The sequence below is a fragment of the Canis lupus genome, chromosome 3 (assembly GCF_011100685.1).
Source record: "Canis lupus familiaris isolate Mischka breed German Shepherd chromosome 3, alternate assembly UU_Cfam_GSD_1.0, whole genome shotgun sequence".
NCBI lineage: Eukaryota > Metazoa > Chordata > Mammalia > Carnivora > Canidae > Canis > Canis lupus.
In genome coordinates, this window is record NC_049224.1 from 65,187,506 (window position 1) to 65,402,221 (window position 214,716).

The 214,716-nt window shown below is 40.0% G+C and overlaps 2 protein-coding genes and 1 pseudogene across 9 annotated transcripts; 2 read left to right on the plus strand and 1 right to left on the minus strand.

The window, feature by feature from the left end:
- Positions 1-27,467: 27,467 nt before the first annotated feature.
- FBXL5 (F-box and leucine rich repeat protein 5) lies at positions 27,468-70,940 on the plus strand. 4 transcript variants are annotated; one of them, XM_038533341.1, is made up of 12 exons: positions 28,341-28,443; positions 32,618-32,650; positions 36,447-36,662; positions 39,505-39,600; positions 41,127-41,313; positions 43,491-43,673; positions 45,662-45,787; positions 49,626-49,774; positions 50,398-50,480; positions 51,540-52,265; positions 63,852-64,000; positions 70,145-70,940. In XM_038533341.1, exons 3-12 carry the CDS (start codon positions 36,528-36,530, stop codon positions 70,219-70,221), a joined length of 1,911 nt encoding a protein of 636 aa, XP_038389269.1. In that variant the 5' UTR covers positions 28,341-28,443; positions 32,618-32,650; positions 36,447-36,527; the 3' UTR covers positions 70,222-70,940. The 4 variants fall into 4 exon arrangements, with proteins under 4 accessions (XP_038389271.1, XP_038389270.1, XP_038389268.1 ...); XM_038533343.1 differs by lacking the exons at positions 28,341-28,443; positions 32,618-32,650 and adding an exon at positions 27,468-27,584; XM_038533342.1 differs by lacking the exons at positions 28,341-28,443; positions 32,618-32,650 and adding an exon at positions 27,698-28,123.
- A 4,005-nt stretch (positions 70,941-74,945) lies between these two features.
- CC2D2A (coiled-coil and C2 domain containing 2A) lies at positions 74,946-211,465 on the minus strand. 5 transcript variants are annotated; one of them, XM_038533335.1, is made up of 38 exons: positions 211,183-211,464; positions 205,180-205,238; positions 202,945-203,028; positions 201,125-201,248; positions 182,498-182,586; positions 182,066-182,167; positions 173,036-173,137; positions 172,131-172,304; positions 167,210-167,381; positions 163,414-163,550; positions 162,669-162,800; positions 156,213-156,422; positions 155,167-155,273; positions 150,869-150,961; positions 149,740-149,880; positions 146,621-146,777; positions 145,780-146,018; positions 143,182-143,359; positions 128,900-129,056; positions 126,329-126,476; positions 125,150-125,288; positions 122,958-123,161; positions 120,763-120,855; positions 119,368-119,459; positions 115,944-116,111; positions 112,044-112,149; positions 111,495-111,604; positions 109,937-110,033; positions 109,392-109,490; positions 106,350-106,526; positions 101,148-101,351; positions 95,342-95,431; positions 93,450-93,563; positions 91,687-91,821; positions 80,297-80,419; positions 78,547-78,605; positions 76,880-77,057; positions 74,946-75,258 (listed from the first exon to the last, which is right to left on the minus strand). In XM_038533335.1, the coding sequence occupies exons 2-38, from the start codon at positions 205,216-205,218 to the stop codon at positions 75,070-75,072; spliced, it is 4,962 nt and encodes a 1,653-aa protein (XP_038389263.1). In that variant the 5' UTR covers positions 205,219-205,238; positions 211,183-211,464; the 3' UTR covers positions 74,946-75,069. The 5 variants fall into 5 exon arrangements, with proteins under 5 accessions (XP_038389263.1, XP_038389264.1, XP_038389265.1 ...); XM_038533336.1 differs by having other exon boundaries at positions 211,366-211,445; XM_038533337.1 differs by lacking the exon at positions 150,869-150,961.
- On the plus strand, positions 113,881-114,561 carry LOC100685050 (annotated as a pseudogene).
- Positions 211,466-214,716: the final 3,251 nt, after the last annotated feature.

Genomic DNA, 214,716 nt, shown 5'->3' on the forward strand with positions numbered 1-214,716 from the left:
CGCCGCCACTCCCCCCCGCCCCCCCCCCCCCCCCCGGGCCAGCCTTCCCCAGGGGCCTCCGGGGACCCTCTGGACTCCAACCTTCTCAGCTTTCCCGACCCGGTTCGAAGAGGTCAAGAGACCTGCCCGAAGTCGCCCCCCGCCACCCCAGCGACTTCCGGCCGCGGACCCCGGAGTGACCCGCGAGCGCTCGCCTGTCCTGTCAGTCTTTTTTTTTTTTTTTTTTTTTTTCCTGTCAGTCTTTATAAGAGGATTGTAGGGAATTTTGAATTTTAGTACGTTTTACCTGGCTTATTTAGAGACTCCTACTGTATTTAATAATCACAGTCTTGTGTCTCTTAAGGTTAACAGTTCACTGATTTTTAACATGAATCTGCTTTTCATTAACTAAGTTTAAAATAGATACGTAAATATACGTTTATATTTCTGCCCAGTAATGATTTTAGCGAAACACAATTCTTATTGACAAAAATCAATCAGCACAATTACAGATAAGTGCATCTTTGTCACCAACCAGCTATTCTTCAGCCTGATAAACTTACTGCCTTTCGTTACCAGAAATAGAAAAAGAAAAGAAAAAAGCATTTATTTTCCTCAAGTTAATTTTTTTCATTTGGCAGGATTACACAATGACAGATTTTTTTTTTTTTTTAAGATTTTATTTATTCATGAGAGACACACAGAGAGGCAGAGACACAGGCAGAGGGAGAAGCAAGCTCCATGCAGGGAGCCCGACGTGGGACTCGATCCTGGATCCCCAGGATCACGCCCTGGGCGGAAGGCGGCGCTAAACAGCTGAGCCACCGGGGCTGCCCTAAAAAAAGGAACAACTATTTTTTTTCACTAGATTTTTAAACCTCTTTGATTAGTAAACATTTTACATGCTCAAACCACCTAGGAAGAAATGCACTGAGAAGACTCGCTCCTTTCCTAATCCCCATCCAGTACAGTCCCTCATAGTCTTTTACAAATAACCATTTTTAACTAGTTTCTTGTGTATCCTTCAGGGTTTTGTGCAAATACAAGCAAATGAGAATATGTATAGGTTCTTATTTCCCTTCATTCCTCCTTCAGTGTTTTCTATGTTGTTCTGCACTTTTTTCACTTAATAGTATATTCTGGGAGAAAAAAAAAGTATATTCTGTATACTCCTTATCATTGTCTAGTTACATCTCATTCTTTTTTTTTTTTTCTTTAAGATTTTGTTTATTTATCTGAGAGAGAGAGAACGAGTCCGAGGAAGATTAGAGGGAGAGAGAGAAGCACACTCCCCACCAAGCAGGGATCCCAGGACCCCTGACTCAGGACCTAAGCTGAAGAAGGTAGACACTTAACTGAATAAGCCACCTAGGCACCCCTTTCTTTTTCTTTTTTCTTTTTCTTTTTTTTTTTTTTAAAGTTGTCACACATTCCATTTTGTGGACATACCCCATTTTACAGTCAATGCACTATAGGCACACACTTGTGTTGTTTCCAGTCTTTACATATTACAAACGACGTTTTTTTAAGTAATCTCTGTGCCCAGTGTTGAGGGCTCACAACCCTGAGATCAAGAGGCATGCTCTACCAACTGAACCATGTTTTATTGAATATGTATTTCCTACATTTGCAGGGGTAACTAATTGTCAGATTGAAGAGAATTGCTGGGTCAAAGAGAAAATATATTTGTAAATGTGGTAATTAAAGTTGCCCTTCATAGAGTGGTCCATTTTATCCTCCCAGCAGCCAAATATGTGAGGTATTGTTTTTTTTTTTTCCTTGCTCTTTTTTTTTTTTTTTCTTTGAGGGTGTGTGGGAACCATTGAAATATAATTAGGGGAATGTTTTTGATAGGAAAATTTGTACATAAAATCCTGAACAGTGTGGGAACAGGAGTTGCAATGATACACAATACATCAAAGGGAAATTATAAAAGGCAGTGTTGAATTGACACCAGTGTGCTTGTTGTTTTTAAACTGAAGTGTATGTATCTTGGTACATTTTTCTAAATAGACTGAAGGATGTGTAGAAGAATCAAAAGAATCTTTTGTAATCAAAATCTTTTTTTAGGGTTTTATTTATTCATGAGAGACACACAGAGACATAGGCTGAGGGAGGAGCAGGCTATCTCTGAGGAGCCTAATGTGAGACTCAATCCTAGGACCTTGGGATCCCAACCTCAGCTGAAGGCAGATGCTCCACCACTGAGCTACCCAGGTGTCCCTATAATCAAAATCTTATGCTGCCTTCCTCCATAACAGAAGTAACTCAAAAATAGGGACACAAGAAATTATTACTCGAGTCTATTTTCCTTAATCTGTTTCTGCTGGATGGACAACTAAAAGTTAAGGAATAAAGATTTTAGTTTGATAAGAAAATATTAATATATCTTGGAGAGTCTTGGATCAGTGCTAGAGATAAAGACTTATCAGTGTAGTTTGTGGATGATTGGTTTTTATATTTCTGATTATCAGTAAAACATTTTTACAGGAAGCATTTGTTCATACCTTAAAAACATTATGATAATCTGTAAATAGGAAATCTGCAGTTGAGCAGGAAATGGAATTTGCAGTTTATTACTTGATTTAGGCAAATAGAAGGAAGATAAGACAGTGACATTTCAAGTTATATTATTTTACTTTCTTTTGAACATACTCTAGAATAATTTTGTCAGTTTGTATTAACATTTATTTTTTTATTTTTTTTTTTTTTGTATTAACATTTACAGTGAATGTATGTATCATTTAAAAATTTACTGGGTTGAAAACTTTAAGAGCTTTTATAATTTAGAGAAAAGACATCTAAAAGTCTAAATTTATATATGATGATAAATACGGGTGCCTGGGTGGCTCAGTCATTTAAGCATCCGACTCTTGATGTCTCTGCTCAGTTCATGATCTCAGGGTTGTGAGATGGAGCCCCATAGTGGGCTTTGTGTTGCCCAATCTGCTTGTGTGTGTGTGTGTGTGTGTGTGTGTGTGTGTGTCTCAAATAAAATATTTAAAAAAATATATTTGATGATAAATAAGTTTATGGTATGTGTACATACATAGACAAATTCATGTCACATGAGTCACCTTATACATTTTTTTCTGCAGAATAAACTATGACAAGCTAATTCACTATATAATTGTTTATAAAGGTTTAATTTATTTATTTTTATAATGCTAGCTTTAATTTTAAAAACTTAAGAACCAGTTTAAGGTAATTATATTTAAATGAGCACTCAGGAAAGAAAGATTATTTTTTGGGTTCAAAATTACTGCATTCTAGCTTTGTTCTTTTTTTTTTGCATGAATTGTACCTTCCTCATCAGTTATTAAATTGTAGAATTCTGAACTTGGGCGAAAACAAATGGTTGTCATTATAATGCTACCTGGGAATAATTTAAATTTTTTTTTTCTTTTCAGGACTGAGGCAAATAGCAATGAAGTTCAGTGTTTAGTGCACCAGATTCTAAATAAGTTCTTGGGAAATATGCTGGAAAAAGGCCAGATTGATGATGTTTTGTGCATAAAATGGATGAAGGTCTTAATTAGACTAAAAGATAAAATTCCATATGTGATGATACAGGCAATCCTGGCTCTTTCAAGGCTTAAGACCTATGGGTAATGATTGCCCCATGGTTAAAGATATTGCTACTTCATAGTTCTTGTTTGGTTTTGTGTGTAGTAAACTTTTCCTTATTAAATATATAATGAGAGTGGAGAGTGTGTGATACATACACACACCTCATTTAAAGATAACATTATTTCAGTAGCATCCATTGATACCAAATGGGTATGCTATAATTTACCCAGAATTAGGGCGGACCCACAGGTCAACCAAGGGCTCAGTCGCGCAAGATTGCCCCTACTTCAGACACCAGCCACAAGTCTCAGGTATCCCCAAATTACTTGCACTTATACTTAACTAACTACAAATTTTGGAGATTCCTGTGACTGCCACACACCCCCCTCAAGGTATGAAAATTCCAGGAATGATTGACAGAATTCAAATAAGTGCTGTACTTACTATTAGAGTTTGTTGTAAAGAATACAGCTGAAACAGCCAAATGGAAAAGATGCATACGGCAAAGTATGGGGGACAGGGAGTGCAGAGCTTCCATGACCTGTGTGGGTATCCCACCTTCCCAGGACATTGATGTGTTCATCAACCTGGGAAGCTTGAGCTTAGTTGTTTCAGGATTTTTTTATGAGATTGCACTGAGTAGGTATGTTTGATTAAATCATTGACTTCTTTGAACTCAATCTCTAGTTCCTCTGAAAATTCCATCCTTGTAATCACCTAATTGGCTTTTCAGGTGACTAGTTTCCATCCTAAAGTTATCTAGGGACCTTTCACCCCCACCTTGAGTCACCTCATTGCTATAAATTACCATAAAGTTGAAAGGGATTTCAGAATAACAAGGCATTCGTATCACTCAGGACTTGCTGAGGCTTTTTGAGCTCTGAACCAGGGATAAATATCAAATACATTTTTTATTATGCCATAAAAGAATATACCCACTATCTAAGTTGAGAAATGGAATGCTGAGATAACTTTTTAAGGGTCTTGTGGCTTTCTCTAAATGTATTTCCCCTTCCTTTCCAGAGGAAAACACTATCCTAAATGTTACCCATTACCTAGCTTTTCTTTAGAGTTTACTTTATTAGAGTTTTAAGGCTACCTAGATGTATCCCAAAAATATGTACTGTATCTTTGCCTTTTTTCACCTTAATATAATAGAGTTACATTACATATACACTTTGATTACTATTTTTTCCATGTAGTACTGTTTCTAAGAATCTAAAATCCAAATTTATGGATGTAGCTGTAGTCCATTCCTTTTCACTACTAGACAGTATTTTGTTTTAGAAGTATAAGAACTTGATTTATCCAGTCTCTTGGGTACCATTAGGAACTAAACTTCTATCAGCATTCCCAAACATGTGGAAGCATTTCTCTGGCTAATAATGCCTAGAGGCAGTATTACAGACTGAATTGTGTGTCCCCAAAATTCATATGTTGAAGCCCTTACTCCCAGTAAATGCCTCAGAATGTGACTGTATGTGGAGATCGGGTCTTTAAAGAGGCAATTAAGTTAAAATATGGCCTTTGAAAGGTAGCCCTCATCAACCCTGATGTGTTTTATAAGAAAAGGAAATTAGAACATACAGAGAAAACACTGGATGTGTGCACTGCCAGAAAAGAGGCCTCGTGAACCCAAACCTGCTGACACTTTGATCTTTGGACTCAGAGCTTCTAAAACCAAGAAAATAAATTTCTCTTGTTTAAGCCACCTAGTCTATACTATTTTTGTTATGGTAACCCTAGTAAATTAATACAGTTAGAATTGTTAAATGGTAGGATTATGTACATGTTCAGCTTAATTAGTAATCCTGATATATTTTTTAAAGTAATGGGATTAATTTGCAGTCCTACTAGCAGTGTCCTGAGAATTCTTGTTCTACATTCTTGGCCAAACCCGGTATTGTCAGACTACTTTTTCGAGTCTGGTAGGGGAAAAAAAGAAAACTGTCATTTTAATTGCATTTTCCTGACAACTAAGAGTTGAATATCTTCATAGGTTTCTTGTTTCTTTATCAATAAAATGCCTTTAAATTTTTGTCCACTTTTCTGTTGTGCTGTGTTTGTTACTGATGGATAGAAGTTAACTTTTTTAAAAAAGATTTTATTTATTCATGAGAGACAGAGAGAGGAAGAGACATAGGCAGAAGGAGAAGCAGGCTCCCTGTAGGGAACCCAATGTGGGACTCAATCCCAGGACCAGGATCACACCCTGAGCCAAAGGCAGATATTCAACCAACTGAGCCACCCAGGTGTCCCTAGAAGTTAATTTTAATGGAAGTAAGATCCTTTGGTGGCCTGTCCTCTTTATTTTTTTTCTGAATGTTGTGCTTTTACATTTGAATCCTCCTATCTGGAATTTTTTTTAATGTTTAATTTGAGGGAAGTACATCATTTTTTCTCATATTAATAACAATTGGCCCAGACCTATTGAATAGTCTTTTCTTTCTCCTCAGCTGGTCAACAGTGGCAGCTTTGTCATCAGAAGTCTGCATGGAATGTGGTCCTTTTTTCTGGTCTCTATTCAGTTATAAGTTTTGTCCAACACTAGACCAGCATCATGTTGTGGGGTTTTTTTGTTTGTTTGTTTTTTTGTTTTTTTGTTTTTTTGTTTTTTTTTTTTTTTGGTTTTTAGAGTATGTGTGAGGCGATGAGGGGCAGGCAGAAGGATAGTTAGAAGGGGAGAGAATCTCAAGCAGGCTCCACACCACGCAGAGCCCAACGTGAGGCTCAATCTCACTACCCTGAGATCATGACTTGTGCCAAAATCAAGTCTGACGCCTAACCCAACTGAGCCACCCAGGCACCACAAAGTAGTCTTAATAGGCTTTTGTAATCTCTATATCTGGTAGTAGTTTAAAATTTATGTTTTAAATGATGTATGACATATAATTATTTAACAGTCCAAGTGTACAGATCCTGAAACTGTCAAATGTAAGAGTAGAGCTGCATATTTAAACATAGAAAATGGGTTTTGCTCCAAAAATTAGAAATTCTTTTCAAGACCGCATAATTCAGATCAAACTAATGAGTCTTTTAAAAGCCATTTCTAATAAGGCACTCAAGTTTGGGGTATTTTGGATGAGGTTTTAGGTGAAAAAGCTGATGGGCCATGAGTCGATAAATTGTTGAAGCTGATTTAGTGTATTAATTTTATACATTTCAAGTGGTTTATTAGTACATACAGAGTATCACTTGTTAGATAATTATATTGTGTCCTTAATACTTTTTCTGTCTTTATGTTAATATTTTATACTTCAAAAATTCCATTTTTTCAACAGGCTAGTGATAATATCAGGTGACATGTACATGATAGATTTGTAAGTCATACTTCTTTTATACTATTATGAAAAATTTCAAAGAGATTAATAAAATTAACCATTATCAGTATTTGTCCAATTTTGTTTCTGTTCCTTGCCCCTTAAATACCTGCCCTCATACCTACACATATACACACTGCCTGCATCCTACTCTTAGCTAGAATTATTCTAAATCTTGGCCATCGTAGCATTTCATCTAATATCCAGTGTTTTCTAATTTTCTAAAAAAAGTCTTCACCCTGTTTTCTTTCATTAGGCTCTAAACCATGTCTGTATGTTTCATTTGATTAATATTTTTTACCATGTCTTTTAATACCATAATGGCTGTCCTTCCCTCCTTGAATTTATTTGTTGTAGCAGTTAGGTCATTTGTCCAGTTGAATTTAAGTTTAAATGATGGCTACATTAAAGTTTTGAGGGAGGTGGGAGCGTTTAAAAATGTGTTTGAAAATACGTAGTGGCTCATAAACATTCTGTTATTAAGAGATGAAAGACCGATAACATTTTTTAATCCATGTCCTAATATATATGAATTACGATTATAAAGCAATGATATAATTTCATAAACCAGGTTTCTCATATCTTATTTCCTCTAACCTCCCTATTTATATAAATGGGGAAACTAAGGCTCAGAGAGTTAAGTATTTGCCGAAGGCCAAACATCTCATTTCATAGAAGTAGGGTTCTTGGGTGTCTGGGTAGTGCAATCCATTGAGTGTCTGACTCAGGTGATCTTGGGGTTGTCATGTCAGGCTCAGTGCCTAGCAAGGAATCTGGGGTTCTCTCCATTTGTCCTTCTGCTTGCTCGTTTCCTCTCTCTCTCTCTCTCTCTCTCTCTGGAATAAAATATTTTTTTTAAAAGGCAGATGGGTGGGCACTTGGATGGCTCAGTCAGTTCAGAGGCTGACTCCTGATTTCTGCTCAGGTCATGATCTCAATGTTGTGAGATCCAGCCCTGCACCAGGCTCCACGCTCTGCAGTCAATTTGAAATTCTCTCCTCTCTCTGCCTACCCCCCACCCTGCTAGAACACTCTTGCACCTTCTCCCCTCCCCTCCAATCTTTAAAAAAAAAAAAAAAAGGACTCTTCAACCTATTTCTTTTAAAATTTCCTTCAGTTGTAAATAATTCCATCTAAAGGCGTTTGTGCATCAGAAAAGAGGTGGTCAGCATAGCATTACTGCCCACCCAACTGGTTTTTGTAACTGAGAAGGTAAGACATGGTATGTTTGTAAACTTCTAATTCCCTTGAGTGGTTCTGTTTTGCACTGCCAGTGTTGTAACTAAGACCTGACTTTGAAAGTAGTGGGGAAGGGCCTTAGGACCTTGGGCTGAAGCCTGGTATATCTAGGTTAGGAAGAATGCAGGACAATCTTTTTTTTCCTTAAAAATGTATTTATTTTAGAGAGCCTGGGCAAGGAGTTGGACAGACAGCAAAGGGGCATAAACTCACTGAGCATAGAGCCCATCGAGAGACTCAGTCCCGTGACCCTGAGATCATGACCTGAATGGAAATCAAGAGTCAGACACTTAACCAACTGTGCCACCCAGGTGCTCCTGCAATAAAATTTATAGGCCACAATAGTAGTCTGTTATTTGGTCCTAAATAATTTTTTGAAAAGATTTTATTTATTTGAGACAAAGCAAGCGTGAGCAGAGGGAGAAAGGGAGAAGCAGATTCTCTACTGAGCAGGGATCCCAACACAGGGCTGGATCCCAGGCCCCTGTGATCATGACCTGAGCTGAAGGCAGCCACTCAACTGAGCCACCCAGAAGCCCCCTAAATAATTTTTCACTTAGGAATTTGTTCACCTCATTTCTTTTTGTACTAGTATGCTTTGTTTCCCTTTTTGGTTTCTATTTGTCCTATAAATATTAGCTCTAAGTTAATTTGAAGAAAATGAGTTATGTAACAAGATACAGGAAAACTAGAGGGAAGTTACATTTCTCTACAGCTTATGTAACTGAACAGATGCTTTGTAATCAGTGATGCGAAAAAATCTTCTATAAGCCTGGTTACACTTCACTGAAATATCTTAGAGTTGCTTCATCTGTTTGATATGTAAAAGTGGCCTGCAGTGGCAGGCTGTTTTCCTTTCTATGACTCCCAGTGAACTATTAGGAATTTGCAAAAACAATGGTTGTAGGTAATGACAAATTAATTCATTAAAAGCCATTACTTTGATTATTTTCCAACAATAGAAATATGTTAGCTGATAGGGAGAACGGAAGGTTATATAACCAAAAACTTTAATGAAGTGATACCTTTGTAGAAAAAAAAATCACATATAAATTCACTTAATATATAAATGCAACAAAGAATCCCAAGTAAACGCAATGCAAATAAAAACTGGGGAGCATTTTATTTAATATGACAAATGTGCTGTCTTTATAAGTTCATTCCAGTGTGGGATACAGGAAGGCAATTCCCACATGTCTGATACATTATTAACACCTGTTTCTTGTGTTTTTATTTGGATTAAGTGTTAAAAGTACTAATAGTACTACAGTAATTCTGTTTTGTAATGTACAATCTTATCCAAAAGAATGATAAAGTTAATGTCTCATAAGCACTGTTTAGTGTTTATGAAAAGTAAATGAATGTTTTTATGTTCTTTAATTCTCAAGTATAACTCAATTTTTGATTCCAGATGTTAGAGAGCAAGTGACTATCCAGACATTTTTCTTGAATGCTTCAATTTTTTTTTCCTGGGACATAATGGTTAAAAGGTTGAGATAGGAAAAAAAAAAAAAAAAAAAAAAAAAAAAAAAGGTTGAGATAGGGGATCCCTGGGTGGCGCAGCGGTTTGGCGCCTGCCTTTGGCCCAGGGCGCGATCCCGGAGACCCGGGATCGAATCCCACATCGGGTTCCCGGTGCATGGAGCCTGCTTCTCCCTCTGCCTGTGTCTCTGCCTCTCTCTCTCTCTCTGTGACTATCATAAATAAATAAAAATTTAAAAAAAAAAGGGTTGAGATAGGACAGTAATAGTAAAAAAAAATTTACAATATGAAACACTGCTTTTCAAGACATAGGGCAATGAAGGATGTAAGCCCTCACGGGGTGGAAGCAAACAAGGTGAGTTCTATGATTGCTCCAGCTCACTGCTTTGAGAGAGTTTGTGTTCTAAACCACAGCACAGGGAGAGGGAGATGGAGAGCCTGGTGGAATGTTTGACAAGACAAGGCTGAGAGTCTGGTGAAACCAAGATGGCTAAAGTTTGTAGCACAGAGTAGTAGAGAGAAAATTGCTGCACAGAAAGAGAACTCAAAATTTGAAAGGACTCTCCTTGACATTTCAGGTGAGCACTAATTAGTGCATGTAGCTGAGGAAAGGAAAAGACAATGCAAAGTAATAGAGCATCTCAAAGAGGGCTGGGAATAATGGCTGTCCCCACACGACTGGAAAATTTCATCAATCTCAGACATTGGGTAGAGTACATAGAAGGGTTTAACCACAGTTGGTAATGATTGGTCCTAGGCTGAGCATCGTTCTGTCCTGCCTTGTGTTTAAATCAAGACCTGAAAGCATCAAATTGTTTCCAAGTAACTGTAATAGAACAAAAACTATCAAAGATGTAAATAAGTAGGGAAATAGGACATAATGAGACATATCAATTGAAACTGACATAGATTTTAGAATTTGCAGACATACTGTTATTCATACAACTATTCCAATTGTTGAAAAGTAGAGCCATGGATGATGGAAAGACAAACTTTTATTAGAGATAAATGGTGAAATATACAACACCATTGGGACTACTGGCAGACTTGACATTGAAGCAGCAAAGATTCATGAGTCTGAAGACCTATCAATGGAAACTCCAAAATCAGAAAAAGTTTTTTAAAAGCATCTAAGGTAACAGACTAAGGAGTGGAGAAGAAATATGAAGAACCTTTGAAGAGGTGGTGATAGCTAACAAGTGTCTGATTATGATGAAAATTATAAACCCACAGATCCAAGAAGATCAATGAGTCCCAAGTACAAGAAGCATGAGAACAAAGTACATCAAGGCACATAATTGTTTCATACCAATGAGAGATTTAAAAAAAAAAAGGAATTTCTGGGTGGCTCAGTGGTTGAGCATCTGCCAGCAGCTCAGGTCGTGATCCTGGTCCGGGGATCAAGTCCTGCATCAGGATCCCTGCAGGGAGCCTGCTTCTCCCTCTGCCTATGTCTCTGCCTCTCTCTCTGTCTCTCATGAATAAATAAATAAAATCTTTAAAAAACAAAAACATCAGAGGATAAAGGCACTATCCACCATTTAAGGTTAAAATAGGAGAATGACATCAGATTTCTTTTAGAAAGCAAATTGTTGAAGTCAGTATATATAATATACTACAAAGAATGCTGTCAACCTAAAATTCTATGCCCAGTGAAAATATATTTTAAAAACAAAGGCAAAGGGCACCTGGGTGGCTCAGTCAGTTAAGCCTCTGCCTTTGGCTGAAATCATGATCCCTGGGTCCTGGGATGGAGGCTGGTGTCAGGCTCCCTGCTCAGTGAGGAGTCTGCTTGTCCCTCTCTCTCTGCTCCTGCCCACCCTACTTGGGTGCTCTCGTGCTCGCTCTCAAAATCTTTAAAAAAAAACAAAAAAAACAAAGGCAAAATGCTTTTTCAGACTAAAGGTGAAAGAATTCATCACCAGCAGATCTATTACATAAGAAATGTTAAAGGAAGTCAAATCTTTTCAAGCAGATAGAAATACACTAGAGACCAAAAACTGTGATCTGCAACTTGTTATTTAACTGCCCATAAGCTAAGAATAGTTTGTACTTTTTAAGAAAAGATATTTATTTATTTATTTATTTATTTATTTATTTATTTATTTATTTGCTTGCTTGAGCCAGAGAGCATTCACACAAGAGGGGAGAAGGAGTGGAAGAGGCAGAAGCAGACTCCTCACTGAGCAGGGAGCCCTATGCATGGGCTTGATCCCAGGACCCTGAGATCATGACCTGAGCAGAGGGCAGCTCACCCAACTGAGCCATAAAATCTAAGATTTTATTTATTTATTCGTGAGAGGCAGAGAGGGCTGGGAGCAGAGACACAGGCAGAGGGAGAAGCAGGATCCTTGCAGGGAGCCTGATGCAGGACTCGATCCTGGATCCCCAGATCACACCCTAAGCCGAAGGCAGATGCTTAACCATTGAGCCACCCAGGTGTCTCCCCGCAAAAAACAAATCTAAAAAAAAAAAAGTATAATTTTAGCTTATTTCCAAGTAGCTTTTATTTTATTTTATTTTTTAAAGGATTTTTTATTTATTTATTCATGAGAGATACACAGAGAGAGAGAGAGAGAGGCAGAGATGCAGGCAGAGGGTGAAGCAGGCTCCATGCAGGGAGGCCGATGTGGGACTCGATTCCGGGTCTCCAGGATCACGCCCTGGGCCAAAGGCAGGCACCAAACCGCTGAGCCACCTGGGCTGCCCTATTTCCAAGTAGCTTTTAAATTTTGAGATCTTATGCTTTTATTTTTAAAATGCCAACAATTTGATAAACCCACATACTAAATCATCTTTATTATAATCTTCTGTATTTTTTTCTTTTTAGAATGTGGCTAAAATAACAGGGTGCTTGGCTGGCTCAATCCTTGGAGCATATGACTCTTGATCTTGGGGTTGTGAGTTTAAGCCTCCCACTCTGGGTGTAGATATTACTTAAAAATCAATTTTTAAAAAGATTTTATTTATTCATGAGAGACACAGAGAGAGAGGCAGAGACACAGGCAGAGGGAGAGGCAGTCTCCCTGTGGGGAGCCTAACATGGGACTCGATTCTGGATCATGACCTGAGCCAAAGGCAGACGCTCAACCGCTGAACTACCCAGGCATCCCCAAAATAAAATCTTTAAAGAAAAAAAAATACATAGCTTGAATGAAATAAAGATTTGCTGTTTAAAATAAACATTTTTTTCTCCATATTTCCATTATTTTACCTTCCAGCTCCAGCAGTGAGCTGATTTGAGAGAAAAATACTGTTTTCACTTCATACTTTAAAAAAAATTTTTTTATAAACTTTTTCTTAAAGTAATCTCTACATCCAACATGGAACTTGAACTCATGACCTTGAAATCAAGAGTCGCATGCTCTACCAACCGAGTCAGCAAGGCTCTCCTTCACTTCATACTTAACTATTTTTAAAAATATGGTTTATGTCCAGTTTGTATTAGTTTGATGAAAGTGTAACAAGCTACAAATTAGAATGGGGAAGGAGATGGGGTGACTGGGTGACGGGCACTGAAGGGGGCACTTGACGGGATGAGCACTAGGTGATATGCTATATGTTGGCAAATTGAACTCCAATAAAAAAATTTAAATAAATAATAAATATAAATAAATATAAATATAATACATAATCTAAAATTAAAAATATATACATATAAAAAATAAAATAATTAAAAAATAAATACTGCACATGGGCTGAACATCTACAGCTGAAAATCTTGATACTTTCTGTCTGCAGTAGATGAAATGCCTTCACACGCTAAGCCACAAATAATTGGATTATATTAACCAAACATTTAATTGTACAATTATGAGCCTTCTCAATAAAGCGATAGTTAAATTGGCCATCTTATACCAGGAAAGCGAATGAGAAGGCAGCCATCAAACTATCCTAGCAATTCATATTTTATTTATTACCTCCTTTCCATTATTTGATTCTCATAACAGTTACCAAGGTTGATCCTGGTATTTGTGGCAATAGACATAGTCCTTGCTCAGACTTTAGGCAAGTTGCTCTGGCATTTTCTATTAAAAAGATTTGTTGGTTTCAATTCACAATTATCTTGTGGCCTGTTGTTTAAAAAAGCACTATACTATGCCATTAAATTTGCATTTAGAGGCAATAGAAGACTTTGCTTGGACTCATTTGAATGTAATGATGGATGAGTCTTCCCCAATCTGCCTGTCAAATAGGATACTGCTACTTAGTATGATACTCATAAAGAATACAAGTTGTTTAATATGTGTTAAATAAAACTTCCATTTTAACAAATATTAAATTCCTGTAGAAAATGCCAAGTGTTATGCTAGGCACTTATTTTTTTTAATGAAGATCTTATTTATTTATTTATTTATTTACTTACTTATTGAGCATGAGTTGGGGGAGGAGCAGAAGGAGAGAGAGAGTCTCGAGCTGACTTGACATGCAGCCTAGAGCCCAATGTGGGGCTCAAGCCCAGGACCTTGAGATCATGACCTGAGCAGAAGTCAAGAGTCAGATGCTTAACCAACTGACCCACCCAGGCCTAGCCACTGCTAGACACTTTATGATGTTTTATAATGGATTGCCATAAAGGTTAAAAACCTTGCTTATGACCATGTGGTGGTTTAGTGAAAGAGCCAAAGAATCTAAGTACTGTGACGTGCATTTAAGCTCTTTTAATGAGCTTAATGCTCAAATCATTAAGCATGGGATAAAATTTCTTGATTAGTAGTTTGAAATTGTAATAATACTAATATAATTTATAACTTCACTTAATTTTTTAAAAAAAATTTATATAGTTTTTGAGAGAGGGGGGGAGAACATGGATGGGGACAGGAGGGAGAGGGAGAAGCAGACTCCTGGCTGAACAGAGAGCCCAGTGCAGGGCTTGACCCCAGGACCTAAGACCATGACCTGAGCTGAAGGCAGACACCTAACCGCTTAACCAAATGAACCACCCAGGTACTCCTATAATTTCACTTTAAACTGGGAAGTACTCAACAACTAGTGATTTCTTTTTAAATGAGTCTTATTTAATACCAATGAACTGGAAACACTACCAATGTTTAAAACCCTGATCTAGTTAGCAATTTGGGTGAATTTTCTCCACTAATACCACATTGTGTAAACAGGTTGCAGTTTCATCAAAATTACAACAAACAACAAATACCTTGTATTTAAAACAGGAAAGTCAAATCAGCCTAAAAGATTTACATTACATATGAACAAGACAACAAAATGGTTTTTATTGTTTGTTTTATCCAAAATGTGTTTAAAGGAATGGTTTCTCATCTTGATTCAGGGTGCTTTTAGTGCTGCTTCCATCTGTAGGAGCGTTCTTCCCTAAGCCTTGCTTTTCCTCCTATAGGCTGGCAAAGGACATTGGAGCAACCAACACACAAAACTACTGTTTATGCATGGTTAACAATGGTGGTGATTTTGTAGCATTCTGGGTACTTCTTACCCATGAAATAGGATTTGGGGCTCTGCCCTAGGCACGTCTTCTTGTGCTTCCTCTTCTCTCTGGAGACTGGTGGAAGAGGTCCTTCACAAGGATTTATGTTCTCATGGGGAGGTCATCACCACCAGGTAAGCATTCTTTTTAAAAGGAGTGTGTCAACAGGAACTTGAGGCAATTTTGTCTACAGTGGGCCTCCAGAAATGTGACCTAGCTTTCTCTCACTTCAACCAAAGGGTTTGGCTTGCAGTCATGAACACTTGTGACCCAGATTCCTTTGGAGGAGTCATTTGGAGAACATAAATGCACATATACTGTAGTCTTTAGAATCCTGGCAACAGTCAAATGCATCTCAGGTGACAGCCCATGTTTTTTGCTTTTTTCCTTAAGTGCCAGAATTTCTTTGTAATTTTGGATTGAGGGCCAGAGAGTCTCATCCTAAATTTGTGTTCCTTCCCTCAGATAAAATTTAGCTCTTCTCAAATGGCATAAAAATCATTTTTATTATGTTTAAAAACATTTATTGAGACTTTAGTATGCACAAAGCTCCGTGTTAGGCAGTGGAATTGGTGAGGGGTGTGGGAAGGGGGAGACAGTTGTAGCTTAGATCATATCCTTTGAGTGTTCTCTGCAGGCACTCTGGACTCAAATAATATTAAATATACTTGGCATACTGGTAGGGTGGCCCCATAAAAGTTTCACCAAATTTTCTTTTTTCTTTCTTTCTTTTGTGTGTGTGTGTGTGTGTGTGTGTTGGCTTGGTGGATTCTCCAGCAACCCTCCACCAAATTTTCTGTGATGACTTGAGCAAGGCAGATCATCCTAGGGGAAAAAGAAATGAGTTGGACTGGTACTAAAACCATTGTTGGAGTAAAGGAGGGATTCTGAATACGATGGCGTGGCTGTACCTCAAATTTGTCCTGGCTCAGATTCCTGAGAGTGTATCTGATGCCCAGGGAGCTAGAGGCAACCCTACTTTAACAGTATTTCACAAGGAAGAAAGCTATTCTTTTAGTACTTGTGGCACATAGCTCATTCTGACAATCAGAATACAGGGCTCAAAGGAAGAACGGGAGAACCACAGTGGCTCACTTGTCATGTGGGGTAGCAGCCTAGCTACCGTGGGGAGAGAATCTGCTACTGAGTATGTGGGAAACATTCGTAGGGAGTCAGGAGTACTTTGTAGTATGATGGATTTTGCTGAAGCTACATGTCCTGCACTTGCTAGAGGAGCAATGAAGGAGTAAGATTCATATATTGATGATATTGTGACCTCATTTGTACCTGTGGGCTCTTGGAGCCTGGGGCAATATGGTTATATAAGGATAAACAAAAGTATCCCTACTTTCAAAGAGAGCCCACTTTAGTGAGGAAAAAGACACATTGATAACAATAAAAATAAGATGCAATGTATTCGTCATTGTAAGGGAGATACTGCACTGGTTGCCTTATTGAACAGCACATAGAAGTATTATGTAGAATCCTGGGTCCTATTCTGTAGAAATTGAGGTGCCATTACATGTTTTTAACTAAGAGTCATTTAGCATATCTGTGTTTTAGATATACTTCTGACAAGTTCGTTTGATGGAACAATTGAATGAGAAGCAGCCAAAATTAAGGAGACTGATAGTTCAATCAGAACATCAATTGGCTCTAACTTAGGTCTGTATTAGTGTGAATAGAGAAGAGGGGGTGGATCAGAGATGTTTAAAAGGACTATGTATCTTATTAGATATTGAAGTGATGGAGAGTGAGAGCTTCTAAAATAACTCAAAAATCTTTAGAGGCAGTATTTCTTTTTAAGACTTAAAAAAAAATAATTGCTACACCCAGTGTGGGGCTTAAACTCACAACCCCAAGATCAAGAGTCACATGCTCCAGCCATTGAGTCAGCAAAGCACCCCTAGAGGCAATATTATGTACACTAAAAGATATAGGTTCTGAGACTATACTGTGTAGATTTGAAACTTGACTCTGCTGTTCCAGGATTGCCTTGGGCAAATCATGTATCCTGTCCATCTCAGTTCTTTCATCTGTAAAATGCAGATGATAGTAGTACCTACACTTCATACAGTCATTCTGTGTGAATAGATATAATTTAATACCAAAGGAGTCCTTAGAAGAGTGCCTGGTACTCAAGTTTGTTTGCTATCATTATTTTAGCTAGGGTACACAGCTCATCTAACTAGATGAGCAGCAATAATAGTCACTGAAATGAAAATACAGAGGATTGACAAACTCGGAGGTCAGAGAAAATGGTGAGTTCATTCTTGGATATACTGAATCTGGAGTTCCTGACCCATTGTACTCACACAGTGTTTGTTGAAAAGTAATAGAAATGATGGGATCCCTGGGTGGCGCAGCGGTTTGGCGCCTGCCTTTGGCCCAGGGCGCGGTCCTGGATATCCAGGATCGAATCCCACGTCAGGCTCCCGGTGCATGGAGCCTGCTTCTCCCTCTGCCTGTGTCTCTGCCTCTCTCTCTCTCTTACTGTGTGCCTATCATAAATAAATAAAAGTTAAAAAAAAAGATAATTATTAAAAAAAAAAAAAGAAAAGTAATAGAAATGAGCAGATTTTTCCTTTTAAAAGCTCTTTGATCATATACCAGACATGGTCATAAACTCTTTACCCGTATAATCTCACTTCATTCTCAGACGATTGTGATAGGTAGTATTATTTCCATTTTACAGTTTATTTAGCAGAATAATGAATAGGTTTGTGGCTTAACAATATTAACAAAATCCTCATTTCCAGAAGGCAAAAGAAGTTCTGATTTACTATGCTAGTGGTGAGAAAGTAGACCAGCTGAGATTTGAACCCAGGCTGACTCTAATTCCAAAGCTGGTGTTCTGGATCACTATAATGGATTGAACCATTTTGAAACCTCTGGTCCCTAATCTCTCTCTCTCTCTCTTTGTTAAAGATTTTGTGTATTTATTTATTTTAGAGAGAGAGTATATGTGTACAAGTGGGGGTAGGAGCAGAGGAAGAGGGAGAGAGAATCCCAAGCAAACTGCACTGAGCATGGAGCCCATGATGGAGCTCGATCTCAGAATCCTGAGATCATCACCTGAGCTGAAATCAAGAGTTGGGCACTCAACTGACCAAGCCACCCAGGTGCCCTCCTCAGTGTCTCTTAATACTAGAGTCTGTTAAGATATGGCATTCTAGGGGTGCCTGAGTGGCTCAGTCGGTTAAGTGTCCGACTCTTGGTTTTGGCTCAGGACATGATCTTGCAGTTGTAGGATCAAGCCCTCCCTGCATTGAGCTCTGTGCTTAGCGCAGAGTCTGCTTAGGTTCTCTCTCCCTCTCACTTGCTCTCTCTCAAATAAAGAAAATATTAAAAAAAAAAAGATATGGCATCCTATTTTATACAGTGTTGGATGTTTAATGATAAGAATACCTATCATTGGGGCACCTGAGTGGCTCAGTGGTTGAGCATCTGCCTTTGGCTCAGGTTGTGATCCCAGGTCCTGGCATCAAGTCCTGCAACAGGCTCCCCACAGGGAGCCTGCTTCTTCCTTTGCCTATGTCTCTCTCTCTCTCTGTATCTCTCATGAATAAATAAATAAAATCTTTTAAAAAAAAAAGAATACCTATCATTCATTTGACAGCTATTATGTATCAGGCATTACACATATATTGTCTGAGTCTTCACAAGACCCCATAAAGGTGTTATCTATATTTTAAAGCAGTGGAAATTAAGGCTCAGAGATGTTCAGAAACTCATTCAGAATTGCATAACTACTAAGCAGGAGAGGAGAGAGTTGAGCTCAGGTCTGTTTATTCCCAGTTCTGTACTATTTCTAGAGTAATCCATCTTTAGCTATATCACGTTTAATGTATCATGTCACATTTTGCAAATGATACCATGAGTTCCATGAATTCTACAAACACCTCATCAAGTTTGAAAAATAGTTTTAATTGTGAAAGCAAAATAATTGGAATAGTATTTCTCAAACTTTAGTTTCATAAGAATCATATACAGAGCCTGAGACCTTGCCCCAAATTTACTGAATAGACTGTCCAAGGGTGAGTCTTAGAAATCAAATCTTTAAAAGGACCTATTGTGGTTCTAATGAAGGTTCTTCAAGGATCATGTTTTGAGGAATGGTGCAAGGACAGGGTTGGTTCAGGTGCTCTTGGCATTTGAACTCTCTGGGTGAAGACTTATGGCACTTTTATTGCTAGTAGTACCATAGCTTATTGCCTCCTCGTTATTATTTCAGATCTTCTACTGTTAATTTAGCTGATCACAAACACTTAGCTAAGAACCTTGAAGCAGTGTGCACTCTGCCTCCTGTTCTGTCAATATATTATTTCCCACTCTCTCCACCCCTTTTCACTGATGAAACTCCCAGCAAAGCTGCATTGGACTTGTGCTTCACAGAAAATGAAGTGTGATAGCTATATAAGAGGAAGCCCATTGTGGTGTGTTAAGAACATGAGTCCTGGCTTCAAGTCCTACTGCTGCCCCTCTGAGCTTCAGTTCCAGTAAAATTGGGTTGGCAGTGCCTACTTCACAATATTGTGAGATAATGTGAAGCTTGGTATAGAGTTAGTCTTTCAATAATTGGTGGCTATTATCAACGCGTAATACACCCTTATGTTTAGAGGCAGATCGTAGAATACTATGATGTCTGCAAAGGGAGGGATATCATTTCTCATGAATTGGTTCACTTAGAGGTTGGAAAGATTAAATGTACGTAAATCTGTAATTGTGAATGGGACTAATCACAGTAAAATGAACCGCAGTTAAACTAATTACAGTTAAACTAGTTACACAAAGAAAATAATGATTGAGTAAAGGTCAACTAACTCTTGATAGACTTATCTGGGTGGTTGGTGATTGATTTTCCATAATAGGAGAGCAGTTGTCTGGGAGAGTAGTTTTTACATGTGTTGTAGATTCTATGTATTAATTACTTATCACGCCTTATCACTCTCAAAACTGTCCCAGAAAGGGCAAATGATTAGCCCAAGGTTCCATGGGTCGGTAGGTAGTGGGCAGAAGTAGAATCAGAACTTTGGTCTATGTTTTATGTATTAACCAGGCTATTAAAAAACAAAGAGCTATTAGTTAACGGGAATCAGAGGTGTATATGACACTCATGTTTCTTTCTGCCTACAAAGCTGTCAGCATTTAAGAATTTACCAAGAGTTGTCTTATGTAATTCCAGATATTTTTTGTACTGTGTTTTGGGTTTATGAGGGTTTTTAAAAATGTCAGTGGGAAGGAGGAAGGAAACAGAACTGGCACTTCCCTAATACTACCCACTCCACCCCTGCCCTGCAGGGATTAAGCAATTGCCTGCCAGATTTCATCATTACAATAAATGTAAGTCCGACAATTTACAGGAAGCTTATCGGTCTTTTCCATTCCAGAAACTTGTGAGGCTTTTCATGGCTACATGGTACAAACAGCTGAGTCAAGTTGTCTTTAAAAGTAGCCACCTTTCCCTCAGGTTATATATACTGCACCATCCTGTTCCATGCAAGTTAGCCCATAATAGGGCCTTTGACTGAAAGTAAAGGAGTTGGTGTTGACTTGGCAATACTTACTGAGAATAAGATAAGTGACACACAGGTGCGTTTAGGAAATGGAGGGCTTTTAACTGTTTGGAATTTTTGCAAAGAAATGCAAATGTGAACCATCATGCACATTTATATGTCCATATTTGTAATGAAGCAAAATCTGATCTTAGCATTATCTGAACTACTAATTTTCAAAAGGTAACCTGCGGATGGAGACTATTCTATATTTGGACACATGTAGTTTATGATGTAGCCCATACTCTTCCTAGTAACCATTGACTCCAGTTCAGAGAATAAGAGCATATATTAGTCATTTAGTTTGTTGACATAAACTAATGACAAAATTGTTTTTCAGTGTAAGGTTACAGGTATGCTGTGGGATGAGTAAGACATAGATTTATACCCCTTAATTGGTATATTTCCTTTAGCCCCCACATTTTTTTTTTAGAGGGGGGAAGGCAGAGGGAGAAGGAGAGAGAGAATCTTAGGCAGACTCCAAACCCATCCCACAGCCTGATGCTCAGTCTCATGACTCTGAGATCGTGACCTCAGTGGAAATCAAGAGTTGGATGATGCTTAACCCACTGAACCACCGAAGTGCCCCCTTTTAGCACCTTTTAAATGTATTTATAAAATATAATTGTCATGGGACACCTGGGTGGCTCAGAGGTTGAACATCTGCCTTTGGCTCAGGGCATGATCCTGGGGGTCTGGGATCAAGTCCCGCATCAGGCTCTTTGCAGGGAGCCTGCTTCTCCCTCTGCCTGTGTCTCTGCCTCTCTCTCTCTCTCTTTCTGTGTCTCTCATGAATAAATAAACAAAATCTTAAAAAAAAATAATCAGATTGTAATATGCTCATTTCTGTATTTCTGACATTAAAAATAAAACATATTCATTTAAAGCATTGGAAAGAATAGAAAAAAATGTAAAAGAAGGGGGGATTCACCTATAATTCTTACCACTTAGAGGAGACTTAAGATTTTGCCTCTTTTTTTTTAGATTTTATTTATTTGAGAGGGGGAGAGAGAGAGAGAGAGAGAGAGCGCATGAGGGGTGAGGGGCAGGAGAAGCAGACTCCTCTCTGAGCAGGGAGCCCAATTTGGGGAGCCCTGGGATCATTAACTGAGCCCAAGGCAGATGCTTAACTGACTGAACCACCCAGGAGCCCCTAGATTTTGCCTCATTTATTTCCAATTTTTCTTTTTCTTTTTTAAGATTTTATTTATTTAGTCATGAGAGACACAGAAAGAGAGAGAGAGAGAGAGAGAGAGAGAGGCAGGGACACAGGCAGAGGGAGAAGCAGGCCCCATGCAGGGAGCCCGGTGTGGGACTCAGTCCCGGGTCTCCAGATCAGGCCCTGGGCTGAAGGCGGTGGTGCTAAGCTGCCAAGCCACCCAGGCTGTCCTATTTCCAATTTTTCTTATGCATTCTGTAAACAGGGTAATAGATTATACATTAAGTACAATTTTGGTCTTGCTCATTCCAATTAACATTCTACCAGACCAATTTCCCCAGTGTCATTAAAACACTGTCTGTACCCTCAAAGATGCTTCCAGTCTGATGGGAAAGATGATTGTGGATCAAAGGGTAGTAGTGTACACAGAGAAACCAGAGGCAAAGCAGATGTACAACACACATCAGAATAAAATTTTAGGATAGGGGATCCCTGGGTGGCTCAGCGGTTTAGCACCTGCCTTCGGCCCAGGACGTGATCCTGGAGTCCCGGGATTGAGTCCCACGTCGGGCTCCCTGCATGGAGCCTGCTTCTCCCTCTGCCTCTCTCTCTCTCTCTCTCTGTCTCTCTCTCCCTGTGTCTCTCATGAATAAATAAATAAAATTTAAAATATATTAAAAAAATAAATTAAAAAAAGTTTTAGGATAAACATAAAATGGCTCTATGTCCAATTAGCCCCATTGCTACTGATTATTTGTAACCAAACATTTTTTCTTTAATAGTATTTTTAAAGATTTAAAAGTTATTGCCTTAATTATTTTATTTTTTATTATTTTTTAAAGATTTTATTTATTTATTCATGAGAGACACAGAGAGAGAGGCAGAGACATAGAGGGAGGAGCAGGCTCCATGCAGGGAGCCCAATGTGGGACTTGATCCTGGGACTTCCAGATCACTCTCTGAGCCAAAGGCAGATGCTCAACTGCTGCCACCCAGGTATCCCATTGCCTAAATTCTTTTAAAATTCATTCTTATTAACAAATTTTTACTTTCCAAATTTTAAAACTGCACCAAAGGGTACATATTTAAAAAGTATGTAACTGCTTTCCATCCCAGATACCCCACTTACAAATTTCTGTTTTTATTCTAGAAACATGCTTTTTTTTTTTTTAACACAAAGGAGATCATATTTAACAAAATATTCTCTACATTGTTTTTTTTAACTTAGAAAATGTTGGTTTTGTCCTTCATCAGCAAACATAGATGTATCTTATGATTTTTTTTTTAACACAGAGGCATACTTGTCTAATGAATGAATGTGCTATATTTTATTTATCTGATATCCAGTATCCTACTAAGGGACATCTAGTTGTTTCCAGGTGCTTTGTTGTTGTTGTTGTTTTGGTCATTGTTTGGTCAAAAAGTTTTATCATATCTTTGTGACAAACTTTTCTTTCCATAGTGTTACAGGCTGCATTGTATTCCCCTAAAATTTGTACATTGAAGCTCTAACCCTTAGTATTGCAGAATGGGACTATACTTGGAGATCAGGTCTTTAAAGAGGTAAGTTACAAAGATGTGGTTAGGGTGGGCCCTAATGCAATCTGACTGATGTCCTTATACAAAAAGGAGATTAGAACATAGAGACAGCAGACACATATAGGCACAGAGGAAAGGCCCGTGAGGGCACTGTGAGAAGGTAGCTGTATGCAAGCCAACAAGGGAGGCTTCAGAAGGAATCAAATGTGCTGACACCTCAATATTGGACTTTCAGAATAGTGAGAAAATACATATCTGTTGTGTAAACTGCCCAGTCTGTGGTATTTTGTTATGGCAGCCCTAGCAAGCTCATATACACAGTAACTCATCTATAATTACATAGTGACACTAAAAGGGAAATATCATTCACCATTTAAAATAAAATTTATTAAATATTTTATTTGTTTATTCATGAGAGACACAGAGAGAGAGGCAGAGACATAGGCAGAGGGATAAGCAGGCTCCATGCAGGAAGCCTGATGTGGGACTCATCCCAGAACTCCGGGATCATGCCCTGAGCCAAAGGCAGACGCTCAACTGCTTAGCCACCCAGGCATCCTTAAGATAAATTTTAGAAAGTAAGGATTTAGAGGGGCACCTGGGTGGCTCAGTGGTTGAGCATCTGCCTTTGCCTCAGGATGTGATCCCAGGATCCGGGATCAAGTCCCACATCGGGCTCCTTTTGGGGAGTCTGCTTCTCCCTCTTGCTGTGTCTCTGCCTCTCTCTTTCTGTGTCTCTTATGAATAAATAAATAAAATCTTAAAAAAAAAGTAAGGATTTGGGAAAAACTGCAGGCCTATATATATTTCATTTTCTGAGGGCGATTTGCATACAAAATGTCCTAAAGGAAGATGAAAAAAAGAAAGAAAAAGTAACCTCTGACATTGCATTTCAAGTCTGGTTATTTATTTATTTATTTTTTTTTAAATAATGCTATCACCATCATCCCTACTACAACCTGTACTCCTAAATCAGCCTAGCCTGCTGCAGCAAAATGTTGATTGGCTGTTCTGACTGACAGTGAGGATGAATTCTGGTACTGAGTTAGGATTGGGATTCCAACTGTTTTTGCAAGAGCAACATTCTTTCACTGCTTGTTTTCACAACTCACCCCTTGTTGGGGAAAGTGCTGTGTCACTCAGATAAACAGAGTTAAATGCCTTAGAATTGACTTTCCTTGACCACTAATCCTTTCCAGAGCTCTCAAAACTAGGGTTGGAAAATACTAGCGAGGAGGCTCACCATCATATTTTTAGGTCACCACGAAATGATTTGGCATCTTTTTTTTTGTCTTTCCCCTGTGGCATGCAGTTTTTCATAGAGAATGAGAGCAGGAAAGAAGGAACCATCGATACATCAGGCACCATACGATGTGGATGTTCATGGCTCTGTTCATGTGCCTATCCAGTCTCCTTGTGGTAGCTGATAGATAGATGGTCAGTTAGAACTTTTCTGTCATATATGAAAAAAAAATCATAGAGAGGTGATTAAATTGACAACCTTGGCCTCAGTAACAATGCCTTCTTTCTGGGGCTAAAGTTTAATGTAAATCAATCATTTATTCTAGATATAGCCAGTGATTAATTGCTACATTATTCAGCACATGGAGCTAATGTTAACAGCTTCCTTCAAAGGGAAGAATGACCACAGAACTTATTTTTTTTATCATTGTATTTTTTTTCATTTTGTCATCTTAAGCAAATTCCCTGAAATGACCAGAATCCAGAGGGGCTGTTATTACTGTTGAGCTGACTACACAGCTTTAAATTCTAGGTTACAGCAAAATTGTGTCTGGATGGATTTTTTCCTTGTTGTGAAATACTTATTTAATTTGCTTGCTTCAGGAGGTGCACAGGTGAACAACACGGACACAAACAGGGATTGGGAAATAGAACATGGTGTATTAAAAGTCAGTGAAAATGAGGAAATTAAAGAATGTCAGGAACTTCTCTCAATCCTTCCTTTTTTTTTAATATTTCATTTATTTATTCATGAGAGACACAGAGAGAGGTAGAGGCTTAGCAGAGGGAGAAGCAGGCTCCCTGCGAGGAGCCTGATATGGGACTTGATCCCAGGACTCCAGGATTACACCCTGAGCCAAAGGCAGACACTCAACCACTGAGCCATCTAAGCATCTCTCTTTCTTTTATTTTTTTTAAGATTTTTATTTTATTTACTTATTTTAAAGATTTTATTTATTGGTGAGAGACACCCACAGAGAGAGAGAGAGAGAGAGAGAGAGAGAGAGAGTCAGAGATACAGGCAGAGGGAGAAGCAGGCTCCATACAGGGAGCCCAATGTAAGACTCGATGTGGGGAACTTGGGGTCACGCCCTGAGCCAAAGGCAGCCACTCAACCACTGAGCCACCCAGGCATCCCTTAAGATTTTTATTTTTAGGTAATCTCCACACTCAACATGGGGGTCAAACCTACAACTCCAAGATCAAAAGTTGCATGCTCCACCGACTGAGCCAGCCAGGTACCCCATTCCTTTTTTTATTCAACAGATTATTGAGTACTGATTGTATGACAGGCATTGTTTTAAGTACTGAGCATGAAACGAAGTGCATGTTCTCATGGAACTCATTTCTCCATGTAACTGGTTCACTTGAAGTCTGTACATTTTAAGACAGCTGGAGTGAAAGATCAGAATGAAGTAAAGAAATAGAGCGGAAATAAGAAAATGTCTTCTGGGGGATAACAAAAAAGTAGAAGCAAAGCCGTAGTGAAAGAGCAGAGTTTAAAAGAAAGGAGGAGAAAGGGGAAGAGGATAACTGAGCTATTAAGAAATCTTATTCTATTACTTAAGTGTTATTCTTGTGTCTTTAGGATAGACTGTGCATAAACCTCATCTCTGTATCCCACACAAGTAATACAGTGTCTGAGAGGGTGTCACTGGACCAAGATTCGTATGGCCAGATTATTCGGTTACTGATTTATGGGATGCTAGGCAATTACCAGAATTTCTTCAAGACTTAGTTTCCTACAGGACTACTTCACAAGTTGTTTTATTTAATAATAACAGCTTATAGACAGTACTTACTATGTGCCAGGTGCCAATATAAACATTTCAAATATATGAACTCTCTTAATTCTCATAGCAGTGCCATAAGGAGGTATTTGTTTTAGCTCAGACTGCTGTAATGAAGATATCATAGACTGGATGGCTTACAAACAACTGAAATTTATTTCTCATGGTTCTAGAGGTTGGAAGTCCAAGATCAGGGTGCCAGTATGGTGAGTGCCCACTTCAGGTTTGCAAACTGCCTTATAAGGGGAAGGAAGCAAGCTCTCTAGTGACTCAGAAGGGCAACAATCCATCATGAGGACTTTTTTTTTTTTCTAAAGATTTTATTTGTTTATTCATGACAGACACAGAACGACACACACACACACACACGCACGCAGAGGGAGAAGCAGGCTCCATGCAGGGATCCTGATGTGGGACTCATCCCTGGTCTCCAGGATCAGGCTGTGGGCTGAAGGCCGTGCTAAACCGCTGGGCCACTGGGGCTGCCCACCTTGAGGGCTTTGTCTTCATGACTTCATCTAATCCAACTACCTTCCAAAGGCCTAGCTCCTTATGCCATCACATGGTGAGGAAGAGGGTTCAACAAGTGAATTTGAGGACACAAGCATTTAGTCCATAGTAGTTTTGTCTCCATTTTCTGTATGAGGAAACTGAGGCTGAAAGATCTCATGTAGCTTATTCAAAGTCATACAAGCGGTATCTGGCAAAACCAGGAATCTAATTTTATCTCCAATCCGTGCGTTAGAAACAAACAGATGCCCTCTACTGCAAGGTTCTTTCTTGCCTTCTACGCCATCAGTTCTTGAATATTCATCAAACCTGTCCACCTTGTCATGGAACTATGGCAGATAATAGGAACAAAGGAGCGAACAGAACACATCTGGTTCTTGCCCTCCTGCAGGTTATAGTCACTAAGCAAATAACCAAACACTTCTAGGTTCTTAGCATTCTCTGTTTCCTCCCATTTCTCTATGACTGACTCCGTTAGTTAGTTCTCCAGCCAACCAGTGGAGAGTTGGTCAGGATTCGCAGAGCCCGTAAGAGTCTCCCTAGGCCTCTGGGATGGCCGGGGAGGGGGGGAGGGGGGTGACCTCTGGGAACAGACTGGCCTTTTGCTTGACCTCGCCTGTCCCCTTACTCCCTGAGCCTCTGCTTACAAGGGAGGGATGCTACTGAGGTTCTTTCGGGCGCGAACCTTCGGGGATTGTTGGCCCTTTGCCCTCAGCGCCCAAGGCCTGACCTCCGTGACCTGGAGTTTCTGTGCTTCAGGTACATTCCTGCCTCCTCGACGCCCAGGGCACATTTCCCCCCTGCTTCCTCGGGCTCCCGCATTCCACGCCGCCCTGCCCCCCGCCCCCGCCCCAGCCCCCAGCCCGCGGCTCGGCGCGCCCACCCCGGGGGCGGCCGGTGTCCAGTCCGCTCGCGCACGCGGCGCCGCAGGCCTCCGAGCCTCGGTCGGTCGGTCCGGGGCACCCACTGCCGAGGCCTTTGGCCTGCGGGCCGGGAGGTCGAGCCTGCCACCTGGGAGCCACCTGGGAGCCACCTGGGAACGGCAGCGGGGCAAAGTGCGGCCTGGGAGGGCCCGCGGGCGCGCGGAGCAGCCACCCCAGCAAACGGGCGTCTCGCCCGCTGCTCCCGGCCTCAGCGCGGCCATTGTGCTCGGCCGCCCCGGCCTCAAGGCCCGCTGGGCGTAGCGGCAGCGCCGGCAGCGCCCCACAGCGACAGCCCACCCCTTCGGGCGACGTGTTTCATGTGGTGAAACAAACAGGGTAAAAAGACTTGGTTTCTCTCCGAACGCGGCGGCGGAGGTAGGTGCGAGCGGGCCGCCGCCGAGGCCGCCGCCGCGCGCCCGGTCACGTGGGCCTCGGCGACCGCATGGCGGCGGCCCGCGCGCCCCCGCGTCCCGGCTGGCGGAGGGGGCCGGGCGCGCGCGCCGACGGGGCGGGCGCATGCGCAGGGGGGCGCGCCGCCTCTGCCCCGCGGCGAGGGTGTCTATGGAGAGGCGGCGGCCGCGGCTGCTGAGGCGGAGGCTGAGGCAGCGGCGATGGCGCCCTTCCCCGAAGAAGTGGACGTCTTCACCGCCCCGCACTGGCGGATGAAGCAGCTGGTGGGGCTCTACTGCGACAAGGTAACGGCGTGCGAGGTCTCTTGCTCCGGGCGGCGCGGGCCGGTCCCCGGGCGGCCTGGCCTGCGCCGCGCCCGCAGCCCCCGGGGCCGCCCGCGCCGATGTCCGCCTACGCAGCTGTCAGCGCCGAGCTCGCCTCCCCGCACCTTCCCCCGAGAGCCCGCGCCGCCGCCCGCCCGGCGGCCTCGGACGTGCCCTCGGGGCCCGCGGCGCCGCTCCTGCCCCGCTGCGTGCCCCCGGCCGAGGGCCGCGCTCGCTGCGGCTGCGCTGGGCCCCCCGCGCCCCGCCCGCGCCCCCGCCCCCGCCCCCTCCCCCTCGGGGACACAGGCTCCCGGGCGCCCCGCGGGCCTTCGGGGACCCCGGGCCGGCCGCCTGCGCGGGCGCGCCGTTCCTGCAGCTGCCCCCCCCCCCCCCCCGCCTCCCCAGCACCACCGCCCCTTACCCTGCTCCCGGCCCGTTTGGGGGCTCCCGAGTCCCCTTGCAAACACCCATCCATCCTCGAGAACCTCTAGCTTGCTGCTTCCTGGCTCAGCGGGCAGCTTCTCCCAACCACCCCCTGCTCCTTCCACACCCCAGCTTTTCAGCTGGCTTGACTTGGGGGAGAAAACCCAGGTTTCTTGGTCTAGGGACTGGAGAAGCTGCACTTTTCATTTACGGTTATCTTTTTTTTTTTTTTTTTAATTTTTCCTTGCAACTTTTATTGTCCTGGAGCATTGACTCTCTGTAGATTTTGTTGTAAGACCGCTATTCTCTCTGGGAATTCTTAACGTGGGCTCGAATAAAAGGGACCTCGGAAAAAGTTGGTTTAACTGTGAAAACCTTTTTGGACTCTTAATTGGTGCAACATTAACTGGGGAAAAAAAAAAAGCACTTTCTGGAGATGATGCAGGGCCTTTTTAATGATTTTAAAACAGTATTAAGTGTCCACATTTTTATCATTTTTGCGTCGGGGGAAGTCCACATATATGCACATATATCCCAAAAACTTCAGGCAGTCCTGTCTCGTGTAGAAATGAACCAGATAAAAAGCATTTAAACAACTATTGTTTAAGCATAGAAACCAACTTTGATGAATTTTCAGAAATTACATAGCATTGAGCAAAACCACTGTTGAGGGAAAAGAGGGGTTCTTACAACCCAGTGGGGTAGTTGGGGAATGCCCCGTATTCAGTGCTAGGCCACATTCAAAACCCACGATTTAAAACGCACTCACAACCATCCTTTTCCTCCCTCCATTTTGAAAATTAAAAAATACCTGATTCAGATGCAGGTTTAAACAGGACAGTCCAGGACAGTGATTCTCAAATCTCGGTTGCTGATTAGAATCATCCTAAAGACTGTTAAAAATCCCAATGTCCAAACCACTGAGAATCAGCCTCTTCTCAAGGATAATTTAAAGCTCCCCAGGTGAGTCCAGTGTGCAGCCAAGGGTGAGAACCATTTATCCAGGGGAAGCGTAAGGAATGTGGGTAAGCCGTATGTTAAGCTGTGTAACCCTGAATTTTTTGAGTTAGATTGCTATAATGTCTTTACCTCCTTTGGCTTTTGAACTTAGTCTGACACTATTCACTAATTGCAGGAAATTTTTGAAATGGGAGGTTTTTTTTTGCTTTCTTAAAATCGAAAAGGGAAAGCTAGTGAGGACGGCTAGACCCAGTCGTCTCTTTAGTTTAGCCTGGAGATCACCTGAATTTGTTATGGAAAATTTTGTGCATGTGTACACTTCCCAAGGGACTTTGCGGCTTTCATTAAATGATTATGATTCTCTCCATAATAGTTAAGAGTCACAATTTTATTTAGTTACATGATAGAATAACCAGCCTCATACAGTGCCATTTAAAAAAAAAAATACGTGAGTCAAATGAGATTCTTTTCAGTAGTTAAATGTTTCTTCTCGCAGTAATTAAGAAAGCATTTTCAATTTGACATAGCATAAGTCAAAATTACCACTAATTCTTAATCAGATGTAGTTAATGAGATTGTTGTATATATTCATCAAGGAAATGAAAAGTGCAGTTTTCCAAACCATAGATCAGAGACCAAGGTGATTTAGGGAGGAAAAAAGTGTATGGGAATTCTACATCCAGATTTCTTGATACTAATGGCTAGTGGAAATCTCTCCTAGGATGATGCCCTTTGGGAGCTAAGGTGGAGAAGTAATTGTTTAATGATGGCTGAGTAATCTTAAAAGGACTATTTTTTTTTTTTTTTATTCATTTGTCATCTCAAGTTTTGCCTTCATCATCTTTCCGTTGTAAAGACCAGGGATATTCAACCCTTATAGCCTATAGTAGAACTTTACAAAATGGGAACTAGTTTTTGTACTCAAACTGAAAAGATACAAGGTATGTTATTTCCCTGTATTCTAAGTGTTGACTCTGAATGCCCAGTAATTGTAAAACAGTTTTATTTTCAGTATCAAACTTTCCAAATACAATATATTTTAGAAGCATTCATGTATTTACTACCATCAAATAGTTTATATGCTTTATACGTTTATATGCTTAGACTAGTTTACTTAGATTTATTTATTCTTGTAGGCCATTTTAAATACTGCTGTGTAATACCTAATTTAATCCTTTGCTCTTGGATTTCCTCTTACATTTAAAACTTTAAGTTTTATGGAAAGGTTTTTCACCGTTAATCTGGACAACATTCCTTTGATGTAGGTAAAGGAAGGGGCATTTCTCTTTTACAGCTGGGGACTTGTAGGCCTAGGTTAGATAGCCTTAGTTTATGTAAGCAGTGAGTTATAGATCCAGATGGAAACCCAAGTCATGATCTTGATTCCTAGTTAATTTTCTTTGTATGAAACCAGAGTAGTTTCTGAAAAATTTTTTTTGGTAACAGCCAGTTACGAAATCTTTTTGCTAATTCACTGACCTTCCAAATTGTTATAATTTTAGTGAACATTTCACTGGATGACATCCTTTTTCCAGTTTACTCCAGTTCTTTGGTCTTTCCTCTAATCCTCAAAATATAACGACATTAATTCTGCCAGTAAGTGTGGAGTCTCTACTGTCCGTTGGCCCTGTGTTTTGTCAGTATCTTGCACTGGTGATGTGCGATGTGGATTTTACTATCTTAAATTTGTGCTAAGGTGGAAATCCAAATGCAGTATAGTGGGAGTGGAGGGAAGCATACAGTTAGCTGGACATTGAAGTGTCAGGAGTGGTGTTACAGTGTCTTTGAATTGAGTTCTGGGAACAAAGTAGGTGGTGGTTCTAATGATGTGTATAATATGGAGATTCCTAGACTTACACATCAGCCAGTTGTAAAAGTTTGAAGTGGTGGAGGCTTTTATAGAGTGTCTAAATTTTTCAGGTAAGGATATTAATAAGTGCCATTTGCTTATCATTTTATAAACAAAGGACATTTTATGACAGAAGTCCTTATAGAGAAATAAGCTTATAATAATTGGAATAGATTATTTAAAAAATTGAATGAATATTATGAAGAATTTAGTTTTTTTTTCCTCTGCATATCTGTAAAAACTGTTGATTGGCATTGGGAAGATTGGTTTATTAGAATATTGAATTGAGAACTAGGGGAGGAAGGAAAAGGTAAATGAGTTCTTACTATATGCTTATGTTATTTCTTTTAATCCTCACAAGAGTCCCATGAAACAAGTATTATCTGTCATTTAAAGATGAGGAAACAGACTTAGTTAAGTAACTTAACCCAACTCAATCAACTAGTAATTAGGAGAGCCTGAATTTTAATTATAGGCTTTTTTCCCTCTTCCAAAGCCCATGTTTTTTTGTATTACCTTACTGGTTCTGCTACTTATTACTTATTACATGATTTTGTGCAAAACATTTCACCTGCAGGCCATAGTTTTTTTTCTGTCCATATAGTTGGTTTGACTAGATAGTTAATTGAGGTTTCTTTATTGAGAATAAATATCCTTTGGTTGAACCAAAGCATTGTGTGACTGAGTGGATAAAAAGTAAAAATTTATTTGTGGTAATAGCGTTTGGGTTTTTGTTGTATTATTTTTCATGTGTATTTTTGAGCTTAATCTAGTGACACAACTTTTCAAGTCAATTTGAAGCCAGGCTGTATGATTTTAGGTTGTAGAGTGTCTGAGACAGAAAGTCAGTTATAAATCTTTTTAAAATACGCCATGTCACTGGTTGTTATTATTCGTTGATTATGTGTATCCTGTTCTATATAGGTTCATCGTTGAATTTGCCAGGCAGCAGACTATGTAAGTTTATAGGTCATTTAGGAACTTTTATATCCTACTGTAGCATAGTGTTTTTCATGGTGTGTCCTATAATCCATTAGTGGGTCATGAAATCAATTTTGTGGGTCAGAAACAGCATTTAAAAAATGAAATGGAAGAGTAAATATTAGAGTACATCACAGGGTAGAGAGGGAAATACTGTTTCCTGAAATTTGTTTGAAGTGTTTGTGATGTGTGTGTGTGTGTGTGTCTAGGTTGCATTGTATTTCAGACTAACGGGTCATGGTTAAACGCGTTTGAAAAACACTTCTTTAGAGTAGCATTTCTCAACCACAGCACTATTGACATTTTGGGCTAGATGACTTTTTCTTGTGGCTGCTGTCCTGTTCAGTGTAGGATGTTTAGCTGGATCCCTGGCTTTTACCCACTAGATGTCAGTAGCACTTCTGCAGTGGTAACAACCAAAAATGACCTCACCCATTAGTTCCTAGGGGGCAGAATTGACCCTTGGTGAGAACTGTTGCTTTAGAGCAAGCATTCTTTCGGACAGTTTACTCTGTTGGATGTGGAAAGATAACCTTATGATTGGGACTAATACTGTATCTTGTGGAAAGAAGAGTCCTACTAGTTGTATGGTTTTGGGCAAGTTATTTTTTCTGAGCCTCAGGTATTTCATCTATAAAATGGGAAGTATAATACCTACTTTATCTAAAAATGCTTTTATAGTACATAAGTGCATCATGGATCTCAATGTGTCTCATATCATTAGTGTCTAGGTCTATTTTTGTCTCAATCTAGTTTGTATGTTTGAATAGCTTTGTAAAGGCAAAGAAAATTTTAAAAATTCATATAAACAGATTTTTAAAGAGTTAAATTGTATGTGCTCTGGTTATCTTTTTAGCTGCTAAATTTACTGATTTTTAGGTACCACGTTGAAACAGTTGCTCATTTCAAGTGGAGATAAAGTGATTTGGGAGTATAAGGACTTCTAGTGATAGTTTTATTTGGGCTAAGTATAAAAATAACAGAAAAACCCAAGTAGAGCTTATCTACGTTATATTTTGTTTTCTTTAGATATATTATGGAATTATTACAAGAACCCTATGAGGTAGTTAATATTAACTTTATTTTACAGATTAAGAAACTGAGGTACAGAGCATTGTAGTGACTTGCTGGCAGGGATGGATTCATGCCTAAGCAGTCTGGCTCCAGAGTCAGCAGTTTAGCCACTAAACTGGATTGACTCTATGAATAATGTAGAATCCTTTGATGCATCTTATTGGGTTCTCAATCTGTGGTATGAACCTGGTCTTATCTTAGCTTGTTATTAAATCTGAAAGATTTTTTACTACCATGAGAATGTATGCAGAATTTCCTGCATGTCTTTTAAAATGTTATTATCCTTAAGTCATGGAAGGGTGTTACTTATTTTTTTGCTATGCTTTTGGTTTTTGTTTTTTTAAAACTTGCGTAGCTAATACCATGTTTTTTTTTAGATTTATTTCTTACTTCTACTAAGACTTATTTTTAATTAAAATTTTAATTAAAATTTAATTTTATTTAATTTAAATAAAATGACCCATGATAGTATTTGCTGAGATTAGCCACTAGTAAATTTTTTTGTGCTCTTGTGTAGCATTTCTTTTCTTTTTAAAGATTTTATTTATTTATTCATGAGACACACACACACACACACACAGAGGCAGAGACACAGGCAGAGGAAGAAGCAGGCTCCATGCAAGGAGCCCGATGTGAGACTGGATCCCAGGACTCCAGGATCACACTCTGGGCCCAAGGCAGACGCTAAACCACTGAGCCACCCAGGGCTTGTGTAGGATTTCTTATGATAAGATCTACAACATTGGTTTAACCGAATCTGTCCTGCCTGTTGTTTTTATATGGCTCAGGAACTAAGAGTGGTTTTTACATTTTTAAATGGTTGGAGAAAATCAAAGGAATAATATTTTGTGACATTTGAAAATTATACAAAATTCACATTTCTCTGTCCATAAATAAAGTTTTATTGCAACATAGCCACACTCATTCATGGACTGCTTCTATGTTACAGCAGGTAAATTAAATAGTTGCTACAGACAGTGTGCCCTGTAGAACTTAAAATATTTACTGTCTGGCCTTTTACAGAAAGAGTTGCCAACCCCTGTTTTAGATAACTTACTTACTTATTGTGGCTGCTGTTCTTTGTGTTACTTCCCTTCACTAGAATATCAGCTTGTAGAGCAGAGATGTTTGTTTTGCTCACTGATGTATCTATCCCAAGTACCAGAAGCAATGCTCAGCTCATAATAACTGCTCATTAAATATTTGAATACAGTAAACAATGCAAGAATGTATAAAAATGAATGATTAGTTTTCAAAATAGTGAGACTTAACATTTATTAAATACCAGTTCATTTTAATTTTACAACAACCATGTAAAGTACAGATGTTATCCTCATTTCTCACCAAGAAGAAACAGACATTGAAGGAAAAAAGTAACTTACCCAGGGTTACACAGCTAAGTAAATGGTAGAACTGGATCTGGTCCTAGAGACTCTGGTCTGGATTCCCATAAATGACTTAATACCTAATCCATAATGCCTTTTCCATAAGATACTTAACTAATTCTGCTATGTATAGTGGAATAGTTTTGCTTTAGGAGTTTACCATTTTTTCTCATGCTTTGTCACGAGCCTGCTACTCCTGCTGAGAACAGGCAATTAAGACAGCTAAGAGTCTACTCCATTTTAGGAAAACAGGATAAGACTTGACAAACCAAGTCCAGAAAGTGTGTTGTTAGTAGCTTCTTCCCCTCTACTTATGGTGTTTTTAATGTAATCAGATTTTCCCCCTTAAAATGAATTTTGAAACTGAAGTTGAATTGATAAAATAGTAAATTTAATATGACAATGGAAGTAATGGAGGATTTGAATATTATTTTGATCTTTAATTTGAATCAAGTTTCTAGATAAGATCTTTGCATGTAAACATGATGATTTAATTTGCCATTAGATGTAAAAAATTAAAATTACATCCAAATAGTAATTTTCTTTTGTTGAACAGTAGAATTAAAGAAGATGACAGTGTATATATTTCTTTGTATTTTTATTATTTGTAGCTTTCTTGAAGTGCTTTTACTTTCTCATGCCCTGAGGTACTAGGTTTCCATGTTGTACTACTTCAGAAAAGTATGTGCTTTCTTATATAAGCTGCTCTTTATCCCATTTTTAAGGGGGAAAGAAAAAACTAGTTCCCCTCAAATCATCTATATTCTAATAGCTTAATACTTTATAATTATTTCTGGAACAGATCAGACTCCTCTTGATATTAAAGTTTAAACAAACTATAATAGGGCATTTTTAAATTTTTACATTGTAAAAGTATTATAATAGCATAAAGAACATTTGAACAAAGACAAAAGCACTTGTAACATTATCCTAGCACAATTATTTTAAAATTTCATATAACTTTATAGAGTATCTATTTAGTATGTATATAGAGTAATGGAATTTTAGGTTTGGAGGGAGTCCGGTCTAATCCTTTACATTTAAAGAAATTATGTGATGTGTTGGTTGGTGCATGCATCATTTAACTATATCATCAAGCCCTTCAGAGCGCAAGCCAGTATCTTTTTGACCTAGCGTACTTTTTATTATACTATTATCATTTGTTAATTTATAAATTTCCCTTATTTGTACTTGAACCAAGCATACAGGATGTATTCTGCTATGTATAAAACTAAATAGAATGCATTTGAATATTTTTATTGGTGCTTATTTACATATATTTATTATGCTTTTCTTTTCAAATTTTTATTCAGCTTTCTAAAACGAACTTTTCCAACAACAATGATTTCCGTGCTCTTCTGCAGTCTCTGTATGCTACTTTTAAGGAGTTCAAAATGCATGAGCAGATCGAAAACGAATACATTATTGGTTTGCTTCAACAACGCAGCCAGACCATTTATAATGTACATTCTGACAATAAACTCTCTGAGATGCTTAGCCTCTTTGAAAAGGGACTGAAGAATGTTAAGGTGAGTTGCAAAAATGGGCATTTATCATAACTTGTGTCATTTGCTTGTATGTCAGCAAAAACTGTTAGAGTTTTATTGTAAATGATGTTATGTTATAGAAAAAATATTCTTACACTGGTTAAAGACTTTATTCAAGGGATTACTGCATTGAGGTTTTGCAGGAGAGGAGAGAGATGGGACTGAATTCTGCATTTATCAAGGATAGCTGGGGATTTGTAGCCAAGGAACAGAGTGGGGTCAGGAAGATTACTAAGAGGAAACATCCAGGCTAGGGAGGATCTTGCTAGACTGACTCAAGAGGGTTTTTGCTGAAGGCAGATCAGGGTGGTAAGATATTGAGGGTGGATAGATGATACTGAGAATGATCAGATGCCAAGGGTAGAAGGATTTCTGCTAAACTGACTCAGAACTTTTGCTAAAACTGGACTTCAGTAGGCCAAGGACAGAGCTCAAAATTGGGACCTAGTTGAGAAGAAGGCTCAGAGGAGCCTGTCCTGGGTTGATGATAATCTTTGTCAGTTACCTTTTCGTTACTATATATAAAATTTTATAGTGGATGTTACTCCCTAACTCTAAAAGTTGGTTTTGTAAATGGAAGTTTTAATCACCGAAACATTTTTACTTTTTGGTAACATTTGCTCAACTCTTAAAGTATAATAAATGCCTAATAAATAATAAATGTTACTGATGACTAAAGGTGAGATTGTTGCAAGAGTGAATACTTTTATTTTATAAAATTTATTTAAAAAATGAATGTTACTTATAATGTTCACTATATTTCCTTATTCCATATTTTAGGATGCAGGGATTGTTAAACAGGACAATTTTTTTTTTAAAGATTTTATTTATTAATTTGACAGAGCACAAGCAAGGGGAGAGGCAGGCAGAGGGAGAAGCAGGCCCGATGCGGGGCCTGATCCTAGAACTCTGGGACCATAATCTGAACTGAAGGCAGATGCCTAATTGACAGAGCCAGCCAGGTGCCCCTAAACAGGACAGTTTTTAATTGTATAACATAAAATTAGCCATTTTTGAGTGTAGTTTAGGATAATGATGCAGAAAGATTTTCCTTTTAATTATATTTACATATTATAGAAATTCAAAATTTGATCTTCGTTTATAGTTTCCCTTGTGGCTTAGTGAAGCATAGACTTAGGTTGCAACTGTCTCAAACTGCCACACACCTTTCACTTACAGATTTGTGTTCTAGAAAACCTGTTCTGCAGCAGAGAAGAAGATGGGCTAAAGGGATAGAAACGACTGAAGTAGGAAGATGATTCTCAAATGTATTGTAATAGTGTCTGGAAGAAGATACAGTAACTCCTTGGTAGGGAGGTAGGCGATTAGGTGAGGATAGGGTACTGGATATTGATGGAAAGGTGGTTTACTTTTTATCGAATACTCCTTTGTACTATTTTCAGTTTTATATTATGTTCCTGTATTACCTATTCAGTAAAATTATTAAGATCTGAACTAAAGTAGAGGGAAGGGGACAGACTTGAGATTTACATAGGACAAAACTGATAGCACGTAGTGCTTGCATAAAAAGGGAAAAGGAACAGAGAAGGAGAGAGGAAATGAGAACTGAGCCTAAATTTTTAGGGAATATAGAAGAAAAGCTTGGGGAATAAAAAGATCCCTTTTGGACACATTGGATTTGAACTGCTTATGCTTAATAAATGGTAGGCATTTATTAATAGGAGGCATAGATGGATTTCAAGGTCAGAAGAATAATTTGATTTGGAAAAGCAAATTTGGTTTATTATTAGCATTTGAAGTGGAAATGGAAGCCACTTGGGCATGCTTAGGGAAAATGCATAGAATCTTCAGAGAAAAGGATGTTGAATGGAATATTGAGAAATACATATATATTTTTTTAAGATTTTATTTATTTATTCATGAGAGACAGAGAGACAGAGAGAGAGAGAGAGAGAGAGAGAGGGGCAGAGACACAGGCAGAGGGAGAAGCAGGCTCCATGCAGGGAGCCTGATACAGGACTTGATCCCAGGACTCCAGGATCACACTCTGGGCCAAAGGCAGGTGCTAAACCGCTGAGCCACCCAGGCGTCCCTGGATAAAATATTCCTATATTTAAAAAGTTTTCTTGTTTTGTTAAATACCACATGTTTTAAGTTGAAAGGGCTGATGTAGAAGTGATAGATGTTATAGGGAGGAAATGGGATCTTAGTTCATTTGAGAAAGAACTTTGTAGTTACTGTCCAGGATTAGAATGTTTTACTTTAAGCTGGTCTGAGCCCCTTACTTTTAGAAGTATGCCTTTTGAAATAGACATGGGTTTCCGTCAGCATAGTATAACAGTTTTGGATTGTGTAGTGATTCTGAAGGGACTCTGTGGTGATACAGTCCACTGAGCACTTGGGGACTGCTCAGATGTAGATTAGGAAAACTGAAACAGAGATTATATAAATGGATACATTAGAAATCAATAGAAGTTTTGAGCAAATATTTGCTATTTTTTTTAGACTTTTTTTTTTTTTTTTAAAGATTTCACCTATTTATTCATGAGAGGTAGAGAGAGAGAGAGAGAGAGAGAGAGAGAGAGGCAGAACTGATTTCCTGGGCAGCCCCCGTGGCGCAGCGGCCACCTGTAGCCCAGGGCTTGATCCTGGAGATCCTGGATGGAGTCCCACGTCAGGCTCCCTTCATGGAGCCTGCTTCTCCCTCTGCCTGTGTCTCTGTCTCTGTCTCTTTCTCTGTCTCTGTCTCTATGAATAAATAAAATCTTTAAAAAATAAATAAATAAACTGATTTCCTAAGATCGGTACAATATAAATAATGAAGCAAAACTTTTATAGGATATAATTTTTTTTTTGTTTCTAGAATGAATGTGAGCAGTTAAATTATGCAAAACAGTTGAAAGAGAGATTGGAGGCTTTTACAAGAGATTTTCTTCCTCACATGAAAGAGGAAGAGGAGGTAAGCATAATTTTTTTTGCCTTGTGATTTTGATTTATAAAATTTTAAAGATGTTTTGCCTTTCATTCTTCAGAATAATGCATAGGAAGATAAGCCTCTGGTTCATTTTAGGAAAGGAAGAAAATCCGGAGGGAAAAAAGCATTAATTTTGTTCCCTCAGAGAGGTGGTTGCTTTTCACTGAATCAAGGTTTAATTCATTTACTCAACTAATATTTATTTTCTTATTATGTAGATATCACTGTATTGAATGTTAATAACTTTTTATGTTACCTTAATTTCATCTTAGAACCTTTAGAGGATTCTTAAAACTTTTTAATGTTGTATTTTCATGCTAAGTTTAAAGAATTTGTAGTGTTTTTTTTTACATATTTATTTGAAAGAAAGAGAGAGCATGAGGGGGTGGGAGGGGCAGAGAATCTCAAGCTGAGGACTCCTTGCTGAGCATGGAAACTAATGCAGAGCTCCATCTCAGGACCCCGAGATCATGACCTGACCTGACACCAAGAGTTGGACGTTTAACCAACTGAGCCACCCAGGCACCCCTAGTATTCCTTTTTTTTTTTGTAGTGGATTTTGGTAATCTAATGGTAGTGTTAAACTTAACAATTTTATTCCTGTTTACACATGTATTAGGATATCACTGAGCAGATGAGCAAAACATTTTCTCATTCTCTTTCTCTAAAAGTGGGGTGAATATTAGGACTAGAGTAAGGAATAGAAAAATTATTTTATGAGGAACTGGATTCTTACTCAGTTGTTAATCAGTTACTATGGTGATTATCACCTATGGCTTCACCTTATAATCAGATCTGTATTAAAAAAAAAAACAAACAAACCTGCTTTTCAGCTCTTTCCAGACTAATTAAATTAGGTGAGAGATACTGGCCTGGATGTATTTTAAGGGTCCCCAAGTCATTGTAATATGAAACTAGCATTGAAGTCACTGAGTTACTATAGTAGTGTTTCTTAACCTGTGATGCACATCAAAATGATCTGCAGAACCAAAAACAAAACAAAACAAAACTGTGGCTTCAATTCTTAAAGACTCTAATTCTGTAAGTTGGAGGTTGAGACCAAGCATCTGTTTCAAAGAAGACATATAGATAGTTGAGGGTCTCAGTAGAGCTCTGAGTTTTATGGTTCTTAGTACACTGGGTACCTTTCTCATAGGATTTAGAGGTCCTGTTGAGGTAGAGTTCAGTTACTGTAGTAGCAGCAGAAGGCAGTTAACTGACTGAAGTGTCTACCTATCTGAGACTGAGTAAGTGTATTTGATAGCTCTGCACAGGAAAAACTTCTGATGCTTTTTAATTACTTGGGATTTATTAGCCAGAGAAGCCATAGAAAGAAGGGTCTTTTTGGTGATATTCTTCCCTACACTCTCTTTTAACTAACTTGGTTGCAACAACTAAAACTTTTAGCTCTTTGAAGTATGGTGTCGTAATACTACAACTGAGCCATTAATTAAAAAGTGTAAAGAAAACTAGTTAAGCATCTTTTCTTATGAATATTTTGTTTCATTTAGGTTTTTCAGCCAATGTTAATGGAATATTTTACCTATGAAGAGCTTAAGGATATTAAGAAGAAAGTGATTGCACAACACTGCTCTCAGAAGGACACTGCGGAACTCCTTAGAGGTCTTAGCCTGTGGAATCAAGCTGAGGAGCGACAGAAGTTTTTTAAATATTCTGTGGATGAAAAGTCAGATAAAGGTGAGATTTAGGGGATCCCTGGGTGGCTCAGTGGTTTAGAGCCTGCCTTCGGTCCAGGGCGTGATCCTGGAGTCCTGGGATCAAGGCCCACATCGGGTTCTCTGCCTGTGTCTCTGCATCTCTCATGAATAAATAAATAAAATCTTTAAAAAAAAAAAAAAAAAAAAGGTGAGATTCATACATTTAAATAGTGAGTAAGTTCTGAGGCCATTTGCATCTTGTTGATAGGAACTTTAGATTTTGTTTGAGGAATAATTTAAACCATTTATTTTAAGTGTACATTTAATTGAAGACAGTAATTTCTAAGAATTTGGCTTTATGATACTTTAACGTCCCATATGCATTATAGTGTTTCTTAAGGAACTTATGTAGTAATAATATAATTATTATTTTAGCCAATCAGAATTACTGAAAGCTATCATATACAGCACTTTTGAAGTATCATCCAACTTTTTTTTTTTTCTCTCCCCATCATCCACTTTTCTGAGCTCCATTAGCCATAGTGACTGATTTTATCTTTCCTTGTTTTTTCCATCAGGTTTTAAAATCAGTTATGCTTATAGCTTTATTTTTATCCTTTTTTTTTTAAGATTTTATTAATTTAAGAGAGTGCAAGAGCATGAGCAGCGGGGAGGGGCAGAGGGAGAAGAAGAAGCCAACTCCCCACTGAGCAAGGAGCCTGATGCAGGGCTTGATCCCAAGACCCCGAGATCATGACCTGAGCCAAATCAGATGCTTAACTGACTGAGCCACCCAGGCACCCCATATTTCTGTCCTTCTCCATGTATCATTCTCTTAGCTATATCCAGTAATACACAGGGGAGTGGGTATGAGAGGCATCATTTTCCTGTGTACAGTTACTTTGAGAAAACAAATAAATGTAAATAAAATGTGCTTGGCTTTTTTATTCATAGGCTACATGCTTATTCTTATTGATCTTTGATAGCTTTGCCTTTTAAACCATCATTAAAGAGAATTAGCATCCTCAGGCTAGTAAAAATTTCTTTTCTGCTTCTAGATGGGCAATAGCAATGACATTCCTGTTAACATAGCTTAAAATTCTTTGAAATTGATCCTTTTTCTCTTTATTTAACAAAGTAGGTGAGATGCATGTTAAAACAAAAATGTTTTTGTAAGTGAACCTGTAATTAAAGCCATAAAGCTTGTGTGCTTCACTCTGAAATACAGCTTGTGCCTTAGATACCAAGCCAAGACCTGTTGTGTCTAGTTTAATTGTAATTATAACATGGGATTTAAAAGCATCACACTTATACATTTAGTTTTCCCACTCCTTCAAAGCAAATTATAGCTATATTATGATTAAATATTTGCCTTTTGAAAAGGGTTAGGCTAAAGTAATTTGATCATAGCATTTCTGTATTTAAGTTGTTTTGTGGGGGCAAATCAGAGATACAAGGTGTTTCAAATTTTTCAAATCTTTATTGATGAATCTCCTGTAGTTTATCTTCTTTATTGTAGCATCTTATATGCATTTTTTTGAAAATTGCTACTTAAGTATTTCATTATAGGAAATTGGATATTCAATGACTACTTTTTAAAATAGTTGCTGACAAAAGATTGCTGATAAATGTACACCAGCATTAGAAATGTTTACATTACATTGTCTCAACTGGCTCACAAATAGTAGAAGTAGATTAGGCCACCTGTGGTTATAGAAGTTAGATTTCATAGATCTCTTATATCAAATGTGAAAATCAAAGAGGGAGCACAAGGAAAATATTGACAGTCACATGAATGGAACGAGTTGTGAAATTTGTGTGTGTCATTAAAAATGCCCTGAAGATCTCATAATCTGGCTGACTCCATACTTGAAGCTGTATAACCTGCTGAGTTCCTTTTTCAAATGATGCTTCTTATGCTACAAAGTGAGTATTGTTTTTTCTGTGACACCTTTGTAAGAGGAAGTCACTTTTGTGTTCATTATTGTAGCCGGCTGATGAAGTACGATTTGGGCCATGATAGTTTAACCCCACGGGTTCTTAACAAGTTAAACATCCCCATGTTACCACTAATCCATGTTATTTCCTTTTCGCATCTCGGAAGCAGAAAGAAGTGGACTTTAGGCACTGGATTTTATTTATAGAAATGTGATTATAATTTCTTACTGTATTTGCTCTTACAACCTTTAATTTTGAAGTTTTTCTTTCTTATTTCAGAAGCGGAAGTGTCAGAACAGTCCACAGGTATAACCCATCTTCCTCCTGAGGTAATGCTGTCAATTTTCAGTTATCTTAATCCTCAAGAATTATGTCGATGCAGTCAAGTAAGCACTAAATGGTCTCAGCTCGCAAAAACTGGATCGCTTTGGAAACATCTTTACCCTGTTCATTGGGCTAGAGGTAGGTAAATGAGACTTCTAGTTTGTTTTAAAAAAATAACATCAATCCATTTTTAAAAAATGATTACTGTAGACATTAATAAGCAGGGTCTGGGAGGGAAATTCTGAGAGGTTGACCAAAAAGTAGATTTCATAGATGCTGTGTTTTTTTGTATATACTTTGAAAAACTAGCAATGTTGAGGTGTTCATTGGTGATTTTTGTGATGTGTGCAATTTCTTTTTAAAATAATTGGTAAAAACAGTAGAGAAAATGCAAAATAACTGGCAAAATGTTGATAATTATTGAAGATAGATGATGAGGTCATGGCTATTCATTATGCTACTTTTAAAATTCTACTTCCTCCTACTTCTGACTGTTTGGAGCTAAATTGAAATTGATAGGTTGTCAGAACAGCTTTAAATAATTAGATTGAATATTTTAAAAATACAGAATTCTAAAACATTTAAAGATGAAACATTATGGCTGCCTTGCTAGTAGCTCAAAATAATGTTTTTGTCTGTAGCATATTTTTTTGTGATTGGTAATGCCTTACTCTACAAATCACAATTTCATATTTATTTCATTGTGGTAAGTTACTTTTTCATGTAAATAGTTAAAGAGAATTTCCTTTTTATGAGCATAAAGTGCAGTCATGGAGTAAATACAAGTACTATGGCATACACTATTTTGTATGAAACTGAATTAAAACCGTTTCTTTTAAGTGACTTTTAACTTCACATTTACATTAAATTTTTTTGTTTTCTATAATTTGTCACTTTGATGTGGAAATATATATTTCTCACATAATTATAAATTTAAAAAATTAAAGTTAAAAAATTTTAATATTATATAGCACTTTTAAAATAGCTGTTGTTAAATATTTATTTTTTGAGCAAAGTTGTTTGAAGTATTGAGTAGATTTATTAAATGATTGGAATTTTTTTTTATGTAGAATAATTTTTCCTGTTATAGGAAAATGAAATATTAAGTGAAAGGTCAAGGCTAATGTGGATATATTTAATACTTTATTGTTTAGTTATATTTTTTAACTGTTAATAACTAATTAGTAGGAATTAATACTTAAGTACTACTTGATGTACAGATCAAATGTAAAAATGCTGTACAAGACTTCTATGTTAGTCACATCTTAAGTATGCTTTTTTTGTCTTATATGTTGAGACAAAAAATTTCAATAAAAAGAGTTTTTATTTTTGTTCTTTTTTTTTTTTTTCTAATTTATGGTGTTTATTTCCAGTGACTCTTAATCAGAATTTATTTTACCACCCTCCAGGGAACATTTTGAAATATTTGTGGAGACATTTTTGTTTGTCCCATTTGGGAGGATTATACTAGCCTCCAGTGAGTAGAGGCCAGGGTTGCTGCTGAACACTGTACTATAATGCACAGGACAGCTCCCTATAGCAAAGAATTACCCAGCCCAGAATGTCAGTAGTGTTAAGATTGAAAAATCATAATTTAGGTATAATGTTAAGAGTTCAATAAATTAATTCTGCATTGTCTCTCACTTCACAGTTGTATAATTTAATTACAATGTATTCTCCAGGATCTTTAAATTTATGGTTTAGCTTTACCTTAATCTTTCCCCTTTGACTGTGTTCCTACCTTTTGCTAAATTGCCAACTATTCACTACTGAGCAGAAAGTCTTTGCTTACTTTTATTAGCCATCATCATTTGGAGGGTATTGCTGGTGCCATTGTGAAGCCATAGTAAGGGAAAAGGTTAAGTTCTTTTCAATGATTTCTAAAATTGCATGTAAGACTATTGATAATTATTTTCCATAATTATTTTTAGTATGTCTGAAATTCCTTTGCATATTATTTAAGTGTAATTTTTAAACCATAATTGTACATTTCTAATAATAACTGGCCCATTGCCTAGAGCTCAAGTATTTTCTGTGTGCAGACATTTTTACTGTAAATAGGTTATTTTTTTGTAATGGTAGCCAGTCTAATCTTATTTTGTCCCTCTTATTTATTTGTTGAGTAGGTGACTGGTATAGTGGTCCAGCAACTGAACTTGACACTGAACCTGATGAGGAATGGGTGAAAAACAGAAAAGATGAAAGTCGTGCTTTTCAGGAGTGGGATGAAGATGCTGATATAGATGAATCTGGTAAGCTAGATTTAGAATTAAAATTAGTACATGGTGCTTTAGCAAGTAATATATTTAATAGTTAAGTGCTTATAAATTATTAGGTGTTAAGATTCACATACTTTGTGTCTTCTAAAAAAATTGGTGTTTATAAATAAGCCTAGTACTTTGTAAAATTTGAAAGAATAATTTAAAATTTATTGTTTGATTTAATTGTATACAAGATTATTTCCCATCTATTTTTATATTTAAATACTTAGAAAATAATGGCAGTTCTTACTGAAGTAATGTGCATTCATTACAGCACTTTGCAGTGCAGTTTACTGTGTGTGTGTGTGTGTTATTTTTTTTTTTTAAAGATTTTGTTTATTCGGGATCCCTGGGTGGCGCAGCGGTTTGGCGCCTGCCTTTGGCCCAGGGCGCAATCCTGGAGACCCGGGATCGAATCCCACGTCGGGCTCCCGGTGCATGGAGCCTGCTTCTCCCTCTGCCTGTGTCTCTGCCTCATTCTCTCTCTCTCTGTGACTATCACAAATAAATAAAAATTAAAAAAAAAAAAAAAGATTTTGTTTATTCATGAGAAACACAGGCAGAGACATAGGGAGAAGGAGAAGCAGGTTCCATGCAGGAAACCCGAGGTGGGACTCGATCCTGGAACTCCAGGATCACGCCCTGAGCCTAAGGCAGACACACAACTGCTGAGCCACCCAGGTGTTCCTTTATCCTTACCTTTAAAGAACTCATATGGAAAAGAATTTAGAATATGTAGTTATTAATTCACAATATATAATAAAGCCATAGTAGAGGTGCAGAAAGATTCCATTTGCTATTTGGGAGTATGGAGAAGGAAGATACAAAAAGTGTTTTAGAGACTATTCTAGGAAATTACTAAAAATCAGTGAAATAGTAAAAAAAAAAAAAAATCAATAGGCAAGACATTCTAATACTTGGTAAAACCTAAACTGTAGGGAATTTTCATTTATAAGTTGCCCACTTAAAAATGATCAAACTGGGGGTGCCTGAGTGGTGTAGTCGGCTAAGCATCTGACTTTTGGTTTTGGCTCAGGTTGTGATCTCAGGGTGGTGGGATCGAGCCCTACTTGGGTTCTGTGCTCAGCAGAGAGTTGGCCTGAGTTTCTCTCTCTCTCCCTTTCCTCCTGCCCCCCCATGAATGAATGAATGAATGAATGAATGAATGAATGAATAAATCACCTAATCTATCTTTTAAAAATATAGTAAGCTAGTTTGGGAAAAGAACTAAAGATGTGGAAAGGGAAGACTATAAATATAAAGATTATTATTATTTTTAAACTTACAGTTTCAGGAGTTTTATTTATTTTTTATAATAAATTTATTATTTATTTATTTATTTATTTATTTATTTATTTATTTTTTATAATAAATTTATTTTTCATTGGTGTTCAATTTACCAACATACAGAATAACACCCAGTGCTCATCCCGTCAAGTGCCCCGCTCAGTGCCCATCACCCATTCACCCCCACCCCCCGCCCTCCTCCCCTTCCACCACCCCTAGTTCATTTCCCAGAGTTAGGAGTCTTTATGTTCTGTCTCCCTTTCCGATATTTCCCACACATTTCTTTTCCCTTCCCTTATATTCCAGTAGCAAGGTTACTTCTGTGAGTTGAATCATTACATCATGTTTTAGTTTTGAGCATTTAGAGGGTGCTACATAAGGGAGAAGTCTGTTCCAGCTAGATTTGGTGAAGCGCTTACCCTGTGGCAAGAACTTTTTTGGGCATAAGGTTAGTAGTGAACAAAATCGGGGAAAAAAAATGCTAGGCCTTAAAATTTGGAAAGCAAAGGGGTACCTGGGTGGCTCAGTCGATTAAGAGTAAAGTCTGCCTTTGGGGACATCTGGGTGACTCAGCGGTTGAGCGTCTGTCTTTGGCTCAGGGCATGATCCTGGAGACCCAGGATTGAGCCCCACATCAGGCTCCCCGCTGGAAGCCTGCTTCTCCCTCTGCCTATGTCTCTGCCTCTCTTTCTGTGTCTCTCATGAATAAATAAATAAAATCTTAAAAAAAAAAAAAAGTCTGCCTTTGGCTTAGGTCATGATTTCAGGGTCCTGGGGTCGAGCCCCACATTGGATGCCTTGCTCATTTGGGAGTCTGTTTCTCCCTCTGCCCCTCCCCCTGCTCATGCTCCCTCTCTCTCTCTCAAATAAATAAAATACAAAAACAAATTTGGAGAGGGGATATAATAAACTCAGGCAAAATATTTGCTATGTTGGATAGTGTCAGTACTGTGGAAAAAAATAAAAAGTGCCAGGAAGAGAGGGAAGTTAAAATTTTAAATAGGGTGATTGGTTAAGATCCTCTGAGAACTTTGAGCAAAACCCATGTGAGTTTTAAAGTCTTTACCAAACTTAGTGTATTTGTCTCAATACTTGAAGATAACCAAAGAATGCTTATCAATAAGCATTCATTTTGAGATGGAAAGGTTAAAGCTGTAATGATTGAGCCTTGATAAAGTAATAGATCTCTTTAGCTGTTTGGTGTACCTAAGAATAAACTTTGGATCTACCAGCTGTGATTTATGTTGGCACCTTTTCAGTTCAGTTATCTTTACTAGTCTTGCAGGAAGATACTGTTCTTCATAGGATGGGTGATTTTTGTTTTTTAAGAATTTCAGAGTAAATAATACAGATTTAGATAGGATCACAGAAACAAACAATTATTTGGGAATAAAATTATAGTAGAATAAATATGGCTTGCTAAAAGTCATTTTTATGTCTACGTCTTACATAGATGTCTGACTAAACAGGGTATTTAAGGTGAATCTGTAAACATAGAAGAACCATTAGTCACAAATTCGGAATTTTTCTTTTTATATTTCGTTTGTTAGTTGTACTCAGTTTTGTTTTAAATGAGACTTTCTTAAAAATGAGACTTTAATTTATTCTGTTAAACTGTTTTATGTTTAGAGACATTCATTTAGGTATTTAGATAAGCATAATAATACTGAGAAAGATGATACAATTATTTATTCTTTTTAGTGTAGTTGGTGTGTTTTTTTTCCCATTTATATCAAATTGGGAGTTTGTAGTGTTTTTGTTGTGTTGGTTGTTACAGTGCTGCAGCTTATTGTAAACATCCTAGCTCTATAGAAATTATTAAGCAAAAACCAAAAGCCATGCTTCTTAAAAGTTCTGAGGTACTTTTACTTTTGCTTGATTCATGATAATGAGGCTTGCCCAATTGTTTTAAATCTCTTCTAGCTCTATGTCCCTTTTATTTTACTAAAATAACAAATAATACTTTTTATTATGAGTCATTTTTCTTTTGATATCCTATATTTTCTTGAAGAGCTTCTACTATTCTTTTAAACATTCAGGGTTTTTCCAAAACTTTTTTTTCAAGTTCCTGAATCTGGGGTTATTTTTTCTCTCTCTGCTATACCTACCTTGATATGAAAATTACCTTCATCCTTGAAGCAAGTGGAAAAAAATCTTCCCTTCATTCTCATTGTAAACTTTTTTTTTCTTTTGTCTCTTTTTAGTTGACTGTTACATACTGAATTCTACTGAGACCTTGTTCATTGAAGTTGGCTTTACATACATAAGGGAATTGAAGAATAGCATGAAGTATTAAAAAGAGAAAAGGGGGCATCTGGGTGGCTCAGTCGGGTTAGGTGACCAACTCTTTATTGCAGCTCAGATCTTGATCTCAGGGGTGTGAGTTTAAGCCCTATGTTGGGCTTCACATTAGACGTGGAGCCTACTTAAAACCCAAAAGAATAGCAAAGAGTAGTTCTTATTTAGTGACTTGGTGATTCCTTGAGTAGCCTAATTATAATTAGTGGTATCCAATTCTTAGATTTTTGAATTCATTTTACAGAAGAGTCTGCAGAGGAGTCGATTGCTATCAGCATTGCACAAATGGAAAAACGTTTACTTCATGGCTTAATTCATAACATTCTACCCTATGTTGGCACTTCAGTAAAAACTATAGTATTAGCATACAGCTCTGCAGTTTCCAGCAAAATGGTATGTATAAATTGGCACTACTTCGGGTATTAAGAAAAAGTAGCAGTGATCTAAATTTGGTTTACCCATTTCTGAATTTAATAAAGGAAAAAAAAAAACCCCCAGCTATTTACCCATGAGAGTGCCCTCCCATGGGCAGGCTTACACTGCTACCTTCTCATATTATTTCACTTCAGTTTTCATAGTAATCTTGGTATATAGATACTGTGTACACATTATAGAAAAGGAAACAGACTAGGAGAGGTTAAACAATTTATTTAGTTTCACAGATACTAAGTTAAGTGATGAAGCCCAGGTTTATAAAATGCTTTTATGTAGGGCATGGTAAAATGGGCAAGTGAGATTAAATCACTGTTTTATAAGTCCATCTTGTAATGTCCTACATCAGAATCTCCTTGAGTATTCCTTAGAAATACGCATTTCCTGGGTCTAATCTCATGGTTACTAAAACAGATTCTCCAGAGTTTTAGTCAAGAATATATATTTGTAATGCAGAATTGAAATGATTTTTTACATGCACAGAAGCCTGAGAACCACTGGCTTATGTTATTTACTAAAAGTTATGTCTTTCTTAATCTACCTAAAAGTCTGCAGATCTTCATGATGATTTTTTTCCCCCTTAGGTTAGGCAGATTTTAGAACTTTGTCCTAACTTGGAGCATCTGGATCTGACCCAGACTGACATTTCAGATTCTGCATTTGACAGGTTAGTTATTTTTGAATATTTCAGTGTAATGTTTTCTACCTCTGAGTTAGTAGTATTTTCTGTAATTTCTTGTTTGCATAATTGAAGTTTAATTGTACTGCTATTTTTTACTATCACATCTCAGTCATGTAGGGCTATAACTTGATAGTACCGTCCAGGACTTTGCTTCTTGTCCATAGGGTCCAGCTGATCCAAAACTTCAATTTGCATCATCCTGTCATCTTTATAATCCTGTACTATGTCTAGACCTTTGAACCTTTCTGTGCAGTCAGTGTAGGATTGGCACTAATTTTTTTAAGATTTTATTTGTTTATTCATGAAGAGAGACAGAGATATAGGCAGAGGGAGAAGCAGGCTCCCAGTGGGACTCGATCCCGATCCCGGGACTCCAGGATCACGCCCTGAGCCAAAGGCAGACGCTTAACCGCTGAGCCACCCAGGCGTCCCAGCACTAAATGTTTTTAAGAAGTTTCCCGTTTCAGTTGGGCTCCAAATGCCAATTGGCAAAGCTTCCTCTTACATTCTTCATATTCTGGAACTGTAACATTTTCCTCAAGCTACAATCTTTATAAGTTTTATTTCCTTAGATGCCACTTTCCTTCTTATTCTACCTCACCTTTCTCTTTCCCACCCTCGCATTTATATTAGCATCTTCTTCCTGTTTCAGAAGGAGAGGTATACCCTTCTCTGGCTCTGGCTAACTCGGAGTTCCTAGAGCTTCTTTTAGATCTTCCTCTTTTAATTATTAGTTATTCTCTTTTGTTGGTGTGTGTGCAGCCTTTCCTTCACTGGTTCCTTTTTCGAATAATAAATTGAGGTCTCTCCCTTCAATACCTTTCTCCTCTCCTACCCTTCTGCTAGGCTAGCAGTACTTAGACCCCAGTTACTCTTACTGTCTTTTCCTATCCCTAGTATCTAAAATGATGCCTGACAGTAGGTATTCAGTAAATATTTGATTATATTAGATTTTAAATCTTCTAGTTCCCATCCACTCAGTGCAGTCAAATGGTTTTGAAGATTTTAACAATATCCACTAATAGTCTTATTTCTTAATTATAGTTGGTCTTGGCTTGGTTGCTGCCAGAGTCTTCGGCATCTTGATCTGTCTGGTTGTGAAAAAATCACAGATGTGGCTTTAGAGAAGATTTCTAGAGCCCTTGGAATTCTGACATCTTATCAGAGTGGCCTTCTGAAAACTTCTACGAGCAAAATTACTTCGACTTCATGGAAGAATAAAGACATTACCATGCAGTCCACCAAGCAATATGCTTGTTTGCACGATTTAACTAACAAAGGTATTGGAGAAGAAATGGATAATGAACACCCCTGGACTAAGCCTGTTTCTTCTGAAAGTTTCACTTCTCCATATGTGTGGATGTTAGATGCTGAAGATTTGGCTGATATTGAAGATGCTGTAGAATGGAGACATAGAAATGTTGAAAGTCTTTGTGTAATGGAAACAGCATCCAACTTTAGTTGTTCCTCCTCCGGTTGTTACAGTAAAGATATTGTTGGACTAAGGACTAGTGTCTGTTGGCAGCAGCATTGTGCTTCTCCGGCCTTTGCGTATTGTGGTCATTCATTTTGTTGTACAGGAACAGCTCTAAGAACTATGTCAGCACTCCCAGAGTCTTCTGCATTATGTAAAAAAGCATCAAGGACTAGATTGCTTAGAGGAAAAGACTTAATTTACTCTGGGAGTGAAAAATCTGATCAAGAGACTGGACGTGTACTTCTGTTTCTCAGTCTGTCTGGATGTTATCAGATTACAGACCATGGTCTCAGGTAAGTAAGCAGTTGCAGAATATTAGGAAATGGGTATGTCCACATTCTCAAATGGAATATAACAATTTGAATCTAAGTCATTCCTTTCAGCTGATTTGTTTAACCAAGAGTTAACCAGAATCTCTCCTACTTCAAAGCATTAGAACAATATAAACTTGAGCTCAGAGTTTCATCTCAGTCTTGTGATAGCAACGCCTCGGTGGCTCAGTGATTGAGCGTCTGTATTTGACTCGGCGTGATCCTGGGGTCCGGGATCGAGTCTCACATCGGGCTCCTGCGGGGAGAGCCTGCTTCTCCCTCTGCCTGTGTCTCTGACTCTTTCTCTCTTTGTCTCTCATGAATAAATAAATAAAATCTTCATAAAAAAAATTCTTTGTGATATATAGAAGAACGTTAAGAATTTATTTTTTATTTTATTTTATTTTTAAAAAAGATTTATTTATTCATACTTCAGGGGATGTTGAATAAAGGTTCTCTGGAGATCAAAGAGAGAGAGAGAGAGAGACCTATCATTCAGTTGTAGTAAATAATCAGAAAATTTAATGAGGCAGGATACCTAGCTGGCTCAGTCACCAGAGCATCTGACTCTTGATCTCAAGTTTTGAGTTCAGGCCCCCATGTTGGGCATGGAGGGAGCACCTACTTTAAAAAAAAAAAAAGAAAAAAACTTAATGTAAGAGATGACACTGAATTGAATCTTGAAGAAAAATGAAGGATTTTGATAGGTGTTAGTGGGATAGGACATCATTCATTCCAAGCAGTGGGGATTATTTGAGCACATAGGATACACAGTAGTAACTGTTATAGTTCTTGTTAGGTTATTTTATTGTTACAGCTGTTCTCAGCATTAATTACGTGCAATAATTACTTCATTTCCTTTGATAGGAACTTTTCAAAATTATTTACGTGTTTTCTCTTTTACCCTGTAATAGACTTGAATTTTATTAGGGTTCTTTAATAATGGGGTGCTAGGCATGATAATGAGAATTCATCCAACATAAAGCCTCTTTTCTTATAAGTACGATTTTTAGCAGATTATGTTGGACTCAATAGGGAATGTTTAGAGACTTGGTATTCTGGTTTGATCATAGTAAAGGATAAGTACTGGGCAATAGTAGGATGTGAGTGTATAAAAGTAGATTGGTGATATATAAGTGGAAGGTTAAGAAAAGCAGAAAAATAGTATTTTTAGAGTAGCCTTCTACTCTATTTTTTCTTTAAGAAGTTAGATCCTTAAAAGAAAGGCATTTATATTTTAGGTGTACCCCGCATGGTTTAATTTACAGAAATGCTATTTGTAGCTAAAACTTTTATAGATAAAATCCTGTTTTAAATCTATAAAATCTTGTTTTAAATCTGAAAGGTAGCAGAAAGATCTTTGTAAAGGTTTTTGGAAAGAAAATAATTATATACTAATTTATTGGCATTTATACTAGAATTTGGCCTACTAAAAATCATTTTTTTCTACTAAAAATCTTTTTTTTTTAAAAGATTTTAGGGTGCCCCCTAAAAGTAATTAAGGAAAGCATTTGGATAATATTCTTTTTTTCATTGGCTTATAAAATAAACACGTAGAGGTTGGTTCTTAAAGAAAGAACATCCTCGAAATGAGTAAATTGCTCAAGAGCTCAGGGAAGCAGTGTGGTCCTCAGCTGTTGATGGCCCCATTAGAAAATATTAGCAGTGGGGTTTGGCCCTGGAGATATGACAGTGGACATCTGAGACAGGAGTGCCCTTGCAGGGTGTCTCAGTGGTTGAGCATCTGCTTTTGGTTCAGGTAGTGATCCTGGGTTCCTGGGATTGAGTCCTGCATGGGTCTCCCCACAGGGGGCCTGCTTCTCCCTTTGCCTGTGTCTCTGCTGCTCTCTCTGTCTCTCATGAGTAAATTCTTTAAAAGAAAAAAAGTTGTTAAGGGGTGCAGACTTACATTTATTATTCCTTCATCATTTAGGATTTTCTTTTCTCTTTTTAAACTTAAAATTAGAGTTTTATTTTGGGGATTTTGGAAAATGTAGAATGTCTGTAGAAGTAATTTAGTGCCATTATATAGCCTTTAAGTCTTAAGCAAAGCACTGTTGAATTGTATTGGAATTGAGTAGCCAGAGTTTAGAGTTTTTGGTTTTTGAGAATGATCTACTTGTACTGCCTTTTAATTTTTTTTTAATTTTTAATTTTTAAAAAATATTTATTTATTCATGAGAGTCACTGAGATAGAGAGAGAGACAAAGACACAGGCAGAGAGAGAAGCAGGCTCCATGCAGGAAGCCTGATGCGGGACTCGATCCTGGGACTCCAGGATCACGCTCTGGGCCAAAGGCAGTCACTAAACCGCTGAGCCACCCAGGGATCCCTTGTACTGCCTTTTTAAGTTACAGAGCGACTATGTGGGAGAAGTTCTATATTTTACTTTTTTTTTTTTTTGGTCATTGCAATCTTTAGCAGATGAAATTGATCTGTTTTCCTAGAGCAAAGAAGGATGGAGGTGAAACATTCATTAGCGCAGAGAGGTAGTTCTCAGCAGCTAGATTCTGTCCTATGTTTTATAGGACCCACTTGGAGCTCTGTTAGATTTTAAGTATTCTTATGCAAAATGTTAGAGAAAATACTGTGATTCACTGACTTTGGGGCTAGATAGACTTGGTATAGATTAATCCTGGGTTGTTTTTTTTCTACATGACTGGCATACTTAACCTGAGGCTTATATAAAATGAATAGGTGACACATAGTAGGTTTTCAATAAGTAGTAGTAGCTATGCATGATTAGTTATTTTTGATACGAGCCTTTGGAAATTGATTACATGTTTTCTCTTTTGCCCTGTAATGCAGTTGACCTTTGAACAATATGCATTTGAACTCTGCAGGTCCACTTAAAGACAGAATTTTTTTTTTTTTTTTGATAGAGTACATTTCTATAAATATATTATTTCCCTTCCTTATGATTTTCTTTATAATTTTTTCTTTTTTCTAGCTTTATTGTAAGAATACAGTATAGAATACATCTGTAAAATCTGTGTTAAGTCACTGTTTATGTTATGGGTAAGGCTTCCAGTCAGCAGTAGGCTACTAGTAAATAGTTAAATGTTTGGGGGTCAAAAGTTACACTCAGATTTTCTGTTGCATGAAATGAGGATTATTGATGTGCTTACTGCTGTATCGTTCAGGGATAAACTATAGATTTGAATATTACCAGACCTCATTAATAACTGGATGTCAAATATGTTATAATGAAGAAATCACGCAGCACAAAACCTAATATTTCCCTGCCATTATAAAAGATACTAAATATGAGATTATTAAAAAATCTTTCAGAAGTCATATACCAAGAATGTTCTCCCCTGAGGTAACTGTTGTTACTCTGATTTGGTTGCTGTGCATCATTCCATTAATTTTCTTTTTATTCAAACTCAAGTGCATGGATTGTAAGGAAAGCAATAAAACAAAAGACAACCATATTCTCATTCCTTTTTAAACTTTTTATTATGTTTTTCAAATATGTATACCTGATAGAGTTTTAGTTTTTTTTTTTTTTTTTTTTTTTTAAGATTTTATTTATTCATGAGAGATACAGAAAGAGGCAGAGACATAGTCAGAGGGAGGAGAAGCAGGCTCTGTGTTAGGAGCCTTATGCAGAACTCAATCCCGGAACTCCAGGATCATGTCCTGAGCTGAAGGCAGACACTCAACTGATGAGCCAACCAGGCATCCCTGGGTTTTAGTTTTTGAATATAATTTGGTTTTAAAGTAAAAGGAATTTTTGATTCAGTTTAAAACTAATAATCCATTTTCCAATATCATTATCTTTTTCATTACCACTATACCTTATTAAAACTTAGTTGTGGCTCTATTCAGTTGTGTTTTCTTGTTCTTTCTTTTCTTTTTTTAGTTTTATTTTAAGTGATTTCTACACCCAATGTGAGGCTTGAACTCAATCCTAAGATCAAGAGTTGCATGGTCTTCTGACTGAGCTAGCCATAGTGCTTTGTTGTGTTTTCTTTTTAAAAAAATTTCAAATTAAAAGAATTTTTTTTTTTTTTACTTTTATCATTGTTTTATTTTGGGGGTGATACAAAAAGGTGATTTTATTAAAGTATGGGGACAGGACCCGTAGACAGAAAGAGCTGCTGCCACTTTTAAGTAGGCTCCATTGCAGAGTACCCCATGGGGTTTGAACTCATGATTCTGATATCAAGAACAAGCTGAAATTAAGAGTCAGACACTCAGCCAAGCTAACCACATGCCCCTAGTTGCATTTTCAACATGACCAATTTTATTCAAAGAATGAAATAACACATAACAATCTTTTGTGATATTCCAGAGCTGTAGTGATATCTGATTAAATGGCAATTTTCCTATATTTTCTTAGTTTTGTTGGGCTTATTTATTTATTTTTAAATTTTTTATTATTTTTTTAATAATAAATTTATTTTTTATTGGCGTTCAATTTGCCACCATACAGAATAACACCCAGTGCTCATCCCATCAAGTGCCCCCCTCAGTGCCTGTCACCCATTCACCCCCACCCCCTGCCCTCCTCCCCTTCCACCACCCCTAGTTTGTTTCCCAGAGTTAGGAGTCTTTATGTTCTGTCTCCCTTTCTGATATTTCCTACCCATTTCTTCTCCCTTCCCTTCTATTGCCTTTCACTATTATTTATATTCTTGTTGGGCTAATTTAAAATAAGCCAGAATTTATTAAAAATTCTGTATAATTAAAAATCATTTTCAAAGGGAGTCAGAATTTTGATCAATATAATTAAGAGGAATTTTGTATTTGCCTTCACTGGAAGAAGGATTTAGAAATTTCTTGGTAAGTTTTGGAAAATGCTAGAAGAGTGCGGGCATATTTCACCTAAAAGCAGAATTATAGGGCTTCATTTGGATGCGAAAGAATTTCCATCCCCATTTCCCTCCAAGGCAGGAAGTGAATTCCTAAATGAAATTTGAAGAAAAGCATGAAAATGATTTTAGCTCTTACTTCACAGTATGATTTTGGGCCTTATTATTAAATGTTGATATTATTAACTTTAGAAATAACTAAATAGAAAGTTTACTGCTATTGGGATTGGGAATAAGTTACATTTTGCCTTATGGTTTTTACAAGTAGTGATGAGTTTGTATATGAGATGTCCTTGAAATAACACTTTTTTTTTTTAAGATTTCTTTGAGAGAGCATGAGTAGTGGGAGGGGCAGAGGGAGAGAGTCTTAAGCAGACTCTCCATGGATCAGTGAGCCTAACGTGGGGCTCCTTCCCAGGACCCTGGGGGATCATGAACTGAACTGAAGGCAGATAGATGTTTAACCTGCTCAGTCACCCAGGTCCCCTGAAAATCAAGATTTTAAAGTAGATTGAAGCCATAGAGAACAGAGATGGTATTGTGTGTGTAGTCTTAATGCAAGATTTTCAGTTTTTCAGGCTATTAAAAATAGCCTTTTATTTAAATTCTCAACCTTTGGCCCCCTCACATTGCTATTATTGTTTTGTTACACACTACTTCTCTCCTTGAGCCCAAGGCAACTGCTTTTTTAATCTTTTGCAGACAGCATATATTTTTAGGTCTTTAAAAACTCAGTCACATATTCTCTGTTATTTAATTGATCTATGTAGGCCATTTACATTTAGTATAATTATTGATATGGTTATTTAATTTTTATTTATTTATGATAGTCACAGAGAGAGAGAGAGAGAGAGAGAGGCAGAGACATAGGCAGAGCGAGAAGCAGGCTCCATGCACCAGGAGCCTGACGTGGGATTTGATCCCGGGTCTCCAGGATCGTGCCCTGGGCCAAAGGCAGGCACTAAACTGCTGCGCCACCCAGGGATCCATGATATGGTTATTTTTATTCCTATCACATTGCTGTTTGTTTTCCTCTTTTTTTTTCTTCTTGTTTTGTCTTTTCCTGACTTTTTTTTGGATTTATTAAGTACTTTTTAGTATCTTATTTTATTTCTCCAATTGGCTAGTACCTCATGTATTTAGTGTTTGCTTCAGAGTTTGTATGCATTTTTAAAAAAATATTTTGGTAAAATATACATACCCATAGAGATGAGCATTTTAGCCATTTTTGAGTGTACAGTTCAGTGACATTAAGAACATTCAGTGTTGTGTCCTTCACCACTACCTAGTTCGAAAACTTTTTTATCACTAGAAACAGAAAATAATGCTACCTACAATAGTATCAAAAAGACTAAAGTACCTATTAATTTAACCAAAAAGGCAAAAGACTTATTCACTGAAAACCATAAAACATTCCTGAAAGAAATTAAAGAACAAAAACAAAGACTCAAACAAATACCTGTATGCCATTTTCTTAACAGCATTATTCACAACAGCTAAAAGGTAGAAACAGTCCAAGCATCCACCAATGATGACATCAATGGATAAATGAAATATGATGTATAAGTACAGTGGTATATTATTCAGCTATAAAAAGAATGAAGTTCTGACACATGCTACAACATGGATAAACCTTGAAAAATCATGCTAAGTGAAATAAGCCAGACACAAAAGGACAAGCGTTAAGTGATTCTATTTATATGATGTATCTGTGATGTAGAAATGATGCAAATAGGGATCCCTGGGTGGCGCAGTGGTTTAGCGCCTGCCTTTGGCCCAGGGCGCGATCCTGGAGACCCGGGATCGAATCCCACGTCAGGTTCCCGGTGCATGGAGCCTGCTTCTCCCTCTGCCTGTGTCTCTGCCTCTCTCTCTCTCTCTCTGTGACTATCATAAATAAATAAAAATTAAAAAAAAAAATTAAAAAAAAAAAAAAGAAATGATGCAAATAGAGAGACAGAAAGTAAAACAGAAGTTACCAGAGGCTGGGAGGGATGGAAAAACAAGGAGTTATTGCTTGATAGTTATACAGTGTTTCTGTTTCTATAGTGATCCTGGAGGATCCTTTCTTAACTCTTCCAGCTTCTGGTAGACCTATGTGTTGATTGGCTTGTGGCAACAGAACTCCAGTTTCTGCCTATGTCTTCCCAGGGCAGTTTCTGTTTCTGTCCAAATTTCCCTCTTCTTATAAGGAAACTCATCATACTGGATTAAGGTGTCAAGTGTGGGCACTCCCTCCCCCCCCCCCATCTAATCTTAACTTGATTAAATCTGCAAAGACCTTATTTCCAACTGAAGTTATATTTATAGATACCAGGGCTTAGGATCTCAGCATATTTTGGTGGGGAAGGAGGTGACAATAATTTAATCCATAATACTAAGGTATTTTTTTTTTTTTTTTTTTTTTTTTACCTTTTTTTTGGTGGTGGTAGTGGTGCTTTATTTTGGCTAATCTGGTTGTGTCTTAAAGTACACTCATCATTTCTACAATATCTAATCACTCCTAATCTCATTCAGTGTATTTTTATTTCAGAAATTGTATTTTTCATCTCTAGAAATGTCATTTGATGTGCTTCTTCCCCCTACCCCACTATATATATACATATACATATGAATTTGTAATATATAAGTATACAAAAGCATACAAAAATATTAAAAAATATAAATATTTTTATTCTTATGTTTATATTTTCTTTTAAATCCTTGAGCATATTTTTTTAAATTAAAAAAAATTTTTTAAATCCTTGAGCATATTCAAAATATAAAAGCTGTTTTAAAGTCATTGTCTGCTAATTCCACCATTATCATTTATTGGTCTGTTTCTATTGATTGATTTTTTTTTTTTTCTTGATTCTTTGTCTAGTAGTTTTTTCAGTTAATACCACATAGTGTGAATTATACAATCATATATTGTTGGGCTCTGGATTTTTTTCTATTTTTTAAAGATTACTACTTGTGAATCATTCCCTGGTCTGTAATATTTTTCTATAACTTGTATAATTTCTATAACACCATCTTATTGCATATATTGTCAATAATTTTTTTAGTGTTTCTTTCCCTCGTTGAGGGCAGAACCTATATTTGATTTGTTCTGTATTTTACTGTTTAGGCATGTGCCTGACATACTTGGGCATTGATGACAAAAGATGAGAGTGATCTTCCTAGAATGCATTTCTAATTACTTATTATTACTCTTCTACTTAAACCTTTTAGTGAGTTTTGTTGCACTTTGGTTAAGTCCAAATTTTTGGCCTTTGCTTACCTTTGTAGTTTATATCTTGTTATGTCCCTTAAATCTCTATAAATTTTTATTTGGTCACATCATCACCCCTGCCACAAAAAGACAACAAACAGGTAAATGTCACACACACACACACACACACACACACACAGCCATCCTTTCTCTAGCCATACTTAATTACTCTCTTTCTCCAAGGCACCATAGGTCTCATCTTTAGACATTTGTATTTGCTCTGTCTGTAATATACATTATTGGCTAATGTCTGTTCGTTTCTATCACAGTTTAAATGTCCCTTCTTGGGATGCCAGAGTGGCTCAGCAGTTGAGTGTCTGCCTTTGGCTCAGGGCATGATCCCAGTTTGGGGATCAAGTCCCACATCAGGTTCCCTGTGGGGGGAGCCTGCTTCTCCCTCAGCCTATGTTTCTGCCTCTCTCTGTGTTTCTTATGAATAAATAAATAAAATCTTTTTAAAAAAAGAAGAAATGTCCCTTTTTATAGGAAGCCTTTTTGGCCTTTCCTCCTTCCCCCCCCATCAGCACCCTTCTGTATATTTTTGCATATTTATTTTTGACTTTGATTTCCCATTAAGGTTAGTGAGGGCAGTGACTGCACAAGTGGTTTCTTCAAGTATACTTGTGATATGAAGTTTTCTATTCCATGCAGTCTGTCTTCTGTGTGCTGAAAATTCTTAAATTTTAAGAAATGGAGCAGTCTCTGCATTGAGATACCTTCTGAGATCTTTCAGACCACTTTTTTTAAAAAAATATTTTATTAGTTTAGGGGCCCATGGGTGGCTCATTCATTTGAGCATCTTGATTTTGGCTCAGGTCATGATCTCAGAGTCATGAGATTGGACTCCACACTCAGTAGGCAGTCAGCTTGAGAGTCTCTCTTTCTGCCCCCACCCCCCCACCGACTCATGCACTCTCTCTCAAAGTGAATAGATAAATTTTTTTAAAAAAAGATTATATGGATGTATGTATTTATTTATTTAGAGTTAGTGAGTTGATGCTTGTGAGCAGGGGGAGGGGTAGGAAGAGGGAAAGAGAGAGAAGATCCTGAGATCATAATCTGAGCTGAAACCAAGAGTACAGTCAACCAACTGAGCCACCCAGATGCCCTGAAACCACTTTTTTTTTTTTTTTTTTTTAAGTAGGCTCCATGCCCAAGGTATGGAGCCCAGCATGGGACTTGAACTCACAACCCTAAGATCAAGACCTGAGCTGAGATCAAGAGTGGAAGGTTTCACTGATTGAGCCACCCAGGTGTCCCCAGGCTTCTTTTTGAAAGCTGTTTTATTTCTTATTATGAGCTATTCAACTTCATAGAAAAAAAAGAATTAACTTTAAACATTGTATTGTCTTCCTTTCAAGACCACTGTCTTTAGCTGCTGTGGCCCAGTCAAGCCACTGAAGTTCTGAACTGTTACTGGTGTTAATTTGAAATTTGAAGGCATGGATCAAGGAAACTTACGATTTAAAAGAAAAATCAATTTAAATTAATTTTTTTTTCAGTCAAAATGTAAGGGGAGTATGAATTTAAATCTCTTGGGGCTTGGAGTTTTGATAAGTTGTGTTTATTTTTTTTAAGACTTATTTATTTATTAGAGTGAGTGTGTACATGTGAGAGTTGGGGAGGGGCAGAGGGCGAGGGAGATAGAGAATCCCAAGCAGACTTCCTACTGAGTGCGGAGGCTGACATGGGCTTGATCCCACAACCCTGAGATCATGACCTTAGTTGAAATCAAGAGTCAGACACTCAACCAACAGAGCCACTCAGGTGCCCTGGTAAGTTGTTTTCAGTAGATAAATTTCATTTTTTAAGCATGCAGTTATAAAACTTTAAAATCTTCCCTCCTAGTCTTTGCTAGTCAACAGTCCTTCACTGAATATATAAATATTTCCATAGTTTTAAAATATCTCAATAATTTATATATTTTTACTTATTAACTTTACTTCCTAATTTTCCTTTTTTTTTTTCCAAGATTTTATTTATTTATTCGTGAGAGACACAGACAGAGGGAGGAAAAGCAGGCTCCATACAGGGAGCCAATGTGGAACTCGATCCCGCGACCCCAGGATCATGCCCTGAGCTGAAGGCAGAGGCCCAACTGCTGAGCTACCCAGGCGTCCCTACTTCCTAATTTTTGTGTACCTGCACAATCATGTTAAATTTTTATTTTTATTTTTTATTTTTTTTAATTTTTATTTTTTAATTTTTATTTATTTACAATAGTCACACAGAGAGAGGCAGAAACACAGGCAGAGGGAGAAGCAGGCTCCATGCACCGGGAGCCCGACGTGGGATTCAATCCCTAGTCTCCAGGATTGCGCCCTGGGCCAAAGGCAGGCGCCAAACCGCTGCGCCACCCAGGGATCCCAATCATGTTAAATTTTTAAACAAAATTTATTGTATTGTTAGTCTCTTGGCATCCCTCTTAAGATAGGCTGTTCCAGTTTTCACATTTTTGCTGTAGTATTATTGCTTTAAATATTGTACAGAAAGCTGATATTCCCAATTTTATTGTTGACATTTTCAGCTCTGCCTTTCTCATTTTAGCTAACTTCTCATTATAATCTATTTATATTAATGTTTTTATTCTTCTAGGATATGCCATTAGGTTTTCATTTTTACCAACGTGTAATTCACTACCATTAAATTCATCCTTTTGAACTATACAGATCAGTGGTTTTAGTAGATTTACAAGGTTGGCTGGCATCATCCACTAATTCAGAAACATTTTCATCATACCATAAGGAAACCCTCTGCTCTTTAGCGGTTAGTCCTCATTCCTCTTTGCCCCAGGCCCTGGCAACTGCCAGTCTTTCTGTCTCTATACCTATTCTGTTTTGGATATTTCATATAAATAGAGTCATGCAATATATAGCCTTTTGTGTCTGGCCTTTTTCACTTAGTGAAAATGCTTTCAAGTTCCTCCATGTGGAAACATGTATCAGTAACTTTATGGCTATATAATGTTTATCCATTCATTTTAATCAATTGAAATTTGAATTGTTTCCACTTTTTTGGCTATTATGAATGCTGTTCCTATAAACATTTGTTTGCAAGTTATCATGTGAACATATGTCTCAGTTCTCTTGGGTGTATACCCGGAGAGGAAGTTTTGGGTCATATGCTAACTCTCTAACTCTGAGGAACTGCCAAAACTCGTCAGGAATTTTCTTGATGATTTTCACTTAGACAACCTGTAGGAAAATGAAGATTACAGTTCCAAAAGATTCAGAACTTCTAAGAGTTGAGTTGCTGTAATGTTCTTATGAAGAGAAATTTCATTGTTTATGGAATGTCATTAGGAAAAATACAGGAAGTTTTCCTTAGTTAATTGTATTGCTGCCTTAGGATGAGGTTAGCTGACCATGTTTTATAGAAATTCTTGAATTTCCTCATTACCAAATTGAAAGATTTATGAATAGTGGTCCAGTAGGCCATAGGAAAACATAAATTTTCATAGATTAATACATTCTCATTGTTGGATTGCTTTTCTTACAGGGTTTTGACTCTGGGAGGAGGGCTGCCTTATTTGGAGCACCTTAATCTCTCCGGTTGTCTTACTGTAACTGGTGCAGGCCTGCAGGATTTGGTTTCGGCATGTCCTTCTCTAAATGATGAATACTTTTACTACTGTGACAACATTAACGGTAATGTCTCTTAATGAGATAATTTTGAAGGAATGGATTCAAAAATTTTTGGCAGTTCTGATGATTCTTAGGGTTTCTGTTTAATTTTCTAGATTTCTGATTACCAAATCGTTTTGCTTTCAGAGGTATTTCTTTACACTTGATAAAATTTAAAAATCACATGTTTTCATTAATTAGCTTCTATGAAGGTAAGTTTTTCTTGCAGATAGGTATTTCAAATATATATTCTGCCAGATTTTTGGGATATATCATAATAAATCCTAAAATGGCAAGTTGTAGAAATACTAAATTTTTATAGAATTTTGGGAAATTATTTGAGAGAGATACAGCACTCAGCAATTTAGAGGTATTGTTGTTCTAGATATACCAGTTTCTTAGGGATATGGTGACTCAGTTTTTTTGTAGCACAACTTTGAAAAAATGTAATTGAGAAGAGAAGACTTTGGTAATGCGAACTTGTTGGGGATCCTGGGTGTGGTTTCAAATCAATCTCATGGAAGATTGAGGTGGGATGTGTGTGTGTGTTGGGGGGGCGCGTATTGAGGAAGAAGCTGAGATGCTTTAGACAGGACTAAAATTCCTACAGTATTTTGGAGATTGATTCCTGAACATGTTATAACAATCATCAGGTAAATATTTTTTGATTGTTTTATTTCTTAAACTTACCCCTACCCGGTAGTGGGCATGCTGCATGGTTTTTCAAGGTATATACAGTGCCCTTTTGGGATTTTGATAGTGATAGAAACTGAAGTTTCTAGAAACATAAAAAGCTGCTCCTCAGTTATTAGTAAGCAAATCAACCCCCTGTATTATAACTGGAAAAACATTTACATCGTTCAGATTCTCTTATGTATCTGTCTTTTTACACCATATACTGTTTTCTTTGAAAGCCTGAGTCATCTTAAGATGACAAGATCACCTGAGTTTCTCTCAGGGAAAACAATTGACAGGAATCAGGAAGACTAGAGGAATGGTCTCTTTAATGACACATTTGTAGGCAGAGAAGTTAGCAAATTCCTATTTCTGGAGATTAGGTTTTCCTTAAATACATATAAAGTGACAGGAGATTGCAGCCCTTTTATTTCTGTCATCACATAGGTGATGCAGGAGATGACCTCCCTTGTTCTGGAAGTAGCACACTAAATAGGAGCATCTCTTTACTCTCTCTGGCTTTCAGTGTATTATGATCCAGGAATGATGAAGATGAGCATAATTTTATTTGCAACCTGCTAAGCGTACAAAAATAAACTTTGCTTCCATGAGCCATTTGCTGCTTTTGTAGATACAGTGCATTTGGGTGGGAGTTTTTTTTTTTTTTTTGTAATGTACAGTCATGTCATTGTAGGACAGTATTCTACTTCTTAAGGCTTATAGGACATATTATGAAAAGTAACTGGTAAGCAGTTATTTTTATAAGAAAAACCTCTTATTTGTATGTTGCATATGAATGATCTATAATTGATTTCAGCATAGGTTATGCTTGTGGGAATAAATGTCGTGACCAAATTTATTAGATTCTCTTTTGGGTATGTAGATGTTACAGGATGGGAGAGATTGGATTTCAGTTCATTTTTATGATCTACTTGTTTTGCTTGTGTAATTTTGAAAACTTCTTGAAATAATTTAGGTGATGGGATAAGTTAAATACTTAAAACCTTTTGCATTTTGTTAGGATATTAGAATTCATTTCATCTTAACTGGTTTTGAATATATAAATATTAAAGTGTTCCAAAGGAGCTGCTACATTCCTTTTGTTGAATGCCATTTTTTTTGATAAATGAGTGGTACTTTTCAAAAAATGGATTTTAATGAAGATATCTGACTTTGAAAGATTTGAAAGAAAATTGACAGTGCTTGTATAACTCAATATTAAGTCTCCTTTTTACAGCTTTTTAAAACATGATTTTGGGGAAATGGAAATCCTTTAAAGTTTAGGCGACTTGTCTTATTAACTTGTGTTCTAGAGTTCCAGCTATTTGCTCTTAAAGCAATACTCTGATAGAGTTTTTTCCTTAAAAGGACATATGGACAACCTAAGAAGTATTAGAATAAAGTGGCATTGTATCCAGTTTTCAAGATGACTCAATTGATCCCAGTATCTTTTACTACAGCTCCATTTGTATAATAAATACTTAATGACTGCTTAAGGGGCCCCCTTCTTCTTATTATTTTTATTTTTTTCTGAAAGTAGTTAAAATGTTTTATACATAGTCTTAGAATAATAGGGAGCATATTTAGGGACAAACTATATTTTAAATATTTGAGTCATACATAACTAAAAATATATTTGTCAAAAAAAGCTTAGTATACTTAGCTCCTAGATTTCTAACTAAAAGAAATAAATACTGGCAAACAATATTCATTAAGTAAATAATGAATGATAGATAAGTAAAGCAGAATGACCTGTTTCCTAAGCGCTAGCAGAGATTTTAGAGGAGTTAGTATCAGATATTCAAATAATATCTACTGTGAGCAAGATACTGTACTAAGCACTGATTAAAAAATGCCAGTTTTATTCTTTATGATTCCTCATTACATTTAAATTTGTTATTTGATTGATAAAGTTAAGATTTAAACATGGAAAGGCTTCTTTGCAATAAGATTGAAAACTTCTTTGTCATTTAAGAAGTGTTAAATGGAGTCACACAGTTTTGGAGCTCTGAAGAACACTTGAACAATGATAGCAAATAAACTTTTTGTGCTGATTTGCATTTCAATGTCTGTATAATTTATGAATTAAGATAGATTAGTTCATAGTTCTGGAGGTGACACAGTCTCAGATGATTTGCTCTCTTATGTTTCTAATTTAAGTTAAAGAGGAATTGAAGGTAAGTGAAGGTAAGTGCAGATATACAGCATAAATAATATACTTAAAATTCAGGAAAAACAAATCAATAATAAAAATTTGGGAAAATAACTTATAGTTAACATTATAGCTCTTTTTATGTAATATTTAAAAAATGCTTTCTTACAAATTTATTTTTACCGTGCCTTTAAACATTTAATGATTATGCTAATTTTATTTTCCTATTTTCTTTCTTATTCTTTAATATAATTTAGCCCTCAAGTATTACAACCACTTGAATTTTCTATTCTCTGAGGTAGACATTTGCAGGTGATGAGTCAGATATTGAAAGGGAATGTGGCCTTTTGAGTTGTCAGTGTCTGGAAGCACAGCTGTGTGCTGGAGATCCTGGGCAGATAACCTATGAGAGAGTGTAGCCCTGTTCCTGTCCAATGCCTCCTCCCTTTCTGTTGTCCACTTACTCCCTGTTCTCGGCAGTCCTTCTGTGACACCGAAGTCTCACTGTTAACATTGCTTACAATTTTTGTGCTTTGGAAATTGCTGTTCTCTACAATATGAGACTAACCTACATTAAAAACAGTGGTTGTCTTCACTTTTGCTTTGCCCCAGTCCTTTAATAGAGTAAAATCTTCCTCAGTGTTTCTCTTAGGATCAGACGCACCTGGTCTGTAATCGACCTTCAGGTGGAATTGTAGTTTTGAGATAGTTACTGTTTAAATCCTCATAGACTTCTCTAGATAGATCCTACTGTCAGATTTGAAAACACTGATGTATTAATTCCCTCTCTTCACTCTATACTTAAAAACTCAGATATTCTTGTGCATATCTGAAGGAGGGGTCATATTTTATATCATTGAGTGAGGAATTTGTTTTGTGATATTAATAAGATGTTGATAGATGAGCGGGATTGGGTTACTTTCAACCTAATATGGGACACCTGATTTTATTCCTACATTTTTGTTCTCCTGTTACCCCTATTACCATCCTTTAGACTTTGAGACCAAAGAGTGATGAAGTGGCCAGGGTGGCTCTGAGGTTGCTGAGCCTCTCTTTTGGGGAGGATGGTGACTAGCTGTGTGAATATTTGGAAAGATAGGAATCTCTAGAATAGCTTCCTTGGTCCTGTTGGCTCCTTTGAGGCTCCCTTGTATTTCCTGCCTTAAAACTAGTAGCATACTTCACTTGAATTGCTTTCAGCCATCACTTAGGATTTTTCCCAGGTCATAGTTGAATTCAGTGTAAAGGTTTCTTCCTTATCTCTCTGTCCTTTTAAAAAATAGGAATATAGAAATTTTAAAGTATTTTAGGGAGTTTTAGTTAGAAAATTGTCTAAAAATCTCCATGTCTCTTTCCTCTTCTCCCTTTTTAAAAATTTGGAGTAGAATTCCATACTGAGAAATATATTTTTGCCAAATCCACCAGTTCATTTCATCCAGGGACTGAGTGTCAGGCAGGGTATTTGGTCTTAAAGAAGGACACTAGGTGATTGTCAGAGCAGGAACCAGTTTAAGCATTGCAGAAAGGCAAGCTAAGAAGAGTTGGCATGAAGGGTTGAGTAGTGTGTAGGGAAAAAGCTGAAAATATGCTTAGAAAGGAAAACCTGGTCCAAAGGTTGACAGTGGGGGAGTAGTTTCAAACTACAGGGTTCCTTATGAGGACATTTCTAATAAATATGATATGTACTAGGACATTCTACTTTGATTTTGGTTAAGATGACTAACCTTGAGTCTTATTTTAAGGAAACCTAATGACAAATACTACTTTGTGAATTTTAAATATTTGACACATTCAAATTTTCATTTTAAAAATAGATTTTAATTTTGATTAAATAAAAATGGGCTTGTAGTAATTTGGCTTTATATTTGAAATTTTAAGCTTTTTGTTATGGAAAATTTTAAACATATAAACAGAATTTAATGAAGCCTCATGTAATATTTGGTTTGGCAGTTATAAAAAGTATGGCCAGTTTTCTTCCATTGCTCACTCCCATACCTGCTCCCCATATCCCAGGCATCACATCTATTTTAAAATTAAACATACGTTTTTGAAATTAAATGAAGTCCTAACCTATTGCAGTCCTACATATGCTCGTAAAGTTCATTAGTTTCTTTTTTTACTTAAAGATATATTATCATTTCTTTATTGAAATACATGAACATTATATTTCAATGATTATATACCCTAAGAAGCCTGCCCTTAGTATTTTGTGTGTGCCACTTCAGGAATACAGGGAACAGTTCTGGGAAATAAGTGTTTTGTGCATTTCATTGCAAATAGCCATTTCGTTAGGATGGTATTAACACAGATGCCTTCTTTTCCAGTGGACTGCTACTTTAAAAAACAAAGCTCATTTAAAATAGCTTCTGAGTTAAACTCTGATTTTTCAGTTATAATCCATTTGACATAGCCTATAAAATTATACTTCATGTACTTTTTGTATGATTCGTACATATCACAAATGCAAGGATTTTGTTTCTAATTGATGAGTAGAAAAGGAATCAGCTGCTCTTAATTTGTTCATGGTGCATACATACTGAAAGGCTTTGGTATGGTTAAAACATCCTTTTGCACATTTGCCTGCCTTTATGAAAACTGTGATTCATTCAGAGAACTTAACATTTGCTTATGTGCAATATCTCTTCTTTGATATTTCCTAATTCTCAGCTGTGTTCCCTAATGGATCTTTTATCTAGTGTCTGGGCAGCATAATGTGAATGGGATAAAATGTCAGTTATTCCATAGAGTTGCATTCTTCTTTTATTATTGAGTCACAATTTTTATTATGTCTTAGGTTTGTTTATTTAGCTAATCATTCATTATATACTTAATGCTAGAAGATAATTTCACTTAACCCTAGCCATTTATTTCAGCTGCAAATGTTATAAATAAAAATATGGAAAACATATTCACTCTATGTCTATATAATTTTTTCAAGTTTTGACTGTAATGTTTTTGTAATTGCTCTCCATACTGGATTCTTTAGCTGATCTATGGAGGGAGCTGATTTTGTCTTAAGTATATTTTTAGTAAAGATGTTCAGAGTGTAAGAAATCTGTTAAGTAAGCCTGGCAGTCTTGTTTCTGTGAGTTATCTTTTTGTCTTAGGTTTTTGTTTTGTAAGATTGTTGCCAAAAAATCGTTTCTTTCTTTTCTTTCATTTAGCTTTTGGACCAGTAGAGCTGCTGTTGGCTATTTTTGTGTCTAATTTTTATACACTCATTGAGACATTTTACTTCTGTGTTACAAATGTATTGCTAGTAAAAAAAAGTCAAATGTCTTAGCTCTTTCATGTGATCTCTATGAAATTTCCTCCTTTCACACTTTTCTGTTTTTATACAGGTCCTCATGCTGATACCGCCAGCGGATGCCAGAATTTGCAGTGTGGTTTTCGAGCCTGCTGCCGCTCTGGCGAATGACCCTTGACTCCTGACTTTGTCTACTTCATTTAGCTGAGCAGGCTTCCTTTCATGCACTTTACTTATAGCACATTTCTTGTGTTAACCATCCCTTTTTGAGTGTGACTTGTTTTGGCCCCATTTCTTACAGTCTCAGAAATCTTAATTTACCAGTCAATTGTACAGTGTTGTTTCTCTTGCAAATCATATTTTTGTTTTAGAAAGGGATTAGATCTTTTCATGAGGGTGAGAACAGTTTTATCAGTTTTCTTTTAAATGGAATGCTTTGAAAAGAATGTCACTAATGCCATGCCATTTAAAGTATTTTTTAGATTGAGTTTTAAAGTCAATGGGGATTATTGGTTCTCTTTATATATAAACACTGTACCAAGCTTTGCAGATCTTTTCAAACATACATTTTTGAAGTTTTATTTTCAGAGATTGCACATTTGAAAACCAGTCTTTTTTCCATAATGTTTCCTTTATTTGAACAATTCACAGAGGGCCAATTCAAACATACCCACATATAAGGTTCTTTAAGAAAATAGAATAAATTGGCTTCTTGGTGTTAGCTCAGTGAGCTGGCAAAGTACCAATGTATTTGTATTTGCTTTCTTCAAATACTCTTGGTTCCTGCCACTGTCCCTAAATTGTCAAATTTGGGAGGGATTTTTAAAAATTCCACAATCATTTGAAGAAATGTATCAATAAAACCTACTTTGAGGACTTTACCAAATAAATTTTTTGGTGTTTTGATTTCATTAGAAACCTCAATTCAAGATTATATTAGTGTAAAATAGGACTAACTAAATATTTTCTTTTGAGCTCCCATGAAATCATGATACTGGCAATTTTAGATACCTAATTTTGTTGAGTTGAATTGCCTTTTTAAAAAATTAATTATGCAATAGTCAGAGTTTGAATGTGTATGCCTTTCTTCATTGCTGTGTGAAAAGACAATGGGAGTGGGGACGTATCATTCAGAAAGGCACATATTGAGTCAATTTTACATAATGCTATATATAATTTTATGTCCTGAAGAAAAGAGTCAGCAGTATGCCATCTACTTTTGGAAATGCATGCAAGGCTGTGGAAGGAGGAGTTAATCTTGCAGTCTTGTTACTTGTGGTCCTAGGTATTCTTTTGTTTGTTTCATTGAGAGATAGGAAGAGTAGGAAAGGTATATATGATAGACAAGTTTCAGTTCAGGCAGAAGACTTTGTTTTAGACAGAGCTGTCTAAAGATGAACAAAGAGGGGCAGCCTGGGTGGCTCTGCAGTTTAGTGCAGCCTTCAGCCCGGGGCCTGATCCTGGAGATCCAGGATCGAGTCCCACATCGGGCTCCCTGCATGGAGCCTGCTTCTTCCTCTGCCTGTGTCTCTGCCTCTCTCTCTCTCTCGGTCTCTCATAAATTAAAAATAATAATAATAATAAAGGTGAAAAAATAATCATCTGATGAGAATATGAACAAGGAGACTCCACCCCGTTTTAAGTCTCAACTAATATTTTAATTAAACACTCCAGGGGAGATGGAGTTGGGTGGAGGCTGCTCTCTGATGGCTCTCCTGAAGTTGTACCTCCTGTCATAATTGACACTTGGAAAACGTTTCTTGCGTGTGAGACAAGGCAGCTGTGTGAGCAGACTATCTTACCTTCAGAGCTTGTACTTCTTAGGTGTAAATAGTCTTGCCTTTTGTGGGACTGTGGCACCTAGCCTTCTCCTTCAAAAGTCTGGCCTAAGCACAAAGTAAGAAATGATTTTTTCTTTTTCCTTTTTTTTTTTTTTTTTTTAAGATTTTATTTATTCACGAGAGACACACACACAGAGAGGCAGAGACATAGGCAGAGGGAGAAGCAGGCTCCATGCAGGGAACCTGATGTGAAGAAATGATTTCTTGATTCCCTTACAGAACTTGAAAGGAAATATAAGCTTAGGGAGCACTTATGGTCCGAAGTTTCATTTTGTAAGGTTGATTGTCCTGTAGCTACTGTGTTTGTTTCCTTAAGTGTTTAATAAAGTGTATTTGAAAAGTTCATATCAGGGACTATTTCAAGAAAACAAGCTACAAGAATTTTTCTGAGTGAGTCCAACCAGCCCCATACTTCATCTTATCTGTATTTACATGAATTGTAAGTAAAATTACTCATCTATACTCCTGGCCCTGAGTTATCAGGTGAGGGAGGACTCAAGTTTATCCTCCCTGTAGTCACAAAACACTATAATATATTGGGGCGAGAAATTCTTATAATGACTCAGTAGTGTTTCAGGAGTTGACTTAAATGTTACTCTTTTAAATTAATTAATTTGAGCAGCTAATTTCCTCAGGGGTACCAGGTGATTGAGGTGCCTCCTTTTTGCTTTGTCCTATGCTACTTGATATTAGCAAACCATTAAATAAGACCTGGCAGTCTTGGACTACACTGACTGCACATCATCATGTGGAGACTCACTACTCTCTACTCTCCCTCTCCTTCTAGTTGCATGGGGAGACCAGACAACATAATTTATACTTAATTTTGATACACTAACTTCAGGGTATAGTCTTTGATGAGACACTACAAATACTTGGTTTATTTTATTTATTTTTAAAGATTTTATTTATTCATGAGAGACAGAGAGAGAAAGAGAGAGAGAGAGAGAAAGGTAGAGACACAGGCAGAGGGAGAAGCAGGCTCCATGAAGAGAACCTGATGTGGGACTTGATCCCAGGACTCCAGGATCACGCCCTGGACCAAAGGGAGGCACTAAACCGCTGAGCCACCCAGGGACCCCCCCAAATACTTGGTTTAAATTTGCCGTGGGATTTGTGATTGATTTAGTGCGTTATTGGAATTATTTATTCTTAGAATAAAACACAAGTTACGTGAACTGCCTTGGGGTGCCTGACAGACATCAGGTGCTCAGTGCTGGGCAGTGTTCTAAGTACCTTATACTTACATATACTGACTTGATTAAACTGTGAGAGGAAGGAAGGAGTGTGATCATTTTGATTCTGTATATGGGGAAATAAATAGCAGGAAGGTTAAGTAACTTGTCCATGCATGGTACTCTGTAATGACGAGGTATTGCCTGGTAATGACTCTTACAGGTCAGTCCTTGAGCTCTCTCTCTTGAAGAGTCCCTAATTGAGGTATCAGAGGCATGCCAACTCCTAATTATAATATAATCTGATAGAGGATGGCTTAAGGGAATAAAGTAAAAGGTGAAAGTTTTTGCCTAATTTGGTCCCTCTGGCTTTATGGTTTTTTTTTTTTTTTTTTTTTTAAGTGAGATCGTACTCCAGCTATGTTCTCAGCTGGAGTCAGTTTATCCCTAGAGGACAATAGACAATGTATGGAAACATTTTTGGTCGTCACAGTTTGGCAGAGGGAAAGGATGCAAATGACATGTAGTGGGTAGAGATCAAGGATGCTGCTAAACACCCTCTAATGAACAGGTCAGCCATCCATAGCAAAAAATCACTTGGCCCACAATGTCAGTAGTGCCTCTGTTAAGAAACCCTGCTTTTTAATGTATTTCTATTTTGTGTACATTTTTCCATGTCAGCACATAGATTTAATACCTTTTAGTGACTTAGTGTGGTAGTACCTGTGTTTGTCTTAATCTGTTTGGGCTGGTATAACACAATACTATACACTGGGTAGCTTAAACAACAAACATTGACTTCTGCTATATCTGGAGGCTGAGAAGTCAGGGGTAAGGTTCTGGCAGATGTTTCTGGTAAGGGCTTGCTTTCTGATTTGCAGAGGGCTGTCTTCTCATTGTATCCACACATGGCCTGAAGAAAGGAAGCAAGCTCTCTACTGTATTTTTACAGTAGCATTCATCCCAACACCAGGCCTCCACTCTCATACCTAATTCCCTCCCAAAGGACCCATCTCCAAATACGATTACATAAGGGATTTGGGTTTCAAGGTAGGAATTTTGTGGGAGACACAAACATTTAGTCCATAGCAATGTCTTAGTTTTTTAAATGACTTTCCTTTGGGGGATGTTTAAACATACCCCCCTCCCAATACTATATTGTTTCAATAGGATTATGTGAGATATATATGGGCACTTTGTGTACATAGCGCATGTTTGTTCAGTATTTCTAAAGGATAAGGTCTTACAAGATGTTTGGTGTTAATTCTATATTGCAAAATTGTTCCTGCTTCCCCCAGAGAAGTTGTGTTATTTTGCTGGGTCTTAAAAGTATGGTGGGTATTCTGTTGGACAGGCAAAGAAGGAGGGCATTCCAAGTAGAAGGTAAGTACAAAGGCATAGACGTGGGGTGCCCACTTTTTTTTTTTTTATGACACAATCAGTCATAACTTGATAAATCTTTTATTTTCGCCTTTACATTTCCCTCCCAGGCTGCCTGATGTCTCTGTCCCCACCCAACTCTGGAGGCAGCCTGACCCCATCTTGTGCTTTTTATCGGGGGGATGGAGAAAGGGGGCCAGTGGTAAGCACTGTACCTTTATAGAGCTTGTAAACCTGCACCAGAATAGGGGCCAACCCCTCATCCCACCAGCTGGGTCTGGCCAGGAGATGGGCTCTGGGCAGCTCCTAACCTCCCTGGAGACCCGGAGCCTAAGGACAAGAGCAGCCATCCCCACCCCCTCCACTCAGGACTTGGAAAGGAGGGGGATGGGAAGCGTATAAAGACCCCCAGAGGCACCTGTGAGGGGGAACTCTGGGAAGCCTCAATGGAATGTGGGGTCAGAGTGGCAAGAGACAAGACCGACTACTAAATACAAACTTATTTTGAAAATAATGATAGTTTTATTTCATTATTTACAAATAATTTATGTGATCAGTATCACTTAAAAATCTCCTCATACCTTACAGTTTTTACATGATAAAAAAAGTATACAATGAAAAAATTACCTGTTGCGTATAAGGGAGGCAACATAAATCCAGACAGACAAAACATTTTTGGGGTATGGGTGGATATATACAGCTAAAGCAAATTCAACATTAGGAACATCAATATTATGTACTCCGGTGCTATACACTGCTTCAATTAAAGGCTTCAGTTCAGAATAGGGCATGTGAAGGGGAAATCCAGAGAACTGAAGGAAAAGAACAAAACAAAACAAAACAAAAAAAAAACAAGACTTGTAGTCATTAGTGAAGCTTGAAGATTTCATTGTATTTTTTTCCTCACATGCAATTCTTAATATTCTTGTCTTTCTTCTGCACCTTGAAATCGTTTATTTAGTTCTGCTTTCCTATTCAGCTATGTAGTAGCAATACAGAAAATGGAGGGAGGCCAAATGTCTTTTTTGTTCAATTGCTAGTGTATTGACTTGGTGTATAAGACAGCTGTTAGCACCCAGCCGCCCTCCACTGTTCCCTTCCCTCTGCCTGATAGTCTCTAGTTTGCATAGTAACTCACGTGATTTCAGGGATCTGGATTAATGCTAATCAACACATTACATTCTATCCCATGGCCACAGTGACTGATCTATGGGCTTGTGATAAAAGTGAGTCCCAGGAAACCTGCTAGGAATGATGGCACACAGATGTGCTCTCCTGCTTTGGACAACATGTGTGCAGATGTGAGTCCTGCCTGGAGCTGTTCCACCCGTTTTATTCCATGAAAATGAGCCTGAGGACGGTACCATCACACGGAGGAGGGCAAGTTGGGAAGACTTACAGAAGAGTGGTACAGCTCTGACAGCTACTTACCTCTAATATTTACTGAAATAAGCCAATAAATTCTTTTCATTGCTCAAGCCTGTTTGAATACATTTTTTGTTACTTGATGACATCCTAGCTGAAAAACTCATTTTTTTTTTTTTTAAGATTTATTCATTTGTTTTAAAGACAGCAAGTGGGGAGGGGCAGAAGGAGAGAATCCCCTAGCAGACTATGCACTGAACGCAGAGCAAGGCAGGGCTTCATCCCAGGACCCTAAGATTAAGACCTGAGCTGAAACCAAGAATTAGACTCAGCCAACTGAGCCACACAGGCACCCTTGAAAACCTAGTTGAGTCACTGAATAGAATTAAATGTCCAGGGACACCTGGGTGGCTCAGTGGTTGAGCGTTTGCCTTTGGCTCAAGCTGTGATCCCAGTCCTTCTGCAGGGAGCCTGGTTCTCCCTCTGCCTATGTCTCAGTCTCTCTGTATCTCTCATGAATAAGTAAATGAAATCTTAAAAAAAAATTAAATGTCCAACTTGACGTAACACTGTTTAGCCAACAAAGTTTACTGTTTTGAGACTTTATTCTAGGTTTTATTATCTAGCTATATGATGTGAACACAGCACTACCGACAGGCAGTGGAGAGGACATGCCTAATGAGAGTTTTTCTTAGCTTTGAGAAGCAGTTATTATAAATCATATCCTTAAAATTGACCAAGAATGGTTGGTTTCACCTTTATGTACAGTTGACTCTAATATGATTTAGCCAGATGTTTTAATTGTATTTAATACTCTTGCAATGCATTTTATTAAAGATATTTTTCGTTGCCTAGTCTTATAGCATTTTCAGTTTATGGAGGCATTTTGCTGTTTAATAATAGCTTAATCACTGAGATTTGAACTTTTAATTACATCTTTTACTCTATGCTGCTTCATCTATGTATTTGGACAGCCAAGTAGGTATTTTGATTCTAAAAGTGTGTTACCAGGCAATTTCCAATTTGAAATGAAATCCACAGGTTCAGTTTAGAGCCATTTGTACTTACCCGGTAGTCTCCCAGCTGTTTGAGCAGCTCTGCTCTATGGTCATCTTCTACATCTTCTCCTCGACTTCTTTCTAACACAGGTAAGAAGTGTCGTAGCGCGGAGGTACAGTACCTGTTCCATCTAGTCAGATGGCGTGGCCTCCAGTCCATGATTTTTTCTTTCAGTATTTTTTCAATCCTGTTTATAAAAATAACTCTATTTTTTGCTGGTTTGACTTTTCTCTTATAAACAATGATATGGTTTGTATGCAGTGGGGATTCGGGTGGAGTTGTCATTCACTACACGTAGTTTATGTTGAAAGCCTTAAATATTTGTAGGGCTTTTATTGCTGCATATTGATTCTTAACCCTGTGCTGTGACTTCTGTTTATGAGGTTCTTTTTCTGAATTTCTTTAAGACTGTTCTTAGAATATCCATCATCACTAAGCTTTATGTCCTATAGATCCAGTACCTATCATTAGGTACAAAGCAGGATATCAAAAATTAAGTGGCAAACACAGAATAAAGGAAAATGTCATTTGTTGAGCCTTTATTTACCAGGTACTGTGTAAAATCCTTTCTGTTCATTTTTATTTAATCTTTTTTTTTTTTTCATTTTTATTTAATCTTAACTGTGACTCCTGAGGGGATCTTGTCCCAATCTTACTTATGTGGGGACAGCTTGAGGTAGGATAAGTGACTTAACAATGGCAGGGGATGTGAGGTTTGAGTTGAAACCCTGCCAATTCTAAGGCCTCTCATGCATCCCTAACCAAATGCACAGATTTAGAGATCCATCCAGCTCCTCACTGCTTAATAGCTGCAGGATCTCCTTCTCATTTGGCACATAACACATGTTTGTCCTGGGTTTCAAGACAGTCTGAGCAAGAGTATGATTGAATTGCCATGCACTTCATCAATGTTGGGTAGATAAATAATGTGGGTCTAAGTAATAGTATCCTGAAACTATCTGAAGAAACAAAGACTTTTTCGAGAATTAGTAGTTCTAGGTCAGTACCTCTAGTAGGGCTTTATTTAAAGTTTGAAATTGAGAATAATTTGGAGTTTTCTAGTAATATCTTAGAAAGGGTCACATTTATCCTTGAGTATTTGACATGCTGCTCTTTACACAGCTTGATATAGTAGAAAGGGCAGACTTTAAAATCAGATCTGACTCGGCTCAGAAGCCCCCTCTAACACTTAACAAGTAAGTTGACCTCTTTGAACCTTGGTTTCCACATTTGCAAAACTGGAAAAGTAAAGTTTTGTTTTACATGATTATAAGGATCATGGGAACTCTTCCCAGCCTTCTCCTTGTGTTAGGTTTATAAACTAGCTGAAGTTCAGTAAGCCACTAATTGGACAAAAGAGGCATATTAAGCTGAGGATTATGGTAAGTCTGAATAAGGCCTATAATAACATGATGCTGAGCTCTAACCTGAGGTGAAGTTTTGGGAGAACTACCTATCATTGCTGAAGGTCACTTCTGTTTGTTCCACACTGTACTGTTGCAAAGGTCTCCCTTTGAGCTGCAGGATTTAGAGATCAGATCTGTATTTTGTATCTCTCTATAAACATGAATTAAAGTTTTAATTGCTCAAATTATTAATCCAGGCCAGGAACCGTTCAGTTTTGGTATTACACTTCTAGTGACAGATTGCATGTGGATTTAAGGGTATCATATGACCTGTCTTGTAGCTCAGCTGCAGCCGCTTTGTCTGTGCGCTGGTAAATTAGTTCTTCTGGCTATGAAAGAGAAAATAGTTCAGAAATTCTAAGAATCACACTTAATTTGAATAACTTTCTAATTCTTTTCTAAATCTTTTAAAAAATTGTGAAATCTCAGACATTCATTCAGATACAGAGCATAGTATAATGGATACCAGTGTACCCATGAGCCATCTTAAGTACAATATCACAAAGAAATTAAAGTGCTGTGTAATTTCCTACCTCTCTCACCATAGAAGTAGCTACGACTTGAATTTATTTTTTAGCACTTTTATTCAACATATATCTACGGTGGGCCAGGCATTTTTTATAGGTGATAGAGATGTGGCCATGAATAAAATCACTGCCTCCTGATGTGTACATCATAGTTGGTGGAGATTAGCAAGTTAATAAAATGTATTTATGATTTTATTATATATCTATGTATCCCCAAACAATGTATTATTTTGGTTTGGGTGTTTTGTAAACTTTATGTCTTTTCTCTTTTCTTTTCTTTTCTTTCTTTCTTTCTTTTTTTTTTTTAAGATTCTATTTATTCATGAGAGACAGAGAGAGAGAGGCAGAGACAGGCAGAGGGAGAAGCAGACTCCATGCAGGGAGTGTGATGCAGGACTCAATCCCAGGACCCGGGATCCCGACTGAGCCAAAGGCAGATGCTCACTGAGCCACCCAGGCGCACCCCCCCCCCCACTCCCCCCCTTTTTTTCCAAGTATAGTTGACACACAATGTTACACTGGTTTCAGGTGTACAATGTAGTGATTTGACAAGTCTGTTTATGTAATTTTATCCTGTGAATATGCAGATTGCCTTTCTCCCTTAATAGAGATAATAACATCCACATTTTTAGAGTGCTAAGATTTATTAATGTTTCACTTGTGTAGCTACTATAAAATATTCCAGTATGTACTCTACATAATTTGTCCCTTCTGTAATTCCAGTTCTTAGGCTGTTATAAACAATGTTTCTATGAAAAATCTTATATATGTCACCTTGACACATGGAAGAATTTCTCTAGGGCACTGTTTTTTTTAAACCTCTTTTTGGAAAGGTCTGGATCACAGTAAAAAGTATACCTCATATTATACACTTACTGTACACATACACAGATACATATATAGCTAACAAATTTAATAGAACCCTTACTAAACAATTTTCACACTTATTAAAATCTTAACACTGGTCAGGACCTTCTAAATTAATTTTATGAGATCATGCCCTGCGGTTTGATTTCATGTTTTAATAGCAGTCATGAAATTTAGTCATTTAGTGAATTGAGACTAGCATTTAAGAATATATTCTAATGTACTTTTTAAGTCATGAGGTTCATTTTTTTCCCCCACACATATATATACTGGTTCATGATATGGTGGTAATTTCTTACTGTGAGTTGGGCTCAACTAAGTTTGAAAAATATTATTTTTGACTGAATAGTAGAATTCAGGGTAAAAAACATATCTGGCTATCCAGTATAATGATCTCAAATTCCTTACTTCTTTGCATATATAATTAACAGAAAGGGAGAGAGGGGCAGAGGGAGAGGGAAGAGAGAGAATCCTAAGCAGGCTCCTTACCCAGCAAGGCAGCCTACCTGGGGCTCCATCTCACAACCCTGAGATCATGACCCGAGCCAAAATCAAGAGTTGGACACTTAATTGACTGAGCCACTCAGGCACCCCTTTGTCTATATGTTAATAAAAGAATTATATACCTGAATACTGGAAAGGCCAGGATATGGAAGGCTTCTTGAAAAGAAAGATTTCCATAGCTTGGGTTTGGTGACATCAAAATTTATCCGTAGTGGGGAGTCGTATCGTTGAGTATTAAACCAAATCTAAAAAAGACAAGACTATATTAGCATATATGGCAGCAGATGTTTGTGTGTTTGTGTGTGTGTGTGTGTGTGCACGTGCATGCGTGCATGTATGTATAGAGGAAGCAGAAAGCAAGAGGACACACAGATTGCCTTTTTTTTCACATTTTAATTTGTAAAACCTGCATTTTATAATCCGAGGTATCATAAAATTGTCATTGGTCATTTTTTCAAATTTTTCATATCTGAAGTTGAGGTGCACCTTACCACTGATAATAAGTTGATGAAATAAGATAGTTCCTGATAAGATTAAAAATTTTTAGAAGATAGACAAAGCTATTCCTTTCTTAGTCTGGCTTTCCTAACTGTACTTCCTAACCTCCCAATTGAGTTATATGTCTACCTCTTTGCTTCCACAGCAAAGAGGAATCTCTGTAATAGATTACAGGAATCTGTAATCTCTGAATAGCACCTTCCCTGCTGAGGAATGTAGTAAATTGGTTCTGGAGTCAGGCCATTTTTATTTGAATTCTGGCTCCTATATTTATTAACCATATGATCTTGGATGATTTATTTAACTTCTTTATACTTCATTTTCCTCCTCTATGAAACTGGGATAATAGTACCCACCTCAAGGTTGTTGAGCAGATTAGTTAATTCATCTATACCCCTTGGAACAGTGCCTAGAACATAGTAGGTTTCCCAATAATTGTTAGCTAATTTATTACTATTATTTGTGCTTATCATTGTTAATAATTGCCTGTCCATCCATCTGCCATCCTCACTAAATATTACATTGTTGTCTTGACATTTGCCCTGTGCCTTGTTCACCTATTTTTAGCATTTAGCATAGCTTCTGGCACATAGTAGGCATATTGAATGACTGTGTGCATCAGTGATAAATTTGTCCATTCAACACATTTATCTAGTATTTACTATGTTTGGGCTCAGTTTCAGTCCCTAGAGATAAAATAATGAAACAGAGTTCCTACCCTTATGCAGTAGCTAGTGAGAAGATAATGTGAACAAATAAATAAATATATGGGATTTCAGATGATGTTAAATGATACAGTAGATTGTATCACTGACCTGAGTTCTTCCTGCCTTCCTATACCTACACTTTTTGCCATGTTACTTTAGAGTTCCTCCCACTAAAAGGGTTGAAATGTATTTCCCTGCTCCTAAATGTTTGGCCAATAGAATGAAATGGAAGTGTTAGTGTGTAACTTCTGATCTAAGCCTAAGAGGCTTTGTGTTTCCCTGCTTGCCTTCTTGTGCTTCTGCTATTGTCACTGCTGAGTCCCAGAATAAACATACATGAAGCAGAGCTGTTCCAGCTGACCCAGAGAATCATGAGAATAATTGTTTTAAGCCATTTAGTTTGAGGATGGGTTTTTACTATCTTTATTGTGGCAACAGCTAACTTATACAAGAGCTGTGGAGAAAACATGGGAAGAGATGAAATTTCAGGATCAGTAGGGATATTCTTGCTGGAACAATGACGTTTGATCAGAAATGCAAGAAGTGAGGGAGAAATTAGGAAGATATCCAGTAAGGGGAAAGGTCATCTATGAAGGGGAAAGAGCAAATGCAAAACTTGCTTGATGTGTTGAGGAAGATGGTAGCTTTAGAGGAGTGAGCAAGTTAGAGCAAGTAAGAGATGACATCAGTGGAGGATGCGGGTGGTGGAGGGAGCAGGATGGCTGTCAGGTTATAAAAGGCCTTGTGAAGTATTTTAAAGATTTAGGCTTTGATTTTAGAGTGAGCTAGGAAGCAATTGGAGTACTTTAGGTGGAGGAGTGACATAGTCTGCCTTTCATTTTAACACTAATATAAAGAATATTATAGTCTGCTTTGAGACTAGACCGAAGAAGGTAAGGGCAAATAGTGAAGTCTCCAGTTAGGGGGCTATTTTCAAATAATCCAGGTAAGAGGTACAGTAGTGTGGACCAAATCAGTAGTGAAATTGGTCAGCTATGGTCAGATTCTGGATATACTATGAAACCAATAGAATTTGCTGATGAATAGGATGTGGGAGAAAGAGGAATCAAAGGTGACTCCAAGGATTTTGGCCTAAGTAACTGGACTGATGGAATTGCCCTTTATTGAGATAAGAAAGACTGCAAAGGAAATTGGGAGCTCAAGTGTGGGCACGTTGAGTTTGAGATACATGTCTGATACCTATATGAAAATGATGGGTACATAGTTGGATATTTGAGTCTGAAGTTCTGGGAGCTAGGTGAGCTAGAGATACACATTTGGGGATCATCAGCATTTATGTTTCTAGGGAGGAAGTGTAGATAGAAAAGATGTTTGATGAATTTGAACTTTGAAGTTCTGATTTTTTGAATTTGGAGAAATAACAAAAAAAGCAGCAAAGGATACAGAGGAGTGATAGCCAGGTTAGGGAGGCTTTGATACTTGTAATTCAAATTGTGAAATTGTTTAAAGAAGGCAAGGTCTTTAAGGACTACAATTTGGATAGAGGGTAGGGAATATGCAGAAAAATTGTGGAAAATAGTGCTGGAAAAAGTTGAGGTCAGATTATATAGGACTTTGAAATCTGAGGCAAGAAGTTTGTTCTTAAATATGTAGTGCGGTCCCTCCAATACTTTTTGAGCCATAGAATGATGAAGCCCAATGTTCATAAACTTAATCAGGTATCAGTACACCAAATAATGGATTGAGTTGGAGAGACTATTTAGTTGGTTACTTACAGTAATGCAGGATAAAACAATAATGGCATGGCCTAGAAAACAACAGGTAGAATCTATATGATTTGGTATCTGTTAATAGCATTGAAGTAGGAGGTTACAGTAAGGGAGAGAGAAAATCAAGGATTCTGAGGTGTGAATCTGGGTAACTGACATCCGTAAAAACAGAAACCAGGAGGAGGAGCTTGTTTTGGAGGCAAGGGGGAAATGATCTGAATTTTGGATGTGCCAAGTTTGAGATTTTTGTAAAAAGATTTATTTATTTTATACATATACAGAAAGAGCAGGCACATAAGCAGTGGGAAAGGGAGAGGGAGAGAGAGAATCCTTAAGCAGACTCCTCAGGGATCACAGAGCCCAACGCAGGGCTCTATCCAAGGACCCTGAGATCATGGCCTGAGCTGAAACTAAGAGTCAGCCACCCAGCTGACTAGACACCCAGGTGCCCTCAAGTTTGAGATTTTGATAAAGCATTTGGGTGTCTCGCAGACAGTTGAAAATTCAGGATCCAAAGAAAGATTCTGGGGCTAGTGAAAGGATTATAACTTCTCTGCCAGGATAGCCTAGATAGAGTTACAATTAATAATAATAGGTGTGGTCCTGCAAGAAATCTAAATATAGAATCTTCAGGAATATTGACTTTTAAGGGGTCGAAGAAGAGCGAGTGAAAGAAACCTAAGAAACTCTTCCAGAGAAAATGTAAACCAAACATTCCTTTATCTGTAAACCAATTGGGAAAGTTTTTTTGTTTTTTTTTTTCATAAAGAGGTTATTAGTCATGTTATGCGCCATAGGAAAGGAGAAGAGAGGGAAGATGAGAGTAAACCTTTGGAGTTATTTATCTATTAGTAAAACAATGGTACCTCTCAGGTACCTCTCAGAGTTGAATTTCTATAGGATGGTCAGGGAAGAGGAGCTAGATTTTTAAAAGGGTTAAAGTCTGAGTTTACTGAGAACATAGAAGCAGGGGATATAATTAGTAATTGAAGAACTTTGGAAGCAAAGGAAAGAGAGGAGATGGTAATTCAAGGTTGGTAGAAGCATACAAGCACACCTCTGAGATATTATGGTTTGGTTACAGACCACTGCAATAAAGTGAATATTGCAATAAAGGAAGTCAAATGAATATTTTGGTTTCCCAGTGCGTATAAAAGTATATTTATAATATACTGTAGCCTATTTAGTGTGCAATAGCATTATGCCTAAAGAAACAATATATATACCTTAATTTTTTTAAGGATTTTATTTATTCATGAGAGACACAGAGAAGCAGACACACAGGCAGAGGGAGAAGCAGGCTCCATGCAGGAAACCTGACACAGGACTCCTGGCATCATGCCCTGATCCAAAGGCAGATGCTAAACCACTGAGCCACCCAGGCATCCCATATATAGCTTAATTAAAAGTATATGGCTAAAAATGCTAATCATCATCTGGGCTTTCAGCGAATTATCATCACAGATTATCATAACAAATATAATGAAAAAGTTTGAAGTATTGCAAGAATTACCAAAACATGACACAGAGACGTGAAGCGAGCAAATGCTGTTGGAAAAGGGTACGGACTGATTTGACTGGCACAGAGTTGCCATAAAATGTTCATTTTGTAAAAAAAAACACAGTGTCTGTGAATATGATGAAGCATAATAAATTGAGGTATGCCTGTATTTTGGTACTGTTGCACTTCCAAGCATATCAATAGAGAAAAAATGTAGGGGCAAGTTGGAATAATGAGTAGAGGCACGTCTTGGAATAAGAGTGAAGACACAAACATGGGTAGAAAGGGGAGACACTTCTTTCCTGGCAAAGGACTATAGGAGAAGAAAGGCTGACAATCCAGAGAGGTTGTGTTTGTGGAGCAGAAGGCAGTGGAGATTCTACAGTCAGTATCAGGCCAACTAGGCAAGTGTGAGGTCCTCTACCAAGAGAGGTTAAGGCTTAGAGCAGGTTCGGAACAGGTGCCATGAAGAATGCCCAACATCGTGAACTGTTGTGCTTCTTGTTAGTGAGGAGGAGGGGTCTTTCTTCCTCACAAAACCTGGGCTTTATGTAATTAGTCAATCACACAGTAATTGTTTTGAGAACTAATAATAATTTAGAGAGAGAATGGAATTATTTGAGGTCTTTTTCAATGCCTGTCGACTCTGCTTGATTCCAAATGGCCTTCACATGGTTCTCCAAACAGGAGGAGCTAGCAGCTTATTCACGATTATGATAATGCTTTTAATTTAAGAATGGTACTCCACAGTGCTCTTCACACTTGTAATAAATAATAGTTGCCATTTGCTGAACACCTATGAAAACCAGGTGCTTAGCATATATTATCTCTAATTTTTAGCAGTAACCGAAAAGAGTAGATTAGTGATATGTATGTATGTATGTATGTATGTATTTCACACAAATGGGGAGGGGCAGAGGGAAAGAGAGAATCAGACTCCATACTGGGTTTGGACCCTGATATGGGGCTTGATCTCATGACTCCAAGACCATGACCTGAACTGAAAATAAGAGCTAGGTGCTAAACTGACTGAGAGACCTAAGAACCCCTAGACTAATGATCTTTACAGTAGGGTGCACACACCAGAGGAGAAAGTATTAGATTTCCTAATTCTTTTTTATTTTTAAGAGCTTTTTTTCTGTGTATAATGTAATAATATGTTGATGCACAATAAAAATATATAATTTATAAACAGAAATACATATATTGGGGATGCATGGTCAAGTGATTTGTTTTCTGAAAGATCAATGAAGATTAAAAGTGAAAGTATGAAAAACACCATACAAGTAGAAGCAAGACAAAACTGGGGTAGCAATACTTATATTGGAGGGGCACCTGGGTGGCTCAGTGGTTGAACATCTGCCTTTGGTTCAGGTCATAATCCCAGGGACCTGGGATCGAGTCCCACATCAGGATCCCTACAGGGAGCCTGCTTCTCCCTCTGCCCAAGTCTCTGCCTCTCTCTCTCTCTGTGTCCCTCATGAATAAATAACATCTAAAAAATATACTTATATTGGGGCAGCCTGGGTGGATCAGCGGTTTAGCACTGCCTTCAGCCCAGGGTGTGATCCTGGAGTTCCAGAATCGAGTCCCACATCAGGCTCCCTGCATGGAGCCTGCTTCTCTCTCTGCCTGTGTCTCTGCCTCTCTGTTTCTCTCTGTGTCTCTCATTAATAAATAAATAAAATCTTAAAAAAAAAACTTATATTGGAGAAAATAGAATTTAAAGCAAAGACTATAACAAGAGACACAGAAGAATACAACATAACAAAAAGGGGGATATCCAAGAAGATGATCAAAAATTGTAAATATCTATGCACCCAAGATAGGAGTATCTGAAAACATAAAGCAACTAGTAACAGACATAAAGGGAAAAAAATGACAGTAATATAATAATAGTAGGGGGCTTTTTTTTAAAGAAAGATTTTTTTTACTTATTCATGAGAGACAGAGAGAGAGGCAGGTTCCCCACAGGAAGCTGGATGTGGGACTCAATCCCCAGACCCGGGATCATGCCCACACCCTGAGCTGAATGCAGATGCTCAACCTCTGAGCCACCCAGGCATCCCTAGTAGGGGACTTTAACACAACACTTATATCAATGGATAGATGATCCAGACAGAAAATCAACAAGGAAACAGTGGCTTTGAATGACATGTTAGACCAGCTGGACCTAACAGTTATATATAGAACATTTAATCCAAAAACAGCAGGATATACATTCTTCTTAGGTGCATATGGAACTTTCTCCAGGATAGAACATATATTAGGCCACAAAACTAGTCTTAATAAAATAAAAAAGACAGACCATAATAGTTATGAAATTAGAAATCAATCACAAGAAAAAATCTGGAAAGAACACAAATACAAGGAGGCTAAATAACATGCTATTAAACAAGTGATTGGTTGAACCAAGACATCAGGGTGAATTAAAAAAAATACATGGAGACAAATGAAGATGAAAAACAAAATCTTTGGGATGTAGTAAGAACTATTCTGAGAGAGAAGTTTATAGCAATTTACAGGCCTACCTCAAGAAACAAGAAAAATCTCTAATAAACAACCTAACCTACTCCTAAAGGAGCTAGAAAGAGAAGAAGAACAACAAAACCCAAAGCCAGTAGAAGGAAGGAAATAATAAAGATTAGAGCAGAAAAAAATGAACTAAGACAAAAAAGTAGAAAAGATCAATGTAACCAGGAACTGGTTCTTTGAAAAGATAAAAAAATTTATAAACCTTTAGCCAGACCCTTAAAGGGAGGGGGGGAAAGACTAAAAATCACAAATGGAGGAGAAATAACAACTGACCACAGATATACAAATGATTTTAAGAAAATATTTTATTTTATTTTATTTATTCATGAGAGACAGTGAGGCAGACAAGCAGAGGGAGAAGCAGGCTCCATGCAGGAAGCCCGATGTGGGACTTGATCCCGGGCCTCTAGGATCACGCCCTGGGCTGAAGGCAGATGCTCAACCACTGAGCCACCCGGGCATCCCTGATTTTAAGAGAATATTATGAAAAATTATATATAACAACAAACTGGACAACCTAGAAGAAATGGATAAATTCCTAAAAACATGTAACTTAAAACTGAATCAGGAAGAAATAGAATATTTGAACAAATTACTAACAATGAAACTGAATCAGTAATTAAAAAAAACTAACAAAATTTCAGGACCAGATGGCTTCACAGGTGAATTCTACCAAACATTTAAAGAAGAGTTAATAACTATTCCTTTTAAACTATTCCAAATGATAGATTTGGGATGAAAGCTTCCGAATTCATTATATGAGGTTAGCAGTACCCTGACACCAAAACCAAAGACCCTACAAAAAAAAAAAAAAAAAAAAACTATAGGCCAATATCTCTGATGAACATAGATGCAAAAATCCTCCACAAAATCTTAGCAAACCAAATCAACAATATATTTTTAAAAATCATTCATGAGGGACACCTGGGTGGCTCAGCGGTTGAGCTTCTGCCTTTGGCTCAGGGTGTGATCCCGGGATCCGAGATCAAATCCTGCATTGGGCTCCATGTGGGGAGCCTGCTTCTCCCTCTGCCTGTGTCTCTGCCTTTCTATCTCTCTCATGAATTAATAAATAAATATTTAAAAAAATCATTCATGATTGAATGGCATTTACTCCAGGGATACAGGGTGGTTCAATATTTCCAAGTTAATCAGTGTCATACATCACATTAATAAGAAAAAAGATAACCATATGATTACCTCAACAGATGAAGAAAAAGCATTTGGTAAAGTACAACATCCATTCACGATAAAACTCTCAACAAAGTAGCTTTAGAGGGAACGTACTTCAACATAATAAAAGCCATGTGTGATGATAAACCCACAGCTAACATCAAACTCAGTGGGGGAAACACAGAACTTTTCCTCTAAGATCAGGAACAAGAGAGTGATGTTCACTCTCATCACTTTTATTCAACATGGTACTGGAAGTCCTAGCTACAGCAATCAGAAGAAAAAGAAAAGGCATTCAAATTGGTAAGGAAGAAGTAAAACGTTCACTATTTGCAGATAACATGATACTATATAAAGAAAACCCTATAGATTCTAGCAAAATACTCCAAGAACTGATAATTCAGTTGCAGGATACAAAATTAATATACGGAAATCTGTTACAATCCTATACACTAATAATGAAGTAGCAGAAAGGGAAATTAAAAAAACAATCTTGTGTACAGTTGTGCCAAAAAAAATAAAATAGCTAGGAATAAACTTAACCAAGGAGGTGAAAGACCTGTACTCTGAAAACTATTAAACACTGATGAAAGAAATTAAAGATGACACAAAAAAAATGGAAAGATATTCCATGCTCATGGATTAGAAGAACAAATATTGTTAAAATGTCCATATTGCCCAAAGCAATCTACAGAATTAGTGCAATCCCTATCAAAATACCAATAACATTTTTTTCATAGAACTAGAATACATAATTATAAAATTTGTGTGGAACCACAAAAGACCCCAAATAGCCAAAGCAATCTTGAAAAAGAACAAAACTGAAAGTATCACAATTCCAGATATCAAGATATACTACAAATCTGTAGTAATCAAAGCAGTATGGTACTGGCATAAAAATGGACAAATAGATCAACAGAACAGAATAGAGAGCCCAGAAATAAACCCATGCTTATTTGGTCAATTAATCTTCAAAAAGGAGGCAAGAATGTGCAATGGGAAAAAGATGGTCTCTAACAAAGGGTGGTGGGAAAATATGCAAAAGAATGAAGCTGGCCTCCTTTCTTACACTGTACACAAAAATTCAAGATGGATTAAAGACTTAAATATGAGACCTGAAACCATAAAAATCCTGGATGAGAGCACTGGCAGTAATTACTCTGACATTGGCTATATTCACATTCTTCTAGATATGTCTAGAAGAGGCGAGGGAAACAAAAGCAAAATAAACCACATGGACTACATCAAAATAAAAAGCGTCTACACAGCATAGGACACAACAAAATAAAGGACAACCTATGGAATGGCAGAAGATATTTGCAAACAATATATCCGATAAAGGGTTAGCATCCCAAATATATAAAGAACAATGCGACCAAAACAACAACAACAAAGCCGGCAACTAATCCAACTAAAAAATGGACAGAAGACATGAGCAGAAATTTCTTTGGCCATACATATGGCCAACAGACATGAAAAGATTTCTAGTATCACTAGTCATCAGAGAAGTGCAAATCAAAACTCCAATGACATCTCACCTCGCACCTGTCAGAATCACTAAAATAGAAAACACAAGAAACAACAAGTGTTAGTGAAGATGTGGAGAAAAAAAACCCTTGTGCACTGTTGGTGGGAATGCAAACTGGTGCAACCACGGTGGAAAATAGTTTTTTCTCAAAAAATTAAAAAACAGAATTACCATATGATCCTATGATTCCATTACTGCGTACTTACTCAAAGAAAATGAAAACAATTACACACACACACAATGGAATATTACTGAGCCATAGAAAAGAATGAGATCTTGCCATTTGTGACAACATGGATGGACCTAAAGGATGTAACACTAAGTGAAATAAGTCAGAAAAAGACAAATACCATATGACTTCACACATATGTAGAATTTAAGAAACAAAACAAAGACAAAAAACCAGACCCCTAAATACAGAGAACTGAGGGTTGCTGGAGGGGAGGTAGGTGGAGGGATGGGTGAAACACATAAAGGGGATCAAGAGCACATATTGAGATGAGCACTGAGTACTGTGTAGAATTGTTGAATCATCAAGTTGTACACCTGAAACTAATATAACCCTGTGTGTTCATTGTACTTCAAAAAAAAAAAAACAAAAAACAAAAAAAACATTGGGGATACATGCTGAAATGATTTTTCTAGCAGATGCATAAAGTTCAGACCATTAAGACAGGTAATGACGATAAAAACAATCATAACAGTATAGAGTTTTCCCTGTGTGTTAGCTGCTTTACACTGATCATCTGCTTCATGGCTCACAACACTCTTCGACGTCACTGCACCCATTACCTTCCATTTACCAATGAGACGCTGAGGCTAAATGACATAAGAAACTTTCCCAAGCTCATTCAACTCTTAAATGATGAAGTTTAAACTCAGGTAGTCTGCCCTCATAACTCATGTTTTTAACTACTGTCCTATATGGTACGCTTCATAATTAAGTTTGCCCTCAATTACCTGGTGGGTACTGGGAGTCTCTCTTTAATAAAGGGGGGGCGCCTGGGTGGCTCAGTTGGTTCAGTGTCTGCCTTCAGCTCAAGTCATGATCCCTGAGTCCTGGGATCGAGTCCCACATCGGGTCTCCCTCTTCAGCAAGGAGCCTGCTTCTCCCTTGCCGTCTGCCTCTCCCCCTGACTCACACTCTCTCTCTCAAATAAATTAAATCTTTTAAAAAAATAAACAAGTAAATAAATAGGGAAGGGAAGGGGCACCTGGGGGGCTCAGTCAGTTGAGTGTCTGTCTTTGGCTCAGGTCATGATCTTGGGGTCCTGGGATCAAGCCCCACGTCAGGCTCCCTGCTCTGTGGGGAGCCTGCTTCTCCCTCTCCCTCTGCTAGTCCTCTTGCTTGTGCTCTCTCTGTCAAATAAATAAATAAGACCTTTAAAAAGAAAATAAAAAGGGAAGGGAGGGGAAAAGGAAAAGAAAAAAGGAAGGAAAGATGGAAGGAAGGGAGAAGGGAGAGAGGAAGAAGACGGAGGGACCCAGTCTTCTCAAGTGATAAATTTGCCTCACTTACTTCTCAAAAAGCCCTGAGTTAGGTACTTATAAACTCTATTTTGGAAGAGACAAGTGAGGAGAGAGCCAGGACATAAGCTCAGGTCCTCTGAATCTGAGTTTTATATTCTTAACGTCATTGTGCTTCTCTGCAGAATCCGGTGACTAATTCAACTGAAAGTTTAGGACAGACAGTCTTGCCACTGTGCTTGACACTATATTTCTATAACTGTTCTATGTGTATGTTTATATACATTTTTTGATACATAAAATATTATTAAATCAGTAGGTCTATTAAAAAAAAAAAAAACGAAAGCAACAGTCATCCAAAGGTAATACTTACATTATCAGGACCAATTAAACAGCCCACACTTTTTAAGGGACAGAATGTATCAAATTGACCATAAAAATGTCCACTGCAGGGATTCCATATTAAATAGTGACTTTGCTCCCGAGTTAGCACATAGGCAGTTGGACCCTGAAGGAAAATAGTCATTAAAACAGTTTCCAATTATGCAATTGAGGTCAAGATCAGTTTGCACACACAATTCATTATTTTAGCCAGACCCCTCATTTCTAAAATTTATGGCTAATGATGAAAATTAGCTTGAAGTTCTAGGTTGCACTGGATTTAAAAACTAAAATCAAATGTTCCTTTTTGCAAAATGTTTGCATTTATTAGTTCAGTATAGTAGACCAAATAGGGATAGTTGGTTAAGTACATAGAAGGCTGGGACGCCTGGGTGGTTTGGCAGTTAAGCATCTGCCTTTGGCCCAGGGCATGATCCTGGAGTCCTGGGGTTCAGTCCCACATCAGGCTCCCTGCATGGAGCCTGCTTCTCTCTCTGCCTATGTCTCTTCCACTCTGTGTGTGTGTGTCTCTCATGAATAAATAAATAAAATATTTTTTTAAAGTATATAGAAGGCTGATTATCTCTGAATACTATTTGTTTCTAATACCGTAATTAGTAGTTTAGATATAATAATGTAAATGTGTAGAAGATGTTTTGAAAAGATACACACCAAACTGTTAGTGAATACACCTGGGGCGGGGTGGTGTGTAGATTTGAGAGTTGGAGCCTGAAGAGGGACCTTAACTTTTTATTCTGAATACTTCTATATTATTGGAATATTATTATTACTTTTTTATAGTGAGCATTTATCCATTTATTGCTCATGTATGGATTTCCTTTGATGCTCACAATAGCCTTCCGGGGAAGGCAGGACAAAATTTATTATCCTCATTTCCTTATAAAGCCCAGAGTTGTGAATTGACTTGCTTTGAGCCCCACAGCTCATGAGGAATGGGCAGACCTTTGAACTCAGGCCTTGTGACTTCCTAGCCTAGTATTCTTTTCCTTGTACTCGGCTCCCTGGAAGATAACAGTGGAGAATGAATTAGTTTTTGGACGTGATATTACCTGCCCAGTGGCGACTTGTACTACCTAATTCCGCAGGATTCCTGGAAACTTGTGTCTCTTTTTGATACAGTCTTTGAATAAGCTGCTTCAACTCATGAATTTTGTAAACTCACACTCCAAGTGATCCTAATTCTCCCCAAATTTAGGGACATTTGCATGGGCTGGGGAAACATTCTAATAGTTGCCATCTCCAGTCTAATAAAAGTAACAATAGTATGAAAATATAGCTGCTAACATTATTTTCTTTGCTTCTGGGGTTATCTGCTGTGTTTCCTTTTGCCTGCTGGTTAGTAGCAGAGGCCGGAGGAAGCAGTTCATGACAGGAGAGATCTCTAACCTTGTCACATTTCTTCAGATCCCTTTCACTCATCCCTTAGCATGAGTAACACTCGATCACCAAGGGAATCAAAATTCTTAGGAACGTGAGCAGGTGGGGCCTTTGAGTGGCAAAGAGTTCAGATTTGCCAAAAAAAGCTCCCCCAACTGAAGCAGTGATCAGAGTCCGAGTACCACTAAAAACCATTTCACGTCTCATCACTGCTTTTCTCTGACCTTGGTGGAATCTCTGGGCCACTTCCCTTGGAACTCAAAGGATCGTTATGCAAATTAGTTCATAATCTGGAACATAACACAAGCATGTTAGACAACTATTCTCTTTTGTTGGAGCCAGCCTGAGTGGTCTTACCTCAGGAATAGCATTGCCCATCATGAGCCAGGCCTTCTTTCCCAGAAAGAGAAAATAATTACATAGTAATACTGCATGCTCTTCTTCATCTCCTGCTAGGAGATCCAGAAATTGCTGACAGAAAGAAAAGAAAAAGTATGTTGTATTGAATGACTGCTTCATTTTGGATTGGCCATACAGGATTTTAAAAAATTCACTGTTAAAATTAGTGCCTTAAAGTAGAAGACCTCTTTTAAAAATCTTTTTTCCAGATTTTGGCACTATGTTTTTTGTTTTTGTTTTTTAAAATTTAAACTCAATTTGCCAACATATAGTATAACACCCGGTGTTCATCACATCACGTGCTCTCCTTAGCACCCATCACCCAGTTACCCCATCCTCCCACCCACCTCCCATGCTGCAACCCTTTGTTTATTTCCCAGAGTTAGGAGTCTCTCATGGTTTGTCTTCCTCTCTAATTTTCCCACTCAGTTTCCCTCCTTTCCCTTATGGTCCCTTTCACTAATTCATTGAAGTGAACAAACAAACATTGGTATTTTCTCTGACACTGATTATAAGGATTTCTAGAATCAACACTTTGGGTGGGGGAGACAAATTTCAAAGTTTCACTTTTCATTTTGAATTTACGATAGCCCACCATGTGTCGAATAATTTTTTAAAGACTATTTTTACAGCACAGTTTTCATTTCATAGCATACTTGGGAGGAAGAGATTTCCCATCTACTGTTGCCCCCACCTAGTATCAATATCTATCCACAAAGTGGTATGATTGTTAGAACTGATAGACCAACACCCAGAGTCCACAGCTTATGGTAGGGCTCCCTCTTGGTGTTGTACCTCCTCTGGGTTGTGAGAAATGTGTAATGACATGCACCCATCATCAGAGTATCACAGAATGATTTCACTGCCCTAAAAATCATTTGTGCTTTGCCTATTTATATCTCCCCCTGCCCTGCTCCCAAATAGTTTTAAGCACATTGCATGCCTTAATTCCCCCTAGAATAATCCTAGAATAAACTTTTGAGGGAAGTACTCATCTTCCCATTTTATAGATGAGGAAGTGCAAACAGGGAGCGGTGAGGGATCCCTAGGGAGTGGTAAAGTTCGTCTGAGTCTGGAGCACATGAATTATTCTGTTCTTTGTGTATTTTCTTTAGATGTCTTGAGGTTGTAGAAATGCTACCTCTAATACTGTCAACATTATGTTAACCAAATATACTGAGGAATGAAAAAATTTAAAGTGTACTTAAATTTCTTTGGTTTAAAGATATCTTTCAAAGGGTGTCATAGGATATTGTTTAATTTTATGCAAACACAGTACCACATGAAATCCAGAAGCAGAATGAATACCTGTGATAATGTGTTCGCTTCATATAAGATCCATTTGCATGTTATGTAACATACATAGATTGTAAATTCTATGAGGGCATAGGCAATGTTTATTTTGTTCATAGCCCAAACTTAGTACAATGTCTGATATATAATAGTGGACCAGGAAGTACATGCAGAATCAGTAATGACATGGTGTGCCTTAAGAAGCCCATAAACTATGGAATATGCAAGTTCCAAATGTAATAGAGAATGTTAAGTTTTTTTTTAATAAATAAATCTGGGATATTGTTAAGGTCATACTGGGAGGGTAAATCAGTATTAAGACTTCTGAAATGTTTTTTTTTATTTTTGGTGCAAATAGTTTTTTCTTAATTTCTAAACTTGGGCAAACTGAACCAGAAAGAAAAAATACTGCAGAATTTAGCTCAGTATGCTAAACAGATGACCAAATGGATTTTATAAGGACTAATGAATGTTGCAATTTAAGATTATACAAGCCTTTGGCCAATGTTCAATGAAGTCAGCTCAAATTAGTAAATCTGTGAGAAAGAACTACTTACATCAGATGTGCTCCACAGGTCACAGATGCCAGCAAATGAAACAGTGTCAGGTAAGAAAGGAATCAATGACACATATCGAGCCACCAGTTCCTGTTTAAGCAGAAAATAATTGAACAGTTCCTGTTTAAAAAAATAATTTCTGACAAAATAGAAATCTGAATACTCTTTTCTTGCAAGAAAATTTCATAATATCACAAACATTTATGTGTACAAAATGAAGTGAATGCTCACCAAGTGTTTACTGAATGTTGTGTTAACATTATGTCATTTCATCCTCTGCACACATCCTATGAAGGAAGTCACTGTTAATATCCATCTTTTACAGATGAAGACACTGGCTCATAGATCTCTTTGAAATGTCCTCTTTTTTCCCCCTGTACTTCCTTACTTTCCCATATAAGAAGACTTTTCACAATAATCTTGTATTTTCTCTAGCCTAGTCCAGAAAGCAGCCATTTCTCCAAGGAGATTTTAGAGAGCAATAGTAATTAGAAATCAAGATCAGGGAATCATTGTAGTTTTAACTCATATTTCTGCAGTCTCTAAGGAGATTGAACATCTTTTCTTATACTTATTGGCCTTTCAAGTTTATACTTCTGTGAATTTTTTTTTTTTTTTTAAGGGAGAAAACTTTTTGGCACAGTCATTCCTATCCTTGTTAAATTAACAGAGTGAAGTAGTGATTTTTAAACAGTTAAAGCTGGTTTCTCCCAAATGAGTTTCACTGAATTAGGTTGGTAGGCCAGTCAGGTTACTATCACCTAGTATTGTTATAAGGAGAGAGACCGTCTGTGAAGCAAATATACAGCTCTTCCAATGGTTACTCTTTCATTCACATGATCAGTTGAGGTGCACAAAATAATAAAACTTCTATTTAAAAAGGAATCATGTCAAGGACAAAATAGAGAGGGTGAGCAACACTGCAAAGCTCAAGAAATGCAGGGCTGGCCCTGGGAAAATGGCTTTCTCCAAAAGGGCTGCTCTACTATTTTCCTTCTCAGGCTATTCCAAATCTAACAAGCTACTTCCTTAGAAGTACTGCCATTGGTGAGAATTTGTCTTGTTAGGAACTCCACTTTCTATTCCTTTGGAAAACCTACAAACCCCTGAGGTCTCTGTCTCACTCCCTCGTGTGCATGGATAAGGGAGGATGTAGAAGTGACTGTAAGAGGAGTTGGACCAGCAGGCACCACACAGAGCCCTAGGCTTTGGGGGAAGGCCTTGCTTGCTTGCAACGGTGGCTTACGTGGTCTAAGCATACACTTGGATAGCAGTCTACTGCATGGGCTGGGAGGCAGCCAGGCCTTGGATGTGTTTCCTTGGAAGACAGCTCTGATGGTAGACACGATGTTTAGCCCTACTCTTCAGGCATTATCTAAAAACCTTTTGTATTTTATCGGAACTCAAAGACTAAAAGACATTCCTACCCTGTCTCATCACCAGCCCAACTGGCTATTTAGAGAAAAGTTGCCCCGTGGCTGGCAGGATCAGTCCCACTATGAATTTCTGTTTCAGTATTTTGTACATTTTCTTATTGATTTGCAGGTATTTTTAAAATATATTCTAGTTGGTGTTCATTTGTCTATTATATATGTTGTCAACATCATTTTTGTGGTTTTTCATTCTTTGTGGTGTCTTTGATAAAACCCAAGTTCTCACTCTTAATATGGCCAAATGTATCATTCTTTTTCTTTATAGCTTGTGCTTTTTTCTATCTTGTTTAAGAAATACTTTCTATTTCAAGTCATAAAGATGAAAATGCCTTCACATGTAAGTCCTCAATCTGTCTGTACTTGAGTGATATGAAGTAGAAGTCTATTTTTTATTTTTTCCATATGTAAAAATCAGTAAACTTTGTGTAATAGTCAATCTTTTCCTTACTAATTTCCAATGCCAGCTTTGTCATGTGTCAGGTTTGAGTGGGTCATATTTGAGTGGACTTTTAATTTTTTTCCATTTTTCCCTTTGTTATCTGTGTGCCAATACCATCTGCTTTAATTACCATGGTCTCATAAATAGTCTGGATATATGGCATGGCAAATCTTCCCACTGAGTTCTTCTTATTCCTCAAGATATCTTGGCTATTTTGGCTCTTTGCACCATTGTATAAATATTAGAATCAGCTTGTCAAGGGCCACTATAAACAGTTTAAAAATCTAGTCTGGGGGCAGCCCGAGTGGCTCAGCGGTTTAGCGCTGCCTTTAGCCCAGGGTGTGATCCTGGAGACCTGGGATCGAGTCTCACATCAGGCTACCTGCATGGGACCTGCCTCTCCCTCTGCTTGTGTCTCTGCCTCTCTCTCTGTGTCTCTCACGAATAAATAAATAAAATCTTTAAAAAAAAAATCTAGTCTGACAGGCTTTGTCTTTTAACTGTAAAGTTTAATCTGTTTGCTTTGTGATTACTGGTAAGCATTTAAACCATTTCTACTACCTTATTCTGTGCTTATTTTTCACATTTTTTTCTACATTTCTTTTTGTTCTCCCCACTCTCTTCATCCTCTTTCTTTTCTTTTCTTTTCTTTTTTTTAAGATTTCATTTATTTATTCACAAGAGACACAGAGAAAGGCAGAGACATAGGCAGAGGGAGATGCAGGCCCGTTGCAGGGAGCCTGATGCAGGACTCCATCTCAGGACCCCGGGATTATAACCTGAGCCAAAGGCAGATGCTCAACCATTGAGCCACCCAGGCGTCCCCCATTTTATTATTTTATCTCCTGCCACTTTGAAAGTTACATGCACTTAAATTTTTTTTTTAAGTGATTAATCTAGAAACTTCAACATGGGGGCATCTTGGTGGCTTAGTCAGTTGAGTCCCCAACTCTTGATTTTGGCTCAGCTCATGATCTCAGGGTCATGTGATTGAGCCATGTTGAGCTCCACACTTAGCACAGAACCTGCTTGTCCCTCTCCTTTCCCATCTGCCCTTCACCTGCTTGTGCATGGTCTCTCTCTAAAATAAGTAAATAAAATCTTAAAAAAAAAAAGACATTTCAACATGAATATTTAGCTTAAACTCTAAAAGTTAATAAATATCTTTGCTCTCCTCTTGGAAAAATACAAGGGTATTAATATTATCAATCCTATCCTGACATATATGCATTTTACCCCAGGATTTTTGTTTTATCACTGTTTTTCATCCTCATTACTATTATTATTGATTTGAAGATAATGCCTGTTTAGATTTACTCACAAATTTCCCATACCATTATGTGTAGTGTCTAGGATTTTTTTCAGAGTTTTCCTTCTCTTTGAAGTATATTTTTTAGAAATTTCTTAAGTGAGAATCTTCTGGTTGTAAATTCTCTCAATGTTCGTGTGAAAGATGGTTTCACTGGATATAAATAAATAGTTTGATGGCCATTTTCTTTCAGCCTTTTGAAAGCCTTCTCTGACTTTCATTTGTGCAGCTGAAAAGTCTATTGGATGCATCATTGATCTTTTGTAGAAAATCTGTTTTCTCCCCAGCTGCTTTTTTATTTTTTTTATTTATTTTTTATTTTTTTATTTTTTTTTCTCCCCAGCTGCTTTTAAGATCATCTTTGTCTTTGTAGTTCCCTATGGTATGCCTAGATTTTAATTTCATTTTATTTATCTTGTGTTGGATATATTGAGCTTCCTGCATCAGAGAGGATTGTTGTCTACATCAAATTTTATAAATTCTCAGTTTATCTCTTTGAACATTGCCTTTCTCCTTTCATACAGGTTTAGTCCTCCTCCCTCTATCCTCCATGTCTCTTAACCTTTCCTTTTAATCTTCTATTTTTTTGCTATCATTGTGCTATATTCCAAGTAAATTATTTGCATGCATATTCCAGTTAACTAGTTCTCTCTGTACTTACCTGTATGTAACTTAACTCTGTATTTTACTGTATTTAATGTTTTGCTTGAGCCAGTAGCTCATTTTCTAATTTTAATGATTCTATATTTCTATAAATACCATGCAATATTTTTAACAATCTGCCTGTCAGTTCTGATAGTCTACTGTTCTTCTGTCATATTTTCAATTCCCTGGATTTCTTAAACTTAGTAAACATATCTATTTTATATTCTTAGTCTGATAATTCTAGTATCTGCAGTCTTTGTGGCTGGATTCTGCGGTGTGTTATGTGTACTAACTCTCACCATCTTCATGGTGACATATTTCTTCATTGATGATCTTTTATATGGTTGTGTTGCTTGGAACTTTGGAACATTTTCTGTTTGTTTTTAAAAATTGTATTTATTTATTCATGAGAGACATGCAGAGAGAAAGGCAGAGACATAGGCAGAGGGAGAAGCAGACTCCATGCAGGGAGCCCGATGCGGGACTCGATCCCGGGTTTCCAGGATCACGCCTTGAGCCAAAGGCAGACACTCAACTGCTGAGCCACCCAAGTATCCCTTTTCTGTTTGTTTTTAAGGCTGAGGAAATTTAATTTAAATTTCAATTATATTTTCATTTGAAGTTTTTTTGGGGGGGTCCTACAGGCAGTGTAAATTCCAGTCCCAAATGTGAATAAATACAACTTAGTGATTGGGAATTCTGTGGAGAGACTTTTCACATTTCTCTTCCATCCAGAGTCAAGACTAAGACAGGCAAAATTCCTTGCAGGGTAGTTCCTGATTTAGCCACTGTTGACATTACCTGTCAATGGTCCTAACTGTACCTGAGTCTCTAATTCAACCCTTCTGCCTACGCTGGCACCACGTATTAACTCCTTGCCCTATAGCCTTGTGGCTGTCTTGAAGCCCAATTTGAGGCATTAGGAATTATCAGATGACCTCAGAGCAAATGCTATTTCAGGCTCTCACCCTTATGAAATCTGCTTCGTGGTTTCCTATTTCCTGTCTCTCAAGTTTCCCCCTTCACCTTATTTCTATGTCAGCCATGATTTTAAAGATTTTTTAAAGATTTTATTCATTACTCCTAAGCGTTCTCTCCTGGGAGAAGTTTTCTGCATTATTTACTATGCTAAGAAGAATAGAGGGAAGTCCCTATTATGGTTTTTAATAAAAATTGATTAATAAAGCAAGTGAAATGTGGAACACAGGTTTTTCTTTTGATATATCTTTATCTGCAAATAGATATATCTTCACTGTGTTCCTAAATTATTATGTTAATGACTTATTAGTAGCAACTACTCCCTATACTACCCACTCACTAAAATAGTTATGGGTTACAGTATTCACTTAAAAATAGCCTGCTTAACATATGACTTCTGTTCGTGTGTGGTACCCCATCAGGGTAGGGTGCTTTGCAGCCAGAGAATGTGCATATATATTTAATGGCCCAGTATGGTTATATTCTGTGGTGATGAAGTTACATGTTGTGCATCCTCAAATCTTGGAAATAATTTGCTTAATTTGAATTCAATGATGCCTATAATATTAAGTATAATATTGAATTGTTATCTTGCTATAGTAGAATGTGCATGATTTCTAAAGTGAGAGGCCTAGGATCAAATCCCAAAAACTGATGGAAGATACATAATGAAGACATGTTTATGTAAGACACTGCAAAAGTGTAAAGCATCTTCCAAATGTTAATTTCCAGAACCCAATATAGTGCCAGGGACACAGGAAGCTCTGCATAATTATTCACTGAAACAATGAACTAAGGATTACTACCCTCTCTGGTACCTTCAGACTTTTCTACAGAAAGTGAGCCTCAGGGTAATAAAAAAGTGTTAGTCATTTCTTTCACCACTAATGATCTCAATATAGGGACTACTTAAGTACTATGAAATAGAGTAATTAAGAGGGCAATATATTAAAATTTTAACACATTTTTAGCAGCAGCCCTGATTGGCTATGAAATACTTACTGCCGTTGCCTGAGGATTGTTGGGACAGGCATCCAGGAGCTCCTGTGGAGGGTTTAAAGGCTTCAGGTAACGAGTGACAAAGACAGTTTTTCCACTTATGTCAGTCACTGTTGTGAGGCACTGGCGATGTGGAAACTTTAAGGCACATTCAGTTTGAAACTTCTCTGTTGCTTGAAGCAATTTCTCATCTTCCTGAGAATCAAACTTTAAAAACAAAGATTATGGAGTCACATATGATTACTGGAGACACAGCAGAACTTGTTGAAAACCCACAGTCAACCTGAACTACATATGTGCTTTTAGGAACTATGATTAAGTGACTCCTTACAATATTGTCATGCTTCTATTTAATTATATTTATAATCTAAAAATTAGGTGGATTCATTAAATGCTTAAAATATATTGAACAGAATTGAAAGAAAGTAGTCAATAGGCAAGTAGCCCTATGGAAACTTTAAACACCTCTAAAAATAAACTATGATGTACTAATTTTGATTGATGTGACCAAGCAATAGTTTTATGTGTATTTTGACATTGGTTTTAGAGCGGAGAGGGCTTCAGAAATCTAACATATCAAATGCAAAGCTTGAGCAACTCGTGTTAAATGCATAACAAATTGACAGATATATGTTGGTATGTTAAGTTTTGAATCCATAATCAATGTAATACATAATAGTAATGGGTCACAGGGAAAATGGAAACAACTAAAAAGAACAAATGTATTATGTTTATTTTAAGCCTTTCTTTGATCCAAGATGAGCTACCAGTTCCCAGACTTCTGGTAGTAACTCAAAGCAGATGAAACAGAACAATTTTCATTTGCCTTTAGACACATGTTGTGACTTTTTCCCTTAAAATTATTGCTAAAAAAAAAGTTTGAATAGAGCAGATATTTAAATGTTTTTACAAGATTTTTGTTGCTTAGTGTAAAAGTATACATATAGTTGCTTACATTTCAAAGGGTTTCAAGACAAACTCAAATACAATTTTTTTATTTTTTATTTATTTATTTTTAAAATTTGGACTTTTTTTTAAAGGTTTTATTTATTCATGAGAGAGAGAGAGAGAGAGATAGAGAGAGAGAGAGAACGAGTTGGGGGAGAGACAGAAGCAGAAGGAGAAGCAAGGTCTCTGCTGAGCAGGGAGCCTAATGTGGAGCTCTATCCTAGGACCCTGGGTTCATGACCTGAGTTGAAGGCAGATGCTTAACCCACAGAACCACCCAGGCACCCCTGATCTTGTTTTTTATCTGCAGTACTAGTACCACCTGGCACATAGTACATGTCGTAATTGTTTCACAAATACTGTTCAGTGAATGAGCAAGTGCATAGAAAATATCCCCTTACTTTTTGATGACTTCAAATTGAATCTAGGCTATCCCTGTTGTTCTTGATTACTGTTACATTGGGGCTGGACTGTGGCTTTTGTTTCTAATTTGATTGCTACATCCTGAAGGATTGGGGTGGCGGTTGTGGGGATTAAGTAGGAAGCACCTCCAGAAGCCTCCCATATATTCTCATGGGATGTCCCTGACATCTGAATTTGAATATCATCATCATCATAACCACCTACTGCTCACCATAGTGCCAACACATGGTAGCTGCCCAGCAGACATTATGATGGAGATATAAATAAATGAAAAAGGTGAGCTCCTAAGACTTACTTGGTATGGGTGTGTCACCGACTCCTGGGATAGAACTGTCACCCCAGAAATAATATAACTTTATTATAAAGATGGGTAATTAGGAAACAAGGGTGGTATGAAACAAAGCACCTAGTGAATTCATCCATTTCCCTTAAACTCATTCATTTACTTACACATCCAATTGTTTGCTGAGAGTCTAAAAGGTTCCAGGCACTGTGAATAAATGAGTATGAAACAGTACCCTCAAGTAACTTCTAGTCTAGAGGAAAGCATTAATAATAATTTCAAGTCAGGCACTTGAAATACTTGACCAGAGATTCTATGGAGATAAACATGGTGTGCTAAGGAAGCACTTAAGAGGCAGAAATAGGCATTGTCCAGAGACAGCAGCAAAAACCTTGAATCAGTCCTGACCATTGGACTTACAGATTGAAGAAACGGTGTCTAAAACTTTTCCTACCACTTGGGCCTGAATGTGCTGTTGTGTTTTTTGAGTACATATCTAGTGCTTCATGAGAGCAGGGCCTATGCTTGAATCATCTTGTGGTCCTCTTGCACTGAGCATACACAGGTAAGCATTTAAGTAAGTATTATTAATGGCCATTAATACTTGCTTAGGTCATCAGGATGCCATTTAATAGAGCGATGCAGTGATTTAAAGAGGAGTATGCCGTATTGGTAATCCAAGAAGTGCCAAAGGAAAGCTAAATACTAAAAGAAGTTGGGTAAAAAAAAAAAAACAAAAAAACAAAAAAGAAGGGATCCCTGGGTGGCACAGCGGTTTAGCGCCTGCCTTTGACCCAGGGCATGATCCTGGAGACCCGGGATCGAATCCCACGTCGGGCTCCCGGTGCATGGAGCCTGCTTCTCCCTCTGCCTATGTCTCTGCCTCTCTCTCTCTCTCTGTGTGACTATTATAAATAAAAATAAATAAATAAATAAATAAATAAATAAATAAATAAATAAAGGAAGTTGGGTTATTACAAAACAAATTAAGGGCTAACTGACAAATTCTCAGTTTGATTCAACATGAAGTTTGGAAGATTTCTTAACTGGGTCAATTTTTTAGCTCTAGGTTAGTGTCAGAGAAAATTGAATGGGTTTAAAACCTCCCTTTGGATAGCTGCACTATGACAGCTCCACCCATCAGAAATCATTGTCACAGCTGCACTGTCTCTGTAAGAAGTAGCTCATGGATTTTATAGGCTTGGACACAGTAGAGATAGTGCCCAGGATGCAGGTTACATGCACACCTATAACTTCCTACATTCAAAGCTAAAAATGGGCCAAAAGACAAAGCTGGACATCCTTTAAGGAACTTTAGATGTCTGTGATTCATTGTCAAGAGATCACACATATACTAGGACCTAGCAGCTTCCATAAAGTGGCAAGGGACAAAAAGCAGCTAAGTGAAAGCCTAATAACTACTAACCAACGAATGTAAAACAGAATATTTGGTATACCTTTTTAAGCATGTCATTCATCTATCAGAGGCAAGAAGGAAAAAAAGAAATGAGAGGAAGACTTTATTAACAGAAATAATCTATTTTTAAAAATTTACTTTTATCAAGACAATGTAGTTACAGTAGGAGTTTCAGGAGTTGCTACCGATTCTTACGAAAATTCCATGAGTAAATCCATTTAAAAAGTCACAGGGAATGGGTCCCCATGGGATGATCGTGGAGGGAAGACTCTGATCTGCTAATCCTGGAAGTTGCTGATTAAGTGGAAAAACAGTTCCAGGTTGTAGCCTCTATTATCTTAGGGTGAGAGATTGTCTCTCCTGAATCATCTGCAGGGGAACCACCGAGTAGTGTTTTCTGCCACTGTGTTTAGGACATCTGAGTGCCTCAGTCCACATGCCTTCCTCATCAAATAGCAGCAAAGAACCTGTGTCCTCCAAAGGGTTTTTTAAGCCCTTGTTTCAGAGGCCTAAGAGAAATGCTCCATGCAGCCACAGCGGGGCAGTGAAATGCCACCAAAGGACAGCCTAGTTTACCTGGCTGTAGGCAGGGAAGGTTGCAGGACCTGGGGGCCCTTTCAGAGCCCAACGGGGGTCAATGCTAGGAATTGCGCCAGGTGCTAAGGCGGCTCTGGTTTTCAGGCTTTCAGCCGAGGTCACAGACTGCTTTCACATGTTTTGTAAGCTCACCTCCAGATGGAGTGCTTTTTCTTCATTAGGAATACATAGAAATAGCAAAATCATCTTTTGTCTGAGAGCATTTTTCTATGTCAACATGCTTGTTGGCTTTCTCTTGAATTTATACATAAAGAAAAAACATTCAGAATACATACTTCACTTCCTAGAAATATTCTGAAATGCGTATATTTTGCCATGTTTTCTAGAGAACGTTTTTGTCACACTGTCAGTGACAAAGGCTAACATAGAAGATTAATTTGAATTTTAGTAGATTTATTTTTCCAATAATCCTTGCAAAGGGCAATAGTATTTTTCCCTGTGAACCAAATTGTAATACTGTAAAAGAAAGAGGAATGTACTCATTTTTCCCCATCTCCATCTGAGTCGTAATAATAGAGTCAGCATGAGAATGCAGTTGATGTTTTTAGTAGGTGACAAGCTGGGTTTAAACATGAACGTGAGCTCTGTGGGATTTTTATCTGCTTTTCTAGGCTGCTGTATCTCCATGCTTGAAAAATGCCTGTCACATAGAAGATGCTCAGTAAATATTTTTGACTATGTAAAGTTTCGAGTCAGACAGACCTTTAATCGTTAGCTCTGCATTTACTGCCTGAATGAACTGGAGAGTTGAGCCTCGTTTTCCTCCTGTCTCAATCGGAGACCAACTGTACAGTACAGCTGTGAGTATTAAGAGAGCACGCGTGTCAAATGTCTGACACGGTGCTGAGGACTGAGTAAGAACTCAGTACATGGTGGTGGTGGTAGTGCCGATTGTATTAGTTTTTAGAATAAAGAGGTCATGATCAATACTTTCTCCCCAGACCAATGAAGGCAGCGCACATCAATGCTGCATAAGCATGTTACATTGAGAAAGTGTCTCCTGGCTATAAGGGTTGGGACACAGTTGCCAACAAAAGGAAATTCTGGAAACTCTTAGTTGTAGATCGGTTCAGAATTAGAGGTACTTTTGCATATATTTATTTGTTTCTGTCCGAAGGCACTGAAATGAGGTAACCCCTGGAGATCTAGCCTTATGATCCTATACATTGATTCAACCCACAGCACAACCAAGGATGTGAGGTTAGATATGGAGATGTATTTTGGCATGCTTGCCAATAAACATCAATATAAAAGAGGAGTCCGCTATTTTTTCTTCCATTAAGAAAATTCTTCTAAACCTGGACCATGTTTATGTTTGTCTTGCTTGAAAGTTTAAGTTGTTGATCAACCGAATTATTGGCTCAATGATACAAATCTGCAATCTCATATTCTGTTCAGACCGTAGAGTAGTGAATGGACAGTGTAAGGAGACCTCTGCATGTGCCATGCAGTCTGCATTTACGAAGCATAGCCTAGCAAGCATCTGTTGTGTCTCATCAACATCAGACATGCAATTCTAAAGTGGAAGTGGTGTTACCTTTTCTCGAACCAACTCCCCGGGAACCAGCTGAGGCTCGATGGTAATGAACAGGGTGATGTAGGAGCCTTCACTCAGGCTTCGTACAGAGTCAAAACCCCGCTCCATAATCATGCTTCGCTCCTTACTGTAGCCCAGAAGAACAGGGGGAATGTCTATTTTAAATGTTCCATCAATCTGTGAAGAACATATGACTTGGTAAACACACTGGTGGTTTTCCAATGGAAAAATGGAAAATGGACTCATCTTTATTGATGAGTCCAATAAAGACTGATCAGCCTGGCCTTCAGGTCTCACCCCATCTCTCACAGGAAGGCCTATGTCCCTGCCTCTGCACAGGTCAGCAGAGCATGTATCAGTTCTGTAGATTGACAGTAACAATAGGTCACCTGGGTTCAAATCCTGGATTACACTCCAAGTACCTCACCTTGTGCACTTATAAAGTACCTATTTGTATGGTAGTTAGGTGTGCTGACTGAATAGATACCTAACACTCCGAAAAATGCTGTCATATGCTCAGCACTCAATATTGTTGGCCAGTAGTCATTCCCCCTTTTCTGGAATGCCCCAGCTTTTTATCCCCCCTTGCAAAGTATTCATCATTATTTTCAGACTTGAGCCAGATGTTGTCTCCTTTGTGAATTATTTTGTTATCCCCAGCAGCCTCACACATGGTTTGCATCGTCCGTGTTTGTTACTGTGACACGTTCGGCCAGACTTTATAGTTGTGTGCATATTTATCCATTTGTTCTGGATACCTGACTTCTCTGTGAATAGATCTATATATCACTCCCATTTAGACCACCCTTCTCCAATGTATAGCAGTGTTTTGTATATACAGCAGGTGCTCAATATATGCAGGCTTAATGCACTACAAGTCACTTATATAAAGTGACCTGGTTTCTGTAGAGGCTCCAAAAGACAAGGATTTCCACTTTTGCATAGCCAACACAACAATAAATTTATTAAAGACTGTCTGGTGCCACACAAATATTCAGAGCTGGAATTTGAAATTCACATACTTACGGAGAATCTAATTTCCTTTCAGTCTTTAGTGGCATTTATGTCTCAGGAGAAACAGAGAAAGAAGTTAAATTTTCAGTGATTGCACCTTCCAGGGAGGTATTAAGTGAGCTGTTGTTTATTTTCCTCCTTATACCGGTGCTTTCCCCCAGAGCCTGCACCAGGAGGGCAGGTGAGAGGGTACAGGGAAAAGGATACAGAAATAATGCCGTGAAATGTGCAGCTGAAATAACTGAGCAGATCTGATCTGGGAAATAGGTAGATGACTTAGAAAGGATGGGAAACTATCTCCAAATAGTTGAAGTGTAAGGATTTAAGACAGTGTTTCTCAGCCTGGGCACAGCTGATACTGGGGCCTGATGATTGTCTGTGGTGGGGGCTGTCCTACGCCCTGTGGGGTGTCCACAGCATCCCTGGTCTGCACTGACAAGATGCCAATAACTCTCTCCCACTGGTTGTGACAAACAGAGGTATTTCTAGATCCTGCCAAATGTCCCCTGTGGGTACATGGAAATGCACAAGCTTTGGAGTCAGATAAAATTTTTAAGTGACAAATGTAATAAAATCATTCTCAAAAGTAATACTGAAATGTATAAACCCAAAACTTGAATGGTTCTCTCTCCTTTTACCAGTCTTATTCCCCAGGGATAAGCAATGTGAGAGCATTGTGGGAAGTAGGGAAAATTTGAATCCTGCTCTGCTGTAAGCTTTGGGATTTGAGTAGTGACTTCACCTCTCTAGGCTTCTGTTTATTCATCTGTAAAATGGGAACAATAAAGCTGACTGGCTTGTTGTGAGGTTTAATTGAGGTGACACACAAATCAGCTAGTAACGTCCTGTAATGTGTGTCTAAATATAGCTATTCCTACTGTTAGTAGTGAGTTGGGATTCGACATGTTATATGTAGCTCCAAACCAGGACCTACGAATAGGGAAGCACATAGATTATGGCAAGAAATTTATAACACAGCCTGGCAAAGAGATCAAATTGCCTCATGAAGTCATGAGTTCCCTGTTTGTAGAGACGCTCAGAGTATGGACATTATCACAATACAGTAAAGGACATTCATTTATCAAGAAGGGATTTGGAGTAATTACCTCTGAGTACCCTTCCAAATGTGAAATTCAGCAACGCCAAATAAATGGCAGTTTCGTTTACAAACTCATGTGCTCTTAAAAAATTTTTTTTTCATTTAAGATCTATTCAAAGAGGGAAATGTAAATTTTTTGGCCAGCATATCACGGAAGCTTTACCTGAGACTGACTGTCCCTTTGTCTAGGGGGAGAATTGTAATTCTAATTGTCCCTGAGATTCCAACCCATCCAAACCTCGGTCTTGCTGAAGACTCTGTGGCTGGGGTGACGCTTGCTCTGTGTGGTCATCTCCTGTGGAATTAAACCGACCCCTCTGTAGCTGTGGGGGATTAGTGGCTCAAAGCCTCCTGTTGCCATGGATTTAATACTAGGGTATTAAAGCCATTGCAGAATCTTTCACTGTCCCAGATTAGAGCTACTAAATCATTCAAGAGTTGTTAACCTAATGGGTCCCCTTCAGCAAAATCATTAAACTCTGAAGAAGGGTGTCTTAGTTGAACGAGCCTGTACCAACCATTTTTCATGTCTGAAATAGTGAGCACTCTAGAAACATTAGTAGAATGCACGTGATTAAATGAGCCATCACTGTCCTGATTGTTCCCCTTACATTACTTTCAGGCACACATCCACTCCACTTTTGTCATTTTGACAAGTTTCCGCTTTGTCCCACCTCTGCTTCACTTCTATTTAAATGTTAGAAAAATTCTCAGATTGGAACAGTTCTCCATTAACTCCTAACTCTGCAGGAATTGGATGTTTTACAAGTCACGCAAATATGACACAAGATCAATGGCTTTTTATCTTTCCAACTGCGGCTTGCACACAGGTTCTCTCAATGTAGAGGGTAGAGACCTGCAAAGAAAGCTGTAACAGAAGTGGATACAGCCATTCCCTCGTTTCATGGGATTCTGACTTCGATCCTTACCTTGGCTTGGAAATATATCGTGCTAAATGGAATTTTCACGCTTCCCAACCAGTGTCTCTCAATACGGGTGTGGATTCCACTTCCTCTTTCACGGTCATCCTGAAGGAAAGTAGGAAGCGGTAACTTTAAGAACTCCAGCCACTCATTTATTTAATCTGCCCCAGGAAAATGGTGGGGTTTAGCTGAAAGCCCATGGGCAACGTTAGACAGACCTCAATCCCGTTCTGGTTCAGACACCTAATCATTTTGCCACCCTGGGAAAGTCACTTAACCCTTCTGCACTCACTAAATTGGAGATTTAACAATCTACTTCACAAAGTTATTCTAGAATCAAGACCATATGTGTAACACACCCAGTGCAATTCCTGGAACCTAGCAGACACTCAGTTGAAAATAAAAAAGCTAATTCTCTTCCTCCCTTCTCCCTTTCCTGTTTATACATGTAAAGTTTGAAACATTTCAAACACCACCAAGAGTATGTGTTAACTTACAGTGAGTAGAGGACATGAACATGAGTGCATGTCTTCCTGAAACTGTGAACTTACCTCTAGGACATCGTACAGCACTTCATCGAAAATGTTAATGAACACGTCATCTTTCACTGACTGCAAACTTGTTGTGCTGTAATCCCCATTGGGAGCCCTGCAAATGGGCACATGTGACCAGGGACCATGAGAATGAGTGAGATAGAAAGAATGGGCACTCAAATAGCAAAACTTGAAAAATACTCAAATCCGAGCATAGATATGAAGATTAAAAGCAGTGCTTTCATTTCAAATATTTGTCTTTGCACTGAGATATTATAATATCTATACTCAGGTGGAAGGGGTATTCGACTGGAGGCTCTAGGCAGAGAGAGAAACCCCCTGTCTGCTGGCTTGCCCTGCCAAGCTTCACATCATCCCCCCAACCTGCATGGTGAACTTTGCCAGGAGCCAGCTGGCCATGATTGAGCTGGCTCAGTGGACAGGCTATATTCAAGATCATCAGCTAACACTCATGCCAGTAGGCAGGTTTCCTAAGCAACTGGGCTTTGGAAGATGCTTCTCCAGCAGACCATTCCCTCCTGGTATTATAAGGCTGGTTGAATGGTCCCTGCCTTCCACTTACTTTCTCCACAGATAACTAGAGCAGTGCAGGGGTGAGGTTCATCTCCTATAATATCACCTGCTCTGAGTCCAGCCAGGCCTGGCCCAAGACTGTTGCATGTATTTTGTTGAGCATTTGCCTTTGTGTTTGCTCATTCTTTGTGCTTATTCTGTGCATAACAGTGATATGTGTCTCTGTCTTCTGACTGGACTAGCTCTAATCCTTGCTCTGTCTTTAAGATGCTATGTGGACTTAAGCAAGTCACCTTCCATCTTTGGATTTTCTTTTCTTTTCTTTTCTTTTTTTTTAAGATTTTATTTATTTATTCATGACAGACACAGAGAGAGGCAGAGACAGGCGGAGGGAGAAGCAGGCTCCCTGCAGGCTCCCTAGGATTGATATGAGACTCAATCCTAGGACCCCAGGAATCACACCCTGAGCCAAAGGCAGATGCTCAACCACTGAGCCACCCAGCTGTCCCTAATTTCTATAGAAGTAGAATGAATGTTGCACTAGGTCATTTCTAAGGTTGCTTCAAGATCTGAAATAAGGGAGTCTTGTAAATATAAAAAATCACTTAAAATTTTAAATGCCTATGTATTATTTCTGGTGAGGAAGAAAGTGTAATTATGAAAAGCAGAGAGTTACAGGCTGGGGAGTTTACTTGAAGCTTCCAGAGTCGGGGAGATGAGGAATAAAAGAAAAGTAGTATAGGGGCCCTGTGGCCAAGGGAATGAGAAGCTTTGGGCCACAGAGGCCAGAGCCTGGAGAGGTGTGGGGGTATCCCAACAGTGAACCCGAGTCTCAAAAGTTGGACATTTTCCCATTTTGCTCTTGACTGGAGTCAGTTGTGGTACCACAGGAGCAGCATGGGACTCAGTGTTAGACTCTTTGATCTTGTCCTGGCTCATGAGCTACAGAAACTTTCACTGTAGTCATTTCCCCCTGGGGCTCCATTTTATTCACATTTCTTTCAAATATCCTGCAGTTACCTAAAGAGTAAAATACTCTTACCTAAAAGGAAGTTCAAGTTCTTCATTCCAGCTGGGATTTGGTCCTTCTGCTGTTGTTGTGTGGCAAATCGTTCGTTGAAAAGAAACTTCCACAAAAGGACGTACTAAAACCTTAAATGTAAGAGCAAGTTATTAGCGTCCATAACAGATTGTTGAATTATTTTGTTCTTAGCAGAGGTAGAATATGTTTACTGACTAGTGTGTTTCCAAAGAAAATGAAGCAGAAAAGAGACTATAAAGTTTGTAGGCAGTTCTGATGGGACAAGGTTCTTCTTCTTCTTCTTCTTCTTTTTTTTTTTTAAGATTTTTATTTATTTATTTGACAGAGAGAGAGAGAGAGAGAGAGGGAGAGAGAGAGCACAATTAAGGGGAGTAGCAGGCGGGGGGAGAGGAAGAAGCAGGTTTCCCGAGGAGCAGGGAGCCCAATGCAGGCTCCATCCCAGGACCCTGGGATCACAACCCAAGCCAATGCAGACGCTGAACTGACTGAGCCACCCAGGCACCCAAGGGGCAAGGTTCTAAGCTGTCACCCAGCATCTAGGTATTTCACCTGGCCGAGGGGGTAGTCCGAACTGTGGGTTGGGCTGTGTGTGGTTGGGGAAGCAGCACGCTTCTCGCTGAAAGTCCTTGAAGATCTTGAAGGCTGCTGGAATTTGCTAGGGGCAAGAAATGCATGACAGAAATTAATGACAAGAAAAATCCAATTAGATACTCAGCAAGATAGCTTCTCCAAAGAGGTATGGCTCTGGTGACAGACATTTTCTTTAAGTTTGTTGACACTTCAGAAAGCTTTTCATCTGCATGGGTCCTCTCTGTGACCTAGTAACTAATAGAGCCACCCCAACTTCCATCCCTAGACCTGCATGTCTGGCTGGAACAGAGAAAAGTGTTCTCTTCCCACTCCTCTGCTCCCAGAGAATGCCTGAGTGAGGAATCTGTTTTTCCCCCCAACAAATGAAAGCACCCTGGCCAGCCTGCCCTATCTCCACCCAGACGCCTCCCACTGTGTTCTCTATGACCCTGCACTCTCTAATAAGACCCTTCTCTGGGCCCACCAGGCATCACCGGGATAAAAGGATCTCAGGGATTCCTAGCTTGAGTTAGGGTCTATGGGTCTTGCCCTATTTCCCTTTGGGATTCTTTTTTAATAGATTTAATTTGCTGTACGATGTGGGTTTTTTTGGATTTTATTTATTTATTCATGAGAAACACAGAATGAGAGAGAGGCAGAGACACAGGCAGAGGGAGAAGCAGGCTCCATGCAGGGAGCCCGACATCCGACTTGATCCAGGGTCTCCAGGATCAGGCCCTGGGCTGAAGGGGGTGCCAAACCGCTGAGCCACCCTGGCTGCCCTGGGATTCTTATTTTTAAGAGAGAGCTCACATGCAAGCTGGGGCAGAGGGGTGGTGATAGCGAGGGGTGGTAAGGGTGGAGATAGAGGGAGGGGGCAAAGGGAGAGGGAGAGAGAGAATCTTAAGCAGACTCCACATCCAGTGTGGAGCCCAAAATGGGGCTTGATCTCATGACCTTGAGATCATGACCTGAGCTGTAATCAAGAGTTGAATGCATAATGGACTGAGCCACGCAGGCACCCCATCCTTTTTGGGATTCTTAAAAAAAGGAAATGAAGATCATCTCCAGAGAGTCTCTCCCAGATACCTCTCCCCTCATCCTAACAACACACCTGCGTATTTGCACTGAACTTAATGGTTTACCAAGTATTTCATATTCATTACTGGGCAAAATATAAACTGTCTCTACCAGATTATCTTACCTTTTCACGGATAAGGGTATCAGACAAACCATGAGACAATAAAAGTGGAATATTTAACACAACAATTGCCAGAGAAACCCTTTTTCTCTTTGGAACACCACTTGATTACAGTATTACAAAACATCTGTGAAGTGCCTACTATATTTCAGGCCCTGTGTTAGACTCTGGAGCTGCAGAGACAAATCAGACACACTTCAGCTCCAACTAAAAGGCCAGCAGACATGTGAACAGATAATCATGATACAGTGGGACACACGTTAGAACATAGAGATGGGCATGGGCTGTAAGAGTACAGAGAGAGAGATGAAAAATCTGATCTAGTTGGATGCAAGGGTAGAGGGTTAAGATTTGGGCAGGCTTAATGCAAGAGTTGATATCTGAGCTGTCTTGATGAGCCTACACATATATATAACACAGAGGATCAACTAAGCTTCCTTATAATTTGAATGAAATGGTTTAACACCTAAAAAATATTCTATAGGAGCTGGAAGCCAGAATTATAAAGCAAAGGAAGATGAAACCTCCACTGGATTTTCTTTTCCCCTTCCTTCCACCACCCACTTCCAACCTAAGCTCAAGCCAGTGGCCTTCTGGCCCAGCACAGCTTTCGCCATGGTCCTCAACGGTGCTGACATGCAAGAACAGATTAAGCATATGATGGCTTTCATTGAACAAGAAGCCAATGAGAAAGCAGAGGAAGTAGATGTGAAGGCAGACGAAGAGCTCAACATTGAGAAAGGTCGCCTTGTGCAAACCCAAAGACTGAAGATGATGGAATACTATGAGAAGAAAGAAAGGTGGATCGAGCAGCAGAAGAAAATTCAGATGTCTAATTTGATGAATCAAGCAAGGCTCAAAGTCCTCAGAGCAAGAGATGACCTTATCACAGGCCTACCAAATAAAGCAAAACAGAGACTCAGCAAGGTGGTAAAAGATACAACCAGGTACCATGTGCTACTGGATGGACTGGTCCTTCAGGGTTTGTGCCAATTGTTGGAACCCCGGATGATTTATCCGTTGCAGGAAACAGGATTTCCCTCTGGTAAAGGCTGCAGTGCAAAAAGTGATTCCTACGTACAAAATTTCCACCAAAAAAGATATTGATGTCCAAACTGATCAGGGGGCCTACCTGCCTGAGGAAACAGCCGGTGGAGTTGAGATCTATAATGGGGATCGTAAAATAAAAGTTTCCAATACCCTAGAAAGCCGGCTGGATCTTGTAGCCCAGCAGACGATGCCAGAAGTACAAGGAGCCTTACTGATGCAAATGCCAACGGGAAGTTTTTGGACTAAACCTTTGGAGAAGTGGAGTTCATCCACTGCTCTCCTGCTGTGATGTGGAAGTTTCTGATATTTGAAGAAACAGGGTATCTGTGTGGCTTCCTCTTCGCTGTTCTAATATTCTGTATTATTGGTGGATACTCTCTGTAGCTAATGCCCTTAGCTTAATTGTTAACCATGAAAGTTTCACTTAATGCAATCAGGTAAGCTCCTTCCTAGCTTATCTAAAAGTAGCACAACTTTCATTTGCTTCTGTAGCATGAAGGTAAGGATATCAGATGGTGGTTATGGGAGCTTCACCAAGTCTCCACTCTTCCTCTAGTCTTCCGCTTTCAGTTCTAGAGTTTAGAGGGTGATATGTATGGCGTTCTCTGACATTAAGTCTGTTCTTTAGGCTTAAAATGCATGGGGGTTAGGGGGAGGGGCATGCATTCCTTCCAGCAATAGTAGCTTCACTGTAAACCTGTTTGGGTCTAGAGTGTCGCTCATCTGTAAATGTGATTTAAAATCTAAGCCATAAATATGTCTTATTTATTAAAACAAAAGATTTACATGGAAAAAATATTCTATAGAGACCAAAATAAGAGAAACACTTATACATTATTTTAGAAAACAGCTTTTCTTCCTACAGTTAAGCTTTGAGTCAATTGAGGTGAAGGGGTGTGGCTATACTCGAGGAAGCAATGCTATGCGCAGATTCAAGAGCTTAAATGGACATTTACCAGCAATCAGATGGTGGGAATAGTTGGTGATGATCAGATGTAATGGGTGGAAGAGTTAGGTAGTAAAAAAAAAAAAAAAAAAAAAGTTTAAAATAATGGATAGGGGATAAATTTGAAAAGGAGGATCCTAGAGAGGAAAGAAGATGCCAAAGGCCAGAATGGTGCTCTTCTGTGAATCAGACGGTGCTGGATGACTCTGGACAAGCCACCCATGTGTTTTCCCTTTTGTAAAATGGAGATATTAATAGTAACATGAAATAAGTGAAATAATCTGTGTGAAAGAGCCTCAGCATAGTGAGGGAAACCTGGTGAAGAGACGAGAAAGGTCAGCCTTCCTCATTACACTGATGAAGGCACCAGGAGGTAGAAGTTTTAATACTTGCTCTTTCTTTAATTCTCGCTCATCCCTGTTCTCTAAAGGGAACAAGAAACTCAGGCTCACCTTACCCTGGTTGAGGGATTCCCCATTGCCCCAGGGTAGTGAAACATAGTTGGCATCACTCATGTCTCTGAGCAGATCATTTTTATGCTCATAGCATGTGTGTTTAGAACCTGGGACATAACCCTTTGAGTATCTGCCCCAGCTCACACCTACTTATCTGAGAGCCATTTCCCACCCTCAGGGCTCAGACCCTGTACTTTCCATCCCAGGGCCACCTGGAGGGCTCTCACCTTGTCGTTGGCTTCCTTATGGGAATGTCATAAGCCCGGATAATGTTCACCAACACCTTTATGTCTCCATCGGACAGGTTTTGGGCCGTCACCTTCTTCCGACCTTTTCTCCTTGGCCTTAGTGGTCGCTTTTGTTCTGCCAGCTTGAAAAGGCTTAGCCCCAGAATGCTAATGATCACAGAACAGGATTAGTACTCTAAGGAAAGGAAAGGTCTGGAAAGCTATGAGACAATTTCCCAAACTCTCCCCCCAGGGTCCCTCAAAGGCCCCTGAATGACTCTGTCTTTTTAAGGAGGGGTAGAAATTGTCAAGAAATTCTGAGACTGGGGAGATCCTTGGGTGTGGATCATTTACGTTGATTTTAGCTGCTACTGATCAGAGGAAGAAAAGTATGCTTGGGTCGCTCTTGCTTCCTGCCTTGTGCTCTGCCTTGCTCATCCTGGGTCCCTCGGATGTGTAGGTGCTCTCCTGCTCTGGGCCTTTGCTCGACCAGGCCAGTCCTGCACATGGGGTGCCTTCCCCACTTCCTCTTTGTCTGCCCGGGGCTGCGGTTGTACCACGTTAGGGCCCAGCCATGTCAGCTGGAAGGAGTGTCCCTTTCCTGAGCCCTAGAGCACCCATTAGCCATTAGCCTGCTCCAATCACATGGCAGGTGATCACAGCCTTCCTGGGACTTCCTAGAGTACCTTGGCCTCTGGAATTAGACAAAGCCATGGGACTCCTGGCTCCACTCTTTGACCGTGGGCAAATTATCTCACCTCTTTGTTTCTGTTTCCTCAGCTGTAAAATGGGGGATAATCATACCTACCTCTTGGGATTGTGCAGAGGATAAAGGGAAGGGGTGTATGCAAAGCACCCTGGCACTGGTCTAGCACTTGGTGGATGCTCTAAATATGATGTGACATGATGGCAGTGATGATGCAGGAGGAAGGGGAGGGGCAGGAGGATCCCTCTCCTCTCCCTCCTTCTCACTGAGGTGAAATCCGATAAACACTTCCAAGAGGATGGAAGCACTGTCAGTGAATCATGGTGGGACAAAGGGCCATGAAGCGGATAATTAAATTCCAGCCCAGAGACTGAACAGAAGCACAGATGTGACTTTGTATCTGCAAGCTGACACTGTGCCAGACAGCGCAGGACAAAGCCAGCTGTGCAGAGCCGGCCTCAGGCTGCCCTGTCTCCCTGCGAGCACGGAGCTGCCAAGCAGCCTGCCTGTCTGGGGGCCTCTTTCCAAGGGGCACATGCCAGCTGGGGAGGTGACAGCTCCCGATGGGCTCCCGCTTGTTCCCCAGGGCCTTCTGTCCCGAGGACACAGAGTAGCTGCCATTTATCAACACCTTCTGCAGATCAAGCAGAGTGCTGGGTGCCTTACATAGAATAGTTCTAATCCTGACAAGGGTAACATTTACCCCACTTTTCATATGAAGAAACTGGAGGCTCTGGGAGGTGACAGGATTTGCTGAAGGCTCCTAAGTAAGAGGGAGCTGGGGTTCCACCTCAGGTCACTCTGACTAAACAGACAGTTCCCTCCTCTTTTGAAAAGTCTTATTTTATTTTTAACTCACTTAAGAGCAGGCCCATTACATGTTAACATAATGGAAAGCTATGAAAAATAACTAGGAGGAATGTGAGGAGAGTGACACTGCAAATCTCTTTTCTGTATGTGACTTATTATCTACATTTTATTATTTTTAATTTTATTTTATTGAGATGTAATTGTCATATAACATGTAAATTTAAGGCATACAATGTGTTGGTTTGATACATTTACATATTGGAACATAATTGCCACTGTGGAGTTAGCCAACACCACTATAACTTCACATAATTACTTTTTTGGGGGGGGGTGGTTGAGGGGGGAAACAATGAAGATTAAAGCACTTAGTAACTTTGAAACTTACAATACAGTATTGACTATATTCACTATGCTATGCTTGAGATCTCCAGAACTTATTTAATCTACTGGTTGTGAGCTTTTACCTTTAGACAACATTTCCTCGATGTTCCCACCTCTTAGCCACTGATAACCACCATTCTACTCTGTTTTTATGAGTTTGGCTTTTTTAGATTCCACATATAAGTGAGCTCGTACCATATTTGTCTTTCTCTGTCTGATTTATCTCACTTAGCATAACGCCCTCAGGGTTCATGTTGCTGCAAATGAAGCCCATCTTATTAATCACTCTGCCAGGACCCCCACTAACCCAAATTTGGAAACCTCAGAGAGACACCATGGCCAGGGGATCCTAACATGGCACATCCCTTCTCTTTGTCAAAATTCCTCCCCTCCCTTCCCCTAGAGGCAGCTCTTTGCTGCCCTGCTAGCAGTCAGCATGGGAACATCTTGGTGGTTGGGACCATTAAATATAAAAACATCTTAGTTTAATGCTAAGAACAAACCAAAATTAAAAGAAGAAAGAACATACCCTGAGCCTTCAGAACTTAATGCAGAAAGTAAAGCAGACAAAGAAAAAGAAAGAAAAGAAATGGAAAAACAGCATGAAAAATCACCATCTATTCTAAAGTATAATTTTCATGACTGAAAAAAAACACATTCAGTGACTGGACTCTGAGCCTGGAATAAAGAGGGAGGGTTTGCATGAGTGTATGTGGGTACAACCTCCGGTATATGGATAGAGGCCAAGTCAAAGAAAGGGGCTGCCATGGATGGACTTTTTTTTTTTTTTTTTTTTTTTGTCTCCTTCTTAGCTTGGTGGTGGAGAGAAAGTACATGCATAGGAAATTAACTTTTTAGGAGACCAATAGATTTAATAATCACAGAACAAGTCAGGAAGTTAATGCACTGCACAAGACCACCAATACAGAAAGTTATTTTTTTGTATTTTATGCCTCCACCTTGAGTTGAGACAATTTGAGGATTATTCTAAGTAACAGAGATAATCAAGCAAATGCAATGGAATCCCAACTTCTATATAAATATTCATTTTCCCTGCTGCCCCTGCCCCGTCACCAAACACACAGCAGCTCTCAGTCTCCCCCCTCCACCTGGAACCCTAGTGCTTATTCTGAGCCACCCCCTCAGTCCTGTGCCGGGCAGGGGCGGGGGTGGACTATGGAGCAGTCTAGCAGAGGGAGGTGGAACACAGGAGCCTGTGCAGGAGGGAAATGCTGTCAGACTTAGTCTGATTGCAGCGGGGAAGTGGCAAAGGCTGGTGAAGCTGACTTGGGCACAGTGGGAGATGAGATGTGTATTGGGCGTGATAGAGAGCATCTTTGTGACCTGTTCAACAAAGCCCCCCAACTAATTTAACCATGAGGCATTAATCAGGTTTTACCAGTTCCTAGCCTTACTGGGGCCCAAAAGCATCCCATACAAGGATAAAATCTTCTATTTACATAAAAATTTTAGTTTAATACCATAAAAATAATATTTATAAGAAACAAAAGATTTGTTTGCTTTTACCTGATATTAGGAACTTCTTCTTCTACTATCAAATCCGAAAGAAGAAAATGGTGTTTTGCAATCAGGAAACGATTTATTACTGATTCTCTAACCTGAGGACAGATAATTGTGTTTTTTTTTTTTTTAATTTAAATTCGGTTAACTAACATAAAATGTATTATTAGTTTCCAAGGTGGAGGTCAGTGATTCATCAGTCTTATATAACGCCCAGTGCTCATTACATCATGTGCACTCCTTAATGTGGACTCCACCCCACCCCCTCCAGTGACCCTCCTATGTTTAAGAGTCTCTTAGGAAGTTTGTCTCCCTCTCTGATTTCATCTTTTTATTTATCCCTCCCTTCCCCTATGATCTTCTGTTTTGTTTCTTAAATTCCACATATGAGTGAAATCATATGATAATTGCCTTTCTTTGATTGACTTACTTCACTTAGCATACTACCCTCTAGGGCCATCCACATTGTTGCAAATGCAAGATGTCGGTTTTTTTGATGCTGAGTGGTATTCCATTGTCTATATACACCACATCTTCTTTATCCATTCAACTCAGGCAGGTGGTTTTATTTAAAATGTTCCTGGTCCATTGACTTTAGGGCTCATTGCCTAGACTCCTTCAAGACTTCACTTCTCCCCAGTACTGACCTCTTCTTATACAAATCATCCCGCTTTGCTCACTAATGTAAGCTCCCTAAGGCAGAGGGAGTTCTTTTCCATTCACTGCTTTATTTGAGGGACCTGGGAAAGTTTCTAGTGGATGATAAGTAAAATTCTGCTGAATGAATGAACAATTGGAAAAATATAAGACCAGTCTTGAAGCACACACATTTCAGATTCTTCTTCCTCTATTCAGACTGAATTACTTTCTAATTATTCATCAAATAGAGGACCTCTTAAATGTCATAAATCTTTTTTTTTTTTTTTTTAATAAGGAACCCAGAGTAGATCATTTGGGTGAAAAAAATGTACTATAGTGACTACAGCATTTCCTACAAGTTACATTTATTAAAAGAAGAAAGGGCAAATGGATACTTCAAGTTTTTAGTGCATTAGGGTAGTTAGTATGTGATTTATAAAATTTTTTCATTACAAAGGTGATATGATGCAAACATGCAAATTTGAGAGAAATCATGACTTAGAAATCGTGTCCCTTGCAATCATGCCCCACTTAAGATAACCACTGTTAATGAACTGAGACACATCCTAGTATTTCATATGTTCAAAAGATGAAGATGGCTGTTAATTCCATATCTGTAATTATGAGCAAATAAGTCTACAGAGGTTAAGTAACTTTTAAATAACCCACAGATAACTTAGAAAGATAGACACCACCTTTCCCTCATGATAGGGTGCTGGCTATTTTCCCCCTATGAGGATTCTGTAAAGTGATTTTCCTTACCTGTTGGAGGTACTTGGCTACTATGGCCCTATGAGTATCTATGTGATCCTTGGTTTCAATTACATTTCTGTCTTGTAAACGTTTTTCATAGTCCTAAAATTAAAAAGGATTAATTTTATGATTGTAAATTATTATTATTCTCCCATGTGAGATTAAAGAATTTATCCTGAGATGAATTTATCACATGTGATTTAAGTAATAAGTTATGGTTCTAAATGCTTCTTCCACCTTCTTCTTAATTTTTGGCTCAAAATTGATCTTTGATGCAGTATGTAGGTTTTGGTACCAGTTGGTTGAACTGCCTTATAAGTAGAAGATAATTCTTTTATTTATTTTTTATTTATGATAGTCACACACACACAGAGAGAGAGAGAGGCAGAGACACAGGCAGAGGGAGAAGCAGGCTCCATGCACCGGGAGCCCAACGTGGGATTCGATCCCGGGTCTCCAGGTTCGGGCCCTGGGCCAAAGGCAGGCGCTAAACCGCTGCGCCACCCAGGGATCCCAGTAGAAGATAATTCTGTAGAGCAATTATAGCATAAGAGGCCATGCTACCTCACCCAAGCAACTTAGCCCAAACCTCGGCTTACATTTTTGTCTTTTCTATTTTAAGTAGAGCAATTGCAAAAATAGTAAATAGCATCTGGCTGCAGCTGACTTGGGTCACCCACTTGGAGGAGAGTATGAGTGTTAGTGTTGTCTTCTTAGGCTGCTGACTTTGCTCTATCTATCATAAAATCCCTCATGGGCCCAGGAAGCTGCCATGTTCTGCTTCAGTCCTTCTCTAGTCACAGCTGAATGCCCAGGGTGGCTCCTAACCTAGCCTGGGCAATATAAGCCAGCTGTTCCAAGATTTTTAAAAAAATATTTATTTATTTGAAAGAGAGAGAGAGCACCCTCAAGCATGGGAGTGTGGGGGGAGAGACAGAAGGAGGGAATTCTCAAGCAGAACCCCCTGCTCAGAAGAGCCCAATGGGGGGATGCATTCATGACCTGAGCTGAAATCAAGAGGCTGATGCTCAACTGACTGAGCCACCCAGGTGCCCCTAGCTGTTCCCAAGAATTTTAAGCTTGGGACAAGAAGACACATCTCTCTCTGCTGGCTGAAGTAACTAGATGTGAACTTGGATAATGTTGGTGACTATGCAGCCAAGTAGAGAATCTGTCTCCAATGGGGACCAATAAGAAGCCCTGACAGGACAGAGAAAAGTCCTGGCAGCATTCAGGTTCTACATCCGGCCCGGCCCTCACTGAGGCACAGATAAATTCCTGCCATTCATGCATCTTTAGATATTTAACCCTATTTTGTCATTTCATCATCCAATAAACTTCCCTTGCTGCCCAAGGTAGCTCAAGTTGGCTTTTTATCTCTTACTATCATGAATCCAAACTAATACAAAAAGAACCAAGTAGCCAAAAATATTCTTCAATAGTTTCCACATTTTTTACATAAAAAAAAATCACAGTGGTATCAATTTCTAATGGCTCTCCACTTACCTCATCAATACTAACTTGCCTTTCTGGTTTTCATTGGCCTGTCCCTTCACCCCATTATCTGTAGCTCCTCAAAGTCTCCCCACCTGTGGGCACCCCCTCACCTGTGCACCCTGCCCACCTGAGATGGCTGAGACCCCAGCAGCTCTCCCCCAGCTCTTACCAAGCATTATGCTCAGTAAATAACTTAATGTGTTAAAATGGCATTGAATTGACAGGAGCAATGTGGCAGGATCATTTCCCATAGTAACACATAAGATACTTTTCAACCCTACAGTTCTAATTTTTCTTAGTTGATATGTCATTATATTGGGCAAAGAGATTATTTAGACATTAGGTTTAAGAAAAAGAATGGAGGGGCAGCCCAGGTGGCTCGGCGGTTTAGCGCCGACTTCAGCCCAGGGCCTGATCCTGGAGACCCAGGATCGAGTCCCACATCGGGCTCCCTGCATGGAGCCTGCTTCTCCCTCTGCCTGTGCCTGTGCCTCTCTCTCTCTGTGTGTGTCTCTGATAAATAAATAAATAAAATCTTTAAAAAAAAAAAAAAAGAAAAAGAATGGAAAGGTTATGGTAAGTACTATAAACGAGAAACCAGTATCACTACTGAGAACACGACAGCAAGAAAATACACAGGTAATAGTATACCGAACGGGACTGAGCTGGTTAATTATCTTATTAATTCCTCCATGGCAATTTCTTACCTGGAATACTTTTTCCATAATTTCTCGGTCATATGCTGGAATTTGTTTATAATTTCGGAATTCTGGCACCTCTTGGCTTCTAAGACAAAGAAGCCTGAATCGTTTAGATCTATTTAATTCCTCATCTGAGACAAAGTTAAATTCTTGTTGCAGCTGTTCCAGTCGAAAGAAATCAGGGACATAGGATTCACCGCTGGTAGCAACCTATAGAAAACAGAAGGGGCACAACTTTAGGTGGCCATGGGCAGACTGTATCTGAAGGAACCTAGCAGTGAGCTTTTGGCAACAGAAGCTGGGACTGAGACTTGAAACATCCTGGATTCGTTTAAGGACAAAAATAAGTTAAAATATCATAGTTATAAGGTAGATGCTATTATATTACTGTCCTAGCTCTAAAAAGTACCCCAAATCATTTTTGCAAAAAAAATTGTAAAGTTCATCTTTTGGTATGCATGCTTCCCTCATATTATGCAAAGATACAGGCTGAAAAGTGAGAGATTTCTATCAGTATCAGTACTAGGTGCCAACTGGAAATAGGATTGCTTATATACACAGTGTATGTAAGATCTAATATATGTATTCAAAATAGATTTAAGATATATCTTATCTTAAAATATTTAGTATAACTTAATATAACTTTAAAACTATATGTAACAAAATATTTTAAAATATTAAAAAAAAAAAACAACTATGTACACATGTAGATAAGGGACCAGAATCAACTGATTGGCTTCTCTGGCTCCAGGGTCATGCTCTTCTGTCTTTGAACAGCACCTCATGGCCTTGGTTCACTGAATAAAGAGAGCCAGAGATGGATGTGGGTGCTCACCCCCCTACACTGGCACAGAAAGGATGGTTTCAGGGTACCACTGAGAGTCTGAGCAGGTGGGGCTGCACCCTGCCCACAGTCTGCTTGGACTTTGGGTGCTTTGCCAGTGGCAACTTCCTCCTCACAGGAAGAAAAACAAGGAGCAGAGATTTGTTGGGGCTGTGCAATAGGAAAGGTGATCCTGCTGTGAAAATCCAGAAAAAGAGACTAGTCAGGAAGGCCAGCCCTGTGCTCTGTCCTTCTATGGGAAGACAAATAGTTAAAAAGGAAAAAATGGAGGTGACATTTGTACTTTCTTACCACTGATTTAAATATAGTAATTGAAGCATGATTTGAAAACTCTACATGGAATAGACTATGCTCTAGGTAATATGGCCTATTCTTTTTAATATTTCTTTCAGTGACATTAAGAAGCATCATGTTGGAAGGAGAGCTTAGAAAGATAAAGGTCAAAATAAGCCAGAACTTACTTTGAGACTTATCTTAGAAAGTCAAAGACAGAAATGAAAATGTAATCCCGGTTATACTTACCCTGCTGATGAACTCACACTAGTAAGTATAATCACAGAATATGTTGCTATGGTCACTTTCCAGATCATCTACTTGTTTATTATGTTTTTGTGGGAATTATGAACTTGGGAGTAAGAACAATTGTATTTGCCACCAAGAACAATCATTTATTGACTAAAGTTCCATTTTATTTATGAATTCACTGAAGAGAGAATTTTGAATGTTATGATAGACACAAGCAATTTATCTCAACATACTTAAATGAAACCTAAATGATAATCTAATTAATCATCAAACAGGAAAACAAGCAAACAAAACCACCATTTCTTAAAACACCCCACCAACTCTTCCAAATGTGATAGACTAAGCATGTGTTCTGAAATCAGATTGATCTGGACCTGAGTTCTTACCAGTCCTGTGAGCTTGAGCAAGGGACTCTGAGGGTCCACACTCAGGCTCCTCTCCATCAGAGGGGCCAAGTAAGACCTTTCCTTATGGTTTTATAGAAGTTGGAGGTAAGAATAACAACAACACTGCAACAACAACTATTATTTATTGCATACTGATTGTGTGCCCAGCTGAGTGTTGAAATGCAGCAGTGCATGTGCTCATGGCCACACTGTGAGGGTGTCACAGCACCTAAAAGCATAGGTGCTTGCTTTGATTGCACAGCCAGGCCGATGCAGAACTGGACTGTCAACCTGTCATTCAACAGCCCACTCATGTTCTAAAACGCTATCACACTGGAGAACACTGTGTGAAAGAAAATGTGTGTAAAGGTCTGAGCCATTTCTATTATTATCGCACCAAGTCAAGAAATGGGAGTGTGTACATGGTTCTCCTGCCACATTACCGAGATTAGCTGCATCAAGGGGGCATTGTTGGGGTCGTTTGGGTCGAGCTTGGACTCTGCTGCCCATTTGGCCAATTTTTTCAAGTCTGTCAGTCCTGACGTACCAATAGACGAGATGGCATCTGCCCTCTTCAAAGCACTGGAAGAAAAGTTAATGCCATGAGATAGACACTTTCACAGGGCAGTTTGACTCAAGCCCCAAAATCCCAGGGACAGCATTGCTTAAAGAGGCTCTTCTTATCTATGGGAGAAAATCTGATCATAAGGAAGGAATTTTGCCAGTTTCCTTTACTTGATGACTGCTACTAAGTATGTCATAGAGATAATAGAGAAGAGTGAATTGGGGAAGAAAATACTTGCAAACCACATGTCTGATAAAGAGTTGATGTTTAAAATACACAAGGAACTCACAACTCAATAGCAAAAAAACAAATAATCTAATTAAAAAATGGGCAGAGGACCACAGTAGACGTTTCTCCAAAGAAGACATACAGATGGCCAGCAGGGATGTGAAAATGTGCTCCACATCACTCACCATCAGGGAAAGGCAAATCAAAACTACAGTGATGTATCACTTGACACCTGCTAGGATGGCCATCATCAAAAAGACATGAGATCAACTCAGGACACATCTGTTGGGGCAGGACCAAAGCAAGACTTGAGCCCTGGCACCTGGCTCCCATAGTGCAGGCTGCTGGGACACGCACCAACCACGAGGAGGTGGGACCCGCCTGGGGGGACCTGCTGAGACCCAGAGTGCCTTTCTTCTGGTCTGGAAAGGAACCAAAGGGGCTAACAATCAAGGAACAAATCTGATAGAAGGGACCTATAATAACCAGAAGGTTCTACCACTGTCATCATTCACGTGGAGGACCACATATACACAACCGTGTGCTGTGCGCTTCCCCTGGCTATAAAGTGGGGACAGGAATCCTTCACAGAGTTACTGGAGAGATGAAATAAGGCAAAATGCTTTTTGCTGTTTCTGACACTGCTAAACATCTAATACTTATTAGGCTATTCATATATTTAATTCTTACCTCAAGAAAATTAAAAAAGCCCTGGAAATACTGGCACATGAGAATAAAAGGAAGGAATGTGATATTGCAAGCTTCTTCCTCCCATATCATTAATACAAATGCTGACATTACTCATAGGATTGTTATAGACACACATTACCTTCTAAATCCGATGTTCTGCTGTGACAGTGGAGGAATTAAAGGTATCCCATTTTCTCCAATGGCCCATGCCACACTGTTGGAGACTTTCCCCGATGTCATTAGAATCAATTGATTACTACCGTCAGCTTCAAATGAGAAGGGCACTCCTAGAGAAACACCAGATTACACAGATGTTGTTTAGAAAAAGGGAGTAAGCCCAGTTCTGGTAAGAAGGCAGACAGTAGACAAATGGAACAGAGTGGAAAGGGCTGGCAGGATGCAACACATAATTCAGGTTAGCATCACTGAACTTCTTCAGGCAATGATGCTCAGAATTGGCCTCTTAGTTCTGTCTCTGACAGCAGAGTGTAGACCATATAATGAATGAGACACTTTGCAGTGGGATCATCTGTGTGCATATTCTGGTTCTGCCACTTAACAGCTGTGTGACCATAAACGGATTGATTAACTTCTCCAAGCCTTCATTTCTTTATGTGTAAAGTAGGGGTAATAATAGTACCTCCTCGAAAAGATTACTATGAAGACATTCATTGATTCACTCATTCAACAGATGCATGTTGGAGCTCCTCCTTCCTACCAGGCACTATTCTAGACTGCAGATACCAGTAAAGGAGCAAAACTGATGAGAATCCCTGTTCTCAAGTTTAAGTTCCAGCCAAGGAGACAGGAAATAAGGAAGAGAAATAAGAGGAATGTGTGGTCCGTTAGAGAGTGATAAATGTGAAAGAGAAACCATAAATTAGGGAATGTAGATGGAATATGTGTGCTTTGGGGGGATGTGGTGGCAGAGGAGCCTCCATGAGAAGGGACTCATGGATAAAGGCCTGAAGAAAATGAGGAAGTGAGACATGCAGATATGTGGGGAGAAAGCATTTTTGGCAGAAGGAACAAGTCCAAGTGGCTGAGGGTGGAAGCACGCCCAAGTGAGGTCATACTTGCAGAGCACTTAGTGCCTGGAAGACAGTGGCTACTTGACAAGCCTTAGCTACTGTTATTAAACTACTGTGACAACAGTAAGTCTCACTTACTTATTTGGCCTCTACTGGTTGGAAATTAATGATAAAAAGTCTCAGGACTGTTTGTTTAATCAACTAAAGGAAGAAAGGATTTCAAGCACTAAATATAGCCACTGCATGCCCTGGAGTTCCAGTTCATATCCATAGCACAAAACAGTACCACTATTAGGCTGTTATAATGTCTTTTTATTTTTCAAAGATCTTTCTTTCAAATTGAACGTATGCTTTAATCTTCAAAATCACCCTAAAAGACACTAAAGGAATTAAAGGAATCTTTAGATTCAGATGATATTCAATAGATTACATAATTATTAGAGTCCTATAGATTATATAATTACTAGAAACCTACAGCATATCAATGTGAAAGTCAGAACTGAAGCCTAGGTCTCCAGACCTTTCAGTTGGTGAATGGATTTGAACCTTAAAGAATTCTTGCAGATACATTTCCAGATACGAGCTCACAATAAAAAAATCACTAGACATGTAGAAACAAGCCACTATGAATATGAGGGAACAGAACCGGACCAATAAACAGATATATATTAAAATAATCAAGTACAGAACATTAAAAATATGCATAATGTCTTTTTAACAATAAATGAAATATGAATGGATAAAAGAAATGAAATGATCGAGAGTTGGAAGAAAGGACAAATGTTATCAGAACTGACCAAGCAGATTGAAAATGAAATAAATAGAATTCCTAGAGGTGAAAAATAAAATAATTAAAGAAAAGCCTCAATGATGAATTTTGATGATTAGACGCAATCAAAGACTGAATTCATGACTTGGAAGACAGATTTAACGAAGTTTTATAGAATACAGTAGTGAGGGCAGCCCCGGTGGCTCAGGGGTTTAGTGCCGCCTTCAGCCTGGGGCGTGAGCCTGGAGACCTGGGATCGAGTCCCACGTCGGGCTCCCTGCATGGAGCCTGCTTCTCCCTCTGCCTGTGTCTCTGCCTCTCTCCCTCTCTCTCTCTCTCTCTCTTTCTCTCTCTCTCTCTCATGAATAAATTAATAAAATCTTTAAAAAAAAAAAAAGAATACAGTAGTGAAAGAAAAAGATAGCAAGTATATTACAGAGATTAAGAAACATGGTGGACAAAGAAGGGCCATCATATATCTAATCACAATTATAGGGGATAAGAGAGAGAATATTAATTAATAACCTCCCTATTATAATTATTTAAGATTTTTCACAATTTTCAGCCCTATGAATATCATGATGTACATTTTTTATGCACAAAGCTTTGTACTCATTTCAAATTATTTTCTTAGAAAAGATTCTTAGAAGAAAAATTAAGGTGTCAAGGCATTTTAAAGGTCTTTATTCGAATTCTCAAACTGCTTTATACTTGCCTAGTTATATGAATTTACTGGCCATGAACAATATATAAAAATGACTTTGCAAAAAATTATATAAATCATTTTAATTTGAATTTCTGAAAGCAATTTTAGAATTACCTGGTTGTTTGAAAATGAAAAAAAAAAAAAAGCTATGTTCAAAACTGACAGTAAAATTATGAGCCACTAATAATAATTAGCTTTTTGTACCACTTCCAACTCCTTCGTGGTCCAGTGTTACATGCTGGTTACTGCTAAATTCCACTTCTTCAATAGGAGCCCTTCCAGTGACAACGGTAGTTTCAGGAATAGGCAGAAACACTTCTGCTAGCAAAGTCGTACCACTGTGTCCAACTGTTTCATATACCTGAAATTGAGGAAGAAAAACAGTCAAATAAAAATAGCAAGAGTGTGCTCACTCCTGGATATTTAATCCATTTATCTATGTTGATCACTGTCTAGCTCAGAGTGGAAAAGTTGAGTTGTGTTATTATGGTTCCCATGGAGACTAAATTACACCCAATTTGTGGCTAAGCTGTTGACATCCTGTCTTCTTGTCTACTCTCCTGGGATAGAGAGATTAAGCAAAGTAGCAGGCTACCACACCAGTTTTTCCATTTCAAATCGATACACAGGTTATCTGGAGAATGGGCTTCCTCTTTTTTCCTGGTTCATGTTATTTCAGAAAGAAATGCCATCAGGTGGAATGGGTGAGATAAAATGGGCATGCCACTAGATGATTTATTATTTACATCAACTGCAAAGTCAAGAGGAAAAGTATTATACCTAGAAGTACTCTAGAGTATCAGGTTCAAATCTACTATTTAGTAAATCTTTCAAATTCTTTCCTTCAAGAGCTCATTTAATTTGTCAGCTGCTGAAACCCTACAAGTTCCTTCACGGACCTTCTCCTAAGAAGGAGCCAACTAGGCTAACTGTAGCTCTAATTACTGTGGCATGTCTCATTATAATGCTGTCACTATGAAATGAAGGATCCATTGCCAAGGCAACCACAGATTATGAATATACAATGCAGCTTCAATAGGACTCTTTGCTTCATTGGATCAAATTTCTCTTGCATCCTTGGATCATTTCACTTTTGTGGCAAGAAGATAGTAAAATATTCCACAGTTCTGCTGGCTTCTTTCCTGTGTTTTATTCTTTCCCTCCAAGAGGTCTCTGGCTGGTACACATTTTTCTAAAATGCTCCTTTCATTTTTACTAATTAAATCTTCATATTTTCTTCTTGTGCAATAGAGCCCCCCCCCACTGATTAATACTTTCCACTTACAAACTGAAATGCACAAAGATGACCCTACAGATCCTCCTCACCCCCTATTCTCCCTTACAGGGTATATGATATGAATTCTTTTCCAAGGATGAGGATGATTTTGTGCGAGGCTGCCATTCTGGCCTCATCATCTCCCTGGTATCCACCAGCTTGCATTTGACAGATGGCTGACTGAACTTGGTGGGGCTACTGCGGCAAAGACAAAGACATAACAACTGAACTCAGGACCCTAGACAGTATCACTGTGAGCTATTCTAACAGGCTGTGTGCACCGAGAGACCTGTGATTGTCAGGGCCTGCCTGTGCTGAGGGGCCAAGTCTACCTAATTCAGGGCTCAGTGGGAAGCCCATGAATAAATCAAATTCTCCATCTTTCTCAGTAAATAGGTAATATTTTTGTCTCTATTAAAAACTATCTTTTATGGAAAATGTCAAATATATAATCCTAGAAGAATAATATAGTATGAACCCCTCACCTGGCTTCAAATACCATTAGCTTATGGCCAATCAGATTTCCTTTCTATTCTCAGGCTTTCCCCTCTCCACCAATATTTGGAACCCAGACATCACTTCATCTGTAAATATTTCAATATGCATTTCTAAAAGATAAGGATATAAGAAAGCACAGTTATAATATTATTATCATAGTAATTCCTTCATGATGTTAAATATCAGTAAGTTTCAAATTTCCTTCAGGGTCCAAAAAATTACTATAAAACCTTGTTTGAATCAGTATCAAAATATATTCTGTACAATGAGACTGACTGATAAGTTTACTCAAGCCTCTGTTAATTTGTAGGGAATACCCATCCCTTTCTATAATTTTTAAATTTTTAAATTTCTCTTTATTTTTATTGGTTAGAGCTCTAATGGAAAAAGGAGTGCCACTTATTGCTTGCCCCAAACTCCCATCAGAGCCTGTGGGTTGTAACTTTACAGAACTTAAAGAACATTGAGCAGATTATTTTGTCTTGCAACGAAGACCTTGGTTGACCTGTTACATTATGGACTCACTAGCATGAAGTTTTAGCCTGAGAAAATGATATAGTTCCTTTTCTTTTTCAAATTTTTTATTTTTTGCCTACGTCTTAATTGAGACATCCATTTATATGCAGCCCAGTACAGGCTTTGGTCTGGTATTTTGTCTAATCTTTCACATATTCCTATAAAGGATGGTTTCTGGTGAAGACTAAGCAAGATAATAGACCCAAAAATTCTCGATGATGGATTTGAGGATCCAAGAGGAGAAACTCCCCCAGCCACCCATTTGGGGTGGGATTTGAATCCACAACTATTTCACTTTGAAAAAAGCTGGGATTTGAATCCACAAGTATTTCATTTTGAAACTCATACTTTTTTTTTTTTTTGCTATGTCTTCCTTATGGGCCAGGGACAATCAGAAATGCAATCAAAGAATGAAGAATTCTTTTAAAGTAATAGCATGATCCAGAACATATAATTAGTTTAGACAAACTGGTGAGAAATAAGGATTGAAAGAATATTTAAAATCTGAATGAAATAAACAACAAAACATGGAAATACTATAAATACAATGTCTAGGGGCACCTGGGTGGCTCAGTTGGTTAAGCATCTGACTCTTGATCTCAGGTCTTGATCTCAGGGTTATGGGTTCAAGCCCTGTGTTGGGCTCTATGCTGGGCATGGAGCCTACTTTAAAAACAAACAAGCAAAAAATAATCCCCAATGTCTGTAACCAAAACTTAAAGGATCACCTCAGCATATGCAACTGTGATCGAAAGACTACGAGCTATTCCTGTCTCAGACTTCTTAGTTGCTCAGAATTCTCAAGAGGGTTGCTATCTCAGCAAGGCAGGTGTGGCCTGCTCACTTCAGTGCAGGTGCTTTAACTCACTGTAAGGTGCCCAGGTGTACTGGGCACCAAGTGAGGCACCTGTCCTATACCCATGTATGTGCCATCACTATATCCCATGCTCTCCCTAAAGAAATACTTATCCACTCTATCAAAATTCCTTATTTATGCATCATCTGTCTCATTGGACATGGGGATTCCTGAGGATAGGGGTCTTGTTTGATTTCCCTTTGAATGCCCAGTACCTGCCATTTGGGAATTAATGTATTTAGAAGGGAGCATGCTAACTCTGAATAGAAGTAAGGCATTATTATTATTATTATTATTATTATTATTATTATTATTATATTTTTGCTAAGTAAACTCTACTTCCAACATAGGGCTCAAACTCATGACCCTGAGATCAAGAGTCTCATGCTCCACTGACTGCTTAAGCCAGCCAGACACTCCTAGAAGTGAGGCATTAAATGATAAATCCACTGAATGGAATGGTTTTCTTCTCTGAACAGCTGGTAGATCTGGTGTAGTATGGCTCTCAGATGTTCTCTCTTTTTTTTTTTTTTTGAGATTTTATTTATTTATTTGACACAAAGAGACAGCACAGACAGGGGGAGCAGCAGGTAGAGGGAGAGGGAGGAGGAAGCTCCCTACTGAGCAAGGATCCCGATGTGGGTCTTGATCCCAGGACCCTGGGATCATGACCTGAGCCAAAGGCAGATGCTTAACAGATTGGGCCACCCAGGTGCCCCTCATTGTCTTATTTTCCTTCCTACCTATAACTCCTCTTGAAGCCTGCAGAGGGCAGTGTGGCGGACAGGACAGGGCAGTCTTGTGTTCAGCAGATCTGAATCCTGACATTGACACTTAGTAGCCATATGACCTTGGGCATAACATTCCACGATTTTTGCTTTCATTGTAAAATGAAGATGTTATTTAAAGCTCTGCAGGAAGGCAGTGGTAAAGCTTTGGGACATGGATCAAAAGTCTTCCTCCCTTATGAGTTCAATAAATGTTTATTCTTCTTCCTCTGGGCATACATTTGAGAATAAGTACCTGCATTGTTATAGTACTATGTGGCTCACAAAGCTCTTTCATAAACATAATTACACTTCCCAAATATCTTGTTAAATATTGCTGGTCAACTGATTTTAGTAAACTTTATGAAATAAGAATCTCTTTTTTAAAAATTAAATTTGTAAGATCTGTTTTCTCAAGACACTAATTTTTTTCAAAGAAGACGTTAAGTTGCTGAGGGTTTATAGGAATTTTATGGCATATTCCATATTTGTAATGAAATCATCTATATTTCTGAGTCCCCAAAGACAAGGAGGTAAAAAAATGAACTACATTAAGCCTTAAAAGTGTGCTTTTAAAAAATCAGGAGTTAATGAAGTCCTGATATCACTTCAAGTGAAGGGAATAGAAAGCATACCAATAGTCAGAAAATACCATTTATGAGGGTAAAATGTTTCAGAAATTGACATGAATGCTGTATTTAACATTTCATTAAACCTTGTGTCCCTGACCTCGTGACTCTCTTACCTCCTACTACTTCAGAATTCCAAAATTCTCCAAACTCAATGCAATTAAATAAGTGTGTGAAGCATATTTAAAAATAAGAACAAATCCAAACATTTTTCACATACTTTGCGTCTCTTTCTATAACATAAAAACTTAGTGTTTGCTTACTCAGCTGTATAAGATAAGATTTCTAAATTACATGGCTCCAACGGCTTTACAAAAACATCTTTGTTGGACTTTCATAATTCATCAAATACTTCATTATGAAAGGACCATAAGAGCTGCTTCTAAGCTTTTCTTTCTTTCTTTTAAAGATTTTATTTATTTATTTAAGAGAAACGAGAGACAGAGCATGAGCAGAGAGGAAGGGGCAAAGGGAGAGGGAGAAGCGGACTTCCCACTGAGCAGGGAGCCCAGACATGTGGCTTGATCACAGGACCCTGAGATCATGACCTGAGCCAAACAATTAACTGACTGAGCTATCCAGGCACCCCACTTCTAAGCTTTTCTGTTTGGGTTCTTATTCCCTATAGGTGTGCTTAGTAAGGATCCATAAGACATGCAGTTATTGTAGAAGGGGCATTTCTGGTGGATGTCAATGGAAGGGTCCTCGTTCCCAGTCTCTGGAAACACCTTCCTGTTTAATGTCAGGAGAGGAACTAAATGGGAACTCTTGGGGCTGAGTCTGTAGGACAGAGGAAGTTATGACTCAAGGGGAGTGGAGGGTTTGTTAATTGAGACTCCTGTCTCAAAAGATACTTCTCAACTTTTTTTAATACGGAAAAATGGATTCCATCTGTCAAAGTAAAAAAGAAATCCAGAATTTTCCCACACTTTTCACCCTGCTCTTTCAAGGTGACAGCAATTCTTTTTAAAGCTAGGGTGCAACGCTGTTTTAAAAAAATCAGAAATTGGGCATCTTGGTTTGGGGTTTGTAAACAGCTTTCTGTATAATTAAATTTAGTTTTTGGTTTTCTTTTCTAAGTCAGGGGTTGTCAAACTCAGCACTTTTGACATTTTGGGTCGGACGATTCTCCATTGTGGTGCGCTGTCCTGTACACTGTAGGATGCCTAGCCACATCACTGGCCTCAACCCATTAGCAGAGGTACCAGCTCCCCATTTGTTAGAATTAAAATGTCTTCAGACACTGCCACATATCCCCTGGTTGCAAAATTACCTCTGCTTGAGAAGCACTGCTCTGAGTAAGAAGGGTGCTCCTCTGTGTGTTTGAAGGTGGAATGCTAGTGGAGAAACAAGACAGGAAATATAATTGATTTACACTCAACTGTTCTAAAATGTTTCTGTTGTTGCAGCAGTAAATTCAGAATAGCAATTAGATCCATGGCTACCAATTTGAGATTATTGGTAAAAAAAAATTATTATTGGGGCGCCTGGGTAACTCAGTCGGTTAAACATCTGACTCTTGATTTTGGCTCAGGTCATGATCTCATGGCCTTGAGATCGAACCCTGTGTGGGGCTTCACGCTGAGCATGGATTCTGCTTGAGATGCTCTCTCTCCCTCACCCCCTGCCCCTCTCCTTGCTTGTGCATGCTCTCTCTCTCTCTCTCTCTCAAATAAATAAATCTAAAAAAAATTTATTATTGAACTTTGATTAACATACTATGCTATATTAGTTTCAGGTGGGTGTACAACACAGTGCTCCAACGGTTCTATACATTGTGCAATGCTCACCACAATAGGTGTAGTCATTATCTGTCACCATGCAACGTTATTCTAGTATTATTGACTATGCTGTATTTTTCATTTCTGTGACTTACTTCTTTTATAACTGGAAGATTTTACCTCTTAATGCCCTCCACCTATTTTTTTATTTCCTCACCCTCCTCCCTCTGGCAACCACTAATTTGTTCTCTGTATTTAAGAGTTTGTTTCTGTTTTTGTTTTGTTTTGTTTTGTTTATATATTTGTCTAACTTGGGGTGATTTATGCAATTATTACTACTCTATTTGGAATATTGTTTGCTTTAACTCAACCATCTGGGGTAGGTGGACCTCCTAGCAGTATTTAGAACCTTAGAAATGTAGGGACATTAAGAGAGATAAAAAACAATATTCCCCTGTGAAGCAGAATTTATGTTGCATGGTTTTAAATCATGATTCTCTGCTTTTAAAACAGAAGAGAACAAAGCAGAACACTCCATGTCTTGCACCTGGTAATGCTGGGTCCAGTACAGGTGGCTGTTCTTTAAGCTTGGCTGCTCGTGACATTCTCATCTCATGGTCCCCATTTCCCTCAGGATTGAATCAAACCCTTCTGAGTCTTGTGCCCACATATTCTCTTCCTTTGCTGAAAAGGTGGAGGGCACCTGAGGTGGACCCCCTCCCAGCCCTGTCCTCTACACCATCCCCTGTGACATCATGCCTGACCCAGAGGAACCTCCCGTCATGTCTTGACCCCACCCCTCCCAATACCCTGTGGGGTCTGGTCCCTCTCCCCACCGCTTTCCTTTTTATTTTCAAAGTCACCAATCTTTTCTGTACTGGTTGCTTTTCTCACAGCTAACAAACATGCTCAAATCAACTACACCCAAAGTAAACCACAATCCCTGACAAAACCCTGATCCATTTCCCTTCTTGCCTTCTCTGCCAAGCCTCTGGGAGAGGAGCCTTCTCTTGGCATCTTCCTTTTTTCTCCTACCATCTCACTGGACCTCAGTCACGAGGTCTTCCTGTCATTTTCCTGTTTTCCCTCATCTTTGCATGATGTTTATGCAGTAAGATGCCTGTTGGATCTAAGGTACAGACTATGAGTGGGTGCAGCATGATGAGGTGGATATGAGAGCGTGTTCTGTGGGCTGGGGGCTGGTTCTGCTACCTTCTGGCTGTGGGACGTTAGGGTAGGTACTTAAGTTCTCAGCATTTTAGTGTAACAGGGACAATGATACAGCTACCATGGGACTACCGTAAGGATGCAATGAGGTTTCTTTTGTTGTTTTTTGTTTAAAGATTTTATTTGGCAGAGAGAGAGAGAGAGAGAGGGAGAGAGAGAGAGAGAGCACAAGCAGGGGGAGCAGCAGTCAGAGGGAGAGGGAAAAGCAGACTCCCTGCTGAGCAGGAAGCCCGATGTAGGGCTCAATCCCAGGACCCCAGGATCATGACCTGAGCTGAAGGCAGAGCTTAACTGACTGAGCCACCCAGGCACCCCATAGAATGAGTTTATACACAAAATATGGTGCCTGGCATATTGCAATTGCTCAGGAACTGTTATACAAGACATTACTAAATATCTACACAATTCAGTGTGCTGTGATGCCTGAAGTTGTATTCTAAGACTTCTCCCATAGTAATTGCTCTCAAAGTGTGGAGATATGTCAAGTTTTAGGCTTTGCTCTTCTTTATCATTATACCCAGTTAACATGGTGAAATGAGAGTGAAATTTAGAGTCAGGCAGGACTGGGTTTGAATTCTCTGCGTCTTGACCTGCTTGATGTTGTAAGGTTACTCGGTATCTCTGAAGTGTCACTGGGAGAATAAAAGTATCTGCGTTTTTTTTTGTTTTTTTTTGTTTTTTTTTTTTTTTAAGGATAACATCAGACAGTGTATGTGAAGAATTTGGTCTTGTGGTTGGATAAGCAATAAGTGTTATTTCCTATGCCATTTTCACAGGCCCCTGTCCCATTCAAGCCTGCATCTTCTTACATGTAGGTGACCTCACCTGGACCCCTGCAACCCATCCTCCCACTGCATCCACTGGCCTTTTACCTATTCTAGGCTCCTCTGCTCTGCACTCTGTTGGGCTTCCTGGTATCTGCTCACCTCGGCTTTTGGGGTCAGTTTTCAACAGTCTGACTCAGCATCATGCAATTGAGTTCATAGGGAAGATATATGTGTAAAAACTATGTTTTTGTCTAATGTCCACAAAGGACCAGTAGCAGTCACAAAAGTGAGCTGGCCAAGGGCTAATTAAGACACTTCTCCAAATACAATTGTTTCTCCCACTCCAATAACACAGTTCTGTGGATGAGAGGGAGAAATCAGGAGAGGATGTAGGAATGAACTTGAGTCATCACCAACTAGGTTCAAAAGGTGGATTTCCTATTATCAGTCCCCATACTAGGAATATGAAAGATTGACAGGATTGACTCATAAGGAAAAATAATAATGCGACAAAATATAAGTGCCACCCAGCAGTACCATGTGATTGCTGTCAATTTGGGAAGTCAGGAAGACGAATGACTGATGCAGATGTGAATGATAAAGAAATAAAGGTAATCATCACAAAACTATTTTCTTCTTTCTTTCTTCCTTTCTTTTTTCTTTTTTTTTTTTAAAGATTTTATTTAGGGGATCCCTGGGTGGCACAGCGGTTTAGCGCCTGCCTTTGGCCCAGGGCGCGATCCTGGAGACCCGGGATCGAGTCCCACGTCGGGCTCCCGGTGCATGGAGCCTGCTTCTCCCTCTGCCTATGTCTCTGCCTCTCTCTCTCTCTCTCACTCTCTCTCTCTCTCTATGTGACTATCAAAAATAAATAAAAATTAAAAAAAAAGATTTTATTTATTTATTTGAGAGAGAGAGAGCATGCACAAGGGAGAGGGAGAAGCAGACCCCCCACTAAGCAGGGGAGCACAATGAGGGGCTTGATCCCAAGACCCCAGGATCATGACCTGAGCCGAAGGCAGATGCTTAACTGACTGAGCCCCCCAGGTGCCCCTTTTTCTCTTTCTCTCTTTCTCTCTCTCTCTTTCTTCCTCTCTCTCTCTCTTTTTCTTTGGGAAAGGGAGAGAAGGAATCCTAAGTAGCTCCATGCCCTTTGTAAACCCTGACACAGGGCTTAATCTCATGACCCTGAGATCATGACCTTAGATCACACTGACTCAGTCGCTTCACCCACTGAGCCACCCAGGTGCCCCCAAACGATTTTTTTTTCTAAATCAAACTTCATTCTTCTGAAAGGCCAAGCATTTGTTTTGGAAAGACCTCAAAAGTGGGGATTTTTAGGACCTTTCTGGAGGGACTCTGGGCCCGCTTGTACTCCCATGTCCCGAGAAGTCTTCCCCTCCCCTTGGAGCCCGCCGTGATTCAACTCCTTTGTACTGTCACAGGTCCAGCCCTCATGATGGGATTGGATTAGTCCTTCCTTTCAAGGTTGCAGTGCTGTTCTAATTAATTCCTTCTGCCTGTTTCTAGGGCTGGGCCCCATCCTATCCTGCTGGCTTTTCGTGCCAGCTCTGGCCTTATCTCCTGCTTCCTAGGATGACCCTGGCATTCCTTTCTCAAGCCTTGCTTCAGGCTTAGGGTTCAAAACATGCAAGGAATCAAACCCCACAGTCAATGCTCAATACTGTTTCTATCAAGGGTCCCTGACATCCGTACAAAGCCAAGTACTGTTTCTCTCTAGCTCTCTCCTCATCTCCCAGCAGAATTTAAGTCTCCCGGAGGCAGCGCTATGGGAACTCCTCCCACCTGGGACTTCCAGTTCTCCACCACATGCCTGGCTCAGGATCAGACACTCATTGGCTCTTAAGCAGCAGACATTCATGGCTTGGCTGTTGGGTCACCAACTGATGCATTTTCATTTTGAGAATCTCAGAACTTTTTGTGAAGCACGCTGGGCTCTGAAGTTGGGGATTTGATAACACTGGCATAAACAGATGCATTTAAGACAATTTTTCTCACCCTCTTAAAGCTGCCAGTAATTTTGAAACTTTCCTAATCTCACACTTGCAATTATGCAGCGAATTCCCAAATGGCAGTTCTATTCCTAGAGAGTTGAAATATGATAGCCCTTAAATTAATTTCATCTGTAATCACTACTCAATCATAAAAATTAGGCCACTGAGCCATTATGATATGTGATTTGATCCGTTATCAAATCTCTATAGATAGCTTAAGAACTTAGCCAAGGGTCTTTTAGTTTGTAATATTTAAAAGGTTACATGATTCAGTTCTCAGGGCCACGCTAATTGCCTATGAATATATTCTTGGTATTCTAGGATAACTGTTTGCTTGTTTATTTAAAAAAATCCATTTCATAATATTTTAGAGAATTACTTTTTTCACATTACTTAAAAAATGTGTTTTGATTGCAACATCTGAGCAAGCTAATCTCTAAGACAGCAAATAGGAGAGAGGCTAAGAGGCTTCCCTTCTGTTTCAGAATATATGCGAAATAAAATATTGGTGCTCATGGAAAGTGGAGGGTGTCTTTCCTTCCATGGAAATTCAGAAAATGTAGGACTGCCCAGCAGAGAAGCTCTCAGAGATGGCCAAGGAATGTGAGCCCTCAGGGGCACCTGCTAGGAGGGGAGGGGCTTCTCTCCTGCTCTGTGCTCTTCTCCGTGGAGTGTTGGGGAGGAGGACCAGGGCTGCCTCTCCTTTCCACTGGGTGTGGTATCCCATGTTATCATCTGCTTCTCTCCCTCACTTCACTCTGCCCATCTTTCTGCTTTTCCCCCTTAATCTGGTTCTCCTTGGGGGCACCAGGGTGGCTCAGTAGTTGAATGTCTGCCTTAGGTTCAGGTCATGATCCTGAGGTCGGGGGATCGAGTCCCGCATGGGGTTCCCTGCAGGGAGCCTGCTTCTCTCTCTGCCTATGTCTCTGTCTCTCTCATGAATAAATAAATAAAAATCTTAAAAAAATAAACTGTCACTTAAGCACATGCATTCAGAGCCAGGGCAGGAGAGTTCATGTGGGAAGTGACAAAGATGTGGGAGCCAGTGGATTTCAAGCCTTACCCCAAAGGCATTCAGATTTTAAACCATCCAAAGCCCCTGGCCATCCAAACAGAAGGGCACTGCACCCCCCCCAACCCCCCCACCCCCCCGCTGCTCGCTCAAGGAATCCCTGGACAGAAAGGACTCTCTTAATTAATCAGGTCTTAGTAGGACAGAGAGTACTAGATTTTTAAATTTCAGCATATCTGAAATGAGAGTGTGTCTTTTGATCCGTGGTGCATGGTAGCCAAGTGATGCAAATAATGGTATGTCTCATAGGGAGTGGTGATGTGAAACCCAGTGGCTTGGATCCCAGAGTCCCTCAGACACAGCTTTGCTAAGAGAACAGAGGAAGAGGAGCCCTCTGTGTGGTCCAGGCGGTCAGAAGGGGACCCGGAGGAGATCCAAGGGAGCGGGTGGCTCCAGCTCACCTCCCAGCACAGAGTAGGAGGGGACTCTGGGTGCCTCTGAAGGCTCACCTTCTGGCAGCATTGCCCTACTTCACCCTCTGTAGCCATACAGTGTTGTAAACCTAGGGGGAAGCAAGTAGAAACTTAAAGATAATTTTCCCACCTATGATCTTCAGAAAGGGAATTTTCAGGCTTTAAGAAATCTTAGTTTTTCACCAAACCTCCGAATTCAATCCCCTTTCAAATACCATTTTTTTATGTTAACAAAATGTCTTCACTTTCTCCTCCCACCCATAGTGAACTTTCAGGTTAGCAGCAAAATAAGTCCTATTTTTTTCAAGTTCCAGAATGCATAGGTATTTTCTTAAAAATTAGAGTTTTAAAGAATTATAGGGGTTACTGGGCCATGTCAACTCTAAAATTGAAAAAAATACTTTTTCAATTGGGTAGATGTCAGTGCTGTTATCAGAATGGCAGAGAATCTGGATTGAGTCTTGATATGTGGTGCCATGTAAGTGAGGATCACGCCCTCTGCCCTTGCCAACCACCAGGTCACGGATGAAGAGGTACATGATAAAATTGCCACAACCTCTGGGACAATCCCCATCTGAGGTGGTTGACCTTGGGTGCTCAGGGCTGATCCTCTCAGGGTCCCCATCCCATTGCTTGGAAACCCTACCCTCATTCTGAGCATTTCCACTATGCTTCCTTCCCATTTCAAAAGGACAACCTATCTTAGCTGTCCCAAACTTTCTCTACTGTTTTTTTTAAAGATCCTCCTTATTTTTTATATTCATATATTTTTTAGAGAGAAAGAGAGAAAGAAAGAGAGAGAGAGAGAGAGAGAGAGAGAGAGAGATTGCAAATGTGGAGGGGAGAGGCAGAGGAAGAGGGAGACAATCTTATGTAGATTCTGCTCTGAGTGCTGAACCCAATACTGGGCTCAATCTCATTCCTCTGAGATCATGACCTGAGCCAAAATCAAGAGTCAGACTCTTAAATGACTAAGCCCCCCAGGCTCCATCCTTTACTAGTTTTAATAGGCTTTTAACTACTGAGATCTAGGTAGTGGTTGATGTTCAGAATGTCAAAGAACATTCATGGTCAAGTACTAATCAATCAGAAAAGATGTCAGTCATATAGGAGAACAAGGTCCTGGAGACATAGCCTTGTTCACACAACCTTTAATTGATCCATTGTGGGAAGGTCCAGGGGATCTTGGAAGGGGGGTCTAGTGGCCAGAGTGGGATTTAAGGAATCCAGTACATAGGTATTTAAATATTATAATAATGATAAAGCTATAATCGTACCTCCAGATAATGTCAATTACAACCAATAGGTAGTGGCTGTCTGGAGTGTTGAGAAGGATTCTGAAGCTATATCCAGGCTCAGTGGGGGAAAAATACATGACCAAGTTGTCATTTCTTGCAAGGGTGGTAGATGGGAATGAAAAATTCTGCATAAATGGTGGATGAGGACTAGTGATTTCTAAGTGGGTGGTGGATAGCAAGCAAAGGCATTTGTGCCAGATATTTGCGACCCTAGTTACCAGGCCTATTACTATCATGAAAGAGAATTCTGTTAGCATCATGGGAGAGGATTCGCCATTAGAAGAGCAAGCTTGAACACTGTAGTGGATTAAATAATATCCTCTAAAAATTGCTGTCTACCTGGAACCACGGAATGTGACCTTATTTGGAAATAGGGTCTTTATAGATAACTAGTTAAACATCCAGATGAGCCCACACTGGATTGTGGTTGGCCTAAGTCTAGTGAGAATGTCCTCTAAGAGACAAAAAAGGACACTTAGAGACAGAGAGATAGCCACACGAAGATGGAAGCAGATTGGAGTGGCACTATAAGCCAAGGGACTCCAAGGGCCATCAGAAGCAGAAGACGCAAAAAAAGATTCTCCTCTAGAGTTTTTTGGGGGCATGGCCCTACTGACACCTAGATTTCAGACCTCAGGGCCTCCAGAGCTGTGAAAGAATTAGTATCTATTGTTTTAAGCTACCAAGTTTGTACAGCTTAATTGGGGAGGCCTAGGAAACTAAAACAGGGACAAATAATATATTGCTTATGATGGGATTTGGATTAGCAGTGATATTTCTTTTGGGGAGACCCTATAATCTGTAGCCACCTCATCATAGCCACCTGTGATTATGGTGGTATTGATTTCTGAGGTATATCATTCTGGGATCCAGGTAGACAGTGATATTGATGTACTCCTCCAGTGAAAGAGCCAGGAACCCCCCACGTCTCATCCCCCTTCCCCATCTCCAGGCACGCACAGGAGCACTGTGGCCAGCATTTTCAGGAGGTGAAGGAAACAGATCTTCTTCTGACAAGACCATAAGGACAGATGTGGCTAAGAAGAGGCTGACGTTCTGTTCACATTGAAAATCTATCAGGACACCAGCCTAGCCAATGGATGATTTAAAACCATTTCATATTTGAGTCTAGGTGGCTCAGTCAGTTGAGTGCCCAACTCTTGGTTTTGGCTCAGGTCATGATCTCAGGGTCTTGAGATTGAGCCCCACATTGGGCTCCCTGCTCAGTGAAGAGTCTGCTTCTCCCTCTCCCTAGCTCTCTGCCCCTCCTCTCTGCTCCTGTGGGCACGTGCACAGACACATGCGTGCGCATACACACACACACACAAACACGCACACTCTTTTTCTCTCAAATAAATAAATTTTAAAACCATTTTATGCCGGTGATCACCAAAAAATGCTTGGGACAATGAGTATAATTAAAATGCGTACCTGTAATGTTAAACTCTCTGGCCAGTTGAATATTTGCAAATTGAAAATCTGTCCAAAGTGAACTCGGAAGTCTGCCCCTAGTGGCCGACTGTCGGTCCTGGACACTTCCTTGTCATTGAAGATCACCTTTAGATATACTGAGCGCTTCTTGACATCCTCCCTTCGTAAGACCTCCACCCTGCAAGGTGAGACCCATCAGAGATTGGGTTAGTGATTTACTAGGCAAACTGGAGCTGCTGACAAACAGGCACTGAACAGAACAAGATACACTGGCAACGACCCTGTCAGGCACTGTAGCTCTCATTGCACCAAAACAGCCACAAGTCTCCAGGAGCTTCGTATAACAAATTGCCATATGGACTAAGAAAGAGGCACTCAGAAGTCCACCAGGAATGGAGGAACTGCAGTCCAAGCACCATTCACTGTGTTATGGTATCCTGAACTGTTTTCAAAGAAGTGTTAGGTTTGCACTCCAAAGTTTTAGGTAAACAGAAACATAGTCCTTGTAAATGGAGTGAATTCAATCCATAAGGGATAGTAGTGATTTACATTTGGGTGGGATGCTTTATCCTAAAAATGTAGTAGCATATCCTAAACAGGTCAAACCCACTTCTCTAGTATTCAAACTTTTTCTTAACTCCTTCTAACAGTGAGTACTCACTGGATACAGAGGGTTAAGAATTGTTTCTTTTTCTTAAAAGGCCATGTGGATTCCAAAAAAAGGCATCCTGGCAAGCATATCCTTCTTATAGCCAGGCAGTTAAAAAAAATCGAAACCTCCAAGAGTAGTCTTTAATTTTAGTATATGTGCTGCTGAAGCGTGCACAGTAGTCTTTAATTTTATTGTGCATATTTACAGAGATGCCCATCCAAAGAACCAGTTTTTGGTTAAGTCAATAGCAACTCAAGCTTGGTAAGAACAGGGTAAGTTTAGAAAAATAAAATAAAATCCAAAACACACTCTGGGTTTTTTGGGTGGTAAAGTTTTTTTTTTTTTTTTTTTTAATTGCAGTGAAACACACATAACATTAAACTTATATTTTAAATATTTTTAAGTGGACTGTTTAGTGGCATTAAATACATTCACAATATTGTGCAATCATCCCACTATCCTTCTTCAGGATGTTTTCAGCATCCCAAATAGAAATTCTGTATCCATTAAATTGGGAGGTAGTTTTAACTTTTTATATCTCTGTAATTTAGGCCCATCCCAGATATGGACTTGCTCAAATGACTTAAAAATTTTTTTTTCTGTAAAGGACTTTAACATTAAATTTTAAGAAGTATTCAAGACACCCAATGACTCAACTCAGAATTGTTTTATGATTTATTCCCAGTAACCTTTTGTTACAAACAGACCCAACATGCCCCCTTCCTCCGCATGGCCTCTGTTATGTAATGGCCTGATGAGAAGGGTTGATCATAATCATTGGTTTGGGGAAACCTAGGTTATAGTTCTAAATCCCAGTGAAAACTGAGCAATTTAAGACTGAGGTATATATTCTCAGTCAAAATGAGACTCATGACAAAAGAATGCCAAATCAAGCCCAAATTTTCCCTTTAAAATACATGTAATAAAAAAAAAAAACATGTAATCATATTTTGGATGTTCATGTTTTATTTTTTTTAAATATGGCATGCTATATGTGGCTTGAAATTAGCTAATTCAGTGTTGAAGAATAATTTATTTATGTGTAGTATCTGAATGCAGTGAAATTGGGAGAACAGAACATAAAAGCCACAATTACAAATACATTATTGGTACATTAACAGAAGTTTGAAAGTAAGGAGGTTGTAGGAAGTTGTATATGGACATCCTATGAATCCCCACATCTTAATTATCACTAAGGGGGACTGAATTTGTTATATATATATATATACACACACATAAAGTAGAGTTTCTGTTTCTTAGGCATCACATGAATGATTAGACATTTATTTCTTCTTTTTCTTTTTTAGAGAGAGAAGGAGCATGGGGGTGGGGGTGGGGGTGGGAGAAGAGGAAGAGGGAGAGAGAATCTTAAGTAGGCTCCATGCCCAGTGTGGAGCCCTATGTGAAGCTCAACGTGGGACTTGATCTCACAACCCTACGATCAGGACCTGAGCCTAAATCAAGAGTCAGACACTTAACCAACAGAATCACCCAGGCACCCCTAGAAATGTGTTTCTATCAAATCTGGAGAATAAGCTTCAGAAGGCTATAGGGGATGTCCACCATTCCTCTGAGAGGCTCTCTGGAGCCTTCAAAGAGAGAAGCTAGCCTCTGAGGCAGCTGAAAACAAGGGCCAAGGACAGACCTGCATGTCTGTGCCAGGGAGCAGAGAATGTGCAATTGTGGACAGAAGACACCCTGATGTTGTAGATGAAGGCTCCCAATCAAAAGCCATGGAGGTAGTGGCTGTGAAGAGCACCTGCTACAGGGAGCTCCCCTCCGTGTGTTCCTAACTAGCCAGTGGGGATGCCCTAGGTGGGAGAACCAGTTGAAATCACCAAAATATGGGCAAATATCTACAATTTCATATAGTTCAATCTGATGCCTATTTACAGAGTTCATGATTCTCCTGATCATACTGTGCTGGTCAGGAGGCATCTGCTCACCTGGGACACTGTTCATTGGGTGTGACGCTCCCCGCCAGGCTCAGCTCTGGGACCAGAGTGGGCTCCCCAGGCCTTCTTCTGCTCCGGGCTGCCCTCTCTCTCACCTGTTGCTCTATCAGGGCCCGGTCGGTGGGTTCCGGGGGCACCGGTTTTACAGGTTCCTCCCCGGGATACGGCTCCTCCATCTCCTCATCGGGATGTTCTTCGACTGCTTGCTTCTTTTTCTTCTTCTTGGCCCTCTGTTGGGTAAAAGGCAATCTTACATCAAACAGAAATTTTGCCATTCCACTTAAGACCACAGTCTTCAGAACCAGACAGACCTGCATGCCAAGCCAGCTCCACCTCGAGCAGCTGTGTGGCTCAGGCAGGTTACTCAGCCTCTTGACCTCTCTGTGCCTGTTTTCTCATCTACAAAGTGGGGACAATCATAGAAAATTCTTCCCAGGGCTGTTGAACTGAGGTAATGCCTGTAAAGTACTTATCACAGTGTCTGAGATGTAGAAGGGTCTTAAAAATGTTAGCTACTCCTGTGATCATTAATATTGGCTCTACAGGCCAAGGACACATCTTGAAAGTATTGTGGGCACAGCTATTGCTGGTTCCCTGATCTATTACTTATTGTAGTTGGATTCCATGTTGCTGGGTTACATGCATAAAGTTATATAATTTCCCAAGGGGAGCCCAGACGCATCAATACCCGACATTCAGTGGGAGACAGAGTGGAGCCAGCAGGGCTCCAGTCTGTCTGTCCAGTTTCCCTCCTCTGGCCTCAAGGGATGACTTCCCAGACCCCTCCTGTCCCCAAGGTCAGCCCTGCTCAAGGCTGAGTGACTTGACAAACTTGGGCTTTCTTCCAGGCTTTCCACTGCTGGTATGCGGCTCTGTATGCTTCCATCTTCTGTTCATGCTCTTCCATGTGCTCTTCCAACAACTCACTTATTTCCGCTTGAATTTCTGCTTCATATGCTTCTTCATCTGCTTTCTGGTCAACTTTTTCCCTTTAAAATAATTTACAGTACCTTAGTTATTTCTTGAAACTAAGTAACAGAATAATAACAATGGCAGACACCTGTATGGGGCTTGCTACGTGACAGGTCCTATGTGACAGGTCCTCTTTTTAAGTGTTGGCGCACGACCCTGGGAGACGGATAGTACTATCATCTGCATTTTACACACTGAGGCACAGAGAGAGTAAGTAACTTGCTCAAGACCCCACAGTTAGTGAGTGGAGAGCTAGAATATGAGCTAGATCGCTATTTACTGCCAAGCAACGATGCCACTCTGAGCTAAGTGACCTGGATGGCAAACAGACATGCCTGTAGATTCTCAACTGGGAGAGGTAGAGTGTCATTGTAGTTATTTTATTAGAAGAGGAGCCACTTCATTACGTTGTTTCTCAGCCCCTGAAACTACTAGCCTAAGTTTAGATTGACAATTTGAGTTTTTCTTTGATAATTCTGCTGATACTGTATCAGGAGCTCTGCTCAGCCCAAAGCAGTGTTTCCCACACTGTACTTGGTAAAACACTAGTTCTGTGAGATCCCCTGCCAAAAAAGGTCCTGTGGCCCAATCAACCTGAGATAAACAGATGTGGTATGCTAATCAGCAGTGTGAGTCTCCTGGAAGGGGGCGGCGGACTCGCTGCATCCAACACCTCCAGCCCAGCACTTAGGGATTGTTGAAGCTCATTACTTGGACTTATGTGGTTACTGCAGTCTGGCCTGCAGGTTCTGCTCCTGTCTCTTAAACTTACTCAGGTGCCTAAGGTTGACATAGATTTGCTTACAACACGTGGGGCCTGGTGGTTTGGCAGTTAACAGTTCCCTAAGGCACAGACTCTTTGGGCTCTAGGATGCTATTGAAGATATCACTTTGGAAACACAGTGGCACCGGAAAGTAATAAATGTTGGAGAAATCTGGCTCATAAATTATGTTCCATCTCTGACATATAGAGAATCTTTTGCTCTGCTCTCTGTTATTCAGAGGCATAAATAAATTAGTGGAAATCTGATGACTTTGGCAGAGAAAAAATTATGCTGTATCATAAAGTGGCCAGATGAATCAAGAGTATGAAGAGTGGCACTCTGAAGAAATTTAGAAGGCACCTACTTATGGGAGGAAGGGGTGTTACGTATCACAAAGTGTCACCTAGAAGTGACCTTCAGGGCAAATTTCCTGTAAAGTTTAGTTTATCCTAAATGGAAGGAAGGAAAGAGAAAACAGGGAAATATTTATATTCTGCTTCTTGGTGGGAAGGGTAGCCTGGGAGATGGAATTGGGAAGCTGAAACACTGGAATTTCTGGGAGCCATCCACAGTTTCTGTGGGGCAGACTGTTTGAATTTGCATGTCATCAGCTAATATTAACTGAGCGGGTACCAAGTGGCAGGTGCTCTGGGACCAGATTTCCAGGTGTGACCAGGTCCCTGCCCTCATAAAGCACGATCTTGTGCTTTGTCCTGGGAACTGTAGGGTGTTTTCTGAGTCTTACGAAAATTACCATCCTAAAAAAAATCATAATTTGTACCTATCTTTGGCTGAAACATGGCTGTCTTCAAAGCAAAGTATCAGATAATTGCCCACATTTATTACTTTTCACGTCGATCTACAGCACAGCACTTACTCTGAAGAAACAATCAGGAAGAGACCAAAGCCAACAGCACAGATAATCTTTAATTAATATAGAGAGTATGGTTTTGTTGTGATAACTGTACTCTTAATCATGTATCAAAGTCTAGCAAATTAGGTAGCATAAATGTTATTCAAGTTTACTTTCTCCACACTATACAAAGATCAACAGACTATAGATGAATAAGGAAGATAAAACTATAAAGATTTTAGTCTACTTGACTCAGGGGAAGGATTTCTAGAGCAGCATACAGAAAGCACTGATCATAAAAGAAAAGATGAACATATTTTATTTGTTTAAAATGAAGAGTTTCTGTTATCAAAAAGCAGCCAAAAGGAGTGAAGAGATAACTACAGAGTACAAGAGGGTATCCACAATGCACACCATCAACAGAGGCCTTGTGCCCAGGGTATACACCAAACTCCTACCAATTATGGAAAAGATACAAAGACAACAGCTCAGTTCAAAAATCAGTACAACCCTTGAACAGAAAGAGGAAAACAAAATGGCCAATTCATGAACATAAATTAAACGATGCCATTGGATTGGCAAAATGTAACATTTGACAACAGCAGGTGACGTGGATGGTTTGGGTGATAGGGACCTGCGGAAACTCTGGTCAAAGTATAAATTGGCACAACCACTCTGGAAAAGTGTTTGGAATCAGCATGTGAGTATCAGAGAATCGTATCCCCTAAGATGCAACAATTTTACCTCCAGGTATATTTTGGGAAAGCTTAGGCACATGTTCCTAAAAAGACATGTACAAGAATACCTGTCGAAGTGCTGTCTGGAAGCTGAAAAACAGAATCAACTCAAATGCCCATCAACAGTGAAATGGACAAATTTTGCTATATTCATATAATGTAGTATTATAAAGGAGAGAAAATAAACTCCAGCTAGCTACGTGTTATAAAGTAGATGAATCTCATCTCATACAGTATTGAAGAATACACTAAAGAGTACACACAACCTACTTTCATTTGTGGATACAACAAATACAGGTGATATTAAACTACATTTTCTTGGGAGTTACACATAGATGGAAACCTGTAAGTAGAACAAGGAAATGCAGATCATAAAAATCTGGAAAACGATTACTTCTGGGACGGAGGGGGAAGTAGTTGGGGTTAGGAACATGGGGGCTGCCCAAATACTGGCAACATCCTATTTCTTAACCTGGGGAATGGTTACATCATTATTTATTTGTTTTCTCAGTTATTATTATTTGCTAATTATTTATTCATAATTATTTTTTAAGCCGTATCAATGTTTTACGTGTTTTCCCAATGCATTACATAGGTCAATAAAATAACTTTCGAAAACGCTTACTTTCTCAAAACAAGTTTCAAGGGTGTATTTGTAAACCTCTGAAATTCTCGAAGGGATTTCATTTCCTTCCAAACTTTTATGATGGTTTTAAGCAACGTTCGATCTTTCTCCTGTTCAGCGTCACGTAATTTTCTTGTTTGCCTAGAAGATAAAATACATTATTATTATTATATTGTTATATATTAAAAAGTTATTTAGATGGGTTTGCAATAAAAATGAAACTAATAATTCTATAGAGATTATATATTTAATTTGATATCTACAATACTTCTTAAGTACTAGAAGTCCAAGAATGTGAATGGAAATTTGAAGACAATAGGATGCCGATCTGTTTTGAGAGGTTATTTGATTTAGTTTTCTCTAGGTAAATCTGACTTCAATTAAACTAAATTACCTTCTAAACTTCTTATTGATACTATGTACCCTCAGGCAAACAGCCACTTTTGAAGTTATAAAAATAAGAGGCTCAGTAAAATCAGTTCTAATGGACTAAATTATTGTACACATACGAAAGTGTGTTGCTGTCCCAGCTAACAATAAACATATTAAAGTCCATCTCTGTTTTTTTAAAAAATTTTCATTTAGGGGTACCTGAGTGGCTCAGTGGTTGAGTGTCTGCCTTCAACTCAGGTCATGATCCCGGGGTCCTGGGATCCATCCTGCATCAGGCTCCCCGCAGGAAGCCTGCTTCTCTCTCTTCCTGTGTCTCTGCTTTTCTCTGTGTGTCTCATGAATAAATAAATAAAATCTTTAAAAAAATTTTTTCACTTATTTGAGAGAGACAGAAATAATAACAGAGATAGCGATGGAGAGTGAGAAGGAGAGGGAGAAGCAGGCTCCCCACTGAGCAGGGAGCCCAATTTGGGGCTTGATCCCAAGACCCTGGGATCACAACCTGAGTGGAAGGCAGATGCTTAACCAATTAAGCCACCCAGGTGCCCCAAAAGTCCATCTCTGTTAACACAAATCACATTTAGGAGATGAAGTTATGTCACTGCCTGCCTTGGTGAGTTTTCAGTGCTAACTAGATTAACAATATTTCAACTTGATTTGAAGAGGGATCAGTTGGAAATGCCTTCATGTTTATTCCCACTATTTAAAGTGTGTGGGAATTTATTTAATGCCTTACTTTAAGTCTTCTTTATGAATGATAGTCGAATCCAGAACTGAAAGTAGACACTTCACTGACTGAGCCACCCGGGTGCCCCAAGAAACATTCTTCCTGAGAGGAAGTGAAGCATGTAGTTAGATTAAGGGCACAGATATTGGAACCAGACCCTGTAGGTTTAAATCCTAGTTCTATCATTTGTTGACTGGCCTCGGGCAAACAACTGAACCTCTTTATGCCTCATCTGTAAACTAGGGACGCTAATAGAATTTGCTTTATAAAGCAAATTGGTTGTTGGGAGTAAGACTTAATATTAGAACCATGCCTGACATCTGGTAAAGGTGCACACATGGTAGCTGTCAGTATCAAGTGGTCTGTTCTTCTCTTATGTCTTTAGATGCTACCTTCCCTGACTCCTTTTTAAAAACTGCAATATAAAATTGTGTTGCTGAGTTATATGACACCCTTAAGGCTTTCTGATACATTTTCTATTTCCTTTTTTTAGTACTTGACAAAATGGTTTCCCAGAAATGCCAAAAAAGAAGTCTTTGCAAGAAAAATTTGACATCTGCTAAAGAAGCAAGCGTCACAAAAGAATATTTATTTATTTATTTATAAAGTTTTATTTATTTACAAGAGAGAGAGAGAGAGAGAGAGAAAGAGTGAGCACCAGTGAGGAGGAGGGGCCAGAGTAGAGGGAGAAGCAGATTCCCTGCTGAGCAGGGAGCCCGATGCTGGGGCTCAGTCCCAGGACCCCAGGATCATGACCTGAGCTGAAGGCAGATGCTTAACCAACTGAGCCACCCAGGCGCCCCACAAAAGAATATTTAATGACAAATTGTGGTCAGGGCTCTGGAGGAAAAGGAAAAGGCAGTTTTGCTTAGGCAGTCAGGTAACCCTTTTCTGAAACCTGGTGCAGATGGGGTCTGGCATGCAGAAGGGAGTTTCAACCAGAGGTGAAACTCTGGGAGCCACTGGCATCTGGATAATCTTTCCAACCACAGGACTGGATTCCAATCTCAGGAGAAAATGCAGATTAATAAAGAAAACAAAAACAAAAAACCTTGTGAGGAACTTCAAATCTTTGGAAGCTGGACAGAGGAGAATAATTAGACAAAGGACGATGGGAAGGACAGGGGTGCGGACATCCAAAAGAAGGTGGTGTAGGGAGGAGAAGGAAAGAAATACACCACCACAGGCCCCTCTGGCGACAATGCCCCTCTCTGTCAAGAGGCCAGGTAGCAGGAGGGGCTTAGCAAGGCAGGGATGCCCAGGGACTGTGGCAAGATCAGCCTCAGAGGAAAGGTGGGGGAGCGAGTGAGGATGGGTTCGAGTGGACAGGAGGTGAGAGAGTAGAGCAGCAAGAATAGTACAGTGTTTTCCCTAAGATTGGCTGTGAAGGAAAATACAAGGAGAAAGTAAAGTGGTCACCAGATGGGGATCTAGGGCCACAGAATTCTTTGTTCGAGTTTGAGTAGGTCCAAGGCTAAAGACCCAGTAGAGAGGGTTCAAAACAGTGTTTCCCTATCTTGCATAAACACCCATGCTTCCTTCCTTATAAAGCTGGCTCCAGTTTGGAGGACAAGACATGTGGTCATGGTGCCATTTACAGAAAATAGGATGGGAAAGGCCTGATGTGGTGCTGGCTGAGGTAAGCGCCACCTGCCACGGACTCAACAGATTGATGCCCAGTGAGGGCTCATAGTGTGGCAGGGTGGCAACAGCCGGGGACCCACGTGAGGGGACATCCAGGAACAGGCCATCTGCTTAGATTTGTTTTAACAATCATGAAAAGTCAGTAAGTCATTAAGAGAGTGGGTGAGCCAGGAACGCTGGATCGCAGAGGTGTTCATCTCCAGGGGCGACAGAAAGACTGTGCTGGGTCTGCCAACCACCAGCCTCGCATCATCTGTCCATCTCACATGGCTCTGCCAGTTTTCAAATACTGATTAAGAAGTATGAGTCCCGGGCAGCCCGGGTGGCTCAGCAGTTTAGCGCTGCCTTCAGCCCAGGGTGTGATCCTGGAGACCCGGGATAGAGTCCCACGTTGGGCTCCCTGCAGGGCGCCTGCTTCTCCCTCTGCCTGTGTCTCTGCTTCTCTCTCTCTCTGTGTGCCTCTCGTGAATAAATAAATAAAATCTTAAAAAAAAAAAAAAGTACGAGTCCCTATAAAACCACTGCTGTATTCAGGACGGCCTTGGGTCACTTTCCTTACAAAATTTTTGCAAAAGCAAAATTATTTTCTAATTTTTAAAAATTTACTTATGATAGTCATCACAGAGAGAGAGAGAGAGAAAGAGAGAGAGAGAGGGGCAGAGACACAGGCAGAGGGAGAAGCAGGCTCCATGCACTGGGAGTCCAATGTGGGACTCGATCCCGGGTCTCCAGGATCGCACCCTGGGCCAAAGGCAGGCGCACCCAGGGATCCCAAAAGCAAAATTATTTTCACAAGGACGCTGCACTGTGGGCTTTTTTAAAAAAAGCATAAGTAAGCATTTTCATGTTAAAACGTACTCCTCATACTTTTACAATGACAGTATCTCCACATCACTAATTTCCACTTTGCGGGAGGAATTTCCAACTTGAGGCTAGGATGTAAAAAGAAAAGTAGACATTTAAAGTCCTTGATATATTAATTCCTGTTCTAAGAATTTATTTTGTGGAAATACTCATGCATATAGGAATGTCAATTAGAGTACAGTTTCTATAATAAAAAATAGGAAGAATACAAATGCCTATCACCTGGAAACTTAACATCTACATAATGTCAGCCTTTAAAAATAATACAAGAAGGATGCCTGGGTGGCTCAGCAGTTGAGTGTCTGCCTTTGGCTGAGGGCATGATCCCGGGGTCCTGGGATTGACTCCTAAATAGGGTTTCCTGCAGGGAGCCTGCTTCTCCCTCTGCCTATGTCTCTGCCTCTCTGTCTGTGTCTCTCATGAATAAATGAATAAGATCATAAATAAATAAATAAATAAATAAATAAATAAATAAATAAATAAATAAATAAATAAAATATAAGAGCACCTGGGTGGCTCAGTTGGCTGGTTAAGCCTCTGACTCTTGATTTCAGCTCAGGTCTTGATCTCAGGGTCTTGGAATCGAGCCCTGCATGGAGCCCCATGTTGGGTTCCATGTTCGGAGGGGAGTTTGCTTAAGATTCTTTCTCCCTTTGCCCCTGCCCTTCCCCACCTTCGCACTCGCACACACACCCTCTCTTTCTTTCCCTAAAATAAATAAATAAATCTTTAAAAATAAATAAAGATACAGACCTAGACGTATTGTAATAAGAAAAGGCCCAAGATGCATTTTACATAGAAAAGCAAGTTGTGACATGGTAAATGCAGTCTGATTCCTTAAAAAGATAAAACATATACACACAAACACATCTGTGTATGTATGCGTGAGTATATATGTATAAACAACTTTGTGAATATACATGTGAAAGAGCTAGCAAAAATCTGCTACCATGATTTTCCCCAAGGGATGGGACTCTAGAAGATATCTTCCACATTACATATTTCCTTATTGTTTGGCAACAATCAGGGTTTAAATTTTTAAATGTTAATTATGAGAAATTCCAAGAAGCAGGAAGTATGTGTCAGAAATAATTAGGATACTTGTTCACATTTTGTCACATTTACTTAGGGCTTTCTGTTTTTATCTCAAGTGTTATAGTTAGGTTTGAAGACCTCTTGGATTGCATTCCCTCCTTTCCCTCCTTGGAGAAAGAAACTGGCACATGTGTCTTTTCCATCCACCTGTACCACACATGTGTGTATCTATGACAGACAAGTGTTGTGTTCGGTACTCTTTAGAGTTCATGAACCATATCACTCGTTGAGTATCCTCTTACACCTAGATATTTTCATTCAACAATGTTTTCTGCATATTGGTACATGCAGATCTAATTCAATTTAACTGTGCTACAGATGTTCATTTAAAACTATACCAGATGTGTTCATTCTGGTATGGGGTGATTCCCAGCTCTTGACATTTGTAAATGATACTGTGATTTTCTTACACATTATGTCTCCATGTTCACATCACACTTGGCTAGCCTATGATCAGACTGCCCTCTAAAGTGGTGGCTGTAGCAATGTTTGTTTACCCCAGCAGAGTAAGTTACAATATCCTACATGCTCATTCTCTTATTGAACTTCAAATTTGGTGTTAATAGGATGGATATATCTCATTTCTTCATTTGGCTTAATTTCTCATGTATTCAGTGCATTTGGAAAAACTGGAAAAAAATCTTTCAACAAGTACACATCTAACAAGAACGAAAATAGAAGTTACAATTACAGATTTTACTCACCGAATTTCAGACTTATACTCATTGATGGTTTTTTGGGTTGTATCGAGAGACTTATGAGTTTTTGCTGGATTAAGTCCTGTCTGAACTGCAATTCTGAGAGCTTGGAGCTTAAAAAAATATGGATGCAAGTTTTGAGTTAGACACTACCACCTACTGCAAATTACATTCCTTGAACCACCCACTCCTCCAGGGCAAATGATGCCAGCAAATCTGTGAATGGATGTTCAAGCTTCCAGCTATTCCCACACTTCCACCAAAATGAACTCTCACAGAGCTCTTTCTTCTATTCTTAAAAAATAAGATGAGTAATAAAGAACAGTGTATGTCCCTCCCTGTTCTGCAGCCCATATAATCACGTTGCTCATGACAAATGTTGCTTTTATGTGTGTGTCTCAGAAATAAGGTTTCTTTCAAGGCTAAAAGTGGATCATTTTGGGTCCTGGATATACAGTGATATTTTTGTGAACAGATCATAAAACCATAGACTCAAAAGAAGGAAATGTGGAATTATCTCTTATTTGGGCAGTAGATTTTAAAGTCAGGGTGTTGGACTAAAGTTGCCCATAGTCAAAATTACTCAAGAAAATTCCATTGGAAATAAATGCCAAAAGCCATTTCTCTGAGCATCATTGGAAACAAATGACTCATGTTTGGGTACCACGTTATGGCAAATTACATGTAAAGATGAGAATGTCTCAAAGGACAGAGAGATTCTCAAGCCATGAATGGTCTCAGCATCTGAAATCACGCAAGCAAAACACAGCCACATATCTTCCATTAAATGCCCACCCCTCATAGGTGAGATCACTTGCACTGTTTGCACAAACCTTTCTCTTTAAGCCAATGTGTGCCACTGAATATGTGCATGTGAAATGTACATTGTCATATGCTTCCTTTTGCTTGCAGGTGGAACAATCTATCACACACCCTAGGCCAACAGGGCTCAAGAAAAAAGGTGCATGAACATTTGCTGCTAGCAGGTATTTTTGTTGCTTGGGCTCATCAGAAGAACCAACCCCCTTAGCAGTAAGAATGGAAGAGTGTACCTTATCAGTAAGGAATTTTGCCTTGTTTCTCTGGTGTCTTGCAAGGTACTGGTCATATAATTGCGCCAACTTGGCTGCCAAAACATGCTCTCGGCTAAAACAGGGATGATGAGTGAAGATTAACCCTAAAATATCAATGTCCAGTTGGAAATTTCCAGGGGTGTCTCCAGATCCAATCATATGCTGACTTCTATGGACATATTTTATGGCCTGTTAAAGAGAGCAGAGTATGGGGGGACCCCAGTTAAAGCACTTACTGGATCATGATGATCTAATGTGTCATGGGACAACAGCCAGATGCACCAGTAGCCACAATAAGAATATACGGGTTTATTTATTTATTTTTATTCTAAAAATAAATTCATTTCATATTTCCCACCCTCCTAGATTAATATACTATTAATGTATACTTAGGACTTATAATTTCCTTTAGGACTTCAACACAGTGTATCCTCATTTATTTGAATAAAATTACAAGTTTTCTCCTATAAAATAACATTCAGTCTGTCTTTGATGAGAAAACCAACAGATTCTTTTGCTTCAAAAATATCCTTGTAAAACCGGGATGTGTTTACAAATGGGAGGCTTAAATAGGAATGAATTGACTATATCTCTGTACCTTCCACAATATGCTGAGTTGAGCTTCCATTTGCATTTACAGGGAGGGAAGAGCACCCCTGCTGGGATCATATCCCATTGATATTTTGTGTCTTATAGAAACCCTAGTTCTGATTATTAATATCCTTACACTTCAGACTGCCACAATGGAGGGCATAATTCTTCTTCTCTTCCATTCAGATAAAAGTATTCAATTATAACCCACATTTGTGTTAGAAGTTTTTGTTTGTCTGTTTTTTGTTTTTTAAAGAGCAGTCGGAGGGGGGTTCAGGGGAAGGGTGGAAGGAGAAGGAGAGCATCTCAAGCAGGCTCCACGCCCAGTGTCTGTACCCAACACAGGGCTCAATCTCATGACCCTGAGATCATGACCTGAGCCAAAATCAAGAGTTGGTCGCTCAACTGACTGAGCCATCCAGCCACCCCCATGTTAGAAGTTTTTAATCTGCATATGGTCACTATGTGTCTTTTGATTACTCAGACTACAGAGATTAATTAAAAAATTTCCACCTCACAAAGACATGTACAGCTGAATATCATTCCTCAGACTTAACAGAAAATTCCTCTCTAATTGCTTTCCTCCTGTTGGTTCTTGCTTTGCCCTTCCTCTTGCCACGGGGTTCCAGAGTTATGAGATCACTCAGGGTGTGGCTCTCAGGTTCCATCTTGTACTCTTGGTATGAGTAAGAAATGTGGGTAGCACAGCCCAATTTACCTGAAATGTTGCCCAGGACACCTATACTTCATTTCTCCTTCCCCAAATCTGCATTAGCCCATGTTCAAATGATTGCTGGTGGTCTCTGCCTTAGACTCTAGCTCACCAATGTAAAAAAAGCTTCCAGGACTCTAGTAGTCACTGGGCTAGACTGCTCGAAAGACCCCAACTCTCTTCCTATTAAGGAGAAAGACTCTCAGTTCCTTGTCTTCCTTTTGGTTAAATTTATTGTCTTTTGCTATATACTGAGAACTATCATGAAAATAGTGGAAATAATTTATTCTAACAATAAATGATATTTATAGAACATATTATTTTAATGTTGAAATTGATTTGATTCTTCATTTTTCAATTGAAAACCAAAAACCAAAACTATCAGAGGTGATGCAAATGGATTACCTACTGATGTTCTCAGTGTGTGTGGAGGTGTACGCCAATGGAGAAAGAAATTTAAAAGCTATAGAGGGATGGCTGGGTGGCTCAGGCATTTGAGCAACTGACTTTTGTTTCTGTCTCAGGTCATGATCTTGGGATCATGGGATCAAGCCCCGAGTTGGGCTCCATGCTTAGTAGGGAGTCTGCTTTTCTCTCTTCTCTCTTCCTCTCCTCTGACCTGCTCATGCACTCTCTCTCTAAAATAAATAAATAAATCTTAAAAAATAAAATAAAAAATAAAAGATGTACAGAAATGAATAAACATCGGTGGGATTAAAACACAAGTTCCTATATTCGCCCTGGGAAAATATAGGAACAGAATTTATTCAGATTCAGAATAAAATTCTATTCAGAATCTATCCGGTCCAGAGCCTGCAGTAGAATCTGTGGCTGTTGTTCTGGTCCTCCCCGGGAAGCATTCTCATTCCCATCTTCTGGGCATACATGTCCTATTGACAGCTGATCAGTTTGTCCTTGGTATTGACAATGTGATTCTTGGAGGAAAAGATGGGATCCTTTCCCCCGGAGCTGTTAAGCTTAGATTACCAAGGGTTGTACCTCCTAACACGTGAAGAATTCTGGCTTTTCTATAAGAGGAGGAAATGAAGCCTGTCAACATTCAATAAGAACCAGAGAAAAGAGAGCTAGAGAGAGAGACTGGCAACATGGAGTCGCTGGTCCCAGCCCCTAAGGTCCTGGTTCCCAAAGCCCTTCCTTCATTTTTATGATTTATCTTTAGCTCCTTCTCAGTTTTGTGGGCCACCAAGTTCTCTCTTACCTTAAGCTAGTTTGCACTTGATTCTGTCATTTGCAACCCAAAGAGTGCTGGCACATGCAGTGCTTATAACATAGTAGGTGACCAGTGCTCTATGAAACATTGGTGAGAATGGTGGAGGGGGAGTGGTAATTAACAAGGAGGTTGGAATCATGGTAAATTCCTCAAAATAGTAGGCAGTTTTCCAAAGGGGAGGCTCCTACACATATTCCTGGCCTCCCCGGAATGTCATGCCAACTTCTAATCACAGAATCTTCAACTTTTTAAAAAAGTAAACTCTATGCCCAACGTGGGGCTCAAACTCATGACCCTGACATCAAGAGTCACATGCTCTACTGACTGAGCCAGCCAGGTTCCCCTCACAGAATCTGTAACACATGACATTTCTGTCTACCCATACTAGGGACAGTCTAAGGCCATGTTTGAATATTGCTACCTCTATATTCTCTAAGTTTAGGACAACTAAGAGTATAGTGGACTTTCAGTTAAGGATGGGAAGAATAATCGGGCTCCCGGTGCATGGAGCCTGCTTCTCCCTCTGCCTGTGTTCTGCCTCTCTCTCTCTCTCTCTGTGACTATCGTGAATAAATAAAAATTAAAAAAAAAAAAAAAAAAGGATGGGAAGAATAAAAATAAAAGAAAGAAGGAAGGAAGGAATGAGGGAAAGATGCAAGGAAGGAAGGAACGGAGGGAAAGGAGGAAGGGAGGAAGGAGGGAGGTTGTTGGGATCGTTTTCAACAACCCTAACCCTACTTTACCGTCAGGATTAGGTGAACTGCATTTATATTGTTTATGTCTGATGTGCTAGGCCCTTGGCACTTTTATTTTTATTTTTTAAGTTTTGGAATGGTTCCTTCTTAAGAGGTATTTAAGTGCATTCTTTTTCATTTGATGTTTAACTTTGTTTTTTGAGCCATATTGACTTTCTTTTTGTATTTCTCCATTTTTAACAGTCTTAACAAAGGCCTTAATTTAGGAAAAATAGAATATTTCACTTTTAAACACTACTAATGGGGGATGGGTTTGGTCATTCCTGCTGGGTTAGCTTTGAGCCTGAGAGCTCTGAGTCATAAATTCACCATTAATGGCCCAGGGAATTGCCAACTCCCAACCCAGCACACTGACTTGGTTTTCCAACACTTGGATGCCAGGGTTAAACCAGAGCTCAGGAAATCCACTGCTCTGCAGTAGAGAGAGCTACAGAGAAGAATAACAAGGGCATCTCTTCTAGATACATTCAGCCAAGCTGAATCATTTTATTTATTTTTTTTTTTTTATTTTTTTTTTTTCAAGCTGAATCATTTTAATAACATTCAATTTGTACTTTGATTGAGGTGTCCCTATGTGCCAGCCTTCTGCTTGGTGCTAGGGTTAAAAGAAGAAGAAAACCCCATCTTTGCCTTAAGTCATTTTCAGGGTAGTGGGGGAGGGAAAGGGGAGATGCATTAATAAGCTATCAATGAAGCCATCTTGCCCATCCATCTCCTCCTGTGCTCCTGCATCAGGTCAAAACTCCCAGATGGAAGGTATGTTTGGACATAAGACTAAAAATATAGGCCATATGCACTTAACATTTTTTTCTTAAAGGCAAGTCTGTTACATGGAATAGTAGAAAAACATGGGTTTTGACACTGGACAGATCTGAATAAATACAGGAAAAGGTAAAAGTTAGTAATAAATAAAATTGTGAAAATATTAATCCAGAAAGAGATGCATTATGTTTTGAATCACTGGAAGGTTCCACAAACACATTCCCAAAATGACAGAGGTATTTGAGTCCACTGTGAATATAACAGGTAATGTGTAATGGGGGAGCACACAGGGGGAATAATTTAAACCTGTATCCTGCTCACACATTCCAACATATGCTGCATACTTTGCTATGTTCAAAGCCCAACCCTCCAAGAAATGACCTTGAAAGTCTCTAGTCTCTTCTCTAACTTCTTTTGCTCTACAACGCTGGACAGCCAGCGCCTCTGAGTGGGACGTTCTCCTTCTCTTCTTCCACATTTCTGCACACAAGATGGGGAGATCTCCCCTCTCATAGTTATTGGGAGAATGTCCCACCTTCATGGCTCCTTCCCTGGAGAGAAGGAAGAATGTGACTGGAGAGACAGCTGGAGCTTGAGAGCCATTGGTCTGGGTTCTCTGCTATCCCTTCTTCATTCCGGGTTCTCTGCTGTCCCTTCTTCGTTCTCTCCTGAGAGGCTGCTTACTGGCTGGGAGCGTAATTCAGGGGAGATGGAGCAGAAAGCCCATCTGGTCTTGGGTCTGGTGGCATTCTTCTGTCCAGTTTACCCTAAATGTCACTGATCTGCATCCCTCTCTGACCCCCATGCATTTCTCCACTAGCTCACAACTTCTGAAAAGACACAAGATTAATTGGCTCCCTTAATACCCAACTCAACATAGTATTTACTCTTCTATTTTCTCATTGCTATCCATAATTTAATGCCTCATATATCAGTGTTTGCTGCTGAAATGGATGAAAGGTGAAAGGAGACTGGTGTGTTACCAGCTATGTGCTCAAGGTGATGACTGTCTCCATCACCAATTATATCGAGTACCTGTCATGTAAACAACTAGATGACAAATCTCTCAGTGACTGTGACTTGGGCTTATTGTTTTGTGACCATCTAATCCCATGATCACATTTCCACACAAAGTAGCCACTCATTAATAGTTGTCTATAACAACAACACAATTCTAGAGAAATTCACAATTTAAAAAAAAGGGGGCGTACAGTTACATCATCATAATACTCACAATGATCCTCCGAGGTAGAGAAGATGATTCTTGTTCCTATTTTTCAATTAAGGAAATGGGCACAGAGGTAAAGGGATCCACCCCAAGTCACAAAGTAGGCGTTAGTAGGACAGTTCAGGTGCTCCAACTTGCACCTGCATCTTCCCTGTTGGTCACCCCGCTTTATAGGATGATTGTTAAATCTCCTCATTCTCTTTCACTTTATCCGTGGTGAAATATTACAAATATAAAATTACATGGGTTTCTGAAGGAGGTGATCTTTGCTTAGTTCAGGAAAGCAAGAGCAATATAATTAAGCACTAAGGCAGGATGCTTTGTCTGTTTACCACTACCCATAACTTGCTGAGTCTGTTCCAAGGATTTGAATGTACTATCTCTACCCATCTGCACAACTATCCTAGGAGGTAGGTGCTATTATGATGTCCTCTTTACAGTTGAAGAAATTGCAACAAGGATAGATTAAGGGCCAAATTTGCCCAATGAGTGTTAGTGCCTGCACTCAAATCAGGTGGTTTGCCACCAGACCTTAGGAAAACACAGTAAAAAGGACTTGCAAGAATAGAAAATCCCCAGTTGGGAGCACCTGGGTGGCTTTGTTAGTTAAGTGGCCAACTCTTGATTTTGGCTCAGATCATGATCTTAGCGTTGTGAGATGGAGCCCTTGTGGTCTCCACGCTCAGTGAGGAGCCTGCTTGAGATTATTTCTCTCCTTTTCCCTCTGCCCCTCTCCCTGCTCCTGCACATACTCTGTTTATAAAAAGAAAATCTCCAGTTATATAATAAAGAGACAATGAGTAGGAAATAATCCTGTAGCATCTATGAGACGGCAGAGAAATAAAAAAATAAGGCCAGCTAACTGGGATATGCAAAGAAAGTCACTGATTAGCTCTTTCTACCCGGGAACACGGTCCTTGGTTAAGAAAGGATTAGATGAGCATAGCAGATGCGCTCTTATATAATACACCTGCTGCGTGTTCTTTATGTGTAATGTAGTAAACTTAAAAAAAAAACAACCACCACCAAAGTAGAATGTTATGAATTTAGTACCCCAAGGTATTCAAAGAGCGAAGCACTTTCAAGCACATTCATGTATTAAAAATGGGAATAAAAGTCTACTTTTTGCTAAAAAACAATGGGGAGGTGGGCTCACCTTTTTATACAATGTTTCAAGTTCTGCCTTAATGTCTTGTTCCTGTGTCAACATTGGTGGTCTTGAAGGAAACCCCTTGGTGGGATTTGGCAGTGCTAGGATTCTCCCGTCATCTCCAAACCACTTTCTTCCCTGCAGATCAAGCAGAAGGAAGAACACCATCTTCTTTTAACTGGATAGAAAATGGTTACAGAATAAGCAACATTTGCAAGAAAATTCTGGGTTGACACACACATTTCATGCACCCTCTCCTGTCCTGATAGATCTTTAAAAGCCTTGTTTCCACTAGCAACTGAGTCTTCACTAATACCCCCCCCACAATTAGTTTAAGATACAGTCCTTACTCCCCTCCAAAAAAAGCATTTTACAAAAAGCTTACAGGAGTACTTAAGAGAAAATGCACTTCCTATTCATTAAAAATTGGAGAAAAAAACCAGAGGGGGAAAACAATTGAAAACATTCTATCCATGTACAAGTAAACATTTCTGTGAATTGAGAAAAAGTCGCCAACATCTGACTCAGCAGGAGAATCCCAAGCCCTGCCAGCAGCAGATGGGTTTTGAGCAGGGGAGAGGGTGTGTGGTTTGAGGATCACCAAACGTACTGAAAGACAAATTAAAAAAGAAAAAAAAAAAACTGAACCACTGTCTGTAGAGAGGAGGAAATGAGCACGAGGGTGTGGTGACTGTCTCCAATAGGGAGAGTCATCCATGGGCTTCAGGTGCCACAGGAGCTGCATGCTTACGGGGTCCTGCGTCAGCAGCCTGTTCTCCACGATGTTCTGACAGGTGCGAGGCACCTCTGGTCTTGCTCCAATATAAAGGCCTTCGTCTTCCAGAAATCTGGGCTGCACATTCTCAGGAAGCTTTTTATACGTGGGCACTAGATAATGCATAAATAAAGACAAGCAACATTGGTGCCAACCTACACATTTCAAATTGCAATTTGGTGAGCTAAAACAACCCCTGGAAACTTCACTTATCTTCTTGGAAGTTGCAAACACTCCGTATTAATTTCTAGAAGCAGAACCAAGGAAAAGAGGAATGTGTTCACTTGTCATATCATGCTGTAGAATCATGACATGATTCCACATCTTACTCACCAGGGTGGCATACTGGGGGGAGGGTGGTATTGAAATCAAAGGAGCTGCTGCACCTCTTACTGCCAGAACAAACCTGGGTGGGGCACTGCTTCGAACACTTTCCTTCTGTACAAAAGGGGTGATAACCTGTATTCTTGGAAGAATTTAATGAGATAAAGTATGAGAAGATGCTTTGGAAGTTAAAAAAGAGGATAAGTGAGAGCAGGAAGGGAAGCTTTTCTTGGTAGGCCCCCTGCATTTGCACTTACTCGAGAAGGCTGAGAGGGAAAGAGCTGGGGATGGGGGCCTGATGGCATGGCCGGTCCCAGTTTGTGGGGTAACCCTGAGCACTGTGGGATGGTGTGCAGGGCTGGGGTGGAGGGAGGGCCTTGAAGATCACCAGCAGCATGTGTTCTGGTGAAGAGGGTGGCCCACTGAAGGTTCCCCCGGAAGAGACCGAGTGGGTTTTCAGTTCTGGAAAGATCACTGGGCTTGCTTGGGTAGAGTAGGCCAGAGGAGAAATAAGAAGCAGCCAGGGGACCTGGGAGCGTCCAGAGGTAATTTGGGAATTCATGAGGAAAGGTGGAGAATCTCTTTTGTTTATAATTATCTCACTCTAAACCTCGCCGAATCCCTGAATCTGCTAATTTTCCTGCATGTGGCCATTTGGACATTCAGTTTTCCAAACTCACCCACAAAAAACAACTAATGTCAGCGTTCCTGGAAAAACCAACGTTGGAGTCAGGGTGGGGGGTTGGGGGCGGCGGGTGTAAACCATTGTTTTCCCTTTTCATCTGCTCCCCACCCTCCACTCACAGGGCTGTCACCAACCCTGCACCAACGCAGTGGTCTTCTAAGGTTTTCATGGAAATGTTTTTGAGCACTTGCTCACTCTGTGGACATTTACTGGTTGTGGACACACTATCATGCATACACAATTAAATCAGGAAAGGATGAGATTAAAAATATGTGCCAGTAGAAGCCTTGACATCTGCTTCCTGTATCCCAGGGGGGCGGACACGCTCTACTTTGGCAACCATTTGCCAAGCAGTGACAAGAACAGCATGAGTAACAGAAAGCACCAGTAACAGAAAGCATTATTACTTTTTTTTTTTTTTTTTTTTGCATTATTACTTTTGATCCCCAGCCCTGTGCTGGTCACAGCACAGGCGCTTTGCTCCTGCGATTCTTCTCAGTGCTCAAAGGAAAAAGAAACGCCCAGAGTCATGTCGTAGGATCGTTTCATTTCCTCCTCTTTTCAGATGAGACTCTGAGAACGGAGGAGCTCGGAGGAGCTCGCTAGAGGTCATACCTCAGGGAGGAGGAGCTGGGGCAGGGTGGTTCCCCAACTCCTGTTTGCCAGGCCAGGGGTCGCCTCCCCAGAGGGCCTTCCCTTTACGCTTCTGCTTTTTCATCTGTAAACTGGGCATGAGAATGAACACTTCTCTAGCTCTGGTGTGGGGCCAAGTGAGCTGGTAACACATCAAGTGCTTAGAAAGAAAGCTGGTGGAAGAAGTACACAGAATGCATCTGCTATTATTGTTACGGCCAAGTTGTAACCCTTGGGTGCTTTTCCCAGCTACCTATTGTATATTTTTATTTTTAAAAAGATTTTATTTATGCATTTGAGAAGGAGAGAGTGAGCATGAGCAGGGGGAGAGGCAGAGGGAGAGGAAGAAGCAGACTCTCCACTGGGCAGGGACCCTGATGCGGGGCTCGATCCCAGAGTCCTGGGATCATGACCTGAGCCTAAGGCAGACGCTTAACTGACTGAGCCACTCAGGTGTCCCCCAGCTACCTACTTTAGAAGGAAACTTGAGATGTCCAACAAATTCTAATACTTAGAACCAATACACGATTCAAGATGATCTATCAAAATGGAACAATAATTTATCCTTGGCTTGGCATTTAATTGGAACTCAGAACATGACAAATGAAAAGAAATCCAACTCCCAGGTAAAATGAGTGCACCCCTTCCCAGCCTGAGGGCGAGCCTGCCATTTTAAGTGTGAACTAACAGCTGACTAACTGGGGAGCTCCTTCAGGCACTCTCAGGAGGAAAGAACATTCCAGGGGAAAAAAGAGTATAGGGAAACCCAGGGCCAAAATGAAGCAAGAGGCAGCCAGTAGGAGTCAATCTGATGGCCCCTGCTCTAGAACCCCAATCCTTGTCCCCCAAGTGAGGAACCTCAGCCAACCTGCTTTGCACCTCCCTTAGAATTTCTGAAGTAATCATGTCCTATTGCACGCTAGTGGGATGCCTGGTGGCTGGGGGCTCCCAGATAGTCTCAGGATGTTGCTGGCACCCAGGGGGAACCAGCCATGGAAGTAGAGTGTTGGGACTTTTGGCCACTGCTGCTTTCATCCCCACCTCTGGGAGAAAGAGAGGGACTAGAGAGTTCAGTAATCAACAATGGCAATGATTTGGTCTCTCATGTCTACATCAGAAGCCTCCAAACAAATCCTAACTGAAGGGGTTTGAGGAGCTTCCTGGTTGATGAACAGGTAGAGGCGCTGGGAGGATGGTGCCTCTGAAAGGGGGATGGAAGCTCCATACCTCTTCACATGACTTGCCCTATGACTCTCTTCATCTGTGTGCTCTCTCATACCCTAATTTAAAAAAAAAATATTTATGAATTTGAGAGCAAGAGAGTGAGCAGGGGGAGGGGCACAGGGAGAAGCAGACTCCTCACTGAGCAAGGAGCCCAACACAAGACTTGATCCTCGGACCCCGGGATCATGACCTGAGCTGAAGGCAGATGCTTAACCAACTGAGTCATCAGGCTCTCCCATACCCTTTATTATACGATAAACCAGTAAATATAAGTGTTCCTTTGAGTACTATGTGCTGTTGAACAAATTACCTAACCTGAGGAGGGGGTCATGGAACCCCTAATTTGTGGAAAAATCAAATAGAAGTATGGGTAACCTTGGGACCTGCTACTTGCGTGACTGGTGTCTAAGTAGAGGTAGTTTTGTGGGACTGAGTCCTTAATTTGTGGGGTCTGTGCAAACTCCAGGTAGGTTGTGTCAGAACTGAATTGTAGGATACCAGGCTGGTCCTGGAAAATTGGTTGGTGTAGGGAAAAAAACCCCAAACATCTGGTCACAGCAGCGTTGTAGTAGGGTTGAATGTAAGTAGAGGATGAAAGAGAGATTTTCCTTCTCATAGCCTGAATCTCAGAGTCTCTCCTGCTCTCTGCCCCGAGAGCTGGTCACTGATTTGATGAGGGGACACCCCATCTCATCCTTGTTTCTTGTGCTATTCTATCGGTGAGTGTTTGCTCAAAGGCATTTTCTCATGTTCTTTTTTTTTTTAATCTGAAGAAATTTCTTGATTACTAACTCAGATTAGAAATTGGGATCTGCTATGGAAATTGGACTTCCTCAGACAGTAGCCGCAGTTCACGTGAAGGAAAAGTTGCCCATACTGAGCAGGAAGGCAAGAAAGAGCAAGTACCTGTCAGTCTACTGGGTACGAACAGGAGTTCTTTTTCCCTCTGCAGCCTAACGTGAACGCTTTCGTAATCTGCAGGTCTGACTGCCACAAAATCCTCCGCTGCGTGGTCCAAGCCCAGTAGAAAATCCTCGGCATCCTTAGCACTAAGCAGCTCTTCCTCATCCTGCATTACCTTAAACAGTAAGAAAACATCATGCTATGATTACTAGTTTACTTAGAAAAATAATGACATTAAACTCATTAAACAAGGTATCTTATAAGATAGTGTTCTATTTATTTATTTATTTACTTATTTCTGAGAGACACACAGAGAGGCAGAGGCAGAAGCAGGCTTTCTGCAGAGAGTCTGATGTGGAACGCAATCCTGGGACCCTGGGATCACAACCTGAGCCAAAGGCAGATGCTCAACCACTGAGCCATCCAGGCAATCCCCTTTTTATATTTTTCTAAATAAAGCATAAGACTCGATGGCCTTTCTGTTTTGCAAGTGGGTTTTCTTTGTTTTTTACTTTTCCATATACTCGGAAAATGTCAAAATCAGAATGGGCTGAGGTCTGAAGAGTTGTGCTGGGTAAAGCAACTGGAAATCTCAGCAACTCTGGCCTCCTTTGAGGGTGTGCATTTTTCCACATTTACTTAAAGTACTTGGGCTCAGAAGTTATGCAGTACGCTAACCTTCCCCTGGCATGGACCCCAGGGCAGGACACTGTGAGTACTGTCCACACGATGCTCAGGCTGCCTGGGTTTGCATCCCAGCTCCAACCCACACCACCTGTGTGATTTTGTGAAACTTATCTACCATTCTAATTCTTGTTTCTTTCAACTGTAAGATGGGCATATTAACAGAGCTCACCTCTTAGGGTTTTGTAAGGATAGAATTAATAGACACAGGTAAAAATTCTAAGCACTGGGACTGGAATCACAAATGCTAGCTTGTAGCATGTTAATTTGGAGTATTTTCTGAACTTTTTCTTCTTCTTTCTTCCTCTTCTCCATCTCCTACTTACTTATTTTTCTCCTTCCTTTTTTTCTTCTCCTCCTCATTTTTTTTTTTAAATTAAAGCCTGATGCCCATTTATGAGCAACAGCCTTTAAAATCCCATGGAGATTTGCTCAGATGGTAGCCTCACTACCTGCTTCTTAATATTTCCTCCCAAATAACCAAAACAATGAGAAGGGGAAGTAAATATATACAAGGTAACCAAGCTCCCAGCACAACTTGAGTACACAAAATGCCAAAAACTTTGAAAAAGTAAAAAAAGTGTCCTAATTTCAGTGGGTGATTTTTCTCACTTGTGTCCCTTTTTGCTTTATGATGAGCAGAGATGGGCTGAGAAAAACTGCAGAGAAGACAGAAAAGGAGAGCTACACATGATCTAAAAGCTCTGCCAGAAAGGCTAAATCCACTTTGAGTATAAAAATACTGAAAAAAGGGTCTGAGCAGACAAGAGCATGGAGTATGGGGGAGGGGTTTCACAGGGGGCATGATTTCAAAGGGCGGTTTTAGGAACATGGACCTACCAGGGAAGAAACATGCCCAAGAGAGGAGGCTTTTGGAGAGAAGTGTCACAATTTCAGAAGCCTACAGATCTGTTGATAGCCCTGCCTTCCAAAAGTGGACCCCGGTTCTCCTCCCTTTCTGTATGCGCTGTACTTAGTGATGCAGGATAAGAGTGCAGTTATGTAGCTTCTGACTCTATGTCAGGAAGAGCACTGTGGCTTCCTCCCTGCTTTCTCTTGGAGCACTAGATTTCGGGGAAATCTGTCACGTCATGAGGACACTCAAGCAGCTTCCTGGGGAGGTCTGAACCGAGGTCTCCGGCTAACACCCAGCGCTTGCTGGGCAGAGGAATAAGCCACGTTGGAGGCAAAACCTCCTGACCCAGTCAAGCTTTCAGATGATTGCATTCTTGGCTGCCTTGTCTGCAACCTCACGAGACATCCAGAGTCAGAGCAAGCTGAATATTGATTTGTGAAACAATTACTATTGAATAAGCTTAAGTATTCCCACATTTCCATAAACCTAGGTAAAAAAATTACATTTTGACTTTGTTGCTTGTGCTTAGGTGTCATATCCAAAAACTCATTACCAGGACCCATGTCAAAGGGCTTTTTTTCCTGTGTTTTTTTTTCCCCCTAGGAGTTTCATGGTTTCAAGGTCTTACATTTAAGCCTTTGATCCATTTTGAGTTAATTTTTTTGTAAGTGGTGTAAGGTGGGGGTCTACTTTCATTCTTTTGCATGTGAATATCCAATTATCCCAGCACCATTTATTAAAGAGAGGATCTTTTCTCCATTGGGTATTCTTAACTCCCTTGTCAAATATTAGTTGACCACATGTGCTTGGGTTTAGTTCTGGGCTCTTGATTCTGCTCCATTGGCCTATTTGTGGGTTTTTATGCCATTACCCTGCTGTTTTGATGACCAGCTTTATAGTATAGCTTGAAATCAAAGTTTGATGCCTCCTGCTTTGTTCTTCTTCTCAGGATTACTTTGGCTTTTGGGATCTTTAGTGGTTCCACATAAATTTTAGGAGTGTTTTTTCTACTTTTGTAAAATGTGTCATTGAAAACATTTATAGAGATTGCATGGAATCTACAGATGGCTTTTGACAGTATTGACATTTTAATATTAATTCTTCTGATCCATGAACATGGGATAACTTTATATTTATTTGTGTCTTCTCTGATTTCTTTTATCAGGATCCTACACTTTTCAGAGTACAGGTCTTTCACCACCTCAGGTAAATTTATTCCTAAGTATTTTATTGTTTTTGATACTGTTGTAAATGGGATCAATTTCTTTATTTCTTTTTCAGAAAATGTGTTGTTACTGTAAAGAAACATTACTAGTTTTTGTTTTGTTTTTAAAGATTTTGCTTATTTATTTGAGAGGGAGAGAACATGGATGGGAGGGGAGAAGGAGAAGATGAGGGAGAAGCAGACTCTCTGCTGAGCAGTAAGCCCAATGTGGTGCTTAATTCCAGAACCCCAGGATCATGATCTGAGCTGAAGACAGATGCTTAACAAACTGAGCCACAAAGGCACCCTACACTACTGGTTTTTGTATGTTAATTTTGTATGCTACAACTTTACTGAATTCATTGATTAGATATAATAATTTTTTTGTTGAGTCTTTAGGATTATCTCTATATAAAGTCATAGCATCTGCAAATAGAGATCATTTTTTTCCAATTCAGATATCTTTAATTTCTTTTTCTTGCCTGATTTTTTTTTCTTTAAAGATTTTATTTATTTACTCATGAGAGACACACAGAGAGAGTCAGAGACACAGGCAGAGGGAGAAGCAGACTCCATGCAGGGAGCCCAATGTGGGACTCGATGCTGGGACTTGATCCGGGGACTCCAGGATCATGCCCTGGGTCAAAGGCAGTATCTAAACCACTGAGCCACCAGGGGGTCCCTTGTCTGGTTGCTATAGTTAAGACTTCTAGTATTATGTTGAAATAGGAGTGGTGAGAGTGGACACCATTGTCTTGCTCCTGATCCTAGAGGAAAAGCTTTCAACCTTTAATTATTGAGTATGTTACCTGTGGGTTTGTCATAGATAGCCTTTATTATGTTGAACTATGTTCCTTCTATGCCTAAGAGTTTTTATCAAAAATACATATTGAATTTTGTCAAATTTGTTTTCTGTATCTATTAGAATTTCTTTCCTTTTTAAAAATTAAAAAAAATATTAATTTCTTTTTTTTCAATTTTATTGAGATATAATTGACATATCCACATCTTTTTCTTTTTCTTTTTTTTTTGAAGTAAACTCTTCATTCAATATGGGGTTCAAATTCATGACTTTGTGATCAAGAGTTGCAAGTTTTACCTACTGAGCAAGTCAGGCTCTTTGAATTTCCTTCCTTTTTAATGCTGAATAATTTTCCATTGTATGTATATGCCACATTTTGTTTATCCATTTATCTGCTGATGGATACTTCGGTTGCTTTTACCTTTTGGCTATTGTGAATGCTTCTCTCAGCGTTAAGTATACAAGCATCTGAGTGCCTGCTTTCTATTCTTTTGGGTATATCCCCAGAAATGGAGTTGCTGGAACATAGTAATTTCATGTTTAAATATTTGAGGAATGACCAGACTGTTTTCAGAGCAGCTGCACCATTTTATATTGCCATCAGCAATGCACAAGGGTCTAGTTTCTCAACATTCTTGCCAGCAGTCGTTCTTTTCTTTCTTTCTTTTAGAAAAATAATAGCTATTCTAATTTGTGTAAAATTGTATCTCATTGTGGTTTTGATTTGCAGTTCTCTAATGATTAGTGATGTCAAGCGTATTTCATGTACTTATTGGCCATTTGTGTATCTTCTTTGCTGAGATGTCTATTCAAGTCCTTTCTCCATTTTTTTAATGGTATATTTTATTTTGTCTCATATGTGCCACACACAATTAGAGTCTGAGTCATAGCGCGGGTGTGGAATGGGGCACAAAAAGCTAATCACCTGTGAGGTTGTGGGGAAAGAGAGAGAGAGAGAGAGAGAGGGAGAGAGAGAGAGAGAGAGAGAGAGAGAGAGAGAGAAAGGCTTAATTTGCCTTGGAGGGGCAAACATTTTGCATATGAAATGAATGCTAATCATTGTCTGGAGTCCAGCAAGAAAAATCTGTAAGCTGCCTTGTTCTGCTTTTTTTCTTTTTCCATGAGAGAAAGGGACAGATTTAATCAAGGTCCTTATTACCCAAATTGTGGGGTAAAATCAAAGGCTACTGAAAGTAATGTGAACGTAGTATTCCCATGGCTTTCAACTAAAGCATGGATGAGCTGTTCTGTGTGGTGGTGGCAGGTTTGTCCTCAGCTGCTTTCTTTCTGGCAAAGATGTCATCATCATCATTGTCACCATCATGGTCATTAATGTCATCATCATCCCTCATCTCATTCCCATTGTAATATTAAATACCGTTTTGTGTTCTCCATGCACAGTTGGCTCTTCTTCCTCTCCTTCCTCCTCCTCTTGGTTAGTTTCATCTCTATTTCTGGTTTGTGATTTTTCCTCTGATTCCTCTGGTTCAGGATCATAGTTGAAAGTGAAGAAGTTATAGGCTTCTTCGGCAGAAGGGAAGCCAGGTGGAACCTAAGAAGCAGCGAACAAAAGAATTTCAGATTGTATAAGCTGAGGTGAGTGCCACACAGTTCACTCACAGCAGCTTGATGTTAATGGCATCAGGCACATTCTAGGCATCCTAAGCTTATTACCATTTTTTGAAGGTATGAGATTACTTGTCACAAACTTTAGCAAGCGCAATAGGCAATTGGTGGCTTCCTCTAATAAGTAACTTTAATGAGTTATGTTTTGATAAACCAGCAAACATTCTCAGAGGCACATAAATATATTTTTTCCAGCAGTAAAAGCTTTTGAAAAGATTATTAAAATACCAGAAAGTAATTCATTATTTTATAGACCAATGCTGAGATAGTTTAATTTAATTATGAGCAATCCAGGGGTCTTCTAATAAAAGATAAAAAGGCTTTTTTTGGTTTTGATTCTTCTTGATTGGTACCCCTTTTTTTCCCCATAATGAAAGTTGGTGCAACTTCAGAGCTGAACAGTCTAATTGCTAGCATTTCCTGCCCTTCCATGCAGTTCCTGTCACCCAGTCAGGCAGTATTCTAATCTCTCCTGCTGGATCCTAGCATTTTAAAGGTAGAAATCAGTTCTCATACTTTTTTCTTGTAGGCTTCATGGCAACAAGACTCAGGGTATGTATATAGGCATCTCTCATTGGATATTTTTGAAAAACACAAACAAACTAACAAAAAACATGATTTAAAGCATGCATGATTCAGAAAGACAAGATTTCTCACCGGGGGTTTAGACTTGATTTTTTGTGCAGAATCACGGAACTTTACTCTTGAGTAGCTTTGGGAATCGTCTTCTTGTTTAGTCCTTTGTACCTTTTCACCTGGCTATATGAGTGGAAAAAAGGATAGACTGAACCTTTATTTATTATTTAAGAAATGGATTTATTTATTTATTTATTTATTTATTTATTATTTATTTATATTTATGAGAGAGAGAGAGAGCTCGCACCAGTGAGGGGAGGAGCAGAGGGAGAGGGACAAGCAACACCATACTGAGCGTGGAGCCTGATGTGGGGCTTGATCTCATGACCCTGAGATCATGATCTGAGCCAAAATCAAGAGTTGGATACTCATTGGACTGAGCCATCCAGTTGCTCCAGGATATATATAGAACATTTAAATCAAGAAACTAAAGATATTTCAAAACAAGCATTAACTCTTGAAGGGGAAACCCTGTGACCATTGATGCAGACCACCATTCCTAAGCAATGAAATAACTTACAAATGTCAAATATATTTGAAGATTAAGGTTGCTGAGTATCTTCTCACTCAGCTCTCTCTCAAGACTGAACAAATATAAAATTTTATACTCAAAAGACCCTAAAATGACAAATGCTATTTCTTCTACAGATCTATAGATTATCTAGTTCACAGAGGACCATTTCCAAACAACCTATGAAGAAAAGCATCAGTAGTGCCCGGATGTAAATAAATCTGACATACATGCTCCAGGGCACAAGGCCTGTCCTCATGAGCCCCTGGACCTGCTGTCCCCCTGGAAGCCAAGTTCTATGATACCTCAGTTTGCTAATTCTTTTTTTTTTTTTAAGATTTTATTTATTTATTCATGACAGACACACACACACACACACACACACACACAGAGGGAGAAGGTAGAGATAGAAGCAGGCTCCATGCAGGGAGCCTGATGTGGGATTCGATCCCGAGTCTCCAGGATCACGCCCTGGGCCTACGGCAGGTGCTAAACCACTGAGCCACCCAGGGATCCCTGCTAATTCTTAATATGGGGATTCCCTTTATCCTGTGATGGCCAATCCACGAAGGGTTGTTCCCACTTTATCCTCATCTTTGCTTCTTCTTCTTCTTCTTTTTTTTAAAGATCTTATATTTATTCATGAGAGACACAGAGAGAGAGGCAGAGACATAGGCAGAGGGAGAAGCAGGCTTCCTGTGGGGAGCTTGATGCAGGACTTGATCCTAGTACCCTGGGATCACTCCCTGAGTCGAAGGCAGATGCTCAACCACTGAGCCACCCGTGTCCCTCCTCATCTCTGCTTCTAATCCACCCCTTACAGAACCTGGCTACTCCTCCTTTTCTACCCAGCACAATCCAAATACCAAGCCTTCCTTTTGACTGATTCTAAGCCATTCCAATAATATATCTAGATATTCATAATAGGAAAGGACAAACGTATTCTACATATGATGGAAACTTTGTTATTATCATCTGGACTGAGACTTGTGTCACAGCATGGAATAATTTTCATCAGGGCAAATGGAATGTTTCATCAGGGCACTGGGTTCCTTTCACATATCCTTCTCAAGTCCTACCTGTTTTTCCAGATCATGTAAAGCTACTTCTTTTCTCAGACTCCTCCATCCTAAAATGAAATCTCTTTTCTAGAATCTTATTGTCTGAGGTATATTAGGTGTTGTTCTGTAGAGCTTGGTAATCAAATCACAGGCTCTGAAGGCTGACCACCTGGCTTTGTTTTTTTTTTTTTTTGAAGATTTTATTTATTTATTCATGAGAGACATGCACAGAGAGAGAGAGGCAGAGACACAAGCAGAGAGAGAAGCAGGCTCCATGCAGGGAGCCCGATATGGGACTTGATGCCGGGACTCCAGGATCACGCCCTGGGCTGAAGGCAGGGGCTAAACCGCTGAGTCACCCAGGGATCCCCTGACCACCTGGCTTTGAATCCCAGATTCATCACATACAGCTGAGATCACTTTTTTTTTTTTTAAGATTTTATTTATTCATGAGAGACACACAGAGAGGCAGAGATATAGGCAGAGGGAGGAGAAGCAGACTCCATGCAGGAGGCCGATGTAGGACTCAATCCCAGAACCTGGGGATCATGTCCTGAACTGAAGGTAGACACTCAACTGCTGAGCCACCCAGGAGTCCCATTGACCACTTGTTTTGAGGATCAAGTAAGGCAATGAACCTAAAATATGCCCATTTTTACCGCTCAATCATGATGGGTCACATTCTTATCACATTCTTAATTTTCCTCTTACATGTCTTTTATCTCTCAGCTTTGTATGTAAACTATATTTTATTTAGTCTGCCAGAAACTAAAGCCTGAAGCAAGGATTTTTCATGCCTTATTTGTGTGGCTTGAAAGGAGTTGGGAACTGGGGAGAAAGAAACCGAAGGGGAAGACAGTTCTGATGAATGTTACCAAGCTGGCTAATAATAGTCTGATAATTAGGACTTGATCCTGCGGTAGCCCCAGGAGAATGCTTCTCAGAATTGCCTGCCTAGGACCCAGAAGAGGGGTGTTTGTCTCATGCCTTCTGTTCACAGCAAGAATTGCCCCAGGCTCCTGGCTTTGCTGGTTTTGTGTAAATCTCATAATGGCTAACTGTGTTTCCAAAGGCCAGTGATGAGAGCTTGAGATACTTGGAACAACTAAAACAAGGTGCTATGAAATTTCATCTATATGCAGCTGATGGCCAGCATGGCCAGAAGAAAAACCAGGGTATCAGTTGGGTGTAATTTGTCATAATATCAAGAGAATATATGCTGTTCCCATTTATGTAAAATTCAATGCTTTTCCTTTGTTCCCTCATTTCATAGTATTTTTTTTTTTTTTAAATTAAGAGAGAGGGCACAAGTGAGAATGGCAAAGGGAGAGGGAAAGAGAATCTTAAGTAGACTCTGTGCTGAGCATGGAGCCTGATACAGGGCTTGATCTTATGACCCTGAGATCACGATCTGAGCTAAACCAAGAGTCAGAGGCTTAATCAACTGTGCCACCCAGGTGCCCCATTGCAGTATTAAGTAAGGTTAAATAGTTATGTACCAACTCATACAGAATTTGAAGCTGTGCTAAATAATGAATTCCACACGGCAATGAAAAGTAAGGAGTTGTTTGCCTTGGTAAATTCCAGAATTTCAAATGTTTTGATGAGGAAAGAAGAATAATGTTACTTAGTATAAGAATAAATTATCTTAAAATATTAGAGTAGAATAAAGATCAGATTCCAGTGCTTGCTCGGAAGCTTTCCCAAAGCTCTGCCAAGTCTGATCCTCTTATGAAATGGCTAAACGTTTCTCACATGTTGTTGAAGATGCCATCTTGCCCCTGTCTGCCTCAGAATCTCCCACCTCCTACAGCCCATGGGACAGACTGGTGGGTTTGAAAATATGGAAAAAAAGCCAAGAGGGCAACCAATGAGAGAGGAAGGAAGTTTGGCTTTGCACAGGCAAGCCTTTGTTTTCACCTTATCTTTGTGAGGATGGTAACAATCAAACACAAGATCCAACAGAAAGTCTAACACTGGTAATTTAGGAAAGAAAATCAGTATAGGTTACATTTTGGGTGGTCAAATACGTGTATATGGATGGTTTATTGTTTTATTCATTTTGTTTCTTCCTGTGACTTTTTATACCTGCCTGACTCAAAGGATATTACATTCACACAATATAATTTCATTGACATGTTTCATTGCAGTAGTGATGGCTTTATTACAATATTTATGAACCTGATATAAAAGTTCATTATTTAATTTTTATCTAAATCCAAAAATAAATTTAAATGCAATTATATTATGATTATATTATATTAGTACATTTAAGGCCATTAAATGTACTTAAAATGACTGAGTGGGTGGAATTAAATTTTAAAGAACTATTATCTATAACACATTTGTACAATCTTAAAGTAATAGGTACATTTTTTTAAAGATTTTATTTATTTATTTGACAGAGGGAGAGAGAGAGCAGAAGCAGGAGGAGCAGCAGGCACAGGGAGAGGGAGAAGCAGGCTCCCCATGGAGCAGGAAGCCCCATGCGAGATCCCAGGACCTCGGGATCATGACCTGAGCCGAGGGAAGACACTTACTTAACCGACTGAACCACCCGGGTGCCCCAGTAACAGGTACATTCAATTCAATTCAGCAAACACTGAGTGCCTGTCACCATATGTCCATGTGTCTAGCTAGGCATTCTTTCTTATCCTTGGATTTATTTTATTTATTGTAAGAATGCTTGATACTCCTCTTCTAACTTGAGTAAACATTCTCGAGTCTCACTATAGCATAAATACAAAATATAGTAGTTCTGGCCTGAATCTTCTCTTCTAAACTATTATTCAATATTTTTAATTCTGGGGTGCCTGGGTGGCTCAGTCAGTTGGGTGTCTGCCTTTGGCTTGGGTCATGATTCCAAGGTCCTGGGATTGAGCCCCACGTCAGTCTCCCTGTTTGGTCGGGAGCCTGCTTCTCTCTCTTCTACTCCCCTTGCTTGTTTGTGTACTGCCTCTCTCTTTCAAATAAATAAATAAAAAGTCTTAAAAAAAATGAATGTCTTAAAAATATTTTTAATTCCCTAAAAGGCAATCTAATTTGGAGTGTCTTGCAGACACCTCAAATTTTTATATATTCTTGATACTAGTCAAGATATTAATCAAGATATATGATTTATAAATAATTTTTCCCATTCTGTGTGTTGTCTTTTCCCTTTCTTAATGGTTTCCTTCAAAGCACAAAAGTTTTTAATTTTGATGAAGTTCAGTGTATCTATTTATTCTTTTGCTGATTGTGCTTTTGAAATCGTAGCTAAGAAACCGTTGCCTGAGTTGAGACACCTCAAATTTTATATAACCTAATCTCATGACTGCAGTTAAGTGCCCTTTTTTGTGGGTTCCCAATGGTTCCCAGCACAGATTTCGAACACCTTGTACTGCCATTACCTGTTAATAGTTCATTGTGTGCTGAGAGCCCATTTGACCCGGGCCAGGAAGGAGTCTGCTGCAGATGCTAGCTGGGCAAAATGTAGAATGTGTCAAAGGATCAGGTCTTAGAGAACTTGGGACAGTGAATCAGGCCCACAAGCAGAGGAATAATTCCGGTCTTATTTAGTGGAGGTCAAATATTCAAGCGTTCTGTTATTTTCACTCTGATGTTTTCATGTTTTTAGAGATTTGTGTTTTGCTTTGTTTCCATCATGGGGGGTGTCTGCTGAGTATAAAATGAAAAGAAATGCAAACGAGAATAATCAGAGGTTGGTGTTGGTGAAGTTAGATTACTGATGAAGGTATTCCCAACTGATTTCTCCTTTTTCCTCTTACTCTACAGCTTCTAACAATAGCTAACACTTACACAGAGAGAGCTTACCGTGTGCCAGGCATGTTGAAAATGCTGTAACATTTATGAATCTATTTAATCCTTAAACAATATTTAGAATTAGGTTCTAGCAGTATCACTTTTTACAGTGGTGAGAAGTGGGGTCCAGGGAGGAGATAAATTAACATGATCAAAGTCACACAGCTGGTGAGTGAGGTTGCCAACATTTAATGCTGGGTAGCTGGGGTCCAGCATCTGGGCTTTTCTTGTTCTACATTCTTTGCTCAATAAGATATAAATGGACAACTTTTTCGATATTCCTTCTAGGTTGAGGCATATACATCAAGAAATATGCCTTGTGGGTAGCCTGGGTGGCTCAGCGGTTTAGTGCCGGCTTCGGCCCAGGACATGATCCTGGAGACCTGGGATCGAGTCCTGTGTTGGGCTTTCTGCATGGAGCCTGCTTCTCCCTCTGCCTGTGTCTCTGCCTCTCTCTCCCTCTCTCTCACTGTGTGTCTCTCATGACTAAATAAATAAAAATGTTTTTTAAAAAAAGAAATATGCTTTGTGAGATGTGCTGTTAAACACTTGAGATCAGGTCTAAAAAAAGGCAGCTGAGTCAATTGTTAATGTAACTTGGCTATTTTGAACCCTTGTCCATGGTATCATTGGAACCCAACACTGGAAGGAGAAAGAAACTGTGGAACCAGTCTGTCTGTCACAACTTCATAGGAAAAGGAGCTATTCATTCCTTCCATGTTAGCCTGTGCTGTCAGGGAGGGCCACCATACATGGAGGTCATTAAGACATGAGCTCCATCCCCTGCCCACTCAGTTTTACTCTTCCCCTTCATAAGTTATATAGTCTCTGCAGGCCAAATCAGACTTTAAAAGGCATTATCATGATTAACCTGAATCTAAAGAAATATGAAATACAATGAAATTGAATATTGAAGTTGTTTCATTTTCCAGGCCAAAATTTGCAAGCCTGATGCCTTTTGATCTTCCCTGCAATTGGCTAAGGTAAACACGAATATCTATCTCATTCAGTGTGCCTTAGAAGTGATTTTTCTTTAACAGGACTTTGTGTGTGTGTGTGTGTGTGTGTGTGTGTGTGTGTATGTGTGTGTAGAACTAAAATCATCCAGTATTGTTATGGTGCTAGGGCAAAAGCAATTTTGCATATCCCTTCCACATTGTTCACTAAAATTTACTTTGACAAGCTTTTGGGATAATCAAGGAGAAAAAACCAAAGTGAGGTGTTTTTAAAAAGCCAATAGAATGGAAGGTGAGTTACAGCCCAGGTCTGAGAGCCCCTGGATTAGCCAAGTGAAGACTGAGAGCTTTAGCCTTGTCCCACTCCTGGAAGTGACCTTGATGCTACATTTTGTCTGAAGTTACAACATCTTATCTCTCCTCTGTTCTAGTTCTCCTTTCCTATCATTTCCATGTTCCTTATTGTTCTTCATTTTATTTCTTAAAATATTTTAAGATATAACTTTTCTATGGTAAATGAAACTTAAATTAACCCCAAAACTTATATGAAGTAACCACTAACTAATTCCCTTTCATTTAAGAAAATTTAATATTGTAGCCCGTCACTACCTCTACATTACATATGCTGATTTATAACGGTATACCTCTGGGCTTCCTTCCATGTTCTGGTTTGATAGCCCATGGCTTGCAAATTGTCTTTTTGGTGTAAGCACAATAAACTTTTACTAATAATACTTCAGGGGAAAAAGCTTTTCTGAAAAAAAAAAAAAAAAAAAGGGCGAGGCAAGGCAGTTGATGTTTGCCTCATGTTGTTTTGCAAATGGGCCATGTATGCAAGTAGAAGGCAAGGAGAGTCCGAAGAGAAGTAAACCATTCTAAGATTGCTAGATGGCAGTTTTCATAAGCAAGGGAACTTATGAGGCATGTCTTGGGTGGCTGCAAGATGAGTAAATCCCCGCACCTGCCTGTCAAATCTCAGAAGTTTATACAGAGGTCCTGACTAGGTTCAGCCAAGTACACCAGGCAGATGGTCAACACCACATTTCTATCTCAAGGCTGTATCCCTAGGGCAGCTTCTGGGAGTGGGAAAGGCAAGTGGTATACACATTTCCAGGACAGGGGAGGGGGTAGGGGCCTCCAATTACGTGGGTCCAGCTCGCAGGTCAACCAGCGGTCACGTCTTTTTGATGACCTCTTCCAACACCTCAAATCCATAGAATGGCTCTTAGGGGATATGGAATATAACAGATATAAGTCAAAGTCCTGCTCACAAAAAGCAATAAGTACTCTATAAGCCAAGGGAATATATTTTTACTTTTACAACTTGAAGCTTTATTAGGAATCTCGTATTCATGGCTCATAGACAAGTGAGAGCTGCCATGATTTTGTGAAATGATTATCAATCAGAAAGTATAGACAGGCTCAGATAGAAGAGACCAAACCATCCTATCACTTGGCGCATCTGACCGGATGCCGGGATTCATACTCTGAACAACACAACTGAAGTGTTTGTGTCAGGCTGATGGGATTTTAGGTAGTTTTTCTTTATTTTCCAATATTTTAAAATTTTGGCTCTTACAACGAAGAAAATAAATGGAATCAAAGAAAAATAAATGTCTCCTCAGCAGAATGGAGCAACAAACTGTCATAATGCTATTTCATCAGACCCATGGAGTGTTCCTATTAAAGAACCATGGGCCATGACACACGTAACTTTCCTTGTAATCATGCAATCTTTGGCTTGTTTGGGATGAATATAGGCAAAATTTTATAACATCCCATCACAGAAAAAGAGAAGGCACCCTCTAAGCAATCAGTGGTCTTTCCACAGAAACTCCTTCACATCTGTACTTCTCTGTCTCAAGAGTGAAAACCAACCCAAACCATCACCATCAACAATAAATAAGTGGATTAGACTTGCAAACACTTCACTGATGTTCTTTTCTTCCTTCTTCTACCCTCTTATAGGCTTGTTCTTCATCTATACCCCTAACAAGACTTTCTGTCTTTCACTTCCTGTCCTCCTTGTGGGCCTCAATGGTCAACTTTTCTCTAAGTGTCAAGACCTCACTCATGCAGTCTTCTTTCTGTCAGGAAACAAAGTCTGCTCAACACTTCAAAACTCACTGCAGTAAAAATGCTTCCTAAACCCATTCCTCTGGGCCTGGTCCCTTCCTTTGTATGTGTTTCTAGAGGCACATTGAGACGCCCCACCAGCACCTCAGATTTAAACAAAAATCACTCTAATACATTCCAACCACCTCCCCATCCACCGAGGCCCTTTGTGTGACATTCAAGGCCCCACCATCCCACTCTGCTTTCCTCTCTCCGCTTCCCAGCAAGATCCATAGGTCCAGCAACACTGACCCATGAGACAAACTGGGAATGAGAAAAAGCTGGAATCAGACCCCAACTCCTCTGCATGCATGCCCTGTGATCTGAGGATGGCCCTGTGGCTGCTCTGAACTTCAGTTTGTTTATCTGTCAAATGTGAACGAAAACAATAGAACCAACCCCATCGAGGTACTGGGATAATGACATATGAGAACATGGGAGGAACGCCTGGCAAACACCTGGCACTGAGCAGGACTCTATAAACAGTAGCTACAATGATTATTGATAAGCATTGAATGCCTCCTCTGTTCACAGCTCTGGTCTGCTGGAAATGTTAAATTCTGCTTCATGGTCTTTGATTGCAAAGTAGAGAAGGCCTGTTTCTTACCTCTGTGCCAAATTCAGTCTCCAATTCTTTCTTGCTGGGACTTTGTAAGCGCCTGGGCCGAGTGGTGGGGATTTCCTGCAGCAACGTGCTTTCTGCTTTGGACTGCAAAGTCAGAGAATTACTGCTGGGTAGCGTCAGTGATGCCACAAAAAGCTCATTCACCATCTTGGTAGAAAATAATCAATAAAAACTATATGCTGCACTTCTTCTAGAGAAGAGCAAGTGAAATGGTTAAGAAAAACGACACTGAATACTTCTCGAGCATAATTTTCCACCTGTGTCAATGTTAAATACTATATTAATATTTAAAACAAGAAAGACAAATTTAATGGCATTTGAATCCATGCAGTTTTGAGCAAACAGAGCATTCTAGACGAGATCTGAAGAGCTGCAATCAGTACTGAGCAAAATATTCATGTGGTTTTTCCTCACCCTTGCAGCTTGTAATTTCTCCCTCATGCGTTCCCTCATGGAAAATTCTGCAAAGCCTGTCCTGGAAGCTGAAGGAATTGGAGGTAAGCCTAAGAAAACACAGGAAAGTTACTTTAAAACAACATTTTTTTTTCCAAAGGGAAGATTAGATTAAAAAATAACATGAGAATGTAATTTTGTTTTGCAAATTTAGAACTTTACATAAGCAAACATGAGATAATGCTGACAACCATCCATTTGACGTAATAAGTGCATGTCTTGGCTTTTTTGCAATTGACGGGGGGAACCTGGGTCCTGCCAGGAGTGCCACATTGACTTAACCAAGAATGAAACGAATGACATTCGACTATTCAAGGCACAGACACTCCAATTCAAGTACCATTGGGAAGAGACTTTCAAATTTGTTGAATGGAGAAACAGGCTTGTAGGTGAAGGGGTGGCTAATGAGTTCAGGGTTCAGCTTTCAACAGCGATGATCACTTCAATCAGAGAAACCTTCCTATAGGCTCAAGCCATTGCCATAGGCTAAATAAATCATAGACACAGCATGTATTTTTGAACATATTATTAAATATGTATGTAAATCTCATGAACTGTTGTGAAGCTAGTAGGTGCTGGGCACTAGGATATACGCTTTGAATGTATCCCTGCAGGGAGGACACAGTTGTTACTATCACCAGGGATCTTGAAGACCAAGACTCTGAGGTCCCTGGAGTAAGTGACTGGCTCTCCGATTGCATACCTGGGATGTGTAATATTCGAGACTGTTCCTGTTTCTCTTATTCCTAATGCTCTAAACCAAAGTGTCAGGGAACAGAATGTTACTATGCTTGGAGCAGAAGGGCTGAAATGGTGTGGAGTAGGATGTAAACTGGCAGGAGGAGTTTGGGATCGAATTATGGGGAGCCTCTGATGTTACACTGAGGAGCCTGGAACATATTCTCCAAGCAGTGGGGGAGTCCTGAGATTGCAGGTAAGAGGTGGGTGGGTGGAGAGAAGAAGGCACCAGAGACCCCAGCTCGGATGTCCCAGTGAGTCAGTGGGAGCAACCACACAGAGGCCACAAGGAGGGAAGGATAACAGGACCCAGTGACCAAGGGGAGGTCATGCGGTTCTCACAGCAGCACATCTTCCCGGCACTTGTTAGGTGTGCAGGTCCTCAGGCCAGGCCCAGACCTACTGACCCAGAGGCTGGAGGTGCAGCTTAGCAATCTGTGTGTGTGTATGGGAGGACCCCTGCTTTGAGAAAGAAGGAGGAAGTGCTGATGGCTGAGCTTTGACTTATTGACACTCATGGGCCTTATTTGGCAACAAGATGCCTCTGAGGTGCTGGCAAGATGTGAAAACGTGTGCTTGTCCAGCACCAGGGGCTCAGGGGCTCTGGGCGAGGCCCAGACCTAGGGGTAAAGACTAAGGAAGCATGTCTGCCTTGGCGGCTGCTGGCATCTCAAGAAAGCCTTTTCCTAGGCAGAGCATGCAGGAAGAAGTGTTTCTGACACCTGTGGCCATCAGCACTGTACATGGGAGAAAGGCTGGCAAGTGCAAGAAAAGGCAAGAGAAGGTATTCTATTGGACGAAGGAACAGCAGTGGGAAGAAGGAGAAGGAGAGATGGCCAGCAAAGGCCTCTGCTAGCAACAGGTTTGCAGCTCCCTCAGTGCCAGCTTCGTGCAGAAGAGAGGAGGGTCATGGGTTTCAAAGCTTATTTCTGCACCCTGGCACTCAGTTTCTTCGGTTGTGTGATAGAAAGACAGAAAATTCTACTTCCATCAGGCTCCAAACATGGCACTCATTCAGTGCCTGTAAGGAGGCAGGAAATAGTTTCAGTAAAGATTGTGGTCTTGCATGTGTGGGTTGAGGTTCAAGTTCTTTTTTTTTTTTTTTTTTAGGTTCAAGTTCTTAAGAGAATCTCTGTCAGTGCAATGAAATGGCCTTTGACCATCTTTTTAAACTCGTTTTAAAAAAATGATCAAGCCATTCCTTTCCATTTTCAAGATCATGTAAACATGGTAAATCATACCCGTTATTATGTATACTTAGAGTCCCAAGACTTTTCCTGTATGGCATTGGCCACATTTTGAACTTACATATTTGTGTGATTATTTGGTTAATACCTGTTCCCTTCCCCAGATTCCGTGGTCCCCAGCCACACAGGGCAGGTACAGGGCAAGTGTCAGTAAGCGTGTGTGATTCCCTGATGAGATAATGAAAGGGCTTCTGGACTGGGGCTTGTCAATCCCGTTCTCCTGCTGGCCACCCACCTTGCTCCTGCCCCCAAAAGAAGGATGTTTATAGTCAACAATAAGTGTCTTTAAACACAAAAATGCACCTTGTTTATTTACTTCCCCTACTAAAAAAAAAGAAAGCCAGTTTTTCAAGTTTACTTAAAATAGCTACCATCTAAATGTAGCTCACTAGAATAATTTTATATGTTAGTTTTTAAAAGAGAGACAAGATATTCTATTAAACATTCTCTCTTCTGAATGGAGAAAATGAAGTGACTTCTCTAGGATTAGTTTTAAAAACTGTGAAAGATTTTGAAATGGTAAAAAGTAGTTCTTGCTTGATATTTTAGAGTCCATGCTGGTGAAAGACATTTCAAGGGTATACAGATTTCTGAATCAGATTTGCACAAGCTTGGTGGGGGGTCACTTCCCCAGCTAGAATGTGACCCACTGGAGGGCAAAGACCTTGTTGGTGACCTTCGTACCTGGCACTTAGTAGCACTTAATCAGAGAAAGGAAAACATACAAGAGGGAATGGAGGGAGAACATGCAAACAAAATAAAATGTAATTTTCATTTGGGTAAAACCAGATGATGATGACAACAGTTTTTTCAAGATAACATGATGAACCATGTATACTAACTCCCTTTAACAGAATAACTGATAGAGATGAAGTGCTTTCCTTTTTATCTAGTAGAATACAGTGGTGTTTCCTTAAACGACTTGAACTAAAATAACCCTCCTGAGACATTTTTCCCCCTAATTCATTGTCAGTGACTCCACTACCTTGCTAATCTGCTCTGCGATCCCAAACTGCCGTCTATTTTTCCTGCCCTGGGGATCAGAACAGACTTGCCAAACCGGAGGAAGAGTGTGACCTCACATTTACATTTACAGAGGCTCTTTGACACAGCTGAGCGAACCTGGCATGAGTAAAGTTTCTGCGGAATCAAATGCAAAGAGTGTGATGAAAATAATTATAAAAATTATGAAAGACTTGATTTGGAGACATGCAAGAACTTGCAGATAATGCGAGTGTTGCAAGACATTCCGTTAAACATCAATTGGTATGAAATACGGATTTCCTTGGCAAGATGGCCTTTTTCAGGCAGTAGGATGATGTCCTCACCATGCTGCTCTGGCTTCTCAGGAAACCCATCCATCCCGAGGCTTCATCAGCCTCATGTTTGCATGCTTCCAGATCTTCTCTGCTCTGTCTCTTTTACCCTATCACTCATGTTCACTGTACCCCACCTCTCTCTCCTTACAGGCTTCACGAAACGGTGGACACTTTCCATTTTTCTCTTAACCACTTCTATTAAACCTGAACCCTCAGGAAACACAACCACCTCCTCGGAAGATAGGCACTGCATTTTGAAGTAATGCTATAATCTTCTCATCTGTCCCCAAGTCGATGGGATTTTGTTTTTTTTTGTTTTTTTTGTTTTTTTTTTTTTGGGATTTTGTTTTTATGGAGAAGTTTCTACAGTTCTTCCTCCACAGTCCGGAGGTCCTCCCCACGTCCCCTTACTGGTGTCAAGAGATCCCCATCTTTCTTGCAAGGTGTTGTTCTGTGACTCTCACTGCTGAGACCTGAGCTCTCTGTCTATCATGGGGTATACCAGGACTTGGCAAGGACTTGACATAAAATCAGAAATAGAGTATTTTGTTTTGGATTTGAATTGGTATTATCTGGATTCACACGGATTGTAGAACAGGTGAGCATGATGATGATTGGGTAGTGACCTTGTCTTCTACCCGCCCGGTCTAATTAAAGAATATACTTCTAGGGCAGCCCTGGTGGCTCAGCAGTTTAGCGCCGCCTTCAGCCCAGGGCTTGATCCTGGAGACCGGGGATCGAGTCCCGCGTCAGGCTCCCTACATGGAGCCTGCTTCTCCCTCTGCCTATGTCTCTCTCTCTCTCTCTCTAATGAATAAATAAATAAATAAAATCTTAAAAAAAAAAAAAGAATATACTTCTAGATGTTTTTATTTTATTTATTTTACTTGTTATGATGAATAAATATTTACCAAATCCTGTGGCACCTTTATGTTTTTATCAATTGGGCACTATTGATAATTGTCAAGATCTTTTTTTTTTTTGTATATTTTTTTATTGGAGTTCGATTTGTCAACATATAGCATAACACCCAGTGCTCATCCCATTCAGTGCCCCCCTCTGTGCCCGTCACCCAGTCACCCCATCCCCCCGCCCACCTCCCCTTCCACTACCCCTTGTTCATTTCCCAGAGTTAGGAGTCTCTCATGTTCTATCAATACAATAATATTATTGTAATCATAGAACAATAAAAATTTAGTTTGTTAATATGGTGAGTAATAAAAGGCTTCGGCATAGAAATAGGTTACTTAAAATTCTTGGAGCAGGAAGTGGAATGAAGGAGTTCAAGATGAAAAAGGAATGGTGTCAAATTTTCAACTGTTCAGGGAGAGCTTGTTTCTGATTTTTGAAGGAGATAACAGCGCTCGTCAAAGCACTGTGCAGTTTAGATTCTTTGGGATAATTTTAAGAGTGATATAACATTTTTATTTTAAAGCATTAATATTTGTTTTATATATTTATATTTTATTAACATCTGTATATTTATGTCATCAATAAAATATTTAATTTTTTTATAACAACTTACAGAGCATAGTTCTTATAGGCACAGTGGTCGAAAGGGTGGAGAGAACACTGCCTGACCTGTTTTTAATGCCTGCCTCTTTCCTCCAAATAGATAGTCTGTCCTTTCCCATTACAAAATTCCTGGATAGAGTGTAAATATGGAGTTGGGGGGTAGGGAGAGCATAGGACAGAAGTCAGCTCAATCTTAGTAGAAATCTGGAGGGGAACAGGGCAAGTACCTGAAAGGCTTGGGAGGAAAAATATGATGAGTTGGACAATCTGTTCGACTGTCCTCAACATTGAACAACTTCATATGGATGTAAGAAAATGGAGGGTGCTGTCAGCCACTGTCAGCCCTCTAGGAACACAGGGTGTCCTTGGCTGTCAGGCAGGAAAACCTGCCACAAGGAAAGGGCTTCGGGTTATAATGGTGGTTGTCACTAGGATGTAAGGAGGTGGGTGATTATTTTCTTGTCTTTCCTTCTCCTGATTTTCTAATTTTTATCAAGCAGAGTAGTATCGCTTGTCAAAATCTTACTACATAAAATGAGAGTCAAAATAAACTTGCAAACAGTAGGCTCTGCCCTGGGTTTTGAGCCTCAGTGCTGCTGATGGATCACATTTGCTGATGGGTCTGGAGGTATTTCCATGGTCATGTTCTCCTCTGTTTCTTTATTTCATGGTCTCATTAATATTACATTTTACATTAACTGAAAACATGGGACCCTTATCTTGGCGCGAGTCTCCTTTTCCCCCAGGGGTGCTTTGAACCCTGGATCTGGATCTGCACACTGCCCCTTCCTGCATCTCTGTGTGTCAGCACACCTCACAAGCTTGGGGATTGTTTAGGGCTAAATGCTTCTGTCTCCCCCAGAATTCATATGTTGAAGCTCTCCACACCATCCATGATGATGGTATCTGGACGAAGCCTATGGGATCCTGAGGGTGGGGCTCCCAGGATGGGATGCAATAGTGCCTCTCCACCTTTGTAAAGATTTTATTTATTTATTCATGAGAGACGCACAGAGAGAGGGCATGCAGAGACATAGGCAGAGGGAGAAGCAGGCTCCTCATAGGGAGCCCGATGTGGACTTGATCCCAGACCTCAGGATCATGCTCTGAGCCGAAGGTAGATGCTCAACCGCTAAGGCACCCAGGCATCTCACATTAGTGTCCTTCGAAGAAAAGAAAGCCCAGAACCATGGCTCTCTGTCTTTCCACCATGTGAGGATACTGTGAGAAGGTAGCCACCTGCTAGCCAGGAAGAGAGCTCTTACCAGGAACTGAATGAATCTGAGCTTTAATCTTGGAATCCCCAGCCTCCAGAACTGTGAGAAATATCTGCTGTCCGAGCCACCGTCTATGGTATTTCATTATTGCATCTGGAGCTCACTCGGACAGGGATCATCAGCTTGTGCAAGACTAGGCCCAGCCAGCCCAGCCTTCTGTCCCTATACTCCAGGTGGTGGGATAGGGTGAGGGGGATTCAGACAGGGCTGAGATTCTACAAGGCGGCTTCATAGATATTTTGCCATGAAAATTCTGCCTTGGATAGAGTGGGGAAAAAAAAGTAAACCTCATTCACAAGGGCCAGGGACTGCAAGAGAGATGCCAGGGTAACCGACCAGTGTCAGAACAATCTTTGTGAATTTCCAAGAGGGGAAATGACACGTAAGGCTTCTGAACTTGGAGTATTCTTGCAGGCCTCAGTGCTGCTGATAGATCAGATTTGCTGATGGGTCTGGAGGGATTTCTGTGGTCATATTCTCCTTCTCTGCTTCTCCTTCTCTGCATCTCTGTCAGGTTACTAGCATTCTCTAAAACCTAATTTTGGACATGCTAGATTAGAGAATCTCTTCTCCAGTTTTCAAACATTCAACCAACAAATATGTATTGAGCACCTATTATGCATACAAGGCACCAAGGATAGAACAGTGAAAAAAAATGAACAAATCCTCATCTTTGTGGAGTGTGTTTTCTGGCACGGAATAGAGAGAGCACAAACAGGCAGTATATTTAATACGTCTGACGGTAATAGGTGATATGAAAACAAATAAAACAGGATCCGGGATAAGGAGTGCCAGGAGGCGGGGTGTACTGCAGTTTTAAGTAGAGTTGGCCAAGCAAAGGCTTCAAGCTGACTTTGGAACAAGTGAAGGAAATGAGAGATCGAGCCACATGGATGGCTTGGGGATGTGCATTTTATAGTAATACCTGGTGCAAAGACCTCTTAGAGCCATACCTAATGCAGGCTCAGAGCAGAAAGGGGAAACATAAAGGGCAGGAGATGGAATACCAGGGTATCAGGTCATAGAGATAAGGGGGAGACAAACAGTGTAAGTCATCCTACAAAATGTGGCTTAAGCTCTGAGTCAGGTGAGAACCACTAGAGGACTGGAAGAGAGGAGTGACATGACCTTATTTTCCTAAAACCATTCTGGCTGCTAGGGTGAGAACAGAAACCAGGGCATCAGCTGGGATGCTGTATGACACTCCAGATGGGAGGCGAAGGTGGCTTGGATTGGGATAAGAGTGGGTGTACGTAGTGAGAAATAGGTGTATTTGAGGTCTATTCTGAAGATAGAGCAAACAGGACTTATAGGAACTTATGAATGGGGACAGATAAAGACAGGAGTTAGGGATGACCCAAACAACAGAAGAAATGAAACGTGTGTTTAGTGAGATGAAAAGATCGTAGGACAAACAGGTTGGGAGGAGGAGATTAGGAGTTCAGCTTCAGTAGAGTGAAATTTGAGTTGTCTCAGGATAGAACACAGACCTAACTAAATGTAAAAGCGAACAGCATAAAACTTATAGAAGAAAATACAGGAGAAAAATTTCATGAACTTGGGTTAGGCAAAGACTTTTTCAATATAATCCTCAAAGCACAATCCATAATAGAAAAAAAGTGATACACTTGACTTCATCAAGAATGAAAGGTTTTTGTACTTCAAAAGATATGATTAAGAAAATGAGAAGATAAGACATTTACTCAGAAAAAAGATCTATGAATTATTGATCTGATTAAGTACTTGTATCCAGAATATAGAGAACCCTTACAACTCTGAGGATGAAGAACCCAGCTAATAATGAGCGAACATTTAAGCAGATATTTTACTAAGATGATACACAAATGGCTAATAAGTGTATGAAATAAACACTCACTATCATTAATCATTAGGGAAATACAAATTGAAAGCACACCAAGATACCATTACACACCTTATAAAGACCATAATTAAATACTGGTAATACCCAGTGTAGACAGTTCTCACATACGGTCGGTGGGAGAGTAAACTGACATAGTGGTTTTGTAAAACAGATCGGTAGTTTCTTAACGAGTTAAATACAAATTTGACCCAGAAATCCTACTACTTCTAAAAAAAAAAAAAAAAGAAAGAAAGAAAGAAAGAAAGAAAGAAAGAAAGAAAGAAAGAAAAGAAAACAGATATCCATGCAAAGACATGCTGCCAATGTGTTTAGCAGCATTATTAATAATAGCCCCAAGCTGGAAATAATCCAAATGTCCATCAACAGGTGAATGAAAAAGTAAAATGTGGTATATCCTTATGATGGAATATAATTCAGCAATAAAAAGGACCAAAATGTGGATAGATGCTACAATATCTATGAATCCCCAAAAAACATAATGCTAAGTGAAAGAAGCCGGACACAAAACACTACATATTTTATGATTATGTTTACAGGAAATGTCTAGAAAAGGCATATTTGTAAGGATATAAAACAAATCAGTGTTTGTCTAAGGCTGGGGTGGGAGTCGGGATTAACCATATATAGGCACAGAGGAACTTTCTGGAGTGATGAAATATTTTAAAACTGGACTGTGGCGATGGTTGTACAAATCTATACATTTAGCAAAAATGTAAGTATACATTAAATTGTATACTCACTTTGGGCAAATTTTATGATACACAAATTATACTGCAATAAGGCTTGTAAAAATATGAGTTACCCCATTAGACACGCAAACATAGATACTAGTAGAAGGCTGCCATTTAGTCTGAAAGAGCTCTGGACTTGGAGGTAACAATTTGGGACTGGCCAGTCTTACATATGATATGTATGTGTTAGAATTTCAAGTCCTGAGATGACCAAGAGAATGAGTATTGATGAAGAACCAGAGGGCCAGGGCCCTGAGCCTGGGCGCTCCGACATCTGGAGGCTGGGGGCATATCAGAACCAGCAAGGAAAGAGGGACAGCCAGCCAGGGAGAGGACAGGAAGAGAGGATTGCTGGAAGCCAAGTGTAAAGGGAGGAGGTGGCGCTGAGCTCCACCAAAAGCTGCTGAAAGTCAGTAAGGCAGAGACTGGCAAGTGACCAGTGAATGGAGCAAACAGGCAATTCACTGGCTGCCTCCACAAGAGCAGCGCCGCTGGGGAGTGGGGATGGGAATTAGACTGGAGTGGGTTCAGGGATGCCTGGGGGGCTCAGTGGTTGAACATCTGCCTTTGGCTCAGGGTGTGATCCCAGGGTCTTGGATTGAGTCCTGCATCAGGATCCCTGCAGGGAGCCTACTTCTCCCTCTGCCTATGTCTCTGCCTCTCTCTGTCTCTCATGAATAAATAAATAAAATCTTAAAAAAAAAAGATTGGAGTAGGTTCAAGACTGGAGATGAACACGGGGGTAGATGACTCAGGAGCAAAGTTGCTTAAAGCAGTCTGCTGGAAAACGCCTTTCCTGATCGCTAATCATAATGATGGGTGTATTTCGTACTTGTGCTCTTTCATGATATAGTCAGTGAGGTGTGGACACAAAAGACAGAGGAGAGGCTCAGGAAACAGATTTCCCAGGGAAAGGCAAGACAGGACAGGGTCAACTGGTAAGGCCTGGCTAGTTTGAATGATTCTGGGAGCTCAAAGCTATAGCGGTGGCTCTAGTGGCCTGGTACCTGGCCCTGGGATGATGCAGGCTGAGAACTATTGCTTCCTGGGGCCGTACCTGCCAGAAAGAGTTGGGCTGGGACTGGTCAGCTTGCATTTCAAAGGCACACTTCACTCTGAGCCCTTTGCCATCTCTAAAGAATTGGCTTGAATCTCTTCAACCCAGAAAGGTTATTTCCCCCGCTAAGATGTCAAATATCATAACATGCAGAAAAAAAATGAGGGAATACAATGTACTCTTTATTCATTCTTGTTTTAAAGTTTTAATTTAGTCCCCTTGGTACTGTGTAAGGTAGCGATGGCCAGGGCTGGTGAACTTTTTGACCTTTCCTTACATTCCCCAGCATGCTCTGACTAGAATGTTCTTTCCCTCATCCAGCTGCCAGACTCCAAGGTAACTTCCAAGACCCAGCTTTTATTGGGCAGGTCTCCTTGTGTTCCATATTGTCCTTTGTGACATTTCTTTCCTGGGTCAGTCTCTCCAGGGCTTGATGATTTTTAAAAAGCATGCCTAAAACGAAGCTCTATTTCCTTATGTTTGCATCAGATTTCACTAGATTCCCAACTTTCCTTTCCACCAATACTAAGAAATTGGCTCTGAAATGATGCTTTAATCAGAGAAACTAACACGAATGAATGGAAAACAGATGTCACTAATGAAGAAATTTATGTTCATAAGAAACTACTTAACATTTGATAGTTACTCCCTCAAGAGATGGTGCAAGTTGGAATCATGGGGGAAATGTGTGTACTTTTTTTCTAGATGTTTATTTGATTTGGAGCTAGTGCCTGTTCAGTGAAATGCTTTCTTTATTTGGAATGTCATGATTATATGTATGTTTGAATAGAAAATTAGGAGCCAAAGCCTTCACTGCATGATTTATGCTGCTGTTAATCAGGGAGGTGGCACCTCTGAGCATGCGCCCTGGGGCAGTGGGGGAGGCCATATAATCAGTGTGCTGGTATCTGAGTATCTGAATACAGTTTGACTTTCATGACCCTTGGCCACCTGGAGGAATGCTATAGTGTAGAGAGGGTGGTAGGCTCAAGGTGGGGAGTTGGGGTGCTAGCACCAAAGGGGAGACTAGACCCATGAGAGATTTGGAAAGTAAATGTCAAAGACCCATGTCTAGGAGAGCAGTCCTGGTTGGAAGGATGTGGTGGGCATGGTAAATGAGCATACCTAAACCAGGGCATGGCTTTGCATAAAAAGCGGAGAGACTGGCTTGAGACATCTGTTCACTCAGCAAGCATAATTGAGTGCCATCTGGGTACGAGCCCTGTGCTAAGCAGACCTGAAAGTCAGTGTCTACCCTCAAGAATTTCTAGTCCAGTAGAGAGGGGAGGCTGTGTACCAGAAAAGATGACACTCACATGGGCAGGAGCCTTGAAGCACAGAGAAGGTCTACTCAGCCCACACTGGGGCATAAGGGAAACTTTCCAAAGGAGGTGGTGTATATATATATTGATTTTTGAAAGGTCAGTAGCGAGGCTAAGTTGAACTAATAAACAAAACCCCCAAATAGAGAAGGGGTTAGTTTAGGTAGGGAGAATAAGGTAAGAAATCCACCCAAGTGACAGAAAAAGATGAGGCAAAGCCAGAGTGACAATCTCGGGAAGGCTCTATGCCCCATAGGAGGAGTCCCTGGGGACCTGGGAGCCACCATGGACAGTGTTGGTTGCAGGATTGTTACTGCACCTTCCATGGACAATTGCAAACCCTTAGCTTTAAAGACTAGTTGGGGTTGGGATTTGTGTCAAATGATGCCACAGCGTGGCAATTAAGAGCACAGAGGTCCCCTGACTGGAATTTGAATCCTGGCTCCACCGCCTCTAGCTGGTGGTTCTTTCTGCAGGCAGTTTCCTAGCCTATGAAACAATGCAGATGAGATGATCATGCTGTGCTGAGAGTTACATGATGTAATGCACGTAGCAACCTTAGTGCTCAAGAAAGGTAATTATTTTTGTTAGTTCTTTGGCAACAAGTTCTTCTTTTGGCTGGAGGAGACGACTATGTATGTGCTAGCCCCTCTGCAGGTGCTTTCTGTGTATTGTCTGATTTCATTGTCCTAACTGCTGCATTACGTCCAGGCTTTTATGATCCCCATGTTATAAATGACACTCCAGTGGCTTGGAAAGATTGGAGTTCTTGCTCAAGGTCCCATGACTGAAATTAGTAATGAGCAGCAGTGAGTCTGATTTCAGTTTCTATAGGCTTCAAGGAACATTTGCTGGCTTATAATGTTTATTTCTCTTAATATCTTGACAACATAATGGGATGTGGGCAAAGGAAGAGAATGAGGAATCTTGGTAGAAATCATATCAGAAAGTTTGCTACCTGGCTCTGAATGTGCTCTGAAGTTCTCAGAGTTCAAGATTGCCAAATTTTATCATCTATGTACTCTATCATCTATCCATCTACCCGTCTATCCGTCTATCTTTCTATCTACCTATCATCTATCTATTTTGGCTAGGTGGTACGTGGGATGCCTCAAGTAAACCACTAGATGCTTAGGGAAGAAAATAAAATGGAATTATGTGAGCTTAAAAAGTCCCATAGTGTTGTCAATATAAACTGTCTCGTTGGGGCTAGGGAAACCACTGAAGCTGAGGTTTCGCCTAGGGAAATGTAAACAGTATTTCTAAATTGGTCATGAGAGAGCTTCATGATCTACTTACACAAAGTATTAGTGGAGCCTAGGTTGGGGGGGTTGCCAGGATTGTTTCAACATATCAAAATCAATCAGTGTGATATGCCTCAGTAACAGAACAAAGGACAAAAAAAACGCATGGTCATCCCAACTGATACAGAAAAAGCATTTGACAAGATTCAACATTCTTTTATCATTAAAAATTCAACAAAATACGGATAGAAGGCAACTACCTCAACTTAATAGAGGCCACTTTGAAAGCCCACAACTAACATCATGCTCAGTGGTGAACAACTGGAAGTGTCTCTTTTAAGATCAGGAGCAAGGCAAGGATGCCTCCCCTCACCACTTCTATTCAACACAGCACTGGAAATCCTAGCCAGAACAGTTAGGTAAGTGCTATAGACTAAATGTTTGTGTTCTCCCCAAATTCTTATAACGTAATCCCCAGTGCAATGGTTTTTGGAATAGAGGCCTTTGGGAGGTAGTTAGCTCATGAAGGTTCCACTCTCATGAATGGAATCAGTGCCCTTTTAAAAGAGATCCTAGAGAGCTCCCTTGCACCTTCTACCATGTGAGGACACAGCAAGAGGATAGCCATCTGTGAACCAGGAAGTGGGCCCTCCTTACCAGATATCAAATCTGCCAGTGCCTTGATCTTGAACTTCCCAGCCTCCAGAACTATAAGAAATAAATTTCTGTTCTTTATAAGTCACCCAGGCTATGGTATTTGTTATTGCAGCCCAGACATTCTAGGATAGCAAGAAAAAAAAGCTACAAAAGGCATCCTAATTGGAAAGGAAGATGAAAAACTATCTGTTTGCAAATGACACGGTCTTACATATATAAAACCCTGAAGATTTTACACAAAAACACTGTTCAGCTAAGTTGCAAGGTATAAAATTGACATGCAAAAATAAGTTGTGTTTCTATATCCTAACAGCAAAAAATCTAAAAAGGATACTAAGAAAACAATTCCATTTAGAATAGCATGAAAAAGAATGAAATATTTAGGAATAAGCTTCACCAAGAAGGCAAAACACTTGTACACACTGGGAACCAAAAAGCATTGTCGAAAGAAATTAAAGACACAAATAAATGGAAAGAGAGTTCATGTTCATGAATTGGAAAACTTAATATTGTTAAAATGTCAGTACTACCCAGGGTGATCTACAGATTTAATGCAACCCCTATCAAAATTTTACTGGCATTTTTTTCCACAGGAATAGAGAAATTCATCCTTAATTCATATGAAGTATCAGAGGACCCTGAAACAGCCAAAACAATTTTGAAAAAGAACGGAGTAAGAGGTCTCATGCTTCCTGACTTCAAAACATATTATAAAGCTACAGTAATCAAAACAGTGTGGTGCTGGCATAAAGACAGACATATAGACCAATGGAGTGGATAGAGAACCCAGAAATAAACCCTTGCATATATGGTCAAATTATCTTCAGAAAGGCTGCCAAGGCACTCAATGGGAAAAGGACCATCTCCTCAATAAACAGTGTTGGGAAACTGGCAATTCATATGCAAAAGAGTGAACTTGGACCCTAACCTTACATCATATAAAATAAAACTCAAAGTGGATTAAAGACCTAAATGTAAGACCTAAAATTATAAAACTCCTAGAAGAAAACATAGAGGAAATAATTCATGACATTGAATCTGGCAATGATTTATGAGGTATGTCACCAAAAGCACAGGCAATAAAAGCAAAGGAAAAAAATGGGACTATCTCCAACGTAAAAGCTTTTGTGCATCCAAGGACATAATCAGTGGAGCAGAAATGCCAACTGTGGAATGGGAGACGATATTTGCAAATCATGTATCTGAAAAGAGTTACTATAAAGAATACATAAAGCAGGCCTGTAGCTCAATAACAACCACCAAAACAATGAACTTGATCAGAAAATGGAAAAGGACAGATATTTCTCCCAAGTGTGATACACAAAAGGTCAACAAGCACACGAATAGATGCTCAACATCACTAGTTGTTAGAGAAATGCAAATCAAAACCACAGTGAGAGATGAGCTCACACCCACTAAGATGACTAGTGTAGAAACAAAACAAACAAAATAACCTAACTTTCCTAACCAAACAAAATAACCTAACCTTCCTAACCAAAATAACCTTCTCCACATCGGTAAGGATGTGGAGAAACTGGAAACTTGGTGCAATGTTGGTGAGAATACAAAATGACACACCCACCATGCAAAAAGTATGCCAGTTTCTCAAGAAATTAAGCATAGAACTACCATATGAACCAGCAGTCTCACTTCTTGCCATATATCCAAAAGAACTGAACACAGGAGCCTTGAAGATATATTTGCACATTCACGTTGATAGCGATGTTATTCCCAATAGCCAAGAGGTAGTAGCAACTCAAATATCTGCAAAGGATGAATGTATCAGCAGGATATGACATATACATACAATGAAATGCTATTCATCTTGAAAAAGGAATGAATTCCTGTCACATGCTACAATGTGGACGAAACTTGAGGACATGATTCTGGGTGAAATAATCACAAAGAGAAATACTGTACGGTTTTACTTACACAAGGTACTGAAAATAGTCAAATTCATTGCAACAGAAAGGAGAATGGAATTGCCAAGGGCTGAAGGAAGGAGAAATGGAGAATTAGTGTTTAATGGGTAGAGAGTTTGTGATTTGCAAGATGAAAGAATTCCAGAGATCTGTTGCACAATATATGTGAATATAGTTAACTCCACTGAAGTGTACATTTAAAAGTGATTGAGACAGCAAACTCTGTGTGTGTGTGTGTGTGTGTGTGTGTGCTTTACTACTATTAAAAATAAAAATATAGGGGTGTTTGGGTTGCTAAGTCAGTTAAGTGTCTGACTCTTGATTTCGGCTCAGGTTGTAATCTCAGGGTTGTGAGATTGAGTCCCTGGGCAGGCTCTGTGCTCAGTGCGGAACCTGCCTGAGATTTTCTCTTACATTTTCCCTCTGTCCCTTCTATCTATGTATCTATGTATCTATCTATCCTCTATCTATAGATACATACCATATATCTTCTGGCAAAACAAATAGAGAGTAAAAGGATAGTTTTTTTTAAAAGATATTTATTTATTTATTTATTTATTTATTTATTTATTTATTTATTTAAGAGAGAAAGCACATGCAGGGGGATGGGCAGAGGGAGGAAGCAGACTCCCTGTTGAGCAGGAAACCTGATATGGGGCTTGATCTCTGGACCTTGGGATCATGACCTGAGCCAAAGGCAGATGCTTAACTGACTGAGCCACCAGACACCCCAGAAAAATGATACTTAAAACAAACATGGCAAAATCTTGTAATCCTTGAATCTGGTGCTGGGCATATGATGTTTACTGGGTTTTCTTTTTTTAAAGTAAGCTCTACACCCAATGTGGGCCTCAAACTCACAACCCTGAGATCAAGAGTTGCATGCTCTATCAACTGAGCCAGCTAGACGTCCTGAAACTGGATTTTATTTAATTCTGCGCACATTCAAATTTTCATTCTGAAAAATGGAAGCCCCAAGGGGTATTACATGTAGGATCTTAAGGACTTGGCACTTGCCTTGGTGACATCTGATTTACTTTGAGAATATCAGAAGCTATTTTGATAACCAGACACATAAAGCCTTAATAGATGGGCTAAAGAATTGTGAACAGAGGAAATAAATTTGTATTTCCTGTTTTGCTTGGAAAACATAATAAAAAGGATCAAGAAGAAAATGTGCCTGAGTGATGAAAACTCTCCCCAAAGAGCAGTCAGCCTCCTTGAACTCACTGGAGAGCTGTGTGGCCCCAGTCCACGTTCCTGCAGCCGAGCAGCGCAAGGACTGTGCGACCGAGTGGAAGGTGCTCTCATCACTGGGCCCCTGTGGTTTCACCGTCACCTCCTCAATCAGCTGATTCTCCCATAAGCCTACAAAACCTGAGTGGGCAGGGCTGAGGCTCTGGGCTGTTACGCCCCGGCAGAGTGGTCCAACAAATGTCACGGGCCCCCACCCTGGACCAAGTATTGCTCTAGGCACTGGGGTTAGGGTTGGCCATGACTGGAGAAGGCTGTCCTGCTCCCAGGGATAGTCAGCAAACAGTTACCAGGGGACGCCAGGGGGCGATGTGTGCTCTAGAGCAAAACAGAACCAGGAGGACTAGGGGAGAAGGTAGGAAGGTGCTCTTTCGACAGATGGTCAGCAAAGCCCCCCCCCCCCTCCCCCCAGACTCCTTCATCCATCTCCACTTGACATCCAGCAGGCGTCTCGAACTTTGCAAGTCCTTCCTCGGTTTTACCCCAAACCCACTCTTTCTGCCATCTGCCCCTCTCTGTAAATGGCAACTCGGTTTTCCCAGTTGCTCAAATTACAAAGCTGGCATCATCCTTCCTGCTTTCTTTTTTTTGTTTTTTAAGATTTTATTTATTTATTCATGAGAGACACACAGAGAGAGGGAGAGGCAGAGACACAGGCAGAGGGGGAAGCAGGCTCCATGCAGGGAGGCCGATGTGGGACTTGATCCTGGGTCTCCAGGATCAGGCCCTGGGCCAAAGGCACTAAACCACTGAGGCACCCGGGCTGCCCAATTATTAAAAGTCTTATTATTGGCCAAACCTCTCTGACATCTTTTCCCTTGATTTAAAAATAACTACTTGGGACACCTGAGTGGCTCAGTGGTTGGGTGTTTGCCTTCAGCTCAGGTCAGGATCCTGGGGTCTGGGGATCGAGTACTGCATCAGGCTCCCTGCATGGAGCTGGCTTCTCCCTCTGTTTCTGCCTTTCTCTCTCATTGTGTCTCTCATGAATAAAATAAAATCTTTTAAAAAATAAAAATAAAAATAACTACTTAATGCGGCACCTAGATGGCTCAGTCGGTTGAGTGTTTGACTCTTAATTTCAGCTCAGGTCATGATCTCAGGGTTGTGGGATTGAGCCCCGTGTTGGGCTCTGCACTGGGCCTGGGGTCTGCTGGAGATTCTCTCCCTCTCCCTCTGCCCCTCTCTGCCTCACACATACTCTTTTTCTCAATAAATAAATAAATAAATAAATCTTAAAAAAAATAAAAATAACTACTTAAATATTCAATAATTGTGCTATGGATTGAATTGTGTCTTCCGTAGAATTCATATGTTGAAGCCGCTACCCCTAATGTGACTGTATTCGGAGAGAGGACCTCTGAGGAGGTGATGGATGTTTAATGGGGTTATATAGTGGGACCCTGATAAATAGGATTCCTGTCCTTACAAGCAGGGATATCCAAGTGAGCACACAGGGAGAGAGGCCTCGCTGGAAACCCACCACCCTGGCACTTTGATCTTGAACTTCTTGTTTCCAGAATTATGAGAACATAAACGTCTACTGTTTGAGCCTCCCAGTCTGCGGTATTTTGTTGTGGCAGCCTGGGCTAAGACAAGTTGTAATCTTCAGTAATGAATATTTTTGAGCATTTTGAAAAAGAAGTAACTGTATGGCATGAAGTTTGGTTCTGTTTTCCTAATCTGTAACAGTCCTATGATATCATCTCTCTTAGATGGGAACCACATTTTTCTTAGGGTTGGACTTCAGATGAGTTTGCTTCCAAAGCCCTCTGGTTTCCAATAGTTACTTTATTTCCCAGCCCTGCTACAGGGAAATAGGGTAACAATTGTGTCATGATTACTTAACTGAAAAGTGTCACACACCTTCTCCTCTTGTCTAATTCACTTTTCATGAAAAGCAACAAGGAAGGGATAATCCTTTTCCCAACAGCTGAGCTGCTAATGAATGATGTCCTCTGTCATGGAGGTTCTTGGAAGGGGGAAGAGTGTGTATGTGTGTGTGGGGCGGGGGGCGGTGCTGGGTAATTGCAGGAGTCCTCAAGGGCCAAGGCCACTGGGACCCTCACAAGATCCCTCATATCTTGCAATGTCTGAATCAAGCCCCACATCTTGGACATGCGTGGCTTCCTAACCATTCACGCTCCCTTGAATTCCTACGATTTGATCACCTGTACTATTTCTATTTCAGGTAGCACTTCCAAACTTATGTGGTTATATAACTATGTCCCGAAGCTATGTGTCCTGTCTCCTAGACAGATGCTAACAGACAGAATCATCCAGAGTTGAGGTGACGTGTGTGGAGGGGTGGTGGTCGCGTGTGAGAAATAATACCCCTTAAAAATCCGCATATGGCTCTGTGCTGATCACAGTAGGCAATTAATTCATTAATACTGGTTGAACTCAGTGAGGGGGACACTTACTCCGTGGGCCTCGACGGCTCATCATGCTCAGGGGGCGAGTGTCAGAATCTTCCTGCTCGGGCTCCTGCTGGCCGCCCAGGTGGGGATTTTCAGACACCATCTCCTCGGGGCCAGCGGTGGGCAGCTGTGGGCAGAGAGTCAGAGGCTGTTACTCCCTGGGCTTCGGTTGACTCAGATCCTCTCTGGGGATGGGATGCGTCACTCAGCGAGGGGACAGGCCTCAATACTCTTCAGATCTAGATAACTGTGGGCCCGTCACCAGTGCCAGAAACACTGTGCCAACCCTGAGTTTGTCTAATAGGGTTCTTGCGAAATTACTGAGGCATCCCCACCTAAAATAGTTTCACAAAGTCTTCCCTGGGTACTTCAGGACAAAGAATAGCCTCCGGTTCCTTCCCCGGCTCCTTGAGGAGGGGAGGCTGGTGAGCAGAGGTGGCAGCGGAGGCCAAGGCTGAGCGATGGCCTTTGGGGCCAAAGACTTGCCTTCTGAACTCAGATGAACTGTGGGACTCTGGGCAAGTTACTAACTTCCTAGCTTCCTTCCTTCTCCATCCGTAAAAGAAGGGAGTGTGCAAGGGGGACACTGAGCCGCTTGCTTCTTTGTGTCAGGACTTGTGCAAAGCACAGACATTGTGATTTAAATGAATGTCCTGGGGGTGGATCTGGGGCAGCGACTTAGAAAACAAACAAACAAACAAACAAACAAACACATTCCTCCAAATTCCATTCTGAAGTGCTGCTGGGGCTCGGAAACGCTACTCTGGAGCCCCCCAAAGTGCTGCTGCTCCGAGGTCTGCAGTCGGGCTCCTGCAGTTCGAGCCAGGAGAAGTGTCCGCTCTATGGTCTCCTCCTCGTTCCTGTCTCCTGTCCCGCCCAGGGTCCCAGCCCCGAGCCTGTCACCTCCGGTCACCTCTGCGTGCTGTGCCTGTGGCCCCTGAGCTAAGGACTTGCACTCTTCCCAGAAGTGCTGGGTGCCCCTGCCCCAGCTGCAGGAAGGGGCTCGGTCCCCCTGAGTGGCCGGCGGTGCCCCCGTCGCCCTGGTCCTCCCTGGGCCGCTCCATCCCGGCTGCTGGACACCCGGGGGCCCGCCTCAGCCCCGCGTGGCCACCTGGAGTGTGCGGGGAGGGCGCAGCGGGGACAGGGGCTTCTCCCGGCGCCTCAGGTCCCCACCTCCCTGTGCCCCTCTCAGGCAGCCCATCACGTGGCTGCTGCCTCAAAATGGCGCTCTCTCCCTTCCCTCCCCTGCTGGCATCTCGATTGTTCCAAGCAAATTGCCTGTCGGCAAGATGTTCCCCGCCTCCCCTCCTCAGAGGACAGGGGCTCCTGACCACGGGAATTTTTACCTGGACAAGGCCGGTCGTGCAGGGGGTGGATGCTCCCAGCCAGGAAGGCTCACTCCTGTGGAGGAGGCTGGGGTGCGGGTGGGGGTGGGGGCCTCGGGTCTAGACCGAAACTGAATTCGGGTTTGGGAAAGGCACAAAAGGAGAGTTCCCCATGACTAGTAGTCCTGCACTGCCATCTATCGCCGGCCTCAGTTCATGGAGGAGAACTACAAAGCCTCCTTCCCTCTCTTCTGGACTTCTCTCAGGAGGTGGGAGAAACCTCAGAGGGATGACACCCCCGGGTATCAACCACGGTCTCCTTCTGAGGGTCATCTGTGAGGCCTCACACAGGTCCTACACTCCACACCTTCCACCTGCATCCCTGCCTTTCGGGGTGAGGGGGGCACCCCAGGAGGATGGGTGGTCCCCTGCAGGGTGCGCGAGTCTCCTCAATCAGCCTGGTGCACAGCCAGACCCCTGGTCCCCAGCACTGCATACCCGGTTCTTTCTTTTTTGTCTTGCAACCTTTGAAGTCTTCTTCTGTCTGCCTACCTCTGCGACATCATTGTTTTCGCTGAACTCCTTTGAAAAAAATGCAAAGGGAAGAGCCATCATTTGGTTTGTGTATAAGCTGGTGAAACAAAAACCAGTAAGAGGGGAAGAGGGGTGCATTTTAGGTATTAAAATTAAAATGGCCATCTTGCCCACTCCCCTAAAGTTGAGTGTGAGCTAAGGGGACAGTTGGCATGGTCTATGCAGCCACCAGCATCTACTCTTCTCAAAATAGACATGGTCTTGAAAAACTGTATCGAAATGGAAACATTACGATGAGGTGATGCTGGAACCTCCATGGTCCCATGTCCTCCTTTGTGCCCGCAACATCCACTGTGCTTCCAGCTCTGGGGATGCAGAGAGGCTCCCTGCCCTCAAAACTCATGATCTAATGGAGGCCATGAGCATGAGCGAGTGAACCTGCCAGCACAGCCAGTGTGCCCAGACTGAGGAACCCTGCAGAGCATGATCTCAGAATCATACCTGGGGTTTCAAGGGCTGGGATCCTCTGCACCCCCAGCCTCAGTCTCAGGTCCAGGATAATGAAGATGCGTGTTAAATCACCATGAACTTTCAATTTAAAGAAAATGTCTGCAGGTCTTTTTGAAAACAGAGAAATTCTTTCACAGGGCAAGCTTTGTTTTCTTTTTCCACATTATAAATTCTAAAGCTTTAGTTATATAAAGTGTTGGAAGCTGAAGTGTTCAAGCTTTAAACTTTTCTGGTCCTAGAGTTTTACAAACTGGGGTACAAGTATCTCTGGGTATAAAAGAAGCCGCAAGGTAAACCTGGAATCTGTCTCCTCGTTATACCAAATTGGAAAGTGCTCAAAATAAAACTGGGATTTTTTAAAATATGGAAATAAACTTGGAACACACAAAAAAATGGATTTTAATGATATGACTTAAGATTTCAAAGAAATATCATGCAGGTTTCTGAGCCAGTCTCTGACTGCACATCCTGCCCTTGGTCGTCAGAGTTAGAGATGGCAAAAGCTTTGGTGAGCTGGGGAAGTGAGGTCCTAACTAGCAAATGGGCATAGCTTGGGCTTGTCTTCTGTCCAAGGGACTTGATCTCCCTGACTCATCCTCTGGGTGCAAGCCCCACCTCATCGGGACCTCACAATTCAGGCCACAATTCAGGTCACAATTCAGGGCCACCATGTAGGGAGTGTTCTTTTCTTAGGAATTGGCCAAATTAGATTATAGGATGTTGATGAGATTGAGATGTGAAAATGTGGCCCCTAACTCATGTCTAAGTTCTAATTGACTTAGAGAATAGATTTGAGACAAATCTGGGTTTTGGTTTTTTTTTTTTGTTTTTTTTTTTCTTTCTAATAATGATTTGATTCTTTATCAGCAGAAAACTGTCTAGTAGGACTGCAAATTAGATAGAATGACAACTCCATGAAGGCACAGGGCTTTCTTTGATCCTGTATCCCCAGGGACCAAGGCACCATAAATGTTTGTTTTATGAATGAATAAGCAGATGTAGATTTATGTGGGTTGTCAGGACTTGATACCTTGCTTAAACTGAATCTGCATGGTTTTTGCTGGGTAATGTGTTGCTTCTGGCTTTAGAAGTACTCTATGGAAAACAGAGTATCTTCTCCATTTCTGCTTCTGTGGTCTCCAGTTGGTGGGCCCCAGGGCTAGGAGAGAAGCTAGGGTTGAGAGCAACAGCTTCTCCTCCGTTCAGAGGTCTACAGTCTCTAAATAAGGATCTGCCTTCTCTATTCTAGACAGTGTTTAATGATGTTTTGTACATGATGGGCTGGAAATTGCAGGACCCCATGAGACAGAGGATTTTATTAGTGGTTATAATCTATGATTATTACCTTCACTCTGAATTTCTCCACAAATCAATGGTGCTTCAGCAGAGCTGACTCAGCAGCAGGTGGTAACTTAAAACTGCTGTGTGTCAGAATTCATGAAGTTGTGACTAAGCAGCTTGAGAGCATCCACGTGGAGTTGCGCCCCTGGACAGCCTGCAGGGATGCATTTCTTATACCATCAGCCAGCCCCCTTCGCCACTGCATGCCTGACATAGCACCTTCTGTGTACAGTAGGTGTGCAATAAATGCTTGTTGCTGATCTAACATCCTCACTCACAAACACATGCTACATGAATGCAGGGAACACACAAACATACTTTCAGGGGAACATCTAAGCAACTACTTACCTCTGTAATTATTTTTACTTTTTCTTCCTTGGGATTCATTTTGGCTACAATGGTGGCTCCTGGACAGGAACAAACAAAAAACCAAAAAAAAAAAAACCACAAAAAACAAAGAAGTTGGGCCTTTGAAAATCAGCAAAACATCTTTCTTACTATCAATAAATATGAAGCTGACCTTGATGTTAGTGAAGTGTTGGAACTGAGTAGATAGGTGTTCCATTCCCAAGGAATATGTGCTTGCAGACCCAGATAGGTGGAAATGAGCCCCAGAGGAAAAAGAAGTATGCTAGACCCTTCTGACCCCATGAACCTGGCAATGAGCCCAACGGTGAACCTGGTGCCACTGTGCAGCAGGTGGGAGTGAGAAAGAGTTGTGCCCTGGAGTCAGAGGCCCGTGGTGGGCATCCAGTACGTAGTTTCTCCTTTCCCCTCAAACCACCTTCTTACCACCTCCTCACTCTCTCCCCATGCCCTTGGTTCTCATTTCACTGAACAGAGAGATGACACCAGAGGGGGGCACCCCTCTTCCGCCCTGCTCCCACCCCTTCAAGTCAGGTAACCTCATTTGCTTTCACTCACTACTGTGCCTGTCCCTGTTCCCATCTAGGCTGGGATCTCAGCCTATGCATGGGGCCTCATTACATCTCTCCTTTGGGACGTTGAGCTGACAGTTTCCTCTTTTCCGCCGGATCATAATTTCTTTTTGCTATATTGGCTCGTTTCCCCCTAGTGAAAAAAGTGCTGTAATTGGCCCCTTCTTACAAAGGGCTCTCTCTGGGGTCTCCTGGGTGGCTCAGTCAGTTAAGCACCTGTCTTCAGCTCAGGTCATGACCCCAGGGTCAAGGGATGGAGTCCTGCATCCCACTCCCTGCTGAGCACCACTCCCTGCTGAGCACCTGAGCTGGAGGCCGGTAGCCCCCGGCGCCCCCACCGCCCGCGCCTGCCGAGCTCCCCGCCGGCCCCCCGGCCCGTGCCAGGGCCGCCCGGGACGAGGACAGGGAGCCGGAGGAGGCCCAGATGCAGCGGGCCCAGTTTTAAATTTTTTTTTTTTTTTTTTGAAATTATAACACTTTACTGTATACATGTTTTGGTCCCCTTTCAGCTTCTTTCTTCCTTTTAAATCATTCGGTTAAAGGAGCACCAGCACACACCTGACACAGCACTTGTATGAGCTCGCAGGTCCGAGCTCCTCCGCTGCCCCCTGCCCCCCCAACCCTGCCCAGGGCACTGGGTCACAGCCCTACCAGGCCTGGGAAGGGGAAGGAGGACCACGGTTGCAGCTCCAGGACTCTCCGAGTGCCTGCTGGTGCCCGGCCATCCACATAGGTCTCGTCCTGCACCTGTGGCTTGCAGGGTTGCCCAATGCTTCTCTCTTTCCCTCTGCCTCAGTGTGCTCACTCTGTCTCTCCCAAATAAATAAATAAATATTTAAAAAAGAAATAAAAAGACTCTCTCTGGACTTCTCTTTCTAGCTAATGCTCAAATTGTCAACAGTCTACAGGAAAGCTTCTCAAACCCTCTCTTTCCAAATCGGTTTGCTGGGCCCAGTGCACCTCGAAACTGCTCTTGTCTGGGTCTCCAACTGATCCTGCTTTGCCACATCTCATGATCAATTCTCAACACTCATCTTATTTGACCCTTAGAGGCATTAGTAATGCAAGTGACCCATCACTTGCTTTTTTCTTGAAATAGTTTCTTCACTTGGCTTCTGGGATGTGTTCTTTCTTGGTCTTCCTCCTTCCCTCTCTCAGGCTCCTAGGCTGGTCTGTATCTGCTTTCATTTTCCTGATCACCACACATGGGGCTCTGCTTTGCCCATATTCATCCCATGGTGGTCTTACTCAGCTCTTGGCTTTATTTATTTATTTTAAAGATTTTATTTATTTATTTATTCATGAGAAACACACAGAGAGAGGCAGAGACATAGGCAGAGGGAGAAGCAGGCTCCCTGAGGGGAGCCCAATGAGGGACTTGATCTTAGGACCCCAGGACCACGACCTGAGCTGACGGCAGACGCTCAACCATTGAGCCACCCAGGCGTCCCTGTCTCTTGGCTTTAAATGCCACTTGTCTACTAATACTCCCCACTTACACCCTGGGCCCACACACCTCCCCAGAGCTCCAGACTCAAACATCTGGATGCTTGATGGATACCTTCACTTGGCATAAGACGCCCCAGATGAGCCTCTATGTCATCACCCCCAAATCTGCTTGTCCTACAGTCTTCCTTGTTGCAATAAACATAACTCATTTGTCTTAAGCCAGAAATGTTGGAGTCATTCTTGATTTCTCTCTGACTCTCACATGACACATTACATGCAATTCATGGAAATCCTGCCAGCTTTGCCTTCAAATCATATTGAGGATCCAATCTCTAAGCACCTCTAAATACCTCAAGCTACCTCTAAGCACCTCCACTGTCATCACCTTGGTCAGGCACCATTGTCTTTCACCTGGCCTCTTATAAGACCCTCCTAAAATCTCTGCTTCCCACCTTGCTCACCTACAGTTTGTTCTTTACATTGAAGAGAGTGAATTGTTTAAAATTCCAGTGTGAACATGTCCTTCCTCCACTCAAAAGCCAATGACTTCCTTTTTTTAACCAAGTAAAATCCCAAGCCCTTTCAGGGGGCTACAAGGCTCTACATGATCTGCACTTGAAGGCTCTGGCCTCAGGGCCTTTGCACTTGGCTGTTTGCTTTGCCTATCTTTCCTAAGATAAAAGCACAGCATTCTGTCTCTCTTAATTCCTTCAGGACCCTAGACACCCTTCAGAGAATTCTTCCCAGAACACTCATAAAACAATGGTAAGCTGCCTCCCTCATCCTCCTGGAACTCCCTAACTACTTTATAATGATTTCTTTTTCCATGGTATTTATCACCACACTCTCTCTGTATATTTATTTGTTATTGTTTGTTTGCCCATTTCCACTAGAATAAAAGCTACAAGAGGGCAGGGACATTTGCTCATGGTTTACCACCAGAACAAAGGAGTATGGCACACAACAAACACTCAATAAATGTGTTTCAAATGAATGACTAAATCACAATTTATTGGCTGTGTTTCCCATGGCTACATTCTGGAGCCCCTTTAAATTTTCATCATCTTCTCTGGGCTGCCTCAGAAATCAAATGGGAGAATAGGAGGAGAAAGGCCAGGGCTGATGAATCCTAAGCTCCTCCTAATATCCTGGGATCTGAAGCCCAGCTGGGCCCTGTCATTTAAGTAGATCATCTGAGGCGTTCAAGGTTACCCTGACCCTGGTGGGGAATTAGCATATTCAAGGGAAACAAAGCATCTAAAATCTGTTGTCTCCAGGCCTCCTTAGAGGCTCCCAGAAATCCTGGAAGGAAACCGATGACCGCAGCTCAGAAAATAAAAGGACGGAGGAGGCCATCCAGTTGGAGAGAGGAGCAGAGAATAGGAACAAAATGCCGAAGGATGAGAAAGCTCTCTTGTGATCAACTCCGGTAATTATGAGCTGGAAAAAAAGAACTGTGATGTATTTTAGGACAGAAAGATTCCTTCTCAATAAATTAAAAAAAAAGTTATATAGGAAAGATACAGAAGTAAAAATGAAAAATGGAACAGAGATGATTTTTTTCTCCTCATTCTTTCCTGATCATTACCTTGAATGAGTTTCTCAGGAAATCAAATGACATCAAAATTTATTTTTTCGTGAGCACAGTTCCTAAGAAAAGATAAATCAATACTGCCTGACTTTAATATGCAGCTTGTCATCGCCAAATGCATTGAGCACTTGTTAATATATTCCTATTGGCAACATCAAAATAAGAGGCACAATTTACTGCAGACTTACTTTGTGCTATCTCTGGATGTATGATCCCCCCGACCTTACAACAGTACTTCCAGCTCGGTTGTACATGCCTCAGTTTACATGTGAGGTACCAAGGCTTCCTCTGAGGTTGGCTTCTGGCAGGTCACAGGATTTGTCCAAAGTCATGGTCATTAAATGTCACATTCAGAATGTGACCCCATGACTTGGTGATTTCAGTCTTCCCCAGGCTGCTCTATCTCTCTTTCTCACTGTTTATTCCTGCTTTTGTGATGATATCAATGACTCACCTATGCTAGTTCACTGTCCTAGAAATTCGTAAAATTGAAAACTTACAGAGTCTTGCCCCACTGAGAAAAGGCTTTGGCTACTTCAGGTCAATGATTTATTTAACTTAATGCAGAAATCCAAAGACATTTTTCTAGGAAATACTGATACCTCTATCCAAACAAATGGACTCTGAGGGTCATGAGTAGCTCAGTCATATCCAGAGGACTCTGTGACAACTTCTACAGAATGTAGGGAAAAGAATGAAGGTATATGATACGAGATGCATGGCATCTCAACTTGGGCTGCTTAAAAAATAATACACTATGAGAGTCCTATTCTAAAACAGTGAGAACTTGGGTGTATAGAAATAGTGAGACCTGGGTTCCAATTCTAGTTCTATTATCAGCTATGTAGTCTCGAGGCCATGCCTTCACCTCTCTGAGATACATTTCTTCTCCTGTAAACTTATGATGATAATTTTTACCTCTAAGAGTGATTACTCTAGAAGAGCTAGGTGATAGAGTGTGTGGGTAAAATGCCTAGCACAGACCAGGCTCTCGATATTGGTTAAGTGCTATTATTAAAACAAGGTGCTATTAGAGAGGGGAAGTAGAAGAAAGGAGTGAGGACGGAAAAAGAGCTTAGAGGACAGAAGGGAAATCATAAGAAAGACTCTAGGTGATATTCAAGTCCCCCATTACCATCTTCAGCTCCCACCCTCCCCACCTTCAACTTCTGAGCTCCCAAACTCAAATTCCTCTCTTTCCCTTCTCCTAGCTAGGCCCAAGGCAGTTTTCTTTCTCTCTGGTGCTTCTGAAGCAGCCCTCACCCCGGCCCCACACACCCATGGGCATTTCCTCTCTGTGTACTGTGCTAAGCTTTTTCTGGCCTAGACTGTTAGGCTAGGAGCCTGGAAACCTGGCAGATGCCACACACCCCCCTTCTAAATTCCGTATCTACTTCTACAAGGTAATCCAGCCACAGCTTCCCTTTGTATAAAGTTAGTGACATATCGCTTTATAGAATTATTTAATCAGCTTGATATAACACACATTGCCCTAGAAGACTACATATAAATGCCATACTTGCGCTGCACTCTGTGGTATATGCCCCGTGCATTTACATGATGAACTAAGGGCTCCCAGGTCCTCCCTGGGAGTAGTCAGCTGTGCTCCAAGCACGTTCGACTCTTTTATAAATATCTGATGGCGCTTAGCTCATTGTACTGTTAGAGTCTGTTCATAGGTCTGTCTTCCGAGTGAACTCTGAGCTTCTGATCTGGTCTAATGCTTTTCTGTACACTCTGAACTCCAGCACGTTGCTGGTGCATCGTTCATGCTGGATATGTGTTGGCGTGAACGACTCTTTAAATGAGCTCTAGGACATAGGCATAGAGAGATATTTTATTCTGGAGCTGAATTTATTTGCAGAAGAGGTTATATGAAAATCCAATAACAGACATGTATTTCCCATTAGACTTTATTAGCTTTCCATAGTGCCTCTCTGCAACGAAGGCCAACTAGTAGTATAAGTAAAACAGCTAGCAGATTTTCTTGTGGTCTTTTGGAATGGTGATCTTCTTCCCTTTGTCCGCAATGGCTGTTTCTCTGTCTAATGCCAAGCAGAATGAGGTGGCGATAGCTAGCTAGCACTTTGCCCTTGAACCAATTTGAACTGAAAGGCTCAGAAATGCAACAGGCAGCAAATGTTTCTGGGACGGAGACTGAAATGCAACAAGATGGCACGAAAAGTCCCAGGAAGGAAGCAGAATGACCATCTGGGAGGAATTCCACCCAGGGGCAGTGATGAGCCAGACTTCCATTTCCTGCAAACCAGACACCAGACAGCCGCTTAAATCAGAGCAGCCCGAGTAATGCTCTAGGGAGTCAATTCCAGAAAGCAAAACCTGAATCATAGTGATGGGAACCCTTACACTTACAATTCATTAAATCCGCTCAGGGTGCCGAGGGGAGCTGAGCTCCAAGGCCGGGTCACTGAAGGCAGGACACCACTGCTGCAGCCCTGCTCCCGGTAAGACAGGATTACCTTAAGGAACTTTACAAAGCACTTTGCAGATTCCGCTTTCTGGGACGAAAGGAAAGTGGAGAGAGAAGAGTCTTACTGTTGAATCTTCTAAAAGAATCCAAAAAGGCTGGATGTTGGGGCGGCTCCCGGGCTGCTCCCTGGGAGGCTGCAGAGCCGTCTGGGAGCAAAAACACCCGCTTAGCAACACGTTCCTAAGGGAGGTCACTCAGTGACTTTTTTTTTCTTTTAAAGTGACAGGTCACTTCCAGAGGGGAGCCGGCAGGAAAAAGACAAGAAGGAATGGGCTTGGGGCAGCTGATCAGAAATTAGGGGAAGCTTTAGGAGCCACACCCTCCTTCTTGTCATCAGAGTCACTGGGCATTTCTGGCAAAAGGCAGGTCACGCTCAGAGGGAGGTGGTTTAAAATCGTGAAAGGTCCCCATTACAGGTCTGGCTTATGTGCAGAAAGGTCCTGTGGTAGTGCTGCTGGCCACCAGCGAGTGTGGTGCAGGAGTGTTTTCCAGTTAAATGTGGAGGCTGAATGCTCAGGATTAATCCTTGCTTATTCTTTGAATCCCACTGAAATCGCTGAAAGAGGATATAAATGGTAGGGCTCAAAAAAGCAAAGGTAATGGGAGAAGAAGCAAAGCAGATGGAAGAGTAATGGAATGAAGAGACCAAGGAAATCCACACTCCAGGCTGTGTATGTGTGTGTGTGTGTGTGTGTGTGTGTTGTGTGTGTGTGTGTGTGTGTGTGTGTGTATCTGTGTGGCACGGAGGAAGCAGAGAGGCATAAGAATGTGAAAATGAGCCCATTCATTCTGCAGGATTCCAGAGAAGGCCAGGATTTGGCTCAGTAGTAGTGTGATGGGCTGCATTGTGCCCCTCCAAAAAAAGATATGCTGGAATCCTAGCCCCCAGGACCTCAAAATGTGACCTTATTTGAAGAGAGAAGGGTCTTTACAGAGGCAGTCAATTTATAAAGAGGTCATTAGGGTGGCCTAATCCAATCTGAATGTGTCCTTATAAAAAGGGAAGATTTGGAGACAGAGACAGACATGCACATGGAGAAGATGATGTGAAGGCCCAGAGAAAACAGCATCTACAAGCCAAGGAAGGTCTGAAGCCACCAGCAGCTGGGAGAGAGGCCTGGAACACATTCTCCCTCACAGCCCTCAGAGGGAACTAATCCTGCCAATACTTGATTTCTTTTTTCTTTTATATTATATTATATATAATATACTTTATTTCTTAATACCTGATTTCTTACCTCTTGTTTCCACAATCGTGAGACAATACATTTCTCACCATGTAGGTGGTCCTTTGTTATGGCCTCCCCAGGAAGTGAATACAGTCAGATATCAAGGCAGGTGGGGGCTGAAAATGCAAGAAGATATGAAAGGTTGTATATGGAGGGGCAAGATCCTCAGGAACTTCCCTTACCCCTCACAGCCTGAGAAATATGTCCATCCTCCTTACTCTCCCTTTTTCTCCCTCACCCCCTCAGGAGACTGGAGGCTACATCTCCAAGGAAGTTGAGCCAGAGACACCTTGGTCTCAAGTTCCCAGGTATAGAAGAGGGTGGGTGTGCCTCAGGGCTGAAAACCAGGTAGGAAATGGAGAGGTGCGAAGGGCTCTATCCTCACAGAACTGAAGTAGCCAGATATATACCTTTGCCTCTCCCTGTCCCACCTCTGCCAGCACTGAACTGGAAACATGGAAACTTATTTTCTGGAGAAAGTGAATGGTTACAAAAAACTAAACACAGATGTTGACATTTTTGGATCTTCCAATGAAAAATTAGCATATTGCCCTTACAGAAAAGCATTATTGAGAAAATGAAAGGAACTCGGGTTAAGAAATTCCACATTCTTTAAAGATTTATTTATTTATTTTAGAGAGAGAGAGAAAGAGAGTGTGTGTGTTTGTGTGTGAAAAGGAGGAGGGGCAGACTGAGAGAGGGGAAACAGACACCCTTGAACACAGAACCCCAGTTGGGCTTGATGTTGGGCTATATCTCATGACTCTAAGCTCATGACCTGAGCTGAAACCAAGAGTTGGACACCCAAATGGCTGAGCCACCCAGGTGCTCCAAGAAATTCCACATGTGTAGTTACAGAAAGAAAGAACCAAGAAAATGAAAAGGTAGAATTTATCAAAGAAATAATATAAGAAAAACTCTCAGAGGTGAAAGAATAAGTCTTTAGATTAAAATAGACTATTGATGTACCTGGATGGCTCAGTTGGTAGAGCATAGGGCTCTTGATCTCAGGTCTTGATCTCAGGGTCATGAGTTTAAGCCACATATTGGGCATGGAGCCTACCTGAAAGAAATAAAAAATATAATAAAATAGACTATTTATTGACTAGTGCTGATACAACACCAAAACTAGTCTCAGTTTGTATTTTGCTTGTGGTGGAAAATATATTCTCCAGAGAATTCATAACCATTGGCTTACACCATGTTGTCTGTCCTATTTATGCTACCTGTACTGTTTAGGAATTCCCAAGTGACACATTTTCAAAGGTGGTCTCAGGTTACTGAATCCCTGTAAGGGTGCTGGGCAAGAGCACATATAAAACTTTTCTGGAAAGGGAAACAGAACATGAGAGACTCCTAACTCTGGGAAACGAACTAGGGGTGGTAGAAGGGGAGGTGGGCAGGGGACGGGGTGACTGGGTGATGGGCACTGAGGGGGGCACTTGATGCGATGAGCACTGGGTGTTATTCTATATGTTGGCAAATTGAACACCAATAAAAAATAAATTTATAAAAAAAAACCCCAAACTTTTCTGGAGGATTATACTTTTGAGTAATTAGTTCAGGACAGCCATGGATAAACCTTGCTGAAGATGAGCTCACAATCCAAAATTAGGTAACACAGCAGGAAATAATCAGGAGTCCATAGACAACCAGAGGGCATGATTAGATATGAAAGAACTTCTGATAATACAATAATCAGATGGAGAATATTAAAAAACAAGGATCATTAAAGAACTTAAAGGAAGGCTTTGAAAAAATGAAAGAAGAGTAAGATACTACCAGATGAGGCAAATGTGAAAAAGAATCAGCTAGAGCTTTTAGAAGTGATTAATAAAGTCATGACTTTTAAAAAAGATTTTTATTTATTTATTTGAGAGAGAGAGAGAGGGAAAGAGAGAGAGCAGGAAGAGGAGCAGAGGGGGAGGCAGAAGGAAGGGGAAAGAATCTCCAGCAGATTCTACACTGAGTATGGAGCCTAACTTGGGGCTTTATCTCACTACCCTGAAATCATGACCTGAGCCGAAACCAAGAGTCAGATCCTTAACCAAATGAGCCACCCAGGCACCCCAGTCATGATTTTTCTTTTTTACAGCAAAAGATGAATCAAATTTCCTGTGACACAGCTGGAAAGAGAATTACTGATATGAAAGAGAGATTTAGAAAGTTAAAGTGTGGTATGAAAGA

What these genes read in the sequence shown, in the direction of transcription:
- CC2D2A (XM_038533335.1), bottom strand. Translation starts at nt 205,218, where the DNA reads ATGAATCCCAAGGAAGAAAAAGTAAAAATAATTACAGAG. An exon ending in TTGAAACTTGTTTTGAGAAA is followed by an intron (nt 146,778 to 149,739) that starts GTAAGCGTTTTC and finishes ATTATTTTAAAG; the next exon opens with GGAAAAAGTTGACCAGAAAG. An exon ending in ATAAGGAAGCCAACGACAAG is followed by an intron (nt 112,150 to 115,943) that starts GTGAGAGCCCTC and finishes TCTTGCCCCTAG; the next exon opens with CAAATTCCAGCAGCCTTCAA.
- FBXL5 (XM_038533340.1), top strand. Translation starts at nt 28,360, where the DNA reads ATGGCGCCCTTCCCCGAAGAAGTGGACGTCTTCACCGCCCCGCACTGG. An exon ending in TGGGGCTCTACTGCGACAAG is followed by an intron (nt 28,444 to 36,446) that starts GTAACGGCGTGC and finishes ATTTTTATTCAG; the next exon opens with CTTTCTAAAACGAACTTTTC. An exon ending in GGATGAAAAGTCAGATAAAG is followed by an intron (nt 41,314 to 43,490) that starts GTGAGATTTAGG and finishes TTCTTATTTCAG; the next exon opens with AAGCGGAAGTGTCAGAACAG.